This window comes from Lipophrys pholis (genome assembly GCF_963383615.2).
Source record: "Lipophrys pholis genome assembly, chromosome: 17".
NCBI lineage: Eukaryota > Metazoa > Chordata > Actinopteri > Blenniiformes > Blenniidae > Lipophrys > Lipophrys pholis.
In genome coordinates, this window is record NC_137643.1 from 14,425,068 (window position 1) to 14,694,809 (window position 269,742).

General features: G+C 42.8%; 13 protein-coding genes across 20 annotated transcripts; 8 read left to right on the plus strand and 5 right to left on the minus strand.

Moving 5' to 3' along the window:
- Positions 1-3,235: 3,235 nt before the first annotated feature.
- hoxa13a (homeobox A13a) lies at positions 3,236-5,792 on the minus strand. Its single transcript, XM_080485661.1, has 2 exons — positions 5,041-5,792; positions 3,236-4,641 (listed from the first exon to the last, which is right to left on the minus strand). Exons 1-2 carry the CDS (start codon positions 5,690-5,692, stop codon positions 4,394-4,396), a joined length of 900 nt encoding a protein of 299 aa, XP_080341787.1. The 5' UTR covers positions 5,693-5,792; the 3' UTR covers positions 3,236-4,393.
- Positions 5,793-14,219: 8,427 nt separating this feature from the next.
- On the plus strand, positions 14,220-18,140 carry evx1 (even-skipped homeobox 1). Its single transcript, XM_080485770.1, has 3 exons — positions 14,220-14,976; positions 15,921-16,156; positions 16,527-18,140. The coding sequence occupies exons 1-3, from the start codon at positions 14,616-14,618 to the stop codon at positions 17,040-17,042; spliced, it is 1,113 nt and encodes a 370-aa protein (XP_080341896.1). The 5' UTR covers positions 14,220-14,615; the 3' UTR covers positions 17,043-18,140.
- An 18,969-nt stretch (positions 18,141-37,109) lies between these two features.
- Positions 37,110-57,835, minus strand: hibadha (3-hydroxyisobutyrate dehydrogenase a). Of its 2 annotated transcripts, none has more exons than XM_080485585.1 (8): positions 57,765-57,835; positions 55,822-55,982; positions 55,525-55,634; positions 55,283-55,404; positions 46,066-46,199; positions 45,651-45,727; positions 39,582-39,738; positions 37,110-38,641 (listed from the first exon to the last, which is right to left on the minus strand). In XM_080485585.1, exons 2-8 carry the CDS (start codon positions 55,966-55,968, stop codon positions 38,483-38,485), a joined length of 906 nt encoding a protein of 301 aa, XP_080341711.1. In that variant the 5' UTR covers positions 55,969-55,982; positions 57,765-57,835; the 3' UTR covers positions 37,110-38,482. The 2 variants fall into 2 exon arrangements, with proteins under 2 accessions (XP_080341711.1, XP_080341710.1); XM_080485584.1 differs by having other exon boundaries at positions 57,736-57,829.
- A 308-nt stretch (positions 57,836-58,143) lies between these two features.
- Positions 58,144-80,771, plus strand: tax1bp1a (Tax1 (human T-cell leukemia virus type I) binding protein 1a). Of its 3 annotated transcripts, XM_080485586.1 has the most exons (17): positions 58,144-58,259; positions 60,295-60,509; positions 64,517-64,619; positions 65,867-66,057; positions 66,272-66,427; positions 68,932-69,080; positions 69,876-69,966; positions 70,073-70,258; positions 70,452-70,703; positions 71,206-71,397; positions 71,471-71,543; positions 72,507-73,024; positions 75,509-75,595; positions 76,416-76,602; positions 76,685-76,899; positions 78,441-78,523; positions 79,260-80,771. In XM_080485586.1, exons 2-17 carry the CDS (start codon positions 60,321-60,323, stop codon positions 79,468-79,470), a joined length of 2,883 nt encoding a protein of 960 aa, XP_080341712.1. In that variant the 5' UTR covers positions 58,144-58,259; positions 60,295-60,320; the 3' UTR covers positions 79,471-80,771. The 3 variants fall into 3 exon arrangements, with proteins under 3 accessions (XP_080341712.1, XP_080341714.1, XP_080341713.1); XM_080485588.1 differs by lacking the exon at positions 78,441-78,523 and having other exon boundaries at positions 58,148-58,259; XM_080485587.1 differs by lacking the exons at positions 58,144-58,259; positions 60,295-60,509 and adding an exon at positions 63,247-63,417.
- Positions 80,772-83,047: 2,276 nt separating this feature from the next.
- jazf1a (JAZF zinc finger 1a) lies at positions 83,048-95,758 on the minus strand. The gene is made up of 5 exons (XM_080485312.1): positions 95,437-95,758; positions 87,022-87,094; positions 85,684-85,880; positions 84,178-84,347; positions 83,048-83,541 (listed from the first exon to the last, which is right to left on the minus strand). Exons 1-5 carry the CDS (start codon positions 95,549-95,551, stop codon positions 83,365-83,367), a joined length of 732 nt encoding a protein of 243 aa, XP_080341438.1. The 5' UTR covers positions 95,552-95,758; the 3' UTR covers positions 83,048-83,364.
- Positions 95,759-101,893: 6,135 nt separating this feature from the next.
- LOC308122887 (cyclic AMP-responsive element-binding protein 5-like) lies at positions 101,894-119,183 on the plus strand. Its single transcript, XM_080485041.1, has 10 exons — positions 101,894-101,940; positions 104,394-104,460; positions 104,729-104,822; positions 106,484-106,593; positions 107,990-108,240; positions 111,619-111,745; positions 116,445-116,807; positions 116,924-117,196; positions 117,368-117,476; positions 118,340-119,183. The coding sequence occupies exons 2-10, from the start codon at positions 104,407-104,409 to the stop codon at positions 118,489-118,491; spliced, it is 1,533 nt and encodes a 510-aa protein (XP_080341167.1). The 5' UTR covers positions 101,894-101,940; positions 104,394-104,406; the 3' UTR covers positions 118,492-119,183.
- Positions 119,184-119,504: 321 nt separating this feature from the next.
- Positions 119,505-123,465, minus strand: tril (TLR4 interactor with leucine-rich repeats). The gene has a single exon (XM_080485454.1). It carries the CDS (start codon positions 123,220-123,222, stop codon positions 120,730-120,732), a length of 2,493 nt encoding a protein of 830 aa, XP_080341580.1. The 5' UTR covers positions 123,223-123,465; the 3' UTR covers positions 119,505-120,729.
- Positions 123,466-132,272: 8,807 nt separating this feature from the next.
- Positions 132,273-149,734, plus strand: LOC308122721 (oxysterol-binding protein-related protein 3-like). 3 transcript variants are annotated; one of them, XM_080484744.1, is made up of 22 exons: positions 132,273-132,390; positions 138,807-138,997; positions 139,118-139,234; positions 139,884-139,937; positions 140,034-140,147; positions 140,303-140,455; positions 140,550-140,640; positions 140,834-140,937; positions 141,040-141,129; positions 141,235-141,394; positions 141,537-141,661; positions 141,748-141,879; positions 142,548-142,638; positions 144,592-144,827; positions 145,396-145,533; positions 145,781-145,844; positions 146,294-146,372; positions 146,499-146,643; positions 147,263-147,407; positions 147,491-147,617; positions 148,559-148,681; positions 148,784-149,734. In XM_080484744.1, exons 2-22 carry the CDS (start codon positions 138,935-138,937, stop codon positions 148,878-148,880), a joined length of 2,448 nt encoding a protein of 815 aa, XP_080340870.1. In that variant the 5' UTR covers positions 132,273-132,390; positions 138,807-138,934; the 3' UTR covers positions 148,881-149,734. The 3 variants fall into 3 exon arrangements, with proteins under 3 accessions (XP_080340870.1, XP_080340872.1, XP_080340871.1); XM_080484746.1 differs by having other exon boundaries at positions 132,299-132,390; positions 138,807-139,008; positions 148,784-149,545; XM_080484745.1 differs by lacking the exon at positions 132,273-132,390 and adding an exon at positions 136,672-136,734 and having other exon boundaries at positions 148,784-149,545.
- Positions 149,735-152,246: 2,512 nt separating this feature from the next.
- LOC308122499 (gasdermin-E-like) lies at positions 152,247-159,231 on the plus strand. Its single transcript, XM_080484325.1, has 10 exons — positions 152,247-152,517; positions 153,749-153,997; positions 154,083-154,275; positions 154,600-154,786; positions 155,048-155,168; positions 156,431-156,556; positions 156,761-156,882; positions 157,328-157,496; positions 157,585-157,655; positions 158,037-159,231. The coding sequence occupies exons 2-10, from the start codon at positions 153,787-153,789 to the stop codon at positions 158,268-158,270; spliced, it is 1,434 nt and encodes a 477-aa protein (XP_080340451.1). The 5' UTR covers positions 152,247-152,517; positions 153,749-153,786; the 3' UTR covers positions 158,271-159,231.
- Positions 159,232-160,527: 1,296 nt separating this feature from the next.
- On the plus strand, positions 160,528-165,199 carry nup42 (nucleoporin 42). Its single transcript, XM_080484270.1, has 7 exons — positions 160,528-160,838; positions 161,677-161,986; positions 162,109-162,197; positions 162,289-162,365; positions 162,556-162,642; positions 162,720-162,822; positions 164,203-165,199. The coding sequence occupies exons 1-7, from the start codon at positions 160,649-160,651 to the stop codon at positions 164,736-164,738; spliced, it is 1,392 nt and encodes a 463-aa protein (XP_080340396.1). The 5' UTR covers positions 160,528-160,648; the 3' UTR covers positions 164,739-165,199.
- A 3,874-nt stretch (positions 165,200-169,073) lies between these two features.
- Positions 169,074-199,166, plus strand: rims3 (regulating synaptic membrane exocytosis 3). The gene is made up of 7 exons (XM_080485590.1): positions 169,074-169,264; positions 179,267-179,604; positions 197,055-197,196; positions 197,341-197,453; positions 197,918-198,019; positions 198,123-198,262; positions 198,466-199,166. The coding sequence occupies exons 2-7, from the start codon at positions 179,340-179,342 to the stop codon at positions 198,676-198,678; spliced, it is 975 nt and encodes a 324-aa protein (XP_080341716.1). The 5' UTR covers positions 169,074-169,264; positions 179,267-179,339; the 3' UTR covers positions 198,679-199,166.
- A 7,641-nt stretch (positions 199,167-206,807) lies between these two features.
- smap2 (small ArfGAP2) lies at positions 206,808-220,153 on the minus strand. Of its 2 annotated transcripts, none has more exons than XM_080485307.1 (9): positions 219,628-220,153; positions 212,025-212,158; positions 210,906-211,070; positions 210,541-210,600; positions 210,170-210,227; positions 209,746-209,912; positions 209,468-209,648; positions 208,929-209,374; positions 206,808-208,842 (listed from the first exon to the last, which is right to left on the minus strand). In XM_080485307.1, exons 1-9 carry the CDS (start codon positions 219,731-219,733, stop codon positions 208,726-208,728), a joined length of 1,434 nt encoding a protein of 477 aa, XP_080341433.1. In that variant the 5' UTR covers positions 219,734-220,153; the 3' UTR covers positions 206,808-208,725. The 2 variants fall into 2 exon arrangements, with proteins under 2 accessions (XP_080341433.1, XP_080341432.1); XM_080485306.1 differs by having other exon boundaries at positions 207,298-208,851; positions 219,628-220,049.
- A 1,086-nt stretch (positions 220,154-221,239) lies between these two features.
- Positions 221,240-227,523, plus strand: trappc3 (trafficking protein particle complex subunit 3). Of its 2 annotated transcripts, none has more exons than XM_080485308.1 (5): positions 221,240-221,412; positions 222,736-222,833; positions 225,046-225,145; positions 226,364-226,546; positions 226,825-227,523. In XM_080485308.1, exons 1-5 carry the CDS (start codon positions 221,371-221,373, stop codon positions 226,942-226,944), a joined length of 543 nt encoding a protein of 180 aa, XP_080341434.1. In that variant the 5' UTR covers positions 221,240-221,370; the 3' UTR covers positions 226,945-227,523. The 2 variants fall into 2 exon arrangements, with proteins under 2 accessions (XP_080341434.1, XP_080341435.1); XM_080485309.1 differs by lacking the exon at positions 221,240-221,412 and adding an exon at positions 222,055-222,358.
- Positions 227,524-269,742: the final 42,219 nt, after the last annotated feature.

Consider the following 269,742-nt stretch of genomic DNA (forward strand, 5'->3'; position numbering starts at 1 on the left):
GATAGGAATGACAGTTTAGGGACGATTCCTCCATTTCAGATAGAATCTAAGTTTAACAAGCAACTTCTGTATGGCTCTCGTTGATATTTATTCTGTTGCTGTGTTTGGGGCATTTTGAAGGGAAATACTGTTGTTCTCATGCGCAACAGACGAAAACACTGTTCGTATTGTCATCCTTATTCGCTCACTGTGTGCGTATAGAGAAAACGCAGTACAGTCTGAATGAATTGCTTGATTTCAACTTATATGTAAAGTAAATTGACATGATCAAATAACACGAGGGCAGAAAATGTGTAGCCGCATGAAGGCGCCGGCTGGGACAAGGATGAGGCTTTCACAGATAAGCTCGGTCAAGTGCTTCTATTTGACTGCTGTCATGGTCTTGGAGAAGCTTATGTCTACTGAGATCTTTGTGGTTTGTTATGGGATTACCCTCCAAACTCGTGCGCTCAAGCTTGACCAGAGCTATGCTGCGGAATGGCTGAAGGTTGCAGGCCTCGCCTCAATTACGCACAGGGACTGCGAAGGTCAATGTAAAGAGCAATGGCTGGCGTTGGCCCTGTCTGTGCTCAGCCACGTCTGACAGATCGGGGGGAGATATATTAAACGTCCTATAGTGGATTATACTCTTATGGAGCAATCTCTTCAGTCAATGACATACAATCTGCTCGGAAAAAAAGATGCCAGAAGAAGCATAATGTCGTTCATTGTCAGTCACTTAAAACTATGCATTTGATTAAAAAAAACAAAAGAAAACAACAAACAATAAATTTTCTGATTCAATATTTTGACGTGGCCAATTTACCCTGCTGGTTTCATTTTAGAAGGACGTTTAGTGCAAACAGCCGTTAATGTTTGTCTCAATGTCAATAATGATTGTCTAACAGGATTATCCTTTTAAACTTTACTTTTTTTTATTCACTTTTGATTACAGTAAGCATAAGCGATGCATGAACTTCCACTTGGAGTCTTAAATGATTGATAACAGGGTAATTGAACTTTTACTGCACTGAAATATAAAGTGTAATTCACTCCTTTTCCTTAGAGTGGCAGCACAATTCAATCTTTGACTGGGCTTGTTTCTGAGCCCGCCTCCACAGATTATTTTGACCAATCAAACACGGCGCGTTTGAGGGACGAGGCGGAGCCTCGTGCTGTGAGCTTTGGACTGTCGCGCCATGCCTCAGGCTGGAGGCGGGACTTGCTGGATTGTTTTGGTTGACACTCAGCCAATGTAAAACTGCTCTGTGTCCTCACAGCCAATCAACTTTACCTCGGATAGCCTCACTGGTGGAAACTTCCGTTCTGTAGCTCCGTGTCTTCCGCCTCCTCATCGCCCCCCCCTCCCTTTGGACTCAGTGATGCACCAAGCAGTCAGACATTATTGTTTCCCCCCTATCGCCGAGTCCGTTGTTACACACGTGTGTGTCCCATCAAATACCAAGTCAAGCAGTTTAGGACTCGATCATGGTGACCTGACTTTTTTATTATTCTTTTAATCTTTGTTCTGACCAGTGATTTGGACGCGTGTGCGTCACGAAAACCAGGATATTGCCCTTATCTCTATTTATAACAATACATTTCCTCCATGGATTTGTTTGTTTTTTAAAACATCTCGTGGAAGAACGCAACAAAGTCATGATAGGCATCTAAGGGAATGTGTTTAGAAATTTAAAGATAAAAATAACATTTAACAACAATAAATACTGTTACAGTTAGGTTACTATATACCAATATAATAAAAAAAATGTTATTATAATAATAATAATAATAATAATAATAATAATAATAATAATAATGATAAGTTCATCATTTTAATTATACACATTGTTAAACGTGTATTGAGCGTCACGCGAACTTTTAAACGTTCAGCCTTAATTAAAATGAAAAAGATATCTTAATGATAACGCTTGATGCGATAATATTTACTAAAAGAGACGGAACCTGTTACATTACCAAGTTAATCGGTGGTACGGGTGGAGTTCTGCTACGTCAGCTGGGCTTATGTGAATTTGGACGGATTGGGTTTCACCTCTGATATTTGACTGCCACTAAGGCTGAATCATGTCACGCAGCTACACCGAGAAAACGAGGTGGGTTTTTTTGGTCGCAGGTGCATTATATTTTGATGCCCAGCAATTCGGTATTACATGTGAGAGCAAAAGGGAGTTTACGCACTCTGCTGAGGGATACTTCTGTAGAGAACAGTATCTTCTTTATTTTTTTAAATTATTAATTCCAACATGTCCGGAATTAAAGCTTAAACTCACTTGAGAATAGATGCCATTTTTAATATCACTACATGACACATTTCCATGCAAGCCATCGCTATAAATACATCCGAAAACGCACCAAATTACGGTTGACTACAGTTGAGTCGCAACATGTGAAACAAATTAGATTTGATAATTTTCAACATTTTGTAAGTTTTTTCTCTCTATAGGTATATAATTTCCAGAAAATAACATTGTGAATCTGTGATGTATATTTTGGGAGTGGAATTACGTTGTATTGTATATAACAAAATGACAGAGGTAAAAATCTCAATTGAAAACAAAAAATACCAACTTACCCTTGATCCGTTCAAGCGAAATGTAAGTTGAGTGTGTTTTCTTTATCTACTACTTTGGAATAACTGTTCATTTGCAATATGGATCTGTTTCTCACCACTGTGGAAAAGCAAAATTGTGTAAATAACAAATAAAAGAAGATTTTGAATGGAGTGTTTTTGATTTTGAGTAAAATCAAAAAGTATAAATTAAATATATATTTGACGTGATCACTTATAGCCTTCACAACTTCACAAATAAACAGCATTTTTACGGTAGTTTTCAGCTGTTTGCGCTACACCGTTCATGAATATGTATATCAAACAGCTATGTTTCTTGTGCTACACACAGAATTAAACAGTATTGGCGCGCATTTTAAACAAGTAGGGCAAAAACGACGCAGAGATCAAAATCATGAATTACAGAAACATTTCACACAATTTGAATTTTTTTAGTTCGAGGGGGAAAACATTATTGTATTCTTAAATAGTCGTCAGATTTACTACAGCGCCTCAAAAAATAGTCGTTCTTCAAACATTTCCGTCATATAATCACTCAAAAATTCTTTCATGCGTTGTAAATATACAAGTTAAAAAATGTCATGCTCATGTTACATTATTGTTATTATTATTATTATTATTATTATTATTATTATTATTATTATTATTATTATTATTATTATTATTGGGCCTTTAATTCGGTTGCCTATTGGACCCTTTACGCAAAGTAGTCACTAGATGGCGGTGTCGGCCTATATTTCTTCAAAGGCCTTGTCTGACTGAGACGTTTCCATTTTCCCAAGGGCCAAAATAGTCCACAGCACTATCTCGAGGGTTGGATTTCTAAGCTTAATCACTATATTGTATTTATGTGAAATATTTGCAATAATTCATGGAAAGCCACTACAAGACATCCTTTTAATATATTGCGTAGCAAGCGTGGAACAGGGGTTCAGTCCCGCAGGTGAAGTTGATTTGTATTTAGTTGTTTATAAAGTAATATGACTGGGCTGTCAAAAGGACAAAAAAGTCACTAATTTGGATAAAGATACATATCGTGTTGGAGCAGAGTTTTAACGCCGACAGATTGGACTCAAACACAGCCTGGATATCATGCCGGAATTTACTCTTATACTTATATACAACCACATGGATGCGCACACAATATAAAAGCTATTTATATGAACACATTTATCCCGGACGATTATCTAAGCATTATAATAAGAATTGCGCCACGGACTGGATATGGATGAGAGCACGGATTCATATGATAGCACTAAACTTCATACAGGCTAAGCATGTGAGTAGGTTTCAAAAGGAAGTCGGGACTGATTAATATTTAACATTCCCAAGGTCCAAATCCATAACACGGCCACTTCCTCGCGAATCTTCCTTTTATCACTCTCATAAAGCTGGAGATAAAGGTGTAGCTCGGTGGCGCATGCCTCTATCAACCGAGGTCAGTTTCCCTCATTAGAGAGTGAGATTTGCCAAAAAAAAACAAAAAAAAAACCAAAAAAATAACAATAGTAATCACACACACTGCTGCTATAGTTGTCCTTTTTTTCTTCCACTTCAGTCCCTAAATAATATTAAACCACATTCGGCAGGATATGAGGGGTTAGGCATTCACAGGCCCCGGATAATTCATTTCAGGAGCTCCGGGAAGTCGTTTGCCTACATATGAATCAGTCAGGAAGGAGTTGGTTCTTCTAATCCATGTGTCCAAACGCGTGCGTGTTGGTGAGTGTATATAGATGTGCGTGTAGCAGTTTATCTCCCACAGATTGCGTCCATGATATAAAAAAAAAAAAAAAAAAAAAAAACACCCCAAAAAAAAAACAACTAGCTGATAGTTTTCAGTTTGTGGACAATTTTCTTCTCCTTTACGCGTCTGTTTTGGAACCATATAGTGACCTGTCTCTCAGACAGATTAGTCTGGGCAGATATCCTTCTTCTTTTGTCCTTTGTGATAAATTTATTAGCCGCGTACTCGCGCTCGAGTTCCTTCAGTTGCACCTTGGTGTATGGCACGCGCTTCTTTCTTCCACGTCGATAAGAGCCGGAGTCTCCTCCGGCATGAGACACTGCGTCTGAGGGGAAACAGGCAAAACGAGCTGTCAATAGCTGCCTCTCAACATGTGGCTCCGTGGAAAAGTCATTCTCAGAATAAAATTTTCATTCCAATGACAATAATCAAAACCTCATTTAATTAAGAGGTACATTCCCGCCTCCTTTAGAAATAACATATTAAAAGAATTACTGTGGGGAAACAATCCTTCAAAAAGTAGATTCACACCAGACATCATAACAATTCATATTACCTTTTGTATTTTCTCAACAGCGCAAAAAACTAATCAGTCTCTGTATTGTTGCATAACATTCATGCGAATAACATTTTATTCAGTATTTCTTCTGCTGTGCGCCCTCACGCTTTTGCGTAAAACAACCCAGTCTGGTCAAGTGTGTATTCGGGGGGATGTATAGCCTACCTGGTAAAGAGGACACCCACATGTGTCCAGGCTGAGGCTGCTCCTTGGCGCAGTAAACCTGACCGTTCCAGGCGTTGGGAGCGAGAGTCCACGGCTGGTAGCTCTCCATAGGCAGCAGGGACTCGTGCCTGGCCTCTGACGGCGCGCTGATAGTTGGCACCACCGGGACATCCAGGTAACTGGGAACAGGTTGATATGGACCCGAGGGGTACGTTGGATAAAAAGCGAATTCCTTTGCCCTCGAAGTGAAATCATCGCCCGAGGCGGACGTGTCCATGTATTTCTCCCCATATGCGGAGGGGGGCTGCGTTCCGCAAGACTTTATGCTGCTGTGATGCGACATTCTGGTTGGATAACCGAAGTATCCATATGGCAAGGACGCGCTGGATGAATTCTGAGCTGCAGAGCAAGGGCTGCACTGCTTCACTGGTTCTCCCATACCGGAGGTGTGAACGTCGTTTGCCGAGTAACCCGAGCTCGGTGCCAGGGACGCGGGGTGCGCCATCAGATTCCTGCACTGGTTCGCAGCAAAGTTGCCACCAGCAAATCCCTCCATGTTCTTGCTCACTTCGTCGGAACCACCGCCGTTGTCGTAGAGGAACATCACCGACGGGTCGACCCAGCGAGGACGGAGGAGCAGTGACGTTGTCATAGCACGGCATCCAACATTGAAGCTTCTGCCTCTTATTTAAAAAGCTCTGAGACTGAGAAAAGGAGATACTGGTTCTCAGAGAGTAAAGCCACTCTGACGCGTTCGGGAGCGCAGAGGTTGCGCTGTTATTGGCCCAGACACAGTCACGTGACCATCCTATGCAAAAGTGACGGTAAACACCACCAGATAATTAAATGGAGAAAAATGCGGCGAAGTAAGGTGACCTACTATCAAGGGATTTTGCTTTTGTCATTTCTGCTTTAAGTAAAATAGATGTTAAACAATCATTTAAAAAAAAACATGCACCAGGATTGAGATTGTTTTATTTATATAGTTTGTATCATGTTTCAAATGTCAAATATGTCTAATGTTGAAAATAAATGGTTCCTTTTAATACAAAGCACATATTGGTGTCGTTTACAGTAAAGCGATAATCATTTTGAAACAAATGGTCATGTCTCAGGTAGTTAGATATGATAAATACGCACATATCGTATGGGCTTTACGCACGCATACTGACTAGTCTTTGTCTGTCTGACTCGCGGTATGTCTTGGATGATATCACACAGCCTTTATCAAAAGGTGAATCCATGCATTTAAACATAAATCGTGAGGCTTCAGGTTGTAGTATTGCAGCATTGCATGAGATCCGCAATGAATCGAACACATTTCTGTCGCCCGCTGATGCACAACATGCGCCGTGCAGCGCACCATAAGTGTAACGTGTGCTTTCTGCGCGTTATCGTGATGGCATGTAGAAGCTATTTAGTAAAATATGAGACTGTATGTGGGTCGAGGAATTTAAATAAAGCAGGAACACATTTCCAGGTACACAAACACACAAAAGGCCTTTAATATATATATTTTTTTATAGCAATTAAAGGCAACAAAAAGTAAAAACACTGATCTAACACTATGTTCTAAGTGAATAATCCAGACGCTTGATTTCGAACGTGTTTACAAAATGTAAAGACAGAAAACAGCCCCCCGCTTGGCAGTGTGCGCCTGTTATACATAGGAGGTAGACGCGGCTGGAGGCCAAGGTCAAGTTGAAAGTTGCTGTCTAGCCATCCAGCCTGTCGGACTATTCAGGCTTTGAAGGGACCGTCTGAGCTCTTGAAAAGAAAAGAGCGGAAGAGGGGTGAGAATTCCTGTCCCAATGAAAGCTATTGGAGGACATTAACTTTTACTATCATTTTGTTTTCTCCACCGTTTACTCTCCCAAACTAGTCTTTGGCCGCTTCTCTTTGGATGGTTGGTTATTTTTTGAATCAGAGCGATGGGAATAATAATAGAAGCAAAAAAGAATGCTGTCGTTTTGGACAACTTTGTGTGTGTGTGTGTGTGTGTGTGTGTGTGTGTGTGTGTGTGTGTGTGTGTGTGTGTGTGTGTGTGTGTGTGTGTGTGTGTGTGTGTGTGTGTGTGTGTGTGTGTGTCTGGCCTGCTGGTTTGTGTTTACGACCAGTGGCACCTCGTCTATTCTGTGCTGAGGAATATGGACTTAGTGGAGCTTTCACTGGATTTGTAAGGCCACTTCGAAAATCCAGCGAACTGTTTTGGTCGAATAGTGGCTTATTGTACTGGCACGAATAAACAACTAACAGGCTCCCATTTCATGTACACCCCGATAGTGAATGCTTGCGATTGGTTTCCTGCCGGCATATGTTTGTAATCTAAACAATGCAGAAGATTCCTGGCTCTCATTTGGTGTGTCAAATGTAATCAATAAAATATTAAATCTCAACTCAAAAATTTGCTTCAAATCCAAACACAAGTCCGCGGCGCTATACAGGGTTTAAATCATTGTTTATAAAGACATAGAGAAATTGATTTTCATGCTGGATTGTTTTTGAATGGTGAGTTGTGGGGTTTTTGCACTAAAACACACACATGAACAGTAAACAGCGACGATTTCACTTTAAAGGAAGCCACAGACAAAGGTGGAAGCGAGAAGAAATGGTGAAGTACTTGATGTTTTGTCATCGGGGGAGGTGCTTAATGTCTGTTGAATATAATGGAAAAGAGAGTCAGCGTTTGGGACATGTTTGAGTTTTAAAGTATTTAGCAGGTGGTCAATTATTATCTGAATAAGAGGTCGATCAAAGGATTAGATATCATGTAAAAAAAAAATTACTTTAGAGATTTTTTTTTATTACAGTTACTGGTAGTAGTTCAACAGTATAAGCAAATTGTTTCCGCAACTTCTTTTGCGTTGCAAAAAAAATCCATACATTTTCATTAATCCACGATAATTGTTATATTTTTTCAGTTTTAATGAAATCACTTAACAATATAACTTTTACGGTTTCTCTGGTTTACAATTAAACCCGGTGTGGTGAGGCTGTGTGAACCTAACTATCCAAGGCCAGGCAAGACATGAAGTGATTTATTACAAACTATGCACAGTAGTCGCATTTTGTCTTGAAGATATGATACAAGAAAGTCTAAGTAATGAAATCAGTCAGCAACATCATGCAGCAATAACTGTGTAACTGTGAGTCATGGTACAAGGCCCAACCTGTTTTCTTCTGCCTTTTGGCGTTTTCGACAACGACGATAACTCAGGATTCAATATAGACACAGTTACATTAATCATTAACCTTATCACTGGATTTAGATCTAATTTTATATACCAAGTTATAAATAATATATATTTACTCTAATGCCACAGAAAGCGTCTTTTCTTTGGTGTCTGTTTTACGCAGGTCCAGTGCTTTCATTCCCTGTGTTACAGTCCTGCAGTAACAGCGGCCCTGCGTCCCCGCCAAGGTGGCCGTCGGCACACACATGTGGTCAGTCCAGACATGAGACATCTGAAAGTACAATGAACGAGGACTGCAAGGAGGGGCGTTCGCCCGCCAAGATGAACAATGCTCCATGGGAATTTATTTATCAATGCGCAAGAGAAAACCTTCAGTGGAAATGACTAATTGTTTGTTTAACCTTGAAAGTGTATGTTTTTGTATTGCATGGCATTGTGTGGGACAGAAGGGTAAAAATAGGTGGCTGGTGTGTTTTCAGACGATTTTTTTCTAAGTGACACAGCAGATACACTGAAGTAAATTGAAATTCTCCGTTTCATATGGACCTATGACCCATCTAAAATATTCCAGAAAGAGCCCCAGACTCGACTTTGAGACTTGGCAGCGGAGCTTGGAGGGTTTTCTCTGAGGTCATTATCAAGGCTCAACCCCTTGTTTGTACTGGCATCCAAATTACGCAGCCAGAGGAAGAAAGAGCACATTTATTCTACGGCCTCTACGCCTGGAGCCTGTATAGAGTAGGGGAATGTCGATATAAAGTTATGCTCAACTATAAATTTCTATTCCTTCAAAACATCCATTTGAGGATAAAACGACCTACTTGGAGCACGCATTCAAATGTTAGGCTTGTTGATGACACGTGTTTAAAGTCGATTGCTGTCAAAAAGCTGTCAAAACATAACAGCCAATATGTTTTTGTGGTCAAAGCAGGGAACCACAGGGCGGTCACACACTTGACTTTTCCATATTTTCTGGACGGTGGCCTGCGGTGCGATTATGAAGTATTGCATAAAAACTAACATGAGGCGTTGACCCACTTTATTTTCGGACGCACAGGCTCTTGGAAGGAAAGAAGAAGAAAAAAAAAGCACGCAGGCTTCTGCATTTAAGTGGAAAGCTGCACTGAAAAAAGTGTAACTTCATGTGTGCTTTTTGACTGACACTTTCGGCCTCTTTCAGTTTATACGACTGAAGTCTTCAACAGCTATGGCCTGAATGCTGCGCGTGAAATCATTTATTGGCAAAGAGCAACCTCAGGAAATATGAAGGTCTGCATTTTTTTCACTGAAGATTCAGTCAGCTCAACATCTATATTAGTTTTTCATGGAAGAGGACATTAGTTTTAACGGCAAGGAAGTCGTCGGGTCTGCAATATAAATATCATTTTTGGGTTCCATAACGCGCTCAAAAGGTTTTGTCCGTGTGTAAGGCAGGCTGTCGAGAAAAGTAAAATAATTCACTGTTATTATTATTATTATTATTATTATTATTATTATTATTATTATTATTATTATTATTGTTGTTGTTGTTGTTGTTGTGTTCATTTTCATTTTCATTTTCATTTTCTTGGATCTTTTGCAGCGCTCTGTCATAAGGCCGCTAAAATTTAATATATTTCTTCGTCAGGTCAGACAAGCTTGAAAACAGTGAATAACACAAGTTCAAAGAAAATTAGAAAAGCGTACACCTGTTACATATCAGCAGATGATTTCCCAAATGCTTTATTTCAGTAGATCAATGAATATACAACGCACATTTAAAGTTTTAGTTCTCTAACTTACTCTGAAAGACTCATATTTAACTCAAGCACTGCAGACGAGCAAGTTGTATATTATTTATATATAAGGTTTACATAGTACATTTGCATCGCTTGATTCAGTTATTTGAAGAAAAAAACTGTTCCGAATAAACATGTTGGAAAAAGTTTGTCGATTAACATTAATTGAATTAAACTCGTTTTTTAACGCGATTTTTTGCCTAAGACAAACTCAGAAACCACATTAAACACAATTTCACTTTGTGTGTACAAAATTACGCATATAATCGGTGCAAAAGTAACGCAAAACGAACACTTTTTGATCTGCATTTGACTGACATCTACTTTCTATGTTGGTTCACCGAGGTAAAATTTGCAATTTCACAAAAATTTATGCTGAAGGTGGAAGAGCTGCGTTTAAAACAATTCGTCTTCCTTCGTTGTAAGGGCTATTTGTAACACAAATACATTAAAATAATGCACATGTGAATGATTATTGCGATCACAACTCTTTGAAACTGCCTCTCAAAATAAATATGAACTGAAATTCCAATTTATTTCAGACTAGTAGCAACAATGACAGGCACAAAGAAAATAGTGGGACGAAGCTTTAGAGAGGAACTGATGACAGCAACGTTCTTTACAAATAATAATAATTTAGAAAAAACTCTTTGCGACGAGTCAGACTTGTAAATATCACCTTTCCGGGAGATGCAGGGACACACAGGGCAGTCTAAAGAATGGCAGACGCTCTTGAAACGCTGGGGCTTTGCACCTGGTGTGTTGCTACCGCCATTCCCCATAATGTTCTCCTATTTAATTGGGTAACACAGGCCTGATAAGCCCTTTCGTGTCACAGCGCATGGTTTGCAGGACGGACCTGGGTAGAGCGATAAAAGAGGGTCTTACAGCGCAGAGATTTCCAGCTGTATAGTCATCAGGACTCGTTTTGCTCCAAGGTCAGCGAGTTAACTCTCTGGTAGCTGCGTCATCCTGTTTCAAGGCCAAGTTGAAGCAACGGAGACGGGAGGGGCCACCATAATGAAGGAGAGGCTTGGATTTTATTCTCTCCCAGGTTCCGAGCGTGAAACGCTGAGCGCCCCAGTCAGCTCCAAACCGAACATGCACCATCGCGCCGAACTCTGTAAGGCGCTCAAGTCTTTCCAGCTAAAAGCAAACATTTTGGCAGATCCGCACCTCAAGGGCCCTGGGTTGGATTACATGCATACTGCGCAGGCTCCATGGTCAAGTTCAAGTTGCGCTGGCTAGTAAAACTGGGGGGCGCATTCTGCAGTGTCTACCGCGGGGGGCGCTCCCCCTCTTTGATCTTCCCACGCTAAACTAGACACTGAAGCAGGGCCACGGTGCAATCCATTTTTGCACTTCTGCAGTTAAAAGGCTGTAGGATTTGCAAAATGGTGTGTGTTAAATAAATAAAAGTGCTGAGTGATTTCATCGTGCAATTAAGAAAAAGAGGCATACTCTATCATCAGCACATTTTCCAAACCCATCCGGTGGCCTTCACTATCTAAAACACACACAATATAAATGACACTACTGTAAACGCGCAAGGTCATGGTTGCGCAAAACGTTCTTCGAGCGTTATCTCAGGGAGATCACAAGATCCCATCTGCCCCGGCCACGACCCATTGCATAAGCTTTCTAAGCAGCCAGGCAATGGGATCTTTGCCATCTTTGGGTGCTTTGCTAAAATTGCACTATAACCCATCCTTATAGAGTTCAAAGCAGCAAACAGAACTCCTCTCCCATAATTGTGGGACATTTTTCAGCGTACAAAAGAATCTCCTCATGCGTTCTCGGATGCGATCCAGCTAAAGCAACAATTTTAGGAATACTTTGCCACACAAGGTATAAAAACAGCATCAATTAAAATCCATTGAGGAAGAGATTCGTTTAAAGTTATGACGTGCATTCAATACCATATACCAGTCATAAAAGTGGCCTATCTGTGGCTTCTGTGCGACAAAGAACCGAAATCAAAACAAATTCTTTTTTGTCTTTTCCTTCCGGACTCGATAGGACATTTATAGTTGGACTGAGACGTCCCTCTGTTACTTTGTGGCTAACAATTTGCAGACTGATGTTCCACTCACATCCGCTCCGTGTCGATACTCCCAGTCCTGCCTCTGCAACTAATACTCCCCATTATAATAATCTTAAGGCCAGTTCAATAAATCACACTCATTAGCGAAAAAGACAGTGGCTCTGGAAACAATATGAGACCATCTTTGCTATTGAGACTCTAAATGTATTGTGGGTAGAGACAAAAGGGGCTGTCTGTTGAAATAAACTCAACACAACAGATCACACTTGTAGAGGTTAAATATACCACCACTATCAACAACTTGTATTTTCTGTATGGTTGCAATTTTACTTTCAAAGATATTTTAATGCATTTGATTGTGCTTTTTTTTTTTTAGATGATTGTTACTGATGTGTCAGTGTTAATCATGTGCCTGCATTGCCATACATTTCTGATCTGTTATTGCCATAAAGTTATCTCAGAACGACAGAGAAGAGTGAGCGAGAGAGAGAGAGAGAGAGAGAGAGAGAGAGAGAGAGAGAGAGAGAGAGAGAGAGAGAGAGAGAGAGAGAGCGATCACCTCTTTTTTTCTCTTTGCAAAGCAGATGAAAGAGTCGAGGGAGAAAGCCAAAAGAATTTCCCTCACTCCTTCTGCGCCTTCGGGCTGGGCTGGGCTGAGCTGGGGGAGGGGGCGGCTGCTGCTCCAGGCCTTTTCCCTTTTTCGGACAGGCGAGGGCGCACAAGGACAGCGGAGGCTGCAGGAGCCCCATCGTCTGAAAGCCACCCTCTCCTCTTTCCCTGTGTGAGACCATGTGACAGACAGCCTCTCTGAACCGCATCATCCAGCATCGTGCCTGATGTACAAAGACCGATTGGAGATCAGTTCACAAACGTCGCTCCTTTAGGATGATGTCAGGTTCATGGTGTAACCTAAATTCGATTGTTATCGGAAGAGACAAAGGCTGAACATATTCAAAAAGAAAACTATAAAACATGTATTCTAAGACGCACCCTGTTTTGTTAAAAAAAAAAAAAATGCACTTGATTTGAGGGACGAAACTCTCCTAGTCTGACTCAGACTTCAAAAAACACAATTTGTAAAGTGTATAAAGTGGCTTTATTATTGTCAGGGTGCCGGAAAGGACTTCCGCTTGAAGAGGTATTGGAGCCCCAAAGTTATCCAGTGGACATATTGCGTACTGCATGCATCAGTTTAATTAAGACTGTAAAGAAACTGCAGGAGATGCTTAGAATAAAGGTCTGTTTTTCATGGAGGGAAAATAATGAAGCTCCAAATAAAGCAGCTTTGCAGGCAGAGAGCCAAACATTTGATTATATCTAACTACATACAGAATGAAATCCATAATTTGTTTTTGTCATCATTCAATAACACGATTCAATGAAATTACATAGATTTGACTGGTTTCTTGTTTTTGTGCTCGGGTTGTGTCATCCGAAGAAAAATCAAAATGTGGATCACATGATCCGCTGTGATGAACCCGGAGGAGAGCAACCGAAAAGCAAAACTAACCATTTTATTCTGAACATATATCATACATGTGTATGCGGCTTTTATAACTAATCCAGGTACCAGAGATGAATTGAGGGCCAGAACAGGTTCTTTGGTCCAAATCCACGTTAATCCTGCGAGATGGGCTCTTATCTCAACTTTGACCACAAGACTTGACCTTTAAAGACTTCACTTGACTCCACTTGAGATGAGGAGAAGAGTTGAATGAGGGGTGGGAACAGAGGAAGGGGCTAAAACCGAAATAAGTCATTTTGCATAATGTTGGTATTATTCACAACAAAATATTCTTCACAATCCTTTAAAAAAACGGTTGAAATCGAGATGATTTTGATCCTGTAACGTGAATTTTGAATGCGCATCAAAGCTTTGCAACCCAGACAGAATGGAATAATAATTAAATCATATTTCATTGGCAGACACATAAAGAGACAGTCTGAATGGATTGATGCTGTTTCTTGTTTTGCCCTCTGACACCCCCCCCACCCCCACCCCCACCCCCTCTTCTCCATCTCCTTCTGTTTACCCATACATCCAATCAATGTGTGTCGTCATCAGGGGGGGACCATCATGACGACTGGCCTATTAAGAATGACAGCTCTGGAGAAAGAGAGAGAGAGGGTAAATGGTGATCCCTCCCAGAGCTCCCTCTCCGCACTCCGGAGCGCTCTTCTGTCAGGGTCAGACCGGATTCAATCCCCTCTTTTTCCAGAAGCCTCTCCTCCTCATTCGGACACAATCTCCCACCCACCTCCATCGCCATCTCCAACACACACACACACACAAACACACACATACACACACACGCTCTCTCTCTCTCTCTCTCTCTCTCTCTCTCTCTCTCTCTCTCTCTCTCTCACACACACACACGCACACACACACACACTCTCTCTCTCTCTCTCACACACACACACACACACACACATACACACATATACACACACACACACCCCTCCAACCTGAGAATCATCGCATTGGTTTTGACGGCTCGCACTCTCCCGCGAAGTCGAGAGAGATTTTTTTTTATTTTATTTTTTTAAGTCGCGCCTGTGATGGAAAGCAGAGAGGAGATGGTGATGCTGGCTGAGGGAGGTCAGCACGCCAAGAACGGCTCTAATTTGTCGGAAGCCATCGGGAGCCCCGTGAGGGAACCGCAGGGGAAGCACAGGGGCTGTCTGAGCCCCGGAGCTGCTGCGCCCTACTCCCGGGACCGGAGCGATCTAGCGGCGGAGGAAAGCGCACGGAAGAATATGTGCGCCGATGTGAGACACGTTGGCTCATCTTCCTCCGGAGACAGACGGCGGGCTGACCATCCTCATAAAGACGGCAGCAGCTCAGACACCGAGTCGGACTTCTATGAGGAAATTGATGTCAGCTGCACGCCTGAGAGCATGGACTACCCGACATCCAAAGGTGAGGCTGGCTCCAGGTTTTCTTGACATCGGATGCTCGTTTTCAATGAAGTTGATTGAATGACAAACGCACAGACATGTCGCTCAAAATGCCACTTACTAGAAAAAGAACCACCCCAAAATCTTGTGCATCTAAAAACAAACAATGAACTATTTTCAATAAGACGCAGTTTAAGATGAGCAGCAAGATAAATACAGTATGACTGCAGTGTGCTGCACAGCTGTTAGGTTCAGTGACCACTGAGGTGACACCCACACTCCAATCAGACATTTCCATCACAGGCTTTCACAGTGTGTTTCACCTAATCTGCAGGTCTCCATGTTTTCTGCATGACGAGATCGAAGATTTAAATAGAAAAAAAAAATAGGAGGAAAATTAGGACTCAAAAGGCAACAAAAAGAATAATAATCTGGTGACTCTTTCTGTCAGAGGAAGAAGACTCGAACATAGTTACGAGGGATACAATTCCCTCTAAAATTACACAAATATAAACATGATTTGTAAATGTTTTTGTCTTCAGTAGGATTGCAGGCAGAAAAACGAATAACAATCATGCACTAATCAATCAAAATTAATAATGTGCATCTTCACAGTACGTTTACTGTGTGAAATTATCATTTTAAAAAGAGCAGCTGAAAATTAATACACTGAAGACTGAGCTGTCAGTTGAAATAATTTCTCTCTGAGATTAATAAAGTATTCTATTCTATTCTATTCTATTCTACACAAGAATAGGGCCTAGGAAGGAAAAATACGGTATCTTGTTAAAATAACACAGCAAATTAGCTTGTTTTCCGTTAACACCTATTTAAAAATTCTAATATTTAATTGAATGCTCAACGAAATCAATTCAAACGCTTATATTTTCACCAATATTAATTGTGTGAATAAGCTTCACTCCCTATTCTGTTAATCTGACGGATTATTTTTCCTCATTGGTTCAGGTCGAAATGGGGATTCTCCGAGTCACCCGAGTGACACCGGTGCTGACCCGGGTCGGACGGTCCCGGGTCAGGGCTCTCTGTCCTACTCAGCGGACCAGATCCGTCGGTACCGGACAGCCTTCACCCGGGAGCAGATCGCACGGCTGGAGAAGGAGTTTTACCGAGAGAACTACGTGTCCAGGCCGCGGAGATGCGAGCTCGCTGCCGCCCTGAATCTCCCTGAAACCACCATTAAAGTAAGATGTTATCAGGGAGGAGAGAGGCAGAATCACAGGCCCCTGGGGTATAAATGTAACATCATATTTCCTGAGCGAGTGTTTGCGAAATCGCTGTGCTGCAATGAAATTTTACCCCTAATCAATGATTTCTAAAGGAAATGAGTTGGCAATGTGGTGAAATAGCACATACAGTTGGACAAATAGATGTAACCTGCTATCATTATTGGAATTTTAATTTATTTCGTCTAAAATATATATTAAACCAAACCCAAATTTGGGTATGCTCACAAGGAAAAACTCCCCCGCTGAGTGATTTCCACAAGAGCTCCTGTTTGTCCACATCAAAGGGCTTGAGGTTAATGTTTGACCCGGTGTGTCTCCGTCTCAGGTGTGGTTTCAGAACCGCAGGATGAAGGACAAGCGCCAGCGTCTGGCCATGACGTGGCCTCACCCCGCCGACCCCGCTTTCTACACCTACATGATGAGCCACGCGGCGGCCACCGGGAACCTGCCCTACCCCTTCCCATCCCACCTGCCGCTGCCCTACTACTCCCACCTGGGTGTCGGGGCCGGTTCGGCTCCTGCTGCCACCCCCTTCTCCAACCCCCTGCGCTCCCTTGACAGTTTCCGGATGTTGTCTCATCCTTACCAGAGGCCGGAGCTCCTGTGCGCCTTTAGACACCCTTCTTTGTATCCCGGCCCCACTCACGGCCTTGGCCCCGGGGGGAGTCCCTGCTCCTGCCTGGCCTGTCACTCCAGTCAGACCACCAGGCCATCCGGCTCGGACTTCACCTGCTCCCCAACAAGCAGAACTGACGCTTTTGTCACTTTCACGCCCTCGGTGCTCAGCAAACCCTCATCTGTGACATTAGACCAGAGGGAAGAAGTGCCTCTGACCAGATAAAACCAAAACAAACCCACTCTCCTATATATAAAGCCTTCGCCATAAGCTTTTTAACCCAAACATATAATATGATCAGGACTCAAGCCGCATGAAGATGTAGTCAAGTAGACAGTAAAAGCTACAGTTTCTACAGTTCTTCAGCCACGCGACGCACAACAAGATTCTCCATTTCTGAAAAAAGCGGCTGCCAATACGGAGCCAGGACAGTGGACTGAAATATGACTGCATGGACATAAAACCAAACTAGATTTTTAGAAGATTCATTTGAGAGAAGTGGGGGACACCGGGAGAAACGATTAAATCTCCTTGATGGATGACGTTTAATGTTTTGTTTTTTTTAATCATCATTTTCTTTGTTTGTCTTTACGCGTCCGAATCAGCCTACATGTTAGTTACCGGAGAAGGATGCTTTCCATCTCTGTTTTTAACAAGGGGATTTGTTAACAGACTGCGGCCGTCTCATTACCGACAGCTCCCCACGCTGGGGCCCATCGCGGCGGCCCAGGCCCAAATGTGCACATGCTGGTAAAATTAGTAAGTGATGTATATGTACGACCCGGTGAATTTTGAGTGTTGAATTAATGATAATACCAGGAAGGGATCGTTGCTGGCAAAAGGTAACAAGGCGCCAGGGGAGCGGATTACAACAGCTCGCACGGTTTGGAGAAGGGGAGGGAGGGGAGCAGAGGAAGAAAGACCCAGAAGAGGATTGAGAGGACAATCAAAATCGAAGAAAAAAAAAAAAAGAAAAACATTCTGAGCATTTTCAAGCCCATCAAACAATATTCTGCTTTTCCCCATGACGGCATAACAAATAGGAATGATATCTGATTAAAATGTGATCAAATTATGCAAATAGGCCTATTTTAAATACGAGTTTTCCCCCCCCACCGGTATAAAGGCATTCCGCGAAGAAGAAGGACTAACAAGAGACTGGTTAAATTTCTTATTTTACTTTACTTTACTGTTGCATTTCGTTTTATGTTTGGGACATTATTCTTGTCTAATTTGCAATAAATACTGTTAAAGAATAAATGGAAGAAATGAAGTGTTTGTGAAAGAGGGCTCATGGGATTTTATTGTTACTTTAATTCACTGAAAAAAAGAATAAAACGAATTTAAACAAAGTTTCGTTCTTATTTTCGATTTATTTTTTTTACTTGGGTTGATTTTCGTTCAGCCTGGCAGGCTAAGCTGTTAAAGATCTCCAATACTCTCAATTCTTCTACCAGCATCAGCCCACCCCCGCTGCAATAATAACACTAATTTTGTTCTCAAGTGGTCGCTGTCAAAACACCAGAGTGTGCCCCCATATTTCCTGATGGGACCGCGAGATTGACCGTGACAGCTAAGTGGTCCCAGGGCTCGGTTAACGCCACTCATATTTTTTCCTCCGCGATCCACTTAATGGACACGGCAGAATTAGTTGTGTTGGAAGATATTGGAAATGCAAAGAGATCGATCATTCAGAAAGGACCGCCAGCAATCAGTGAGATCTTAATTGGCCGCGTTTGACCCGGGCCGCGCAAATTAAAAGAGTTTCTGTTCGTAATAGGATTGGCGAGGTGCTGCGTCCCAGAGAGGGACGTCACAAATAACCGTTTAAACGGAGTTTTTACGTCGCTGATGAGAAATTATGTTAATATAGTGTGGAGAAATGTCTGGTCATTCAGTTTGGGCCTTTAAAAACCACGTTGGGGTAAAATTGGCCAAATGCGTAAAAGTTATAATCTAACAAGCGACAACCTTATTTTCAAACACGCCTAAATTTTTGGATGAACTACCATCCTCTACCTTTTAATCTGAACGGATTCTAAATGCAGAACTGCTTATTCTCCTTAGTCAACACGAAATATAGAAATAATTAAACACCTAGCCATATATACCAAAACAAAGTCATTAGTTTTCACCATTTTGTGCGTTTTTTTAAAGTTAAATAATATGGTCCTAATCAGACAGTCTTGCACCCTCAAAACAGGCACCGACGAGCTCCCAACACCACCACCCCCACCACCCCGCACACGCGCTTGATTGATGGCCTTATTAACTGGAGTTCTTGTAAGTGTGACCAAGCTGATTAAAATGCATATGTTTGGAATAATACACCGTTTAAGCCTCCTGGGTCGGGGCAAAACTACAAGGCAGATTTATGTAAACTATCAGCCGGTGTCTTTAAGCCTGATAGAGACACAGGTCATGCAGGCAAATGGTTCTGGTTTCAGCGTAATAAAACTGTGCCATAAAATAAAGATGAACGCACGAGACTGGTAGAATATCCAAAAGGTGTGGTCTCTCAACAAAAAGATGTCACGATTTTTCGTGGCAGGTTTTTTTTTTTTTTTTTTTAAAGCAGACTGGAAAACTTGGAGCTGATCGGTTACACGGGAGCTGCAGCATTATACAATCATCTTCTAAACCCGCGTCACACTGTGCCAGAATGACACATTAAAGTGAGGCAAATTACAACCACATTTACTCAGCCATGCATATGGATCCCAATCTCTTCTCACTGCATAAACTACACGGCTGAATCCTCAGTGGCCTAATCCAGCATCAACAACATGCCATTTAATCGCTGGAAAATTGCGTATGACTGAGCTTCAAGATATGATGGGCTCGTAGATTGCGCACATAACAGCAATTACATCAGCCTTATAAGATCCTATTAGTGAGAATTGGCTCGGGTCCTCCCAGCTCCCACATCCAGCACAAAGCGTTTTGATATGGGCGGTGCAGTGCAGCTGTCCACCGACAGCAAATGTAGAGAAAAAAAAATGGATCCGTGTGCGCAGCTACTGCTGTTTAAATTGGATTACATCCTAATTTACAGACCCTTGTCGTAACGTAAGAGGCTGGCGGAAGGCGTGGACGGACCAATCACGCAGTAATGATGATGAATGGGAGATTAATGCGCATACAAGCAAGACAATTTAAGCCTTCATCTGTTTAAATAGGCTTCCAATATCATTTGGAAACGGAGGTCACGTTAAATCAATCGAGGGACGCGTGAAAGTCGTTTTCGGCGGCGTCTTTATCAACATTATTTACGGTGCACCGGAGACAGCTATATGCAGCAAGAAAATGGGCCGGCTGCTGCATGCTTATGTGACATAGAAGAGCAAGAAAAACAGAGCAGGATGGAATCAGGCAATGAAAAGATCCTGTTAAAGCCTCATCCAGTTGCGCCTAAAATGTTTCTAAACGTGTCTGTCTCTGCACTTACAAGCTGACAGAAAAAAGGAAAAGAAAAATCCCCGTGTTGTTTTAGAAAGGGGTGAATGGGTTTTTTGTAAACACGAAGGATCCAACAAATTGCTTATATTTATTTTAAATACAGATTAAACAATGTAACTGATTATTAAAATGTCAAGATTATTCAGAATGAAATCAATCCGAGCGTCTAAAAACACCAACGTACGCAATTCATGTTCATTTGTACACATAGATCATTACACACTTATTTATTTGGGCCTATGGGCTGATTACAATATCCAAGTTAGATGGAAATTTGATAGAAAATAAGGACAAATGTACGTTTTCAACATGCATGCATCTAAGAACCACTAACTATTGTAATGGACGGCTAATATGTACTAAGTTTGATCTTTCATTCATGTGACAAAGAAATAATTCTTTTTGTTAAAGCTTTCACTTCCAAACTACAAGAAAACAACAACAACAACAGAACAGTAGGACACAGACAGGATACAGACAGCCTCAATTTCTATAAATTAGATGAAAATGAAAACAAATAGAAATAGAGATACACGTGATCCCTTAACAGCAAACAGTGATCAAACAGAGCAGCAATGTCACATGTGCTTTGCTTTAATAATAAATGTTTGTCAGTAGAGCTTTTCAGCAGGTCTGTGATTGTCCTGAAAATGCATAGCTAATATTTTTGTTGACAACATAACAAAAACCGAACAATATTCTCATTAAATACCGAATAAAAGTGTGTTGAGATTAAAACTCTTAGTAGCTAATCTGCAAATCTCAAACTGCATTAAAGGGTCTGTAGTTTAATGTGTACAGAACAGCTGCAATGAAATCCACATTATTCTATACAAACACCAAAGGTTACTCACAGTTTTTCCAAAAAATAGATTGTAAAATCTTACAATCAAGCCTTACAGATGGTGTGGCGGTGACAAAGGACATTTATTCAGCAGTCTCCTGCATGTGGATGTGCCCTCAGTCAGATTTATGATGAGCGTTGAGCTTCTGCTTGTAAGCAGGTAGTGAAATTGCAATGCAGCATGTATCATTTTCTGAACAACAGGCAGAAATTATTTCATGAGCCAGACTCATCAAGAACAGGCACATTAAAGCCCGCTGGTTAGCAGAGATATTGTTGCTGACCTGAAATAATCTGTCTGACAAGACAAAACCTATAATGACCCATGTTTTGACCCATGCAGGTTTTTCTGGGGGGGAAACTATGACGATACATCTACAAATGTGGGCCAACTGCACGGACTGTTCCTTGACCTGACACACTAATTGGTAAATGTAAGGAATAAAAAGAAAGCTGCACTATTTTTTTGATCTCATTTGTATCTCTTTTGAGTAAACACACTGATATCTCTCAGAGAAGATCTGAGTAAAATAGTCATCTTCAGTGTTTACACTTCAGATTTTACAAGCAGCTGCTGAATGGAGACACTAGTTTCTATAGAGCACTGCACATGTGCATCACTGAAGCGTACAGAGAGCAAACCGGGGTGAAGATCCCAATCTAAATTATAAGTACATACTGTATGTCTGAATCTGGCATGTAGGAAAGACCAAGCTTGTTGCAGCAAAATGGTAAATTCTTTACCAGAGTATGAACTGATTAGCATAAAAACAGAGCTTTTGGACATGTGCTGGGTTGTTGATGTCGCCTCTGATAAAACAGCTGTCGGCTTGATGGCGGTGAACCAGAACGGTCTCCTATAGAAAGAGCCTTTATTTGGATGGGTGTTTTATTCTGATCCCTCTCAGCATCATCAGTGTCCCTGGGCCTGGAGACATCTCAGCGTTAGAGACAGAGGGTACAAGGATAGCTTTGGATATTGATTTAAAGATTACCCAGGAGTCTATTATTCAGAAATCACTTTAAAAAAAAAAGAAGGAAATCTTCTGTTTGAAAATATTCTTTAGTTTAGTGTTGAAGAGTGTTTTTGTTGAATGTGTCTCTATCAGAAGGCGTCAAACATCCTTTAATTTTGAACATGTTCTCTGTAAATAGGATTATCTCAAGGGGTCTAAATAACTAGATTTTTTTCAAATATGCTGACAAGAAAAAGCTGTTTGGAGTCAAACCAGCAGATTGTTGATTACATGGCAGCCATTCCTGGAAAGAGAAGATAAGCACTATAGTTTGTACACAAAAACAGCAGCCACAAGTTGAATAATATCAATACAAATGCTTCTCAGTTTTAGGGTATTTTTCCAGTGAAAAAAAAAAAGAAAGATTATAACCAGGGTGGGATTTGCATTCCCACTCACAGAAGGATTATTAAATTATTGTAATTTAAAATCCAAGAAAAGCAGGGCTGCCAGTTCTGACAAACCAAGAGTAGTTGTTGAGATCCATAGGAATTGATAAATATTATTTGGGGTGTCCTAGTTAGAAGGAGTCACCTGGGTATGTCCTTATATATAGGCCTGCAAATGTCATAAATGTTATCCCAAATCTTAGAATATAAATTTAATTCATCCTAACTAGATTCAGAACTGAAAATATATTCTTAATAAATATATGTTTGTTTTAAACTCACTTTATGCTTCTGTATGAAGATTTCTAGCAATAAATTACAGGAAATAAGTCCCGTCCCCCGCCCCCCCTCACCCCTCTCCACAATTGGTGCCCTGCTTATAACTCACTGTACAGACAACCAAGTCTCGCTCAGCTATAAAAGAAGTGCTTTATTGAGACGAAAGCTCTTCCTCTGCACTGATTGAGCAGAGAATGGGAACACTGTCTGACACTGATGTCATTGTTTCAGTAAAATTCACCAGCCATGAAACTAGACTACAGTAATTCATACACACTCATGCTAATTGCAGTGTGTATGAATGTGTGCTATATGCAGTGGTTAGAAAGTTACTGTGTAAAAGAAAATATACTACTTTCTTTCAAATATGATTTCTTGATCAAACAATTACTAGGCACTCTTTAAGTAATGAAAGGTTTTATATGGTGGTAAAAATGCATTTTACATTTTTTTTTTCCTTTATGTCCACTTTTATGGTATGTGGTTCATGTTGTAATCGTCCGCCTTCGAGAAAAAGGGTTCAATTCAAGAAGTGTGATCCTTTTTTAACTATTAGATTTAGTTACTATAAAGAAAAACAATGAAGATACAGAAATGGTTCACAGTCATAAATATATATTGGTAGTTTTGGGTATTTACATAATGTGCTAAAATATGCATTATTGTTAGTACTAAATAGTGTAAATCGTCATCAAGACATCAGCTACTGAACTGAAAAAGAACAATAACTTGCTCTAAACAGTGAAAGCATGAACAGAGTTTTATAAAAAAAAAATATTTAGCCAGAGAGCAAAAACATTATTATTTAAATAACCATACTGCATGATGATGATGGTGTTTCATCAGTTCATCATAAGATAAATGTAGACTAAATGGGTTGTGTCAGAAATCTAAATCATTAGTGTCTTGTTGCATAGATCTATTATTGATGGTCCTCAACCCATAATAAAAGGTACTTTTAGGGTTTAAAATGCAATTTGTTCCAAGAGAAAGTGATGAAAGACATGTGTGTGGGTGTTCACATCCACTTGTCAATCCAACCTGGAGGAGCATCACTTCATTATAAGAATGTATTATTCAACACTGTAGCAAAAATCCTTTGTGTTTATTTACACGTGTGACTTTATGCATCTATATTTGACCTGCTGTACACTATTTGTATGTGATTGGAATCATCACGAGGAGAAGGAAACCACCGCTGGTTGAGGATGGATCAACAAAGGAGGCTGCACTCCACTGCTTCAGTGATGTACACTTGTCACTTCAAGTACGAGTAATGGCCACATAATGGCCGAGTGTCACTTTATTGATAGTGCTGGTAGGAGCCGAGCCACCAAGGTCTCTGAAAAGTCTTACTCAGTGTTGCAATGATGATCAACCTGTTAAATTTCATTTGATTGTGCAGCTGCTTTCCCTGTGAGATCTTTTTTTGTTTTGTAGAGCCGCTCACACGGTGTACCACATTGTGTGATATTGTTTAAAATGATTTAATAAGCACTTTGTTTTACGACAGAGCGTTATTATTTTACGACCCTCTCGACAGCCAATGGCTTCGCAAGATCAGTCCAATTCTCTCCACACCTCACTTTATTTTACAGCACACTGGCTGCTTTACTGCTCGGCACCAACAGTGGCTGAAGGCGACAGGAAAAGTTGTTCCTTCTCTTTCCCAGAGAATCAAACGCACTACGGTGTAATCCCGAAAAATTTGTTCCCACACTCGTACTGGGCTTACTTCAATCCAAAGGCCGCGTTTGTGTTTGTCCTTTACAATGGGAATGAGAAATTGAGGCTCATGTCATATTCTCTGCCTAATAAGAGCGAGTTCATAGCCAGTATGATGTCTGTGTTGGCCAGTGGTGATGTGTGTGCACAGCAGGTATTGAGCTGTGTGTGTGTGTGTGTGTGTGTGTGTGTGTGTGTGTGTGTGTGTGTGTGTGTGTGTGTGTGTGTGTGTGTGTGTGTGTGTGTGTGTGTGTGTGTGTGTGTGTGTGCCTGTGATCGAGTACCTCATTGCTGCAGTGATGTATCCTTATTATGCTCCCATCCCATGACCGTCACACCCTACCTACTGGTTCTCTCCTGGGGGGCTGGGGAGCCTGGGCTTCCCCTTCCAGCCGCTCCTCCACCTCCCAGTGCTCCGTCCTTCCAACTCCAAACATGCACATCCCCCAACCTGCATTTTAGCATGAAGTGCTGAGTCGTGCTGACCTCTCACTGCTGCTGACCAGTGCCTGTGATTCCGTGACATTTAATGAAGTTGAAAAGGTTACATATTGGAAGGGCTGCTGGATCAAGGATCAGATGTAATTGCCTCTTAATAAAGACTCCAGTAACAGGAGAAATTAATATAGGCTGTGTGGTTCAGCTTGTTAAAACCCTCCCTGCATCATTCTTTTACAATGTGATTATGCATCCAGCTCTGAGCTGCATGAGATTCACTTTACAAATGTTTGCTTTACCAGCTGGACCACAAGGTTTTGTTCGCCAATGTGAAGTTGTGAAAAAGAGCAAAATTTAAAGAAATATATAGTGATTCTGGAGTGTTTTGATTTAAGATGTCATCATGTTGTCTTCCTTGAATTTTCGATATCTTGGTTGTGAAACTCATACCTCTAAACATCAATTACTTTACACGCACACACACACACACACACACACACACACACACACACACACACACACACACACACACACACACACACACACACATACAAGTACACGCACAAAGCCATGTTGGCATATATACTTGCGACATCTGGGCTACTTGAGAAAATTACAGTGCGTTCACTGAATATACCTTCAGGAAGACTGAAGTCCAGGCCAGGACTGCAGGGTTTGCACGTTCTCCTTGCACGTGTGCTGATTTTCTCCGGGTACTCTGTCCTGATGTGCTTATGTATGAGAGAACCCACAAGTACAACATGAAAACACCTCCCAGGAGGGCCCAGACTACAATTTTTGTAGGCAAACCACTGCACCCTCTACATCTGTGATGGGTGAAGATAGGCTTCAGTATGAATGATTGATTAATGGAAGAAATAGAAGACATGTACAATAGCCTCTACTTCACCAAAAATCCTGCATGTATGTAATGAATACATTTATATTGGCCTAAAGGCATACACATGTTGAAAAAATAGTCCATTTAGAAATACACATTATGGAACTAATGAATTGTAAATGTCAAGATGTGATCATAAGTAGTTTTGCAAAAAATGTGTTTATTCAGCTATTTCTTTTAACAAAGTAAGTCATAGCAACTTGCACAGAAAACTTGACTTTACAAGTGATGCCATTTTTTATTTCAACCATGATTCAAACCAGCACTCAAGCTAGATAGTTGGAATTAGTGCAATAAAACAAAAATGCTGGTATCTTCTCGCCAAGATTTATGATGTGACATGAACACTTAATCCAGTAATTTCTCTTAGGTAAACTCAAGCCAGGTCAAATGCAGCTGTCTCAACTCTGTCATAATCTGTGTTTAAAACAATATGAATTGTCGGTTGTTGTTTTTAAAAAGAAAAAAAATATATATATAAATTTAGGTTAAAAATCTCTAGATGCTGGTAGGCTTAAAATAATAAACAGTTTAATAGAAAAGTTACAATAGCTTAATCAATGAATATAAAATCAAAAGTACGCTTGTTGCGAATTAGGAGATGATATTCAAAATATAAGCAAATAGTGTTAAAAATGTTATCAAAATAAAATTAGACAAATACCAAGAGCTGATTTTATTCTTTGTGATAAAAATCTTTTATGTTTTTTTTTTAAATTAGTTTTTCAAGAGAGCAAATCAATGAGTGATGTGGAGAAATGATACAGTATATATTTCCAAAGCAAAAAATAAATAAATCTGAAACATTTATAGAGCTAATGCTGCCTCAGGTTTCTGATTTGACATTTCAAATCTAAAGTGACATAGCTTCTAGCTTTGACCTTAGTATTGACACCTTATCACAACTAGTTTAATGGATCCCAGCTTTTACACAGAGGTCATTATTTGGAGAATCTATGTGAAATCAGTGACCAATTTAAAGAATTACATGTGAATCTGCTCTTGTTCCCTTTGCGTGTTAGTTGTATCAACACACTGAATAAAGTGACTGATGGTAAGAAAAATAGTTTTTTTCTCAGAAGAGCCGTTCATAACTGTGCTTTTTTGATTTACAAATGTAAGTTGGAGAAGGAGCCATGCGTACATGTACATTTTGAGCTAAGTTTGGGAGGTAAAGTTACACCATGGGAAAAAAGTGCAAGGAGAGATGTTACTACCAGATAGTGAGGGCATCAGAAGAAGAGCTAAGAGCCTGTGCTTAGTGCCTTAATGGATGGTTTCAAAGAACACTCACACTACTTGGCTGAGAGCAGACCTCCCCAAAACTATAAAACCCCAGTGATTGACAGTCTGGAGGTGGGACCAGCCACGTCCGTATGCAATGCTCAAAATAACTTCTCAATGCGTCCGCCTTCATCTTCAGGATGCAGTGAGCACGCCGTATCGTGAAACACTACTATGATACCACAGATTTATTGGTAGAATTTCCTTTCTGATTAGTAACAGGTATGATGATGGATCACAAAAACTCTACAATGAAACATCTCGTAATGTCTGCTTTAACAGGACATTCTTAATGAACTATAATCAATACTTTTCCTACATAAAGTATATTTTAGGAACCTCCATTCTACTCATCGACACGATAGATACAGAATTATTTTCTATCCTACAGTAACCAAGTATTCATATTAAATATAAAGTAAGTGAGTTTCCAGAAATGTTCTTTCAGACTATGAAACTCATAAAGATTGAAATCCATTATTTTGGTTGTTAGTTTTACTGTTGAGATCAAGTTTTTTGAGATGCAATTAAACCAAAAGAGGGAATGTATTTCATTCAAACGATACAATGGAGATCCACTCATCTGTCAAATAGACATTATTATAATTCATATATATATATATATATATATATATATATATTAGAAATGTTTTGAACTTGATCTGCGACATTTATGGCAGATTTACTTGTGTACTGTTGCGTAGACTGTTCTACAGAGCTTATCCAACTCAGATCTCCTCCGATTGTAATGGCACTCTTCGTGTGCATGCAAAATATTGATTTAAATCGAAAACACAGTTCAATGTTCAATAATCAAATATCCAAGTTGTAAAATTAAGTTACTTTCGCGCAGTCAGTTCACAATGGCAGCAGTTTGTGAATCCACATGAATGACTGGTTTTAATAAGACAGACTGACGCTGACAGACAGACCGGTGGCGTCTTCAGGTTGTGACTCACAGACCAGGAACCTAGATTAAGTGGGGTGGGGGGGGGGGAGAACATAACAAGAGAGTCGTCTTTTTGGTTGGCTGGGTGGGAGGAAGGGAGGCGGAAAGCCAAGGGGGAATCCTCTTTTTATAGATTTGTCTTTCTAAAGTCTGCTCTGGTTGACTGTGCAGAGGAAAGAAACAATGAAGGAAAAATATTTAAAAACAAGACGAAACTGGTGGGGGAAAAGAAGCAAGTCTGGAGGAGGCAGGACTGCGTGAGCAAGGGCTGTAGAGATGAAGAGGAAGATGGAGGTAAGGAAGGATCATGAGGTTTATGGTGATGCTCTGTTTGTGACGGCTGTCTGCTGGATGAAAACAGGACCTCTTTAACTCCTCACGGGTTAATGGAACTTTTATGAGTTTGTTCTGCAATCATGTAACCTCTGGCGTCTCCGTTCCTCTGTTTCTCCCTCTGTGTCCTTGCCTTCTGCACCCCCCCCCCCCCCTCCCCCCTCTCTCTATCGCAGGGCAGATCAGAGGTGAGCCGCTCCTGTGTTTCTATAAACACAGTTCTCTCTCTGCACTGGGTTTATGAGGATAGGCCCGGTTTGGAGGAGGCCTCCGATGGATGACTCACTGCTATGACTTAGTTTACACTGGGTAAAGACTTGTTTAGGATGTGGTTAGCAGAGAGGGTGTACAGTGGTGCAGTGGCTAGCACTTTTGCCCAACAGCAAAAACATCCAGTTCGAGTCCGACAGCAGCGGTTCAATGGCTCAATGAATTTTAGAAACTGTATAAGGGGCTATACAGGGGTTTCTTTTGTCCAAGCATGACTTTTGTGTAGTGGGAAATAATTGGTCGCACTTTCCAGAGAGTGGCAATTCATAAAAAAGTACATAAAAAGCAGTAGCTCATTTGTTTTATTATAGCAACCACATATGAAACCCCAGACACCAATCCCTCTATGACACCATGCACTCGCCTGAACCCCACAGCTAAACAATTCTCCCACCACCAGGATGGAAGCAGTCGGACATCTGACAGCAGAAGGTGCAATAAGTATGGAGGAGGTTGGGCTTTTCTGTAGGTGCAGGCAATTGATGGAGGTCGGTGTGGAAAGGCGACGGGAACACGACCAGGTCCCCCATCATAAAGCACGCTTGAGGGATGGACCGCTGCAGGCCAGACGCAACTTTTAATGCTCGGTCATGACTCACGCTGACTGTCAGTAATGAGTTTTATTCACTTCCATCATTTGAGTGTCGATTGTGATCATGGGGCTATCTGAGAGGGATGATTGACTGGATGGAGTCAGAGATATGGGGTGGGAGAGAGGAATAAAAATGGACAGAATGGAGCAATGAACTGGTCCCGACGCCGAGCTTCAGAGCGAAGGTGTGGAACATTTCAGTGCCTGTTCTTCACGAAGCAATGCGAAGAGGAACGACAAAGGTTAAAATCTCATCTTTATGGACAAACAGACTTAATTTACCTTTGATATCTACATCTTACCTCTATTTTATTTATTTATTATTATGTCCACTTCCAACACAAAAAGCCCAGAAAAAATTGAAAGCAGCCTCAAACCTTCACAGCCCTTTATGAGAATAGTAGATCTTTGAGGCACACGCTCAAAAATGGACAGTTTAAGGATAATAATCGATATTGATCCCGGTTAAAGAGTGAGTGTGAAGCGATGCGAGGGGGCGGGGGGGTCCTTACACTGGCTGTTGATAGGATCAATGAGCTCTAGAGGATCAAGGATGGATGGTTTCTCTTGTGGAGGCTCTGTTAGCGAAACGACAGGGCGAGAGAGATTACACAATCTGAAATCCACAATTCTCTCACCATCTTCCTTTATCTACTGTTTCGCCAATTCACTGAGTTTTAAACTCATGGTGAACGTGTGTGTAAAAAACATGCATTTTTGTGTGTGTGTGTGTGTGTGTGTGCAGGGTTGATGCAGAGGTGACTTGTGATGAAACATCAGTCCTGTTTTTCACCCCTGAGCGTATTGATTCGGAGGCAGTGCGGTAATCTACTGAGCAGTTATATTAGAGAGACATGACACACACTCCTTTTGGGTTTTTTATGAACTTAGAGTATTTGTCATAAATTATAGAATTTTGCACACACCTAACCCCCCCCCCCCCATTTACTGAGTAAAATGACTGAAATAAAACTGCAAGGACCAGTATTATCAACCTAAAAATTCTTCTTTTGGGAGTCACATAGAAAAAGATGCAACCCAGAGGTGTAGATGGTTTTTTAGAATAGCTGAGAATGACTGTTGGACTGGACATAGAGCCAAGAATATATCTCAATTGGTTATGCTTACCCCTGACAGTAACAGAGCCTTTTCTATTCTAATAAAGCCTGTCCTCGCTATATTTACCTGCTTAGCACAGTCCAGTGCTCTGGGGCCTCTGTGACCTGGCTGCCCGAATGTGTCTGTGCAGGCATGTGTGTGTTTGTTGGCGGGGGACATAATGGTGACTTAGCACCTGGACACGTCAACGATATGTAGATTTAGCGATGTTGATACAGCAACCCGAATTGGCAGTGAATGCAAATTTATTTGTGGTGTTGAGATGGAGCAGGTTTATAGCGTGTGCAAGTGCTCCAGATGAGAGATGAAGATTCAGCTGTGTGGGTGAGAGAGTTGGATTAGAGATGACAGCCGAGGCAGAGGAATCCCATCATTCCACGTCCAGGGAGTACTCCACTCAGCCACTGACATGCTTCTCTGGAGTGGGCAGTAGGAGGGTGCCAGTTACACCCTGTCAGTGGGTCTTATGACCTGATGGATGCTCTGCTTCAGGATGCAGAGAACACCCTGAATATTGCTTCTCACGCACACTCACAGACGAGCACTTCAGATTTTTCTTGTATAATTTTGCTTGCGTTTTAGAGTATATTTCAGTGCATTGACAGACCTCCAAAAATGCAAAGATGAACATGCACATGCTCTACAAAATCCAATACATCGAAAGTGAATAGTTCTCAACAGCGATCATGGAATTAAAAAGCCCCAAACTTGCATCTTCTTTTAATAGCGTGACATAATAACTATCCATCAACTCAGCCAGCCAACCGTGTCGCTCCCTCCTGATGGCCGCAGCCAATCGGCTACCCCAATTTTTGAGAGCTAATTTGTCACAGTCAGCAGCGTCCTTCCCATTTCTTTTTCTCCCTGAATCCCCCTGAAGTGTTAGTGTCAATCCATGTCTCTGAGGATGGTTTTATCATTCCTGCTTAGTACAGCACTGGGACGAATAGGACACACACACAACACACTGGAGTGTTCAGAGGCATCTTCTCTAACTCATTCCAACCAGACTGCACGAATGTGACGTCTTTTTTACCTAATTTTGCTCCTCTTTTCTCTCTGTGCTCCTCACACACATACCGACCACGACGGTTGTGTTTGTGTGAGTCCTCTCCCTCCACTCTGCCCTAAACGAACCAATTATGGGTGTTTATGTAGCTTTAATGTGTGTAACTGTCAGGAGAGAAACATTGCACTGCTCGCCACCTAATCAATGAGGCCTTGCATGCTACACCACCACTCGCATTTCTCTCCCCTCGCTCGTCCTCCATCACATCAGTACCTCCTCCTCATCTTCCTTCACCCGCTCTGCCTCTCTCTCTCTCTCTCTCTCCTTCGTTCTTCTCTGTTCAATTAGCAAGAGATGAGAATGAGGTATCAGGCCAATTGAGCATGAAGAGAGCTTTAAACGAAACAAGATGAGGCCATCACAAAGTTGCTGCGCTCTTAAAAACTACTATAGGTCATAAAGCTTGGAGTTGCTTTTCTTTTTTTTATATCAAATGAGAAATATTTTTAGCGTTATTTTTAAAGCCGCAGACAGCTTTTAGTTCTGCATTTGCTTTGCATAGAAGTCCCATGGTGGTGTCGTGGCCAGCACTTTCATCTAACTGAGAGAATATTCCAATTCAGTCCGCATGTGGGATTTCTCGAGGTATTTCAACTTCCTGTCACGGCCCCAAACCATGCAATGAAAGTTCATTGGGGACTCAAAATCATCTGCAGGTGTGAGTTTGAGTGTTTGTGGTTATCTACCTACCTTTACTTGCACTTCGGTGGATTAGTAACTTGCCCATGGTCTACTCTAGTCAGCTGTGATCAAGCATGGATAAAGCCATATGTAATATGGAGGGATTCCATAACTGGTTGTGTTTCTGTATGGACTTTACATGTTCCTCCCTGTGTCTGCGTGGCTTTTTCTGTGGGTAACTAAGAAAAGTGCATTCAGAAAAGTGGTGTCTCTAAATTGACCAGCTGTGAATGAGCGGTTGAGCTTGTGGTTGCCTGTCCCTTTGTTAGCCAAGGTGCCCTTCAACTTAATGACATTTAGAATTGGCCCAAGGTCTCCCGTTATACTAAGTTGGTTAAAGCTGTTTGGTTGGCTGGATTTACTTAGAAAACATTTCACCTCCAGATTTTACATTTGTGATCTACTTGCGATGTGGTTTGATCACTACTGATTTTCTAGTGAATTCGTGAAAGCCTGGAGGAGTTTGTTTTCCAGGTAAGATGAAATTTCACAGTGTCTATCTAATGAAACTATTGTTTCCATTCACATACAACTCAATCTCTTTCTTTAAGACCTATTACACGAATACAAGTGTTATTTTCGTTAATTGGTGAACCTGGACTGCTTTTACTTTAACCTCACCTAAACTTCTGATAAACCCATTGCAGATCAGAGGCAGTACCACCCATTCCTAGATAAAGGGATTACAGCTACTTTCTCCCCAGTTTGTGGCAGAGATGAATGCAGCTCAGTGGGAGCTGTGCCCCCCTTGGGTATTTAAGGCCCACTGCGGTGGGTCGGACAAGAACTGTAGTGCCGGAGTCCTGTTACCGACACCAGCGATTATTTACTGGGCCTGGGACTTTGTGGGAACCAAGGTGATGGATTTTGACGGGGCTGATGATCACTCTTCCAATGAGAGTAATTAATTTAATGAAGAGCTACTGAGCATGAGCAGTACGGCGTGATGAATCGTATGTACACAGTGTCGTTACTCACAGGTGACATTGTGTGTATGGGGGGTAATGCGAAGGAGGGGGGCGTACTGTACAAAAGGCTGTAAAAAAACAAATGCCAGAGTATGAACATGAAAAGCTTAAGGGAGTTATAATACTTCAAAGATCTCATTCTAGTCTACAGCCTCTTTCACAAAACCAGCTTACAGAAAGTTACAATGCCAGAAATAGAGAGTCGGCGTAAACAAGCCTGTGAGACACGGCAGACAGGGGCAGATTTTATGAAACCCACTTTCACCCACATGTTTACGGATATTGTGAAAATGCAACCTTTTAACCAGGTAGTGCCTCCACGTTTCATAACAACTTTAACACTCCCCCCAAACAAATTCTAATGAGGACTTCGTGGTCATAATTAGCTGTTGTTATACGCTTCGCTGTCGACATGACATGTTATGTGCTGACCCGCTGTCTGAGATGGAATTATCTTCACTAATGAACCTAAGCAGAGTCAGTGACTCAGGATGGGGGAATGATGTCTACAAAACAGGAAGAAGACGTGTGGGTGTTGTGCTGATGTGCAGACGCTGTGGGTGTGGATATGAGCTTGGGCTAAGTGGCTTAAATATTATTGGTGGGTTCATGTAAAAGATATCAAGGCCACATTACAACGCAGTGAGACAGTGGCTCGTTACACACCACTGGGCATAATACCTGCTAGACTCTGCCACTAATTTAGCCACATGCCACTTAACGTACGTTTGATATGAATCACGGGGTGCTTAGAGGAGCCTCACTCCCCCCCTCCCTGCCCTGTGACCCCACCACTCTTACTTCCTTAAAGAGCAAGTCGTTAAACAGCCGAGAGGATCCACCAGCAGTTATAATGGGCAAATAATGAACGCTGTTGCCTCAGGTATTTATCACAGCAGCAAGTCTCAGAGGTAAAGCTGTTTTATTCTCTAAATGGTGGGGAGGGGAGGCTTAACCAGGTGGGGAATTAACTACAAAGTTGTGGAAGCAGGAAGGCTTCCCAGTATGAGTAAATTAGATCATGAACAGGTTGCAGGGAGCTTGATAAAGAAACAATTACTCTGCCATTGCTCTCTGTTCACTACTGTCCAAACTGAATGGGCAAATCCAATAATACAAACAGGAAACACTTGAACTTTTGCTGACACACAAGACTGGTGTTGTATCCCCGTGTCGACTCAGTCAATGTGGTGTGTCTGGTGTCCCACCACTGGCTGCCTGGCTGGTAGGGTGAGGCCCTCCGGCTCAGACCGGCTGGCTCGGGGATAGGTTGGTCCTCGGTCGCTCGCATCCCGTTCAGACGTCAGCGCAGGCCGGTCTCACCACGGCTCCTTTACAGCCTGCTTTCATGTGTCCTTTAATGAGGAAACCGCCGGCTCAGCAGCTTGCTATAAAACACAGGCAAATTAAAACACCCAAATATGAATCAGCTACGCTGCCTAATTCAGGAGCCGGAGCCTGAGGCGTAGCTCGGCTTTACGGAGACCTCAGGAGGGACAAACTCTATTGTCTGTAAAGGCAAAGACGCCACATCCTGCTTCAGCTGACAAATGACATCAGCTTTATAGTCAATATCACTTGAGGAGAGATCTGTTGATAACATCGTCATTCAAACCTAGTAACACTTACACCGTATTACAATCAGATAATCGGCAAAACATACTGCTGAGACAAGTGCATAACTTCCCAACGAACAATAACAGAGTGAGTCACAAGCCCACAACACAACTCCTGCCACCAACGGCTCGCCACAGTCTGCTACAACTGCGGCTGCCACTTAGACAACAGCAGCTCCATAAAATGCCGAAGAAACACCAGCCCTCAGAGAAAAAAAAGACGAGCGAGAAATAAAACAAAACCACATTTGTTTTTTCCCTCTCATTTCATGGTAATGATGGAAATAAGGGCATCATTCTGAGATTAGTGCTGCTGTTTCTCCCCGACTGGCATTAAGCATTATATGAGTGCCTGCTGAAGAGTTTTGAAGGAACAATGGAACAACAACCCGCCGAGGGCAAGGACGGCTTTTGTTGAGGACTTCAAAATGCAGAACTCTGCTGTAACCGTCTCTTGAAGATGGAACAAGAAGACCACAGTGTGCTGGCATCAAGCTGGATTAGTACAAGAGGGAAAGGTTCACGGAACGTGCCATGAAGGGACGCATTATGATACCTCTATCTATCTTTTTTCCTCTACTGGCATTACACTAAACTGGACATTTTCTCAGTCCATCAGAGGAGCAGCACCATCACAATCGAGAAAAAGAAAATTCACCTTTGATACCAGAGATTTAACATGTGAAGTAGCACATTTTAATGAAAGGAACCGTCTATAAAACAGGTCACATTTTATAATCCTCATCTTTAAATGCATTCAGTAGTGTAGTGGACAGCAGAGCAGTGGGATTGGCTCCAGTACTCCACGATATTGGAAAAAGTGGGATAGAAGATGGATGGATGGAAAGGCATTCAGTAATATACTAACAAGAGTAAGAAGAACTGATATATGGTTCAAATGTGGTTCAAATTACCTTCCGTTTGCAATCACTTGTGGAAGCATTCATTGCATGATTTTGGGAAATGGTGTCATGTCCTGAAAGAGATGCAGACAGTAGCCCCATGTGTCCTACAAGCCGCCTGTTGGCCACGTCTGATTTAGAGTCGCAAGTTAACCTAAAAACACTAAGTCTTCTGACGGTGGGGAGAAGCTGCAGCCCTCAGATTAAAGCCACTCATATACAGAGAAAGAAGTCCTTATTGGGGTGAAGAAAATCCTTTCATTACATTAAACATGTCGCAAAGATTAAGAAAGATGTGCGGGAAAGAATATATTTGTTATTTGGAGCGGTGAGATTGCAGAAGGAGTTGGTTCGCCCTTTCCAACAACTGCTGGATGGAGAAATGGTACAGAGGAGTCCTGGTAATGTGACAAGTTCAATGTTTTAAGCACCATCACCTTTTGGTTGATCGAGTAAAACATCACTCTAAATGATTTAAGGCTGCAGACTTTCATGTTATCATGACATTTCCTATAAGAAAGTTTTAACTATAGACATGATTACACTTTTTCGTGGTGTACTTCCTACATATTTTGCCCAACATAGCATCATCATTGTGACCATACTTTCTTTGGTAGCATTTACATTAATCTTTGGTTCATTTAAAAAAAAAAAAAAGTAATCCACAAACTGGACATAAGCAGTGAATTAGATCAAAGCTTTGCGTTTACTATTAATTGTGTCGTCCCAGTTGTGCTACAGCTTACTGAGAGAACCAGTCTTAACTTTTGTGGCAATGACCGGTCTTTGATAGATCTGACTAAGAGATGTCAGGATAAAGTAGCAAAGATCCAAATTCTGTGATTTAGTCACATATAGAAACTTCCAGGAAATAATAAGGAAATGTGTTAGGTCAGGGAGGGGCGTTTCGATTAGATATAGAAACATTGTGTCTGTATCTTAAGGATGTGTATCAGTGTGGAGGGCGAACCTGTTAAAAAGGTTGAATGAAACTGAATTCAACACAAAAAACACATTTTTAAAAAGTACATTATATGATCGCGGACGGACAAATGAAGGATAATTACTAAAAGGTATCGGCACTATCAGCAGTGGAGGACATGGGCTCGAACTGAGCTATTTTGTCGAACGGTTTGCTGGAACTTGACAAAACATTATGTTTTCTTCCACCAACTACTTGTTGGAACTCTGCGAAAACTATAAAATACATCAACATGGAAGATAATACAATGAATTTGTTTCAAGTTAAATTCATACAGAATTGATATATTTGAATAATTTGTCATTCATTTCTCTTTTAAATGTTATGTTCGACTGGTCTAATATTTCAATATATTTCCAGTTTCTGTAGTGTTCTATGGTGTATATCCATTATCAAAAAACAAAAAAAATGACCGGAGATACACTTTCAAAACATCTTACATCTCCAGCAATAAAGTGTTACGTTACAAAAGCAAATCCACAGAACATCTTTTATTTTAGGCTATAGCCTGACTGAAGATCTGTTTCACAGAGCAATGACAAACTGCAGACACTATGTATGTATTTTACAAAAAAAAAAAAAGTGACAGTCCATTTATATTCCTCTTCAATACTACACAACAATATGAAATATACATTATGTACATTTTCTCAGCGCGGGTGAGGAACCGTTCCTCATCGACACTCAACCCACATACGCAGGAATACAGGGACAGACAGAGAGCGGAGAAATACGTGAGGACATAACGGACAAAAGAAAGTGCTAGACAGTGAGAACAATTTGTTGTGAACAGTATAAAATTTCAACAGTATTGGTCACAAAATAATACTCTTGTGGCTCATCAAGCAGATGCAGACAGTAGAGAACTGAGGTAAGATCAAGTAGATTCGGTAACTGTATCAAAACGGCCCAGCGCATCGCACTGCGACGCCCGTGGTGCAAAAATAATCAGAGATTATCTCACAGCATATTAGATCAGAAGTGGTTGATCCAACGACGTAAATGTAGTTGCAAATAATCCAAACTTAGTTATTCTAATGTAGTCACATTGTGAAACAAATGGTGAAATAAAGGACTGGATAATGTAATGAATGCTGTTAGGAAGACACTTCTGTGACTTAGTGACACCGTCTTCTAACTTAAAAAAAGAAAATGGAACAAATCAAGTACACTTTGAGCCTTGAACATCATTGGTAACCTCTGGCTGATTCCCACAATCACAACACTACAAAGTTTGACCTCTGGACTCTCTTGCACTCTCTTCAAGTAAATGTCCATCATGATTCCTGACTCTTTTTTTTTTTCTGGCCTCTGTCATTTTACATAGACAAGCTCAGGACGTTTGGGTAACGAGCAAATAGCACAACTCCAGCAAAAAAAAAAAAAATCTTACTTTAAGCTTTAACATTCATGCAGTTATTACTTATCAATCATCCTGTTAAACACTTATTTTCATTGTTCCAGGTGAGCCTGCAGTGCCTCATCCTATGTCTCATTTCCATCGCTTCTCAGTACAGAGTGGGAAGACAGCTGCTTTGTCTCCAGATACTGATCTAAGGTCGGGTTTAGCATTTCCTCCATGTAAAGCGAGGCCACAAATGGAAAATATGATTCAGCTAATGCAACGAGGGAAGACATGTGTCGACATACAGTATGGTAATTGGACCACGGATCTGTGCCTGAGGGCAAGGCCTTAGTCTCTCCTGAGCATAGCGGGATAAGGGGCACTGGGGTGTGTTGTTCTCGTGTGTGTGTGTGTGTGTGTGTGTGTGTGTGTGTGTGTGTGTGTGTGTGTGTGTGTGTGTGTGTGTGTGGAGCAACAGCACAGTCAGCTGTGCTCCTCCTCCGTTCACTGTCCTTCCTCCTCACGCAGGAACTGGAAGACGGATGAGAAATCCTTGTTAGCGTATCCGCGGGAGCACATGACTCTGTAGATCTGGTGGGCGAGGGAGCCCAGTGGGACGGGCGTCTTGGTGTTGGTGGCAGTGTTTTGGGCCAAACCAAGATCCTTGACAAGACAGGAGAGCAGGGATAGTCAGAAACAGGTGCAGATGGTTTTAGGACTTTTTTTTTTTTTTTGACAGTTGGCAAAAGGGACTCTCGCAAAATTTCAAAATGATGCCCAAATTCTTCATTTCAGTCTGTGAGACGAGTATAAATGGACAAATCGTTTGACGCACAGCACCTACTGAGAGTGTATTAATGGAAACTCGATTCAGCTGGTGATGAAGAGATAGAAAGACCCTCACAACAGAGCTAATGCATCGACAAAAAAAATCAAGGAAATACGTGACATTTTGTGAGAGACTGGAGGAAATGAGAGCGGAGATGTCAACTTTTAAGTGAAAGAACAGTTATGGAAAAAAAAAGGTTCGTTATATGGGGAAAAAAAAAACCCAGATATAAAAAAGAAAGATTAAGAATAAGAAGTGTGATGGTTGGTTACATTAGCATGTAGATTTTAAAAAAAGCGAATGATCTAAAACTAATATGGTGAAAACCTGAATATGGAGCCATGCAATGCAATGAAAATATTGTATTGGCCCAAATATTAGAAGACCCTGATAAGGCTTTGCAGACTAAATGTAGTTTTTATGAAGACATGCACTTTATTTTCTAAAATATTCAAAACCCATGGAAACAGACACACAGTCTTTAGTAAACATGGGCAATCACAGAAACCTTCCCTTTGTCAATCTCATGCTTCGGTTCAGTCAAACCTTTGAATGACTTGTTGACAACACCACCCAGCATCTGGGTCTTCACCCCCTCTGGTATGATCATCAACCCACTGTTCATTAGATACACCTGATGTTTGAGCAGCTCAGTCACATCCACCATTGTCATGCAGAACTCGGCATAACACCGGGAGCTGAATATTAGACCCCAAATATAAGAATAACCCACATTTTCAGAACTATGAACCAGGGAGTAAGAAGTTTGTGTACCTTGGCCATCAGTGTGGTGCCGAAGCCACCCTGGTAGTTGTTGGCAGAGGGGACTCCCTCCATCACTCCAGGGGCGGGGTTATATGTGTCGCTGGACCAGCAACGACCCGACGACATGTTGAGAATCTTTGCAAGTAGCTTGGGGTCTAAACCCAGTCTGGAACAAGGAGTAGAAGACAGACAGTGATATGTCTTTTTTTTAATAACTTCAGAAAGCACAGTAAATGTAGATGTATTTTGAAAAGAGAATTAATATTGTTGACCCTGTGAAAAAAAAAAAGCAGGCACAAAGGTGAATATAATTTTAAGTTTGACTATGCGATGTCGCTCTCCACTGAATAAGCGGCAAAAGCCGCTACCACATACATATAAAGCAAGAATAACATTAACCTGTATGTTATTCACATAAGCCACCAGTGCCTTAAATAAATGACATTAAATAAATGAATGAATGAATGAAGTTAACTACGAATGGAGCTCTAGTAGCATTTATGTGGAGGGAAAAAAGCTCAGTATGGAAGTAGACAGAATGCGGTTGTGGTCCTGCATTTTACTGCTTAAGAATCTGCACACTATTGTTTGGGTGGAGCACTGGTGTTTCTTTGATTGTCACATAATTTCCTGCCGATTTTCTGTTGGTTATTAGTAGCTGTAGCTCGTAGCAGCAGCCACACTGTGCGGTGTAGTGAGACAGCGGTGGGGGAAGTTTATGGCATCGTCAGAAGGTGATCTCGAGCCGTCTGTGTTTGCACTACTGTGACAATGGCCGTCTGTGAACCCCTCTCAAGACCCCTGCATACTCCCATTTAGAAGCCATTAGAAGAAGAGAGTTCGGCAGTGACGTCAGCCAGCTACCAAAAAAAATGCTTTTTCGGCAGGACAGTTCATACTCCAAGAAGATACTGTCGCACTCACAAGCCAAACCCACTCACAGCAGGCACACGTCTGAAGCCACGTTTTAACTTTTCAAATGCACAGCTTATTTCTCACTTCCAATGTTTTCAGAAATACATTTCTCTGAACTGTTTCAGGAATAAAAGAGAACGTTTTTGTCTGAGCCACAATGTTGGTTCAGTTTTAACCGCAGGAGCTGACAGCTTTGAGTGATGCGTTCAAGTGCATCATGCAATGCTCATTCATTTGAGGACATAGCAACAAGGTGGATAGGTCGCTGCTCAAACTGAGCAGTTCTGGTGAAAAGCAATGAGGGTTGAATACGAAAATAAAGAGATTTCCGTTTTCGCTCCAGCTGAGTGAATCAGTTCTTTTACCTTGTGCTTCTTTTGAATTCCTAGTCAGTGTTTCTTCGAAACAAGAGCGCCCCAAATGAGCGTCTGTTATAAGAGCGTGACCTTGGTGCACAAGTTTGCTTTGCTTCCAAAAGTCCTAATTTATCTGTGAAGTCCCAAGACCCTATCCTGGTATGAAAGCACCTTAAGATGTCATCACGATGGCCCGCCTTACATCTGAGACAGCTTAGATCCCACAGTGTATACCCACTTTTAGTCTGAGGTGATGAGGTGAAAGTTAAAAAAGATTGCGAGGGTAAAAATTGAAGGGGACATTGTGTGAGAAGTAGTGATAAACTGGAACAGACAAAAATGGGACGAACAGGCACATCAATTACAATGATCACCCCCCCCCCCAAAAAAAAAAAAAAAGAAATGTGGAGAAAGATGGGAGTGGGGCAGACGGGTGATTGTAGTGACCCCCATTGAACCCTGTGCCCGGCTGTGACCATTCCTCAGTGTTAATGGCTGAAAGCTTTGTAATGCTGGCTAATGCAGTATTGATGTTTACCACCACGTCTATCCTTCATCATCCCTCTTTCAAGAAAGTGGAGGAGGAGGAGTAGGAAAAGTAGTTAGGCAGCGCAGGGGAGCCATAAACCTCAGTGTCACATGCAGGAGGCACACTTCTGAGTCTGCTGCCCCATTTTGGAGCAAACCTGCTTCCATATGCAAGAGGACAAATCTCAAGGCTACGATCGGGAGAAGAGTGCTAAAGAGGCAGAGAAAGAGACAGAGCCCAGACAGACAGAAGCAAAGAGTGAAACCAAGTGTCAACCATTACAGTGGGGAGGGTGTAACTACGGCGTCTGCGTCGGCCAGTCTATGTGCCTGTGTAGTGCAGCTTTTGTATATTAATGGTTTTAAAGCCAGTGTAAAGCTGACCACATCAAGTCCTGGCTGCCTTAGTTTACAGTTACTTACAGCCCTGTAACTCTATTCTGCTCTCAATATGACTATTAAACCATCATAGGTCCTTAAGGCCAGCAGCCTCCCTCCCTCTCTTTCTCCACCTGGCTCTCATTCTGCCATTACTGCCTCAGTTTTATTAGCTGTCTACTAACTAATTAAGAATAGGAATTGCATTTACACTCTCTCTGTGACTCTCCCTCCCTCTTTACCCTTTCCTTCATCCCTTATGCGTCCTCTCAGGCTCCCAATTTTCTTTTCTCTTTTTTTTTTTTTAAAAGCAGTTTTGGAAATGTGGCATAAGTGACTCTGCATGTGTGTTTTTAAATGGCAGTCTCGCTCATGATGGCTTTTTTAGTTTATGTCTGTAAAGATGCCTCGCCATCCTGCTTCTCCTCTGCTCTTCCTCCCCCTCGCCTTCAATGCTGACACCTCCCTGTCTGAGGACTCTTGGGGACATGTTTGACACCCCCCTCCCAAGCTCACCAGAGACACACACACACGGTCAACCCCTCCCTGTGTTCTGGGTCAGCAGCTGAAAAGGTTACTGGCTGTGCTACAATAAAGCGCGTCCGAGCGCGCAGATCGTTTGTTATAGCGACCAGAGACGCTGACGGGGAGCTGTTGTCCTCTGTTAACGATAAATCAATGAAGTTCCCCTCTTGCTCCCATCACACAGACACACAGAAAAGCCCTCACACACACACTAAACTGTGGTTATTAGCTGACGCAGTGGTGTTGTTCCTCGCCTGCGGTAATTTGCGTGAAGAAGAGGACATGTCACGCTGTAACAAGATTGACATGGATAAACAGACGCTAACAGCGAAAAGAGCGTGTTGCTGTGAGATGCTGCTGCAGATTATAAAAAATGAGAGAGATGGTGCTGCAGATGGAAATGAGGAGGGAGGGTGTTTATGTGTTTATGTGCCGGGAGCTCTGGCAGGTGGGCTTCATTTGCAGCACTGATATTAACTGTCTGTTTCATTACGATTAGCTTCTCGTCCTCATCTGATGCCACAAGAGAGGAAGCCCAACCCGTTCCCCATTTATTATTTCATTAAAGAGCTAACGAGCACATATACACACACAAGCATTTACTATCACATTTATAGAGGCAACAAGCGTGTTTATCACCCAAGTTTAATCTCCAACGGAACATATGCTCACAATTCATTTGAACTATGAAGAGACGAGGAGAGACGTGTGTTGTGGTAAACCTATTTCTGTCTCTCGGCACAAAGGCTTGTGTCTTGTTCCACATTTTGATTCGCCTGTCGTTTTTCTCATTAAAGGAACAAAAGAGCAAACATGCTTTCTACCCGTGACAGCAGGTTTGTATGCATGAATGGGTGCCGATACATAGGTGCACAAGGTAAACGATAAGCCGTAGAAACGTCATATACCTTTCCTGGGCCTGTGGTTGGTCTCTCTCTCTCTCCCTCCTTTTCATCTTCATGCACATCATTAAAACAGACGCCGCTCTTTTACACCACTCTGCTCTACTCTCTGCTGTGTCTTATTCCCCTCTTTTACCAATTGGTTGGCCGCGCTTAGAAATTACATCAGGCACAGAAGAGACGAATGGATTCGGATAAAATAAATAAATAAATAAATAATGAAATGAGATGTAAAGCATATGGATGGAAAGTAAAGCTTAAAGCGAGGGGAAAGAAAGAAATGCAGAAAGAGTGGGTGTGTGCGAGGGCTTGAGTGTGTGTGTGTGTGTGTGTGTGTGTGCACTCATAATTGTCATGCGTGGCCATTCCTTGCACTAAGAGAACGTCACGCTCTGTTGGAGACGGCCCGAGCTTACATCTGAGATCAACAAATTAGCTCCATGCGCAGAAGTGTGTGTGTGTGTCAGCGCGTGTTTGCTCATTTGTACAGGTAAGGAAACGCACACACACTCATGTGCACGCACGCACGCACACACACACACACACACACACACACACACACAAAGAAAGGGCAGCTCTATCAGTCCCAAGTCCAGCAAGATAAAATGTTATTGCTGTATTTCTGTAAATTGACTGCGGGTGCCCAGTCTCCATTGTGTTGGACCGTGTTGGTGTGTGTGCCAGTACACATGCGCCTAGAGTGTCCTCTCTGCATAAGAGGTTGGGCTGCAATGCAGCATGGGAGATTTACGGGTGTGGACTCTCTTTAAACGATGACAGTCTTTGTCAAGCCTTCTAATAAAGCCCCAGAGATTTGCTGGTAAGATGAGGGGGAAACACAGGCACACACACACACACACGCAGGGACACACACCCATGCTCATACAATCAAGTCAGAATTCGGGTCAGTTTTGCAAGGATATACCAATAACTCACGTTCAACATGAAAGGATATTGTACTTAGTATTCTGACTATTTTCACAGCATTACACTATAATGATGTGCACTGTAAGAAGTTGTAGTCCTGGTGGAAAACTGCTGTCTTCACTAGATCTGGATGTAAATCTGAGCCTGTGTGTGTGCGCTTCAGAGACAGTGTGGCAATGTGTAAATCTGTGTTGCTCCCTTAATGCCTCCATATTTCAGAGACCTAGTGAGGGGATTTATGTACAACTGCTCATGCCAATTTTCCTCCTCTGTCTCAGCACAGATAAATCAGTCGCACTAACACAGCTGCACTGTGCAAAGACACACACACACACACACACACACACACACACACACACACACACACACACACACACACACACACACACACACACACACACACACACACACACACACACACACACACACACACACACACACACACACACACACACACACACACACACACACACACACACACACACACACACACACACACACACACACACACTTTTACAAAGTAAAACCCATAAAAACACATAATAGTAGGACTATGAACAGAGGAAACAGTCCATTATTGACAGGGGATACGTATAAATGAAGTAGAGAATATATTCCTTCATCTTGGATAACTGATATATTAGGCTGTGAGCAACCTCCACACAATGTACACTTTCTCAGCCCAAACGTTAAATGACGTGACCCTGAAGGTAACAGATATTTTGGGGGTATGATCAGGGGTTTTGTCAAACTTGACCAGCATTAAAGAGTTAAAGTCTTGAGATGAATCCTTACCATAAGACACTGATTTAGTTTAATTCGGAAGACTTCATATCCCATCAACCTCGGCTTCATGGCCAAAGAGGCTTTGTGCCAGGACGAGGCATGATGGATGATGGGATTTCTAGGTGGTGTTCAGTGGCAGGGGTGTGGCAGGATACTGGTGAGAGCTCAATCAGCAGATGTAAATCAGAGGCTGTGGCTCCACCCTCTCATCCATCTTGCTCTACCAGAGGCGGCTCTGACTTGGGGAAGGGCTGACCCCTTTGCACTTCCATAAACTACATACACACACGCACTCATGCACACACACTTCCAAGCCTCTACTAAAGTAGTAAATTGCAGTTACAACTAAAGCACTGGTATAGTCATTGCTTTTATAGTGACGGCTATATCTAAGGGCAATTTCATAGATGAAGAAATGTGCAGCTAAAAGGTACTCATCTCAAATTATGCCACCTCTGAGTTCAAGGTACTCGTATTTATCATAATAAAAATACATTATATTGTATAAACATAGACATTATTATGTTTGAAAATATGGAACTTCTCGACACCACAAAGCTTGTAAAGCCACACAAATAGGTGTAATGAATCTGTTTTTCATGCATCTTTTGCAAACAGAAAAGCAATAGAGATATATTTCTCATATATTCCTCTATCCCCCCACACTAATATGAAGATTGTTGTCACTCAATCACAATAATAGAAGGTGCCTTTGCTATAGTAACTGAAAGGTTTGGTTGGAGCAGTATTGGATAACATACCTGATGCCGAGGTTCATGGTCTCTGCAGTACCGATCATTCCTATGGCCAGCAGCATGTTGTTGCAGATCTTAGCAGCCTGGAGAAATTTGATAAGAAAGCAGAAGCAGCCGTTCTCATTTGTATGATGAGATTTACAAGACACCCTGGAAGCACCAATATTATCGGCAAGACAAATTCATTATGACTTCTGGTACCAAAGAAAGCTATCAAAACATACCTTCAAAGGAAAGAAACAAGACCATTTATGGTGAAAAGCAGGTTTCATATTGTTCAAATGAAATGTTGTCACACTTGTTTTTGTAAGAAATTATGTCCTTGTTTAACCTACGTTTTGGCACTACTGTAGCGTAAGTACCTTACGTATGATGTCAACAATGCCTGAATGTGACTTTGTGTTCATGAATCAGGCTTTACCTGCCCAGTGCCGACCTGCCCGCAGTAGACTACGTTGGCTCCCATGCAGGTGAGCAGCTCCTGTGCTGCGTGGTATTCCTCCTCCACTCCACCGACCATGAAGGTCAGTTTGGCCAAGCTGGCAGCACCAACACCTAAACACACATGTCCAGACTGAGAAGGCGATCGTACATTTGATAAAACATTACATCAAATTAAAATACAAAGAAAAAGTAAAACTTTGAGTGCAGAAGAATGAAATGGCAGTATCAAACTAAAATATTTGAATTTGGCATACAAAACACAAAGTATATCAACCACTTCACTGTTTCTATGCTATTATCTCTGTCTGAAAAGGTCAGTTGGGTGCCGTTATGTGTGTGCATGTGGAGCTCATAGAGGGACAGACGTGTTAAGTAGCGGTGCACCAGAGGGACAGAGGTATCTTTAAAAGCCGATTGTTGCCATCATCCACTGCGTAACCCTCCCGGGAACCCTTGCCTTTTGTCTTGTCACCCCTACTCCTTCACATGCACAGAGGCACACACCAACAGCTGTGCCTGAGGCCAGCCCCCCACACTCATGTGGGTATCAGTGACAGGCGTGAGGGGTAATTAACTTTACACTTTATCATGTTCAATTAGGCGTCCCTCCCCATGCCTGATGGCTTAAGGAGCGTGCCATGTTGTGGGAGGCAACCTTGCCCCCCACCCCACCACCCACCCCACCTCCAACCCGGTCCGCGGGGTATTTATTGGAGAAATAATCCCCTTTCAGAGCAAGATGAACCCAGAAGGCCGAAGTCTCTGACGCAATGGCACTATGAGTTAAAGTTGTAATGTACAGTGAATGGTGGGATACACAAATAACTCAACATAAAAGGAAAAGAGACCAAGAATAAATCTTTTCTTTTTTTAGTACAAAAGAAGCCAAACTGTAATGGAAGAAATGAAAAACACGTTTATGAACATACTTAGCAGATTAACTCTGTAAGGGAAGAAAAAGAAAAAGTAAAGCGGAGCGAAGAAATTCAGGGTTCAAATCTCTCTTCAGGGTGCCATCCGGCTCTAATGAAAGGCCTCTTAATAGTGAAGGCCTAATAATGTCTGTATTAATAATTAAAAGGGAATTAGTGGTGGCAAAACAGCTGAAATCACAGTATCAGACTTCTCTGCAGCAGCGAGGACTAGAGGTGGTATGGGATTTGCTGTGTATTTCCAAAGCCTGTGAAACATAAAACAACATAAAAATACATCTCTTCTCCCTCCCCCTCCTTTAATTGGCAATGCTGTTGTCACATATATGATGATACCACTACACTGTACGTGGGTCTTGCGTCTACGTCAGTGATGAGCTGTCAGCAGGTCATTAAGGCCACATAATGAAGCCCGCGCTGCAGCAGCTGCCTATGGACCACAGCTAACATGCGCTCAACATAAGGCTGCCACACACACCAATCATACACACATATGGTTCACAGACACCATAGCTTTATTCCCTTTCTTCTTTATATGATGTCCATGTTTCCCATTTGACTTTAGCCTTTTTGATCTGGTTGAGTTTTTCTTCATCATCAGAAAAAAAAAAAACAACTTTGCGTTGTTCAAAATATACTGTTTGACCACACCATCACTGTCCACAGGAGTAAAATCATTAGACCTTGGACTTGTTAAAAATATAATCAACACTGTAATGTGTAAAGAAAAACTGCAGTTGTTCCAATACTTTGCATGTTCATATTTATAGTTCTTAAGCTTCAGTTTGATACACACACACAGCTGTGTGACAACTGTGCTGGTTCATTAGTAGAGATCACCGTTTGTAGACGACTTAAGAGGATATTATTGATAACGCAGTCGACGAGCTGATCAATACATCTTGCTAAGGAGAATAAGTGAGGCAAGAGTCTGCGAAAAAGAGGGAGGGAGAGAGAAGTAGAGAGAGAGAGATGTAGAGATGACAGCAGAAGGAAAACGATCTCTCTCTTTCTACCTCCCAGCATCCCTCCCTCAAATTAACTAATCACCCATAATAAGCCCTTATGATCTGTAGTGGATTTCTATAAGGACTGACACCAGGATGATGGAAGATCCTTGCTGGTAGAAGCATAACATCATTAGCATAACAGTGTGTGAGTGTGTGGGTATCAGCGAGTCTGTTCATTTGTGCACAGACCAATGTGCATGAGTGTGACATGCTATCATGAGACTGTGTGCCGTGTACACTTCTATTGTGTATCACACAAATGTGTGCGTGTGTGTGTGTGGGTGTGTGTGTGTAGGGACATCCCGTTCTCGGGCCGGTCCTGTCAGAGACGGATTAAAGAGGAATCCTAATGAGGCTTCCTGAGCGCCGGGTAGGCCGGCTCATCCATCCCAGCGGGAGTGACAGTCCTGGATCGTTAGCACTGCACAACTACACAACGCCCCCTAGGGGGTGGAGACAAGGTGTGTGTATGTGAGCAGGGTTGGGGACACCTATGATAGAATATACAGGGTAGAGAGAGTACAGAAGGGATGAGGAAACTAAACAGGTAGTGGGAAAAGTTGTTTATCATAGGCATTAACATATAAATAATAACTAACAAATTGAGTTAGAAAGCTAAAAATAAGGGTTGGTGTTGTAGAGTAGTGGTTAGCACACTTGACGTATGGCAGGTTGTCCACAGTTCGAGCCTGGTTAGATTTAGAAGCCTTGCTACTTGGAATTTGCACATCATTCCTGTGTGTGGATTTCATCCACTGATAAGTTTCCACGCGCAGTCAAAAAACACATTTTAGGTTCATTCCTAACTGTGCGAACGCAAGTGTGTGTGAGATTGTTTGTTCCTCCATGTTTGCCATGGCGGCCTGTCCAGAGTGTCCCCTGCTTTCATCCAGCACTGAATAAACCACTACAGAAATATGAACACTGAAAAAATAAATGTCAGGTCTTTCTGAAAGATTTTAAATATAGGAAAAGAGTTTCATTATGAATCGGCAATCTATCCTTTGAAAATGGTGTTTACGAGAAAGAACAACCTTTTTTCTAATCCACATTTTCTTCTTCACATGCACGGCACTAATTTAGGCTGACTGAATAGTGGGAGTCTATGTTCTTACCACAAACAAGCAAAGCAAATATTCTGAGACCAAGCTTGTTTGATTGGTTTCATGGGACACTCATTTAAATACTAGTAAATTGATCATTTCAATGCTATTTTGGGATATTTTAAAAAAGCTTGTAGAACTCTCACAAGTTATAGAACTCAAAATTCAAGAAGAAACCATATCAGTGTTTAACACCCCATTTTCTTTGCCCGATAAAGGGTTAATTAACTATTCTGTGCCATGCATGTATGTGAGGAGGACAATGAAAGTGGTTCTCATAGAGCAAAGTCACCACACAGACAGTGTGTGTGAGCTAAGTCGTGTGTGGCCTTTACAAGTAAATTTCCCTCAAATAAAGACATTTAATGCAGACATCTCCTTCTTCTAAACTCCTCCATTAATAAAATTCAAGTTAATAAGCTTGGAGTCAAGCCCTATTAGGACAGATGCTTAACAGCAGGCCTCAACGACTGTCATTAACCATGAACACGAGAGCCTGAAACTGGTTGTGTGAGGGCACGGGAAGATCAGAGAGAAAAAAAACCTCTGGTTTGGCCTGTTTGTAGTGAACACTTAGTTCATTAGCACTTCTTTCATTACACACAGAAGAACCAACCGAGCCGATTCATGACAGCCATTTAGCCTCTTAAAACGGAGCTCTTTTTGAAGTGGTGCTTGCATGTACAAAGCGAATCAGAATATGCATGTGCATGCCGTATCTGTGTGTGTACACTGGAGACAGGTGCAGATCCCAGAGCTGGCCGCCAATAAGACGTCAGTTGGAGCTTCTGAGGCCGTATCTCGGGAGTTAAAAGCCGCGCGTAAACCAGTAACCACTTTTTTATTTTTATTGGCGGTGGGGATAACTTAAACTACATTTGTGAATATGAGGCTACACAAACAACACACACAGTCACGGATCCACACGTGCACACACAAGAAGGGATGTTCCCAAACTTTGGTAATGAATGACGCATTTAACAGTGTTGCACAACTCTGCCCGAACCCCCCAAAAGATTACATGGAAAAACACTTAAGCTCAAAGCATTATTTTGTTTTATTTCCACAAATGATAAATATAATGGCATTGTCAGCAAAATGCTGTGAGATTTAAGGTTATGCTAGATTTAAAATCATGCCTCCATGTCCAAAAGCAGTTGGAACAAACAAACTTTCAATTTACTGTATTGTAAAGTTCTAAGTATATGCACATGCAAGGTTGTTTTGGCTCAGTTGCAGTCATCTATAATTCAGACTGAAAAGAGCCTTCACACTTAATAGTGCAACAGCGTTGAGTCAATAGGAGTTGACTGCTCGGAGAGCAAGCCAGTGGGGGTAGGATGTTTACAGGCCAACAACGCAGCCTCATGTGGTCCGCCATTATAATTACACCCAAGGGCAGATCTTTTTCTCAAACAAATTAAACTCTACACTGGCCCCGTAAAAAAGCACAACGGATATCAAGTGGATAAGTGCAACGGGACAAGAGTATGCGTTAACCGAAATGGCTCGCACACATCGGCATCAAAAATCACCAGGTTCAACACTTTTCCTGCCAACTTCGCTAATGCTCTGCTTATATGTTAAAAACAAGAGTCTTTATCGGCTGTACTTAACAAGCACAGAGTCATGAGAACCAAATCCAGTAACTTAGAGTATTTGTGTGCAGGAGTTTAAGATATGGAGAGGAAAAAACCAAGAAGGAAGTTAACTTTAATGCTACTACAAACTTTCTTGGTTCTAAATGATACTAGAGCCTTAAGAGCTTGGTTTGCAATACCTGTTCATTGACCACTAGGTCAGCTCTCATCATCATCATTATCATCATCATCAGTAACTGCACTATACTATTGGGCAGCGGCTGGTCAATGGTAAGTGACAGAGAGTGGAGGGAGCAGGAGAGAGCCACAATCAATCCTTTCTCTGGCCCAACGAGACTCATCTAGGACAGAGCAAGTTAATAATGATCCCCAATTAGGGTGTTAGCAGGCAGGGACACACACACGCATACGTAGTTGGACAGATAACAGCCGAATTCACTTTTAGATGACTGACATTCAATGTGATGTTTAGGCTACATATGATGGACAGAAGCTTTCAGGATGACTCATACACCAGCTGACTAGTCTCACACACACACACACGCTGGTATAGGGGCAGAGTTGTGTAAACCAGTCCCCCAGCTGCTGTGGGTCTACCTCCATATGGAGCATGGGCTAGAACTCCCCCAATCATCACCCCTCCATCATCTCGGTCCGTGGTCACTTTACCACCCTGCTTCCACCCCCACCCCCAAACACACACACCCTGCGTGTCACCAGGGCCCGTCAATGAGAGGCTTGTTATGCTAATCTCGTCTTTGGGTGAGTGACGCTCTCCAGTACTGGCGATCCATGACAGACTGCGACAGCTCCGCCCCCGGCCTGTCCCATCTGATTCCTTAACTCAGTGTCAGAGTCTTCACTAACCTCCACCAAAATGCGTTCAGGTTCATATTCTAAAATATTCCTATTCTCAGCATAGATGCATTTGAATGTGTGGCATTCAGACGAATCTAAGTCAGAAACATTTTGTAAGATTTGCCCAGAGTCAAATAAAAATGTAAATGTTGTCTCAAATATATCTATGTATTCTGCAATGTTTTCCTATTTCAGCCAGTATTTAACACATCCCATAACGTAAACCAGAAATTTTTTTTTTTTCTTTTTTGTCATATAGTGGAAAGCTGACCATTGTTTTTTTTCAGATGGCTCAGGTTCAGTAGGTATGTAGGGAGAAATAGTCTTTATCAGTCAGCAGAGAAGTGGATCGGCCAGGTTAACTGACAAACACACTGGTGCCAGTCTTGGCATGAACAAGCCCCTACATGCTGGGAGATGACGTTCAAACCGTCGGCAAATGACACATTGCAAACTTTGGTGAGAGTTGATGTGGTATGGATATGATTAGAGTGGTGTTGAGACTTAGGCTAAATAGGCAGTTAGCTGGGGATTATAAGATCTCGCAAACAAGCAACATTAGCCTGAATGCCTCTGGTCCCGCAGCAGCCCGGCTCCCGCTTACTTTCATTTGCACCGATAGCCGACTTTCCCAGCACTGGGAAAAAGCGCAATGAAAGGTTTTTAGTGCCTTTTTAAAGCCACCGTCCGTTAGCAATGTGGCAGCCCACCATGGGCACACAGACACCAACACGGGCATTCTGGGTAATTACTGCTAACGACCCCGTCGCTTGTTAGCCAGACCTCCTATTTTTGCCATCGCTGTGCCAACACCCCAAGTCTGTGACATCAGAGCGCGTTTTGTTGTGGGTCAACTTTGCATGCGGACGTTTTTAACGACACCAGACAGTGGTAGGAGTAGGAGTGTGTGTGTGCGCACAAGCAACCGTTAGCATGCCTGAAGAACCCTTGTCTGAGTTAATATAACTGTATCTATGGAAGAAAGTGTTTAGGAAAAGGGAAAACATTGTTTAAAGAAATACAACTTGTGGATGGACGAGTGTGTGTACGAGGACACAGCTGGATCATCCAGGAATGGAGCCAAGACACAGGTCAATGTGCAAGAAAGGAGGCCAGCAGGATGCCTATGAAAAGAGAGTGAAAGTTTTTTTTCTCTTTTTTTTTGATTGCTCTTTTTGACGTGGGTTACAACTTTGCAAGTCAGATCCCACGGTCGCCTGCCAAACCTCCAGTGACGCACACAACATACAAGCACACATTTCTGTGTAAAACACACCGCCTCACACAACACACAAAGGCATCTATTTTATATCAGACAAAATTCGACATTTAAAATAAAAACAGATACTGAAGCCACAAAGAGAACCGGCTGCCCTGGCAAAAGTGGAAGAGTACAGCTAGTCTTTGTATATAGAGTATTGTCATTCCCACAGATCTAAATCACTTCTAATTGGACACTACTACGACATACTGTACCTAAAAAACATCATGGATTGTGTATCTCAAGACTGACCTAATGGTAAATTAGTTTTTTGAACTGAGATGACAAAACTGCAAAAATGTTTCACTCGTTTCAAGAGTTTCAACACGAGAGTGGATCCGTGTAAGATAGGCAGTATGCCTCGACCTGAATAGACGCCATTCACACTTGTTTCGACTACACAAACACTAACACACAACGCTCAAGAGTGTGACAGTACCCAGTTTGGGTAGGGTGCCATCTCCTGGTTGGAACAGAGCATGTGACTTCATCTCCCACCCAGAGCTTTCGGGTACTGACAGGGTTAAAAATACTCTGCTCTGAAATTTTCCACTGAGTTGCCACACATTGTCTCATGTCCTGTCCGTCAGATTTCTTGGGATCATCAGGATCAAATCATCAAAAGCAAACAGGTATAAAACATTCAAAGTGGTGGTATACGTCTCAAATGCAACCCGTTCTAAAAGAATATTCTATTTTGGGGGAGCCACAAGTAAAATTATGGATGATTACATGCAGACAATATTAAGCGCTAAAACTAGCTGTCCGATTGAACATACGACTATTAAAGTGACACTTGGTGGGTGGTGCAGGCAGCATGTTTGCGTGTGAAAGAGTGTCTGCAGAGCTGCAGAGACCAAAGGTAGCAGGTAAATCATTGGTCATCTCAGGCTAGTAAAAGAGGCTTAGTTAAGAGACAGGACAGGAAGAACCTTCACAGAGGACTGCACACACAAAGCGAACACTGTCTATAGTATGTAAACAGTGTATGCGTTAAAAGAGAGTAACAGGCTTAAGCCTCTGATCTGGCTGACTGCAGTCGGCCTGTTCTGCAGACGCCAGCTGGTAAACATGACAAAATAGGCCAAGTCTGTGTTTGTATGGGAGAATGTAGGAGGTACACGGGAGTATTGTGACTGAATTGAAGATGGCACAATAACAAAGAAACCAACCACAATCACAATGGGTAGTCTAACTCAACGTATTGACAGGATGTGAAAACTTTCAATGCAAAATTGAATTGAAAGGAGAGTGTGTGTGTGTGTGTGTGTGTGTGTGTGAGAAAGAAAAATAGAAACGACAGTGAGAGCGAGAGAGACGGACAGTTTTACTGCGATGTATCTCCTTCATGTCTTATCTCCGCTCTTCTCCTCTCCTCTCCTGCTCTCCATGTGAGGGCAGTTTCTCTCTTCTTTATGACTCTTTATCTGACATGAAAGGCACTAACATGGGATACCCGCCATTACGGCTCCATCAACATGAAAAGCCCTGACACGAGATTCTCCGCCGTGGCTCAGCCCATTAAGGACCGCTGGTGATCCTGTGCTCTGTCAAGAAGCCGTCACAAGCAGACAGCACCGACATAATGAGGACTTAAAACCTTACCCTCGCCTTTAAGACCCCCAGTCAAAAGCAGCAATAAAAGCATCAAGAGGGCACCTACTGGCTAGCCCGTTCAGTAATTATAACCCATGTCCGACCACTGACCCTAAAGGTCCAAGATTTTAGATATACAAAAGAGTTCGACAGCTCAGAATTGAGGCTGCAGGGTCGGAGTCTGAATATTAAAGGGTACTGGTCCTGAGAGAGCTGTCAAATTTTGCTTTCAATACTGTTGCTGATACTTTACAGTGTTCATATTCAATACTTGCATTGTGACAATGTCTAGAAACTCAGAATTTAAGAAAAACATGACATTTACAAAATGCTCCCTTCAAAAACAACCAAAAGTACCTTACACTCAAGTTCATAAGCAAGGTCAGCAGTGTAGTGGTTACAGCTCCTGCTTCACACGCAATATCCCTGGTTTGAGTTTGGTTGGGGGGGGGGTTCTGTCAGTACTTCAGTTTCCTCCCACAGTTCAAAAACATGCACGCAAGGCTAACTGGTGACTCCACAGTGTGAATGTGTGTTGACTGTCTGTCTCTCTGTTTGCCCTGGACTGGTGACCTGTCCAGTGTGTATACTCTGCCGTAACCTCAGCCGGGGTGGGCTCCAGCACTACCCAACCCTAACAGGAACATAATGGCTAGAAGACGGATGGTTGACAACCTCCCTGACATTGGGGGGGGGGGGCTTTTTGAGGGTGTCTCATTATAGGAAACAAAAATAGTTAAATTTGTGCATAATGATCACAAAACAGATATCCCACACAGATAGGAGGAAATGATGAGTAGCAATGCTTAATACAGATTTAGTTGATTCAATACCTCCTGAGACTGGAGCATCCATGAACACGGCTCCCATCTTTTCTGCAGCGACAGCCATTTCTTTAGACACAGCAGGGTCAATTGTGGATGAGTCAATCAACAACGTTCCTTTTTTCACTTTCCTGAAGGAGGTAATGATTCAAACATTAAAGCAACATGTGGACAGAGAACATTTTTGTGGCAAATCACTTTTGTTTGACAGCATAGAATCATAGGAGACTGCGATTGAAAAGTTTGCTTACTTGAGAATGCCGTTTGGGCCGGTGTAGACCTCGATGACATTTGGACTAGAGGGTAACATTGTAATGATGCGGTCGGCTTTCTCTGCCACATCTGCGGGAGAGTCTACCACCTGAACACCAAAGACATGAATACACAAAGAAAATATCGCCATGAATAAACTGCAAGAATCATAACTGTTATTCATGCTCATCTGTTGGCTAAAGAGCCCGTTTTATCATAAAGTTGCAAAAACAACATTGGCGCTGCCAAATGACGGTGAAATGTGAACATGCAAGGTGTTTCTGACAGCCTGTTACCTGGGCACCGGTGTCCTGCAGCTCCTTGCACGACTCTGGGAAGACATCAGTGGCAATAATGGGGTATCCATTTCTTAGCAGGTTCTTGGCCATGGGTGTGCCCATGTTTCCCAGACCAATAAAACCCACTGGCGTCTTAGAGGCCATCGATCGTGACAACACTGAGAGAGGAAACAAAATAAAGTCATTAGAAGAGTGACACGTGGGTTAACAGACGGTTCAATTTATTGATATTCACAAAGCCCATCTTACAATATTCTCTGACTTGATTTAAAAATCGGGGTTTTCAATCTTATTTAAGCTGAGGGCTACATCAAGTGCACCGTGTAATACTGAAGGATATGTTACAAACTATGTGAATGATTAAAAATGGTGTGATTCACCTGTGAAGATGGTAAATATAAATCATGCCAAAAAGTCAATATCGATATTTTGAAACTTAGAATGTTGTGAAGTTTCTTTCAAATCTCTCTCTGATCATCTTGAACACATTTGTAGAACTGTTTAAAATTCCACCTGTTACAAATGTGTATAAACTATCCCTTTTCATAGTTAATACCTCACATTTTCCAATCAAGCGCTTGCATTTACCACTATTTTTCAAAACATGCCCTGCAAGCTGCTATAAAAGGTTCTGTAGGCAACCAGGTGTGTATTTGACAGTAGAGGGGCATCCCTGTAATCAAGTAATCCTGATTACTTTCTGCAGTAAACGTGGGACCATATGACAGTCAGATTTAATAACAAATTACACCAATTGTAAGAAGACACAAAAATGTATCACAAAGAAATCCATCGACTCCAATCAATAACAGAAATCGGTCTATAAGTATGATTAACCTACAACTAGCTTTTGGGACGTTTGGTCAGGCTGTTAAACACTTCTGGGTCATCCAAGGTACAGCCAGATCAAGAGACACTCAACAAAGTACAAACTCTGGCAATATACCAGCCAGACCACAACAATAGGATTAGGTTTGGATAAAGGAGTCCAAACACAAAGCCTCACTTTCAACTCAGCCTTTTTCCAATTTATTGAGTTCACAAGATAGCAACTATCAGTTTCGTCATGATGTATCATCACACGGGTCTAAAATAACAAAGAAAGAAATAACCCAATGATATCCAATCAGGCAAGGATCATGTATTACAATGTACATTATTATAAAGAAACAATTACAATGTTTATTTGTAAAAAGGGAACATAACATTGTTTTCCCAATGTACTTTAGTCCCGAGTTTGGCATGAGTGTCAGCCTAATAAAATTATAACTTTAAATTGAATCACATCAACAATCATGACAAATGTCTATTAAGGAAAGGCATATCATTTGATTAAAGAACTAAATCTGGAAACAAAGTTAGGCTTCTTTATTTGTCTCTCGGATCATTGTTGATCACAACTGTTTTAGTTTTTGCATATGACATCCTTTACAATGATTTTATTGTTGATACAAATTTGTGATAAATTCAAGTCTATTACATTATAACTGATTTTACAGCTGATATTATACATATCATATGATAATCAAAGTACAATCCCAATGATTGATGTTTGAGTGTAGCAGTGTGTTGCATTGCGCAAAGCAAACAGTAATATTGTGCTTAGCAATCTAAGCCATACAGAAGTCTTTACAGGAGACCTCGTGTTTAAAATTGGCTGCTGACCTGATTTGTCTCTGAGTAATGTTCATTATGCAGACAATGCACGCCTCCTGCTGCGTGTCTGACTCGGAAACATTGTGTCCAGATTGAACTTAACGAGCACCGGGGATTCAGACTTTCTCCACAGGGCTAACGAGCTAGCTAACACGCTCCTGCAGACACTCCCCCGCTTCAATTCATCCCTTCAACACACAGCCGAACACGGGAAAGACAGCACAAGGAAGCTGGCAGCGTGAGCCAATACGTTACCGGAGGCAAAGTCGACATGCTTATTCCACCTTAGCAATAATTTTGCAGAGCCTCTGAAGAGAGCGGCCATGCTTCTTTCCCCTTGACCTCGGCGTACAGTGACAGCTGTCAGGCCAGGAAAAAAAAGCGAGGCACTTCACTGATTGACGACGATTTCCACCAATCGCAGAAGCAGATGAGCTCAAGCAGCCAATCAGAATTAAACAAAGGGGGGGACATCCGATGATTTTTTTTTCTAACTTGTTAGTGCTCTTTAAACCCATGCTGTCGTTATAGTATTTATTTTAAATCATAAAAACGTCAGCTTTCAAGATACGAAATGAATAAAAAAAATACAAAGTAATTTTTTTCAAGTGATTTCAGAAGGTGAAGTGATGCCTCCTCCTGTCTGCAGCATCACTGGAAGCTGCTCAGCATCCCGGAAGTCCAGCAGGAAGAGAACACAGCATCGCCACAGCTTTGACAACAACGGGGACAGTAGCAAAAACATCGGCCTGTTTACAAGCGGAAATCAAATGCAAAGGGTACACTTTGATTCTCAGAGCGGCATGACTCCCGTGTGTGTTGTTTTGTCGTTTCGTCAGTGCAGGATCCTGTTGAGCTAGCTGTATAGTGACATGACACGACAGAGCCTGTTCACGAGCTAATGTTAGCTCCTTAGCCAGATTTAAATAAGATTAAGCTCACGCTCGCTGAGCTCGTGTCGATCAGCAGAGGGGTGTCTAACCTGTTACCTGTTTTCACGATGTTTGTCGCAGTGGATCAGTGCCATGACTGTGTGTGTGTTAGCTGGGTTAGCTGGGTCGAGCATCAGTTATGACTTAGTGTTTTTTTTTTTTCTTCTTCTTCTTCTTCACATGCATCTACCTGTGGGCTTGGTCACGAGGATAAACAGTGATCACTGGGTTATTATTGTTCCTCTGTGTCACATTCACATGCACATGCGTGTAGTGGTTATGTGCCGCACATGTAAACATCAGTTTTCACGTGATAGATGACAATAGCAAGACACCCAACTGCACACACGGTCGGAGAAGACTTGCTGCTATAAACTCAATGTACATGTGAGTCATGTATAAGTCAATTGTAACGGTCACCTGAAATCTCAATCCAGTAGAATTCCATTCTGCAGTGCAGACCAATGCTAGTGTTGTGATGAACCTTGATCTAGGCAAACTAGTAGTTCGTGCCAAACAGCTGTAGCGTAATATGTCTTATCAAGTTTCATTTAAAGTTCACGTCCCAATTGTGTTTAAAACCGGATGCTCCAGGAAATCTTCAATCTGCATGTGACAGTAATTAATAGTGCAACTGAACTTAAAATAAGTAGCATACACTCATACCTTCTCCCTTTTCATTCAGCAAGGCAAAACAAAGGCTCTGACATATCTGGTAATTGTCAGCTGCCTTACCGCAAGCTACTGAGTCACGGCTCCAGGGAGTTGCCTTGGCAAAAGGTTGCATTGTAGCTTCCACACCCATAAGCTGCATTAGCTCAGCTTCTTCTTCTTTTTTTTTTTTTTTATTAATTGTGTTTTTTTTAAAGGTGTTATTTTCACAAATCAAGCTAATTTAGGTCTACTGTATTTGTTTGTGTAAACACTCTGCCTTAAATTTGTCTGTTTAAATATTGTGAGGTCAGGTTAAGAGTCTGGTCCTTGTTTCAATAAGGCAGGTTTACTTCTAAATGTCCAAGTTCATTCTGAAGGGGTTAAGAGGTAAATTTGCTTAAAAAAATGAATTCAGCTGTAACAGTGTAGTTTTAAGAGTCTGTGTGTACTTCTTAAAGAAGACGTTCTTTCTTTTGTAAAGGTTAAGTGAGGTCCTGAAATATCAAAGTGTGATTTAAAGCGTTACCATCTGTTAGAAAGAATCTGGGTTTTCTCTGAAAGTTCTAGGGCTGACTTTAGGAGCTGAGATCCAGTTTCAAGTGCAATGATAATTATTTTTTCGCGAGATAAGATTGAAGAAATCAAATATGATTTGAAAAGGTCTGGGTTACCTGAGTTCAAAGTGTGGCTGTTTTAAAGAGTCGAGGTGTGGTTTCAAAAAAGAGTCGGGCCTCTGATATAAAGGTGCACCTGAGAAAGTCTTACTTTTAAAGAGTTTGACTCCGGTTTCAATAAAGAATTTGTCGTTTTGTTCGACGCAAAGTTAATGAGTGAAGTTTGTTTCAGAGAACAAAACCCTTTAACACAAACACCAAGCGAAATCCGATGATGGTGTGTCTTCAGGCTTTTACTGCAAAGTGTTTCTGCCCTGTTAACAATTAATGTGTTTGTTTGCTTTACTCTCCTACTTACAATATGACTTTGACAGGTGAAATTCATAACCTCTGAAAGTTTTGATTTTGCCGAACAATTTGTTAACACATGTCTTCCAACTTTGATGAATGTTTCAGTTAAGTACACGGAAGCTGTGCCTCTGAGTGTGTGCAGAGCGTTGGTCTACTACTTGTGCCTTATAAATAGTCCTATGTGGACTCATGATGAATACCACTACCTCAGACTGATTTCACTCTTCTCACTCTGGTTTTTTTAATTCTGTTTTCCCCTCCAGACAAATGAAGTGACCAACAGGAGACAATGTCATCGTTCCAGGTGGTGGACTCATCGCCGGGCAGCAGCGTCAGTATCATGGAAACATCCAACTTTGCCCATGTCATCTTCCAGAATGTGGGAAAGAGTTTCCTTCCCCAGGCGCCCTTGGAGTGTCGTTACACTCTGACCCCGTACATTTCTCCCCACCCCAAAGACTGGGTGGGCATTTTCAAGGTAGATCACATGCACATGCACACACACACACACACACACACACACACACACACACACACACACACACACACACACACACACACACACACACACACACACAGCAGCAGCTGCTCTTACTGAGACCGTGCTTCAAAACGCAAAGTCAGCCATAATCAATTATAGACTTAGACTTTTATTCTAATCGGAATCACTTGTGTAGGAAATATACGGGTTGGAGATTAAAACCGCTTTCTGCCTATTACCCAAGTGTCTGTGACATGAATTAGGTGTTTGCCTTTTATTAATTGGACATAGGTTTGCACTTGCCACATTAGCACGTGCATCCGCCGTGACACTAATGTCTGAGCTCTTCACTACACGCTTAAAAACTCACCGCAAGCTTTGGTGTGGCTGCTCTGCACAAAGAGGAGCGAGTGTACATGGTGGGCTGGCTGCAGTAGGTCTCACAGGGGGGCTGGGGGCAAACATTTGGTGCTCCTTATGAGCCACCCTGATTCTTATGAGATACTTCTTCTTTTTCTTTTTAACTCCCACTTCACATAGCAGCTTCTGACTTTGTTTCCATCAGTTTGTTCTCCGCTTCCTGCTCGCCAGTGTCCCCCTCTGCTCCGCTCTTTTATCAGGGCCATCAAATCTCACACGTAATTAGCAGGAAACGGGAACTAGGAAACTTAATGTCTCATAAAAGTGGGAAGACAAACATTTTATTGTTGCTTAGGAACTGACTTCAAATCCACCAGATCAGTTAAGAAAGAATAAAGAGGGTGGGTTTTATTTGGAAAAAAGCCAATTGGAAAATTTAATTGTGGTAATTCATGCAAATGAAACCTGTTTGATGGTTAACGCTTCATGTTAGGGAACAAGAAGACCGCTTAATCCTCTTGACGCACAAGTCTGTCTCTTTGTGTGTTAATAGTGGAAAAGCTTCTCATCATGAGTGTGAACTGTGTATTAGAGGAATGAGTCCGATCAGCTCCGGCTAGAAGTGATAAAACAGTTAGATACATATCCTCTACCCCCTTTTCCGCATTTTAACAGGATGATATGTTTTTAGTGTGTGGCAGTTTTATTTGCTAAACTGTTCACTCTTGTAACACTCGTAAGTCTATATAGCGCTCTTGGCAAGGTCGCAGAACTAGAAATTTAGATTGCGATTAGGCGTTTGGCCTTTTTTGAATCGGACTTGTTTGTTCGTCTCTGCCGGGGTACAGCAATGAGAGTGATAGTTTCTCTTCACATCTGTAATGGAAAAAAGAGTAAAACACAGTTTCATAAAATGGCAAAATAAAGAAATTCATTGGGGGAAAAAACAGGTAATAGACTGTCTATCCAGAGGGGGTGGGGTGGGGGGGGGGGAGGGGGGGGGGGGGGTTGCGGGCTTATCTTAGTCTGCTCTAAAGTTATCCAAATCATTTTTTACACATATCAGAGAAAACCTGTGCTGCGAGACGAGAGCGCTTTACCACTGCACCCAGTTTATACATCTTTGATGTTTTATAACCGAATCGATCAGCGCATGAGCTGTGTGGAAACCCGCAGTTTTATGGAGCTTTTACTGTCTGTATTTCAAGCAACATGATTCAGAGTTGACCCTAATATATCTTTTGTGAGGTGTCATGCGATTTTGCATGTTGTGCAAGATAATATGTTAAGGATGTAAAGGAATAATGTTTGAGCCACCAAGGAGGAATCGCTCGGGCTTCCCTTTGTTAATGGGGAACATTAAAACCACTGCCATGCTTATACTTTTTTCAATGGGAATTCGGTCTCACACTCATATATGTGTTAGTGTTTCGTTGATGTGGATAATACCGGCGTTGGCAGGTCAGGAGTTATATACGCTTTTCACAAAGTGATCATCTGCTTTAGTCACTGAAGAAAATTATACAACATTTAAAGTTCCACATTGTATATCGATGATTACCCTTGAATGCTGAGATGAATTGAGGAAGACAGCATGTTCATCCTCCCACCTCATATATGTGTATGTGCTAGAGAAAGAAAGAGAAGCTGGCTGCGTGAGTTTCTTAGATGGCACAAGCAGACACTGCTCATTTGAGTTGTGTACAGACACCCCCTAGTGGCTAAAAATATTCACAGTACTATGACTCACATTCAGGTTAAAGCAAGTCGTTTCTCCTCATCTGCATTGTACACACACAGTAAATATCAATAGTGTTACCAGCAAATCAAGCATGTCAAGTTTTCTGCAGCGAGAGTAGATATCAGAAGAGTTTAACAGATCTGTTTACCTTTATTTGTCCACTGATAGCTTGGTTAAGATTGCTGTTTTACACACAGATATCCACACACCCACACCCACACACACCCACACACACACACACACACACATACATGCACACAGGTCCCGAAAAGCCCCGTGAAAGTTTTTAGTTGTGGCATGTTTGTTGGGTTGGCTGGGAGAAACCCGTTGTGTGAGTGTATAATTAACATGTCATCGAGCTGCTCGCTCACACCTTGGCTGAGTGATTGATGGGTGCCGTGCCTGTGATTATTTTATAACATCACTCCTGTGCTGGAATGCCGCACCGTACCAAACCAAATGTCAGTCACCTTCACTCTGCAATTAGCAAAATTATTTATGTCTCCTGTTACTTGAACAAATACACGTGACCACACAAGCAAGCTTGGCTGGAGTCCACTGCGAGCCTAACCTCTCGCTGAGATTTGGTTTGGAGGTGGAAAGAATGTTCCTGGCCCAGATTTCCACGCTGACAATTAGCATTTGTTCAAAGCAGCATTACGTTGTTTGTAATCTGTTGATGTCTCCTGAACCGCAAGTATGAGTATAAGACAACAACAACATCTACCATAAAACTTTGACAAACAACTCCGGGAGTCTGGCTGATTTGTCAGTGTACGTCGAAGGGCCTACGTCGCCTCTCAGGTATTATCCTATTTCACTTCAAAGGTTATTTTAATTATTGTTCTTCTGGAGCTTTCACTGCAGAGCTCCTTTTATGTCAAAATTGAAAACACTTACCAACATGTCATCATTTAATTTCTGGCTTTGTAAAAACTTCACAAAAGCAAACAGGCACTCCCAGTCTTTAGCGAATCCTATAATTTCCAGGATTGGATAATCTTCCAACTTCCGAATTTGTGTTATTTTGCCACTTCTGTGTTGTGGCTGTTCAAAATAGGAATCTGTATCAATCTTACTTGATTTTCTCTCTTTTTTTTTTCTTCTTTTTTTAAATTAATTACAAGGTAAAGATGTCCCAGAGTACAACAGGTGGTGGAGTTAGACCCAGCTGAAGAGAAGTTATGTGATGCAACAAACATGTTGTGTGTGTGTGTGTGTGTGTGTGTGTGTGTGTGTGTGTGTGTGTGTGCGTGTGCGTGTGCGTGTGCGTGCGCGTGTGCGTGCGCGTGCGCGTGCGCGTGCGCGTGCGCGTGCGCGTGTGCGTGTGCGAGTGTGCATGTGCGCGGCTGTACATGACAGATTTACGATGCAGGACCTGAGTTATGACGTTTCCAACGCCCTTTCATCATCTGTCACCCAACAACACATGAAATCCAGGGAATTATGCTTCCCTTGCCATTTTGTGTAAAATTTTCACCCCTTTTCCTCTTTCTCTTTCCATGAGGGTCGTTTTCCTGCCGCCTCACGAGTCTGCGCATGTGTGCCCCCCCCACACACCCCCCCCCCACCCCCCGCCCCATTCTGACACCTTCGCTACCCCTCTTTTTTGTGAGTCCAAAAGCGGCAAGAACTAATAGGAAGAAGTGAAAGAGGAGGTGTGTGGAAGAATGAGGGGGCCAGGGTTTTAAATGTTTCCATACTTGCCTTGAACATTGGATGAAACCCCCCCCCCCCCCTTTTTTTTTTTTAATCAATTATGTTTTCGAGGAAATGTGATGTGACAAAAGTGTTAATATGCTCCCTTGTAATCAACAAAATGGATTAAACTGAATCAGGTCACATTTGTTTTTTTGACGTGCTGATTTCCTTTTTCTTTTTTTATTTGTTTATTTGTCTTCAGGTGGGTTGGAGCACAGCCCGGGATTACTACACCTTCCTCTGGTCTCCGATGCCTGAAAACTATGAACCAGGAAGCACAGTGCACAGGACTGTGGTGTTTCAAGGTACACACACTCCCTCACACACACTTTACGCTAAACCACCATACAGGCCCAGGGTATTCCACAGTAACTCCTCCATTTTACGGTGCATATAAAAACCAGTACTTTTATTTAATAAGGGAACACAACCGCAAACGGAGGCCTGGGACCCGAGCACCTCTCAAACCACACACATGCACACGTGCATACACGTTGAGGGCCTGCAAACTGGTTTTACTGGGGCTGGAACGGTCAGATATTACACAGTGAAAATATGAGAGTGTGCTGTGGTGTGTCAGGAGTCAGTAAAAATCTGCTGGCTGCTGGATATCCTCGACTTGCTTCCCCTCAAGGCCCACAGTACCAGGCCGGCTGTGGTTACATGTGAGAGTGGAACTATGAGCTGGTTGAAACGACACTGGAAACAGCCCAAGTCTTGACTGTCGTTTCTTATCCAAGACAAGATATTTGGGCATGTTTTTTGAGTTTCATGCATCATTTATGTAACTTCATCCATTTTAGGGTGATGGGGGCAGTGGATCCCAGCTGAGGAGAACCTGAGCAGGTTGCTACTCCATCACAGGGCAAACACAGAAATTCTCACCTACCCCCAAGTAGTTTCAAGTGCATATTTTTAGGCTACGGGAGGAAACCAGAGTACCCGGAGAAAACCCATGGAGATTATAGTGACGCCACACAGAAATGCCCCCAAACCCAACCTGGACCCGACACAGTTCTCACCATGAGGCAAGAGTGTGAGCCACCATGCCACTGTGCGGCCTGGATTTTGATTTTGTATCCTGGAGTAAAAATAATTTTCCACTGACTACATTTTTTCCCTATAATCACCAAAACATGGTTGTGATTTTGACTTTCGCATTCAGACTCCAATCACCAGTTCTGTGTTAAGGTGGTTGTGTTATTTTAGGTCGGATGAAATACTTTTAATTAAAACTACACAATTACTTAATAAGATACTAATCGATTACACTGTATTACATTGAAGTGAGTGTTGCAAGACGAAACATAATCTCATAAATGTACTTGTGGTGTGAATGGAATGTTGTTATTTTTACGGGATGGATTGATTTGGTAGTCATTTTTGGAAGCACTATAGATTTAATCATGGTTGAAGCAACATGATGTCTGCCTGTTTTATTAAAAACAAACAAACTGGAGAATGTGTCAGGGTTTGATTATGTCGTTGCTGGAATTGAATGGGAAACGAAAGAAGAATCTAAGGCGCCCACCCTTATGTCATTGCTCTATAGGTTATTATGTTCCAAAATCTGACGGAGAGTTTTACCAGTTCTGTTATGTCACTCACACTGGTGACATCAGGGGAGCCAGCACACCATTCCAGTTCAGGTCAGCCACACCCACCGAAGAGCTGCTGACTGTCACCGAGGATGACAGCAACTCGGATATACTTGTCGTCACCACCAAGACCGGCCTGCTTGAGGTACACGAAAGAAGGCATCAGATGTTTGTTTATTCATTTTCTGTAATAAAGGAGTCCATATTATGTCTCACATATTCGATTAGTGGGAATACTTGGGAAACAATCCCTCATGCTATATCATGTTTATAATATTGGAGTTTAACTACCTGTTAACAATCAACTGCAAGTTCGTTTATGTCTCAATTTCTCCCTCTTTCTTCCCTCGGCCTGGAAGCGTGTGGAGGAGGCGCAGCAGGAGCGCAGGGAGCTTCTGAAGGCCATGCGTCTCCTGCAGGAGGAGAAGCAGCAGCTGCAGGAGGAGCAGAAACGCCTGGCCAGAGAGAGGGAGCAGGAGAGGGAGACGTGCTGCCTTCTGCGGACACACAACCAGGTTAGTGAGACGAGTGGGGGGGGGGGGGGGGGGGGGGGGGGCAATAAAGAGATATCAGGTTTTTGTCTGCACAGACTGTACACGGCATTGACAGGAGCGATAAATACTGGGAACAATCCTGTAATGCATCCGTAACAATGTTGCAATCAAGGTAAGCCAGGTTCTGTGTCTGTGCAGTTAAGTGTGTACATGGATGGATGGCGGTTGTTTGCACATGTGCAAGGAGCCAGTTCCTCACCAGTGATCACAGGCCTCGCAGCTTCAAAGGCCCTTACGAATAATCTGCGCCGCGTTCGCAAGACACACAAATGGCTGCAGCCTCAATGTGTGTGTACGTGTGCGCGGATTTATGTATGTGGAATTGCACACCAGTCTTTCTCTCCCGTCTTTAACGACCTGACTCAGTGGGCCAGAACGGAATTGGGACACAGTTTTTCTTCGGCATCTGGCGTCAGGGACGATGCCATCGCAACCACAGTGAACAAACATGACGTCAAACACACAGACACACACACACACACACACACACACACACACACACACACACACACACACACACACACACACACACACACACACACACACACACACACACACACACACACACACACACAAACTTGTACCCATGCACATACTGACCTCCCCCTTCCTCCACTGTCACACTCACATTCAGGTTCTATACCACAGGGCCCCGGTAATGTGCTTTCACACATGCACAGGCGTGCACACGCATGCGTGCATGCACACACACACACAGACAAACACAAACACACTCATTATGCCACCCGCTTGCAAATCCTTTTAGTCTGTGTGTGGAATGAGAGGAGGGTAGTCCACAAAACCGCCTGTCTGAAAAAAGCACCCTGCCCAGCCTCAGGGACAAACACCACTCAGTCACGCGATTCAGTGGCCACTGCTTTCTCACTGTCTATTTTCTCTCTCTCTCTCTCTCTCTCTCTTTCTCTTTCTCTTTCTCTTTCTCTCTCTCTCTCTCTCTCTCTCTCTCTCTCTCTCTCTCTCTCTCTCTCTTTCTCTTTCTCTCTCTCTCTCTCTCTCTGGCCTGATAAGAAAATGATTCATAATTAAAATGCAAGCATTTATTTAATCTCTCATTACAAAATAAAACAAAGGTAAACGTCTGCACTTGTTTTATCTTCTCAATCCCTCTTTCTTTCTCCCACTTCCCAAGGATCAGTTACTATTCACATTTTCGCAGTTTATGAGTTAGTCATAATAACCAGAAGCTTGGCACCAATGTCAGAAAGTAGTCAACTGAAGGAAGCTGAATGGAAGAAAGGAGGAGGAGAAAGACTTTTATTCTAGTCTCTTATCGCCCCCTAGTGAACCTCTTTGGTGTATGCTCACACACAATGTGAAAAGGCTGCTTTGAGTTAGCCTGCTGCTTTTTTTTTATTTTATGAAGGACCAAATCGCCATAAATTAAGGGGTCGTACCGAGACACACACACACCATGCTGCTTTTCCATTCAGCAGGCCGGTCCGTCTATAGATATACGACTTGTGTAACTTCTGTACAGTAGGTGTGCGAGCTCGTCTCACTATGATGAAAATATCCTTTGAGTTCAACATGAAAACATAAGTACATATTTTGCGGCTGCTAATTTTACGACTACACTTTTTATAAGGTCTTTATGCACTGCTAAAGTGCTTTCCGAACGCCAGCCGTAAAAATCATACAGTAATCTACGCAGAGCCAAGCCCAGAGGGAGACAGACGGGCCCGAGAATTCATTGGTACTGGTGTACATGTGCACTTCCCATTGGATTGACGGCTTTTGGTCTGCGCTGTCGGCCTTTCTGTGTTCTTGAGCATCTGTTTCTTCCCCTGCTCGTGTGAGAAGGGAGCACAGTATGTCTGTGCTGTGCTACAAGTAGAAAGGAAGGCATGTGCGCCTGTGCGGAGGTATGTTCTCTCAGAAACAATACGAGCTGAACGAAACGGCTTCACTTCACTGCTTCTTAGAAGAAAGTGCACTTACGGTATTTTCTCCGCAGGCACAGTACAAGATGCTCCAGTCAAACGCAGCATGTATGATTATTCAAATTATTTATTACACTTTGGACTGAATGTTTCTTTTCCAACCCTCTAAAGATTCACACGAGTCATAATTTGTAACTGGTGATTTGTGAGTGATGAGGCTCGACACATTCCCCCGAGGGGAAATTCATATGTCACGGCTGCACTTGAAATATGCTCATGGATAAAAAGCCGAAATGTTTTGGAAAGTTGCAATGTGTGCAAATACTCCTATGTAGAAATTATTAGTTCAGTTAAAAAAAAGAAGGAAAGAGGAAAGGGAAGCAATTAAAAGAAAAGAAAATACACAGCACAATTCACATGAGAGTTCATCCTCACAAAAAAAGAAAAAAAAGATCATCTGTTTTTAATCGAGGAGGATTGCGTAAATTTGCCTCACTGATTCGGCCGCTCTGAAAGGCCACAGTGCCTGTCATCGTGATCCACAGCTGCCTCTCCGTCCCGCAGGAGCTGCTCCGCTCATCACAGGGCCTGTCAGAAGAGAGGGAGGAAGTGAGGAGGAGGCTGACAGAGGCCACGGACCGGGTCCGCCAGCTGGAGGAGGACCTGCTGGGAGTCACTCAGAGAGGCCTGCAAAAGGAGACCGAGCTGGATTGGTGAGTGGAGGATGCAGACATGTTGTTTCTGTGCAAACGTAGTGAGTTAATGGGACATTTCTCACCGTCTATATTTTCATAGTTATGTCACGCATGTCTGAATAACGATTGGGACGAAGCAAGTCCTCATTCTGTTGCTTTGGGTTTTTTCTATGTGGAGTTTGCACCTTCTTCCTGTGACTGGATCATTTTCATCCAGTTACTCTGAGCCCAAAAACATGCCGTTTGAGGTTACCTTATGTAGGTGTGACTCATAATTAGCTGGGATCGGCGAGTTTAGCTGTAGTGATAAAAGAGACGGAGGAATGGAATCGGTGTCTGTTAAAACCACAGTTTAACCAATGTGGAATATATACTTCCCTCCAACATTTAAAGACAGTTTCACGAGTATGGCTTACTGTTGTCCACTGCACTTCCTTGTAGTTAATAGGTAGTAGCTGTAATCAAAGAAGCATTCATGTTGTCTGTGTGGAATAAAGTTAGATCTGTTTCTTCCTCATTTCACAATGAATGTTCTTCATTCATAAAAAGGAAATTGGAATCTTGTCGTCGCATCACTTCACACTTTGTTGGATAAAATAACAATACTCTCTTAAAAGCAAAAGCAGACATAATCAATAAAAAAATAAATAATCGTGGTACTAAAAGAGGGCATTTCATTTTAGTCATATAAAAATCATGACACTCTTATTGATCATTAAAAAGCCTTAAAGCCTGAAATCACTGAGTCATATTCAGTTTCAAAACAGTTTTGCATTAAAAACAACACAAAGCTCTCATGATTTATTGTTCCAGTCTGCGTGATCGTTTGAAGAAGCTGACAGCGGAGCGAGACAGTCTCGAGAGTCAGCTGAAGAATGAGAAGGACGAGCGAGATCTGTACAAGGTATAGGAAAACCTTCCGCATTAGAAAAAAACTAAACAAAAAAAAAGCACACGAACGCCCGTGTGCTGCTGTGAAACGTTGGGCCTTTTTCATCACGCGCACACAGGCTCACCTGCGCAGCACGGAGCTGGAAAACACCAAACTGAGTGCGGAGCTGCAGATGCTGAAGGCGGTGGAGCTGAACCGGGAGGTGACCATCGCTCAGTTCCAGGAGGAGTTGGAGAGGCTCAGGGTCTGCGTGGCACAGAGAGACAGTCTGGAAAAGGAGCTAGTGGCACACAAATTGGACAAGGTAGTGTTGGTTTTTTGTCACTTTAAAAAAAACAATGGCCAGCAAAGAAAAGCTTTTTGTCAGTGAGAAGCATTTTTAATGGCAAATATGTCATCAACAAACTTAATTTGTGTTTGTATTTTACATGCATTCATTTTACTGTAAGTATTTGTTCACTGAAATCAGACCTAAGCTCCCCTGCCGGTGTGTTCAGGCAGAGCTCGCTCGTGTGCGTGAGCAGCTCCGTCAGGCGGAGGAGCAGCTCCAGGCGTCCCGGCAGCAGGCCTCGCTGCTCGCCTCCGAGCTGCGGGATTCGGCCAGTTCCCGCGACCACACGATGACAGAGCTGTACCGCGCCCGCCTGGAGGCCGACAAGCTCCGCGCTAGTTTGGCCGACGCTCAGGCAGAGTGCCAGCGCATGGAGAGCCAGCTGGACCGCATGAGGAGCACCGCGCACAAGGAGGTGGTCAGTGTCCAGCTTCTGTCAAGTGTTCGAGTCCCCCTCGGGTAAAGCGCAGTAACTGAAGCCAGTAATGCAATATGCATAAGTGAGACTGCATTCATTAGAGATCGATCCCTCTCAGTTGCTTATCGAAAATAGGTATAGTGGACCAAATACATGCTATGCAGCTCTCTCTCAATTATGGTTGTAAAGAAATCTTTTATTTTTTTATTACATTCTTGGCAAGTTATTACGTTATCGGCTTTATTACATGATTGGTTGCTGCACACCTTAAGGTTGCAGAGGAGACACCCAGTAAAGCTGCGTGAAGAATTAGGCAGCTCGTTCATGACATTTAACAGCGAAAAAGAAGCAATTTGATGTGAAAATAGTTGAACGATTGTATTTTTGACAATTATTCGGCCCAGATCAGGAGGTTAATGAGCAATTACCTTCAACTAAGGTGAAATCTTTCTATCGTGTTGGTTGTAAAAAAATGTCCCTTCTTCACCTCCTGCTGCGGCAGGGCGTTGGGACCAGCGGAGATGTGACACCCAGCATGATGGTGGTGTCGGAGGCCGAGGCTGAGCTGCAGCGGGAAGTGGAGGAGCTAAAGCTGCGCCTCCACATGGCCGCCGAGCACTACAAGGAGAAGTACCGGGAGTGTCAGCGCCTCCGCAGGCAGGTGGCCAAACTGAACACATCAGAGTCCCAGGGGGTGAGTAAAACGACGGGACTGCCTTACAGTCCGTTTGTGTATTGGTTGGTTGAGGTTTGGTGTGTTTTTGCAGGAGCCAAAGAGAAATGCATCCACAGAGACGACACAGGAACCTCTCACCCCGAGCCCAGAGTCACCAACAGCAGGTACACACACAGACGAGCGGTTTACAATGTTATATTTTAGATGAAAATACTAAAAATCTTACCTGGTATGGGGGTTACCACGTGTAGCATGAGATTTGACAGAGGTGACAGAAATTTAATACATTTATTTGATGTGTTTTGTCCAGTTCACAGCTATTATTTCCAGTGAATCACCACTGATTGTAGCCTCAGGCCAAAATCTTAACTCACCAACCACTCATTGACTTCATTTCTTCTCTTTATCGTCATCGTCACAAGCAAATGTCTGACTGTGAGCTTGATCATTAACAGTTCAGTATACGTTCATGAATATAACATCTCGTAAATAGTTTCAAGATTATGTTGTGAAGAAAAACCCCAGATACATGTTGTTTTATTTACAGGGATAATTGCATCTGCTTGCAGCTACGTGCCTTATTGCTCGAGCCGTGACTCACTATTTCTAGACTGGACAAATCTCTTTTATCTTTCCAGTCACAGTTGGTATTTCTTGTAAAACAAGTTGCAGTGCACTAACTGGAAATGTTCAACAAACACTCAATAGGCATAGACTGCAGAAATGTGGAGAATCAATGTAGGTTAACTGCCGATATCAGTAATCATTTGTGCAAACTGGTAGATGAGAAGTGATAGAAAGGGAAATAAAGATTAAGGATTAACATATTGGACTTCTCCTTACTACTTTTTGAGTATTTGTCATAATATATGTTATAAAAATATATTAAAACTTGTTTGAATTAAAGCAATTCAAGTCTGACTGAATGGTTGACCTAAAACATAATCCAGATTGGTGAAACCCCTGAATTTGTTGAAAATGTGGGGTTTAAAAAGCTAAATACTGTATTCCCATTGAATAGGACGACTTGTCTGACTTTCATTTTATATCTTTTGTTTTCCTCTGAACAGAAAAAAAACATTTCATGACAGTGAATATCCATAACATTTCTTTGTTTGTTTTTACAGGAAATATAGCTGCGGCAGTCCTGCAGCAAGCCGCAGACATGACAATCACTCCAGAATTCAGTAACAAGGAGCTAACTTATGCTGATGCACGAACCAATACAGAGAAGGAAGAAGAGCCGAGAGAGAAAGCACCGAAGAAGAGAGCTGAGGCGGAGATGGAACCAAAGAAAGGAAAAGAGGAGAAGAGGGAGAGCCTGCCGGAGGAGAGCCTGAGGATGACGAGCTGGGTGGAGGTGGAGAACGAGGGGAGCAGTCGGGTGGAAAGCATGCTGAAGGCTGAGGAGGAGGAGGAGGAGGAGGAGGAGGAGGAGGAGGACGACGACGACGACGACGATGAAGAGGATGAGGAGAGTGATGGTGTGGAGGAGCTGGAGGGGAGGAGTGTGGAGGAGGCCGAGATGGAACAATCGCGCTCGGTGGAGGAGGAGCTGGCCATGATGGAAGAGAAGTGGAGGGAGCAGTGTGCAATCAACGAGACGCTCAAACAGCGGCTGGCCAGCGAGGAAGAGCGATTTAGAGTAAGATGAACACCTTCACTCAAACCGCCGGCGGCTAAAAGCTCCACTGTGAGAAAGAGCTGTCAACACGGAGCGTTCGTGTACAAGCTTGTGAGTTCGGGAGCCGTGCAAATTCAGACCAGTAGTGTAGCAACAGTGAAACAAAACCTGCAAATCAGCACTGATCCTCATCATCCACTTCTGGTGCATCAGATTCTAATCCTCATTTCTATTTAATTTGTATATTTTGGAGCGAGCAGTGCCGTCACATACAATCACAATTCCTGTGTTTTGACCTCAGTCATAGAATCAGACTGCACGGATTCGCAAATAAATCCACAGTTTGAGTCCAGATTGGGCTCGGAGGCCTTTCTATGTGGAGTTTGCATGTTTATCCTTGTGTGTGCATGGAGAGAACCCCCTTTTAGATGTAACTGTGAGTGTATGAGCTGACACTCTGTTTTTTTCTCTCTGTGATTGACTGGTGACTCGTCCGCAGAGTACTTCACTAATATCTGCAACCCCGAGTTTGATAAGAGGTACAGAAGATTTCTAGTGTCAATGAATCAATCCCAAAACGTCTTTTATATAGCCCCCTTTCATGCAGGAAGAATCGTTAGTGGTAACAAAACAAAACATTTAAAAAAACAGCATGTAAAAGTTAAAGTTACCTTATTGTGCTTAATAAAGTTTCAAGAAAGAAATACATTAAACAAAAAAAAAGTTCAGAAGACAACTACACAAAATAACATGAAAATGAGAAAATTAGATAAGACTACATTTTAAATGCAAAATATATATTGTCCAAACAGTATGTATGAAGTTATTATTGGCAAAAGTATAAGGCTTATTTAAAGGGCTAAAATAGATGCACTAAATATAGTTAAATGAACTTCCATCCATCCATCTATTTATAGTATTTATTTTAAAACAGACACTCACACATGGACAATTCATGGACACCAGTTAATCTCAGTTGCATGTTTTTGGACTGTGGGAGTAAAACTGAGTACTTGGGAAAGGCTCCACACAGTGGGAAGAACATGCAAACTCCACACAGAAAACACTTTAGAGAGATGAGTGACATCAAAATGAGTGCGGAAAGTCAAATAAGATGAGAAATGCTCCTTTAACTCACCTTTTCAAACCTGTCCCTCGCTGTGCGGACGCCACTTGGGAAGTTGTTCTCCATCAATCATCGTATTTCAGTCCTAATGCAGTGAAACTTCAGAGCAAGAATGAGTAGAAACGCTGATCTGATATCAGGTCATAGGCATCCATTTCAGAGATCCTCCACTGTGTGTGTGGTATGTGTGCGTGATTCAGTAGAGCCCTTGCATTTTGCGTGCGAACGTCCGCCAAAGTACCGACTGATATTTAATCTCCATGAGTGAGCGTGTGTTTATCGGCGCTGTAAATATGGCCCTCCATCGACTGTGATAGAGTCTCCTGTCTGAGGCGAGTGCCCCGGGCCCCGGGCTGCTCTTAATGGCCCCGGAGACTGACGGGAGAGGCAGCCGCAGAGCGCCATGCTTTACGGCTGTTTACATCAGCCACCCAGAGGATGGAGCGAGAGGGAGAGGAGCAGACATGAGGAGACAAGAAGTGGGAGAGGGAGCACGGAAACGCACTGCTGCAGACTCCCATTCACCTGAACTTAACCCTGTAGCGCTGCGCCGTAAATTTACAAGCCGAGGGTGGAGAGAGAGAGAGAGAGAGAGAAAGAGAGAGCGAGAGAGACACAAAGGACAAAAGGAGATGAAAGAGGATGAGGGAGGGGAAGCAAAAGGGGGGATTTAAGAGCAGAGAAATCAGGATGGACAGATAGACATGAAGCAGAGAGAGGGAAAGCATGGGAGAGGAGAGGACAGGATTTGGAGCCTTTGAAATGGGATGAAATCAGAGAAGAGCAGGCAACTCGCCATGTAAACTATCCCACAGGGTCACTTCTGTTCCACGGCCAGAGATTTATCGCCCTCCCCTGCTCCGCTCTGAACTTCCCTCTCAACGCAGTACTTGCTTCTCTGCTTCACGTTTACACTGACGGCCACACATCTGATGCTGCGCTGGGGGGGTAAATCAAGCAGGTCGTTTACCTTTGTTAAGACGTTCTTATCACTGACGTAAGACAAAATGTCCTTTCCATCAACTCTGAGAACGAAAACTGAGAGTCAGTATTCATTCAGAGAAAAATAGAATAACTGCAGGATTTAATCCCAATCTGAGCTGATTCATCGGTGACTGTGCCCCCTGTTAGCACCGACAACAGAACCGCCGAAGTCTTGGGGGTTTCTGTGATGACAAGAATGTGTGCAAAGCTCCATTTCTCTGGGTTCAGATAAGAGTGAAAGAGTACAAGTTTGGGACATTATGAACATCATATCTGGTCAGAATGCTCTGTAATGCTATTCTTTGCCTTTTAAAGACTTCCTGGAATCGGTGTGTGTTCAGTAATCTTGTGGTGCTAAATTAATGTTGCTGTCTTATCTTTGTCCTGTTGTTAAGGTGCAGATGGCAGAGCGAGCCAGCGAAGTCACCGAACTCAAACGCACCCTCGCTCAGGCTCTCAGAGACAAAGAGCAGCTTAAGGAGGTAAAATAGCACCAGCACTGCTTTATATCACCCCCCCCCCCCCCCCACCCCCCACGATTTCCTCTAAATACACCTTTAATGGATTTTTGACAGATAAAATAACTGCTATAGAATTTCCATGTCCCATTCTGAACTGGAGTCCACAGCAGCATCATTGCTTTTAATTACACGTTTCTGTGCAGCGTGTGAGCTCTTTCTGTAGCCTTTTCTTTCCTACTCAACACTCCCCACTAGCCACTAATTAATACATCTATACTTGCTTCCTCCGCCCGCTGCTACAGTGCCATTAGACAGTGCAAATGCCACACAACGTGTCTGTTTCACCTTCCCAACCCTGGTTTAAATGTTAAACCTGATAGCAGCGCACTAATGAAGTCATCAAGAGAGGAGGCCAGGGAGGATATAGGGAGAGGAAGGAAGGAGCTCCAAAGAAAAAAAAAAGAAAAAATGGAAGAGGGTGAGTGCCTCTATCAGCAGAGCCAGAGCACTGGGAGCCAGAGTCTGACACCCATTACAGTAATGAGTAGGGTACTAATGCTCTTGCTTTAGATATAATCACAAAGGGCAGAAACAGTGTAAAGGGAAACTTAACTCTGAGCTGGAAGTACTTACTCACTTTGTGGTTCCTGGAGTGGAACTGTGAGATTGGAAATGTTGATTAAATCACTTATAAAACTGTGAGTGATGTCTTTCTGAGGTTGTGCATTTAAACATTTAATATAAGAGTAAAGTAGATGAGATGTGATGATAAATGTTTAAGGAAAAGGATGCAAAGGGAGCGTACGACCACTTCATCGCTGTCCTCTGTCCTCTTGTCCAGGAGCTGCAGCGCCACCTGTCCAGACACAGAGTGCAGGAAGTTGCTGTTCAGGGTGCGGAGGTCAGGCAGCCCATGCTGCTACGCTACCCGCTCCCCTACCCCCAGGACCCCTCCCCGCCACCACTGGTGCCACAGAGGCCCGCCGAACTGCAGTTCGGCAACCCCTACTCCACGGACACCACGAGAGGTGGGGAAGAAAAGAAATCCCGAATCCTTCCTCTTCAGCTTGTGTTTTATTTTATTGCTAATTTGATTTGGACACATTACAGATCACGTGGATGTGGCTCTGTCTCCCGAGCACATGCCCCGCCCTCCGCCCGAGGCTCCTCCCCCTCCCTGCGCCCCGCCTTGTGCGCCTCCCATCACACCGCCCAGCCCGGGTCCGGGAGCGCCGGGCTGGGACCGGGAGGTGGTCTGCATCCAGCCGTCCCGGAGCACAAGCCCCCCTGAGAGCCTCGAGCAGTCGCCAGAGGAGCCCCAAGCTGTAAGTGGCACATGCATTATAATGAGCACACAGTCTCCAAAATACATTCAAATCATGTTCCTTACTGGGATTTTGTATGATTGTTTTGGTATCACATAGGTTTTTAACTCAACACATATCTGAGCCCCCACATAGAGGCCTTACTTCGATTCCACGCTTTCAACCTCTGAACAATGATCCAGTTTATCCTGAAGAACTGCAGTTGCGTCCCACCATAAATATGTGCTTCTTGATTCGTGTCCTAATTTAGACTCTCTTCCTCAAAATCACAAGATGCTGAGAACACGTCATTACATAATTAATAAGGTTACTGCAGAAAAAAAAATTCCTTTTCAATTAAGTAATATATGCAAAAGATTCCAAGAATATATTCTTCATGCCCGGAATGAAGGAAGAGTGAGAAAGGATTTTCACTTACATGGCACTTTTCGACTGTCGACACAAAAAGCACATCAAAATGTGCTGGAATTTTTTGGGAATACTGTACTATGACTTTTGTTAACAATTAAGCGAGGCCGTTCCCCCCCCCCCCCCGCGTTTAACAGTGAAACAATTTGCCAGTCAAAGCGGATGGGATTTTGGTGAAAAACACAGAAAAGGAGGCGATACGAGTTGGTAGAAAGCAGCAGGCACTCAAAGAATGTCATCTCTAGTTGTGTCTGGACTAACTTCACACATCCAAAAGCTCAGTTACTTCAGCTGTGAATGTATGGGAACTATTTAAACCTTTGAATGATTTCAAATGCTACTTAGGTTTTCAAATCACAACCGGGTTCATTTCAGGCGGAAAACTCAATTATTTTAACTTCATCATCCACTTTCCTGTCCTTGTTCAGTGATGTAATTTCACGGATTTGATATCATTTTCTATTTTATCCAAACCCTCATCTTTTGTATTGATCTTGCAACTACACCATTTACTCAGTTGCACTGATTCTGTTTCCTTTTGTTTGTTTGTTTGTTTTGGCTTCTTGATTGGAAAGAGCATTTTTTTTTTTCTAAGAAAAATGCGACATCAAATAAATAATTATTGCATACATGAATAATTCAGCTCAATATGTCACGAGGATAAAAGGGCCATAATTGATGGCAGCAATAATTTGACCTCAGCAAAGCAAGGTGTCTGGATGAGTTACAATAAATGCGTGATATACTAATTGCGATCCCAGCCGTAGCGCTGTGCTTTGCAGCCGGTGAATTCCTGCCCGGATTATCTCGGTCTATGTCTCTGGAGTGCTCCTCCTTCCCTGTAAAGGAAAATACTGGTTTGCCTTTAAAAGACAAAGCGTTGGGCTCATTTGCATAAATCCTTAATTAACGTCAGTCCTTCAGTGCTCAGGAGAGATGAAGCCAACAAGAGCCAGGAGAGAGTAATTAGGGGAGCTTTTGCACCGGGAAGAAATCAGAGACTTCTAAGACCGTATCTGTGGTCGCTTGCGATAAAACTGTAGAAAGAAAATTAGTGCACGTTTTTTGTATATTCACTTACGCTGTAAGTGGAAATAACCCTTCACCATTATTCATGTGTTTGCATGTGAAAGGTGGGCGAAGGGGCTCAGAAACCCTGTGATCATCAGTCCAACAGACGCAGTGAATCCAGAGGCAGCTTCTGCTTCGACTCCAGGTAACACACCCGAACCCTTAAAGAGGAAGTCTGGTCGTCCGAGAATTGAAGCAGATCAAAAGCGGGCAATGCGAGGCGAAAAGTCTTTTCCTGTACATCAGAAAAGGCTTGTGCACGGAATCGTTAGTCACATGGTTGCCACCTAATTCCCCCAGTAAGTGATTATCAATTAGAAAATTCCTCATAGCGTCCAGAAACCAGGTGATCACAGGTAAAAAGTCTTGGCATGGTGTGAGCAGTCTCTATAGTTTTTGAGTCGGGCCTTTCTGTGTGGAGTTTGCATGTTCCCCCTGGCTTTTTCTTCAAGGAGTCCCGTTTCCGAATGATGGTACAGATGGATCCCATGTAGATTAAACATTAAAGAAAATGGACAGATGCCGATTTAATAATCCCGATTTAGAGATATAAAGTAGTTTATGTAGATTTTTGATAAACTGTAACTATGATAAAAGCTAATCATTATTTGTACTATTAGTCTATGTTGTGCACTGGTCACAGGCAGTGCAGCATGACTGTCATTAACAATAGGAATGCGTTTGTTTAATCTTGGCTTCTATTAGTTGAGTGACAAACAAATTAAGGTTTGGCCCACTGAGCATTCAAGGCACTCCTTCAAAGAGACGTCTTGTTGCGTCATTGATTTTTAATTTTTTTTTCCATTTCCATTTGTTGTTTCTCTTGGCTCCGGCATAATGACTCGCTGGTATGAGGACACTGCTTTCTTTCTCTTCCCCAGTGGTGACGTCCACAAGCGCTGTCCTCTGTGCGAGGTGATCTTCCCGCCTCACTTCGAGCAGCGCAGCTTCGAGCAGCACGTGGAGAGCCACTGGAAGGTGTGCCCGGTGTGCTCCGAGCAGTTTCCCCTCAACTGTCAGCAGCAGCTCTTCGAGAGGCACGTCCTCACGCACTTCGACGGCCACGTGCTTAACTTCGAGCAGGTGGACTGAAGGGGGGGGGACGTCGCACACTCCCCGACACGCCGCTTTGGGTACAAATATGAGTCTCCGGCTATAAGTTCATATTCGATCAGGGTTACGTTACGTCGTCTCGTTAAAATACAATCGTCAGCACTTTTTTTTTTTTTTTGCAACGTTGTGAGAGAATGTAGTTGACTTACTGAAAGATGGCAGAATTGTGATGCCAAGCTGTTTCAGTTTGAGTGGATTTTAATTTAACACAGCGGATGATTGATTGGTGCCACAGTTTGTTTCTGTATCAGTCTTTTGTTTAAATGTTATTTTATTGTTTCAAGGGACAAAGCACCATTTGATGTGCATGCATATATTCTGTGTTCAACGCCCACATTTCTTCCTACTTCCAGACTGAAATGTGGCCCAATGTTTGAACTTTGACAAGACATTGTAATATCTCAGTATTTGAACTTCACAATGGGCCGTGTGTTCAAGGTACTTACAGAGTGAAGTTCTTTAACTACCCTCAACACACGTTCACTCAACCTGTCATCTTTTCAAGCTTGGTATGAAAAAAAAAAAAAAATGTAAGCAAACTGATCTGTCAGTGTTATTACAGAGTGAGAGTTGAATATGTGGGATCTCTTAAGAGTAACTGAGTGTGTACATATATCTGAAAAACAGCTCGGGTGGAGCCCCCCGCTCCCCCCCAACACCACCATTCTGCTGTATGTATGACAGTGTTTTGCGAAAATGGTCAAAAACAAAAACAGCACTATGTTTTCATGTTATCTGCACTAAATAAGGCTTTATTCTGAATGTACTGTACATAAATGAAAATAAGTATAAAATCATGGAGGAACCCGTGCGTTTACTCTCGTGAGCCCCCACCCTCCCCGCTCCCCTCACTGTTACCTCCCTTTGTTTAAAAACTGAAAGAAGGATGGACCAATGGCGTTTTACTTCCTGATGTGCACTTTCCGCTCTTAGGTTGGTCCCGAGGAGCTGCTACAGGACATGGCGTTTCACTTTTATCGTTCCGTACTTTCGTGTTTTACAGGTAGAAGTGTGAAGAAATCAAATTTAAAAAAACAAACAAACAAAAAAAAAGCGTCGCTTTGTGCTTCAGTCTGTTAGCCCCTCATGCTTGTCTATTTTCAGTCATCACAATGTATTTCCCGGACAGTGTTGTGTTCAGGCTTTAGAAACTGCACATGCACAGATCTGTATGTATGTCACGTGTCCGATGCAGCCCTTCCCGTGTGAGAATGCCCGGATGCTGGTTTTAAGTGTGTTCTGCAAAGATCTTTATGAATAAATTCAGCTTGTCTAAATGCACCTTATTGTATTACTGTCCTTCATTAAGTAATGACTCCATCCACCTGCTGCAGAGTTTTTCCACTTTATTTTGCAGTTTTTTTTTTCAGTCATTTCCGGTTTACACTTAAGCAGCTTACTCTTCTTTTTTTTTTTATATAGAAAGACAGTTTGACATCATTTACAAGTCATTCTGCTCAGAACCTGTTGTACCCCCCGTACAAAAAGGAAACATTGGTCTCCACGTTACATATGAAAATATAATTTAAAAGCACTTGACAACAGACTCACGTTACAATACATTCACTGTACATGGTATACTGAACCCCCCCCCCCCCCCCACCACCCCTTGTTTAGCACACATCCTCCGCTCCTCCCCTCCCCCATGTGTAATACTGCAACTGGCCCTGTGTAAGTAGCTCAAACTATTCCGCCTCGAAACGTAGGACCGAGGTCTGTGGCCGTCTAGTAACTTCCAGAGTCACAGCTCCACAGATCCTCTCCCCCAAACGGTGCCACGGCTTCACAAAGCTTGGTTCAGAATGCTTCAGGGCAGACGCCGATGTCTCTGAAGCCACGTTTGTGCTTGGTTTCCGATCGTCGCAGTTTGTGTACTCTGCCTCGTTTAAGAACTACATGTTATTTAAAAGAAAAAAAAAACGAATTAAAATTCCCTTTGCTATAACCAACCCTGTGGTGTCCATGGCAACAATAAATTGGGAGGACAGGAGGGTGTGTGCATGTCAGAGGATACTCAACCAATCTAATAACAGAAACATGTTTTTTTTGTTGTTTTTTTTTTTTAAAAGCTCATGCTCCAAGCTTCGAGTGGAATAGGAACTTTGACTGTACGATGAGGCGAATGATGCAATGAACTAAACGTCTTGGCGGGTGGCGGCGCCACGCCGCTCAGCTCTCGTAATGAATGATAGAATCCCACTAGGGGGGGGGCAACAGGTTGGCCTCTTGTAACACTACATGATGCAACTTGGCCGGCTGGGCCGCTCCTCGGGAGCTGAACCAGCAGCCTGGCACTGACGACATGACACATCCCCGCACGGAAACACACACACACACACACTACAGTAATACTCTCTAGGCTGATGATTTGGACACTGCTGAACCCCCCCCCCCCCCCCCCACACACACACACACACATACATACAATAGACTGGAATGCTGTTGTCTACAACACACACACACACACACACACACACAAAGGACACATAGATGGTAATCTCCGTCAATTGGAAAAAAGCCCACCCTCTCCCTCCACACATCACTCACGTCCTGACGTGAAGAAAAAAAATGTAAGAACATTCTATTGTGTACACACACTCATCTACACATTGCGGAGGCGCCACAAACGAGAAAAATCACTGCTGCACGTTTGGTGGCGACCTCCCTCTCCCTCCCCCCTCCCCCCTCATCAGGCACATGTTATGGTCAATGTTTGGCAGTGGAGAGCTGTTGGCAACTATCAAGGAGGGGGAAAAAAAAAAATAAAAAAAAATAAAAAATAATTCCATGAGGTCTTGGCAAATGTGATACAGCATGAGGCTTAACCGCTTTTCCCAGTTAAGTCTGCGGTTCGTAGCTCTGGCACTCTGGAATGAGGAAAACACACGAGACGCGGGTAGATGAAATGTTTTTCCGATATGGATTGATCGCCTGGGTCGTCACTGATTCAGACTGTGTCAAGCTGATAGGAATGTCAGCTCCCACTGCCTCAGGAGAACTTGACTTTGAACCAGGAACCCAGCCAGCTGTCCCACCTTTGACCTCTGAGGTGACGAAGCTGCCCATCGCAGCGGTTGAGGAATGAAAGAAATGCTGACCCATACATAAAAAAGAACACACTAAATCTAAAACACTGACAAAAATATATAAAATAAAGCTTGAAAATAAAGTGTAACTATTCATGTATATGTATATGCTTATGAATACTTTTATAGATTTTTTTTATATACACATACATATCTGTCTATGGTTTATATATCAATATATCTATTTAAAGTATAACTTATGTGCAGAAAAGCCCCTGAAGTGACAGCGAAGGCACAGATATAAGCTCAGCTGGACTCTGCAGCTAAAGGGAGTGTATCAACCACTGAGCTTACATCAACGCCAGAAGTCAACTTCGTCCTGCTCACATCACAAGTAGGACAAAAAATATATATATAAAAAAAAAAAAAGGCAGGGCTTGGTTGCACTTTCTGTTTCTCGTTTCGTTTTCTTTCGCTTCTTCGCTCTTATTTCTTGTTTGTTTTTTTGTCTTTTCTTTCTGTTTTTTTTTACAGTTAGCACCTTATGTGAGTCAAACAATAGAGGAAAAATAAACGTGATAGCATATACGAATGTGCAAATGTACATCAATAATAATACTAAAAAGATAACTTTTTCTATTTCCAAAAAATACAAGTGATATAACATGGATAGAAAAGGAAAAAAAAAAAAAAAAAGCGTAATGCAATGATTAAAAAAATAAGATAAAATAAAAAAAATACAAAAAAAAAATTAAAGCATGCACTTGATCCTTTAGTGTGTAGGATAAGAAGGAAAAAGGGGGTCAGGGCTTGTGTTTGGGGTAGCTGATTGGCATCGCCGCGGCCGCTAGCCTTGAATCTTGCGCAGGATCTCGGTGGAGACGGGCGGGTGGAAGTTGATGGTGTGGTGTCTCAGGCCCTGCGAGGTCTTGTAGCTCTTGCCGCAGCGGCACTTGAACGGCTTCCTCACGCGGATCTGGGTGCGGTGGCCGTTCTTGGCGTGGTATTTGATACCATTCACATTCTGATTGGGGGGGGGGGTTCGGGGATGAACGAGAGGAGACGGGTTACAATGAGCACTTTTGTTTGTGTGTGTGTGTGGCACTATGGCATTGCTGCAGGAATTCATATCCAGTGATTCTATGCATACTCAGGCTTCCATATCCAAACCAAAAGCCTAAATATTCGTACTTTTGAGTGAAAAACATGGGAGTATTTCTTTAGTAGATGGCAACGTTGAGTCACTTTGTTCACACATTTGAATGTTATCAAATCTCTAAAAGCAGCCACAGCGACGCTTTTGGTGTCAATGTTCGATCTGCGTCAAACCGTCAGACAAACACCAAATGTAGCTTTCCATCCTTGGAATGCAAAGGGTATCAAAGAGCAACGTTCCCACATTGTCCACTCACAGATCATCTGAATGAGGTCTTTGTTCCTGGCCGAGATAAAAATCAACCAAAGCAAATACACCATGATATATTTATCTCAGCTCCTAATCATGACATTTTGGATTTACAATGGTCTTTTTCAAAACCAAATGTCTAAACATGTGATATCCAAACAAAAGCTCTAGTGTGGACTTCCTCCAATATGAAGCCTCATGTTCTTTGGCTGCACTGACTGGACGTGACCTTTCCGTTCCCCGGTGTAGCCTTACCTTGTATCTCTTCTTACACCCGGGGACGGGGCAGGCGAACGGCTTCTCCTCTCCTCCGTTCATGCACATGGAGCTCAGGATGGACTCGGAGCTGATGGCGCTTTCTGTGGTCCACGACTCATCGCTGTCCGACTCCTCATAGTCTACCTCCTCCTCATCATACTCACTGCCTGAAGGCAAGATGGTGCCACACAGAACAAAACATACACTTGTCACTGCAGATGAAATATTGATGAGGATATACCCAAAAGGACGTCATGCCTTTGGAATTTACCAAACAGCAAATGATATGTGGCTTCTTTATTTATACTTTTCTCAGGATTTTGTCTTTTTCTTTTTTTCTGTAATGAATTAGCAGCCCACATGTCACTGGAAGCAGACAAAACACAAGTGGTGTGCATGTGTATGTGTGTCTGACTGAGCCTGTGAGTCAAAACATGGGGATTGGCACTGAGAAAGAGATCATTAAGGGGGAGTGATCCCCATTGCTCAGCCTGGAAAAGGAGCTTTACTCAGAGCAGAACATTTTCCACTAACATGCTCGTGCACACTCTGCCACATACCACATAACTAAAACTTCCAAACACACACACACACACACACACACACACACGAAGGCCCACTGACCCCCCACCATCTCACAGGAAATGCTGCACCTCAGCATGAGGAAATGGATGGCACCCTGGCACATGTTGAAAGAGAGTGTGTGTGTGTAAGCTCAGACCTAACACTACGTTTGGAACCATTTGGGCTGGAATTGGACATCTGCTTCTGGGCTGTGCAACACACGGCCCCATGTGAACACACAGCGTGACAGCTGCTATGTAATTAGCAGAGTGTTGACTGGCCTGTTCACTGCAGGAGCCACCAAACACACACACACACACACACACACACACACACACACACACACACACACACACACACACACACACACACACACACACACACACACACACACACACACACACACACACACACACACACACTTTTGCAGCAGATTTTCCTCAACATTTAATAATTTGGGGTTCCCAAACGTGCGGTTTCTTCTCAGTTGCATGACTGAATGAAGTGCGAGCTGGCTCGAGCTTTTCAGGCAGGTAGTTTCAAGTCATTTTTCCACTTTGTGCTTCTCCTGCTCTGAAATAACCTGCATACCATTTGCATTACAAATATCTTCATTTGCTGCTTGGTGCCCATGATGGCGCAATCATAACTGTAAGCTTATTTCCCCTCCCCCACCTCGAGCACAGCCAGAGGGGTTAATTAGCATCAGTCACATTCAGCACCTCCGTTTCCTCTACATGTTTATGCAATCCATCTTTTTTTCCCCCCCTTTCAAAGCATGTTTCAACACACACACACACACACACACACACACACACACACACACACACACACACACACACACACACACACACACACACACACACACACACACACACACACACACACACACACACACACACACACACACACACACACACACACACACACCTGTCATACCTGTAGGTGTGCTGCTGCGGAATGAGGAGGAAGGGGTGATGGGGGGCGTGACGGGAGGCGTCAGGTTACCGCTGGTGTGGCGGGGAGGCGTGGCCGTGCTGTTCCTGGACACTCCGCCTGTGATGGACAGGGACAGCTTGGGTGTGGCCTTCTTCTTCATGGTCTCCTGCTCCCGGCGTGCCGCGTCCGTCATGAACCTGCCGCCATGCAAGAGGTGTGGTCATTCCGTGTTTTAAATAGCTGTGGCATCATTTTACTTTTATTTGCAGGCTGAGGCGTGTGGAGAAATAACCCCAAACACATTTTGGTCTTTCTGCAACACAGCTTCCCTTCAACAACCAGCTGATCCTCTGATCCACATCTGCATGGTGTTTAATTTATCAATAAACCTTCCCCAGCTCCCACAATTTGATCAAACACCTGAAGTTACGTTCTATCAATTGAAGAAACGAGAGGGATTCATGACAGATTACAAGAATAAAAGGGATAAATTCACCTTTTTTTTTGTGACCAGTTCAGGGCTATATAAAATTACCTAGTCCCACATCGCGAAAACTGCTAATTAGCACACATTTGATGAGGGTTTTTCTCACACCTAGTTTATTTGGATGTTTCAGTACATTTATTTGATGAGTTTTGGCTGTTCTTCAATCACTGGTGAGATAATTCTGCAGGAAATGATAGTTATTTTAATCTAGAGGATAAGCAGATGCATAAACACATACCTTATTGGTGAGACAGATATGTAGGTTCATAATACAGAAAATAATGTATTACTCATGACTGAGTGGAATTCAACTTTCATAATTATTGTAGCCGTTTTGTCGACATTCAGGAAAACTTTGGCAGGCACAAAATCCTTAAGTGAACTGCTGATTATAAATACACCATCATTATATGTATTTAAAATACACTTGACATTTACAACCTTACCACGTGAATAACAATCACACAAAACAAACCTCCGTCTTTCTTCCCTTCTCCGTTTCATCATTATCTTTTATTCAATGTAGGGATTTAATGGTACATTAAGTGGGATGTGACACATCGGTTCGCCACACAAATAACACACTCATGTCGTAACTCTGCGATCGACGCCTCTGGCTGCACCGTTCGCAGCGCGGCGAGTCGGGAGCCACCACTGTCTTGTGTGGTTTTTGTGTGCTGGGCTGTGGATGAGTCGATGCTGTGTCTATGGGAAGACATCAGTCATTTGGGATGCTCTCCGCAAGCCACATGTACACACACGTAAGCCAACGCAGGCTTTCACTGATGGATCAACGCTGCCCTCTATGGATGGGTGGACACTTGTCACCGTGTCAATAAATGTGTGAGTACCTGTTGATGTAGCTTAGGGCCAGATAAGTGGGCTGCTGTTGCTCCTGCTTCTCCAAGACCCGCGGATCTGTGTCTGAGAGAGAGAGAGAGGGAGAGAGAATGAGGGAGAAAAGAGAGAGAGAGACATTCAGACTAGTCACGGCTCCTCGAGGAGGGAAAATGCTGTGTGAATGCCCTTAGTATGCCGCTGACTCATACTAAGACTCATGGCTGTTTTCTTCTTGCCAGACAGCCTTGATACATTGCTGGATGTTTCTCACACTGGGCTCTCTGTGTTGCTTCATGATATGCTTCACCCCGCAGATACACTTCAGATGCTTTCATAAGTGACACGTTATGACGCCGGCATCGGGCCCCCTCTTATTTACAACCGATTCCTTTCCTTCCCAAACTGACCCAAGGCTGTTTAACCATTGCTGCCAGAGTCTGTGAATGTGGCGAAAGTGAAATTAGTCTGAGAGTGAGGGCGCAACATGGAGGCTGTGATGAATGTACACAGTGTATTAGTCAAGGCGCACACACGCGCTTTTTCCAGTTGACTTGCTAAAGTCAGTAACACTACAGTAGGCAACTTCCACTGCCCGAGGGAAACAGTGTTAACTTCAAAGTCCCACCTCCCACCCCCTGGAAAACAGGAGCAAGTGTGCATGAAAACACTGCGGGTGGGGGCGCATCTGTGAACTACCAGTGCCACCAAGTGTTCAACGAGGGGAACAATCAGAGAGAAGTGCATGAAAGTGTGTGTGCTTAGACTTATGCTGGGACATCTGCGTCTGTGTGAGAGAGTGTGAACACGTCAACATGACTACAGCAGCACATGTGACGCTTGAAGGATGGATTACAATCTAGATTGGAGGGTTGATTCATTCCTGGGCAACAATTCACCACAGTGTGTGTGTGTGTGTGTGTGTGTGTGTGTGTGTGTGTGTGTGTGTGTGTGTGTGTGTGTGTGTGTGTGTGTGTGTGTGTGTGTGTGTTGGCCTCCTCGTTGGTTTTTGAGCTTTCACACCTCATAATTAAAAAAGAATGCAGACTTCCCACGGTGCGCAGAAACACTGAGGGGAAAAAGCAGCAAATAAGAAAACAACTGCTTCTACGACCTTCTGCTTCAGGAGGAACCAGAGTCACTCACATGTGACTTTTCAAAGCACTTCGCTCAAAAGCCTAACCTAAGGGGAAGAAAAGGACAGCCTGAGTATGCATCTACAAACATGGGCTGGCACACAAACGCTCTCATGTGAGGTGGTCCACAGAGGTGGTCTTTGGAAGTCTTTTTACAGCAAAGCTTTAATAATCCGACCTGCTGTTCTGATGTAGAGTCCAGAGCACCGGGTGAAGCACAAACACACAGTTCTGACAAGGCATGGCAACATTCCAACCCCTTATCTGTTGCAATACTTGGACAATAAACATTTCAGCCCCAGTGGCAAAATAGTGTTGACAGCTTATCTGCCTCTTATAAATAATAGATTCTGTTGAATGGCAATAAATTAACCAAAATCACAGACAACTGATCATCACTGACTCAAAATACTCTAATGTGGATTTCAATAAAAGCTTGTCTACTACATTACAGTGCCACTGATGTCCTTATGATGTATAATCTGCAAAAAAGTCTCTGAAATACAAGCAAGCAGCATAAGACATATATTTTAAAATACTGACACCGTTGCAGCAGTTTTATGTGCACATACTTTTGTTCAGGCCTAGTTTTTATGATCACATTGCGCTCTCACTGAGAGGAAGCATTGCCAATGTATCACTGTGAAGCAGAATTCACCAAGCATTGGATTGTTGACCCACTAATGGAGAACATGAGCTGGGTTCAGAGACCGTAGAGAGGCAGGTTTGTTCTACCCAACAGGTGAAAACAGTTACATATCAGATATGGTCACTTGCCCAAAGAAAACGTGTAAATGTGGATATCACCAAAATGGAAACGACAATAATTCCTTGTTTTTCTGGCCTGACTGATTAATCGGCCAGCCAATTATAGTGATTAGAGAATGATCAGTAATGGGCCAAAAGTTGGCCAATTGACGCCGATGTTCACACCTATTTTTAACTAAGAAAATGCTGGAAATAGACTACAGTGTTTTCCTGATGTTATGTATCCAGTAGAGGACACACTGACTCCAGTCGTCACACGTGAGCGAATTAGTGAAGAATGAAAAGCGAACGGCGCATTTAGTGAACCGAGTGGTTAACCTCAGTGGTAAGTTAACTAGTTTGTGAAATAAACAACAACTCAATAAGTTTCCCATTTCCCATGACGTGCCTTGTTGTGTCATTCATGCCTGACTGATATGTGAGCAAACTAAAGTTGGGATAACCAAGCTTAAATAAACATGCCCACCTGTTGCCAAATTTGAAGATCTGTTGCCAGATTAGTCCTTCTGTTTGGGAAACCTCTCCTTAATAAACTACTGTGTTGAACAATTACAACTTTAGTGCTGCTTTCCAAACAAAACAGAGAAAAAAAGGAAGAACTTTGTACGGTTGGAGCAGTAGCTTATTGAAGCCTGTTTTTGTTAATAAGAGATGTATAAATATTGAGCAAAACTGAGTTTGACATGCGTGCTGCTGTTCGGGGAGGCCCCTCAGGAAAATTAACCGCTCACTCATGCCTTAACGCTCCTGCAGACTAAGGTTGATCACCCGCGACACCGAACAAGGTGGATTCCAGAAAATCGGGTATGACAGGAAGTTTGACGGCACAATGTCGCCCTCCATTGAATTGGAGGTGATAATTGCTCAAACGTAGTTCATTATGCGAAAACAATTATTCTGTAAATCATCTATGTCAACCACAAGTGCAACCGGGGAAAATCATGGTATAAAAGCAGATAAGAGGCCGTGGAAGGGATTCAGGCTTGGATGACTTTTGGCTGCATTTTCACAAATTATTAGAAGCTGAAATGACTTTCTTTTTCACGTCATCATAATATTACTTTAAGCTGTCAATAGTCACTCGATTGTGACAACAGCAGTCCGTGACCTCCTCTCACAGTACGATATAAGACCACAGATCTCCAGCCACAATCAAGGATATTTTGATTGCTTGCGTTTCGTCTGAGACCACCAAGGTCCCACCATGTATCGCCGCCCTGCTTGATGCTACAATCTGATGTCCCTCTGCTCCTTCTCACCGGCATCAAGTCACTGTATAATATTGAAGAGCTGCAGAGACCCGAGTAGGGTCCATTCATTTGTAAGACCTGAAAAACACTAGTTTGCACTGGTCCAGACACTGAAGTCAGCTTCTAAGTAGTCGTCAATCAAGTGTGTGCGAAAACAAACCAGCTGAGGGCAGTTTAATGGCTGAATGGCAAAAATGCCGGCAGAGGAAAAAAAAAAAAAAAAAAAGGAAGTTATTAACTTGTGATGTGCAAGAAACAGCGGATTGTGGATGAGGTAAGTGTGTGTATGTGTGTGTGTGTATTGGAGGGGGTTGGGTGTTGGTCGGAGTCCGGCGAGCCAGGTGCGGCGAGCGAGAGCCGCAGTAAATGTTCGCTGCTTTTACGACTTCCGCTCACCTAGCAAGACAGGAAGCTCATACCAGGCTGCTGATCAGGAAAAGGGCCTGCACGGGCACACGGCAACTCATTTCATTCCCATTTCAGATTTATACTGCATGGATTTAGCGGGCTACTGTGCATCTAAGTGCGTCCCCCACTTCAGGACACGTGGTATGCAAGCCCGAAGCAGCTCACTGACTCAAGATGTCTGCGAAAAAAAAAAAAAAACTCCCTAATTAACAATCCTGCACACAATCAACAGCTACTTGACTCATTACATCCATCTCTCATCAGCGGCCCACTGCTGCCCCCTGCTGAACGCACATGCGCTCACACGTGTGTAAAGGGGTCTGTGTATGGGTTTCTTTAGGTGTGTATGTGTTGAAACCAGGCCAAGAATGCATGGCTTGTTTTGCAGCCCGCTAATTAAGCCATAGAGAGCATTTTAACGTGTTTCTAGAGCAGCAGGCAGCCGGATGAGAGGGAGAAGAGAGGAGGAGGAGCGCGGGGAGGGGGATTCAACTGGGGTAAAGGCAAACTTCTCTGTAATTACGCTTCCCAGTGCTTGGCGGGGCGCTCGGGCCCTGCAACTTCCTAGAGGCTGTGTGTGTGTGTGTGTGTGTGTGTGTGTGTGTGTGTGTGTGTGTGTGTGTGTGTGTGTGTGTGTGTGTGTGTGTGTGTGTGTCTGTGGTTATTGGACCTATGAGTAGGGTGAAACGAGAGGGGGACACAGTCTCCAGTTTGGGATGCCAGTCCAGTAATTGCTCTGCAACACCCGGACAGATCATTTAGGTTTTATGGTGAACTCAAGTCTTACACATGAAACGCATAAGCACACGTGCACCATGGAGCAACCAAATAATGTAATAAAGGACAATAACACAACACCTGCCAGTGACGAGACAATTTAGAAATGATAAGAAAACAATGTCATACCTTGCCAGTAGTTTCCAAAAGTATTTTGGCCAATAGCAGAATAACCTTTAACCAATAATTTTACAAGTTATTCCATTATTGAAATAGTAGAAATGTCCCGATCACACACCCGATACCGATCAGATTTTTCAGATTTGAGTATCGGCTGATAACGATACTTAGATTGCTATATTGCAAATATACTTATAGTACATTATAGCTGCAACTAAGTTGTCTAAAGCTAAAAGCTTCACTGGAAGAAGTTTTGCACAGCTAGAATTATTGTAAAATTCACTTTTATCAATATTCTTCTCAGAATGACATCAGTATTTATTTTAACTTTTTTCAGTCACAACAAAAAAATTGATTATTCCACTCTATGCTTTCAGGCAGGTCACAAACGGAGCTCAGTGGACAGCAACTGATGTAAAAAAAAAGATCAGCAAGGTGATCAGCTGGATTTACCAAGACCCAATCAATCACAAATCGCTAATATCGTCCCCGATCAGATATCCACCAATCCGATTGGGACGTCCCTATGAAATACATTTGAAAAAATGTATTAAAATTTCAGTTATTAATGCAACAACTCATCAATAGGACAGCCTTTCCTTGGACGTAAAATAATCTTTGGGCAGTTTGTTTATCGGAAATAGTGGCTTATATCAATTCATCAAACATACACAGAATGCAGTATTATCACTCATGAGTATGGTTGTGATTCTTTTTAAATATTCTACCAGATCATTTACAAATTATTACGTGGTTGGCTATTAATAGATTACTGGTTGCCACACAACACATCTTGTAAAAGTGAAATTGGTATGGGAAACAATCTGGTAGCTGGGGCCATGCTAAATATATCATCCTATATATAGAAGAAGCAATGTCAAGTCTCAAATAAAGCTGATGAATTGCATATTGTACCTGGAGAAAACCCATACAGGAAGAACATGCTAAATGCCCCCAGGCCTAACCCCGACTCTAATCTCACTAACTACTACTCCACAGCTTGGTCACAATAGTTACATATATAACATTTATATTGAACTCACGAAATTTTAACTGGTGGCCTATTGGCCAAACAAGCATTTGTTCCTGTCTTTGAAGCAAGTTTCCAAAATTTTATAAGTTGTTGGTTTTGCAGGTGGACACTTTAAGCACATATGAACTAGTTTTACTGTATTTACTTCAAGGAAAAACATAAAATGCATGCACGTTGTTTAATATTCAATACATATTTCCTTTTTGGCAGTGAGAGTGTAATGTATGCTTCAAAGTTGCCCATCTCTGGTTTAAACTCAATCAGTGCATCAGTATGTGTTTAGAATATAAAATGTTTTCTTAGGTCAACTGCCTTTAACTCAAAATACTCAAAGTGCCACTCTTTAGTGTGATTATAGCATCTTTATGAGCTACAGCAGAATAATTATCATCATGCTTTAGCAGATCTTTATTTTTTCCAACACGGTGTTGCCATGACGACTCATCTACCTTTTATCCCTGAAATTAAACCACATTCATTTGGATAAAATCCCAAGTTAATTCTTTCCAAACAAAGCTGACATGTTTGGGATTCCCCCTTTGCGCCCACCAATATTCTGCTTTCACAAGCTTCTCTTTCTAATCTCACTCTTAATATCTATCTGAGCCCCCCCCCCCCCCCCAACCCACCCACCCATTTGTTTGGCGGCTTGTTTTCACTGGGGACAAAGGCAGGTATGTGCTTGCACAGGTGAAAACCCACCACGCCGCTGCCGTGCACGCATGCAGAGGCGCCCTGACATCACTGCATTCCTTGGACCTTACCTAGACCCGTCGCACAACAGCCCAACACTAAACGCTAACTCGCTTCCTCTTGCATTCAAGCTGTAATCTAAACAGTGCGGGTATGTCATTGGAGGGCTGCTACCCTCTCTTCAAGGATGAGGTCAGCGCTCAAGACCCACATGTTAGGAAGTTTTCTCACGGAAGGCATCGGGGTGGGCTCATCTGGTTACTGTGTGTTGTGTTAGTAAAAGCAAGAGTCTAAATAACACGCATGTTGAGAAAACGGTATTAAATACGGGTCTGAATCACAGGCAGGAAAATACATTGGAGGGCATTTCTTTTAGGACTAGGAAGCACATAAGTTGCCCTACCACCAGAGGGCAGCACAGTCTACAGCAAGAATTAAATGTAAGTTGCCTGAGCAGATTCATAAACCCAGCCATGAGTCAATCTGACTCACTTTTACCACATCTTGCAACACGAAGCACAAGCTTTCTTTCACCTTCAGATGAACCGATGTCCAGTTACTGCCGGATTTTTTTTTTGGGGGGGGGGGTTTCTTGGATCTGTAACCACAGAGAGGGCGCTCGGCTATCTACAACGCCTCACACAGCTAATCTGACAACCATAGTAGAGAAGACAGAAGGATCAAATGAGCTCACCGTTGGATTGATTATTGATCACGCACCACTGCACTTCTTCAAAACCTAAAGGGGAATCAAAGCCTATAAAGCGCTCCTCATCCTCTCACCTCAATCCCTCCCATCTGTCACACTTATCCCTGCAGTAACAGATCTGCAAGCACTATCGATTACATTGCATGTGATCTTGACTTCACTGAAGACCAGCAGGGGTATCAAGCCAGCAGAGGGGCGACTCATTAATTCAGAGGCTCCTCCTGGTAAACGCCCATTCTGCTCTGCTGACACTTGGGGTGAGAGGTCAAGGTAAAAAGCTGCATGGGGGATAAATTAGTGTCTGTGACGCTTGGCTTGAGGGATTGAGAAAGAAATATAAATCACTGCATCATGTTTTAATCACTAATTTGTTGACAGATTCTAAAATATACAGTGTATGGTCCATCCACCCTGTAGGTAGATTCACAGAGCATGTGCATAAAGTATAAACTACCTAAAGCCATGCTGATCCACTTTTTCGTCTTTACCTTAAAACAAACAAACAAACAAAACAAAAAAACACCTTCACTTGACTTCTGTCTCTAGTGTGATGTAACATGGTGTCTGATGCCCTCGCCACAGCTGGTTGCATGGCCATGGTCTTTGTTAGCGAGACAGCAGGTGTGCAATAACTCAGCCAACATACTGGCCCCCAACCCGGTCAGAGACTGCCAGTTGCCATGGAGACTGGCTCAATGGAGCATCCATTTTACCCCCTCACAACAGCCTCATGAGGATGGATACACGCCACAAATAATGATTACACCCCATAGGTCATAACAGTTGGAGTGTCCCTCACCACTTAATGAATCAGACTACTTTATTTTGTTTTTGCCCCCCCCCCCCTCAAAAAATAATTACATCCAGGTACTGCATGTAAAGTTCATGTATGCAAGATCATTTCTAAAAAAGCAATTTAAAATAAATTGCAGTAATACATAACATCTGAGGACTGCATGAACTTAGTGAGTATCCACACATGCATGAATGCAGTTATCACAGGAGTCAGATTCACGTCTTACAAACGATGCAACAAGTTAAAGTTTGTTTAAGACGATCTATGGGTCTGCAGGGGTTTGTTTGTGCGGATGAAGTGTCGGAGGAGCAGAGGGGGTGACGCCTGGATGCAGTAGCGGCGGCTGCGCTGCATCAGGCCTGGGAACGTAAACAGACTCTCCAGCAGCTGCAGCAGCAGCAGCAGCAGCAGCTAGCCGGGGAACCGCTGCCCGCTCGCCCGGGATGCTAGGTACACCCAGGAGACCTCCGCGGCCCTCGAGTGAGCCGCGGAGCTGACTGTCATGCGGAACGAGCCCGGGCGGGTTCGCGACGCCAAGAAAAGAGGCGTTCAGTCGGGTTAATTCGGGTTTAAGCGGCGGCGGAGGGGGGTGGGGGGAGGGAGGGAGGCGCACTCCGCCGAGCCGCGGCAGGAATAGCGGAGCGCACCGCAGCGCCGACCCGCCGTTAGCTAGCTAGCTCCGGGGGTTAGCCACCGCCAGCTAGCCGCCGAGCTCCGGCTGCCCTCCGGCCACACTCACCGATGTGATTGTCCTCGATGTGGACGATGAGTTCGGCCAGAGACTCGAACTGGAGACCGCAGCCGCCGAACCTGCAGGAATTGGAGAAGAAAGAAGCGGCGGCGATGCCCGTCATGTTCGCGGCGCTGGTGCATTCACCGGGAGAAGGGGATGCAGGAGGAAGGAGAGAGGGGGGGGAGGTGGAGGAGAGACACCGGGGAAGGAAAGGTCCGGGAGCCGGGGCGGTGAACGAGGAGGCAAGAGGCTTCGGGTCCGGGGTGGGAGCGGGGCAGAGCGCGGAGCAGCGGAGCACCGGGGGCGGCCAGACAGGACAGCGGCGGACGCAGCTGGGAGGCAGGCGTGACGGAGGGGGAGGGGGAGGGTGGAGAGTACGTCACGACCTGCCTACCTGTTGGGATCAGAAACCTACCGGGACCCGGGACCGGGACCGGAGGGGGGGCTCCAGGGTCTGACACACGACAAATTCTATCAACTCTTCTCTTTATTAAATCCACCAAGCATCAGGTGGCAGTTCAACACAAGTATTTCAAATTTTAGATTAAACATGAAATAAAATGCTGTGCCACGTGCTCATGTAAAAAAAAAGAAGATTTAATACAATTGTAAAGGTTTTTTTTATTTTTAAGAATATATTGCAGCTTAAAGTTCCATATGTAAATTCTTGTTGCACTATGACTTGATTACATTGTCTCTATTTTCATTTTTTCTTTAATTTGGGTGATATATGTCTACAACTCGAGGAATTTCCAATTCCACTCTGCCCCTTGTATGTACAGAAGAATTGACAATAAAGCTCACTCTGACTTTGAATTGTAATGGACACACACACACACACACACACACACACACACACACACACACACACACACACACACACACACACACACACACACACACACACACACACACACACACACACACAAGATCTAACAAAGTAACACAAAACTAATCAAAGCTGAAATATTATTGTCTTTAGAGTAGGGGTTCCAAAAGCTTAAGAGAAAGTCTGATTCTCTAAGTGTATCATATTCCATACTACGAGTATAATACTTGTGTCACCCCCTTCCCAAACCAGGGTTTGATTCCCTACTCCACAATCTGTCTGTCTGTCCTATCCTCTCTAATTTTGATCCCAACCCCAACTGGAACAATAGAAAGGTCTGGTTCTGCAGAAAGTCTCCACCTCTGTGCCCAGTTCTGTAGACATGTGATGACTGTGTTGTGTTTGGTGCTTAAGAAATCAAATTTAATTGAATTACTAATTCATACAATGGTCTAAATCGGAGAGTACTGATCATGGGGATGTTTTCTCATGTATGATTGCTTTCCTTTTAGTCTAAAAAAAATAATCACATAACATATAAATAGAAAGTAAAAGTATTGATAATTAAAAAAACAAAACAACATATACTTTGAGTGGAATTTTATTGTATCTGTAAAGTAAACTAACATATTTTCTAAAATAAACCTTGAGGCAAAGCCATAAGTGTGATATTAAAGCAGTTGAACACTATTTAAAATGATTTGCCAGATAATGAATACACCTAGCCAACATTACATGCCACATCTCGCCTATATGGATCAAAATAGCTTTTAACTATAAAATATTATAATGTTAAAAAAACATAAGAAAGTCTGGTGTTCAACCAAAAATGACCACCAAGTGTCAGACAAAGCATGTGCAGCCTGGAAGTTGAAAGGAAGCTCAGATGTGAAGTGGGGTCATCTTCCGTCTTAATGAACGTCCCTGCCCTACATCACCCTATCATTTTGTATTGTAACATGTGTATGGAAATGAAATACTTTCCTTGCATTGTAATTTAGTTTTCACAATTTAGATTATATTAATGCAATGAAATGAATCATACGGATTATGACTTTTCAAAGTGTGGAAGGATGATCCCGTCTTACAGAGTTTGACCTACATTATATCCCCATAACTTTCATGCTTCACATGCTTTGTCTTACACAAGGTGGTAATTTTCCACATCATAAGATATTATTAACAGCTGGTGGAATCCGTAGGGTGGAAAACCCATAGCTCTTTTGACATTTTTAAATATCAGGCAAGTTTTTTTTTCTAATCTGCAAGTATTGTTATCGAAACAATTAAAATGGTGCACTAAATTAAATTATTAATAGTTTTAGGCTTTGCTTATTTCCTATTTAACCATGATTTCATGGGGGCTGTTAAGAAAAACATTTTATTGTTTTAAATCAGCACTTCAACTTGCTATGGCTTTAAATTAAACCCATGACAGAGCTGTGTATCAATATATAATTGAAAGAAATCTTTCATAACCCACCGACCACAGAATCTATTACACCCATAAAGTTCATAGATTAATGTTACCCAATAACGGCTCAGTGGCGAAGGGAGAACTATGTCGCTATGTGTATGTCTGAGGCTCCCAGAGAGAGGAGAATGTCCTTAAATCACTGAGGTTGGCTAACCAGGGCCGGCTGGCCTGTGTTGGACCTGTTAATCGAGCGTTAAAATGGTCTGTCATAAACCACCAGCCAGAGACTTCAACAAACAGACCAAGACCCTGGGAGCACACTTTTTCTTTTTCCAACTGCTTTCCATCCGCGTGAGTCAAAATACCATACATTACACTGAAAATACTCAACGATTTGCTGCTGCTGCAACAATCATCATAAGAAAATACTCTTGAACGAAGCTCATGACATCACCAGTGTGCAGTCATTCACACATGTACACTGTAGAAACTCAGTGACTTCATCAGCTCAACACAGGTGTTCTCTCTTACACCCAAAACATGAAGAAACACACATAAACACACTCATTACACACACATGGTGTATCAGAACTGTGATAATGACGCAGCTCCCCAGCAGCATTGCACAAATGGGAAGTGGTAGCATGTGTTGTGAAAAGTGAAGGAGACAAGAAAGGATGCCGGAAGGGTTCACTGTGTGTGAACTCATCTTAATGGAGGTTTGCGGGTGGCACACGATGGCATTTTAATTTTGTGAATAGTAGCTTCTTTAAAACATGTGTGATGACAAATATTCAATCACAGTTGACACTCATTATGCAGTGCAAACTCATCAAAATAAAAGACAGGTGGTGGTGGTTTGTACTCTCTTTTGTCACAGAAGACCCACGGAAAAGTTTGCAGTTTGCATGTTCTCCCCAATCCAATGACATTTATTTGGTCACCGTAAATTGTCCCCTGCTACTGGGGTGTGTGAAAGCAAATGCAACTCTACGTTGGCTCTGACTAGTTCCTGCTCTGTGCTTACAATCAGCAAAAACAGATTCCAGCGTCCTGATAACCTATCTTGGATAAACTAGGCATAGAAGATGGATGGATGAATACTCGGACATAATGCACTCCCTCACCCAGGCATAGCCTAGAGGCACCTTGGAGCCGGCAGCCAGTGAACTTAATAGTAGCCTGCAGGTCAAATAGAGGTCGGCAAAACCACATGAATCTGTATTTGTTCAACAAGTACGATTTCATATTGCTCTGTACCCTCCAAGTGCCTCTCAAATTCAAAATGGTTGAGAATGTCATCCTAGCTCTTATACTGACCCCTGAATTCAATTAACCATCACCTGAGCCCTGAAACTTTATCTTAACCCATAAATGCTGGCAAAGATTCGGTTCAATCCCCGCAAGATAGCATGGACAACATGAGTGTAATGAGCTCCCGGGTTTCAGACCTCAAAATTAGATTAAAAGCAGGGCTCACACATGCACGACTTGTCTGATCCAAAGTTAATCTACATGTGAAAACATTGCATGTAATTGTGCTTTAAACTGTGACATTACATTTGTATAATTAAATCAATTCCAAAGTGTGTTTGTTATTATTAATTTGTTTCTAAATTTAAATGAGTGACGTATTCCACATAAGCTGGTATCATGTGAGCAGTTTGGTGGCTTTGCCAGATGTGTTTTGTAATCAAAGTGAGTTCGATGTGGAGATTGAGGTCAGTAGGTTTGTTCAACTTTTGACCAGAAACACCATATTTTGAAAGACAGTGTGACATCAGGCCCTTAGGAGACAGCTCTACAAAGCTCCCAGACTGGCTGTTAAAAGTCGCGCCGAGGTTGAAGATGCCAGATGGTAATGGCCGGTAGAGCCCCTGAGTTATGGAGGTAGTTGTAATCCTTGTGGCATTGTCTCTTCTCTAGGGCACCAGCCAGAGACTTCCTGGCTGCCGTCATACACAGTGCAGTGTGACTGTGCACTCATCTAGGGCACGTACATGCGCTGTAAAACATCCCTTATCTCCACTTAAAACACAGCGCGGTGATTCACATCCACACTGGAGAAGAGCTCAAAACACAGAATGACATCATCACAACTTCCTGTTTCCACATGTTGCCATGCCTCCCAGAATTTACATACTTTCGGCCATTGGTGGATGATGAGTAAGAGGGGCTTGGTCCCAGTTCACACTTCAACCACAACAAAACCATAGCTCCGAGTTCAACTCCAGATCAGCTGGAGCACCGGAAAACCTGACCAAACAAGGTCGAGATAAAACTCTGTGGCTTAGTTCATGTTAATGACAGGGACATTTTTTTCTTTTGAGGTAACATCACTCTGGATTATTTGAAATGATTAAACCATATTAGCCTGAATACTTTGAATATCTAAGAAGTAATGATACATGCTTACAAGTAACTGCTGTAACAGTTTCTCAAAGTCAAAACAGAGATTCTTGCTTTGATAAATCACTTTTGATATTGCGTTACACATTGAGGCAACAAGGACTTGTGGATTACAGTAATACTACACAATGTCTGTCACAGTGTTGTATACTTTGTGCTTCTCTTGGTCTTTGATGGCGAACATGTTGAGTTTTTTGACAAATGTTTATCTAATATTTGCAGGACTCTATACTATAATGATTTGCCATTGCATTAAAACGAGAAGATGTAAGGCTGTTACTGAACCATATCCACTTTGTGTGTGTGTGTGTGTGTGTGTGTGTGTGTGTGTGTGTGTGTGTGTGTGTGTGTGTGTGTGTGTGTGTGTGTGTGTGTGTGTGTGTGTGTGTGTGTGTGTGTGTGTGTGTGTGTGTGTGTGTCAAACTGGAACATAAGAACTTCAGATGATGTGTCATTGTGTTGGTTATTGTCGTAGGCCTACTGTTTAATTCTAATAATCTAATAAATGTTCTCATTCAATGTAAAAAAAACCAAATTGAGTTAACAAGTGAGGTTGTGTGATTTGGTCTAGAAGGAAGAAATACAGACTATTGTAGACCTTACAAAGATAGTAAAAACTCAACCCCATCAGTCCAGTTCTCAGGTCTTTCCACTGGATTTGTTTCACTCAACGAAACATGAAGATTTCAGTTTTCATTCAGTAAATATTCGGAGCAAACTCCCAGAAACATGCAGAATGCCTCCCAAGCTGAGTTCTTCTAAATGATGGCTGGAGACCTTTCAGTTTGCTTTAGACAAAGCAATAGCATCTCTTATATTGAATTTACTTATTTTGCTGTTAAATTTTTTGTCTTTTCTTGTTTTGATTTTGCATAATTCTATTTCTATTTTTGTTGCTGTTCATGGTTGTTGATGTAAAGCACTTATTGGCTTGTTGTTGAAATGGGCTATGCAAATATAGTTATGTTTAAAATTGTGTTTCTAATAATAAATGAATTCTTATTCTCATCATGAGAATCAGTAGTAGTTGCTGTACTCTTTAAATTATGTAATGTAATCTCTCTCTCTCTCTCTCTCTCTCTCTCTCTCTCTCTCTCTCTCTCTCTCTCTCTCTCTATATATATATATATATATATATATATATATATATATATATATATATAGTTGTCATTGTTACTTGTTATAGCTCCATTAATACCTTCTTATTATCACTGCTACACATGCGTTATAAGACAAGTCTTATCATGATAGTATTTCGGTGTCAGGTTTCACTTTCCGGAAAAGTATACGGGACGTATAATAAAATGCGACCTACTTTCTCTCCACCACATGCGCACAACATTATAGTTGACTGCAACTTTTTTGTAACTTTATTGTTTTAAAGTTTTTTCAATGAGTAATTATCAAAAAAAAACAACAACAAAAACAAAAACTTGCAACTGTTCCTCATTTTGACGAGTGAATTCGTTATAACCACCGGAGCGTCCCGCTTCGAGTCGTCACTAAAAAAGAAAAAAAAAGGTGGGTGTCGTCCTCCCACCCCGTCTGCCCCGCGTCTCGTCACGTTGCTTGTCTGCTTTGTCAGTCCGGGTCCACCACCACCATGCTTTTCTGCGCCGTCCCGTCCCGTCCCGTCCCGTCCCCCTACCGGCCGGTGCGGTAGCCCCGCCCCCCGCCCCCCACCCCCGCCTTCGCCCCTCTCCCACCGTACGTCCGCAATGATTTAGAAGTTCAGGAATCCCACGTGACGTCACCGGCGGGGTGATGTAATGCTTCTGTAAATAGAACGTATTGTAATCTCGCTCCAGTCCAACGTGGTTCCTCCGCGGAGCGCCGCTCGTCCCTTTCTACACTGGTAGGTAAGCCTCCGCGTTTACTCTCATTCACAAAACTTTCAGTCCGGCTCCTTTCTGCCGTCGCCGCGCTCGGGCTACCGAAATTACTTGTGAGCTTTGTGTCTTGACTTTTTTTTTTTTTTTTTATATATATATATTTTGTCGGCGTGTGTAACGGTGCTGGAAACTTTTTTTCTGGCTCCATGTCCCGGTGGAGTCTCATCACCACCGGGTGGACGGACTGAGCGCTCCTGTCTATTTAGGGGGGTGTGACAGCACTCTCCATACAGCTGTGCGGGGCTTGTTTGTGACTCCCAACAGGTTGTTTTTTTGTTTTTTGCTTTTTGTTTTTTCTCTTACGCAGAAGGAACTGAAAATGAAACACATGTTTCTGGGACATGGTTTGATTTGTGTTTGAGTTTCATGTCCGCGCGATCTGATGCTGCTGTCATGATTCATCCATCCGGGAAATTGTAACTTTAAGGAACTGTGAGTAATCGAGGTTTATCAACTCTTTTAGGTGGAAAGTGAAAATGGTTCACAAGCACAAGTGCTAATAAAAAGTTGGATGTGTACGATCTCATTCATTCCCGCTGCTGTGCTGATCGATGTGGAGCAATAATAGACGGAGAAGGCGGGAAAACGTCTAATATAACTGTCACAAAGACAATAATCCGCCTTGGAAATGACAACATGTTGTCTGGTCTGTTGTTGGATTTGTGCATTATTGGTGACGTCATCACGCATTGATGTAACCACTGACGGACAGAAGGTTTTGCTGGAAATGTGCTGAGTCTGCTAATCTCATACCAGGAAAACAGAGGGGTTAAACAGTTTGCTAATGAAATAGACAGCAGGGATTTAAATTAAGGATAAGAAACATCTCAAGTGTTGACAAAGTCACAAAGGCGGTAAACTAAAGCCGTCTGTTGCATGGAAGTTTGAAGCCTTCTGTTTCTTTCACTGCGAAATCATAAATGATCTGTGTTGATATCCATCTGTTTATCCACATGCGGGGACACCGGCTTACCGGTTTCATTTTGTAACAAACCAACATGACACACACACACACACACACGCACGTACACAAACACACACCTATGAAGTCACCTCTACTCACCAGGGGTTGGAAAATGGGGACTGAGGCAGGTTCAAACCTGTCAGGAGTCAGCCCAAAGTACAGCCCTCCCTCCGCTGGCTCCCACCCTCATTCCTTCTCTCTTCCATTCATTGTGTCCTTCTCTCTCTCTCTCTCTCTCTCTCTCTCTCTGCCACTTGCCCTTTCCATTCCCATCTCTCCATCACCCCCCCACCCCCCACCCCCTGCTCTTTCCATTTCTTATGGAAGCATGTACTTTTGCCCTCTCTTTCCTGACTCCTCTCTTTAGTTCTCACTCTTTCCCATAACATCAGGTCCCACTCTGCTCGCTCACTCCGCTCACGCGAACCCAAAGTTTCAGAGACTGTGTGTACCTGTGAATACACTCCTCAGAACTACCATCTTCCACCCGGGATAACACTGAATGTACTTCCCGATGGAGTCGACTTCCTCTTCTCGGGTGAAGAGCGAGGAGGGTCACCCCGTTGACCTGCGGGCCCTTTCTTTCTCTGAAACTTGTTTGGAGACACACATCTTAGAGGAATGCCTGAGGTCAGGGAGTTCAATGGCTTTCCACTTTGCTTTCAAAGGAAAATGAAGGGCTCGCAGCAGTAGCACTTCAAATAAGTCATAATTAACCCCCCCCCCCCCCATCAGATGCTTAATACACCCAAAAGATGAGCTGACTGGGTCGAATAGGGGTTAGTGCTACGTGCTGGTTTAACATTGTAATCAATTCTGATACTTGCTGATACTTTCATCCAATGTTTGCTTGGTGAGCATTAGTCCTTTCATCACATTTGTATTATCATCCAATGCCCTAATGAAAGCCTAATTGTAGGACGACACAACTATACTACACTGAGTCATTTTCTCCATAATAACCACGAAAAGTACAGATCAGGATTCTGTAAGACTTTGATGCTCTTCTGGTGCCTCCATGTTATTAGTGCGGATTAATGAAAGGCTGAAACGGAAAGCATATTGTGCGTATTATAGTATTTGTCCAAATGAAAATGAATGCCGACAGTGTGCAGCAATGTGCTCATAGACTAAGAGTGTCCCCCCCCCCCCCCCCCCCCCCCGCTGGCACCAAAGGGATCATTTTCCTCAAGACAACGTTGTGTCTCAGGGCGAAACATCCATCATCTGTGGCAACTATCTCATTACGCACAGCGTCCCACAATAAAGGCCCGACGATCGCCGCGTAGTGCGCGACTTATCTGAGAGCACTGTCTCTTTGTAAACCCAGAGGATAAAGTGGAGAACTCCAGGCTGCGTTGTGAATGAACTCATCGGGGGCCGCGATCGGAGCGAGACGGTGGGATGAGGCTGGATGTTGATATGTTGTTCTCTCTTCTTGTGTTTGCGCAGGCTTGTGTATGACATGAATGACAAACAGGACAGGCCTTATGTGTGCGGCGCCCCGGGCTGCTCTCAGGTCTGTTCCTGCTTTCAATACTTTTGGGTGAAAAATCATGAAGCTCAGTGTAATAATAGTAATAATAATAATAATAATAATAATGATAATAATAATAATAATAATAATAATAAAACATGAATGAATTGCTTGACAGGTTCATAACTCACAAGACACTCACAAGACTCGTGATGAGTCAGTGAAGTGATTGAACTGAGCGACCCATCCTATGTGTCACGCAGCTGCGCTCATCCCTTCATATCTCTCTCACTCTGTCGATATACTGCAGCGTTTCCCGTCGGAGGAGCATCTGGTCATCCACAGACACAAGCATGAAATGACGCTCAAGTTCGCCTCCATAAAGACGGACGCAGCTTTCACAGGTAAGGCCGGCTCTTGAATCGCCTCAACAGCAACAGTCAAAGAGAAAAAGAGGATTGGCTCACCCCGGTGAACACTTTGACTTTTAATTAGCAGCCTACTTTAATGATCCCCCCCCCCCCCCCCACCCCCTCCCCACCCAATGACCACACAAGTCCTCTTCTCTTTTTGTGTTTTCGCTCCTCCGACTTGCTATATGTCACTCAGTTCAGCTGCTGTCTGGCACACGTGTGTGGTGACCCCCTTTTCGGGATCAGTGCTTGATGAAAAAATGATGACGATATGTTATTCAGTATGAAATCAGATAACCTGGATACAGGCTTCCTTCCCTCAGGTAGTCTGTGCGGCGAAACAAAGCTGCTCACGTTGCAGCTTGCACATTGTACGCCATCAGATTAGGCCCGGCACACAGTTGATCGGCATCACCGAAGATCCACTTTGGTTCCAAAATGCGGAGACAGAATGTAGATGATCAACTCGAAAATGTCTATTAAGTCGGTGGAACCTTCACACATCACGGCAGTTTTGTATTTCTGTATCATTTACGTACTGGAAATAAATACAGAAATGTTTATCCATCGAGTTTATGATTATTAATGTGCATTATGATGACATTACAAATGGGAGGGGGATGCAATTACAATTTTCCCAAAATTCTTCAAGCTGATTTTTTTCCCATTTACAATGTGCAAACATTCTAATTGCATTTCCAGACAAACACTTACATAGAGCTTAAAACTATGGCAGTAAAAATGACATTTCTAATAAAACTTTTTGTTCTTCCTTTAATCTTTTGGTCTAATTCACTCTATGAGAAAATGTTGTGAGGAATCAGTCTGTTTCAAGATAAGTCATATTAACAGAAACTATTTGTTCTAAATGTTTCTCTCATCTCTGATTTTCTCTGGCGGCAAAAATATGAAGCATATCGTGCACCATCTTGTTAATATAGTATTTTTTTTCAAGACATTGAAAACATTTTAACATTCATGATATGTAAAAACATTTTTTAGCAAAAAACATTTGTTATTTTCCTTGGTGATATAGTTCGCAGTTGGTCCTGGGCATAGATTTTGTTTCAAAACGCAAAGGCCAATACAAAGTTTTGCAGCATTCTGAGAAAAACACACAAAAAGTAATTTGACCATATGACAGGACAACGCACACCAGAACTGTAATCTCGTAAATATAAGACCTAAAATGCTGACCAGGGTTTCACAAGCTGATATCTCTTCACTGGAGCAACGTGATCCCCTGACCGCGTTGTGTCGTGGTCAAAATACTGTCTCATGACGATGTCTGTTGCCCTGGAAACGGCTGTCTGTCTGCATGTGCATGGGATCTAAGCTGAGAGGAGTCTTCCTCTGCATCTCCTTGTCCTGCAGCCTGTCACGCCTCCTGCAGGAAGTCTCATGTCAAAACAAAAGGCACCGCTGACCTTTGACCCCGGCATGTTTAGACGGCTTCCAGAGGCAGACTGATGTTATCAGACATGCAGAACAAGACTAAGAGAAGACTTGTTTCCCCTCTTTGCATCACTACCTGGACTTAAGAAAGCACCGCCAGAGAGGGTTGTGGGAATAGATTACAATGAGTATGTGTTTTTCTTTTAACTTATCTCCTCTCCTCTGTGTCCATACCCATGTGATTCTTGTGCTTTTAGACCAGACTCCGACACCTACCAGGTTTTTACAGAACTGTGATGAGGTTGGACTGTTCAAGGAGATAGAGGAAGAGTTTCTTCAAGCACAAGAAGAAGAAAACAACAAACAGGTATTTTTTTTTTGCAAAATAAAAAACAAAACAACATTTCTCATTCCTAATACACATATTTCCTGTATTATATCTTAAGATGCCTCCAAATAAGGGGGGAGTATCTCAGAAAAAGGTTCATACTGTGTATTCCTTTCCACACATTTGGGGAAATGACTTCATTGTGTGGATCTTCAAAACAGATCTAATGTAACTTATTTTTCGGTCTTTGGTTTAAACGCAGTGTATATATCGTCACATATGGTGTCAAAGGCTCAAAAATCAGTAGTGTTGTCCATTTTCATAATTCTGTCAAATTCTAGGGTTCCTGCACATGCTTAAGTATTCTAATCTCAGTTTAAAGTACCACTTCAAATTAATATAAATTTTTATTTTGAGATTAGTGAAAGAAATGTGAGGGTTTTCAAGTTTGGTTCTAAAGGCTCTGCACATACATCTGTGTTTATGTGTATATACACAGACGATTACCATAAATATTATAATAGTATGTGTTTCACTGTGGATACACCTGATAAATATTTAAAAATTACACACGTTCAACTTTTATAATAGTTTTGACAGTGAAGGTCATTTTCAAAAGATAAATAATGCAGATGATAACTTGAGGTCAATTTCAATTTTGAAAGAACTTTCATGACTGAAACAGAAACAGGGAGTCTCGAGATTCAACCATTTGAATAGAATAGAAAAACGTTATTAATCCAGAGGGGATATTCTTTACTTGTGTTTTTTTTTTTTCCTTGTCTTTTTCTTATTTTGGAATAGAAAACAATTGGAATGCTTCACATGTTTCTGTGTCATGCTTGACGTAACTCAATCACTTTTAAATCTCTCAACTTCTGCAGTTTCAACATGATTAACTTCATGAATCCTTTTACTGTAACTCTGAATCATCATCCAAAAAGGGTAACACAAGTAACACACTGGATATAGTCATTTAAGGAGTAGAAGGTACAGATATTTGTGAAGGGACTCAAAGCAAATACCTGAGAAGTCTACTAAAGTGGAGTAAGAAAGTCCAAATACTAGTACTTTGTAAGAGTGGAATAATGTACAAACGAGATGCACTGCAGATTTGTGTTTGAGAGCTGCAGTTTGCTTGTGAGGTTCTGTCAGGTTTGTGTTCTGAGTGACACTTGTTTGTGAGGGAGATGAAAGCAGTCGGACCCAATTAGACAGCTGCAGATATCTGACCTGCTGCAGGAAAGACACACCAGGCGATCACATTCAGGCCTGTAAATTAAACAGCCAGTCATCAAACACCTAAACACACACACACACACACATACACAGCCACACACACACACACATGTTACTGCCACAAGTGGTCCCAGCTGTTTATTGTTCTTGTGCCCCCCCCCCCCCCCCCCCCCCCCCTGCTCCCCCAAACACACAGACGCTTTCTCATAATGGGTCATCGTGCATGAACCAGCTCAAACCCCAGCTTCAGCTCCAGCACCAGCCTCAGCCTCAGCACCCACAGCCGCAGCCCTCTCTGCATCACCCGCACACCCATGCCTTACGTCACCCGCAGACCCACGGCCCCATGATGGCCCCGAGCTGCAGCTTGGCCGCCCAGCAGGCTCTGTCCTCCTCCCAGTCCGGATCAGTCATCACTCAGGCTCCTTCCACCCTCACACACTCAGGGTGAGTACACGTACCGTAAACCACACACCGATATCGCACCTAATCAGTCCCTTCTTTCACCATTTTCATACTGTTTTTTCTTTTTTTTTTTTTTGGCTCATCTTTTCTCTGGATGTATCCTACCTCATCCTGTTGGCATTTCTCTGCATAATTCATCAGTATGATAATGAACTGAGAAAAAGGAGGGGGAAAAAAAAAATCAAATAGTAATTCACAGAGAAGCCAAATCAAAAGAAACGAGCAACCGCTGCATAACCGCTACTCAATCCCACTCACTTTACCCACCCTGGGACCCGACGACCGTCTCTGTTGTGTCTGTCAAGACTCCGACTGGAGTCTCTCAGCGCCTGGACAGCTTCCACGGCTCCCTGGTTATCATGCGTTCAGCAGACAGATTAGAAGAGTTCCTGTCTTTCATCCCACCACCAGCTGCTCCCGCCCCTCCTGGTAGTTCGGCTGGGAGTTTGTGAAACTCAGTCGACCCTCACTCAACAGAATTCATCTTTATGACTATACACAGAGTGGTGTAGTGGTTAGCACGCTCGCCTCAGCGCCAGAAAACCTACGGTTCAATTCAAGACCTTTCTGTGTGTTTGCTCTGTGATGGACGAGATACCAGTTTGGGAGTGTATCCTGTCGATGGATGTTTAAAAAAGGGGTTCGAGTTTTGGAAAACAATTGATTTATCATTTTCAAATGAATTTGAGGCCATGAAAGTGATGAATCGCAAAATTAAATATCACGGCACCATTTCAATGTGATTGTCAATGATTAATGTCACTTCACATTCCACACAATTATTATGGAAGTTTTATAAAATTCCATATTCATTTTGTGGAATGTTTTTTAAAACAACAATAACATTATCTGACATTCTACAATAGTGACAAAGTTTACTTAATCTTAAATATGTTAAACATGTCCCTAACTGACATGTATGTTTTAGTAACTAATTATAAATATACTAAAAATAATAATAATTAAAACAAAATAGAAACATAAACATACCAAAGTTCTGATTTCTTCTTTGAAATGTTCCACAATATATTGTTTGACTCCTAAATCTACAGATAAGCTTTATTTAATTCTGAAATTGAGACAAATAGTTTTTTAAACACAGACGACACACGTTTTTACCTCTAAATCAATTTTGTTGAAAAACAAAATCAGAAATTCCTCAAATTCAAGTATTTCACTAATTGCAATTACTAGCATCGCTTTTATTAGATTTCAGTTAAAGTTAGTTTTTGTTTTCTCTTCAAAATTCCTCCCAGCATTATATACTATGATGTACTGTTAATTGCCTTTATTAATATTTATTCACATTTGAGTTGTATATGTTTTATATATTAGTATTTTGGCACATTACTGTTCAAAATTTGCTTTCTGATTTGTATCACTTCTTTTTTTTTAAGGGTTTCATATAAACAATTAAAAACATTCTTAGATAGTATTAAATAATAATAGAAAAACTGTCAAAAACACAGAATCACTTATTCAATTATTTTAGTTTCCTTTTTTTTTCTTTTTCTTTTTTCTCCATTCTCTCTTGGTGCCTGAGATTTATTCACTGACCCACAGAGACCACAATTGAACCGCCACAAACCAAATAAAAGAGCCTCCTTATATCAACCTGGGAAAAAAAAGGTTTTGTGTGTCTGGTTGTAGTGGTTAGCACTCTTGAATCACACTTAAAATATTTGATGTTCGAGTCAAATTTTGGGGCTTTTCCATCTAGTTTCCATGTTTCTCCTTTGATTGCTCTGAGCTGTGAATCAAAATCACTTTAATTCCCCACACAAGTCCCCAATAAGGATTGTTCCCACTCGCTTTTTTTTTTTTTTTAAGTTTTGGGCAGCTTTTCATATAAAGTAAATATAGTAACATGTATAATTCTCTTATCTAAGCTTTACAAATATAAAATCCTTCTTCCCAACTATCAAGTGGCGGATGAATTACTCATGCCTGCAACAGATACTGTGGATAAACAAAGCCTCTGTTACATCTCTGCACTTGATTAGATGAGTCAAAGCACCAGAAGTAAGTCAGTGACATAATAAGCTCCAAACATCTGTCCAGCCCAGACAGGACATGACAGGACGGTGGAGGGAGAGTTGACAGTCGATTTTAGTGCAATAAATCAATGCCAGCCGAATCCAGACACCATGTTAGTCAGTTGAAACCCACTAAGTGTTACTAAATGAACCACGGATTGAGTGTCTGACTGTTTTCCATTGTGTTTACCACCGGTTTCCATAGCGACCTGGTCTCCGAGCATCTGGCTGTTGGCCCGGTCGAACTGTTGTGGTTACATTAAGAAATGCTGTTTTGGTTTGTGTGTGTTTCGTTGTACGCTGAACTGGGTTGCATACCCCTACCCCCCCCCACCCCCCACCCCCTGCCCCTCCCCCGATTCGGTGATGACATCATGGCTGGTGACCTCAGCGCAGGCGTGGAGGCCCACGCTGCCCGATTGGCGGCAGGCCAGAGTGGTTAGGTCAGCACATGGCACCCCGGGTCTCTGCAGCCCCCCCCCCACTGAGATCCCAGAGCTGGTCTCCTCCCTCGCAGGCTGTCACTTTATTTCCACATCTTTCAATCGTTGTTACTTCTTCTGTATACACCACTTTCACTAACACTTTGAGAGTGAATCTCGTTCAGTAGAAGAGTCTCTCCTTCATTTGCAGCCACGTCGACGGGGTCAGGTAGGAATGCCAGTGTTTTGACACATCCTTTCTGTGATTCCTCCCTCCATCCCAAAACAATGAACCTCGGAGGAATTTAAATTGGGTGCTACTGTTATTTAACAAGTTCAACGCCACAGTCTGGTTCTACAGCCTAATCTTCTCCACAATAAACATAGCACCTTTTCGCGAACAACCTTTTATGGGACTGTTTCCCTCTGTAGATCCTGGATCCAATGAAATTTATGAAGTCTGCGTGGCATCCAGTTAGATTTTTGTAAATTGTACATTTTTACGGCTTTTCAAAACCACAGACTAAATTCCAGCGAGTGCCACCATTTTAGAGAAAGAAATATCACTCTGTTTGCTTCTCTAAAATCATCTGAGCAATATTTTTGCAGCTCAAACTCTAACATTGGATTTCAATGTCAGCTGTGACCTTTTTCTGTCTATATTTAAAATGTTGTTGAACACAACCCTCGTGATCCAGTATTTGTCAAGTGATGTTTCTACCTGTGCGTCTGAAAACCTGTAAAAGTTATCGATCGCACAGATTTCACATGGATCTTCACTTCTCTTCCACCGGCCATCAACACCCAGTTAAAGCTCCTTAAACTGGATCGGAGAAATTTTATTTTGTGGCTCGCTTCCTGCCGTGACCCCTCTCTTTGTCTTTGTGTTTGGCTGACCACAGGCCGGTCCCCGGGCCTCTGTCCTGCCTCCTCCACATGCGGAACAGACACAGACAGCCCCTGCCAGCCTCCTTACCTGGCACCCTGCCAGACCCCGCCATGCAAGGGGCATCTGCTCAGCACATGACCGTAAGTACTGGGAGGCGGCGTTTGCCACGCTCAGGCTCACACGCGTTCAGACACGCATGCATCATGATTTATGGACGCAGGTATAATGGCCAAAGTGGTCAAGGTCGGAAATATTCATGGTTGACAGAAAAAGTCACTTCACTCTCGAGGATGAATTAATGAAAAGTGTCAAACTCCAGATGGGCCTGACCTTGTGAGGAACTCTTTAAAGCCGCGCTTCCGTGTACATACGTGCTAATGCTTTCTTTTTGTCACAACCAAAGTTATTTTTGTGTCAATATTTTTATTCTTTTGAAAGAGAAGCAGATGTCTTGTGTAATGGGTATGCCAGCTCCAGTACACAACACTTCCTGCTTCACATTGAGGACCGTTGTGGATCAGATCAGTAGAGTTTGTCCATTATACTTCACCTGTGTGCATCAATATAAGTTTGCACATATTTCACAACCACAACGAATGCCAACACCATTGTTTTTTAATGTGAACTGCATCATTATTTATTGTTTACGGTTCAAAATCTGAGCTTATACATGTACATGATTTCAAGTTTATTTTGAAATAGAAGAAGGCATTTTCTGATACAGTAAATGTGAAACTATCAACAGGAAATCCTTTGCTTATGGAAGAAAAACAACCAACTTTATGTAACACGAGCCACTCACACAGACCTGAAACTCCCTCATGATCATGCTTATCTTTTCATTTTGACTTCTCACCAGAAAACAATTGTTTTTTTCCCCAGATATGAAAGTTTATAATTTCATATTCTCCATTTGTATGCATGCGTTTATTCCCACAATCCAGAAATTTGAAGCTAATGGGTGTCTAAATTGAATGAATGTGCGTGTGTTTGGGTTTATGAATTTGCTCTGTTTATCCAGGACGTATCATACATTCACCAATTATTAGCTGGAATTCGGTTCAGCATCGCCCAACCCAAGATGTATAGGCTTCAGTATAAGGCGATGTAGTAGGAGTAACAACCTGTCTGCTGGTGCTTCCTGGAAAGAGGGAAACGGCTCGGGATTATGAAAAAAAAGGGCTTCAGCTTCAGGAATGCAAAATTCAATGATTAAAGTGATGCAATTGGACAATGTTTTCAACATAAAAGCATTTGTTTCAAAGCAAGAGCAGCCTTCGAATTTGGTTTTATTCTGATAATACAATGAGGTAATTCCCATATGAGGAATGATCCGATCCTTTTCATAAAGATAAGTCAGGACTGAGAGAAACCTGTGTATTTATTCACTAAGTGTCAGACATTCATCATAACTTTGATGAGATGTTAAATACTATCAAGAATGTTACTTTTGAAAGACGCTGCTAGTACTGGCAAGTTGATATTTTAGTCGTGTAATACTGAAAACACACCCTGCCTCACCTTGTGCCTTTGACCTAATTAACATAGACAGGAAGCAGAGTGTAACCCTGCACACACACACACACACACACACACACACACACACACACACACACACACACACACACACACACACACACACACACACACACACACACACACACACACACACACACACACACACACACACACACACACACACACACACACACACAGACAGACAGGAAGTCACAATCTGCAAGCTCTCCCTGGCTTTTCTTGGTTGTTTTTATTTGTCTTGTGTCAACATGCTCTAAATCTCCCAACTCTTGAATTTTACATTTTCTCTTTCTGGGCGCATGTAGCATAAATAGTTAAATATATAGGTGCTATCAAAAGCAGCTTCAAAGCGAAAACTGTGAAATCGCCTTGCGTCCACTCACACGCTCTCTCCCTTTGTGCTCCTTTTCTCACACACACATATAGGTTATGACTTCTTGTAGCAGAGCTTGTATATAGAGTGGCAAATGAAAAGTGGTTTCAGATTGCACAGCCACTCAGGTCCCAGGTTCAAACCTCAACCTCTCTTCTTCTTACACACACTCTCTCTCTCTCTCTCTCTCTCTCTCTGTCTCTCGCTCTCTCTCTCCCGCACACACAAGTGTACTTCTATCTTTGTGAGGATACTCGGTGACATAATGCATTCTCTACACTCTCACATTAACCATCACTACTCAGCCCTTACCTAACCCCTAACCCTGAAACCATGTGATAGCTCATTAACAATCCTCTGCAAGTTTGTCGGCCGTGTGCTCAAGTGTCAGCACTCCAAAAATCTGATTCACCTTCAGCAAAGACAGACATACACTCACTCAGACAAAGAAACATCTTCCTCGCATCAGTTTTATTGGAATCTGGAATTTTCAAAGGTTTTCCTTTGCCTTTCTGTGGTGTAAAATGGGACTCTGCTTCTTTAAAACCACGGTAGGGGTATTAACATGCCTCTGTCGTACAGTAACGCTGCACTCAGCTCAAGTGAAAAAGCAAACATTTAACAAGTGGATCAGTGTTGCATGTACAGTTTTGTGTCTTCATTCACTGATCCCTCAAGACAGAAATATCAAAGTGATGTGTCATCCAGGCCAAGGAGACCCATGATGTAATCGCCAGCCCCAGTGTCAGGGTGTTTCTATGTAGTAAACAGAACTGAAATACTCGTGTCCCATCCTGTTCAGTGTGTGTGTGTGTGTGTGTGTGTGTGTGTGTGTGTGTGTGTGTGTGTGTGTGTGTGTGTGTGTGTGTGTGTGTGTGTGTGTGTGTGTGTGTGTGTGTGTGTGTGTGTGTGTGTGTGTGTGTGTGCGTTTGACTGGCAGCCGGGCTGGTAAAGCTGGCACAGACAGCTCAGTGACCTCATCCTTGGCACAGGCTCAATGAGCTCCCTCTTTTTTTCAGAGCTGAATGGCGGAGAGAGAAGAAGAGAAAAAAAAAATCAACTTCTCCTCTTAAAGAAATATTGTGTAACAGGGGTAGATAGCAAAATTACCCGGGAGGAGTGGGGGGTGGGGGGGGGGGTGGGTGATGTCATGCTCCAAACATGACCTATCCCTCTCTCTCTTTCCTCTGCTGAGTGTGGGAGAAAGGTGAGATGAGGTTTAATTTAGCTCATACAGTCTGTTTAGTCGAGGATACATGGGAATGATAAAGTGTGAAGGTATCAAGCTGCAGACGGCAGCATTTATTGGAACACATTGTCCTTCGTACCAACAGTTGTCTTCGTGGAGGCGAGTGGTCAGGAGGTATGGTAACCATGGAGGAAAGTGACAGATTTCACTTTAAGCTTTTTGCTTTCGAAATTTCACCACATTGGGAAGTACCGGTAATAGCATTCATTTTTTGTCTGAAGACCCACAGACCTACCGGGCCAAACACTATCCTGCTTTAAGATATAAAAGCAGGACTTTTCAAAACAAAAGCAATGCCAAGTTTCCCAGGTCTGTTCCAATTTTTAGGAATGGTCTTTTTATGGTTTTGTTTGGCATGGTATTGGTCTAATTGATGGTTTGAAGGATCTCAGATCTTCATTTGTCCCTGAGAAACCAAGTGGATGAATATGATTTTAAAAGAGTAAAAGAGTAGCCAATCAATGGTTATAAATTCTGTGTTGAATATTAAACGATATATTTCTATCACTACTTTCAAAGTTGATCAAGTGGATGTTCATTTAATCCATCTTCTGAACAGCCTTTGTTCAAGTCAGGGTCATGAGGTGCTGGATTCAACCCAAACTCACGAAGATGTTGTGTGAAAAATTCTGTTTAGTCAACTCGCCATAAGTACTGCTCAAGAAATGGCTCACAGTACAGAGAGTATATAACTGGAGGACACTGGGAACCCAGCCGCACATCTCAAACTATATGAAATATGTAACTTTTATCAGTGTCACTTGACCTCGGAGTCCCTGGGAGTTGAATTTGGTCGTCCGTAACGTCCCACACGGCAGCAATGTGATTTATAGATTAGATGGTATGGAAATATACAAATCATCATGAGATGTCTGTAACCAAAGCTCCAATGGCCACTTGGTTTTCTTTTTTAAGACATGACACAAACAATTTTGTCCTTGTAAGATTTAAACTCGATCGACTAAACAATCTCACAAAAAAAAAAAAAATTCTATAACATTTCAGTAAGGTGCGTCTCGTAGAGGCTGTATTGTGATGAAAATAAAAGATGATTTCTGTGGCTGACATAACGATTCAGTCTGGGTTTTTCTTTGTAATTGATGATTCTGAGTGGCTGCACAGGGTTGTAGTGGCCGGTACTCTTGTCTCGTGGCAAACTTATTTCCTGTTCAATTCTGGGCTTTGGGGCATGTCTGTGCAGAGTTTGTTCTCATGTTCTCCCTGACCCTATGTGGTTTCTCAGGTTACTGTATTATCCTCCCACAATCTAACAACATGCACCCGAATCAGGTCAACTGGACTTGGTCAGTTAACAAGCCAGTCTAGTCAAGGGAACAGTGTGAACTGATGATAATAAGGGCTGAAACATCTTCAAAGACAAAAGTCCAGGTTGTGTGTTTGTTTTGAGATGCCCCCTACCCTACATGCACAAAATGAGAATATCCATAGACATAAGCTCAATCATCTGAACAATCTGCTCAGCTGTCAAATTAAATTCTTCATCTCATGTTGCATTACTATGAGAAAAAAGAAAGAAAGCTATGTGTTATTTGATTGGATTATTTCACTGGGGGAATTTCCTGTCAGTAACTCAATCAGTCAAAATGACAAACAACAACAATTCAATTGTAAATCAAGTACCTGAATCTCTTCATTTGTCATTTCTGCCTCCACCCAGAGATCCAAGCAGACGATGGGCCACCATTACCAACAGCACCACCCAGGAATGATCAACATCAACAACCCTGTAACGCCAATGGGTCATATGATGGAGATGATGTTGCAGCGCCACCAGGCGCCACCCTTACAGCCGCAACACCACAACCACCATCATCACAACCATCCTCATCATGCGCAGCTTCCAGCTCCACCCATCACCTACCACCAGCGATGCCAAGCTCCTCCTCCACCACAGCATCTGAGAAGTCCCAACAACCACCAGCTCCACCAGTCGGGGGGCGTCCCACACGCTCACCAGTCGCCGCCTTCACATTTGCACCAGGGGTCATCACCTGCACCTCCACTTTCTGCTCCAACGCAGGTGAAATCATTATCTTAAAGAGTATTTTATGTCTTGTATCTCTCTCTATATTATTTTTAAATGAATGTATTCACGCACAAACACATTAATCTAAAGAAGTGTTTTTGTGTGTGCAGTTGTCTCCAGTTGCACAACAAATGCACCCATCCCAGCCGCCCCACCCTCAACATGCACTGCAAGCAGGGGCTAACTGTGGCGGCGGAGGAGTGGGGGCAATAGGAGGCAATCGTCGCAGGAGGACGGCGGAACAGGACCCCGACGAACGACGGCAGAAGTTTCTAGAGCGCAACCGGGCTGCGGCCACCCGCTGCCGACAGAAGAGGAAAGTGTGGGTGTCGTCGCTGGAGAAGAAAGCCGAGGAGCTGACGCACACAAATCTGCAGCTACAGGTGGGATTCGCTCTGCACACACACACACACACACACACACACACGCACACACACACGCACGCACGCACGCACGCACGCACACACACACACACACACACACACACACACACCACTGCACATACCATCAGGGTGTGTACATCATGGATGCTTAGCATTTCTCTGTGTTCTCAGAACGAGGTGACATCTTTAAGGTCAGAGGTGGGGCAACTGAAACAGATTCTCCTCACTCACAAGGACTGTCCTGTCACCACTCGGCAGAGAGAAGCGCAGGGGTACCCCAGTGAGTAACCCCCCCCTCCCTACGCTGCACCCCCAGTTTTGAAATCTCACCTGCTTTTCCAGATGTCCGGCATTCATCATCATCTACCATTCTGGGTATAATTCACATGTGTTATACCTTATATGTGCACATCAGGGAATATCCCACGATCACAGGTTTACTTGCTATGACAAAGCACTCTTGTACACAAACAGGGACCTGGGAGTGTGTCTTACAGAGCTGAACAGCTTGTGAGAAATGAACTCTGCTTTTAATGTTGCAGTCTCCAAATATTAGCAATGCACTTTTACTCATAAAGAGAGCCAATGAGGGGAAAGTACTGCACTCTTAACTCTCCGTTTAAAGGAATAGTTTACCCCATCTTCTGCCACACTATTTTGATGAACCACACTTTGACGGTATTTAGAATGCAACGGAATGCAATGCTTCTTGCATTGGCTATTTTGCTTTGCACAAACCCAGCAGGAAACAAGAAGTAGACCATGCCCATATTGCTCCCTGATGCAGGTTGAAGTTGATGATGAACTGCAGATGGAACTGGCCTTCTAATGAAAGTATGTAATGAAATATTGCACCTTGTGGCTAAAAGGAAAGCAGACACGTTTTAAACTTCAGAGAACAAAAAGGGATGCAACATTGGCATGTGTTGTATTGATATATTTCTATTGTTGTCTTTTTACCTGTATGTACAGTATTCATTTGTTAAAATAAAAGAGATATTTTCATTTAATCTGAACTGTAATGAGTTTTCATTTATATGTTAAAAAACAAAAAGGTTTATAAATGAATCACATGTGTTAGCAAGCACGCCCTCACAGAGCGGCCCCTCACAGTCTTTGATTGACAGCTGTCTCTGTGTCCAGCTGCAGGGGTTAGCCCAGAAGGAAGTCCCACCCCTGTAGACCCTGGCTCCCATCTGCAGACTATCCAACACAACAGCATCTCCACTTCCTCGACAGTTGCAGGCGACACAGAGCATGACCCCCCACCCAGGACACTAGCCTTCAACTTGTAGATGAAATACTGAACTGGATAGGGGAAACCGGAATCCGCTGCAAACATGTAATTTCATTCCCCAGTTGGAGAGAGAATCAGAAACACACCCTGAGAGATAACGTTGTGAAAAATTAGGTTTTCTGAAAGCTTTGTTAAAAAAAACAAAAAAAAACAAAAACAAACATCAGGGTGACACAGTAACTGAATGTTGTTGACGTTGAAAATGCCTCTTTTCTGTTCACATCAGGCGAAGTTTTGTCTGCAACCTACTGGCTTCACACATTAACTATAACACATGTGTGGATGGTTTTCTCTCTTATCTTGCACAAGTTTTGAAAAACAAAGCCTATACTTTGTATTTCTTTGAAGCACAGGAAGCTTGCTGTAAAAATTTACAGTCGCTTTTTCAAGAAATCAATCTGCAGCAGAAATATCTATTTTTTTTTTAAGATATAACATTTCAGAGTATTCTAAATAAAAGTCAAAATTCACAACTGTGTTGGAAAAGCATTTAAACATGACTGTACACTCTTATTACGAACTGTTTGCAAGTTAAAAAAAAAAAAAGCCTCACAAAATATCTATAAAATGCACTTCATGCCTCAGTCTTTGTCAATTTCAACTCATTTACACTTAAATGACGCTTTTGTACTATAAAAATGCTGACAATCGCTGTAAATCTAACGCTGAAATAAAAGCACTTATTATTGTATCATTGTTTCCATGTCGTTAAATCTGTCGCTTTATTCTTTTTTAGACGAGGTTATGATGGTGGAAGAAATTGATGCTTTGAGAAATCATATTAAGGTCCCCAGTTTAATCCTGTACTTACCCCATGGTCTAGTCTGCCACCTAGTGACCGGTTTTGTTAGTGATTGTTGACCATAGAAACTGGACTTCTTGAAGAAGTCATCATTTGTAAATAAGAAATGAAAACTTTAAAAATAAAATTAGTCATATCATTGAAGGTAATTGTTGCACACTTAAGGATTGAGTTTTGGAGAATACAGGAATAAACACGGCTTTGGTGCAAAATATTGAGAAGTCACTCAAACAACTTTTAATGTCCGACAACCTGACATCCTGATTCTCTTCGCTGCATGTGTGTTGTGTTGTGTTGTGTGTGTTAGGAGTCCTGCAACACTTGAGAAGTCAGACCAATGACTGCATACAAAAGATTTATAAGTATGATCCTACATATTAAAAAGAAAATGCATTAATATAGATCCCAAAATATATTTGTGAATCTTTCCATCATTTTAGAGAGAACATGCACTTTCAGTGTCCAGCTTGCACTAAAAGGCCGACAGGCTTTAATGTTTTACACATATATGAAGGTTAAGATGTAGAGTGAGTTATATCAAACTAAATGTGAGGCACTTCATCTTCTTGATTCATAGGAAGTGCTTAACGCCATTGTGACACACATACAATCAATTTACCTTTTTCCCATCAAACCATGCAAAGTAACCTAGAATTAGCAGTAGAACCATTATGGTTTATTATAAAATATGTGTAGTAGCTCTCAGTAGATCACAATAAATATTCTGCTTGCGATGCTTTTATTGTGAATTTACACTTGAATGTTTGTTTTTTTCATCCCACCCTCTCCGAGCTGCTTTCTGTGCTTTACATAATAATTGCCTCACTTAAAAAAAAACAACACACAATTTCATTCCAGAAACACTCAAATGACAAATCAGTCACATTGTTGGGAATTTTACTTCTTTGTGTAATGCAATGTTGTTGTTGTTTTTTATATAAAAGTACAAAACATGATAAATGTATAGTACAAAAAAAAACAAAAATAAAAAACATTTTTCTGCCAACCAGCAGCCATCAATACATACTGTACAATAATAAGACAATATGATGTCTGTGAATTCAGTATTAGCACCATAGTTGAAATCAGTGGCACATCATCCATGCGTACAAAGCTGCACTCTCAACAAATCGCACATTTAGAAACACTCACAGGTGCAAGGAAATGAAAGAGGAAAGGCACAAAGCAGGAAGGGGAAGTCCAAGGGGATCAGACTTCCTCTGCTGTCTGGAAAGGCCCCAATGAACTCGACTGTTCTTTGGTCACTTTAATCCTGAAAATGTTACTATGTGCAACTGTTGACGCCTCAAACACGCATATTACTTATTGATGGCGCTGCACCGTGTCTGCTGAGATGATGTGGTATTCTAAAGGCTAAGGCAAAGAAAAGTTCACATATTTTCTATTTTACAGTGTTTTGTTTTGAGTCTCGCTCTAGTCAGAGAATCTCTGCATGTCGCTGTCTCTCCGAGCAGTGCTGCCGTCCAGAAAGCGATCACAGGGGAACTCTATGAGGTCCCCTTCCTCCAGCGGTGCAAGTCGTGCTGGTCGGCTGCTCTGGTAGGTGGTGAAGTCGGTGGACACGGAGGCCGTCGGCATGGCAGGGCGAAACTGGCGTCTGGTGGAGTACATGTGTCGTACGTGCACGGCCGACTTCCTCCTCTGCAGCCTCCTCCTCACGCTCCGCCCCAGCCAGACTCCGCCGATGACGAGCAGCAGCACGGCATTCCCCGCCAGCGTTGCCACTGTCACAACCTGGAGGTCAGAGGTCAGGGTGACTCCAGGGCTGACCCCACCGGGATGAGTGACCAGGCCCACGCAGTGGTCACGCGGTGCGACTTGGCACACGGACCCTCCAACGACTCCCTCCACGCAGACCATGTAAGTCACGTCTGAGCTGAGCTCTCGGAGGATAACAGAGCGAGACGTGCCACTGGCGTACACGTAGCGAGGAAAACGGTCCGGGGTGCCGAACCTGTCAAACAGAACCCGGTAGTGAACTTCGTTGAGTCCTGGCCCATGTCCCGGTGTGTAACGATTATGATCCAGGGTTGTCCAGTAAACAGTGGCAGTACTGGACGTCACTTGGTCCGCTGACACATTGGTGATGAAATGACGGTTGAACACACAAGGATCCGTGATGACAGGGAGAGTGTCTTTCTGGGCTGACCTGAGAAGCTCAAACTTCCCCCCCGTCTGCGCTGGGCGAGTGGTGGTGAGCCTGATGGTTGTTGCATTGCTTGGTGCGGAGGTGGCCGAGGGATCAGTTTTGGAAAAAACATTTGACCTTCGTCTCCCTTTAGTGCGTTTCCCAGCTGCCTCTGCGGCGGGTCGTGACCTTTGACTGGGAGACGCCTTTACTTTTACCCCTCCCAAAAATGAAGACGACCCCACCACCTCCGAACCTCCTTGGTCTCCCTGGATTCCCACCTCTTCCTGTCCTTTGTCTTTCATGTTTGCTCCCTTGTTCCTTATTACTAATCCATCTGTGTTTCTTTCAATCCAGCCTTCAGTTGGAGCTGCTCCATCTTCCTTTCTCCCTTCTTGCTCCCGCTGACTGTCGTCGCCGGTCAACACCTTGTCATTGTGCGTTGTTCTTCCCCCCTCACCCTCTACCTTTACTAGTACACCCCCTCCCCTGCTTTCCTCCGGCCCAGTTTTACTCCTGCACAAGTGAGTCCAGTTCCCAAGGGGCTGCAGCTGGGAGCTGTTCACATAGTCTAAATATTTGCCCCTCAGAGTTGCTGGGTAATGACATTGCAAGAATACAGTCAACAACTTGCCCTGAGAATGTGCAGCAGTCATCCATCTCTTCAACTCCTGCAGGCGACAGTCGCACGTCCAGTTATTGCCATGGAGATCCAAGTCGTAAAGCACGTTGTTGAGCGCAAAAATGTCACCAGACAGACTGGTGAGAAAGTTATTCTTCAACTTAAGGATCTTTAGATATTTGAGTCTTGTAAAGGCTAAAGGGTCCACGTTGGAAATGTGGTTGTGGCTGAAGTCCAGCTTCTCGATGCGCTCCAGAGGGTCCAGGAGACCGGCGGGGATCTCCTGCAGCTCGTTGCCATCAATCAGAAGCTCTCTGAGGCTTGACAGCCCCTTCAGAGAGCCGCTGTCCAGACGAGAGATCTTGTTGTTGCTCAGTGAAAGCTTGGCCAGCTTTTTCAAATTTTGGAAGACGTGGTTTCCGATGTACTGGATTTCATTCTCGGATAGCAGCAGAGTTGTCAGAGCTTTGAGTTGAGAGAAAGTGACCACATTACGCACGGCTGACTGCTTGTTCTGGGACAGATCTAAAAAGCGCAGGTTGGTTAGTTTAGAGAAAGCGTTTCTATGGATCTGTTGTAACTGATTAGATTCCAGATGGAGATAGTGTAAACTGGTCAAACTTTTAAAAATTGAATCCTGCAGAACTTCTATTTCGTTACCATCCAGACGTAATTTAACAAGATGATCCAGGTTGGAGAAGAGCTCCGGTGTGATTTTCTTGATGCCATTGTTGTTTCCATACAGAATAGTTAATTTTTTAAGAGGCTGCAATGTCCCTGCAGTTATAGCTGTTAAAAGATTATGTCCCAAATACAACTCTTCCAACTTTGACAGCTTCTCAAACGCCTTCGGATGAATAACCCCTATTTGGTTGAACTGCAAATTTAATCTTAGTAGGTTGCTGTACCGTGTGAAGTCGAAGGCTGAAATGTTAGTGATGAAGTTGCCCCCCAGGCTGAGGATGAGCAAATCTTCGGGGACGCGCGCCCCGGGCTTTGGGACGGCGCGCAACCCGCGGTTGGTGCACAGGAGATGCTGTGGGTGCTGGCAGTCACAGCTTTCAGGACAAAAGTCCACCGGCGTGGAAAGAGACGCAAACCCACTGAGCGGTAAGAGGAAAAGGCATATTCCCACCAGGAAATTGCTGGTATCCATTTCCCACAGCGCGGCCGGTCCCGGCGCAGCGTGCGACGCTTTGTGTTGCTCAGGTGCAGTCAACCCCTCTCCCGTGTCACGCCGGAGAGCGATCCTTCCATAATTCACTCGTTTCCCGGGAAAGTTTTGCAATCTTCAGGTACACGACTTCATCGCGGAGCGGCATGATCCACGGAGCGGATCGATGTGTCCACTGCGCTCTGAAGAAACACTCGCCTGCCCAGTAAAGCCTCCAACATCCCCCCAAGTGGTCATCTGCTGCAAATTACAGAGTTCAGGCGCTCAGTGTGACACACACACACACACACACACACACACACACACACACACACACACACACACACACACACACACACACACACACACAGAAGTTAGTCCCTCCCACGCAACTCTACGACCCTGCCAATACCAGATGTGCACAACTCCAAACGCACGAGATCCAGAATGTTGCGCGTGCACGCAGGTAATCAAACACACACACACACACACACACACACACACACACACACACACACACACACACACACACACACACACACACACACACACACGAGCTCGGTGAGGGAGGAGGAAACTGAGAAACCCTCTGACCGAGTTTTGTGCGCGCCCCCGCAGCCACCAGGGGTCTGAGATTTGGATCAGATCCCTGATAGGCTATGGACAAAGCAGACAGTAGGATTTCTTTTACACAAAAAGACCAAGGGTCCCCTGTAATCTACAACTTGATGTATTTTTTTAAGGTAGTGCATCAACACCAGGAGTTAAAGAAAAGTAATATTTTCGTAAAATCACTATGAACGCAATTGCACACTCTCCACAGGACGTCCTGTCTGGCCTAAATATACAATACGGAGACTGTATAATTAAAGCGTAAAACACCCACAGTGCAGTGTGCAGGCTCTCCGTCACCATCTCAACTCTGCTTCACTATTCTCTCATTAACGCGCCCTTTCCTGCAGCATGGGGCAGCAAGGATCACAGATGGTTCACATTTTCAAATGAGGAATTCAGGTCGTGGAGCGTGCGTTAAGTCTGGTGAGGAGAGGTGCCAAATCAGACTTTCAAAAACGGGAAAATAAACGCAGAGTGAAGCATAATTCTGCAGACAGAGGGTTGCTGTCTGCACTGTATAGGTTTATGTTCTGGACCGGTCTGAAGGCATGCAGTGCCACAGCCGCGACATCTGCACATTTATGGAGAACACGAGGTAGATTGCTTATCCTTTGACAAGGTCTACTGAAGTCGTTGTTCAGTGTTGCCGAACTAACTTGCTGCCTTGTGTTGCACAGCTGACAGGTGAGTTCAAGTCCCTCTGCATGACAGGTTTCCCTTCATGTTCAAATAAATTACATTTAGTAGAGATATACCTAACGCAAAAATAATAATAATAAAAAAAAAAGGTGCTGTAATTAAAGGACCACTTTTCCAACCAGTGTTCAATCTTTTCTGAGAGGGGGCGCCAGAGAGCATTAATGAAACTCCATCATTCTATAAACATAGAAATTGAAGGCATAACTAGTAATTATTTTGGAAAGAAAATCAATATTTGAACTGAAATATTGTAAGTGTAATGGATGCAGATTTTAAAGGCAAGGCAAGTGTATTTATCTAGTTCCCTATCAGACACAAGGCGATTGACAAAGGATCTATCTATCTATCTGAAATTTACTGACTTTGCTAACATTTAAAACTCTTTATCATTCACTCTTATTTAACCTTCAGATGTACATTGCAGTTTTTTTCATAACCCGTGCTGATCATCACCTGCATCTGGTGTCTGTAACTGCAGATTTGCCAGTCATTCAGCACAAAATCTCTTACATGCACAAAAATATACATGTAGAAAACAAAATGCTTTCTCAATCAACCGGAGCATAAAAGTGATGCAATTGTTTCCAGTGGTGAGCTAATGCATGACTGTTTCAGCGTACAGACTGACTACTCTCCCCGTTTGGCCCCATTCTCATGCATATCTGTTGGTAGACATCATTGGATATTATAGCAAAGTGAGTGAGTGGGTGTCTATGAGTGAGGGAAAGACAGAGAGAAATACAACCCCTGGGGAAGCCCATCGCCCTGGGAGGTCATTTCCTGTCTGGCCTTTTCTCCAATGTGAATACATGCATCCCTGGTTCTCCTCTCTACATCCACGTCCTTCTCTGAGGAACACACACATTGAAAAAAACACTCAGTGATCTGCAGTGGCCCCAGACACAGTGGGACCAGTCCAGTTGTTTTATGGCAGTCGCCTGGACTGTTTTAGAGTTGAAAGGAATACAATAAAGTTTCATCAGGCTTTTACTGTGCAGCGAGAGAAGTAACTTGAGGAAAAGTATTGAGTTTCCACATTCAGAGGAGAGTAGGAGTGAAGGATGCATCCCCAGAGGGCTCAGTGTGTAAATGAGATGAAGTGAGAGATAGAAGAGGGAAAAAAATACAAACACAGTGTGAAGAAAGAAAGAGGAGGGGATGACAGGAGGACGAAAGCCATTCCAACCAAGACAGACAGTGTTGTGAGGTGGAAAAGTGTGTCGGAATACAAATGCAGAAAGACTGTGGTAAATAAAAGGGCACCACTGAGCGCTCCATACAGTGCTGTCTGCCACAGTGCCTGCAAACAAAAAGGCTGCAGACGTGTTTCACCAGTCCATCTTTTCACCACCTCTCTTTTCCCTACAGGACCTCCCACCGTCCAATCAAACGACAAGACATTTCAGTCTGCAGAGAAAGGAAGTGTCGACGTGTGTGTGTGTGTGTGTGTGTGTGGGAGAGAACCTGACAGGTTTGTGTGTGTGTGTCCGTCTGGAAGCTATATCAGATTTTTTTTTAGAGTTTCTACGTCATCAGGTCAAGTTTAAAAAGATCAAACTTTATAATGGCGACAACAGGCATCTTTCAACAACAGACATTTTATTTGGTACATAGAGAAACAACAGAGGTGTACATATTTGAACATCCAATATCTGCTATAGTACTGAAAATGCATCTCTCAAAATTCCCTCCAGATCATCTCAGACTTTCCAATTCCAGTCACACGAATCCCCACATCCACCTGCTCGTCTGTATTTTATCAGTTAATCAGTGCTCAGCTGTCTTTTCCACGCCGTTTGTCATACTGTCATGCCATTCTTGTTCCTCTTCTCCATTCCAGTAACCTGTTTGATCCTGTGTCTGCTGCCTGCTGCTCTGTCTCAAAGAAATCAAAGTCAATTCAATGAAAGCACAGTGCGGTTTCTGTCAGCCTGGTTTGTGTCTCCACTCGTGGTTTCTGTCTATTTCCATTGCTCAAAACTATATAACAAATATCTGAGTAGATCTATCAAAATGACTCCATTCCAGGTCCTCTTCGTGTCAAATGCTGGTAATGTTGTAGTTGCAATTTAATGTGCGAGATCTGTTAATAGTGAGCACGATATCATGTTTAAATGCACAACAAGCCGACAGGTTATGGGAGTATTTCAGACAGATTTGCAGAATCTGCCCCGTGTCACTCGTGCAGCAATTGATATTCCAGAAATTGTCATTTGACACCTTTGCATATTTGACAAATATACTTGCAAAGAAATGCACCAAACACAGCAAGACTCACTGCAGAGGGACAAATAAGCCTCGTGCAAAGCCTGAAATTTGCCGGATGTTGCTGAAATGGAAACATGTGCATCTTATTGTATCTCAGTGCAGAAGGTCCCACTTTCTCCTTCAGGGCATTTCATACAAAACATGTAACACTGCATGAAACAAGCTCTTGTCTGCAGCTTATCTTAGTGATCAGTGCTATTGTGGAATGTACTGATTTAAGATGAACAGCACTTTGGATTAATGCGCCGCCAGTTCTCAAATCAAAAGAAAAACAAATAACACATTTTATGTGTGTTTGGGTTCATTTGTGGACTTGTTGCATTATGAATACAAGAGCCACATGTTTCTTAGCATGAAGCATTGTGTGTTGTTCACTTCCTTTAAAGTTTAGAACTAAATGCAACATTAGGAGAGAGCAAAGCAACAGGCAGAAAGAGACGAGAAGATGAGGAGGTGGGGATTTTGTGCGAGGAGACTTTACATGAGCAACAGCTGCTGGGATCATTAAGAGCTTAAGAGCTGGGAATCAAAGATCTGCTCCTCGCACACGTAAACAGTGTGTGTGTGTGTGTGTGTGTGTGTGTGTGTGTGTGTGTGTGTGTGTGTGTGTGTGTGTGTGTGTGTGTGTGTGTGTGTGTGTGTGTGTGTGTGTGTGTGTGTGTGTGTGTGTGTGTGTGTGTGTCTGCTTAGATGATTTACTGTGTTTGTGCGCTTAGAGGATGATGGTGAAACGGACTATCTGCTCTGTAGAGAATGATTACATAAGAGCACTAACATATCACTATATACAGATCTCAGAAACAGTCTTTTAATGATGAGGACAGATTCTAGGTGTGTTGACTGTGTATATAAATGACACAATGAGAGGAACACCTGGGCCCCAGGCGTGCAACCTTTCACATTTCCAGTGCTCCTCTTTTCGACTCCCCAGCTGGTTCCCATCACTGGCAGGGCAGAAAAGAGAGTGGGATGCTGAGAAACAGAGGGCCTCATTGCAACTTGTGACAAACAAATATTCCCAAATTAAAGTCGAAATGACATGCTTTCAAACAACTGCTGCTGCATAAATGCACGGTGGTGCAGAAGCACATCTTGCAACGTGGGAAAGACATTTCCACTGCATGCCTCTCGGCTTTGGGAATGCCCCTGCCTCTCTCCCGCTTGACCTGCTGAGGTCACGTTTAGTCGTTGAGACCAGGATGGCGAGGGAGCTGGGGGGGGGGGGGGGGGGGGGGGGGGGGGGGGGGGCACAGGCAGAGAATGAAGTAGGGGTGGCAGAACCTTTGGGCTTTTTGGTCGACCCATGTGAGCTTCCAGAATGCAGGGAATGGAGCCGGGGAAAGGGAGGATGGGAGGTGCTCGACATCTGGAAAAAATTAGAGAGCATGCAATTGCCCAGTTGAACGTCTGAAGAGAGTAGAGAGGAAGATGGAGGATTAAGGAGAGCCGAGCAAAGCGTTGTTGAGATTGTCTTGAGACGGGAAAAACCCTTTGATCCGGCAGATGATGATAGTAAATCGACTCCATGCCCAAAATCTGCCTCAATTGTATAATAATGCTGAGAAAGCCTAATGCCCTAAGATGTTAAGATTACAGCGCAGACGACAACACTCATGCTTATCCACTCAAACACACAGAGAAAGTGCGTTCGTGACGCTTGCACAGGCAGAAATCACAAAATGTGCCTCCCAAAACAGGCTCTCTGTAACCCTCCATTTTGCACAATGTGAGACGAGTCACAAACAAAAGAGCAGGAAAAAAAAGTTGGGCTTTGTGAGTCATTAAAACAAAGTCTTCAGTCAGTAATTTAGAGAGCTGAGACATCTGAGCTGCAGCTGTCTGAGATCCCTGAACTGAGCTGACCGTGTGCAACACTGCCCTCTGCAGACGGGGAACAGTGGAGCATATGTAGGCCACTCTGCTTAAATAACACAGCAGTGTTGATCCCTTCTGGGAAACTTAATTTTTGCTAACCTTCTCCTTCAGAGAGAGGTCAGCGTAGGGATGGATTACAGAGCAGGTGGAAAGGGCAACAGCTCCAGTAGGAATCAGACACGAGGGGACCAAGAGATCAGGTCAGCTGTTTTTGTCTTAACTCAGCTAATGAAAAGCATCTCCATGGGTGAGGCGTGCAGTACTGCAGTGGTGAGTGTGCTCACTGCTCACCTCGCAGCCAGTGATTCTAGAGAAATGTCTCAACCAAGAGGCGGATTTCCTTAAATAAATAGTCCCGGTTTTCACATATTCAGTCAAATCGGCTGACGTCTACCAGATCGGTTGAGAAATAGTTGGTACAAAATATTCATAGTTTACAGACAAATATGTCTTCTTTGGCGATTCTTCTAGATTGAGCACAGTTGTATACTCATGGAAAACGACTTCATGGTGCTGGCAGGGAACGGATGTAAAGTTTCTAGTTTGTACATAGTTTAACTGAAACTTGCAAGGGATGTACAAAAAAACCAGAGTATGGAGCTCATAGGATTTGAGAAAATTCCAAATTATATACATTTTCAAAGGTGGAGACTTTTAACAATCATTAATCGGGGATTTATGATCTGTGGACTCCAATTTGCAAACCCTCACACTATTTTCCCTGCAGTGGCTGATAAGCATGAACTCAGTGTAGGATGGCTTCAATTGGCTTCAGTGAAGCTTCCACCATCATTTGGTTAGAGGTGTAATGTATCATGTTTCTCTGTAAATGTAATATCATATTTACGAGTATCAATTCTCCTGATATGACGAACAACTTTATTTATATAGAACATCCATGTAAAAAGTGTTTTGGAAAGCGCTTCAACAGAGAAAAATTGAGAACAGTCAGCATATTTATATGGTCAACCTAACCTTGCTGATCCACGGGTGGATTTAGGGCTTGTATGGGGACGTTGTATGTTCTCCCAGCATTTTTTGTAGAGGTTTACATGAGACTTAGTAAACAGGAAGAGAGATGTTATTACTTCAGAAAAGAAAGTCTGTGTTGGTGAAGGCTCCCGCATATTTCACTTAAAAAGTCTGTGTGATACAACGCCGAGGTCCTGCCTGCATTTCAGCCTTCAGTGTGCAATAACCACCGCCAACCTACAGGTGACACTGTCAGACACAGTCCGCTGGGACAACTTTTATGTGTCTTTATCCTTGAGGGGATTAGAAAGCTGTCGAGGATCATAAATAGCTTTACGCAGAAGCTTCATGTTTCAACTTGTCTCACTGTACATCTGAAGCCACTTTCACTGTTTCTCACTCCAATCAAGAGGCACAACTTCCATTATAATACATGCAGCAGTCGTCGTTATTGTTCTGCCGCATTCTCTTCGCGAGCTGATTGTACCTGTGTGCACAGACAGGCGTAGTTCAAAGTGTCTTCTTGTATTGTGCGCTTGGGTGTGTTCTCCTGTGTCATAATTGCACGCTGCCTTGTACACAGAACCCTCCCAGGTTTAACCTAAAAGCGGTGATACAGGCACATGACGAAAGCCCATTCCTTCCGTCTGCTCTACTCTCACTGTCTCTCCACCACACGTCTACGATCAGTTTTCTCACACTCTCTCAAATTCAGTCCTGACAGGGTAGACAGACATTCCTTTCAGCTCCAAACACCGCCATTACGTTAGTTGCCTCTAAATATCTGGACACACCCAGCTCTGACTCTCCTGTGCAAAGACATTCTTCCCCTCTTCTTATGTTTTCCCTTCCCGCTGTTACCATAGAAATAAACCCTGCCAGGAAGTGAGTGCTTCATGCCCATGCAAAGGAGGGAATTTGCTTTGTTGGGTAAACAAATCCACATCATGGAGGTGGTAGACGAGAGCCACAAGGACGACGGAGGTGAAACCTACGGAGGGCAGCTTTACAAGAGAAAAAGGCTCAGGGAGCGTGATGCATGGACACCATGATAGACAATAAGGACAGAGACACATGAACACATGCTCACTTCTTCCTCTGCTCACTCGTTCCATCTGGGTGCAATCACACAAGTCCTCTCACTTACTCATCATTTGGGTGAACGGTTAGCAGGCGAGGAGGAGGCAATCTTTTGAACGCAAAATGTCTGAAAAAAAAACTGGAAAACAATCTGTTAGTGTTCCCCGTCTTAGGATCTCTTTATTTTTTCCAGGAAGCAGTTGGATTTATTTAAGTATACTGTAAATAGGACTTTTTTAGGACAAGGGTTTGGACCCTGGGGATCTAAAGCAGCATGGCTCTTCCACCTCTCTGTAGTGGCTTCCTGCACGTCTGTTTTTTCAACTCGCCTTATTTTGTTGCACGGCAAACAATTTTTCAAAGAGATACTTGTCTTGTAACTTGAAGTGACACTCCTAGATTATATACTTCCAGCTTGTCAATAAGGTTATATGTCCCCCTGCCACAACTGTACTCATATGCTTTTACTGCCAATGATCCTGAATTATCTGTACATTGGGCAGCCTATAGAAAAATCTGTCTGTTCTATCTTTTTCTCTCCTCTAAACCCTCAGTCCAACCAAAACAGCAGAAAGCCACTACCTCTAAAGCTGGTTCTGTAAAGGGTTTCTTCTAGGGGAGGGTTTTTTCTTTCTTTCCACAGTCAGCTATGCTTGCTCATGTGGAATTGTTGGGTTTGTAAGAGTGCCTTGAAATGACGCTGGCGCTATACAAATAAAATTGAATTGAATTTGAATAATGAATGGCAACAACTGCGAGATCTAGCTATAACTTCTAGAGATGTCCAAATCGCTAAATGAATGAATAAAGAAATGAATGAATAAATAAATAAATAAACCAACTAAATGACGCAACCACTCAAAAAAGGAAAATCAGGTTTCAGATTGCTAAAAAAAAATTATAAAAATGGTAAAACAGCTAAAACTGCTGATGTGAAGTTAAACAGTTAACGTTGGAAAACTCTATTGTCAAAAACTAGACAGTTTGGGTGAAGAAAGAAAAAAATGTAAGTATAACTTTATAGGCTGACCTGTCATAAAGCCTTATTGTTCATGTTTAGTACACACAAACAAATGTTGTGGTTGGGGATTTGTACGAAAGTCACACAGTTACTTCAGGTATCTTGTTTTAAAACCAAGAAGAATATGTTCAGAGATTAAAGAAGGATAAGTCAGACTGAAGCTGAGGAATGTAAAGCATGGGTGCGACTGAGGTGATTGCCTAATGTAATGTACGTTACATGGTCATTCAATGTAAAGGAAAGGTTGTCAGGCTGTGAGACTGGAGAAAAGGTCAGAGTTGTCCGTTCACGTGACTTTTACGTCAGCTCTTACCTGCTGTCCTGACATCTGACTCTCACCTTCATCTGTTTGTTTTTTTTTCTTTTCTTTTCTTTTCGGTCTTCCACATTTTTGTCCACGTCACTCAATGGCCTGTTCAAAAACGTGTTCGCCCCCTTCTCAACTCCCGCCCACTTTTTCCCGTGTGCGCCGCTGTGATTGGCCCAGACGACGTCACTCACCCATGCCCATCGTGCTGGCCCCGTCCCATCCGCGCGCTGACGCTTGGAGCGGCAGTCCACGCACACACTCACACACATATTCGGGTATTGTGTGTCCAAATGCTGTCGCCGCGGGATGCAGTAGCTGTCTCCACTCAACCGTAAGCATTTCTCTTTGTTTTTTATCTTTATTTTTTCAATCCCAACTCACGTTAGATTACCTCTACGTGTTCCTCGTGAATGTGTTTGGGTGTCTGTCTGAATGAAACGGAAGAGTTGACAGCGCTCGCGCTCGTGTGTCTCGCGGATCATTGTAACGACCTAATGTAGCGTCTCGTTCGATAGAATTATTAATGGGCTCCTGACACAACACTGTGCTGAGCTTTACTTCACGCTTTAGCTATAAACAGGTGTATGTGTTGTTTTTTTAAAATTAATATACCGAGGCTGTGTGAACGCAGAGTTCACCGCCACATGGTATATTCTGGACATTTTGTCTCCGCTCACAAGTTTGAATAGCTGCGCTGTGGCATTGCTGTGCGTGTCGACGGGACACCTGTGGACTGACACGCCTCTGTGGAGTTTGTCCTTAATATATGATTTATCTCACCTCGATCAGCTGCTGTACTTAAGTGAACAATCTGGTGTTGTCAATCTGGTGTTGCTTTCTGTTCACACTAGGTCGCAGTGTGTATATAGTATATAACCAAGGTGTTTCTTGTGTGTTTTACAACTCCAGGGCAGTGGACAGTCTGCTTTTTATCATCTGTTCAGGTGCCTCTATGTTCATTTATTGCAATATGATATAAATATGTGACACTTTCAGTTATTTTCTGTTGCTTTTAACCAAATCGGGACCACTGATCCCATATAGGCTGCTAGTCACAAGGTGACCCCAAACCCAGGTTGTAGGACTGTAGGAGGAAATACTTGGACACACACACACACACACACACACACACACACACACACACACACACACACACACACACACACACACACACACACACACACACACACACACACACACACACACACACACACACACACACACACACACACACACACACACACACACACACACACACACACACACACACACACACAGAGAGAGAGAGAGAGAAAGAACATGCAAACTCCACACAGAAAGGCTTCCAACTGTACTTGAAACAGATCTCGCTACCTGTCGACTAGATTCATCTCAACAATGGATGACAGGAGGATTATTTGGTCAGTTGATGTACGGACACATACTGTGCATAAGTTATTATAATCTCTTGATTTCTGAGTTTTTCCACCCAACACGTGGTTCCAGCTTTTCAAAAGTGAACACATATGTTTTTTTAATTTGGCACCCTGGTGATTTTGAAAAGGCAAACCTGAGTATTTAAACTTTCAGCGTGGAACTTTTATAGAACTTTTTAAACAGTTTATTCAAAGTCGGTTATTTGTTGCCGTTTCCACAATTTTCAATTCCGTTTTTTGTGCTTCCTGGCTGATTTTGTTTTCCATGATACTGTAAGTTAATACTCGGCCAAATGATCTTGTCTAGACAAGATCGTTTTATGCACGAATGGTGACGACATGACTATCAGGGTGCAATTCCGAGGGAGAATGTAGGTGCATAGTGTTGGTCCAGCACTCAAAGCTTTGAGATTTTTTTTTGTTGCTGTTGTTTAGTTTTTTTTACATATAGCTAAAATTAGAATTGAATATAAGACATGTAATATGTGAGCACCTTCACTTCACAGACCTTATTGGTGGAGAACACCATCTCCTTGGCCTAAAGCAGAGTTGAAATGAATCAATCAAAAGGGCAGGACATAATATCCTTTAAATTTAAAACTAGATGTAAAAATGAGAGACATTATTCATAATGTCATTCCATTGATGGCTGTGTGTTGTAGGTATGTGCAGTAAACTTAACAAGCATCAGCTTCTACAGCCCCGGGCTGTCCAGTCTGCTGAATCGAGCATTGAGTCTCTTTCGTACGACAAGAGAGATGACAGACGTTTGTTAATAACAATCTATTACTGTGCACTATGCGGACTAATTCCAGCCGTCCAGTGCACAAAGCAGGCATTACTTAAAGTTTACATATCAATTGAATCGTTTTCTTCCATCAGTCTTACGGTTCCGCGGCAAATAGCAGGAAGAACCTTGTTCAGTTGCCTGTATTTCTTTGTGGAGTTTGCGTGTTCTTTCTGTGCATGCATCTGTCTCCCCTGTGAACCCCCGCCTCCTCACGTAGTCTAATGACATGACTTGTTGAACCTTGATTGCACAAAAGTGTGCATATAACCTACAAGAAACCCGCCTTTCCTCTCAGTGCCAGTACAACGTTTGGCTATCAAAACTGTGACTCTGTTGTCTTTAAATCTGAGACTTTTCCAATGATTGAGGGGGGGGGGGGATCAACACCCCATTTAGTAACAGAACTCAGTGTTTGTTACAAAAAAGCAGGATTAAAAATAAGTGACAGTCCAACAGCAATCTGTAGCTAGTAACATTTGTTGGCCCCGCGTTTTCCCTGCGGAAGTGCTCTTGAGATTAATTTCCTACTCCAGGTGGCGCTGTTCCAGCCTGCTTTCCCAGCTCTCACATGCTCTCATGCCAAAGGAGGATTATGTTGATTTTAAGTCTCGCAATCAGCTCATTGCTGTCCAGCTAAAATGTTGTTTCCCTGCCGCCACATTTTTTTTGGGGGCATAAACATCCAGCGCGGCCGGCGGCATGACTCACCGAGTTATCTCTGTGTCACCTTCTCCTTTACACAACACCCACTTAAAGCCTGGTAAATGCAGAGCACTCCTGCTCTTTCCTAATAAAGCAAGTGGTCACTCTGAGAATAGTCCGTCTGGTTATATGTTTGCGGATGTTTTGCCCTACTTCCATTCAAGTCAGCTGGTCAAACACTGACTCATGTGGAGTCATGTATTTGGTTGTAGATGTGCGCGGTTCTATAAATAGTCCGTAGATGGTCTATAAAAAGTTTTTTTGCTGTCATATTTTTCATTAAGAACAAACAAACTGAATCCTTTTGTGTCCATAGCAACCAGGGATTGAGCAGCAACACAAAGTGTCCCTTGTCTCGGTAGGAAGACGACATAAAGACATCTCTTGTGACGCCGCGTTTTGAAAATACATCGGTCAGGATTGTGAGGGCACGCTTGTTTTTCAGGCTCATTCTGTTTCTGTCTCCCTTTTGAATGAAAATAGCTGCGTCCTGAGTGGCAGATTGGGGCTGCTTTTTATCTCTTAGATCACACACAGATACTCACATTTAGTTGTTTTTTTTGTTTGGTTTTTTTTTCCTCTGAGTGTACTCGGAAGGACACCTCTTTCTTTGGGATAAAAAAAAACAACTAAAATCGTGTTGTTAAAAATAACTTTTAAACAAGTCTGTGCTGTCAGCGTCGTGCCCAGACAGATTTGAGGTCAGGGGTCAACTGAGATAAGTGCTTCTGCCACCATGCGAATTAGAAAAAACATACGCTGCCACACATCTGCACGCTACTTTCACCACCAAGTTTGAGAGTTGCAGTGTGAAATGAAAGGAATGCTATATAATGTGCCTCAGTTTAAAGCATCTTATGCCATCATTTCTCTCTGACACTCAGAGGATCATGTATAGCTTTAACTCGATAATTCTGCAAAGAAGGTTTATCTGAAGATCGAGAGATGCGGACATCTGTAACGACCTTTTTGCACATCCCAGTCAGCCGGTAATGGAGAGGATATACAACCATGAGCACTACAAGGGTTTATGTCTGCACGGTTATCACAAGAATGTGTGGCAGAAAGCAGATGGGATCGCTGCAAAGGCGACGTCTGTGCGTTTGTCATGCGAGGACTGGAAAGTCCAGACTGACAGTTCCTCCAGGCTTCAGCCTGAAACTGAGGAAAAGTACTGCTTTCTGAAAAGCAATCGGTAGGTTTAAAGAGAGCAGACATAATGATTTGTTAAATTATTTGCATTTTCTGACTTGTATTCCTCGACAAATCTTTGCATAAAAGAGCTTTTTACAGATCTTTTGGAGAACTCAGTTGAACTCCTTGTGTCTGGGCCTGTTCCTGGTTACTGTGTAAAGCATTGAGAAGAAAACAGTTTTTTTTTATTATTCTTACATTTACATGCAGTTTTATGCTGAGTCCAAACATGCACAAAGACATCAACAATGAGAGGATAGTAGAAAAGGCAGATTATTGAACTTTTGCATTCATGTTGCTTCATGTCACCGCCTGGTCTAACAATCTGAATCCCTCCTGTGTTGTTTTGCCTCCTTGTCAGCTGATCTAATATATCTTGACCCTGTTGTGGCCTTGAGAATGTGGCCACGAGAATGACCCCTTTTCCATCTTAACAGATCATTTACAAGGTGTTGTGCTATTAATGATTCACTCGCATTACATAAGAGTGAAGACAAAACCCCAGCACTTCTAGTCTTACAGTGCAGGAGGAGGGCTCGGCAGTGTACGATCCTCCAGCGATCGCTCAGTCTGGGTAAGTAGGGCACACAGTGTGGTGTTCAGGTGCTCCTTTTCCCCCACGTAATTTACAGTTTATGTAAAGCAGGAAGTCAAACTAACGCACAGCGAGTCGGGAGGTCGGGAAAATTCCTTCACTGTTGCGGAGGAAGTTTTTGAGGTTTTGCTCAGGGGAGGTGTGTCGTCGTTTTAAACTTTTTCTCTGTTTAAAAGATATCGCTGAGGGAGGCGGTGTCACTCTGTGAAACGATGCTTCGTTCTTGTCTCTCCTGTCAAACATCACATACTATACGTCTACTAAAAGATGTGGGGAATTTGGCTGAATCTCAAAAATTCCCCCATCAAATCTGAGCATCTCCACGGCGGGCCGAGACAGAACACGTTTAAAGCTTTGGCTTATCGCGTGTATATTAACAGCTGTGTCGTGGTGGGGTTACGTGGAGTAGATTCCTGCTTTGATTCATGCGCACGGAGCTTCACGCGGCGTGCCACAGCCTGAGAAGTAGAAACACAACAGCTTGATGAGCTAAATCAAGCTCCCAGAGTTTATCATTTAAAGCTTACTCAAATATGCAGTTCGTCCTTTTCAGCCTGCGCTCCAGAGCTGCAAAGTAAAGTGGGCCGTCCGTGTGTTTCAGCCTGCTCGTAGCCCACTGTTGACTGTGGCTCGCCTTGTGTTATGGTGTGTCGGTGGGTATCGAAGCACGGAGCAGCACATTCTTTCCTGTTGATGACTCACGTCCTGAGCATGGTGGTGACTGCAAGCGAGGCTTTGGGAAACTACACAATATGCACACACACACACACACACACACACACACACACACACACACACACACACACACACACACACACACACACACACACACACACACTGACTTAAACCACCAGAGGGCTTTCAGAGGATGTAGATAGCAGCATACTTAAAATCCACAGGTTTACACAAATGCGCATGCATGGAAGTACAAACAAATCCCGGAGGCATTCCCTCACTGCTCCACCAGGCTGCAATGGGCCTCTTGCATGTAGGCCACACAGATTTCTAAGGCACGCAGGGAGTGGTATCACAGCTCAGATATACGGGTATACACAGCCGGGTTGGAGCATGTCATTTCTAGCCTGGAGAGGAATTATTGTTCCACCATAGTGAGAGCGTAATCTTCCCAGTTTACTGAAACAATCACATTTAATTTACATTAATAAATGTCAAGGGTTTAGCCCAAACTTCTCAAACAAGGTAAGAAAAATAAGGGATTGATGTGTGGGAAAGATTTCAACTGATTTAGGTCGGAACTATGGAGACGAGTTAAATTTGGCCAAAAACAAGCAGTGGTGTAGGAACAAGAAACCAGTTTTCATCCCAACATTACCCAACAAAACCGCTTTTGAAAGCACATGACCAGAAGGTAAAAGGAGCATGTGACTACCGAGAACTGCTGAACTGCAGAGTTGTGCTCACTTCTAACCTTATCATTATGAGTTCAATGTATCTTTTTGTACAGATTGTCGGGAGTTTCATAGAGGTGACAGGTTGCACTCTGTGTGTTTGTGTGTGTGACTGAGAACGACCTTTTCACCGTCGTCGACGAAAGTTGGCTGAGAAGGTTACGTTATCATGATCCAGACATCGTTTATTTTTGGCTTCAGGCTTTTTTAAAAAAAAAGATGTTTTTTTTATTAAGTTTACATGTTCTCCCTGTGCGGTGTGGCCTTTTGGCTGGGTGCGCCGGCTTCCTCCCACAAGTCCCTTGGCGTGTGCGTTGGGTTGGATGATGTCTTTAAATTTCCCTGAAATGTAAATATGTGTGCGTGTGATTGTCTCGTTTCTCTCGCGTGATGCTGGCTGGAATTGGCCGCGACCTCTCGTGACTCTAACGTTGTAGGAATGAAGGATGGATGCAGAAAGCCTGACTATAATTCACAGTCAATTCATATTTGGGGAATTTCTTTGTGTAGTTTCCACATAAAGGTGTTACTTTCACCTTTATTCGGACACACAGTGAGTAAGAGATCCCGCCCCTGTGTTTATCTGTCAGACCTGCATGCCGGTGTTGGTGAATCCGTTTCGCTTTGACCTTTTCTCTGCAGTGCTGACTGTCGGCGTGGCCTTCAAAGGTCAAAGTGATGCTCCTGGCGACGCCGCGCTGATATCGGTTGCCGCGGTTTCCACAGAAGCGAGACAACGGTGTTCTTGAGAGCTTTGGAGTCGCGGGAAGATGACGTCGCCGTCGCCCACTCACAGCGACAGCAGCGGCTCCTCCAAACATGACAGCAACCAGGTGTGTAGGAGGTGTGGCCTGTCGCTCTCTTCCGCGACGTTCGGTTTGATGTTTTTGCCTGCCCGTCCGGAGGTTTGACTTGTCTCACGCCGCCCTGCTTCCGCGTCTCCCTCCCTTCAGGACAGCTGGGAGATTGTGGAGGGGCTCCGAGGGGCTCCGGACAGCATGCAGGAGCCTGACAGACAGCACGGCTTTCTGCTCAAGAGGAGGAAGTGGCCCATGAAGGGGTGGCATAAGGTGAGCGCGTCAAACGGCAAGAAGACTTTGCAGATTCCCACCTTGCTGCTGGTTTTTATTGAGACTCGCTTCTCTCCGAGCCTTTATTAGTTTTATTAGAAAGCAAAAGGCGACAGTGCACCGGAAGTTCCGGCGCTTTAGTATTGTGGTCGTACTCGTGCTGTGTTTTCCAGCAGAAAGGCCGCACTCATCCACAGTTTCCTGTTGCTCCCAAATTTAAACCAACATGACTTTTAGTCCTCCGTAAGGCTCTGACCTATCATCTTTTAATACCTCCTGCTATTTCCACATTTCCTCCTCTTCACTGTTTTAGTTCTTTGGATTTCCGTCTTTCCATTCTTTTCACGCCCAGCTGATTATACCGTAATACTGACTCACCTTCCTCCCCCTCTGCTTACTGTAAGGGTGCCCATGCATGCCTGGAAACGTCTGACTTGCAACGTGATGGAGCCGTGCCACTTACATTGTCCGTATTTTACCTGCTAGGAAGTCAGAGTAACTTTTCAGGATATTCGCTATGATCTAAAACTGGTTATGATAATTATGTACTGCTGTCGCTGTAAAATCTGAATGATGATCGATTGGTAAAAAAAAAAAAAAAAGCTCATGCTGCGAATTAATATTGACCTATTTCTTTCTTTCCATTTAGAGGTACTTTATGTTGGAGAGAGGAATCCTAAAATATGCAAAGCGTGAATCAGATGTACGTATCAACTCTATTTATCTGGTACATTTACGCGCCCACAAAAAAAAACCAACAACACCTTTTTACTGAAAATAAATTGTTGTTTTTGTGCAGCTGAAAAAGGGAAAGATTCATGGCTGCATCGATGTTGGCCTCTCTGTTATGTCAATTAAGAAGAAAGTCATGTGCATCGACCTGGACACCGAGGACAACATCTATCACCTCAAGGTAACTTTCAACTCAGTTCAGTGGCGCTGTGCAGTCTTCAGACGTGCACACAGAGGCAACGCAGGCTTCCGCCATCATTTCCTCCGCCTGCTATAATACAATGGCGGTAGCTTTCTCCCAAGTTGTGGCTCCTAATTTAACTTTACTGCACCCAGGTGAAGTCTCCGGAGCTGTTTGAAGAGTGGGTGTCAAAGCTGCGTCATCACCGTGTGTTTCGGCAGAATGAAATTGCGATGTATCCCCATGAGAGGCACCTCTTCCACCCCCATGCCTCGTCCTCACCCTCCCTTAATGACTCTCTGCGAAAAGTAAGTTGTGTTCGTACGCGGGTGGGGGTGGGGGGTGGGGGTGTTCTTTTGTTACGTATCGCCCTTTCTCATTTTGTCTGTTCACCTCAATCAGAGGGCTACTCTCACCAAGCAGACATCGTTTCACCAGGCTAAGGTCAGCTCCTGGCTCCACTCCTCAGAGGACATGGACAAGTGCTGCAAAGGTGGTTTCATCTATTTCTCTCTGCTTTGTGAAACACAATTTGTCTCCTCGCTTGCTCGCCGCTGCGCCTTGTTTGTTTCGCGCCTTGCGCCCATGAATCTTTTATTCTTTGTTGTATGTGTGTAACGTTGTTCTAATAATAATATCATAGATATCTTTTTTTTTTTTTCTTTTTTTTTTTTTCTTCCTCTCAGACTTGGAGGAATGTGAATCGCACCTGCTGGAACTCAACTTGCTGCTGAAGAGCATGGAGGTTCTCCACCGCACATACTCGGCTCCGGCCATCAGTGCACTACAAGTAAGGCCAGCCGTTGGATTGCATTTGCCAGATTGTAAAATTATTTTATATTTCCAAACTTTGTAGACGTAATTAATGAGTCGTCTGCTTTTGGTACCACAGGCGTCGACTTATGACATTCCAAAAAAAGAGAAGAGACCAAGGAGGTGGCGATCCAAAAATAATGGCAAAGAACCCAAGGCTACCCTCCAGGTGCACGTCTCACTTCTTTTTTTTTTTTCCATTTGACATCATTTTTAAAGAGTTCAAACAAAGACAAAAAAAAAAGGCTAATATTTCTCTGTGGTTCTCCACCAGGTCCCAAGCAGCATCTCCTCCAAGTCCCCTCGACTCCATGCCTCCAACCCCAACCTCTCCACCACCGAGTCAAACGCGCAGGAGGTGTGTCCCGAATCCCCAGACTCTCCCACCGACGCCTCGCGTCTCCAGGAGGACTTCTGCCAACTGGCCAACAAGAGTGAGTCCCTGCTGGGGCGTCTGCCGGGTTGCTCAGGAGACGCATGTACTGGATATAGAAAAATCTACTTCTTTTGTGTTTGCTTCTGTGTGATCAAATAGTTTCCATGACAACTCTGTGTGGTTTTTTTGCTTCCCTCCAGTCCACGTCACACTGAAATCAGCCTTTAGCTCCCTGGCTGCAGAAAGAGACAGAATGAAGCACACCATCGACCTGCAGCCTCCTCAGCCCGCTCAGGTTATGGGCCTGAAGACCGCTTATGCCTCAGTGAGTGTCCACTGTGGAACTCTGAACTTGTGTTTTCACTTCAATGTTTCCAGTGTATAGCTACTGATGTCTCATGTTCCAAACAGGAGTGTGCAGGCGGCCCCCACTCCTTAGTCCACCAGGCCTCCAATGAGAGCAAAGCATCAATCCCAGAGTCTATATCGGAGTTCTTTGATGCTCAGGAATATCTCCTCTCATCTTCTTCCTCTGAGAATGAGGTCAGACATCATCGGCTTCTTAATTTTTGTTTCTTGTTAAAAATAAAATGCAATCATCCATTATTCAGTCGATTAATGTTTCCTCAACACCAAGTCTGTATGTGCAGATCAGTGTGAGCAGCATGTTTAAAAACACGGGTCACCTGTGTTCTCAGCACGCATCAAATAGAGTGGAATGGACTTCAAACCTGAGAAGCAGCTCATGGCTGCATACATATTGCATGCATTTCAAATGGAGTTCTTACAGCAGCTGTATTGATTTACACAGCGGCCCATTGTTCTGTCAGGTGTGTGTGTGTGTGTGTGTGTGTGTGTGTGTGTGTGTGTGTGTGTGTGTGTGTGTGTGTGTGTGTGTGTGTGTGTGTGTGTGTGTGTGTGTGTGTGTGTGTGTGTGTGTGTGTGTGTGTGTGTGTGTGTGTGTGTGTGTGTGTGTGTGTGTGTGTGTGTGTGTGTGTGTGTGTGTGTGTGTGTGTGTGTGTGTGTGTGTGTGTGTGTGTTTGTGCGTGCAGGATGATGGAAACGGCCGCTGCAGGCTTCCTGTATAGACGCAGTAACTCTTGAGGAGTGAGTTTATAGTGAGGTTTTCTTTCCAGATGTGTGCTCTTTGTGCTTTCCTCTATATTTTCTGCGGGCTCACTGACCTTTCGTCACTGATTTTCTGTCTTCAGGTGTCCGACGATGACTCCTATATCAGTGATGTCAGTGACAGCGTCTCCATGGATACCTACAGCGGGGGAGGCAGCGAGAGGCACAACTCCGGTACGCGATTCAGTGACATGTTGTGTGTCCATGTGTGAAATATCATACTAACTTCCCGAGCCGTCCGGAAAGACGGGAGACAATGTTAAAGAAACCTTATTCTGTCAGAGCCAGGCAGCGACGGTCTCTGTGCGACTGTGACGAAGCCTCCGTATGCTTTTTTTTTTTTTTTTTTCTTCACCAACTGTCTGATAATTTATGAATGTTTGGAGCAGTGAAATTCCTCACCCACTCGGAGGACGCGAACAACGCCAACTTGCAGACAGGTTGACAAACTCAGCGCCGTGTGTTTCATGATGCCGTCTCTGAAAAAGGGCGTCATTACCACAGCTTGAAATGGTTTCATGTTTGCATGCATGTTGCACTGCGTGGATGAATGGCTGCCTCCAGTGGAGTGAAACAAAAGAACCAATCATTTACTTTCACCGGCGAGTGCCTATTTATTTATCTATTCAACTGATTGGATCTGAGCAAAAAAAACAAAGTGATCATATCAATGTTGGTTTGTTCAAATCAAGATTTACAGATTTGCTCTTGAATAGGTTTACGCCACTGGATGAAATTCAGGGTCATAGGAGCGAGAGCTTTTTTTAAATATATCTCCGAAGAGTAGTGGACAAAACACTGAGACCAGAGCCGAGATATCAGCCAGCTACCACATTTCTTAAAATCATGCTCTCAGGGTGAGTTTAGAAAAACAGACATAATGTAACAGCTATAGGAGAGGGTTTTTTTTTTGTTGTTGTTGACAATTTCATGACAATTCAATCAGAAGGTATCGGTTTCATTCATTTCAGTGAAAATACAGACCTTTTCATCACATACAGTCTGCGCCGCAACAAAGAAAAACTTTCAAGATTAAACTCAAAGGTTATTATGAAATGGGGTTCTATGTGGCCCCCGAAATAAATGTGTCTGCCACTCTTGATTTAGACCAGAAGTCTGCAACCTGCGGCTCTGGAGTCACATGTGGCTCTTTAGCCCCGCTGTAACGGCTCCCTGAAGCTGTCGGAAAATGTAATGCTTTAAAAAAATAAAAGTTCTTTTCTTCATTTTATGTGCACGTTGTACTATTTTATTTTATTGAATTTTTTTTTAAAGGATTCTTAACTTCTGGCTAAAAATAGCTAGAGCAGCCAAACTGGCTAAAATTGCATCAACTTTAAAAAAATTGTAAATGCAAAAAAAAAAAGCTTATATACCTCAAATCAGTTAAATTAAAAATAAATGACCATTTTTAGATTTCTAAAAGATTCAAAATGGTTCAAACAACTAAAAATAACAATAAGAACTTAAAAAGTGGCACGTGAGACAGGTTAGTTTTACCCTACTGATGATGTGTTGTTGCAATAGTAATCCTGTTCCCTAACCCTAGCTAAAATAGCTTTTTTTTATATTACAAAAGTAGCCTCAAATGGAAAAAACGAGCAAAACAACGGTTAAGGATGATAGCCAAAACAACTAAAATGGCTTATAAAAAAAAAAAAAAACACTAATATTAAATCGTTCTTATTTAAATTGTTGTCATGAAGCATCAGACATGTTTGGTTTTTAAGTAAAGAAATTGCAAAAGTGGCTCTTTTGGTCACAAAGGTTACAGAAACTGGGATCATCATGAGGACCTCCTTGCTCCTGTTGGCTGAAATTATGACATTTCCACCGCAAGCATATGAGCGTTATGGCTTGAAGGGAAAACAAACCCTGGTATTTCTTATGATTGGGTTTGTGATATCAACATAAATGCATTTGATTCTTCCACTTTGGTAATTACACAGTAATTACAGAGTGATATCTTTTGTAAACCGGATGATAATGACCTACCCCGCTCTCGCCAGTAAAACTAAAAATACCAATAATGAAATTGATATTTATAGAGCTGCCACTTTCTTTCTACTGCTCCCAAGAGGGCCGTTTGTCACTACTCATTTCGAAGGCTTCTTTTCTCCCCTGCAGTGAGCAGCGTGATAACTCTCACTCGACGGCGCTCGACGCTGCCGTGTCCCAGCCCCGCCTGCAGCGTGAGCCTGTGGAACATCCTGAGAAACAATATCGGCAAGGACCTGTCCAAGGTGGCCATGCCGGTGCACCTCAACGAGCCGGTCAACGCCCTGCAGAGGCTGTGTGAGGAGCTGGAGTACAGCGACCTGCTGGACATGGCCAACCAGACCCAAGATCCGTATCAGCGAATGGTACGTGGGGAGAACACGCGCGTGACGCGCACTGATCTCCAGCCACACGTGCTTTTAAGATTCATAAAAGCACATTTCAAAGCAAACTAACATGCACGTTCGCATCCAGACACTATTTTTGTGTTTATTCATTGCGGAATTAAACTCGGTGTTGACGTTCTGAAACCATGAATTCTTTTCACATTTTGCGATTGTCCACATCGTAGCAAAGACAGACATTTCAACTGGAAGAACTACGACATGGCCAAATGAGCGCAAGCCTGTTGCCTAGTAACCACATATCTTATCTTCATGTTGAACATGTGAGTTCATCTTACCCAGACGATTTGGGGGAAGATCATATCAAAACAAATAGCCCTCAGGTGTGCTAATCATAACTACAGAGTTTAAGATCTGACTGAACGTCTCAGAAATGAACAGTGGCAAAAACAACCCACTATTTGTTATGGCTTCCACACACTGCACACACAGTACTAATCTATCAATGTGATAACTTAAGCCTACTCCAACACAAATCCATTGGCCGCACACAGGTGCCGATTGATTCTCTCGGTTGCTTTTTACGCAGGTCTACGTTGCGACGTTTGCGATATCCGCCTACACGTCCACCTACCATCGAGCAGGATGCAAACCCTTCAACCCCGTCCTGGGAGAGACGTACGAATGCGACAGACCTGATAAGGGCTTCAGGTTTATAGCTGAACAGGTAGAGGTCACACAGTTTGATAATGGAATATGTCATTATGTAACTCCCCTAACACCTTGGTGAGGTTGCTTTGTGGTAAAGGTATCAGGTTCAGTTTAGCAAAACAGTAGAAACCAGTAAAACGTGTTTGCTGACGGTAAATAAAGTTACATAAACTATATCAAGATTATCGCCATTGATTTAAAAAAAAAAAAAGAATATAACTTCTAATTCTATGCAACCTCCCTGTTTCTTTGCCACTTTCCAGGTGAGCCATCACCCACCTGTGTCAGCATGTCACGCCGATTCAAGGAACTTCACTTTTTGGCAAGGTAAGCACTTTTGTTGACGAAACACTGGATTTCCCCACGGCCTGTCTGCACAATGCGTCAGTGTTGCCACACCTTCTGTTTCTGAGAACTTGTCTTGTATTGTAACTGTTGTTAAGTGAAAGAATGACGGAAGACGTCTCCAGTAATCGCCCCGCAACATTTCCATTATTTTGATGATTATGCCAAGATATATTTACACATCGAGTCAAGTGTTTGTCAGCCTTACACGTGAATCATGTGACGTTCAGAAGCAGCTGAGGAATCGTTGGCAGTCAGACACGTGGCCTCCACTGTTTGCCTTTCTCTCGATGCTGCGTGAAGACGAGAAAAATCTATTGTTTGCAGAAGCGAGCTGATGGAATATTCCGGCTGATATAAACAGAGATAAGTTGTTTGATTGACGCGGAGCTCACGTGTTGTTTTTGCTTCGTTGTCGTATTCCCTCGTAGATGTTCGGTGGAAAAATAAATTCTGGGGGAAATCCATGGAAATTGTTCCCATGGGAACCACACATGTCACGTTACCTGGGTGAGTCCTCTGGTTCCTCTGCGTGGGCGTGTATCTGTGTGTGAATGGCGGCGTAAGCCTTTCTCCACTTGCGCCTGGCGTGGGTTAACGTGTACGCTCCTGTGTGTCTGTTGTGGGTCCTCCCAGGTTCGGGGATCACTACGAGTGGAACAAAGTGACGTCCTGCATCCACAACATCCTGAGCGGCCAACGCTGGATCGAGCACTACGGAGAGATGGCCATCAAAAACACCAACAGCAACGCCTGCCAGTGTAAAATAACATTTGTCAAGGTGAAGAAACGCACGTGTAGAAAAATCTGTCAGCTCATCTCCGGGAGATTTGGAACTTGGGTTAGAGCGGGTAGAGGAGACGGGTGGGTGGAAGTCGTTCGTGCAGGTTTTAGCTTCTTCATCCCCTCAACAGACTCTCACAATCTGTTAGCAGCTGTTAAAGGATTATTGCAGTTGCTCTCTATAATGCACCTCCTATTTAAAAAAAAAAAAAAAAAAAAACATGCCTAGGCCTTACAGTGTAAAGACAAACAGTACCACCTACTGGACAATGGCAGAACTGATTTCATGTGGAGGCCTCTCTTGTAACATTAAGTTTAATTTTGTGTCCAGTATGTCTTTAAAAAGCAATTTTTTTATTATGTTTATTGTTTCAATTATATTTAGTACACTAATAACCCTTTTCACCTTCCACTGCTTTTTACTTGCATTAACATTTAAAGTTTACCTTAAATATTATTGTAACCATTTACATTTTCTGTATTCCTTCATTTTTAGGGCCTATTACTAACTTCTTGGCAAAAATCACTTCTCGTAGACAAAAATGCTTTTATTTCACCTCATCGGTTTCCTCATTTCCTTACACATTGACGGATTTTGTCTATTTCTTTATTTTTAGGCCAAATCGTGGAGTTCTGCAGTGAATGAGATCGAGGGCGTAGTTACAGACTCAGAAGGAAAGGTGGTGCACACCATGTTTGGGAAATGGCATGAATCAGTGTTTCAAGGAGCCCCCCCGTCTGCCACCTGTATCTGGAGAGCAAGTGAGCGATCAGAGTGTTAAAGTCCCCCCCCCCCCCCCCCCATGACATTACAGCAGTTCTTTATCCTTTGTGTCTGTGTGCAGATTCCATGCCGGACGACCATGAGCAGTACTATGGATTCACTCAATTTGCGGTGGAGTTAAATGACCTGGACTCCACCTTAAGACCTCTGCTGCCCCCTACAGACACACGCTTCAGGCCGGACCAGAGGTGCAGGATCGTTTCCTCTCAATTCCCCTGACATGTCAAAGTCACAATATATTCAGACTCCCAGATACTTTCTGCAACAATTACAGTTAAAGATATGCCGCTCAAAATTTACCCCGTACAGGTGAAGGCACGTTTTATCTTATAGCCACAAGCGTCACAGAATGGATTTGATGGTTAATAACCTCTGCTGGAAATGCCAGACAGAAACGGTAGCATGTGGTCATGCAAATTGGTTAAACCTTTTTGGGAAAAGGTACTAGAATACATAGGGAAGTGGCTGGGTTCAACAATACCTCTATCGCCAAGATTATGCCTACTGGGAGACCCAACAGAAATAACCACTATATCAAAATATGACCTTGCAGTGGTAAAAGTCGGACTGGTCTCAGCTGCCCGTGTGATCCTCAGATTGTGGAGGAGTTCATCATCTCAAGATATTAAAAGAAATAAATTAATTGAACGGATGTGTGAGATCATATCATATGAACACATGCTGGTTAAAATCAATGATGGCTTTGAGGTCTTCTTCTTTTTCTTCTTCTTCTTCTTCTTGGTTTAACCAGTTTGCATCCATAAAGTTGCATTACCGCCATCTGCTGGTTCATGAGGCGACTTTCTTTCTTGAAGCACCACTGTGATGCTCTAAATCGCTGCATTGATATCAGTATAAATGTTGAACATCTACTCTGGTGGTTATGTATGCAACTTTTTAATCACAGGCCTTTAGATATATTGTAATTAAACTGTCTGTTTGTATACGTTTTAAAAGACTTTAGTGACAAAACAAAAGATATGCCGCTCTCATGAAAAGTTCCACATTAGAGAAGTGAAGACTACATTCAGACAACATGGTGCAAAGCAGCATAAGTTGTGGTCAGCGGCTGTCAGAGGTTTTGTCTTCCGTTCCCCGGATTGACTCTGTCTCTCTTCACTTGGTCCAGACTGCTGGAGGAGGGGAACACAGACGGGGCTGAGGAGCAGAAACAAAGGATAGAGCAGCTCCAGAGGGAGAGGAAGAAAGTACTGCAGGACAACAACATGACGCACCAGCCGCGCTTTTTCAAGTATGTAGAAATGTACACATTTCTTGGTTTTTCCCCATATGTCTGTTATTGTACTTTAAAAACTGTAAAAACAACAACAAAGTGATATGTGTTGTTCACCAGGAAATCCAAGGACGACACGTGGGTGAGCAACAACACATACTGGGAGACACGCAGGGACCCCGGCTTCGGCAAAGTAGACTTCCCATTGCTGTGGTGATTTTGACCAAACCTCTCCAGTCCGACACAGAGAGGGAACTACAACACCATCACGTCATGACAACATGTGGAGTTCCAGCTTCTTTCTTCAGGACTGAACCCCAGCCTGACGAGCTTGTCTTTTATCATGTCCATAGGCCCAACCACCCCCACCCCCCTCAGCCCTGAACCATCTTGGACAACAGCGCCCACGTATACTCACAATGCATATCACACTTTTGTTGCATCTCAGCATTTATCAAAAGTGCCTTTTATTATTGCAGTGCTGCATTCCATGAACTGCTGTAGCAGTTATGCAAAAACACTTTTATTCCCAGACTAACGACGTTTGGATGATGTCAGTGTGATACTCCCAAAAGAGAATCAAGGACCCAGTTGGGAAGAGAATTTTTACAAGAGGTCTGAACTTGCGCACTTATTGATCCGTGGACTCAACATCACTATTCAGAATATCGATTATTTCACCAAGTGGCTGACGGACAATCGATCACATGAAACTTGGGACATATGGCCTTTTTTTTTCTTTTTTTTTCTCCTATAAGCTGCCTTGGTATATTCAGCCATTGACTGTTGTGAGACTGGTTATAGTTATTCACAGAGGGAAACAGCAATAATGGTAAATGTTTGAAAAGAGGATAATAAACTGTACAAATGATGGTCAAGTTACTGTGTCTCACGCTCATTGTTTTCTATTGTTGCTGCCCATCGAACCGTTTCAGGAAGTCAATCGCAAAGATCATGACTAGTTAATCCTTTATCTCCTCCATAACGGCCCCTTTTACTATGATTTTACTTCGTAACACTCTGGGGGGCAAATTATTGTACCATCTACTGAAATAAAATAGCTGTAGGTTTAATATTTTATCAATCTTTTGTTGGACTCTTCTCCTAATACACCAATCTGCATCTCAGTCTGCACCACTTTCCCAATCATTTATAGAATATGAACCAAACTAATATTTATGGGTGAAGATCATATGATGCTAAGATAACTCTACAGGATGAAATGTGACATTTAATTCTTGTTCACTTGACACGTAAAGGAGAATACAAATTTAAACCCGGAGTTACGTTTTTTGGCCAGCAGGGGTCACACTCGTCTCAATCACCACATCCCCCTCACAGTATGGATAAAGTATAGTTATTTATGTTTCCATCAGGGGACAGTGTCACTTACCTCTGTGTCTACTAGACGAATTCAATATCATTGACGCATATGAATTATGTAATCATTTTATTCCAATTTTATGAAGAAAGGTGTGAGAGGACAGTAAGGTTGATATTTTGACTCTTAAAGTGAAGTTTTTTCACCTCCATTCATACAACCTGTCCCGGTCACTCTAAATTACCAACCTTTCCCATCAAAACAGACGATTTGGTCACTTTACACCAAATGAAATTCTTCTGGAGCCGCAAAAGACATTTAATTATCTAAGACCACACAGCTTCTAAAGTTACTTATGTAGTTTTGCTGAACGTACATTCGTAACATTTCATGGCTAAATTTTAGAATTAGCTTTGCTGTTTTTGCTGTCCTTTTTTAACTGATTCAGCTATTTTGGTTGTTCTCGCCATTTTTCTAGTAATTTTAGCCATTTAACGGTTTTTCTTTTTCTTTTTTAGCAATTCAAGCTGTTTGTAGCCTATCTAAAAACTTTAGTGTTAACCATTTGATCCAGGGGAATCTTTAAGAAAAAAGAAAAAAGAAAACAGGTATGCAAATAAGAAGAAAAAATACATATATAATATTGGAATGCAAATTACTCTGAAGAGCCACCGGTTGCAGAGCCATACTGTAAGTTGAAAATCTCCGCATCTTCATCTCCACCTGCAGCTCAGCTTCCTGACCTTTAGACGGGCTCCTCCCTCCACGCCGTACATCACAGCAGGCCTCACTACTGACTGGTAAACCTTTATTTTCACTATTGTTGCCATCTCTGGCACACATCCCCGTTCTGGATGCTCGAGCTGAGCACTTGAACTTGTCCACCTCTAATCCATACATCTTCACCTTTACACCTTCAGCCCTCTAATTCACGTGTTTTCTATTCACCTTGAAACGTTCCCCTGCCACTCCTAAAGTCCTCATGTATAAGCAACACCTTCCTGGCAGTTCCTAGAGCAGGGATGTTTTCACTTCCACTTTTAATTGCCCCATCGAGGAAAAAAGAGGACCTTGACTTCGGTCACTGTGACATGCTTCTGCTCTGTGGAGAGGGTCAGTCAGAACGAGATGGAGGGTCAAATCTCGGGTAACGTCACATGATGGGCAGAGAGGGCGAGGGTTGGAAAAAAAATAAAATCTATAAGTTTTCGAAAGGAGTTATATTTTAAAGTCATGTCATCAGCATTTAATGTGCTGAGTTTTCATTTATGCTGTGATAAGATGAACTAATGTTAATCTCAGAATAGAGTGTATTGAAACCTTATGTGGGTAGGTTTTCTTTTGGTTGCGTCACTGTTTTTTTTTTTTTTTTTTCATTTGTGGAAAAGCTGAAGCAGGTAGTTTCCTCTCGAGGGTGGGCAGGATGTTTCATGTTGTCATGCTGTGGAAGTAAACCGATTCAACTTGATCATAATCGTGCTTTTACATAAATCTCACTTCATTCAGATCATTTCTTTTCATTTATTTTCAACCCTGAAGGGGAAAAAAACAATTTCAGCTTAAATTTCGGAATACTTTTTGTCATATTTGACTTAGTCTTAATTATCATAACAGTTACCTCAACAAACAAAAATCTATTGATTGGACTTGATAAATGATTAGATTTGATAAAAGTCTCAAGTTGAAGTTGTTAGGTTGAGCAGTGCCATCAATGGTATTTGAGGGGTGTATTCATCTCACATCAGGAAAGTGGAGTACAACTATATCTTTACATCTGAGACAACTCCCTGCACACGTTTCCAAAGCTACTGGTTATCAGACACGCCACAATACACCCACCCATTCTCACACACACACACAGCTACTATTCTTAAAATCTGAACAATCAACATTTCTCACCCTTTCTATTTAGGGGGATTTCCGCTTGGCTTGAAAATATCAGTGCATTTTCAAAATTGTGTTCTATGAGTGTGACAAAAGCAACAAAATAGTAGAAAGTCAAACCAAGTCACATCTGTAGAGGTGGAGGTGTGATGGGGGTGTGAAGTAGAGATGGAGCAGGGATGACCTGCATGGGTCCTTTTATAGTGCTTGAGATGGACATCGACGAGATATGAATGAAAAAAACCTCTTTATTTAATTATAATGTTTAAGAGGCAAGTCTGTTCATGTCTGAAGCTTTACGCGCGCGCAAACAGCGCGTTTACGTGGTCATAATCAACTCCAGTGAGAGTGGGAGGAGGAAGATGGGGAGGGGGAGGAGGAGGAAGACTTCATCTTGTGCTGTGAAGTGGGTAAGGTTACAGTCACTCCTTCTCCAACCAACCAACCATATAGCTCCGACAGGAAACCGCAGCTACCATCTTTAATACGTTCTCCTTCCCTCCACTCTGCGCGCGGCACCGAGAACTCTTTCTATCTGCGCTGTCTGGATTTCGCCTTTTGACGCAGAAGCATCATCCTGCCCCGACAGCTGGACTCGCTCCTTCAAAGTAAAGTCGACCTGAAGTTTCCCTCTAACGCTAAAACCGAGGTGAGCCAAAGCTTCATAGCTGAAAGTGATGATCATGTGTCCCGCTGTGGTCAGTGGTCAGTATTGTCATCATTTTGTCGTCGTTATCGTTATTTTTTGGCGCGGGGGGGGGGGGGGGGGGGGGTTGTGAATGTGTGACCACATAGTGTTGATAATCGGAGTCATGAGTCCTGGAGGTCTGAATCTGATCTTAGTGCGCAGGCGGTCTGGGCAGCTTGCGCAGGCCGGTGGTCCTGGAAATAAGTGGACTGCCGGGAAATGCGCACGCGCCCGACGCGCGTGTCTAAGAGCTCGTGTAGTTCCATTTACGCGACTGGAATGTCGTGCAGAACAGCCACTTGGATTATCTCTCGCAGAGGATTATATTGGGGAAAGTTTTCCAAAGCAGATATGTCTTTTGTCATTTATGTATTTATTTTAAGTTTATGTAGTTACATTACTTTTATGAATCAGTAATATTGGATTATGGTTAGCGTTCCTATTGCATGCCGTTTTGAGTATATGTACCTTTAGTTTTGGCTGAAATATCTCAGGTGTTTTTGTCCATTGTTAACTTAACACATCACATTAAACACTAGTGACATTAAATATTTAGAGTAAGTGTATTTGAGCTTTTGGAATTTGAGTTCGGGGTCAGCCTTAAGGTCCTCAGTGACATTTCAAACTATTTAATAATAGAGGAGAAATTACTCAACACACTGCAACAATGTCCTGTCAGTGTTGCTGTTCAGAAAGGGATGGGTGGTCCATTAGCTGTGTTTTCTGTTTCCCACATTTGACTGTCCTCCAGCCAATGAGCTGCTGTATTTCCTCTTAACATTCCTCCGCCTTTCACCTCTAGTTATATCCAGCTCTGTTGAACCTTCACAATACCAATCCTCCTCACGCCTAATTACTTTAAATATTCATGCTATGAAAGCTGAGCCTGGAGAATCAGTGACGTGTGTGAGTGTGTGTGTGTGTGTGTGTGTGTGTGTGTGAGTGTGTGTGTTTGAATGCATGTGTTTCGGTAGTCACACGAATATGACAAGCTGGGGACTTCCTTTATACCACATGAGAGACTTGTTGAGCTGCGACACAACACAAACACATGCTGTGCTCGGCAGTATTTGTACTTCTGAGACAAACTTTATCAATACTGGGGAAATTGGGGGGAATACCTACTGAGAAGTACCCTTAGGTATTTTTCCAATAAAACCAAAGCACGTGGGACTCTCCCTTTCGCCCCCAGTGTGTGCCAGTGGTCTGCTGCCCTCGTCTGCCGAAGCCATGTTTTCCAAGGCCACTGCCAACTTCGTCCATCAGATTGACCCTGAAGGAAGCCTCATCCACGTATCTCGAGTGAACGACTCACACAAACTGGTTCCCATGGCGCTCGTCGTCAAACGCAACCGCGTCTGGTTCTGGCAGAAACCCAAGTACCAACCAACTGATTTCACCCTCAGCGACTTGCTGCTGGGTGACGAGGTGCTCAGACCTGGTATGTTGCTGTGCACAAAACCAACTCTGTCTGAAAACAACGATAAGCTCTTACTATAACCATTACTGATGATCTCTTCTGACAGGAGTGTCTGAGACGGACTTCCTGACCTACACGGGGACTTATGGAAACCAACTCTCTGGGTCGTTGGATGCTGTAGCTGGCCCCGTCAACGTGACGCTAGAGGGAAGCGGCACTTCCCACCTGGAGTCGTGCTTCGGCCAGTTGAAAAAGCAGGAACTGGATGTAAAGAAGCTTTTGTGTGACTCCCGAAAAAGGTGTCTGACAGTTTTTCTTCATCATGCTTAATGCAGCCAGTCTGCAGAGGGAGACCGAATGATGATTCTAATGAAAACCCAACAAATGTAGTTTCACACTTGAGATCAGTTTGTGTTGCCGGTGTAAGATTAGAAATGGACCCCCCCTCTCCTAATAGTTGCACTGAAATGTTAATACATCTTAACCACAGAGCTTTTATTCCAAGCACATTTTTGTATCCATTCTCCCGGGGGTCCATATAAAATACTACACCGAACCCCTCCATCATGCATCACCATGACGTTCTGGTTCAAATCACTCACATGACCTTGTCTTTGCCTCAGGTTAGTGGACATGGAGCACGTGCTGGTGCAGCAGCTGGAGAAACGGGCAGAAGTGTTGGCGGTGGTGAAGGAGCGGATCCTCACCACCACCCCCTGCTCCATCAAACAGACCAACAAGGAGCAGTGCATCTTTCAGGGGTTGCTGGGAGGGCTGGGATTGCTGGGATTGCTGTCAAACTCTTTCGAGGTGCGTGTGCGCGAGATAAGGGTCTCTACGACTTTAAAAACAAAAATCACTGAGAGTTACTTTCTAACAAGTGTTTTGATGTGATTTCTGATGCTACAATCAGTTTTTGATTCTGTGTGATATTTATGATCTGTACGTGTGTAATTACTCAGTAGGAACACTGGTTGTGTGCGCGCGTGTGTGTGTGTGTGTGTGTGTGTGTGTGTGTGTGTGTGTGTGTGTGTGTGTGTGTGTGTGTGTGTGTGTGTGTGTTCTACTCAGGTGTGTGTGAAGGACAAAAGCAACAGAGAAGTGGACAGTGACGTCTCCGTGGAGATCCCCTCTGGTACAGTTATTGCGTACAGCATTATGGACCTGGAGATTAAAAAAGATGGACGCTATGGTGAGTGTGCTTGTGTCTTAGTTGTGGACGGGGAACAAGCTTTGACCACGACAATGTCTCTCCCCGCTATGTTTTGTCTTCGACCGGCCACTAAATCTCAAACACGCCGCTCTGCTGAGATCCTTCATCGTGTTTCCTGCTGGGTTTTCACTTCCAATATTTCAACATGTTCTCGTTGACTCTTCCTACTTTTGAGAGGGATTGTACAGTGCAAGCAGGTTTCTCATCCTTTTACAGTCATGAAGTGATGAGAGCATGAAGTAAGAGAGGTGATTGCTTGATTTGGTACTTTCAATATTTCTTTCTCTTTACTGGTTAAAGCATTTACAGGAACAAGTGGAGCTTAAGGGAATTATTGTTATTCAAAATTTTTATTTTATTTTTTTTATCAGATTCTGATAAAAACTATTATTGCCAGATGGAGAGGTAGTACAATCATTTGGAATATGGAAGTGGAGCAGATATATAAAGCTAAACAAATACCCATAAGTTCATTATTTTCTAACGGTCCACAGACTTCCTCTCAGTCATGTCAAAAGTAACAAAGTACAAATGATCAAATGACTTCTGTTAAATTGTATTCATGGGACTTTTGAATGTAATTATACTCGTATTCCTTTTTTTTCTTTTGTCATAAATTGCTTCTGGGCACTTCTACAATTCAGATTATTGAGTGTTTTCACTCTTGAACCCCTGAAGGGATTTTGAAAAATATATTTTCTCACATTTTTCATCATGATCAGTGAGCACTAATAAATTCCTTTTACGTATGACAAGGTCTTCTGGAAAGTCCAGGAAGTTATAATAGTTCATAACTTCCTATGAAAGAAAATCTCTAAATCGGATCAGACTCTGGATGGATGTTTCCAAGAAGCTTTCGTAATCTTGCTCTCTAATCCTGTACACCACATGGTACTAATGTCCTGCAAAAACTATTTTCTAATGAGTTATGTTTTCTGTAATTATTATCTCATGATGGTTAATTTTAAAGAAATAAAAAAAACAAAAAAACTTTAAGTAACTGTAAATGGTCACGTCATCAATAAGAAATAGCTTCATTTACTATGTTGTAACTTTTATTTGCGTGATTAGAATGTGCTTTGAGTGCAGTTTTTGGTATGGATGAACTGAATTGCTTGCCGTTCACTGACGACACAATTAAATGAGGTTGAAAACCTCACACCTGTTAATGAGCACAACTTAAGAAATGCTCCTCTGGTCGTGTTCACTCGTCCATTCAAGACTGATGTGTGTCGTTTCAGCCGTCTGTCTGCGGGCCAACATGACCGGAGGCTTCGAGTCGGACTCGCTGTCGTGGTCCTCCGACCTCGACCTGAATGCGGTCGATGGCGGCATTCAGGAACTTCCTTTGAGTGCACTTCTGAATGGTATGTGCGTACTTATTGACAGGGTTGAGCTATTCATAAATGGGAACTCACATGGAAGTGAAACACAGCAGGAGCCTGACTGAAATGATAATGGTTCTCCTTTATTTCAAAAGAAACTCTCTGTGTGGGTTCATTGGATTCTTGCATCTGTATGGCTGTGTTGTGAAATCGACATGGCGACGCTGCCCTTGTGGTTTCTTGCAGGATCTGAAGAGATGGACCTCTCTCCTCTGGCAGAACTCCCCGGGTCGACTCGGCGAGTCTTTTTTGAGAAGCTACAAGAGACTCTGAGGGACCGACCTGCTCTGACATCTCTGCAGTTTGTGGTGAGTGACACACTGACATCACTCACTCATCTGGGGGCTTAATGCAAAAACAGGAAATGAGACACGCTTGTTCCAGAATGCATTTACATTCAGTATCTGCAACAAAAAAAAGTGTAAAAAAAAAAAAAGAAGAAAAACACAAGAACCGTAATGACAATTATCTGAACTTTCAATCAATCACTCAAACTTTATTGAGCACTTTTAATGTTTAAAGTTTAGACTGATTCAGATTTTTCAAAAATCTTATGGAGATTTTTAGCACTGAAAATGCCAAATCAGCCAGCTCATCATATGACAAACCCCAAAACTGACCTCACTTTCTCCGGATAGGTGTGTTTGTTAATCCCACTTGGCCTTCGTCATGAAAGGCTGCCTCACGTTGTTTGGCTGTTGTTGAACTGGAACATCTGGACAGCCGTGGACTGTTTATTTGTCTTTCTGTTAGCTGGAGGAGTTGTGTAACGGTGAAACACTCGCATCTGAGAATGGCAAGCCCTCAGACGGTCAGGAGGAGTCATTGGGAGCCATTTTGGACCAACCCGACTCTGGAAACGGCCATTGTGGCGCCTCGGCTCAGCTAAACGCAGCCTACCTGTTGGTCAGTGCGATGGAAGGTGAGAGGAACCTGCAGACACTCTCATTACAGCACTGGAGATGTGTGTTTTCTCCCACTTCACTCTCTGTGTTTTCACTTTTTCGTAGAGCTACCGGATGAAACGCTGAACCTCCTGAGCAGGAGCAGCCGCGAAGACTTGAAGGCTTCAGACATGCTGGTCAGTGCTCCTATTGACTTGTAGGAAAAACGAACACAGTGGAAAACGTTTCAACTAGTTCAGGTTTATATGGAGAATGAAAGTATGATACCTTCTTTGGATTGATGATGGATCCATAGCAGTTAGCAGCAAAATCCTTCAATCTAAGATTCCTCAGGGAGTTTGAAATCAACCAAACTTATCGTTCACGTGTGACTCGTGACTTAGTAGCATTCTCCTTCAAACCTAATGAGCAGCCCGGCTTACACGGATTCGAAACTTTCAAGTATTTCATGTGTTTTGTCCAGTCTTCTGATAACATCTGGGATCATCAAACCCAGTCCAACTAAAAACTTTGTGACAAATCGCCTTTGTTTACATCTGTACCCGCTGTCCCCACAGATGTGCAGGTTAAAGGAGAGCAGCAAGCCTCTGTCCGCGGACACTCTCCCCGCCCTGCTGCAGGACGACCAGCGCTTCCAGCTGGCCGAGCGGCTGTTGGGCTCGGCAAAGGTCACCCTGACGAGAGACGGCGGCTGCCTGCTTGCGGAGAAGGAGAGCCAGGCTGGAGTCCTTCCCCTGGTCCTCTGCCTCAGCATACGGGGACTGACGGTGCTGTGCAGCGGGCCGGAGTAGTCGCAGTGTGCTACATCTGCATTATACTTCACTTAAATGATTGCATTCTCATCATTTCTCTATTCACTGCTAATGTCTGTTGAGTAAGCTTACTACACGTTATTGAAGTAAATCTTTGTATTATTTCTTAAAAAAACAAAAAAACAATACAGTAAAGAACACTGCCTTGCTATTTTGCTATTTTCATACATATATTTTCAAAATATATATATAGAAAGCACTTAATATTTCTATATTTGAAAAAGAAATATATATTTCATACTTAGGGGGGGGGGGACATGTTTATTGTTGTGTTGCTTTTGTAATATTATTATTTTATTATTTTAAAAGCCCCATATTTGACCAGGCACTTCCTGTACCTCCAGTGAGGTTTGTTTCTTTATTGATTTGTTTATTGGTCAATACTATGAATGTAGGGGAGATTGATGATTATGTTTAAGCAGTGAAAGCAGTTCTGATTGCTGGGGCTTAGGAAATGTTTACATGTCAACGAATGCATGCCAATAGGTCACAGTACCTTGAATGTTTACGTATCTACACACGTCACGCGGAAGCTGAAGCACAAGACTGTTCCTGTCAAGATCTGGGGAAATGAAGCTGCTCCTGATCACACAGATTATTCTTTAGCGTCCCCTGTGATGCGAGTGTTTCGTATTTGAAAACATTATAACATGAATTGATGTATTTGATCTATAATGGTATGTGGAGCTGCTCTTACCATGGCTTCAATGCCACTTGATAATTTGTTGTTTAAAAAAACAAACTTTATACTTTTTAAGATGGATTGATGCATTTTTTTTGAACACTCTGCATGTTTGTCTCAGTGTCGTTTAGCATTTATATCATGCAAGAAACACAAAGCTTTTTTTTTTTTTTTTTTATGTACTGCATGAACAGTGTGTCCTCGGGATGGGCAATTTTTAATCGTCGTTCTTGGAAACAATAAACTTGTATTTTTGGATGACAGTGTCGTCTCGTGTTAGCGGGCAGTGGATGATGAGGAGAAGTTGTCAGAGCGATTATTCTGGGAGTAAACTGAATGAAGGGTGTGATGGTGCCTGAGGGAGGTTGTCCCGCTTTAGTCCTCCTTCAGAGCTGAACCGAGTACTTCAGGTTTGGTGGAAAGTTTTTGAAAGTGCTGTTTGTTTGGTCTCATGGCAAGCGAATTGTATTCCGTTTTCAATAAGTGTTCTACTTAGTTTACCAGTATAAAGTACTAACAATCAAGTCTTTCTCAGAAAAACAGATCACTATAAAGATAAAGCAGAATTAGATCCACCAATGTGAAAAAAAAAAGAATGTTGAATGTTAAATTAAACTTTACTCATCCTCAAGTCAAGACTTGTGATTTTAGCAGTGAACTACATTACTTTGTATGAATTACACTCAACCACAAGTAAAAAATTTAACCCGGCGGTAGTGTCAAAAACACAGTGACAGCAAAGAACTGCCAGAGATTTTTTTTTGACCAAGTGAATCTAAATATGTTGAAGCAAATGTACAGTCACATAAAAGTGAATCACAACTGTTCAAGATTGGTGTGAGTATTTGTCATGAGCAACTTCTATCTTTGCACGTCACCTGAGCAGAATGTTTGACATAACTCATGTTCATACCTCCACCCCACACACGTACACAGGTCTTTCAGTCACACTGAATTAGATATTTTCTACATGTGCACCGACCATGAGTTATTCATCGCTCCAAAACACTTTACTACATCTGTCTGCGTGGGAAAAATAAAATGACAGCAGTACTTAATAATTATGTGATATTCACGCAGATACCACCAAAGTCAATGTGGCCTGATTATAAGTGAATGAAAGTCATAAATAAACTTCTTGAACACCTGAGGACTGCTGATATACACACACATCTTTTAAATCAGGCTTTCCAATAAACAATGGAATTTACTTAATTCATTAACTTTGTCTCGATTGTATGCCTTTCATAATTACCTTGTTTTATTGCATTTTAGCTCTGGATTTATTTTTGTAAGTTTTTTTTTAGATTTCCTTCTTCGTTTCAATCAATCAATCAATCAATCAATCAATCAATCAATCAATCAATCAATCAATCAATCAATCAATCAATCAATCAATCAAAATGTACACAGGCGTGCCCCCCACCCCCCAAAATATCAAGAATTAACAAAATGTTATATACGTAAATACTTTACTTTTTTTTTTTTTTTAAACAAACGAATAAACTTGATTCACGTGAACGGCCACTTGAGGTCGCTGTAGGCAGGCTCGCTGCGTGATGACGTAGCTTCCTGCGTCAGTTGTTGAAAACATGGTGGGACCCAGTGCGTGTTGACAACAGAAGCCCGGAGAGAGAACAAGTGAAGGTTTTTGCGCCGCCGTGAACGTTTGGAAATGCCAGTGTGCAACTTCTTCCTCCAGGGCCGGTGTCGGTACGGAGAGAAATGCTGGAATGAGCACCCGAGAGGAGGAAACAGAGGAGGTGGAGGAGGTGGAGGTGGAGGAGGTGGTGGAGGTGGTGGAGGAGGAGGCTACAACGACAGCTACAGTCGCTCGGCCGGCCAGCAACAACCCAGAGATGGAGGTTCGTAATATTAAAACTTTGTCTGAACCGTTTTTAAATGCCTATTTTTTATTTTTTTACAGCGAATATAACGTGTAAGATATTTATCAAGCAGTCGAAGTAAACCTTTGGTTTCTATTTGAGTGGCCACTAAACTGTCAGTGTTTCTGGGCATGTTGTTACTTCAGTGCTGCATCTTGAATAAACGTCTGTTTATTTTCCTCAAACGTGCATTTGTGGGATGAGCAGCAGTGCTGAGTGTCTAGGTTACTTCCACCTTTGTCGAAATCCTCTCAGCCAACATTCCTTTTTACCGTTTCGGCGGCTGTAACGGCCTCAGTGTGCATCTTATAAATTTTAGTTTTGCTCTACCGAAACGTCTTGAGGCGTTTTTTCACATCTCGATAGTGATATTCATGGCTGTAAAATTCGATCTTCAGCTTCTGTATTTGGGATTTTTACGAGTCAGATTTATAACTAGTGATACCTGGAGGTCTGAAAATATGTCTGTGTTGAGTCCAAACTACAGATATGGATGATTAAATGAAACAAATGAAGGAGTTTAAAAAGAAAAAAAAAAGAAAATGCACTTTTGCCTATAAAATCAATCTTTGTTGGTACTTTTCATACAAAATACAGCACACAAAGTATAAAAAGCAAACAGTAATACAACAAAGATGGAGGAAACACTGGTGCCATGGCAAAGCAATAAAAGGAAACAAAATATCTAAATGAATATTATAAATACCAAAGTGTGAGAACAGTTGTATGTAGGTGGAACAAAACAATATGCATCTATTTTCTATATCACTCCTTTCCAATAATTTGTCATTGTCACTGTACTTTTTTGTTTTTGCAGGATTCAGGAACAGAGTGTGGGTGAATCCCTCACAGCAGAAAGGAGGTTACATCCAGCCTTCATCGTTTTCCTCCCATGGAAGTAACGACTGGGGCGGAGGAGGGGGAGGGGGAGGAGGGGGAGGAGGAGGAGGAGGAGGAGGAGGGAGAAGAGACGATGTGAGGAGCTCCGAATTCAGTTTTTCTTCTCAGAACAGATATTCGTCATTTAATGCCCCCGGCACCTTTGACAGGGGAGGAAGGGGTGCAGGAGGAGGAGGAGGAGGGGGAGGAGGAAGATCTGTTAGTACTGAAGATGATGACAAAAAACTGTGAGTATCCTTGCTTTTTTGAATGTATATATATATATATATATATATATATATATATATATATATATATATATATTCGGACAGTTTCCCTGTCATTAACACTAAGCTTGTGTGTTCTCCAGGGAGCTCATTCAGTTGGACATGGACAGCTGGCAGAAGTCGGGACAATGGGGCTTCTCCTGTTACTCTAACCTGAAGAATGCTCTGTCAGGTTTGTACACATATCACTATATTTACTTCCACCAGCACATGCTATGTGAAATGATATGTCACACTGTAAGGTTGATTTTATTTGTCCACAGGATTTAGTGATCTGTCCCCAGAGGAGCTGAGGTTGGAGTATTACACCACCAGAGATTCTGGGGATCTTCAGTCCTATGTAAGTGTGTAATTTAGCTGTAAAATCCTATCAGCGGTGTTTATTTCTTGGTTCTTAAAAGTTGTCTGATCTCATTGTGGATTACGCGTCATTGTGTCCGATGGTTCAGAAGTAAAGAATAGAAACGCAGTTGTTTTTTTGTTTTTTTTATCCTAATTTTAGTCTAACATCTCCTTTTTGCTGTGACTAGGTCAACGGTGTCAATCAGTTGTATAGCCAGTGGTCAAGCCGCGTCCAAGAGCTGAAGACGATGAATCCAAGTACTCGTGCAGCGTTGGTAAGAAACGCTCACAGACAGAGCAACCTACTTTTACTTTTCAGCCGCTGTGGTTCACCATATTCTCTTGTGTGCAGCTTGCAGAATTAAACAGTGCAGCACCGCCGCCAGCCTCAAGTGGCTTTGGTTCTGCCTCAGCAACTGGCTTTGGATCTTCAACGTCCAGCTTTGGAAGCAAAGGTGAAGTTTGAGTATTATTATTAACTTCTGGTAAAAATGTGAAAATAATCCTCCCATCAGGTGTAGATACTTGGAAGGATCCTTTAACATCATGTAGCGCTTTAGTTTTGATTGAAATGATCAAGTGATTGTTAGATCATGTACCGTATTTTCACGACTATAAGGCGCACATAAAAGTCTTAGATTTTCTTCAAAATGTGCGGCGCGCCCTATGGTGCAGTGCGCCCTATGTGTGTGTTGTTGTTGTAAAGCGGACGTAGTAGTGAACACCATGAGAACGTTAAAGGGGGAAGTGTGGGCGTGGATTGTATATAAATGAACGGGTATGTGCGTTATGCAGAACATCGTTGTTTTAACAACCCTGAAAATGGCGAAGAGACACGCTTATGAAGCACAGTTTAAACTGAAGGCAATCAGCTACGCGGAGGAACATGGAAATCGAGCAGCCGCGAGAGAATTTAAGATTAATGAATCGATGGTTCGCAAGTGGAGGAAGCTGGAAAACGAGCTCCGACAGGTGAAGAAGACGCAGCTGAGTTTCCGCGGACATAAGGCGAGGTGGCCCGAGTTGGAGGAAAGACTCGAGCAGTGGATCATCGCACAAAGAACGAGTGGGAGAAGCGTTTCGACGGTCACCATTCGACTAAAAGCAGTAACGCTAGCAGAAGAAATGAAAATTGAACATTTCCGCTGGACATCGGTGTGAACCGGCCGTTCAAAGTAAGGCTGCGAGCGGCGTGGGAGCGATGGATGACCGATGGAGACCACAGTTTCACTAAGAGTGGAAGGCAGCGCCGGGCGAGTTATGCCACAATTTGCAAATGGATTGTAGATGCTTGGGCTAGCGTGTCTGCTGGCACTGTTGTTCGAGCTTTCGCAAAAGCCGGCATCATTTCCAAGGAGCCGCACGGCACGGAAAGTGACTCTGACAGTGAAGAAAATGAACCTGGTATGTTTGATGGAGATTTAGCGCAGCTGTTCAATTCAGAAACAGAGGATGAGGAGTTCGATGGGTTTGATTGATGACGATTACAGGTAAAAAAAATGTTAGTACTTTGTAATCAATACTTAAATAAAGCACAACCAAACTCAGTTTTGCTCCCGCTCTATTTTTAAATACGCACACTTGTATGCTTGTGTGCGTGTGTTGTTGTAATGCGGACACCATGAGAACGTTAAAGGGGGAAGTGTGGGCATGGAACCCGCGCCCTATGAGCAGGTGCGCCTTATGTGTGTGTTAAATGCAGTAATGGCACACATAACTGAGACTGCGCCTTTTAGTACGGTGCGCCTTTTGGTCGTGAAAATACGGTAATAAGGTCATCATCATCATCATCATCATCTCTCCGGTGTTCATTCTGTGTCTGTTTGGCCTTGCAGGCTTCGGAGCCCCAGCGGCTCCCCAGGCGAGCTCTTTCAGCTTTGCATCTTCAAACTCTGGATTTGGTTCTGCAGCTGCACCAGGTTTTGGGAACGCCACGGCCGCTCCCACGCAGCCGCCCTCCGGATTCGGCGGCTCCTCTGCTTCCTCCGCTGCACCTTCAGCTTCAGGGTTTTCCTTCGCCGCTCCAACCACCAACAAACCCGCAGCTGCTTCGGCGTTTGGATCCGCTTCTGGGTTCAGCTTCGCCCCCGCAACAAACACCGGCGGAGGATTTGGAAGCGGCTTCGGGGCTCAGGCTCCCGCCGCACCGGGAAGCAGCGGTGGTTTTGGACAGCCGAGCGGAGGGTTTGGCGGCGGCACAGCTGCACCGGCACCTGCACCAGGAGCTTGGTCTGCCGGGGCAGCATCAGACAGTCTGTTTTCACCAGCGGACAAGCTGAACGAGGAAGAACTGAGTCAGTTCAAGGCTAAGAGATTCTCCCTCGGTCAGGTTCCCCTGAAGCCTCCACCCGCCAACATGCTCCTGGTATAACACTCTGGAAAAAAAGCTCCTAAAACCCAGTAGTTTCATTGGCCTACTGCTTTTGGTAAACTATTATTTTATGTGTATTTTAAAAAATAAAATCTACTTTATGCTGCACTGTACAATGCACAACATACATTTAAAGTCGTCTGTGTATTTATCATTAAATGGTAGCTTTGATTTGTACCCTTTTCCAGTTCATACTAACAGAAGGGCATACATTCTTAACTTGTGGTGCAGATGTATATCTAAGGGGAGATGTAATAATTAGGTTTTTTTGAACAAAGTAAGTGTGCAGGCTCTGAATTATACTAAAGTGAGAACTCTTGTACATTGAAGTATGTCACCGTGGTTCTCAAATAGGATTCAGTGGAGCAACGTCATGTAGTCGAGCCCACTACCCTACACGTTTATGAATTCAATGTTGTGCAGTGGAGCAGGTAATAAACTTATAACACTGATGAAATGGTACTTTCTAAGAGTCTTCCTTGATTTATTATCAAGACAAGATATAATTCATCCATCCATCTTCCATGCTGTTTTATGGGGTTCAGGAGCATGAAGCCAGTCCCAGCTGGGAGCGAAGCAGATTGACAAGTCACCATTGAGTCAAGCGTCTGAGGGGATTTACAGTCGCCAATTAGCTCATTTGCATTGTTTTGGAAACCAAATTAACTGAAGAAGACCTTTGCATGAACAGAGAGAACTGTATGTTCTAGGAAACATCTTTCCTGCATCTACCTGTTGTTACATAAGAGTCGATAATATACTGTACATCTTTAGAATGACAAAATGAACACAATTCAGCTACGAGAAAGAAATGTGCCCCAAAAAGTTCCCTGGACTGGATTCAAAACAGAGATAGTCTCAGTGTGCTGTGAGAGTGCTAACCACTACATAGCCTGTGTTGCAAGATAATAATTCACAACCGAGAAAGGCTTCCAGAATAGTGAGAAACACGGCGATTAATGCAAAACAAGACATGTATCATCGCATCCGGCTACGGATTCTAATGAGGCGTCTTCACCCTAATAGTCCCCTCTAAAGCAAAGTGCAGCGCGGCACTGATAACAATGAGCGAGCACTCCATTCAGCATGTATTTATTAGGTACTGAGCACCTGCTGAGATCACAACGGGAGCAATACAGTGACAGAGACAGCAATAAGCCTCTCTGCTGCCAATGGGGGCTCCCGCTTTGCTGACTTGAGCATATTTTCAGCTGACAGGGACTTTGTGATGTCGGTGAGAGGCGCAAGCGAGTTCTTCACGGGGTTTGTGTCGGTGTGAGTCTGTGTGCGTATCCGTATCTTCCAGGTGAAGAAAAAACAGAAAGGCATTGCGGGTATAACTAATAGAATTTTATGCATATCTATAAATGGTGGCAGAACATTAACTGCAATGCAACAGAGGGCCACATAATAATTTTCTCCCCGCGGCCACTCGGTTGTGTCAGCACTAACCTCCCACCCACTTCTGCTACCAGATAATACATAAATAATTCAACAGATTAACGAAGGATGGAGAAGGAGGCGGTCTAGTGAAATGGCACTTGCACCCTCATTTTCAGTGGAGATTGTTCAAATTGCCAACCGGTGGCCAATAAACACATCTGAGTGAGAAATATGGGCAATTGTGATGCCTTGTTTCTCCCTTAAGCAAATTAGCAGATTTTATTTTGTAACTGCTGCAGTATTAAATCGTCAGTCCACTTTTATTTCTGTAATATACTAATGACTGTGGAGTGTATCAGAGCAACGATCCAGGTGAGGGATTCATCTCTAGATGCATAATCCTTGGTTTATCTGTTTTTTGGGGGGGGGGGGGGGGGTTTCAACGAGAAGAGAATATATTTGTTTGAATGCTCAGAATGAACTCATTTTGAGACTCTCCAGTGTGACCTGCTTTCAGGAGATGGCAAACCACACTACACCTGTCCATGTACTGCCCCGCTGCTCCTCCTTTCGCCCACAAACTGTGGCTATGACGACAAACCCAACCGCATGGTTTGTCTTGTAATTCAATAGACAGCGACCTCGCTCCAGTAACGCTGACCAGACATACACTGCGAAAGTTGCTCTAATATATTTAACCTGGGGGAGGTTTATGCCCCATTTACATCGCTTACTGTAGCTTTACATGCATGTTGCCGCTCTTGTTTGGATCAATTCTTTGAATTATGACTCCCTCTGGACCTGTTGTGTTTATTTATTTATCTTTATTTAATCACACATACATGCAGGCTGTGTTTATTGCCGTTACACAGCCACTGTGGTCACTACATCAGCTGATGACAGCAACAGATGCTCCCACCACCTCCTGGGCTGCCTCTATGCAGAATGCCAATGAGCTGATTCGGATTCAGAGCCGGTGTTAATGTTATATGGGGTGGGGGTGGTAGGGGTGGTGGGGGTCTGATTCCGGTCCACCCTCGGTACTGTTTCAGCAGAGAACAACGCTTAGTAATTGCTATGATGTACCCTGGCCGTGGAATTGATTGTGTTGTGCCACAGCAGCTTGCCTATGGGAAACAGGGCATTGATCGGACGGCTGATTTATGCTTATTTCAGTGGCTTGCAGCACGGGTGACAGAGTAGCACATATTTCACCGGCAAACCTATTTTCTGTGCTGCAGATGTTTTGCGGGTTCATATTTGGATCACTGTTCTTCTAACACACTAAGAGCTCACCTGAGTGAGTACAGCGCCCGCTCTGTCAGATGAGGTGGTGGAGCAGTCTTATTTTTAGACTGACTGTACATTTATGTATTTTTTTTTAATGGCACAGTTAGAAGTATGACTGTGCAGCCATCCATCCATCCATCCATCCATCCATCCATCCATCCATCCATCCATCCAAGTACATACTGTTATTGAAAAACATCATCAAGTCAAAGTGCCCAAAGGATTTGGTTACAAAATTCAGACAGAATTACTTGAATATTATTTCAAACAGAAAAAAAAGAAACATCAAACACAAGTACTCCAATACATTACTTTCCCACAGTGATGTGAGGATTATTTCTGCATCTGTTAACATGCAGACATGCTGATTGAAGGGTTTTGCCAATTTTAACATGTCTTATTAACAGATTTTTTTCTATGAGATCTTTTATGCATATTTATAGCGCGCATAAATGTACATCATCAGTACGCAACTCTTTTAGTGGGGAATCTTAACATTTGAATTATTCTGCAGTATGTTAGGTATTTTACATGTTAGTTATATAAGTATAGTTTAGAATTTCTTTCAGATAGATACTTGTTGTTTGCTTTCTTGTTGGCCTTTGCAACACAATGCCCCATGAGGGAGGGGTGAGGTATTTGGAGGGTTAACACTTTAATTTTGAGGGGGAAAACAAATCTGATATTCAAATATATATTACCACAAAAGCAGGAGAGCCTGGCTTGTCAAGCCTATGAGATGTGGATCAAAACCAGCCCAGGTAACCTTGCAAGAGGCAAAATTATGCAGAGAATAAGAACTGTATTTTTCCACCCATGAATAACTGTTTACAGAACAGCAGTAGCCGTAACACAACACATCGTCTCACACTTGGAGAACGTCTGGCGCGGGGTTCCACACACACATTGGCCTCTCTCACTAATGACTGCTCGAGTGTTACTTGGTAACAGTCATCACTGCATTTATGGAGCTACAGCGCTGTACATATCATCTATAGAGGACGTCTTTAAAATTGTACAGGCGAGTGTTTCTGATTATTGTCTCCCCATAAAAAAAAACAACAACATGGAATTTGCACGTTTGTGTTCAGTTATTTATTTGTGAGTTTAGTGGAATTTGGTGAGACAGAGCCAAAGACGGGGGATTAGAGTTTTTGTTGCACTCGGGAGGTTTTTATTTTGAGTTGCTAAAAAAAACACCAAGGCAGCAGGTGTGAGCAAAACTCTACCTACCATTTCCTGTCTTTCTTTAGCTTTTATCGAAAACAGCCCCCATGTTGGTGCCTGGTGTCTGGGGACCTCTACTAATCAGAGTTTATGACGCCTCGACCCATCTAATGTCACGGCTGTTTGACCCTTCTGACAGTTTTAATAGAAACAAAACATACTCGCTTCATACTTGTGTTCAATTGATTGATTGATTGATTGATTGTTATCTTTATTTCGAACATGTAAAAAGAAAATTAGAAAAAAACATGTAGAATTGTAGAACATGCGCAAAGTGAATAATCACGCTCATCAGCCCCCCCCCCCCCCCCCGAACTCTCATACAGCCACATGTAGTCGCTGTTTGACAGTGATCAGGCCTGCTTGTCCTCCTCCCTCCTCCTCCCTCCCTCCTCCCTCCCTCCTCAGCAGCGCGTCTCGCTCTCACCGCGCCTTGGATGCCGTGTGACCAGCAGCGCAGAGCGCAGAGCGCACAGAGCCCGTCCCGCACAGCCCCGCACCGTCTGCACACCAGCGACCAAATACCAACCCAAACGATGATCTTCTTACTGAAACGACAGCAACAAACATCCATTTGACAACTTCCGACCCCACACCTTATCTTCGCCCGCTCCTTGTTCTCAGCGGTGAGTGGATTGATTCATTTTTAATATTTTTATTCTTTCTTTTTTTTTTTATTGCGGCGCTTGCAGAGCTCAGACCTGCACAATGCATTGGGTTTAATACACAGAATAATGCATTTTTCAGAATGATGCAATGGACAGATTTGCAGGTGATGAGGAGAGGATGCATCATGTGAATTTGCGTTCATTGTGAGGATGTAAACGCCTTTGCTGGAGTGGCATCAGATGATTGGTACCAGCTGAGAACACTTGGTCTCCTTTTGTATTCTACTGCGAAGCTAACGATTGCAGGATGTACTCACAGCTTACAGCCTTCTCCTACTACAGTCAATCTCATTAACTGTTTAAAGGGATTGATATTGCCCTATTAGATGGCATGGACACGATAATGTAGATTAAAGCTGTAGTAGAAATTGTTATGTGATCAAATAACTCAGTTGCATTGTTATGTCTCCCATATAATTTGTTTTGCTTGAACTGCAGCTCAAGAAATGTGAAAACAGTTCGATTTAAAGAGAGAATTCATGTCACTTAGTGGTGGTTTGCAAGGGCACAAAGGTGCATAAAGATTTCTACCTTTTTTTTCGTACGGTGTTTGTTTGGGTGGATGGGAAAGTAGAGGGAGGTGGGGAGCATAAGCATATTTTAAGATCCTGGGTCAGGCCAAACGCATGCTGAGGTGTGAGATTGTATCAGATGGCTGCACGCACATGCAAACACAAACTCATGCAAACACAACAAGGTCCCCATCTGAGCTCAGACTGTGTTCCCCACCTGTGGAAAGAAACATGTGACGGCTCAGCTCCCGATATTCATGTGAATTTCACTATTTGCCGCCTCAGAATATACAAGAGTCTATAATCTGTTTGATATTTCTGACATCTGTAATTGTAAGTGTTAAGCACACTGAGTAAGTCCTTTAACCGCCACTAAAGGAGTTTGCTCCTCTTGGCCCTTTTCTAAGGAGAAAGGGAATAATTATACCAGTGCTCCAGTCATGAAATCCTTGCCTGACTCAGAATCAAGGGGGGAGACAAAGTGCTGCTCTTTTCCTCGGGTGCAATGTATACGTGTGCACGTTGGAGACCGAATCCTGGGGAGATTTGCGTCACATGATATCTATCAGATAAGCCGGCTTCTCAAAAGGCCAGTGCGACTGTTTGCGCACTGTGTCATTTGTTTCCCACCAGAGAGCCTCTTGCTCACGTGCACACACAGACTGAAACACACAGAATGCACACAGAAACCTCAGAAAAATGGACGGCAGAAAAGGGTAAAGGCAAAGTCCTGTGCAGCAGACGGGAATAAACACACACGCACACGCACGCTGATAAATGCACAGACACATCTGACCACACTTGAGATCTGTCGCTGCCCACCGCTGGTCCTGCTGCTCTTTGAAATGAAAATCAAACGAAAACAACCCAGGGACAGAGCAGGCACTTATCATAGTAATGAACAGGCTTCAGCGTGTACGTCTGGGTGCATCTTTACGCGTGTATTGTTGCGTAGTACGTTACCGTGTGCACTTGTGGAGAGCCATCTGTAAGGCCCCGATTCACTGGCTGCCAAAGACGGGCTGACAATAAATGGCCTCAAACACAACTTGCTTATGAGACGCTCTCCTCCTGTACGCTTAAGCTGAACCTAAGAGTCTAAATGGAAGTGAGGCCGATTAATTTTTTTTAACCTATATTTCTGGATAAATGTTTCAAATACACGATGTCAGTGGATCATCCAGTTGAATGTCAGACTCATTTGTCCAGGGAGTGCAACAGCGTTTCTTAAAAAAAAAAAAAAAGAAGAAGAAAAAATCAATTTCAATCAACACCTGATATGAGTGTGAGGCCACTACAGAGTCAGCAAGGTCACCTCTGAGATGTGCATGTGTGGTATGCTTACTTATGAACTGACCATCTTTCAAACATACCAAAAGTGTTCCATGCCTCCTGCAAAATGGGAGAAAAAAAAATAGTCTTTGAAGCCTTCCGAGGGTTTGTGAGGCTCCATGAATAATTAATTGACTTGTGCTGTATTCATACAATTCTTTGGTCAAGGACAATTCTGTCTGACTACTTTAAAGTGATGGTCAGTATATTTATGGTTCTTCAAGTGGATTACAGAGCATGCATGACTTTAAACAAGAGCATCGATGGAGGCGCAATAAGTCAATATGGTGGATATAATATATAGTAATACTTCAACATTTCGGTGCTTTTAGTTCACCCATTAATTTATAGATCCATGCATCTTCATTACTTGGTTTGTACAGTGTAATGTTCGCCTATCTGAGCCGGCTGAGAGGTGCTGGCCATAAGTGTAGTAATATTTGTGGGTTTTGAGTAAAATTTTCTTTATCATTCATCCATTGTTGCAGGGGCCTGCAGCCCATTCCTGTTGTTGGGGTTTAAAACCAAGTCATTTGTAGTCTATTTGTTGTCAGTCTAATCTCACGTTATTTTACAATTCTGTAAAGTACAAGTATAGTAAAAACATTAGAATACAATAATTCTGACTAAGTGATATGTTATTCTGCAGAGCAAACTCAAAATTATGTCGCATAATGAAGGGAGTGCCAAGAGCAACGGACTGAGATCTTGTGTTAGAAATCTTTAAATCAGGACGAGAGATAGATATGTGATTCTTAACCTCCGGCAGGATTTGACTACATTCTGATGCATACGAATCTCCTGGAGGTTTAGGAGTGAATGCAATAGAGAGGCTTGTTAAAGTGTCTCTGCAGGCTCCCAATCCCTCCCCCTACACCCCCCCCCCCCCCCCCCCCCCCCCGCTCCCCCATCCCACCCCAACCGCACAGTGCAGCCCCTGCAATGTAAGCTGGGACTCGGTGAACGGAGATGGTAAGCGAGGTGTGAGCCGGCGTGCTCCATGGCTGCCGGCGTCCCAGGTGGGACGGTGAGCGGAGGAGTGGCTGAGGGCGAGTGAGAGAGATGTCACTGACCACATTAGTCACCAGAGAAAGCAAGCCATGAGTCAGGAAAGCTCCCAGTCTCATCAATCACGCCCCTCTTAACCCACTTTCCTTCCAGCCCGGCCGCTCTTGACTTTTTATTTATCTGTTTTCCGCGAGCCCTCCGTCCTGCTGCTGACTGAGTAACTTTGGCGTTCCTCTCTTGATGGCAGCTGAAAAGGAGGCGAGGATCCAAAGCGGCTGGTTCAGTGCCGGACAGGTTGCAGGTTACTGCCAGAGATGAAAGCCAGAAGAGATTTAAGGTCAAGCTTTGTAGTTCACCCCGGGAAACAGATTGGAAATGGACCGTGCAAAGCAGTTTCTGCAATAAATGTCTCAATTAAAAGAAGACATTTTCACACAAAAGTCCAAATAAAGGTTTGTAGATGGGAAGCTGGTGAGACTTCTAAGGGTGACAAAGGTTGATATAAGACAGAGCTGCTGGCACAGACACTGTCCAACGGCTCGTATTAGTGTGAAGATGAGCTAAACCCTTTTTAAAGATATTTAAGTGAGTGTGTGCAGTTTTTAAAGGTACACTTTATTTAATTTTGTGTGTACACAGAAACCAGCAGTGATTGCAATATGATTTCAATGCATATGAATGATTTGGGGCAATTTGTGGTTCTTAGGTAATGTGCATGATGCCTGAATTACTTTTCTTTTGAATTTAATTTAATCAATTTCATCTTCTGAGATACACAAAGAAATACAGAATAAAATCATGGATACAGAGGAGGAACTGCAGATTGTGACAGACTACTTTTTTAATAAGAGACATTTTCATATTGTGTAAAACTTATGGCCCTCAAGACTAGTCTTGTTTTTTTATGTGGCACCTGCAGGATTATTTGAACACATTGGCAGAAATGCTTTCTGTGTTTAAACTTAACTTTGAATGTTTGTAATGTTTGTTTGCTGCTCCTCTGCCGGTCAGAGATGTGTTGATTTCTAATGCCGTGTCACATGTTGAACACTCAGTTCTGCTAATGTGACCCATAATTGTATCTCTGCCGTGGCCGATTCAACACGATTCGGGCAGTTTGTATAAAAACACGGCGTGACAGATCGAATTTATGTTTGCTGTCACAAGGTGATGTGGAGGGAGTGACTCAATGAGTCACCTCATTAAAGATTTTATTGGATTAAAATTTGATTGGGCCAATGGGAGAGGCCAAGCGAAGGCTTGTTATGAACTCTTTTTTTTTTTCCTTGTGTTCATTTCACACCTATTAGTGTCTGATTCAGATTTGTGTTCGTGTGCACCGGGCATAATGTTGCTTCGCGCAGTGTGAAATGGAAAATTTGCAAATATCTAAAGGGGCTGTGACTGTATCTGGTCAGTTTGTGAGGAAATCAAATCTGTCTGAGTGAGAAAGCGAGTGTTTTACTCAAGACTTGGATGGTAACTCAAGCCCATCAGCCAAGACGTCAGGATCAGCGCCCTCTGTCATTCAATATTTTGGCCGTCCCGCGCTCTGGCACGTACAATCGGTGCGGCATATGTGTGTGTTTGTGCTGTGCTGGTCTTCTCAGTGTGTGTGATTCTTTTTTTTTTTTTTTTGTGTGCGATCCATTTGGCTCAAACTCCTGCCACACATCCTGGCACCCTTAACTCTCCTCTGCGTGTGAGTAGCTGTAAAACCCGGCCTTCTGTTTTCTCGCCTTAAGAGACCTCTTGTGATCAGAGCAGTACACACACACACATACACACACACACACACTCACAGAGTATATCTCAGCCTGGGAAGTTTCTATGGTAGCATCAACAGGAAGTGCAATCCAGCTCCTGCCTGCCCCGGTGCACTGCCGGTCTTCATCACACATTTTAATTAATTATTCCTGCTCATGCTGAAAGGTTGCACGAACCTGAAGGAACAGAGACCCTGAAATGATATGACGCGCAGCTCTCCGAAGCAGTTTAATGTGTTCAGACGGGCTTTTTGATCATGTGTTTTCTTTAACCTATAGTGATTTGCAGCTGGAAACACTTACGCTTCGTAAAGAAGGCTTTGCAGCAGTTGCCAGTCCTATTCCAATCACATTTATGCGATGGATTAGATGGCCAGTATCTTATTGAACCTGTGTTGCCAGTTGCTTTAATCCAAGGGAAGTGAGGATAACACAGCTATTTTAACTAAACTAAGAAGAGACAAAGTTCAGCTGGGAGAGCTTTAATCAAATTAAGAGTGACACATCAGCTCATTGAGGCCAACACCTTACAACTGAGGAATAGTCTGAGAGATGCAGATTTTTTTGGGGGAGGGATTGAATTTCTCCTGACATTTGACTGACTGTTGGATAGATTCCCTCCTGCCCTGCTCACCCTGTTAATTTAGGTTTTACTCAGCTCTTGACTGTCCCATGAGGGAAATTCACCTTGTTGCTGCCAACTTTACTTGGCAAAGGGCCGACATCAGGAAAAAAAAGAAAAACTAATTAGAAATACAGATGCACGGTCGTAAAAGTAATAGGCTGAGGCAGCAATTTGAAAATAAAGAATAGTGAAAATCCATCTTAGAGTGTTTCAGTTTGTCTGAATTCATCGCTGCTTCACCTGTTTATCTGGACAAATTTATGTTAAGTCTGGTATTAAGGCACTCCGACCTACAGTAAATCTTTAGCGTCTACTTTGCTGCTAAATTGTAGCTTAATTAAGCGGCCAGCTTTAGCAGTGTAGTCTGCATAATGCAGAGCGTCTTCAAAGAAGACCATTAATGGATTGCTCAGGCATATCTAATTACAAGGCTGTGGCATTTGTGTTTATGGGAGAAACTAAAAGAGTTATCAGGTTTCCTGTCCTTCCCCTTACTGTGATGCTTTTTTTGAGAGTTTTAATGTGGTTTTCTACAGACTTCATTATGTTAAGGGTATTTTTCAGTATTTATTAGAATTGACTTTTTCCAAACAAAGATTAAAACCAATCATTTATATTTGTGAAAAAATACACACTGGATTGTTTACTAAATGTTTTTCAGCACTGTGGGAAATATACTTGTTCTTTTTTTCGACTGAAAGTTAAGTGAAAGAATCAATACCACTTTCATTTTGGTGGGTTAAAAGTGTGAAAGCTACTGCCAGGAGCCACATTTTCTTGGCTCACAATAATAGACAGAGGGAGATAGCGCCATTGCTCAAGCCTGCACCTTACTCAGAAATGGCCTTTTCTTTAATTTCCGGCAGATCCGGACCATTCAAACACTCATTCTGATTAAGAAGCCGACTCTCGGGGAGCAGGAGTTGGATGTATGTGTGTGCAGTGGTGGCGGCGACATGGTTGAGGTGTGGGGAAGTGGCCGAGAGCCTGCAGGACGGGCGGAGGTGCGATTTGCTGACGGAGGGGAGAAATAAACGAGCTCAGTGATGAGAAGTTAGAGAGCACAGAGACATATGGCAGGGGAGCAGTCTGGCATGGAGATGAAGATGGATGTGCTCGGGGTCCTCCTGTGCTCCCGTAGGTCCGGTAAAACACTGCGAGGACAGGCGCACTGTGGCCCGTTCACCATTAACACCTAGATAACAGAGACTGGAAGTGGCACGGGGTGCCTCATCTGGAAAATGAAACCCAGCGTGCATATAGATTGGCTGGAACATGTATACATCTTTACTCGACCAGGCTTGGTACATGAACTACTTACACTAAAATATGCATTCCTTTTTTTCTTCTCTGAATGCAGTTCACACAGAATGAGATGAGAGGCTCTGCTTCGGAGAATCAAAGTCAGAACAGTTTCTTCCGATTGGGGAAATAGCGTCACTCGGGTCTAAAGCTGCTGGTGCGGTATATGTAAGGGTGTCGGTGTTTTCCACACGGCCGTCGGTTGAGAAGAAACCAGAATGTTTTTTGATTGACTTGCCCTGGGGTGGAAATTGCTAAAAATACAATGAAATTGGGATCTGGTGTTTGAATTGGTGTAGCCCAAAACTACTCCAGCTCAATACATTTAGGGGCAGCCTCTTTTCTCTTGAAATGTTTTAATGTGTTCAACACAGCGAATTAATGCAAGGAAAGATAAAGCTAAAGTTTATATTCTCATACTGTGAAACCAACATTAAACGTAAAGAAAGATTCACATCTTGTTGTAAAACTTACAATAGAGACAGTGGTGTTTGTATGAAGGGATTTATTTATGCCTGATGTTGGCTTTTAATATTCTTGCATGTACATGTGATGTGCATAGAACCAGCTTAATCTCCCATCAGTAACACGACAAAGTAGAAGTGTGTATGACGGAACACTGAACCTGAGGTTTCTCCCAATAAAAGCTGCATGGCAGCTGTTGCCATTGTTGCGTGAAATGAAAGGTTGCAGAAGTGGATAAATGTGCTTGTGAAGTCCGTTTACCAAATACATGTCAGCCCTTGAACCTTAGGATCGTGGCCGTCCCAATATCTTTTTAGCTGGGGGTGGGGGTCGGGAGGAGGTCCGAGACTTTTGCTGACTTTGGTTTCTGCTGAATGGGGGTTATACTAAATTGGATTGGGTTGCCAAGGCAACCGCTCCAGGTGCCAGAAGTGTTGTTAAGTTGATGCTGTTTGTTTCCTGTGGGTGGAGACGGGTTGTTTTTGTAGCTTACAGTGTTTTTTTTTGTTGTTTTTTTTCAGTGGAACTCCAAGAAAGGTTATGCTATATCCACAGGCAACAAAAGTGCTCAGAATGGGAAGTTGTTCGTGCACTGGATGCACATTGACCGTGTGCATTCTAATCCAATGGTTTACGGTCATCACTTGTTGGATATCTACAGAGGACATCTATTCTAAGTGCACTACACGGCTGCACCCTTGAGTTGTCAGTGTCACACTGGAGCATGCCTTCAGCCCCACACACGCACAGATAAAGCGTCTTATCGTCAAGATAAACGGAGGAATGGGCGCACTTCTCAGTTGCTGTCACTGTCGTGCTCACAGATCGGGCTGCAGCTTCCTGCTGTGTTCTCCTCAGCGTCCACTCGTTATGAAACGTCTCCTCCCACATTTCTCTTCCCTCTCTCTCGAAGCAGAGCGGTCCTGCTCCTCATCCCCTGTGCTCGGAGTGCAGGGGCCCTGCAGAGAGCAGTGCACATGGTCTGTGGTAGAAACAAGAGGGGAAATGAAAAAAGATTGCGTGGATAAAGTAAGGATGTGCATCACCCCACCTTCTTTATCTCCATGCACTTTGAATAAAAAAATAAAAGTCTTTCCTGACACTGTATCCAGCACAAAGCATGCAGTCTCTCCCATCTGTGGCCCATTATTATGGGTTTCATTGCAAAATGCCAAAATTTGCCCTTTCCTACATCGGCTCACCTTCTCTCAGGAGCATCTACTTTGACTATTCCGGCAATAATGAAAGCATCGTGACAAAAGTGCCGCTCAGCAAAGTTTTTCTGGGTTGTAAGCATCCTGCTTGTTGTGGAGTGAGAGAGCGGAGCCGTGACGATGATTTTCACAGACATCTGAACCCGGCGCAGTTGTATTTGAGTGTTCTGTTCTGAAGATGCATTAAGGGCAAATTCATTGTACTATATATGTATTATTTATGGTCTATGGCAGTGAGTGTTTTAGTACCAGTGAGCGTTTGTGCGCCAGTCCCTGCGGATTGCTGGGTCATAAGCATGTGAAAGTGATGTCTTTAAGGCTTTGGAAAGTATGACTTGGTTTATTTGGCAGCAGCTGTATGATTGATGAACATGAAGGTTAGTATTTACACTTACATTCTTGTTTAGATGAATCCCCGGCTCGTCCTCCAGGGCCAAGAGACTCTAAGCTGCTGGAGGGACTGAAGTAAACGTGGCTGGCTGTGTTTGTTCTCTCGAGGGGCTAAACTTTCCTTTTAGCAACTTATAGCTCTGTATTAGAATCTGTCCAACACTACTGTAATAGCATCACCAGACATGACCTCAGTTTTTACATTTTGGCTTGCTGACAGTTTCATTTACTCACAAAACATAACATATATGCACTTGATAACTCCTTATAGATTTGTGATTTCATCGTAGGATGCATATTTGTTTGATATTTGTATTTTGCAGATTCACACACAAAAATGGGATATAATCAAAAAGAGTGACAAAAAAAAAATCCAGTAGCCCAGTCTATGCAGTAAAATGAGAATTAAATAAAAGGAGAGTAGAAGCATGATGTTAGCCATAGTGCATCTGCATATTTAATGTGCCCTTTGGCTGCTGGTTGAGCTCTGGTAGAATCACTCTGATGTGAGGGGAGAGTGAAAAATGTTAAAAACCACATGACCAGAAGACTGCAGAAAAATTATGCATCTCACATGTGTTGGTGTTAATAACCAATGAACAAAAATAATTCATCTAGTTGTATAAAAGCACAGGGATGGACAAAATATACTGAATTTTACTGAACTGCTTTAATCTTAGAGTCGTTTTGTTGTACTGGCCGGAGCTATTTTTAATGTTGTAATTGCTTTATTTTTATTAGAACAGTTAGATAAAAAAATTAAAGAAACCTTTATACCTATTTGTAATTTTCTGGATGCCCAAACAACATCCAGTCATGACCCCCGAGGCTGCTGCTGCCCCAAGTCAAAATGTCCGCTGTGATAAACACGGAGGGTTGTATGTCTGCAGACAAAGCTGCTGTGTATTCAAAAGTTTATCAAGGTTCGGCAAGTGTGTGTGCCCACGCAGGCTGGTATTCTCCCAGGATTCAGTCCAGCAGTGACGACTTGAGCTGCAGAGTTTATCATGTGTCACTGTTTAAGGTCAGACGGAAAATAAGACTCCAGAAAAACACCGAAGACAAATGCCAGCTGACAGGGTCACCCCTTAACAGCAGGAGTGTGCGTGTGTGTGCGTGTGTGTGCGTGTGTGCGTGTGTGTGTGCGTGTGCGTGCGTGTGTGTGTCAGTCTGTGAACAGTCTGCCGCTGTCTGCACCGTCCTTGTATGCTGACCTTTGGGTTCTTTGTGTTTTAGTTTGCAGAAGTGCTGGAGATCAAATGTGCATTTAGTTTTCTCTGACATGATGGAGTCATTATTGCTGCCTTTGCATGAATTTCATTGAAATTGTCACTTCCTTTCCTCAGACCCGCTCCAACTTTCCACCCCCCCTCCCCCTCCCCCCTCCCAGCCCATCGGCCCTCCTTGTCCATTGGGACCATGATGCTCAGCAGCTCTGTGGAGGTGCCCAGCCCGGGCGGGATGAGTGGCCTCAGCGGGCTCAGCGCGGCGGCCCGGAATGTGGTGCGCTCCTCCAGCATCTCCGGGGCCATGTACAGCCTGGAGAAGAGCCCTGGCAGCGGGGGTCCGGACTCCGCGTCGCTGGCTGGGAACAAGAAGCGGCGCTCCAGTCTGGGTGCCAAGATGGTGGCCATCGTGGGGTTGTCGCAGTGGAGCAAGAGCACACAGCAGCTTAACCAGCAAGGTCGGTTCAGAACGTGGTCGACTTTATTCCCTCTCGATTTCTACAACCCATCCGTCTGTTCTTTTTCCTCCTCTGTGTTTCTGCCTTTGACTTCTTTCATTGCTGATAAATCAATGTCCACATGATGTTTTCTCTTTCCCATCATGTTTTATCTCTTGTTGACTGTAATGCTGGCTGAGTATTACACAATAATCCGGTTTTCTATGATAAAAGCCTCCAAATAGTTTGCTATAAATTGTCCAAGGATTACAACTCCAAGCCAACAGTAAACATCCTTTGAAACGTCTTTCTTAATTGTACAGGGTCACCCAGTACCTGCTGTATGAAAGAAACATCTCCACTGCTTCAGATGATGGTGCATTAAATGTACATTTCATTGTAGAAGCGCTGTTAAATACAAAATAATAAGCCGCACAATCAACACTCCAGAATCTGTCATTGTTATTGATCTAATCGCGCAGTGAAATCCAGAACTAAATATGAGTGAGTTTGTGAGAACCTTTCTGAGGGCATTTTAAGTTGCCCCACGTTTTGCACAAAAGTGCATCAAATACAAACATTGTCAGCCTCTCTCACTCTCAATGCTTGAAAGTTTTGCAGCGCTGCCTCACCTAGGCCAGGGACGAGCATTGCTCATAGGCTTGGATTTATGCAACTGGCTTGTCTCTATCCAAACAAACGTTAATAAAATGCCTCCTGGGATGTATCATTTCAGAGCCCATGCAGCAGAAAATACTGTTTCTTACTTTGCTCTGTGATGCCAAGCACAAGCCCACTCGTTGGTGGTTTGTAAGAGGGAAACAACCTGTCACACTTTGTGTGGGTGAAGGCTGCAAGGCGGGGTCGCGAGATGCAACTTACTCCGTTGCGGTTTAAAAATGACTCTTCCGCTCGTCAATGGAGAGCAGGTTGTTCATGGCCACGCTTCCTCTTCGCATTCTGTTTCTCCTCATAGCACAGTGAACTGTGACCTTGGCAGAACAGCGTGTCCGCGTCGGCGTGTTACTCGCTTTATGACTGTTCGGCATGAGAGTGTAATTCTGTGTTGAGCCTTATTGTGAAGGATGGTCTGGGTTGTTTCATAAACTAAAACAAGGAAACGTTTGTGGCATTCTCTTTGTAATTCTTTGAACAGGATATCCCTCTGGATGATGAGATGAACCGCGATGGCAGTGAGGGTCATATCTAATGTTTTCACTTTGAAGTGAAGTGTATTTTTTTTTTCTCTGTACCAACTCTCAGCCCACTTTTAACTTGCTTGTGACATGTGCTCAACACTGTACATCAGTGGCCCCTGTGTGGAAACACCAACACTCACTGGTGCTACTGTTCCGATTAGAAACTCATTCCTGCTTGTTGTATCACCACGGGGTATTTTAACTCGTCACAGGAAGTGAAATTTGCCCTTAAGCCGGCTGAAACTGTCACACTGGTTGATTGGATGTTTCTCCACTCAGTCTTAATTAAAATAATCCAATTATTAATTGCTTTAAAGGGGTCATATTATGCAAAATTCACTGTCTAATGGTTTTCCAACAGTAATATGTGTCCCAATACCTGGGAATGACGCCCCAGAAGTGAAGAAAATCTGTCATCTCTTTCCCTGGCTTGTTTCAGTTTTTAAAAAGTGTGTTGCTCCAACGAGCAAATCAGAAATCAAACCCTGTATAGTGTCATCGGGGGTTTAGCCAATCCCAATAAAGGTAGGCCCTCCCATTGACCCTCCCACTATTAGGAAGCTCTGCTCTGGCACATGGCACCACGAGAGGAAATGCTGGGTGAAGCAGAAGTTTTGCATCGTGACGCATTACTGTAACTCGGCATTCATCCTCACCTTAACCCCCAAAACAAATACCAGACCTCAGTCCTGATCCCAACTTCTGAAAGTTTATGTCAACGTTATGCTTAAATCAAATAAATCTTGAAAGGAAGAGAAGATGCACGCACGCACACTTTATTGGCTTTGGTGTACTTTGTAATTGACTTGCATGCGTTTCCTGAAATCTTAATCTAAACTGAAGGATTGGTTTCTATCCTTCAAACACCTCCATGTTGGTAGATACATTTATTGGGTGTCTTAACTGATTTAGCTCCTCACATTCGTGATAAATATTGGCCACACACACAAGTTTACAAAGGGCTCAGCATATAGGCTCCGCAAGGGTTTGCACCCTATTTTTGGAGTAAGAGTAAGACACGCACACACAAAGAGCTCGCTGCACTTGGGCTCAGCTGACACTTGTCTGACGCAAAGAGAGCTGTCGATATTTTCTCCGCAGGGGCTTTGGTGTGTGTTTGTGGTGATGAGGAGAGCACAGTGGAGGGGGAAGTGTGGATGAAAAGGAGCTGAGGAGGTAGAAAGGAGGAAGGGGAGACGAGGGGTGCGTCTAAATTTAGATGTTCTCGGCTGCCGGAGGAACACATCACGCCTGGAACAAAGATCACAGTATCGTGCACTTTTCCCTCTCTTTCCATCCGTACCACACCTCTTGTTTTGGAGTAGTCTCCACCCTGCGCTGGCAACAGGTTTTCGAATTAATTTCCGAGGCGTACCTTTGATGTGTACACCGCTTAGATGTGAGATATGAACAAGTCTGTACCATCTGTATTGGTCCAGTTACAAACCACTCAGTGTGTTGGGACAGAAAGTGACTCCAAAAACTGGGCAGATGGATCACAGACAGGTAGATTTGTAATATTAGGTTACAAAACACGCGAATAAACAGAATTTGTGAGGACTGTAGTCTGCTTAGCCGTCATATTGTAAATCTAACGGACAACCCACATTAAACCTAATATTCACAGATACTCCGAACTTTGTACACAACCATCTTTCAACTCAATATCGTCAAGCTTTTTCGGTTTAATTTAAAATAGCACAGAAGGTTTTTGCTATGTAACCCAACAAACTTGGTTATATCGCCACAATACAAGGGGTTGGTCTCTTGAAACAAGTTAATACTGAAAAACATTGAGAAAAAGGACGTTTTTGTGTGAGAAAGGCTGCAGACCATTACCAAACACTGGCAGGCTCGCTCACTCCCAGGAGCCTTCCAGGTCTGCTTTAGTTCCTAAAAAGTGTCTTAATGTGATTTTCTTAGCAAATTTAGTTCTGACAACCATTGAACAAGCAAAGCCTGTTCAGGTTTATCCCCCAAAGGGGTCTGAACACTCATGATTTTGTCCGACAATAGTCAGACATAATTTCCAAACCAAAGCATGTAAATGTGGTTCTTTCTAACCAGATATCATTGGGCTCCTTGCTGCTTCCCCTTTTGCAGCCATTACCAGTCGTGTCTAGTCTGCTGTCAGTGCTCCATGTTGCCGGTCGTTGGGGTGGGTCGAGGGAGCTGCTGGCCCCTTTTGCGCCGCTGGTGGCTACCTAATAACCACAAGGCCACAGATTGAATGCAAAATGAAGTAAATCTGCTTTACATGCAGGAATGAGGTCGAGGAATAGAAATAATTTACCACAACAGCTGGAAAACCGACTCTATATGCATTCATTGATTGATAGCTGATGCATTTTAATGGTTTGCTATGGTATGTTATAATCCAGCTGAACATTTATGGAGAAACGGATGTAAACTTCTCTGGCTGTTTTAACTTTTTATGAATTATTATAATCATATGCTGCTTCATCTCGTTGAGTAGCAGTTTGTTTTGGTTGTTTGGTTTTGTCACTTTCAATATATGTTATTGGCAGGTATTGGATAAACAAGATGTTCGATTTAAATCTGCCGACAAGAGATGTAGAATAGACCAAACAAACAGTCTGTGGCAGGTTATGTCAGTCTCACCGTTAAAGTGCCATTAAGAGGTAATGTGTTTAAGGTGTTTTGGTGTGAGTTTCTGCAGGGTATGTTCTAGCTGCACTCTATTTAGTCGGCATGAAACTCGACAAACATGGTTATGTCACCACAACGTATTCGAGTGCTTTCATAAGGCCTAATGAAAGGTGTTCAAAATAATAAATAACATGTCTCATAAGGATAATATATGGTGGATATATTGTGTTATAGGCTCCTCTTTCTTTATGCTTTAAACCAATATAGCATAGTGACAACAGTATTTCATGGCAGAATCTGAAGTCCTGAATATTATGTTGTTCCTCAAGTGATTATTTTCAAACACAAGTAACCGTACAGCTAATAAATCGAGCTGCAGTGGTGCAAAAAAACTGTTGACATTATTCTTTTCTCGACTGACTCTACTTACAGCCAGCTAATACTGTTCATACCATCTCATAATTGTATTATGGTAACATGTAATTGCTACTGACCTGACACCATGCTCCTACTTTACTTAAAGCTAATAAAGTCATTGCATTTTATCCTGGAAGTGTGGATAATTTAACTGGGAGGTAAACTACCTCATAAAACATAGTTGTCATTATGTCATAAAGGTACAAAAATGTTTATATCCTCCACCTCGATATAATCCTTAATGGGGGTTCTGCTGTAATTACGAACATTTATAACCCCTCATCTAAACTCTTAAGCGTCTTTAGTTCATCATACAATAGATCTGCATTGAAAGTGTTTGCCAGTAATCATTTTGTCATTTTGTCCAGGTTACATTTGCATAGCATCTTGAAAATCACAGAATCTCGAACGTGGAGAAAACATCATAGAAACTCTATAGAGATATCACTAATTATTTGTTATATTCTCATATTTATTTGGTTACTTTTGGTTAATTAGTCTTATATTAACAGCACATAATTTGTGAACATTTGGCAAGATTATTTGAGGGGTAACAGATGAGAACCCGCCAATCCAAAGCAAAGTACACGCAAAAATTCCAACTATTAGAGCCTGAGTGGTCTTGTATTTGTCATGAGTAAATAATTAAGTTTCTACTGAAATCTGTGTGATTGGCAACAAACTAAATGAGCTTCTCACAATGGTAAACCTTAGTGACGCAAACAAGAAAAACTGCCGCTAACTTAAAACCCTGCATCAAAATAGCATCGAACCCAGCTTGACCACCTCCCCACCCTCCTATGTGTGCATACATTTGCTCTCTAAATATGGAATTTTAGCATTTTGTGTGAGGTGTGCAACATGAAAACGAGCCAGTTCTTATTTACCGAGTCATCTTTGTCCCCAGTGAGGCTTAACGGGTTGTTTGCACAGAGCTAATAACATAAGCGGTGGGTTTTACAAAGCAGAAGCAAGTACTGTATCTCCGTGTGTACACAGAAGGTCTTTAAGCATGGATCCCACACATGTTGGAAGTACTCGCTGCTGGGTACACAGTGACTGTTGTAACGGGGGCAAAAAAATAGATTTGAACTCAAAAAGCAAGAATACATTTGGTGTGCTCACAATGTCGAAACTTTGTGAGCTTCATCTCGGGAAACTTGTCCAACGCTGTGCGACTCAAGGATTTCATTCACCTTGACTGATGGAGTCCATGTTATTGCAGCCTCCAGGCTCCTATAGACGATATGATTGCGTCAGTCTTTTAGGTTTATCGCTCGCTACGCTGTGCAACGTTGCTTAAACGTGGGTACGCCTGTCCGTTTCACTTCATGATGCCGTTTCCCGCTGAATCGGAACTGACAACCGCTGCAACGCACTTCAGTATGCAAAGGTCAACAATGCTGTTTGCATCATCTGTGAACACTACCAGGTCCTTTAGGACGTGAATTAATAATTACATGGTTGTTTTGGTAGCATTGATGTACAAGGAAAAGAGTATTATTATTATTATTTTGGGGCAGTTCTGGTGTTACTTTTGATTACTTGTTACTTTTGCCAGTTTCTGTTTCATTTCTATTGGTTGCAGCAGCAGGCGGCCTGTACATGTTATACAGTCTTGGCTTTCATTCCTTAATAGAGTAATTTATTTCTTCTTTTTTTTAACCACTTGTTCACTAAGATTCATATCCTTTTCCTCAGCCATGTTTAAGTTTTACATCACCTGCGTTATTATAGGCTGCCATCAGTACCAGACATTGATACTTCAGACTGAAGAGCTACTGCAGTGTCTTTTGACAAGCCCATCACCTGAGACCAGCCAACAACTGAGATCTGTCACACACACACACACGCACGCACGCACGCACACGCACACACACACATAAACCTTCACTATCTCTGAAGGGCTCGTCATCTTTTTCAGACAGCAGCTGAGATCTTTTTGTGTACAAGGTTCTGTTTTTAGACCTTTGTCGTTTCCACATAAGAGTGGATTTCTGATAATGAGGTTGCTTTTAAATGTATATTTTCACATTCAATCATCTTGGGTTCAGCATTAAAAAAAACGAGCAGGAGTGTCAAAGTGAGAAATCATATAGGATTTGAGGTTATGCAAGTGTCTTTGTTGCATCCAAGCGCAATGCACTTGTGTATCGATGTTGTATATCGCACATCCAGCTTCCTGCCTTTCATACAAGTTATTTCCATGCATGTTTTCCTCTGTGATCCGCCCCAGTTTTGCTCATGGCGCTCCATTCATAGCTCTGACACCCACTGTACCGCCGTCTTATTATTCGAGGTTTTATAACAGGCAAGTGTTGGGATGGCATTTTGGTTCCGTCTGTGTTCTATTTATTCCCCGCTATTATTAGTATCGGCGAGGAGAAAGCGCACACACACAGGAGCGCGCGGCACACAAAAAAACGATTTCCCAGGTTTAATGGGTGAGTCACTCCTCCGCATGAACACGGTCTTATCTCCTGAGCAGGTTTATCCGGAGCTGTGAACGCGGAGCCGGCAGAGCGGCTCCCCGGTACACTGACGGTCTGCACCCAGAGACATAGCCCCGCACTCAAACATGCACCGATGATGAGATTCAAGTGCACCAGGAGAGTTGGATAAAAGCAAACCAGGCATAGATGTGTGCATCTGCTTGTGTTTTTGTGCATGTGAGAATCCCAGTAAAGCTGGCTTACACATGTCTATGTGTTGCTGCATTTGTTTGGTCCACATTCACACTCAATCGCTTCACTCTTCCTCCACGCCCCCCAAGCTCCATTTAGCTTCCTCTCTGCACTCAACACACATTCTTTTTGCTTTCTCAACTTCACTTTCGATTGGTTTAACTTTTCCCTGAGTTTGTTTCTACAGTGGCGCTGCGGCTACTATTCAGACGAAGATGGAAAACATGTCTGACACTGGAAAAGGGCCTTTGTTAGTTTGCTTCTTAAACAAATTCTGACTCCGTTTTTTTTGTTTGTGCTGCGGAAACATAAAACCAAGAGTCATTTCCATCTCTGCCCTGATTTCTGTTTCTGTTTGAGATTTGAACGAGAGAGAAAAAGAATTGCGCAAATTGTAGTTTAAAAAGAAAAATCCAACGGGAGACATTAATTCTTTCTAACCCACAGACTTTATCCCCTGATGGACAAAAAAGCCCTCGTTTCAAACTTCCTGTTTGTGTGTGATGTCATTTTTTCATGCATCACCTGTAAAAGGCAGGAAAGCACAAAGTCTATTTGAAGGACTGTGCAATTCAGAATTAGTTTTTTAAAGGGTCTTTCTTGGGCTCTCGGCCGTTATTACTCAATCCAACATTATTGAGGACTGCTCCTGTGCCATTATATTTTGTGATTCTGTTTGTAGTAGAAAAACTAGTCCAAAGATAAGTTCATATTTTTTGATACCAGCACAGATGTTGCTTTTACTATTAACTGCAAGTCTGCTACTGTAGCTTCTTTTGTCTCAGCTGCTGCACTCGTATCTCTGTCATCTGATGTATGTTTATCTGAAGCTGTTCTTTGCTTTGACTCCAGTGTACATTAAAAGTCTTTGTAGTTTGCCAAATACTCGGAATGTGGACATTGTCCTCCTCCTCATAACGGCAGACAGGCAGATGTGATGCAGTGGGGAGATAGCCAGGAGTACATACTTCTGAGAGGCTCAGTTTCTGTATAAATCAACCTCTCCGTTTTCGGAAATTGTCCTCCTTTTGTTCTCGTTCCTCCTTCATTGCCGAGTGTGCTTTGTATCGGCTTCACACGGGGAACGATATCACTGCTCATTAACGGCTCTTTTTCATCGTGGGTCACTAACTGGCCGTCGGTTCTCATGCCCGGCCTCTGTGTGTCCTCCGGACTATTTAACTGTACAATAAACAGTGGAGCTGGCGTTTGAAGAATCGCGCTGTTTTCTCAGGGTGACTCATTCATGCCCTACTTCTCGCTCCACTTCTGAGTCACAGCTAGAAACCATGCTGTAGGAATTTTGGCAGAGACGTTTTGGAAAGCTTACGGGGATCGGATCCTTTTGAGTGGAAATTCACCTCGACGGAGGAATTCTTAACGTCAAACGGGCCGAAAGGAGGCGGAACAAAATGAGCTGCAGTGAATTACAAAGCTATACATTTCCTGAATTAGCAGCACACACTCCTTGAATCCCTGCACTGGACCTGCACTGCAATGAATAGCTATGATTGCTATTTCGAGTTTGCCATGACTAATCGAACAATCTTTTTATTGCTGCTTCAGACGAGACTGCCGCTTTGTTGTATTTTCAGGCCACCTTTAGCTCCCCCCGCCTCCTCTCTCTCTCCCCCTTTGAAGCACATTGAGTCACAAGTTCTCCTGACACCTACAAAGTGAAACCTTACTCATGTTTCTAAAAGCTTTTTCTGCCCCGCCGGTGCTCCCGGAGGCTGCCAAACACCGGCTCAGCTGACCGGTGATCACCTTCTCTCCTCTTTCTGTCTCTCATCTTTCCTCTAACCCCCCCCCCGGTATCTTAATTTTCCCTCCACTTTATCTGCCTTGCCTTCATCTTCATCTCCTCTGCTCTCGCTTTCACTCGCAGCGTCTATCATGTTTTCTCAATCACGCCCACCAACTCATCCCCGCTCTATTCTTAGCCAGACAGACCGGTGAACCGTTCAGCCGTGTCTTCCTTTGTGACTACATGTCTGCCATTGTGTAACCGCGTGTCTCCTTATGCGGTACGTCGAAACCAGATCCGACTTCAAAAGAGGTTTAAAAAGCAACTCTTTCAATTTTCTGCGACATATATATCTTGAAGTCGGAGGTTTTGCGATCCATTTTCTTTTCATCAAACCGATTATTTTTAAGGTCATATTTGACAATTATCACTGTGAAGTCAGTTCATTTATTGGTTTTGGTAATTTTTTTTTCAAATTTGCCCTTTTGGCTCAATAACAATAAGAAACTCCTGATGTTTTAACTTGAATGCAAGTCCTGTCAAATTGCACATTTTGATGTGTTCATGTCAGTCTTTAAACTCAAGGTTATCAGGGAAAGTATGCTGATTCAGTACATCCCATTGGAGGCATCAACAAGAATTCACACTGTCGGATACATTATGTGCAGCACATGACTTAATTTTAATTCCTAAACTTTGAGGAGTCGCGTTCTTTCTCCGCCATGCACGAGTTGAATGAACACAATGCCACGCAGTGGCTGGTTCAACAGACAGTCCCTACAGTCTGGGAGAAACTAACCTGTATGAATGCACGTTTGCTCAGTTGACATTAAATCTAATCGATTTTCAAGTTATTTTTCTATCACACGTGGGCCCCCACGTTTGATGCAGGCAGTGCTCTACCATGCAGTTAGTCACAGCCACTGATTTACTGTCATTTAAATTGATTGTCAAATTTATTTTCTCACGTCACTTTTGTGGCCAGGCTGGTGATTTCAATCATCCACCTGTAAAAACGCAAAGTACACAGTAAAATATCCCTGCAATGATGTGCAGTATTTGCTCATTTTATTTTCAACATTAATAAGGAAACTACACTGTTCCTCTCTTGGCTCAGCTCGTGAGCTTTGCTAAATTAAATAGCTCATATTTCCTAATTTTGTTCCTCCATGATATTGAAAGCACACATAACTTTGAATGTTTGAGCAGGTTATGAAATCATTTAATTACCCGGTGCTTCACAAAACCACTCTGGTGTTTTTTATAATTTGTATTTATTTTTTTTTTACGTGTTACCTGATCCGGTAAACACAGAAATTGAGTAAAAAGCTCTCAAATTGAGCAACCTTGGTTGTTATTAAGCAAGAGCTCTTAGTGGCACCCCGACGAGGCTTTAACAGGCAATCACTGTCACTGAGCTGAAGTATGCGAGATGAGTCATCATGTTGTGTGTGTGTCCGTGTGTACAACACTTATAATCAAGATGTTATTACCACGCCTCTCCTGGTAGAGTGCAGTAAACACACACACTTACTTAAAAGATACACAAACCTGGACAGGGAGCATAGGACAGACACACACACACACACACACACACACAAACAGCATTCCGCCTCAGCCAATGCAAACGTACAAGTAGATTGATTTCTGATTCTGCTTCATGGCTCAGGGAGAGCGCTGCTGCTGCCGCTGCTGCCGCCGCTGCTGCTGCCGCTGCCGCCGCTGCTGCTGCTCCCGCTGCACTGCAGGAAAAGCTGAACAAGAGATTTAGCTTTGTTTGTCAGACCTAAATGCTATCTTCCCTCAAGCCTGAGTGTGAAGTATGTGTCAGACACAGAGACAACTTCCCCTTTGATCAATGTGAGAAGAGTCATGTGAGAATTATTATTGACTTTCAAACTGACATAGAAAAGTTGGGAGTTTGCGATATATCTCTCTATCTATCTATATCTATATATATCTATATATCTATCTATATATATATATATATATATGTGTAAACAAATAGTATTTAGCCTTTTTAAAATAAAAATCATATCCAAAGGGCTCACCATGTGAGCGACGGTTTTGTCCGATGTCATTTCCCTCGCTCTTCCTTCACTTGTTCTGTCATCTTCCATCGTTCGGTCGCCAGCCACACAGTCGAGTAATCAAGAGGAAATTACACCGAAATCAGATTACTTTTTTCCTCATTGTAATTAATTGCCATTAGACAAGAGCAGATTGCCACAAGACGTGTGGCATATTAATGCGCCGACAGACATCCTGACGCACATGAGGGCTTTCGATTTCTAGAAATCATTTCCTATACAACATGGCGCTGCAAAAGGCTGATCGCTTCACTGTTGACCACTCCCAGGCGCATGTCCCTGCCTGAGCTGTTAATGTAATTCTTTGACATACCAACCACCCCCACACACACACACACACACACACACACACACACACACACACACACACACACACACACACACACACACACACACACACACACACACACACACACACACACACACACACACACACACACACACACACACACACACATAGCCAAAGCATGCTTGGACAAGGACAACACAAGAAATTACATTTGTTTAAACCCCTGGCATTATCATTAAAGACAGAGTAACACTAGGCTACTCTTATTTGTTTTATTTGTTTTTTGCATGCTCCGTTGGAGTTAAAGAGTTAAGTTAAAGACAACCACAGAAAATCACTGTGGTTATTCCGAATAAAAAGATACAAGCCAAGATTCAGAAATAAGTAATTACGCTCTGTATAAGAGGCTTTATGCTGAACTACTGCCATTATGTTCTATTGGCAATGAAACTGCCTCTCCTTTAACATAAATACTTCTGCAGAGAGCCAACTAAGAAGATTGAGAACACTCATATTATACATGGTGCCTCTAATAATCTCCACAGTCACGTTACTTTGTGCTTTCAGGTTTTACAACACTACTTTTCCTCCGCAGTAAATTGTTGCTGTCAGAACTGGAGAAAGTGGTTTGGTGCAAGAATTTGCCCAAAAGCTCACTAAACTTAAATTTTTTTCACTGTTGTTGCAAATTGACAAAAGGAGTTTTAATAAGTTGTTTCATTTGCCACTGAGGTCCTGAAATTTTCCTGTATTTGCGTGACTTTTGTTTTGGCTGTTTCTCTTTTCTAAACTGAAGCTGCTTTGTGCTTTTAGTTCTGGACACAGCATGATCGTACTCTCTCTGAATCCTAGCTTTCCTCTTTATCACATTATTTGAACACACAATGGTGTAGTTGAGTACTGCACTTAAGTAGATGATGACGTATTTATGCTTAGAGATGTGAATGCAGGGCAGGAAAATGGAATTTATCAGAGTTCAGTCTTTTGCGATGTGTAAATTACACATGGGATATTGGCATTATGCAAATACTCCGTTAATACAAAAATGTCACAGCGCACAGAGCCAAACTGAAATTTCCGCTCAGAATCGTTGAGTTTCTGACCTAAAATTGCTCTCCAAGCTTTGGGAACAACCAATTTAACTAGTTTAATTTAACTAATATGTGTTGTCAAAACTTATTTCAGTCTCTCTAAACACAGACGTCAATGTAGACAAACCAATTTACTGGAGTTTTTTATTGCAAGAGAGTGAATGAATTTGGAAAATCTTAAGTTTGAATAGAAGAAACATGCAAACATCTATAGGAAATGATTGTAATCAAAGTAGTAGCACCGGTGCCATAAATCAGTTGTAAATCACAAACTAGTCGGCTGCATGATTATGACTCCTGAACTCATACGCAATGCTGTGCAAATGCGTTCTCAAACTCCAGCTTATACTTTTGGATTTTGTCTTTTGTCCAAATTTAGAGAGGGGTCCAGTGGTAAAGATACCACGACAGATCTTTCATCTCCAACACCCATGCTTGGTTACTGTTGCTATGCATGGCGGATCGTTGCCGTCACCGGCGCATCCAATAGGCATGTCGGCGCAGCCAGGGAGTCTAAAAACAGCATCCTATATTACAGCATATAATGAGAAAGGCTTCATCAGTGTTCCCACCAAATGTCAGAGCAGCTTTAATGATCTACTGAGTAGATATGCACACATACACACACACATACACACACTCAGAAGCTGAGTCTCATACACATGACAGTGTGTGCACATCGTTTCTGCGTTGTTGGCATTTTCCATAAGCTCACCTTTCTCTACGTCCTTCTCTGCTATTAATTCTCACCACTGAAGCTATGAATTCCTTCCATTCCCACTGCCCCCGTCTGTCTTTCGATCCTCTCCTCGGTACGTCTTTGTTTGTTGCCTCGTCTTTCACACAAGTGGCACCGGCGGTTTGTACAATTTTTGCAGACAAAAGAGAGTTTTCACCCTCTGCGCTGCACATTAGATTCATGAGTGTGTTTCCAGGGTTGAGGTATTACTCATCATAGGAAAGCCTACAGGAGACACTTTGCCGGTCTTGTAGCACACAGAGAAATCCCTCTCTCCTCCGGCACAATAAAGCAACAACAGCTTATGTAATGATGTTATTTTGGCTGCTCAACTGGCATATATGTCAGACAACCTCTAATTACTCCTTTCAGGATGTGTGTGTGTGCATTTGATGTTAACATTGCATAACAAAGTTTGTTTACCAGAAGGACAGGAAGAAGCACACCAAATAATTAATGGAGTGGAGAGTGTGTGTGTGTGTGTGTGTGTGTGTGTGTGTGTGTGTGTATGTGTGTGTGTGTGTGTGTGTGTGTGTGTGTGTTTGTGTGTGTTGCGGGGGGTGTAAGATGTGCTTAAGAACTTAAAAACAATAGACAGTAAAAGTTGGAAAAAAGATGCATGAATTAAAAAGAGGAGCCATGAGTAATAAAATACAGCACACAGGGAAAGAGCTAATGATAAACAGCTATAAAAATAAATTAATAAAAATATTAAGCACAGGAGGCGTAAAGGGAAACATTATTTGAAGAATAGAGAGCGAAAGAGGGTGACGGCGATTAAGAGACGAGGCTCCTGGAGAGGACAACATGAGCAAAGAAAGACGCGGAGTGAGAGTAAAGGCTCATGGGCGAACATGCCGGCCCCGGCACTTGGTGCAATGCAGAAGGCATTGCCATGGAAACGAATGGAGGGAGAGCGCAGACGAGGAGGAGGGGATTAAATAGGAAGGAAGAGATCAGTGCTTCGCACCATTGTGGGGGGGGGGGGGGGGGAATTGAGGAGCCGGGTGGGGGGTCTCTTCTGATGGGAGAGAAAGAAATGAGTAACACGTAGAAACGTGGAGTAATTTTGTTTATATAGCGCCAATTACAGCAATAAGCCATGTCACAGCGCTCATCACAAAATATAAAACTGTCCAGAGAAAACCCCAACAAATCCCCCTGAACAGAGACACATGCTCTGCATTCTACGGTAAATAAATGTTTTTCATAATTGGCATGTGAACAAAGTTTTTAAGCTGTGTACAAATTAATTACATTATTCTGAGTTTCATCATTATCACATAAAATAATTTTCATGATAACTGATTTTTAATACAGCCCTAGATATTCCATTGGTCAATTTTACGCTCCATTCACTACGAGGAGCACAGAGGCTTTTTAATATCTTCCTTTCTCTAACGACCAATCACAGCTTTCAGCGGACTGCATCATACATAGCAATGTGGGGTCAACCACACCTCCTCACTAAGATAAAAGTTTGTCAACTCCTTGCTAAGAGTTGCTCTTAGAAACTTCCTGGATCACTTCTCAGCTAAGATTCCTTACTAGAAATTTTGAGGTTAAGTTGGGAGCTCTGCGGGAGACTCAAATGCTTCGTGAATACGGGCACTGTTTATTAGAGCAGCAGGAGTGCTTCATCAATTCTAAACAGACTACATCCACCTGTCCTTGATGTAAGAGATGACTTGGTCAATATTTAGCATTAGCCTGTATTCGCAGCAGCTGTGATGCATTCACAGCCTTACGTAAATGCTATTTTACCTGTTTAAGAGCCGTCTGCTCCAATCTGTTCATCTCGACTGCTTTGCTCTTTCTTGTTGCTGTCATTAGTTCCTGAACCCGAGTAAAATCAGACAGACTGTCGAGCATATCCCTCTAACCAGTCACTGATTTACTAAATAAGCTCAGCGAAAGTTACATTAGACTGACTCATTAAGTGCTCACATCTATTTTTTACATTAATAACACAGGAGACAATTCGGTGTAATGCATCAATTACTTTTCCAGGTAACTACTTATTTTTGTACCGTCATGTTGTACCGCAATGAAGTACTAATTTTCTGGAACTTGCACAATGCAATTTACAATTTGTGTAAACGCATGTGACAGTTCTTGCACACTTGTAGCCCAATTATGTTCAGAGGAAAACCATGAACCGTTTTTACTTTACAGATCTTCACGGTCGAATTATTAGCAGAGGCAGTGTTGGGGTGAGCGTTGCTGTGGAGGCATGAGCCCGTTTTTTTTTTTTCCCTCCATCCCGAAGTGCAGGAGTTCCACTGCCTCGATAAATTAATTTGGAGAAGTGATGGAGGATGAGCCCTGTCGCCATGGCGCCAGTTGTCTCAGGTGGCATTGTCTGGGTCCAGATCTGAGGGCGGGGGGGGGTTGTCATGGCAGCGGGAGTCCATGGAGTTTGTCTGGGTGTCATGCTACACACACACACACACACACACACACACACACACACACACACACACACACCCTTTCTGCAGGATTATAAATAGAAGGCAGCGCCCCTCTCCTCCTCCTCTCCAGCACCCTCGGGTCTCTATCAAGCCCATCTCCCTTTTCACCCATCACTTTTTCAACCATCTTTTGCTCTTCATCCTTCACAGCCTTCCCTCTTCGTCTCTCCAACCCTCCAAAGTCTCGTCAAAGTGGCTTTGTGCGCCGCGTGTTTATTGCCATAGTGATGGCGATGATGCGGGGTGTCTGCTGTTGTCATGGCGATGAGACAGGCGGCATGGCGAGGATGTTTAATGAGATTGGAGTTGCTCAGGCTAATGAAGTGGGACGACTGTACCTGGGTGTGCACTAAACTGGCAACAATGAGCAACTGCTTGTTAAAAGTATCCTCCGGCGGCTTCACTGCACCGTCAACCTACCCAGACTCTTATAGAGGAGAGACGTGCAAGCTTCCACCGCAACTACAACCAAAGCAAAATGTCCAGCTGGCTGTGATAATCGGTGATTTCACACTGAAATCAACAAATTCAATAAAAAGGTCGGAACATATTCTTGCTCCAACATTTAAGCACAATAACCATTAAAAACTTTGTCCAAAATATTCGTCATTGACTTTGCCGAGGCCTTAAAAACCAAACTGTGCTGACATACACGTCGGCTCAAAACTGCTTTCTCATCCTCGTGTGTCGCTGAACTGTCACCCTGCAGGCCACATTGCTCACGTGCACATGTAGGTGTGAACGCACGCCGTGTTGTATTGTGTCAGCGTGACATTTTTAATTTCTTCTGATCCTGTGTTTTTCTCACATCGAAAGAGAACTTTCTGCTATCATATTGCTTTGCTGGTTGTCGTGGAGGATTTCTTTCGCTTTATTTGTCATATATAATCAAGTTCAGCATATTTTTAAGGTCTGATTTTTAGAATCTGAACGAAGTTTTCTTCCACTATGTCTCAGCCGTTTACTGAAATGTTGTTAAAAAAATAATGTCAGCTGCAAAGCTGAAGTAAATGTTGGTTTTATTAGTAGTCCAAACTCAATAAATGTAGTTATTGGTAAATCTTTTTGATCTAAATACTTTTTTTTTTTGTAAAAGTCCCTAAACTAAGGATCACAAAATAAACAGTGTTGATGTATTTATAAAATGTGTGAGAAAGTAGTTTTGCCTGCACTGCTATGACGTCTCTTAGAACCCTGTGAACTCTTCTATACAGTTGTAATAAAAACACTGAGACCAGGTTGGAAGTCGTCAAAGTTGTCTAGTGAAAATTGCACGAGTGCACAAGTTTACACGTCAAATCCTCGACCTAAATCTCTTTGACCGCGGCCCAGTACTTTTCTTTTTTTTTTTTTTCCTCACATGTCCAGTCACACGGAGACGTGGTGTACCATTACAAAGGATGATGTCCTGAAAGCTTCTTCTCCCGAGCTCGCTCCTGTTCTCCCGGCGTCAGCAGGACTGTAAAGCCTAAACACTCCGCCCGCCCCGCTCGTCTTCTGCACTCATTGTCCTGGCTTCATTTCTCCCCTGCCACCCACAGCTATCCTCACGCTGCCAATTTATGTGCATTTCCCTCTCAAGTCAAGGCTCAGGAGTACACCCCCCCCCCCCCCCCCCCCCCCCCCCCCCCCAAGGCTTACTGGCCCCCTTCTTCAATGCAGCCGATGTGAAATGAGCTTCACTTGTTTAAAAAATGGACTGTAGTGATACCTGCGAAGTGGAACGATATTTCAATAGTGCGGGGACATCCCGGCGGATATTCGGTGAGATTGCCTCTTTGCTTGAGTGAACTTGCCTCAAAATAAATAGGATGTTCTCAAAGCGAGCTTGAATTCCCTTGTACTGCGGGCAAGTAGATTTAAAAAGCTGGTTTTTAAACACCCTCCCCCCAAAAAAAGCACTAAAAGCTTGTGAAGCTTGTGAAAGGTCACCTCATTTTGAGATTCATTTCATATCTGTTGGCAGAGCTTGCGAGCAGCAGGTGTATATGAGGGGCTTATCATAGCCGGGCCTGTGTAATACCTGACTTCCTTATCAGACGGCTCTATAACTTCCCCTGCTTATCACGCTCAGTGGATTATCCCGCTTTAAACAAGGCACTGTGACCTCTGTGTTTTTTTTTTTTTTTTCTAGACGCTGGGACGAAGAAGCTTCGTAGCACCATCCGGAGGAGCACGGAGACCGGCATCGCTGTCGAGATGAGGAACCGGGTAACACGGCAGGGCAGCAAGGACTCGACAGATGGCAGCACCAACTCAAATAGCTCCGATGGAACGTGAGTGTCCTGCAAGCATCCAGCCATCCATCCATCATGCGCCGCAGGATGTCGGCCTATAACCACGAAAGCCGTCCATCCATGCATACATCCCTGCAGTCATTCATCCAAACATCCTCATATCTCTTTCTCTCTCTCTCTCAGGTTTGTCTTCCCCACAACACGCCTGGGGCCTGAGAGCCAGTTCAGTGACTTTCTGGACGGACTGGGCCCGGCTCAGATCGTAGGCCGGCAAACACTAGCTACACCTTCCATGGGTAAGACCAGAAGTCAGGCAGATCTGCCCTTACCTTGACTTGAGGTTAAGATTCCTCGGGCCAGAGCAAGATCTCACAAAGTCACGCTTAAAGAAACCTGCAACACAAATATGTTTAATTTCAGAATTTTATAACTCCCCCACATAGAAATGCTCCGATGCACTGCAGCATCTAGAAATAGTACATAAACATTAATCTGTACTCAGTACGGATTAGGTTATTCTTGCATACGTTTTAAATCTTTAATGCAAAGAGGTCATTTTCTGAAAAACAACTAACAGAGAGGCTTGCTTTTCCAGACCTGCCGGTTCACAGTTTTTATAGCTCAGTGTGGCCCTCTAGTGTCAAACACTGCCTATTGCATCTTCAAGTCAATCTGTTCCGTGAGTTTAGCTGCATTTAAAACAGCCATTCTTCGGGTATTTTGTGAAATTTGGACTTTGTGATGTCATTTCTCTCTACAGGGGATGTTAATGTGGGTATGGTTGACAGAGGAGGGCAGCTGGAAGTGGAGGTCAACCAGGCCAGAGGGCTGATCCCCAAACCGGGTTCCAAAAACATACCAGGTGCTCCCCATCACGCCATCAAACAAGCTAAACTTTCCCACACGTGGCAACTTTCCAGCCTTTGCTGAAGGTTAATTGTATTTTTCTTTCATTCATTCTGCAGCAACCTATGTGAAGGTTTATGTTCTGGAGAACGGTGTGTGTTTGGCCAAGAAGAAAACCAAAGTAGTGAAAAGAAATCTGGACCCCACCTACCAGCAGGCTTTGTTGTTTGATGAGAGTCCTCAGGGCAAAGTGCTACAGGTATCTTTCTTTTATAATATTCACTGAGCATTTATTATTTAATACTTCATAGGAAGGTACTAATATCTCTGTCTTGAACATCGTCACTTATTTTGCTATGATTGTAATGGAATTCTGCAGAATTCTTCTTGTCAAAGGTAAGGTAGTGTGCATAGTTTAGAAGAAACACACACACACACAACTCAGTGTCGTCTCTCCTTCAGGTAATAGTTTGGGGGGATTACGGGCGTATGGACCACAAGTGCTTCATGGGAATGGCGCAGATCCTCCTGGAGGACTTGGACCTGTCTGCCACAGTCAGTGGCTGGTACAAGCTGTTCCCTACCTCCTCCCTGGCAGACCCCAGCATCGGACCCCTCACCAGACGCCTCTCGCAGTCCTCCCTGGAGAGCGCCACCAGCCCCTCGTGCACCTAGACACGGCGGAGACATCCACACGCACAAGCGCAAGGCAGTCGTGCAGACACAGACACACGTACTGTATATACACAATGACTGTATTTCAAGCGCAAGAGACAGGTAGGCATATACACACACACACACACACTCACGCATACACCCATATGCATCCTTGCAGAAACACACACTCGACATGCAAACATCACACCCACACACACACACACACACACACACACACACACACACACACACACACACACACACACACACACACACACACACACACACATCTAAACAAGCTGCCGTTGCCATCACTGGTGGATTTCAGTCTGAAATCCTTCTCACAGTCAGTTACCTTAACATGTAGCACTTTTCACAGTTGTGTTTCGACATTTCATTCCATGAAACCAGGATACACCAGGTGCCATGTTTCTATATTCCAAGTCACCAGACGTCTCATCATAGGGCCGTCCCGAAGCCAGTTTCTAAACTCTCTATGCCAAACTAAGAAGAAAAAAAAACATTATTTTTTAAAACCAAAGCAATTATTATTATTATTATTATTATTATTATTATTAACATTATTATTACGGTTATTATTATTATTATAAGTAGTATGTGAAGTAGTACACAATATAAAAGTATGGATATGTAGCAGAGTCAATGACTTAGATGTAATGCAAAAAAAAAAAAAAAAAAGGTACATTTTACACACAGGCTGAGAACCGAGGGCCGAACACAACATATCTGGGTAACAGACTTGGAAATTCACATAATGGCTATTATGTGAGGTAGCAACACTGCTGTGGTTTTCACAGGGCAGAGTGTATATATATATCTATATATATATATATATAGATATATATATATGAGACTAAGTTCAATGATTTGTGTTTAGAAATATATATATATATCGGCTGCATTCTGCATGTTTGCTTGCAAGACATTTTAAAGTGCTTAGATCTTTTTGTTTAGCTTGCCTTGACCAATGTATCAGGAGTAGAGTGCCGCTTTTTGAGCGAGCTTTCCTGGGAAAGGAGCGCCGCACTGGCTGATGGAACAGGATACAAGGCTTTGGATGAGCGTGGCTGTCATTGCTATCCACAGAAGGAGCGAACACATCCGTTAGAGTATCAGCCCCCCCCCCCCCCCCCCCCCCACACACACACACACACACACACACACACACACACACACACACACAGTCACCAGGCTTTCATGTGGGCGTCTTGTGCTCCACATCCAGGGGCTGCCACAGTCCCACTCCCTCCCACCAGCACCTCGACCAATTTGGACGTCTTGTCGGCTCCCTGTTTCGATGTATTTTAATACTACTTTGTTTAAAAGTGGCAGAAAGAAGGCAAGTGTGCCTTTTGTCTCGCTACACACACACACACACACACACACACACACACACACACACACACACACACACACACACACACACACACACACACACACACACACACACACACACACATCTGGTATCAGGTCTGACCTTTTCCCCTGCTTCTCTCTCCTCAGTCGCTCCGACTGTCACTGAAGATGTAAACGCATAAATGAGTGTTTGTTTTTGATATCCTACTATGATGCCAGTGTTACTTTTTTTGCTCGCATGTAATGTATCCTGCCAATATACGGTAGTTCTACTTGTTTCAGGTGATATATGTCAGCGACACACCTTTTGACATTCTTATTTAAGGTTTCCTTGTCAGGAAATGAAGCTTGTGTTTTGCGATAGCACTTTACTGTAAAAACTTGTATTATTTGATCAATTCTGCACTAGCGGTGGTCGACCACTTCATTTATTCCGACTTCTTTTCGTCACATTCCTTAATTTATTTTTGAAAATGCATCTGGAATGTGTTTTTAAAGTCAGTTTGAAGACCCTCTAGTCAGCTGCAACGGTCAGGTGTGCAAAGCTTGGAGAAATATTCCGAAACGTATTTTTCACTCCGGTGAAATTTAGTTTTGAACCTTTCTTCAACAGATGGGGGGGGGGTTGTTTCTTTTTTTGCACTTTTAAGAATTGAATCTGCATTTGAAAAAGAAAAAAAAAGAAAGAATTGCTGGTTGTTGCAGTTTAATATGCAATAGTTGGGTCTTCGCTGGCAGCACAGGAGTTGCAATGCACCAGACTGATATTTTCCCTTTTTTTTTTTTGTTGTTAAATGAAGATCTTTCGATTGTCGTTAATTTGTCTGATTTGAAACCATCATCCGAGACGACGGCCTATTTTGGAGGTTGTGGGCTTTTTATGAGCTCACATTTGACTTTATCTCCACTATGTTCTGTCCGAAAGACTGTACAGCTCATTCCTGTCTTGTTTCGGCAAAAAGGGAAGAAAAAAAACCCTGAGGCGTTTTGTCTTCTCGGTACCTCAGAACAACAACGAAAAAAAAGAAATTCTACACCAGTGCTCTTTATAACTTGGTTAAAGGGATTTGTGGCATTCTTTGAGTCATTGTGGGAGGAGGGCTGATGGTCGTTTCTTACCCTCCTGTCGTGAACACAGCCCTGTTTTCGAAGTGCCAGCGAGGTCTGGCTTCCAATTTGTTCTCCGTTTTGAAGCTTTGCCTTGCTGGATTGTATTGTCACGTATATGAAGTAACTTATTGATTTGTATCTAGAAATGTGGACAGCTGGCATGAGGGACAACAAGGACTCTTGATATTTGCACACATTGTCTTTAGTGTGCACAGCTTGTAAGGACTACCAAGCTTGGCTGACATGGAGGAAATTAACATAAAACTCAAAAAAAAAAAAAACACGTCATAAATGATATTTATAGACTTGTATAGACTCCTTACTGAATGTTAAGTCCTTGGTAAACTGAAAAAATATTTTTCCATGTTACTCCAGATGTTTTGGAGCTTGTATGAGATGTGTGTGACCCCCCCCGAGTCGTGCAATTATTATCCCACCAAAACATTAAATGTTCTGATAACTGAAAGTAGGAAAACAGATGTTGCAAAAAGACGTATCTTATATGAAGTATATTTATGGCGGCCAGAGTGCTTTCGCCAGATTTATTCCGATTTTAAAATGTTGTTTTTTTGTTTTTTTTTAACCTTGCAACCAAAAGGAGAAATATTGCCTTCCTTCAAATCGTAGTGTGTGTGTGTGTGTGTGTGTGGGTGTGTGTGCATTTTACTGGGGTGTGTTTTATTGTAGTGTGTGACGCATAATGAGTGGCAGGACAGCGAGATGTCAGTGAGAAAGAGAGAGAGAGTTTAATGTGTAGCTATAGATTGAAAATCAGCTTGAAAGTAGAGGGACCACAAGGACGAGATCAGGGTTTTGGTTTTTTTCCGATTTCTCACATCAAGGCTTTGATCGTAGACTATGAAGAGTCGATTTAAGTGTCGAGTGATAATCGTGCATTTTGTCTCATTTGCTTGGACACCTTATCTGATGACTTTAGTGGGGTTTAAGAAACTATCGGGACGCTTAAACGAGGGCTAAAAACCTCACAGGTAGCAGGATGTGGGAGTCGAATGGAGGCTGTTTTGTTTTGGACGTTTCAGGGCTGCCAACTCCCGCATATCTGACGAAATGTTATTTGCTTTTAATTATGAATTCATCTCTATTATATTTACCTAAGATCAATCCCAAATACAATGTGCAAGTGTTTCCACATATTAATCATTCACCCGCGATTTATTCTCAAAAGTGACGTTCGAAGTGAAGGAAGATGCATTCCGGGAAGCGTTAGTCAGTTTTTTTTTGCTGTTCAACAAAAATAGTGCAAAAAAACAACCAAACTCATCTCCACTCATGATGAAGTTGGCGGTTGGCAGCCCTGGGTGGTATGTTTAAATGTGTGAAGCGGTTTATTGGAAAGGAGATTGAAAAGCTTCCTAAAAGATGTCTCCAGTTGAGCGGCATGTCGACACGATGAGTTTATATTTGACTGAAAGGGCTGTTTATGATGAAAATGCCAAACCCCCCACCTGTAAAAACCAACATGGAGCGTTTGTCTTCAGTTTTATTGCTTGCGAAATGCTTCTATTGCATTTTTGTTTGTAGCCAAACCGAATCATCTCTTCAGCGTGATGAGAGCATATTATTTTTGTAAGCACAGAGATGTTATTGGGAGGTGGAAGAGGCGGAGAGAGACGTGGTGCGGGCAAAAACCCGCCTTTGGATTCTTTTGCAAAAACGAGGGCTTGTTCAGTTTCCAATGGCCTTATTTTAGGAGACATTGCTTCACTATTGTAGCACACAACTGAAAGTTTTAACAAATGTATTTTGCTTGGAATATTGTACTGAAGTTATATATGTGTATATGTATAGTTTTTTTTTTTCTGAATGTATTTTTAAATCCTTACACCAGAATGGAGTGAAAATGTTTATTCTTTTTTTTTTTTTGTCATCTTGTTCACTATCTTGTCCCTTTTGAAGACTTTTCCAGGGACTTGTAACTGCCCCGACTTTTCCTGTACTGTATACTGTCTGTCTCATTCTTTGTCTTTTAAATGAACAGCTCTGTGTTTTGAAACGAGCAGGCGAAATGCATTTTTATTTTTTTTTGTGTTAGATTTTATTTATTTAAATCGCCATGATGAGTTTCAAGCAGAAAGAATTGCTAATCCCACCCCCCCCCCCCCCAACCCCCCCCCCCCCCTTTGCACCAATTAACCCCTCAATTTATCTATTAAGCCGAGGGAATTGTTATATTTGTACTTTGATTCACCGAAAATGTTTGCCGCATGGTTACGCTGATGACTTTCTTGTATTTAATCCTATTTGATGGTATGATCACAGTGATGATGATGACGAGCTGCGGCGACGGGGGAGATTAGACCCAGTTCGATATCGAAGGCAACTCAAAAGAGATGCGGAAGCGTTGTGAAACAATACTGCGTCTTAAAGTAGCATGGACTCAGCCTTACATTCTTCTGAAATACTTCTCCTGGCAATAATCATCGGTTGTAGCCTCCACTGTGGGCGGGGTCCTCCTGCTGTCGTTGGGTGGGGGGATCTTCTCCTCACCTCAACTCGGTGTCGACTGGACCTCCAACAGTGACGTCCATTCAATCAGTAGAAGCAATCTAGACTCAACAGAGCATGCAAAACATTGTGAATAACTGCTATGTTATGATATCTTCTCATAAGCAGTACATTTCTTTTTTTTTTTTCCTAATTTAACTTTACATTTTTTTTTTTTTTTTTTTTTTTTTTGAAGCATGCATTTCACTTGTCTATGATAGCCAGTGTAGCAGCACGAATGAAGCAGACTTGCTGCTCAGCTGAGGAGTTCATTCTGTCTGTAAACGTCCCAGCACAAGTTTCCCCGAGTAGCCATTCTTGTCCTTTTTAACGCTGTGTTAGGGCCACAGTAGCTCCCCAACTCCCCCACCGTAAAGACAACCACCGTCTTGTCAAGGGCAGCAAAGCACAGCACAACTAATGGTTCAACTTGGTGCGTACTAACAAGGGTCATCAATGACATTTCCAAGCACGGGTTGTGGGCTGGTGCTTTAAATATGAAATGTTTGGCAGAGAATCTATGAAAAATCACAAAAGGCCAAAAGAAAACCCATTTCATCCAGCCCAGTTAAATTGGATCGCTGGTGTTCTAAGATGAGCGGTTGTCCTTTCTGACCCAGCCTTAATGGTTCACAGAGTTTATGGATAGGCCACGTGGAGCAATGAAAGGATGCAGTCTAATGGCAAAGAAGATTACAAAAAAAAAAACCTAAACAAAAACAAAAAAGGGAGCTGTAATTTTATACCTGTGCTTTGTAAATGTTTTCTATGTGCAGTATTTGATAATGTAAAACTGGTATTTTTGTGGTTTGTACGCTGCAAAATTGATTACTTAAGGTGCACGTAGTTTTGTAAGAAAAGAGATCCAAACTGAGGAGGGCGGGAGGAAAAGAAAAAAAAAAAAAAAAAAAAAAAACCTATTTCAAATTCAGAAGCCTGTATTTGCATGCCCTTTGACATCTGGACGCAAAGTCAATAAAGTTTATTTGAATCACACGTTTCCCACTTGTATCACTGTGTTGTTGTTTTTTTTAAGTCTTTGAAGAACACAACGTATTAAACTAAAATGTCGTCAGATTTTTTTCAGTCTGCCTACTGCTGATAACAGCAAAGTTGACACAAAATAAAATGTAAAATTAATATTTTGTCCTCAAGTATAAATAAACGCACCATGACATGCCAATTAGAAGATCAAATCTCTTGCAAAGCGGCACAAAACTGACCAAAATCACACACAGTTGCTCATTTCTTCTTCTATCAAGGCTGCAGTGTTTTGTAACGGTGATGCTCTCGCCTCACAGCAATAGTTCTGGATAGTTTTTCTCTTTCATAATTCTAACTGGCCTTTAGTCCATTACATTACTGAGCACAACTTTTTGACAAAACAATGTGTTATTTACATAAAAGTACACAAAATGTGACTCACTAGAAGTTCTGGATGTGTGTTTAAAAATATTGAAGTTACTATCTCCTATGTTCTGATTACTGTATTGAAGTTGAAGTACAGTTTTTCCACATTATTTAAAGGGGTCATGTTATCCAGCTTTTCAACACTTTCAAATGGGTCTTATTGATCCAAAAATGTTGTATTGAAAGTGTATTGCTCCAAATCCAGGGAGAGAGAGATGACAGACTTTCTTCACTTCCAGCGTGTTATTTCCAGGTATGGGGAGGCAATTTTGCACAATATGACCCCTGTAATGTCTTATAAAGCAGTAGGTGCCAAAGACGATGGTTTTTCTATGCTGACATACGAAGTGCTGCAAAAATAACACGCTTCTCAACAGATTGCTAAAATACTTTTGTCCATTTTCTCATATTGTCTTCATATTAAAGGGTGAACTTCCTGGGGTAAGAGACTATAGAAGAAGAAGAATGGATGGAACTTGATTGGGTGTGCTTCAAATCATTGATGTGTTAAAGTGACTGCTGAAACCTTGGAGGGAGTGTTTAAGATAACACATCAGGAAATGATGCATCACTGTAAATTTGACTTTTACTTGGGACAGCAGCTCATTATTTTGATGAAAATGCAGTATTACACTTTCTAAAGGTTTCCGTTGGCTCATTAAAAAAAAGCCAAATTGCCGCGGAGCTGCTGTCTGGCCTGCAAACTGCCTGCTGGGATCTTGTATTGGCTCAATGTTTACTTTGTTACAAAACTCTATTTCTTTAAGAGCATACAGATTCTAGAGCATTTTCAAGTGTAATTGTTGTTACAAAAAAAATCTGTAAATCAGTCATCAAACTGACCCAAACCACAACAATTTAGCAATACGCACATTATGGGGACGAGTGTAACTGAGAGTAAGAGTAGTAACTTTCTTCCATTTGTTTTTCAGTAACAAAAAAGTAACTTTTAAGAGAAGCAGGTGTGTAGGTTTTTGATGGGGAACTTGATAAATAAAAAAAAAATAAAAAAAACACACCATACAGCACATATATTCAAATCAAAACAATATTTATTCAATGTTCTCACCAGGACAAGTATCATATGTCGCGTATTGTTAAAATTCACCGAATTTTTATAGACATTAAGATAAAAACGGGTAAAGCATGTGAAAGAAAAACAAAAAACTAACATACAGAACATGTCTGTCAATCCTGTTTGAGAAACAATGTACAACATAAAGCGATAAAGAATAATATTCAATCATTTAATTGACGAGTACATGAAAAGTTAAACTCTTTTATTTGCTTGAATTTCACAGAACCAGACCAAAACGAAGAGGAAGTCGTTAAAGGGTGAACCAGTGATACAAACGTTTCCATCGCCTTTGTCTCACACATTTACTCTTGATATTATAGGTTAATATTGCCGCAGAGAAGCCGGCTGCCTGAACTCCCTCCACATGAGCTGAACTGGAAACCAACACCTGTGAGGAAGAGGAGGTGGCTTGTTGAGCTGTGGAGGCTGTGGATAGGACTCTTATTGTTCAGGACTGTGGTAATAAGGGGTCACGTGGTGGTTCAGGAGTCCAGGGATGGGGAACTTTCTGTGTGTGCACAAGTTTCCTTCCACAGTATAATGGTTGACTCTAAAAAATGTGTTAAAGTGTGTTCATTTGTTCATTTCTGCAACTTAAAAACAATGGAAAGATCATTTACACTAATGACTTCGGGCATTTTTAGTTTTTTGCTTGTTTTTTTTTTTTCAAAGAATAATTTTGGAAAACTTCAAGAGAAACCAGGACAGAGCGATAGTTTATATTGGAGGATAGTGGGAGGCTGAACTAAAACAATGCGAGGTGACAGACTGTCACCCCTTTTTGCTTCACAATGTGGTTTGGCTCGAGTGTAAACGTCGCCGAAACGTCCTGGAAACGTCCTGGAAACGTCCTGGAAACGTCCTCGGCTTTGTCACAGTTTGTTCCCGAACTCACCGACACGACAAATCCAGCCGATTGTTGGACGTACCAAACAATCCACACAGAGATAGAAATAAATAAACAAATAAATAAATAGACAACAGGACTTTGCTGACCACATAACATTCAAGAGACACACCAGTGTGCACGGCCGGACAGAGTTAAATATCAAAAATGAACACGCACACTCAAATGGGTGCGCGTGTGTCTGGAACAAGTTTGGTGTAGTCGTGAACACATTCAGGACACACATTCATTGATTGATTTTTTTTTTTTTCCTTTCTGCTCTTGGTCTGATCGACATGAACAGCAGAGAGAGAGAGAGAGAGAGACATTCAGAGTGACACATTCGGCGGAATCTTGATAAAACACACAGTACATATACAATCATAACTAGTTAAAACATTCTGTTCATGCAGTTCAGTGGAAGCATCGGAAACACGACTCATCTGTACTTTGAAATTAATTTCACGTCCCGCCAATTTCTCTCTTATTTACAGACATTCAGTGTTATTTGAGGCCTCTATTTTACAAGGTAGATTTTTTATCTCGAGGTGCGTTTACATGATGACGCGGCATGCAAGTGACTTCTTCTCTTCAGCACAGTGAATTTCAAGATCACATCCGAACACACAGTTGGACTGCAGTTGATTTTTCTCCCAATCACTAGTTAAGGGGCTACACAGGAAAGCATATTGGAACACTGTATAGCCGTAATAAAGCTTGCATTGATCTTTGGTTTCCCAAAACCCAGTTTAGGACTTTTTAACACTTATTATTGAGATTACAGATTCTAAAAGAAGACATCTTAGTTAAGGTCTGTTTAGGTAGGCTTTCTTGCTGTTCTAACTTGTACATTGATCTATGAATACACAAAACTTGTAGGGATTTTTTTTTCAAATTTTATATATTGGATATATAGGAAAATCAGGGATTTGTAAAGATTTTCCTTGTAAGACACAGCCAGACAAACTTAGAAATGCCTTTGCTGCTTGCCTGCAGCACGAAGGAGAGAGAGTAACTTAACCTAACTTAGCCCTAGATGTTAATATCAAAGAAAGATAGTTGCACGGGAGGAATTGCACTTTTGAAAAGCTTCCTCCCTCAAAATTCAAACCCCTTGCATGTTTAAAAGCCGACCGAATAAAGTTGCACTTGCTGCTAAAAAGTCACTACTTCTGTTGCGTAAACACTTGTTAGGAAATATTGTTGATAAGTAGAAAAAATATTGAGTCTCAAATGTGGAGTCTTTCTCATGCCTTTTATCAAATAAACACAGGCCATCGTCGTCAATGCTCAACTGAAATGATGATTTTGATTTAGTATGAAAAAAAAAGGGGGGGGGGGGGATTCTACAAAACCAAGCAGCTCTGCGACACCCACACGCGTTCACCTAATGGTTAAGTACACAGAAACGTGTGGCGTCCTGACTGCTGGCGTCTGAACCCCGTCGTCTGGTGTCGACGTACCAAAATGTCCTGAAGGCAAACATGGAAATCTGCAAAAAACATGGCTATGGATGCAAGAGGAAGCATGGGCAGAGAGGAGAGAGAAAGAGAGGTAGTAGTGGTTTCTCCAACCTTTTTTCTTCCGCACACCTGTCTCCTCCTCCTCCCTTGCTTTAGAAAAATGTTTCATGGAAAGTCTGATCCGCAGATTCCTACACCGGTTCCTCCTCCTCCTCCTCCTCCTCCTCCTTATGAAATCACTTCCACACGTGTGCCGTCATGTGTGCCGAACTCGGAGCAGTCGAGCCTCCCGTGTGCTGGCTGCCGTATCCCATCATGCCGTTGGTGTTGTAGAGGTTCATGCCTGCCATATGCTGAGTCACCTGTAAGTCAGAACACTGTATTTAGTGGCGCGCGGGGTAGTTTCGATACTGACGTGGTCGGAGGCAGACACACACACCTGTGCGATGTTCCACTGTAGCTGCTGGGCTTGTTGCTGATGGGGTAACGTCGCCAAACCTCCAACTTGCTGCTGCCCCATCATCCCGCTCTGCTGCTGCTGCTGCTGCTGACCCAGCCTGCTATTCTGCTGCTGCACCATCATTCCACTTTGCTGCTGTCCCATCATGCCCTGGGCCACTCCTGTCATGTAGGGTGACGCCACAGCACCTCCAGGCTGAGCCATGACAGCCTGAGGACCCATTAGGCCGTTCTGCTGTCCCATCATGCAGCTCTGCTGAACCCCAATCATACTGTTTTGCTGAGCCCCCATCATGCCGCCCTGTTGCTGCCCCATCATGGCCATCCGTGACGTCATCATGGCGCCTCCCATTCCACCCGCGTGGGCTAAAGAGTGGTACGAGCCGTACGGGTGCGTCGGATATCCTACTTGGTTCATGTACAAGCCTGATGAAGACAAACACATACACACATTGTTTGACCAAATGATGACAACATGACATCATCTGTGTAAATATATTCAGGCTGCATATTCCTCACCATGTGCAGCCATGCTGCTGGCGTGCACTGACGGGGTGGAGGCGTACAGAGAGAGAATAGAGTCCTTGGACAGCTTCTTGACGGCGCCCTCCTCTGCTTTGGATTTGGGATCCAAGAACAAGCTGAGATTCTCAGGCACCGAGGCAGTCACTCTGCTCTGAGGCATGGAGCCGGAGAGGGGCTGCAGGAGCACACACAGACCAGACGCCATCAGAAATCAGACGACGAGGTGACAGAAAGAAGCAATTCAAAAACACAAAAAATGGAGAACCGCATACAATATGCATATGAGCTCCCGGGGCTTTTGTCGAGGAGGGGGCAGGGAGGGAGCTGAAGAGATCCAGGGCAGGATGTGCCAGAGCTGGATTAGACACCGCTGGGCTCTCATTACTGTCTGGAACACATCCTCCACCATTAGACACCGCAGGGCTTGGAGCCGGGGCATCTAATAGAGGGTCATTGGAAGCACACTAGTGATAAAGTGTTTTCAGTGTAAACAATTCATTTTCAAATCGCTTTTTCTAAGTAAACCTCAGTTGCTCTAGAATATTAACTTGGATTTTTCCCTTTTTTTCAAACATTGTTACAAACATTTAAAATCTTGGACTCACGAAGCATTTTTAAATATAGCTACATGGATTCACATGCACTAATCCAGATACATTATTTATGTAACGGGATGGTGTTTATGTGTGTGAATACCTAGTCCAAGCAGGTCTGTAACGGACTGGGAATCTGTCTTCGGGCTAATGTCTTTTTTCTGTCACAGCAGGAAAACATAAATAAAATCACACATTTTGACACACCACTTATAATATGATAATATAAATAAATACAATCCAAATCTTCTTTTTGGTCTTCCACTATTGCTGGTGGCAAAATGACTTTTCCAACAATAATAGCTTTTCAAGAATTGGCTGAAACCACAAGCAGCTTCTCCGCTTCAATCCTGAGCTCTGCATGTCTATAAGTTTGCACGGCATCATCAGACGAATGTTGAATAATAGAAATATGACAAGTTAAAGTGAGGTTGAACTGCAGCATAATATGGTTACACAATGTGATATACTTACCAGTTTCATTTTCTCAAATACAACGGGCTCCTTGGGAATGTTATCGCAGCTCTTTTCTTTCTGTACAGAGACAACCAATGAATTTATAATGTATGTCGATGTGCTTTGAGGTGATGGGCAAATGATGGATCTTTAATTAGCGTCACATATTGATATAAGGGTTCGGGTTCGGGTTAAGGTTAAGCAGCGCGATTGACGAATGCAGCACAATCAATAGTTTCTGCAAAATGTCCAAAAGTGCTTTACATGGAGTCATACGTTCAAGGTAAAAAATAATAATAATCAAACTGTGTGCTAATCACTGTTTTTCTTTCCAGCTGCTGCAGCTCAAGACTGAACCCGTTTCCTCATGCGTACAGACTCACCCTGAGCATCTGGATGTCAATGACCTTATCCATGTACTTCTTCTTGTCATACTTGTCCCTGATGAAGATCTCGGCTGACTGGTCCGTCTCGGGTCGCTGGAAGCACTCAGGTAAAAAAGCCTCGTAGAGACGTTTGGCTTTGGCGTTTCCCATTTCTTGAACGCACTGCGGACACCAAGCACAGAACCAGATGGGTCACATTGTCCGAGGTTATCCTGTTTTTCTATTATTGATGACAAAAGAAGAAAAGTGCTCGTACAGAACAGTCTGAATTCTCAAAGCAAAGGTACAAAACTGAAGAAAAGCAAAACAATGCTGACTGCAGAAATTGAATCTTACAGTGAAGCATAATGCTGACTGTCGTGCGTATCAGACCACAACAAGATCCGCTGCACGCTAATGAGAAAGTGGCTATTCACCCACTGTCTTCATACAATGACTAATGTTTGAAATCCCACACTGAAACTGTAATAATCATATTCAAACTTTAAGTAAGCATTTTGAAATGGCAATTCTGTGAAGCAGCAAAAGAAAAGAAATAAATTCAAGTGCAAACAAGAGCTTGTGTTTAATATTTGTGTCGACATCCAGATGGGAAAATCAGTGCTAGTTTTATGTATTTATTTATTCTAAATATGATATATACAGACAGCACCTGCTTAACTTAGCTTTATACCCGAAACCAAGTGGAGTCTGTTCATTTAATTGGTTCAGATTAAAACGGTTCACCAAATAAATGTGCTAAGCCAATTTGGTACAATACAATATAAAAGCTATGAGTGAGACTTCTCTTCTTAACCAACTCTGACCTGCTTTTCTCAACATGTAAAAGGCAAAATAATCCACTTGCTATGTAACAGTTAAAGGTTTCTAATAGTAATATACTTGTTATATGAGTTCCTCTCTGCAAACAAGAAGGAAAACATGATATTTAATCAGCACTATGAAGTTTAGTTCAATCACAGCCGACCACTACAGAGGTCCATACCATGGAACAGGTCCTCATGACTATACCTGCTTCGTTCTTGCAAATATACAATATAATACTGCCTCCTTACGCTAGAAATGGAAGCGTTTTTGGTTTTTAATGAGCTGATGTGGACATTCATAAGTTCTGACCTGGACTTGCTCCTGAGTCCACTGATCAAGGTTGACAGACTTGACCTTGGATATGTGCACCCCCAGGTTTCGATGGATACCAGCACAGCGGATGCAAATGAAGATGCCCAAATTCCAGGACGCCCATCTTGGACCTAGGAGAGAGAGGGAAGGAGAGCCATGAACGAAAGAAAAGCACGAGGAAATTTCGAAGTGCAACACACAGGTAGATACAGGGGACTGGATGAGGAGGCTGAACAATGATGAGAAAACCTCATCACTGATTAATTTGAGGCCAATTATAGAAAGACGAGACTGAAACCTCAATTATGAGTTCTAAGTCCGGAGGGACCACATCTAATCCCGTGTTATGTGGTGTCCTGACACATAATAGGATCCGATGCGAGTGTTAGCCTACATAACTGAGCATAACTGAGACTGAGAGGAGAGAGGGGGAGTACAAAAGGACACACATCGAGCCTGAATACCTGCAGGGATGATTACTCATTTGGTTATGAGTCTGTGTGTGGGAGCGACTTTATCTGAGTGGGCCATTTCGTCCATCTTATTGCTGTATGTTCCTAAATGGAGCAGTTTGAGTTTTGTGTAGACCCATTGCACGCGCGTTTAAGCTTTATGCGACTTGGTAAATCTTCATTTCTGTCTGCAGAGCTGTCAAAGTCATCGCCCGAGCAGGAAAGCCTGAGATTGGGGAAATAAAAACAACACAGACAGGCTATTTTTCAGCTGGAATTATGCAACCGCCCCCTTCAGAGAGTACAGTCAGCTTCAAAGAGAATACTTGTGTTTGTCTCCTCTATCTCTCCTCTCACCCCTCCTCCTTTTACCCTGCCTCCATCTCTTCGTGCTCCCCCACCCTCCTCCCTCGGCTGCTCCAGTTGCTGCCTCCAGTCTCCGCCTCTCCACTCATGTCTGCTGCAAGTCTCAGCTTCACCACCACAAGTGGATGCACTGCAGCCCTCACACCACTAGGTGGAAGACCAGCTTATAGTTTGGGATTTTTCTTCTCTGTAAACCCTTGTGCAGTCTTCAAGAAAAGGCCATTCTATGCAAATGAAAAGGGAAGTTTCATCAGGGGAAACATGCAAAGTTCCCCTTTCATGGCGGCTCTAGACATAGCCTTCTGTCTTTGTTGCATCCTGACCAGCGCATGCGAAAACAAGGACTTTCTGCATGCATTATAAAGTGAACGGTCACTGGACTGGTTGTGACGTGTTCATGTGATTCTGATGAACTGAATTCCATTTGAATGCTTCAGTCAATGGACCAAAACAGTGTCAACATTTTTTTTTTCAAATAAGTGAGCAAATCATCAAACGCAAACACAGGGTCAGCGGGCAGGCTGAGTGTGTCCATCCTGGCTGTCTCGCTGCAGCATTAGCTGTCCTGCTGGCTAATAATAGTAGAATTACTCGGCAAAGCCAGCTTAACCGCTGTAAACACTAAACGCTGGCACAGACACAGAAAGAGGGAGTTAGAGAGACTGTTGAATTGTGTGAAAAATCCCTGAACACAGGAATTAGTTTGTCCTTTTGAAGCTATTTCAACCGCCTCTGCCCCCATGTTAGGGCAGTTATTTCTTATCTCTTAAATTCAGCACAGCTTCCACCCCTCCTCTTCTTTCTCTCCCATCCATATCACTTTCATGCAGTTCCACATCTCCTCTTTTATAACTTTCTCCACCCTTTTTTGCTCAGCTCAGTTGCTTTAGGCTTAGATTGCAGGGAGACTGTCTTTATTGCACTCATGTTCTCACTCATCAAACCTTCAGCAAGTGCTGTCTGATATCAGTTTGATCTGTCCTGTCATTTTTTTTCACCGGAAGTCAACTCGCAGATGAAAAGCCACCTCGTCTGGTCGAGGTTTTCCTCTCAAGTGTTGCTTTTGCCGACTCACGGCCGATTGCTCTGGCGTTTCTCTGCAAAACTGCCACAAAGTGTCGGCGTTGTAATCGGACCTTTGTTCACATGTTGATATTTTCCACTGAATGAAAAGAGACAGCATTTGACCGCCTAAGTTTTAACTGTCGCTCACAACGGATTACAATACAGCTTCGATTATAACACGAGAAACATATAAGTACAATCGACATTATAGCATTGCCAGGTGACTGTATAGTTCGTAAAGTGTGGGTGCCATCGTGAATGTTCACAGGTTTTTGCTCAGGTGTGCAGATCAGTGAAGGCAGAGGAGTAGTAGGACGACAGAGCTGGAGGTTCGGCCTTTTAAAAACCACTCTATACCGCAGCAGGCTCTTTGGTTACAATCAATACCGCGCTTTAGAGAGAGCTCCATATCAAGCAGTGTGTCTGTCCAGCAACAGTGCACACACCTCCAGGTACTTTGAACAAATATAGCAGGAAGAGAGTAGGAGGAGGAGACATCTAAATAAGGAAGGAAAGACTGAACAAGCATTGCAAGTCAGGTTGTCTGTGAAGCAACTGGGCAAACCGAACTACCTCTTTTTTTCTTTTCACTTTGCAATAAAAAGAACAACCCTTTCAGAAAGTGTGATATTAGTGCTCTAATTAAGGCGTTCGTGTGAGTTTTGTAGGAGTGAGGAGGAGCAGAAAGTTTGCTGAAGAATGAAATGCTCTGGCAAGACAAAGAAAACACAGAATCAGATTTTGGAGCCAGGAATAGGTACAAACGGGGGTGTTATATAGGCCTGCTGCTATTAATCAAATGTTGGGTTATTGGACTTGAGCTGTTTGTTGACAAGTAGGGATGTGTAAATGAGGGTATAGACACACAAACACATACACACACACTTGTTGCTATTTCAACAACAGTGACCACCCTCAGTCTAACCCGCATCTTAAACATCTCATCTCTGCATGTCCGTGACTTATTTGTCAACCAAACTGCTGACAGACACACGCTCGTGCACGTGCAGGTACATATGGCTCATTAGCCTACATCCCACAAGGATAAAAGCTGCTCCCAGCATGAAACTAGTTAATCCCACAGAGCTCCAGTCATCGGAGGATGCTGCGCCCTCTCTCCTCTTGCCACTTTTACACAAACACAAACCCACCCAAGTGACTCATCCCCGTCCCCTCGCCCCCTCAGCACCCCAACCAGTCCAAAAACCCCCGGAGCCACCCAGTGACCCAGTTCAACAGATGGACCTTTATCGATTATTTACTTGTGCACATCCACCATCTGTGCTGCCGTGAATGACTGCGGGTCAGCAGGTGACTCCGAGTTTGAACAGGGTTGCATATCAAAAGATGAATGGGGCCACCTGTTGCTAAGATTCAGACCCTCAGACCATATTTTCAGTCTTTTTTATGTCCCATTGCATCGCATTTTATGTCCCCAAATGGACTGGCGCGGGGGTATCTATCTAAATCAAACTAAACACTGCATGTATATTCATCCTGAAGCCCATCTGCCTACTTTTATTATGTCTCAGAAATGACTGCAGTGCATATGAATAATTTTGAGGCAGCAGCCGGTGCAGTCTTTAAGTCTTTGATGCATTTTATCAGTTTTTTTTTTTTTTTTTATGCTGGCAATTGAGGCAGCAGATGAATATTTGACCATTTCACTTGTGTTTTTCTATAATAAACAGCTGGAATACCAACAAGGTCATGCAAGCGCTTCCGCAGTTCATTGGAAACAGGCATGACAAGGACCTCAACGGGCTCCTACTTCCAAATATATCTCCAAAAGTTTGCAAACATACTTGTTATGCTTTAAGCGCTCGCATGTTCTGTGTTTGCGGTGTTCAATCAAAATAGTGCTAAGAGTTCTTGAGGAGGGACAAAGGAGCTTATATAGCATTTCGATTTTTGAGGCCGTGTTAGTAAATTAGAGAGGCGTATACACACAATCATGTAATGGGTAACTCAACAGCTGTAACACACTTTCATTGGTACTGTGAGATGATGAACTGTGGACGCAAACAACCAATCGCCTACCTGCTCCGATGACAATCCCTTTCTGGTTGGATAAGATTAGAGGGGTGGGGTGGGGAGGATGGCAGAGGAAGACAGTGTGACATTGCCAGGTGAGATCGCCACGGCAACCGAGGCCCAGCATGTGCGTAAACACACAGCACAATGGAGACAATAAAAAACTGGTGTGCGTTTATGCAAACTCAAACACACACATGCACACACACACACACACACACACACACACACACACACACACACACACACACACACACACACACACACACACACACACACACACACACACACACACACACACACACACACACACACACGCACACACGCACACGCACACAGGCACACGCACACAGGCACACACACAGTCCCTTGCGACTGAATCCAAAGGTAGCAGTGTTGTTTATATCATGCACCTGCCTCGCTTCTTCCCTCCTCCCAGATGTTCGTTATTTCCTGGCAGTGGTGAAGATTTCTCGAAGTGTCAATTTGTGAGGAAGTGGCAAAAAAAACAACAACAAAAAAAATAGAAATGGTCATGAGGAACCCAAGAATAAAAGGGAGAGTGTTTCATTGCAGCAGTGCCCTCGCTGGTTGACAGCGTGGTTTTTAATGTGCTTTCACATGCTCTCGGTTCCAATGCAACAAGCCACTTCCTCTCCGGTCACCCCGAGGGAGGAAGGCGATAAATGCCCAGCGAATCTATGTCAACACAAACGAGATTAGACCAAACCTCATCACGAGCCATATGGCCAAAAAACCTGACTTGAGTCAGGGAAAGGGGAGGAAACTAATGAGATTGTGTCGTGTGTGTGTGTTTGTGTGTTTGCGCACACGTGTTTGTGATTTGGAATGTGACATCACAGGAGAGGAGGTATGTTGAGTCGATGAAAACGTGACTTGCTCCTTTAGCAAGAAGGAACCTTGATCAGAGCATTAACTTCTCCATTAGCACTGTATCAAGAGAAGAAAGTGGAGAAGAGAGTGCCCTATCAATCTGCATGCAGCTATACATGACTGTAAGCTTAAATAATGAATGCATGGAAGGCTGTAGCAATTTGGATGTGGAAAAGACGCACAGTAAATAATAACAGAGGAAAGGTTTTTTTTAAACCAAAGGCTTTAGCTTCATGTAGCTGCCCCCCCCCCCCCCCCCCCCCCCCAACCCTTAATCTCATCAGTCTAATTAGAGGAGTCTGCTGCCAATCACAGGCAGTCACGCCATTCAGAAATGTGACATGGGATCATTAGGAATGTTTATTAGTTAAGTAAATAGATGTGACATATATCTAGTAAATGACACCTTTCTAAACTTTAAATAATTGATGTGAACGTCCCTAATTCTGAAAAGGTCGAGAAGATGAAAAGTGCAAAAGAGGCGTCTTTTTATATCTCTCCCACTTCTCTATTGACTGAAGCTAAGTTTTTGAACAGTCGCGTCCTCAGACGAGCCGTGTGAACCTGATGACAACGTGCTTTTTTTTTATCAGCTCACTTCCAAACAGTCAAAAGGATGTTTGCCTGAAGCCAAAGAATCATCTGCATCCATTCTATTTATACTCTATCAAAACAACCATCCCAAGGGCCACATACGCAGGAACAAAACTAAACACTCAGTGTGCAGCGGGTGGCTTCTCCACTCTCAATATATCGAAATCTTGACCTCAGATGTGATGTTCACAAGGTTGCCTGAGAACGTTTTGCAAATTTTCTGTACTTGTGTGAGAAGCTTGAATGAGACACTTGCTCTGATGGAAATATTTTTTGGGGTGTTTTTAAAGGAAAGATAACAGAAAATGTAATTTAAAAACACAGGAGGTCTTCAAACAGAAATCCGATTGGGAGGAATTTTAAGGAAAATGCATTTGTGGGATAAACAGGAGAGCTGAATTATGCACGAACTGTACTCGGCCTCTTGACTGGTTGTGATAAATGTGTTTTAGGTTAATCAATGAGTCCAGAATCTGCCTGTCAGTGGAATCAGATGGTCAAACTGTGGTGAGATACAGAAAATGCTGCAATGACACTGGTGCCGCCCACATGCTCAGCTCTGCTGCTCATCCCACAAATGCATGTTCCTTACAATCCCTTACATCTTTCAAAATGTAGAAAGATTCATTCATAAGATCGATTGTGGCCGGTAAACACACAACCCTTTATTCACTATGATTAGATGCTGTGTCAAATACATTATTGAGCTGCTCAAACCTTTTATTCTGTCAACGATGGCAACACAAACAACAAAAGATTACATATTCAATAAAAGATAAATCGCCATATCTTTGTGGATATTCTTATTTTTAAACAGCAATGTTCGCCATGTCAACGTCAGCGCCTCAGATCGTCGACCTGGACTTTGCTTCCACCTGAACGTAACAAACAAACTAGTGATTTCATGATCAACAGGTATAATGTGAACAAAGTGATTAGAAGAAATGTGACTGAAGTGTGTAGAACAGTATGTATGTCTTCACATCTGTACGGTACAATACTATCAGATACACGGATACTTAACCCCAGACACAGACACGCAGCTATAATGTTCGATAACGTAGGCAAAGATACAGATTGTACGCTATTTAACTGTTAGGAGCCGCATTCACCACAAAATATGTCTCACTAAAAATAGAAGCTGCGTCCTCATATCATTCATAAGGTCTTCATTCAGAAACACACGGCCGTCCCCTCCATGACAGCTCACTGTGATTAATGTAGACGGATGTTGTTCTCCTGACCATCTATAGTGAGCTGCACTGCTGAATCACTTCTCGGACAGGGCATGGCGTCACAAGGCAATTTAATCAACCTCAGCTCAGTCTGTGTCAACGAAACAGGAAACCTAGTAGGCGGAAAACAATATCTGTGAAGGTACCTGATGACCTCCAAAACTGTGAACAGAAAAACAGTCTTCCCGCACAAACAGAAAGAAAATCTGACAAAACCTCCTGACAAACGCTGCAAGTTTAATGAGCTTATTATCAGCTCAAGTTTTAGACAGTTGAATTGAGTTCATTTGTGACCAAAACATCAGTGTTTACCCTCCGCTGTGGCAGAACAGGTTCGGCAAACAGCTGATGACACAGTCCAAGGCTTGCATGAGGGGTCAGGAGACCTTTCCTTGTGTGGATGAAAGCAGCATGCATAAAGCAAGACAACTATTAGTTGCAAAGCTCAACAGCCTTGTTAAATGACCCTCCGATGCTTTTATACTGTATTAACATTGTAATGCGTTTTAGTTGAGGATGATGTTCCCTGTGTGCACTCAGCCTGCAGGAACAGTCAGTTCATGGCGCCTCAAAGTCAGCACAGGTATCTGCACATCTCTCTCTCTCTCTCTCTCTCTGTCTCCCTGCCGGGTCTGTGCTGTGCACACTGGGGATGAGGAGGACATACTGGGAGTCATTATCAGTAATGATCACGTCTTCTCCCGGAATGATGAGATGCATCCTCAGCCAGATCTGCAGTCCAGGTGAGTATGGACCTCCTCGGAGCTTGGCATGATGTAACCGCATATGTGGCCCCGTGTCTCCTTGCACCATAGTACAATGTAATAGGTGGATTCTTGATGAATGCAATGCAGCATTTTTGCAGTGTAGTAGAGAGAGGGGGGGGGGGGGGGGGGGGGGGGGGGTGCAGGCATGGTCCTGAGGAAGGGGAGAGAGAGGGACAGAAGCATGACACCTTACCTTTAGATTCGCAGTCAGCGCAGTATTTGTTCTCCTCCAGCGCCAGAAGAGAGTTGAGGACAGCCTGGTATCTGTCCACGTCTTTCACAGATTTGCCTGTCATCATCGCGCCGGTGTGCGCCTCCGCGGGCCGAGCCGGCGACTGTGGTCAGAGGAACCCTCCTCTCTTCCAGCGAAATGAAATGAAAGAGGAGAGGAGAGGAGAGGCGATGTGCTCCGGTGAGGTCCTCTGCCTGTTCCTCGATGTGTGCAGCAGGTTTGTTCCGCGTCTCAACCAACCAGCGGACGGGTTATCCTCCGAGGCGCAGACGCTCCGATCAGGACTCCGGTCATGAGGAAAACAACAAGTGATGATGCCTCAAACATTCAGATTGTGAGTTCGAGGGAGAGACATCTGTATCCTATCATCACTGACTGGTACTGAATCCCCCAGCTCTCTCTCTCTCTCTCTCTCTCTCTCTCTCTCTCTCTCTCTCTCTCTCTCTCTCTCTCTCTCTCTCTCTCTCTCTCTCTCTCTCTTACGCACGCACGCGCAGACTCCAAATACACTCCTGAATGGAAATAGTTGTCAATACAACATATAAATCACCACAGTTAAATACAAAACATGCATTAAAGCTGCACTTCCATCCTTCCTAAAACACAATTTTATCGCAGGTGGGCCGGTCCAGTACATATTAGCATTATAATCTAGTATCTATAAATAACTCTAGTGCACAGTATAGTTAGATTAACAAGTTCATATCTATTATATTTATATAGGAACTCGTCTTCTTAAATAGTGTTTGTTGTATTTTTCTGTTAATGTTATTCTTCTATGAAATACTAGTCACCGTTTAGCTTTATATATGATAATAATTATATTACTTATCTAATATTTAGTCTGTCCTGTTGATTGGGATTTAGGATTTTTACTACACTCTTTATATCTTCAAATTAGTAATTACTTTATTACCTTACACACATTTGTAATCCTGATCACCTGAACTGACTCAAAACATAATGCAGACTAGTAATGTAATAGTGCGCCCCTGGTGGTCAAATAAATACACTGCAGTTCATGTCATAATTTCTCACAGCTGGTCAATTTCATTTCGCTGGCCAGATTGGAGTCTCTCGGAAGCCAGTTGCGGCCCGCAGAACGTCAGTTTTGACACCCTAAAGAAATATGCAGCTTGTTTTAATGTGAATGCGCATAGAGGGGACGCATAATGCATACTGCCATCCTGTGGCAAATTGTAAGACTATTTTTTTGAAGACACATGGAGGCTTTTATCCTCTTCCAGAGCACAGGGGGCAGTAACACTATACAATGTGTATCAGCATGCCACTAAAACAACCAAAGAAAAAAAGAATCTGCGTGAATCAAGTTGTCAAAATACTCCAAAAAAATGCGTTCCTTTTTCCTCCAAAGTAATGACAAATAATATTTTGTTTGTTTGTATGTGTGTCTTTATCCACAGAAAAAGGTAACATGCTTTCATTATAGCTGTATTCAATTAAATTTAACCTTCATAACATGATTTCCCCCCCCAATATATCAGTATCATGCATTGGTTTGTACAGCGTGGTTGTTTTATTTTGAAGTCAAACCGGAGGTTTCTGGTTTAACGCAGCCTGAATGACGCCTCTGTGAGCTCGTGACAGCACTGGTGGCTACGGAAACAACAGATTAAGCAGAATCAAATAAATAAAGGATTATTATCGAGTCGCTACCTGTGTGCGCCCGAAACATTATCCACAATGTCCAGGCAGTCCAACCGAGCGACTGACAACAAGAAGATGGTAGGATACCCGCACAGGATTAACAATAATAATTCAGGCTACTCCAGTTAGCTCGATGCTAATCGCTAACAGCTAGCTAAATTCAATATTTACTCACTGTTTGGGAGAATTAAATTAATGTCATTCGTCTGTGTTTGTTCGGCATGCTTAAATAGATGTTTAAGTTATGTTTATGGGCTGTTTAGAGCAACATTTCATTCATATTGGAATGTCGGCTATTAGCTTTGAGAGGAGGAAGTAGAGTGACGAGGAACACGAGCTAAACAAGAGTTAATGTTTCACGTATTTAAAATAAAAAGTGAAGCGTCTATATGCGTTCGTGATAAGTTCTCCCTAAAACTACGTTACTTCCATACAGGTACATTTACATGTGTTGATTTATCTGTGGCAAACTCCTCATAAGAAGGTAAAACTCTGCTAAGCGACTACATGAAATTATAAACAACTATAACAAAGTACTATTGATTTATTGAGAATATTCTTAAATTCAAGTAATGTGCAAAGGCTTTATTAATTAGAGAGACAAATAATGCATCCATTTCACGTTTTGAATTAATCGAGGTATCCTCATATCTGATTATTAGTTATTTCCGATAATAATAATAATAATAATAATAATAATAATATGGTATAATAATAAATGTCATATAATAAGCGAAAGATATTGTTTAATGGAAAGCCTGAGAAATTTATAGTGTCTTAAGACCTGACTTAAAAGAAGTGTGTGTAGCAGCAGGAAGTTTATTCCACAGGTGAAGAGCCTAGGAACTAAAAGCTGTCACCTTGTTTCTTCTGACTCCGGGAACACTTCGTACATCTCTTTCTGAGGACCTCAGGGTTTCTAGATGTTTCTTATTCTACTAGTAAATCGGAGATGTATTTATGCCTGAGACCATTCAAAGATTTATAGACAAGAAGAAAAAAAAAAGACAAGGACAGAGAAAAAGTAGGTCTGCATCTGCACTATTATTTGTACATCCACAGAAGACGCGGAGAGGCGAATGACTTGTAAATTGAACATATACTGTAGAGTGAAAAAATTGTACGCAAAATATGCAGACTTTCATTCATGTGTCACTACAACGTCAAGTTACATAAGATAATCCTGCATTTGAAATGGATAATTTTGACAGAAATGAGAATAAGTGGAATCAGACTCATGAAGTGAATTGCAGTTTAAACTTCAGCAACAATGCAGATAAATATTGACAATATGAAATGAAAGTTTGTGTATTACTATGCCAGATTCCCCAGACCCAGAGTTGTAATTCGTTGTCGTCATGACATCCAATCTGACGACCATGTTGTGTTGTTTTTCTGCAGAACTCCGAGCTGTTCACGTTGACGTACGGAGCCCTGGTCACGCAGCTCTGTAAGGACTATGAGAATGATGAGGAAGTCAATAAACAGCTGGACAAGATGTGAGTACTCAGATGTCTTGAATTAGACATGTTCACCCTCTCAACTGCTGCTCAGTATGAAACAAGCACCTTTAAGTTCAGAAGGAAATCCTTCTTTATATCTATCTACACCTGTACCTACTGTATTTATTTGTTTTTAGCTTTTGTTGTAACTGCTAGATTCAATCTGAATGTTTAATTTTTGTGGACCGTGGGAAGAAGCCTCGGTCTCCAGGAACACCCTCCAGATGCACAGGGAGAACATGTGAACCCCAGACAGAAAGGACTTGACCTGGACCCGCGTCTTCTTGCTGTGTGACGGGAGAGCGAGCCACTACATCAGCATGCAGCTCGTCCCCGATTGTAGCAAATACAATCCTTCATGCATTATTTATTATCTTGTCCATCTGTAACAAGATGCAGCCCCGCTCTGTGAACGAGACAGCGTACTCTGTACCTGTGCCCATGAGCACATAAAAGAAGAGGATGCTTCACTTTGATCTTTTGCTTGTTTAGCACCGGAGCAAATTGATTTTTTCAAGCCTCTCAGATGTCTGCCTTCAAGTCACAGCTTCACACTGCATCGACACATTCTGGTTTTAGCTCAGATTATTCTGTGAAAACAAGGAGAACAGAAATGTGGCGTGAATAAATGAGGTTTTATTCCTCACACTTTTCTGTCTGCTCTTATTTCTCAGAACAGAAACCTTTAGAAGAGGCAAAATTACACTTTTTTTTTTTTTTTTTTAACAAGTTCCGAGCCTGAATACAGCACAAATATAAAGAACCTTATTTATTTCAGAGAGCCAACTAATACAGACAACATTAACACAGTGCAACATATTATATCAATTTAACGCTTGGCAAGTTTATTTTTATAGCACCGTTCATACACAAGGCATTTCAACGTGCTTCACATAGGCAAAGAAATATATAGCATTACTATAAAATCATAGAAAATAAAACATGATATTAGGACAGTAAAAGCAAAATAGCAATTAAAACAGGAGAATGACTAGTTAAGAAATGAAAATGAAGCTTGTATCAATGCAATCTTAGTAGTTAGTTAGTAGTTAGTTAGTAATGTATGAAATTCATGACAATGCTGCAGTGAACAATAAAGGTTCCTGCCCTGATTTAAATAAGCTGACCGTTTGAGCAGACCTCAGGTGTTCAGGAAGTTTGTTGTGAAGAAGCTCAGGAACTCAATGCCGCTTCACTCCGTTTGGTTCCCAGACAACCTGAAAGGTCTGGATGCTTCAAAGGGAACTAATAAATCTTGCATATATTTCGGTCCAAGAGCATTCAGTGCTTTGTGGGGCAGCAGCAAGATCTTAAAATCAATTCTTTTGACTCACGAGGAGCTCGTGTAGTGTTTTGATGATCGGTGCGATTATGGTCCAGTTTCTCGGTGTTTATAAGGACTTTTTGTTAAGAACTGTAAAAAAGATCGTTACAGTAACCGAGCCGACTGAAAATGAAAGCATAACGTTTTTCTGTGTCTTGTTTTGGCTGAAAAACCTTTATTCTAGTTGTTTTTCGGGTGGCAATAGGGAGATTTAGTGCAAAAGTTTCTGGTTGTTAAAATGTGACATCAACATGTTGAAAGAAGACACACGTACACTGAGGTGGATAGATAGTATGTTGGGCAGTAGAGGGGGTTTTAGTTCAGGAAGTGGAGTGGCGCTTGAACCAAAGCTTCCTTCCGTCTTTAAGTCCGAAGCTGTGGGCAACGTAGACGCTGTCTGGACTGAAGCCACAGGGCGAGCTCCACAGAGAAAACCATGTGGATATGGCTCTAACCTTTTAGAACATCCTGTGCCTCGAGTTGGGAGTGGACTTGCTTTGTTTCTGCTGTGCAGCCGCCCCGAGCTGTCTCCGGGTTCAGTCAGGATGAGGCTCCTCTTTTCCTGGCCTTAGAAGGCAGCGATTCTGCACTGCCCACTCTGCCAGCTGCCATCCGACCGGTCAGAGACGGACCATGTTAGGACCGGGATGCATCAGTTGGCTTCAGAGTCAGAAGTTAGGATGAGCTGCTCTCACCTTCTCATCAGAATTATTATTATTTTGCCAAGTTTATGAAAAAAAAAGAAAGTCTGGGCGCACTCAGAACGGTCTTTTTACGGTGCACTGACCCTGTCTTTATGAAAGTGAAGGAATGATTTCATCTCTCTCTCTCTCTCTCTGTCTCTCTCTCTCTCTCTCTCTCTGTCTCTCTGTCTCTCTGTCATAGGGGTTATAACATCGGCGTGCGTCTGATCGAGGATTTCTTGGCACGCTCCACCATCGGCAGGTGTCAGGACTTCAGAGAAACGGCTGATGTCATTGCGAAGGTAACTGGACGGTCCGACGCCAGTCAGAGTGTGGACCTGTCCCAGTATGGAGAGAGCAGACAGAGAGATGAATGAAAACGGAGAGAGAAAGGGAAGTTTAGCGAGCCTGTGAGGTTACACAGTGAAGCGTTTGTCTCAACTTAAGGCCGAGGTTTTCATTCCTCCTGCTTGCCATGGTGATTTCCTTAACTGCAGTGAAAAATTCAATTCAATTGAAACTTTATTTATATAGCGCCACATAGAACACAGTTATTTCCAGGTGCTTTTAACAGAGAGAAACCTCATCGGCCCCATAGCTCTAATTTATTCTCATTTATCAAATCACCACACAGTCTTCTTTTTCTTCGATGGCTAAAACACAAAACCAGATGTAAAAGTTCTTCTCCAGATGTATTCGTCCCTTTAACTGCCTTTAAAGTGTGAATGCTGCTTGTTCAAGGTGTCGGGGCACCACAGCGGTTTGACATGGTGGAACAAATCAGGTGACCTCTCGCCACATTCTGAGTGGCTGGAGGTCGTTTGTGGTTAAAAGAAACAACAACCTAGGTTTAATCTGTATTCCTCTCTGTAAATATAAGACTATTCACCAGACCTGTTTCATAAAATATTGAATCTGCCGTCTTAATGGCGAGGAGCAACATGGACCGTGGGCCACTTCATAAAGATTTTATTTGTCGGTGACAAATGAGTGAGCCTGCTGTCCCTCCTGTGCCAAAATGATGAAGAGGAGCAAGCGACAGCATTTATCAGAACGGAGGTGTGTACGGGCGATTTGGACTGACGCTCCAGCGATGTGCACTCATGAACATGAACATTGAGGCTCCAGTAAATGAAAACTCTCTCTTCCTCTTGATTACATTGCAATGGATGTTGTGTGTCAGTCCCAGATGCTGCTTTAGTTCCATTATAGACTTTACGTTGCAGGCAACAGTGACTCAGACTTGCATTGTGTACATAGTTTTTATCAAGAGCTTTCAGCCGGTACAGAACAGAAACGCCATCATTCTTGAAGTGTCTGTGAGCTAGTTCAAGGTGTTCAGGTGACTCGGATAGAATCATTGTTGAGTTATATGTACAGGTATCAATCAACCCATAGTGATAGAAATGAACCAGCGCCATTATTTTGGTAGGGAGTAAGTTGTGCTGCAGCGGAGTGAATGCACGGTGAGTCGTAGTAACCCCTTCTCTCTTTTCCCTTCTGTGTGACCCGCGGGTTAGGTTGCATTTAAGATGTACCTGGGAGTCACCCCGAGCGTGACCAACTGGAGCCCCGCAGGAGACGAGTTCTCCCTCATTCTGGAGAATAACCCGCTGGTCGACTTTGTGGAGTTGCCAGACAACCACAGCACACTCATCTACTCCAACCTGCTGTGCGGGGTCCTCAGAGGGGCGCTGGAAATGGTAATTTTAGCACTTTACATGGTTATACTGATCTCAAAGGATCCCCCCCCCCCCCAAAAAAAACCCATCAACCCTCCTCTGAAGTTTTGGATTATGCATTTTGAACATGTGGAGGATATGTAAAAGGTCTGCTTCAGCTTCTGGCAACACCAGTTATAATCTAGTTACATCGTGGTTGCTGTACAATCGCATATAAGCAAAACAAACAAATGAGGAAATTCTTTTGTTCCTGTCAGTGTTTGCATGTGGAAGCATAACCAATTGTGAATGTGATTCAGGTCCAGATGGCGGTGGATGTGAAGTTTGCTCAGGACACACTCCGAGGGGACAATGTGACAGAAATCCGCATGAAGTTCATTAAGAGGATCGAAGAAAACATTCCGGCAGGAGACGAGTGATTCAGAGGAGAAAAAGATGTTTCATCGTCCCACCAAGAGAGAGGACAAACGTTTACGAGGAACACTTTGACATTTGGGGAAGCTTAAAGGATGAAGAATATAAATCTTAACAGCCCGAATGGATGTTTATTTTGCATGTATCCTGCTTTAAAATGTCAATGACTGGGTGCAGTATGAACATCAGAGGCCTGATTATTCACCAGAAACATCTGAAATGGATCACCGCTCCAGTTCAAAAAGCATCTCATAATTTTCAATTACTTTCAGGTCACGTTGCCTTTTCTGTTTTCGCTCATCCTGTTTGTGGATGGTAGCGATTTGAAGAGGTGGTGCAAAAGAGAAAATAAAAAACAGTTAGCTGACACGGCTACTTTGAAAATAAGAGTCTGTTTTGCAGTGGATCTGTTGAAAACGACACTTGACACTTTCCATGTATGATCCCATTGACCACTTACCTGTCACGGATCCACCTTTTCTTCTGTTGATGTGTACATCTATGTATCTTGACAAGTGGATATGTGTGTTTGTTTGCTGATGTTTTGGGGTTTTTCTTCGACATAAAGCAGAAAATCTTAACCATTCCTGGTTATTTGCAGTCTGTTTCTTCTTTAAGAACACAAATCAATTCTCTACTGCTCTACTCTCATTAACTTAAGTCCAATCAATCAAGTGCTATATTTGTTCATTTGTAATGTGGCTCTTTCTCCTGATATTTTCAATGAAATTGATTTTTCGAAAAAAAACAACCGGCTCAGAATGGGAACCACCTGCTGCAGGCCTGGAAGAGGACTGAAAACATCTCCGCGCTCCACACATGTTCTCTGCACTACCTTGCCCTCTCTGTTTCAAAGTGCTGTGTGCATGTTATTTCTTTGTGAAGACAAACAATAACAGACCGAGTGCCTCTCTCATGTTGGTTCAGGGCCCGTGGAAGTAATCTGCGCGCGTGCGTGCCGGAAGCTCACCAAACGGAACAATGACATTACTACCAAACTCACGATTCTCTTAAAGGACGCGATGGTCAGATAGGGATTTTCAGTTTTGGTGCAATCTGTCAGACATTGGCTGCTGGAAACATTAAGGCTCTACACAACCTGTTTTATAGCTGCTATTGCATGAACCTGTGTCTGGTTTTCCAGTTTCAATGGACACTTGCAGTTAAGTTCTCCACACAGCCACCAGAGGTCGCTGTGTGCATTACACTTCTCAGCTGTAGCCTGCAAACGTGCACCTTCAGCTGTGTACATTTAGCATTTTTGGCCAAAGATGGATATTGCGGGAGAGATACATTCCCTTATTTGTGGGAGTGTTGGCTCAGTGTTGCCAGGGAACCTAGATAAAGTTTCTTTTTCAGATGATCAAAAATGAAAAGACACCAGTGAGAGATGCCAATATGTGGATTCTATCTTTTGTTTGGCTCGAGACTTGAGAGACGATGACAACTTGCAGTCTTTTGTACTTTAGTAAGATGTATTAAGGTTTTGTGTTGCCGTCATTTTGAGCGCCCGGGGCCTCTGCCCGCACCTGTCTGTGGCGGCGTTCATCTGGAGGGATCAAGTGTGGAAAGTGGAAGCAGCGTGAGGGGCAGACAGTGGGCAATAAACTCAGTGGGCCATTAGGCAAGCTCTCAACACATTACATGCGCACATGTGTGCACACGGCGATGTGGATGTTGGACAGAACGCTGCGCAGGAAACCTTTTTTTTGGTGTGTGTGCGTGTGTGTGTGTGTGTGTGTGTGTGTGTGTGTGTGTGTGTGTGTGTGTGTGTGTGTGTGTGCGCGCGCGCAGAAGCTCAATGTAAATGAATTGGCAGGATAGAAACGGCGTACCTGGGGGATGGATGGACAGCTGTGTTTGTGCACTTGTGAGAAGCTGTATCCCTCTGCCATATGCTCGCAGGAATTCAACCTAACAAATGCGCGGACACATATTCACACGTTTGTCACACGGAGGCCAATGTGAGGATGAATTTATAACCCGTCACCGTGCTCACAAAGAGGTGTGAACACGGACAATAATGCTCTCATCCAAACATGCAGATAGGCGCCGTGCGCTTTGGTTGATTGCTTTCACAGTTCTTGGTCATTAACAGGTCAGATTGAAGACTACAAACTAACAGATCCTCCATTATGTCTTCACTCCTCATAACCTGCGTATCGGTAATCTCTATTCAGTCTGCAGGACTGCAGATGTTTTCACAAAATGTAAAAGAAAAAGAAAATTTGTTGAGGCGTTTAAGGCTTAATAACCACAAGGAACTACTTTTAAGATGCTATTCTTTTAATAGTTTATTCCCTCCTCCTGTCACGCTTACATTGTGGTTTGAAAACACTTTTCCCATCATTCATATCAGACACACTTTGTTCAGTGTCGCCCATTGACAGTCTTTTTTTTATTTATTTTTTTAAGATATGTTATTGTATTTCATTAATCTAATTTATTAGAGTTGCTTCTATTTTTCAGATCACTTTATTAGGAGAGACCTGGAAAACAAGTAGCAAATGTTACAGGCTTGAGACAGCACGCGCTGATCTGCTTTAAGCCAGTTAAACATTTCCATGTGGCCTTTATGGGGAACAAATGGTGAAAGGCACGCTGTGACAGTAAAGCCCAGCACACAGCCCGGTGTTGACCTGTGCTTATTGAATACCGCATCGCTTTCTTCTACCGCTACTTCATCCATTTCCACCCACTGTGTCTCTTAGTTCACACACTTTATTTCTCTTCTCAGTGTTTAAGTCTTTTTTTTTTTTTTTCAGGTTTTCTAGTATTGACTTTGTAATATATTTGCTGAAGGCAAGCGAGCACCCTCTAAATCAAACAGAGGATGTGTGATAATCAACCTCTTGGGAATTTCCCGCGTCTGATGGGAAATGCGCCGTCTCCTGTGTGGGGAAGAGGCTGACTGAAGATGCAGTTACCCAGGATTGACAGAGATATCCGGAGTGCGCGTTTTGTGTCGGATCGGTGGAAAGAGCAGCGATGACGGCAGGGTAGACCTGCCCCTTATGGGAAGAGAATGCAACTCTGTAAGAGAAGGAAAGTGAAGAGGTGGTCGACTTAACGAAACACCTGAAAACCAAGAGAGGAGTTGTAGTCGTGTAACGTGCAGGGCCCCACAGTTGTCTGCTAAAGCGCAGACCCCGCCGCTCCGTGTGATTTTAGCGGTCTGAGAGGGAAGTTCCTCCGGGATTTCTGTGCGTAAACACCCCTGCAAATAAACGTGGACGTGGTTTTGAGATGCAATTATGAGTTGCTCTGGTGTTGGGTCGCAGCACGTGCCTACTGAGATCTGCTGCAGCATCTGCAAGCCATTTGGAATATGAATCATCGCCCACTTCCAGACAAACGGTTGATCACTTCCTATAAATCTAATAACTCAGCAGTTTAGCATGCGACGTACATCCGGTGGTAAACGAGTGTGTGGTTCCTCAGAAGTGTTGGCAGAAAAGGGGGGAAAACACACCTCTAAAGGTGGAGGGGGGGGGGGGGGGGGGGGGTTGAGAACTAGGTGACCCATACAAGAGAATCCTGCATTACTGGAGATTTGTGTTCGGGTCTTTTCAATAGGAAGACATGTTGGTCTGAAAGCTGTCCAAAGCTGGGTCTCTTTTCTTTTCACCACAGAGCTGACTGGTTCCCTGAGCGTTTTAGGCAGGTCCTGGATGATGCTGAGCTGTTAAATGCCTTGTTTTCAGCCCCCCCTCCCCTCCTTTCCCTTTCTTGCGCTTTGGATGATAAGCTGCTTTCACTCTGCTTCTAATTTCCTCTCGCTCTTTTTGCTCTTCCTCTTTTCTCCAGGATCTGATGAAGAGGAGGTCTTAGACATTTGTGATGATACAGGTTTACCCATTCCAGATCTCTTTTTTTTTATCTCTGTGCCTCATTTTCCCACAATACACTTAAAAAACAAAAAATGTTTCTCTTGTTTTTCCCTCTCATTTTCTTCCCTTTTTCTTGACCTGGGCAGCCGCTCGAGCTGGAGTTTATGTAACAGAGGCAGAACTTTCCAGCTTGGAAAAGCCTCCACTGAAGATAGAGTGAAGGGAAAGCGAGCAAGAGAGAGAGAGAGAGAGAGAGAGAGAGAGAGAGAGAGAGAGAGAGAGAGAGAGAGAAAAGGTATGGATAATTTTAAATGGGCTAGCCCTGAGGGTGAACGTCACCTCACCTTAGACTCCATTATTCCACTGCCTTTTTCTCCAAATTCCCCAATAAGCATATGTTTATATCAGTCTCCCAGGCAGTAACAAATATGTTAATTCCAATTGAAAAGCAGGAATGTGAAAGTCCTGGTTTGTCCTGGACTAAAATCAAACCAGGCTTCCCTCCCAGAGCACAGGGCTGCCTGGAGGCTGCGCACCAGCTGCACTGGACGGGATATCACCGCTTACCACTGCCAAGCATGAACTGACTCTTGACTGTGTGTCTGCGTGTGTGTCATATTATAATCTTGGATTGACAAAACACACACACGATACATTGATTAGATTAATCGGATGATGCCGGTCTCCCTCACAGGCCATCGATCTACCTTTTAAAGAAATGTGAGCTCATATCCAGACATAAATCTCGCCGCCCGGGTTCTGAGGCTTCATGCCTTTAACAAGCCATTTTTCATCCATCCACTCCAGACACCACTCACACATTCAGGCCGAGTGTAAAAGCTCTCTGGGTGTTGTATCAGCGTGGCCTAGACAGCTCAAGTTTGCGAGTATGACTTTCCATTTTAAGCACTGCGAGCTGTCACGCCACAACGCTGACCTGAACTCCAATGTGCGTTCTGTTTGGTATTTCCATTCAAATGTTAAGTAAAAAATATAATATTGTTTTTTTGGTTAATGTGTATTTAAGTAAAGATGTCAGCTGCATGGAGGCCAAAGTCAAGAACATGCCGTTGGTAATATTTCAAAGTAGCAGTATAATAGTCTAATATTTATTAATGCAAGTTTATTGGGGCTGACGTTTGTTTGAAAAAAAAAACTATCATGAATAATTTGCAGCCATAATTTTGTTACTTCAAACTAACCTAACTGTTTAAACTCGCCCAAGTGTTGATACAAGGCAGCTTGGAACGAAGCAATGGACATTTCCACCTCGTTAGTCTGGCAACCAGAAGTAGTGAATTTGTTCTGTCTTAATTATCTCCGAAATGAAATAATAATCTCGAGGCAACTGTCGGCATAATGACTGTGACTGCTGTTTAACCTGCGTTCATTAATGACAAGACCAGACTATTGTTCACATTGTTCCTGGAGGTATTATTTTCATGAGGTGTCCTGTTTCGCCATCCCATTATAGCCAGAGTCTGCGGTGGTGTGTTAGCCCTACTGGAAAGTCTTCAAAGTCTCTCGATTGTTGCCAAGTTCAGGACCTCCTGCTGGGCAGACACACAAAAGACCTTGGGGTGATGAGAGATTTATGCAATGGGCCGTATTTATTGGGCAGTCCAATATGCAGAGAGTGTGCCTCTTTACTGATTCATAATGGAACTAAAAGGTCAAATCAGATATGGAGTGTAGCTCACATATATTCAGCCTTGCTGTGTGTGTGTGTGTGTGTGTGTGTGTGTGTGTGTGTGTGTGTGTGTGTGTGTGTGTGTGTGTGTGTGTGTGTGTGTGTGTGTGTGTGTGTGTATGTCTGTGTGTGTGTGTTTTTATCAATAAAAACAAGGTGTAGGTGCAGCATCTTGTCTGTTGGGTCAGTGAGTTCAGTACAAGAGAGGTTTTGACACTTTTTTTTTTTTTTTAAATGAATCAGATCAAGCAAACTGTTGTTACGTCTTTCAGATATCTGAACATATGTTTGAGAGGCATGTTCTCAAACACCAAACACGTGTCGCCGAATGTTCAGATTTCTTTTTTCAGTCCTCATGTCACTCAGTAATGTGCGCAGCGTGCCAAAAAAGTTCTCTCTAATTTGCACGGGCCTTGAAAACTCGCCGGTTTTTGTCTGCGCGTACACACGGCGGGAGGATTTATCCCTGCATACATGCACATACTGTATGTACATCTGCACCACCTGTGTTCCTGCCCCTGCGTGATTTCGTTACTCATTCAATGTGGAGGTGCTGAAAGCCCTCTCTGTGGGCCTCATAATGTACAAACCTTTTTCCAATTAGCTGACCAGGCCGGGTAGATCCATTGTAAATCTGACCCAGACAAAACACACACAGGATCCTGCTCCGAAGGGACACATAGAAAGGGGAAGGGGGAGAAAGTTCTGAAAAGCCGTGCAGCATTTTGTTGGATGGTTTCCGAGCGTTCTCATTGCTGCAGGTCGATGTCTGGACCTTTGCCTGTCAGCATTCACAAGAGTTTGCCAGTTTAAGTAATGGCTTTTTTTTTTTTTTAAAAGGAAAAAACCCCAAAACCGATCTCTGCGGCTTCATTATTAATACATGACAACAAACGACACATCCAAGCGTCACGTGGTTTTTGGTCTCGTCTCCCATCAGGAGCCTGCCCTGTGTCGGCAGAATTATTTATCCCATTTCCAGAAAACAGCGTGTAGCCTATTGTCACCAATTGATATTCTCTGTTTCTTTATTGTTATTTTTTTTCCCTTGTTGGTCATGTGAGCATACCGCGGTTCAACTGTTCCCTGGCATCTGTGATCTGATTTTATTAATGTTTCGAGACCATAACCATTATTTTCTGTTTCCCTGCCTTTAATTCTATCAAAGTGTTTCTTTGATTTGAAAATGCAACCGCAATCACTTAAACCAAAAACTGTATTCCACAAAACAAAGGAAAGTGAAACATAATCACCAAAAACAGTCTGTTTTCATAATACCACATTTGGTTTCTTTTGCACTTGGTATGCTGCGCACACTATTTTCAGTAGACATGAAAGCAAGCTGAGTGAATGAGACCAGGATGTCCTCCGAGATCTGCTTTGGAAGTCAAATGTCAGACTTGAACTGTGAGAGAACGTCCAAACTTCACTACGTTTCTCCTTTATTGGAACTTTTCTTTCTTCCTTTTCTCTGTTTTATCTTTTTTGGCAGATTGAAGAAGAGTAAATAGATGATGCTGTGAGAAAAATGTTATACATTTGCTGGGATGAAAAGTGGTGAGAATTTCATTTTAACAGTTTATACTGGCAGAGATAATTCTCAATAATGTTACATGCCAAACCATTCAAAACGGCAAAGGTCAATGTTTTAGATATTTTATTACCCTTTAAAAAACAACAACAAAAAAAAAAACTTGATGCACTCTTAGGCCCTGTTTACACAAAAACATTTTTATGTGAAAAATGGAAAACTTTCATTGTGATTTGGTGTTTGTTTACACGACCACAGCCTCCCGGAGCCGCTGAAAACGCAACTTTTTGAAAATGGCTCCCGAGGTGGAACTTTACAGAATTGCTCCGACTCCGTCGCCGTTGAAACGGAGCTAAACGCAACCTTTTGAAAATGCTCTGTCTCTGCGAAAATGTGGGAAAATGCAACTTTACTGAATCGCGGCTACTGCATGTAGCATGTGGGCCACAGCTGTAGTACATTGTTGTAATGCACATGTGGGAGGAGATGGACAACAGCAACACTGGTGGTATCCAGAGAGGGCTTGGCTCCCAGTCCATGTTCTCCTTGGACTTCAGGGTTTTATAATTGATAACAATCCAACTTCATCGTCTGTCCATACGAACGTCCTTGTATTCGCCATTGTTAATGCTTATAGCTTATTGTTCCCTTTCATCAAGTGGCTTCATTCAAAACCTGTTGAAATGTTGCACTTATTTTTCTTCAACTTCAGGTTTGTGAAAATGTTTTTGTCAAACGTAGACTATTTCATAAGAAGTATTTGCACAAAAAAAAAAGGAAAACCATGACTGTTATCAGTATTAATAAATAATCTTTCTATTATTTTACTGGTCCAGGTTGTGTTGTATTTAGCCATTCAACTGAAATGTGTTGCACACCTGTGCAGAATTCCACATGATGTGTGGTTTAGACTGTTGAGTGGCTGAAACTGATTGTTTTTGTCCCAAGAAAAGCACAGGTCAAGTCCAATAGATAAACATATCTAAACTATCTGTCTCGAAACCGACCTATGTAGTGAAACTGCCCAAGCCGAACCGTATCAAATCATAATGTCAATGCTGTGATTTCATATTGTCACCTTGAGGACAAAGCTCTGGTGTGCTCGTCCGTGGTAGCAATGTTAAATGAAATAAAAGTTTTGGATTACAAACAAGGAGACTCGATCGGTCCACATTTTCTTGTGATTTCAGTGGTCTTATTTCTAGCAATGAAATGAGGTGGAAACCCGTACCCAACACGTGAGGTCAGAGGCACCAACCAGCCCGATGGTGACACCTCAACTGTGAACACTCAAACCAACAGAGGTGAACCTGGCTACCAAAGCTCAAAGGCTGGACTGTTCAGAGACATAACCCCCCCATTCACATTCATCTCCGGTGCTGCATGGTCTGGCACAACTTAACAACATGTGTGTGTGTGTGTGTGTGTATGGGTCGGGGGGTCGGAGGGTGGGGGGGCTGCCTCAAAAACACGTCCTGTCACTAGTCAGGCTTAAAAAGAAAAGTCTCTGATTTGCACATACACACACACACACACCTGTGCATGACTCGCCACCCTTTGACGTATGCCGAGAGGACGGTGGGGCCGAAGTCTTAGCGGGGTATTTATGACATCATGACATCATCCGGCCAGGTGATGGAGTGCTGTGTCAGGCTCTGTTTGGCTTTCCAGCACTAACCGTAGTAGCAATAACATCAGCTCTGGGAAAACATGTCAGCGCAGGACATAGAGATATTGGCACACAAGTCTGAGAAAAAAACAAAAACATAAAAAAAAATAACCTGGGGAGATGAATGTGTGTGGAAGAAGTCTGGTGTCTGGACATAACTGGGTAATTATACAGTAACAAGCTGCTGTCAATCAAAGCGGCCTCATTTTTCCTCACACCTCAGTGACCTTTGACCCTCGCTACTGCCCACAGGACTTACACTGAGCTCCTTGTGATACATCAGGCCTCGTTTGACAGTCGCTTTGTAATAACACAGCATTTTCTCTAATGCTAAATTAAGGACATAATATTTTATGTGAAACATTTTACCTTTGAAGGAAGATCTGAAGGAAGAAATGGACAAAAAAACAGCGGCTTCCTTAAAGGATTAGATTGTTTTTGTCCTATTTGTAGCTAAGGACCAAACACGGGGGATTTCAACACAGAAAGAATCAAAGAAGGCAAGTTGACAGGGTAAACAAATGGATGAATGAATGGATAATTGAGTCGTCATAATGCAGCATTATGTCTTCTTTTACTATATATAGAATCTTGGTTTGAAAGTGAGAGACTGGGCAGGATGACTTGTTTTCATGGCTGAAGTGATGAAAAGAACGGGATTACTGTAGTCCGTGTTCACTGGTGTAAGGTGTGGACACAGCAAGGAAAGAATGACAGGCCTCTTGAAGGGTTCCTTGAAATATGACTCATTCATTAGCACCTCTTTACACACTTGTGTACCTGCAACTAAATATAGCCGCAAGTGGCACGCTTGGAAAACTGGATTGGATATTTCCATTTCTTCCATTTCGGGCACTTGTGTTGAGTTTGTGACGTGGTCAAAAGCAAAAAGGGGGTGGTGTGATGTCTGTTCACCTCACACCACCTGTGGACCCACCCTGTCAGCTGCGACAGGCTTCCACGAGCTGCTTCAAAGAAGCACATAATTTTTCTATTTTTCATTGGAAAGCAGCACGTTCACTGTATCGAAAGACTCCCAAAATGAGATCTTAACCTGCTCCAACATTTACAGTCTTAACCTTTTAGTCTTGGCTTTGGGTTGATCTCATTCCCTCCACTAAGATTGTTGTTGTGAGTCAGCTTAGCTTGTTACTACTTCTAGGAAGAATCGTCACAGTACTAAATTGTTTTTACTTGGACGCATTTCTTTTAACCATGAACCGATGAATACCCTTACTCTGTTACTTTGTGAGCCAGTCCAGTTCTATGATTACCATTAAAGCTTTGCCAAACAATCTGTGGAGATGTTTTGTTATTTGCCCATGCACATCAACGGATGCATTTTGTAAATACTCACAAAATGTGTGGGAGTTTTTGTAAATAAAAGAAGCTCTGAAGCTGGATCAAATTTGGTTCCATTGGTTCAACTTCAGGTTTGCGGACTCCTGACTCCAATTAGCATTTTTGGAGTTATTAGACTGTAAACTTTAATATGGTGACCCGCCATCAAATGTTTTTATGTGGTATCACATTTAAAGACAACTTCTGAAAAGCTGCACGTCTACATTAATTGACAGTTCATCGATTCATGTATCTTGTGGCAGTTTGCTCCTGTGAAATCTTCATTCGGTCATATTGGACATTCTGTATTAGCCTGTTGAAAGGACAGAGGGATTGTAATAGTGTTTCCTGTCTGATCTTTCCGCTTTAAGGCCGTCGACGCCTACTGAAGATGACAGATGAGGTCACTGTAGGAGTAGGAAGCGGGATGCACTGGTGTGGCCTGTCAGTAGGGCAAAGGAAATATGACGCACCAACTGGGGCAGAGTCAGCCCGGGTCAGTCTGCTTTTTGAACTGAAGAGGATTATTAGACTTTATGGCCAGCTTCTGCAAAGAATATAGATTTGATTTAGGCTTCGTTCACACGTCAATGTTTGGAAGTGAAAAAGTAAAGCTTTTGTTACATTTTGGGTGTCCGGTCACATGACAATGGTGCTCGGAGCCAGTGGAAATGCAACTATTTGAAATCGGCTCCCAAAGTACAACTTTCCAAAAAGACAGATGGAAACGGGGCAAAACGCAACTTTTTGGAAGTGCTGCTACTGCGCATACGCACCGTGGGTGTAGTAAATATTTCTTCTGCAAACACCTGCGTAGATGGACATTAACAACAATGGAGGCCTCCAGAGTGTCATGACACCCAGTCAATGTTCTCCTGGGACTTGGTAGTTTTATAGTTCAGGGTCACCTGAAATAGCAAACCAAATTCATTGTCTGTGTGTGTGTGTGTGTGTGTGTGGATTCATTACGAAAACAACCAACAGCACCAACTCGTGGCCTGGCATGCTAACTACATCGTCCTTAGCATTTTTGCTGTTTTCATGTAAACTGACATCATTTTCAAAATTTTGCCACGTAAACGTGAAACTTTTCTGAAACGAAAATGAAGAAAACTGTAAATTTTCAGTCAAAACGCCGTCTGAAACAAACTGATTAAGAAATCATAGATTTGTAGCATCCTGATACAAGTGAACACGACGGTGTAATCAAAGCCTGATAGATCCCATATTTGATAACTCTTCCTCACCCACAGGTTGTTGAGTTTGGACCAGTGTTATAAAACAAATTTTCCCCAAGATAAGAAATATCATTCTAGAATGTGCCAGTGACAATTCTGCTGTCCTTTCCCAGGGTGAAATAGTTATCTGGCAGTGTCCTGCAGTTACATCAGTCCTCTGTTTGATAGGGTCTTGATTGGCGCCTCATGACAAGCTATGGTGGGAACATATCGCTCACACAGATTCCTCCTAGGTAATCATGAAATCACTGGCGCGAGATAATTGGCTTGCATTATCCCGCTGGATGAATGAAGGCAGACAAAGCTGTCCTGCGTAAGAGGGAGGGGGCAACAATCATCCTTGTATACCTATACCACATTTTGAGGTGCAACTGGAGAGGAGATTGTATGCTGTGGCGGATCGTGAGGTATCTGGGAGAATACTTAAAGTATAATTTACTCATTTAATAAAGTTGTGTCAAACACACATCAAGGAAGGATTGGCTCCTTGAAATTGTGTGTGAACTTGTTTAAAGAGCTTTATATCACCGGTCAAAAGTGATTTCTTGTTTTACCGGTGCCACATTGATTGTGTACAAGTGATACAAGAGTCATCTGCTTTCTACTTGAGTACTCGCCTTCCTCCTCATCTTCTCCTTTACCAAGCTTTTCTTCTGCAGGATACTCCCTGGACAGTTCTCCAGTCCATCATGGGGCAAACAGAGAGAGAAACACACTGATATACAACATGACTGACCATGATGCCACCTTGCCGCTTACAGTGAACCAATAAGGGGTGATTTTAATCTACCTTCGACAGATCCATTATTTTTGGGTCATGGACATAATCTACAGTGACATAGCAGGTTTGGCACTTTTGATCATAAACCTCTCGATCCTGTTTCCCCGACTATTCTGCTTGCATATTTCAATCGGCGTGGAGTGCAAGTTGGAGGCAGAAGAGGAAGGCTGAGAGTGAGAGAGTAGGAATGAAAAACACAAGGAGGTCAGCGAGAGACACATTTCTTTCTTTCACACCATGTGTTACTGTAAGATATTCATTTCCTCTGCGATTCCTCTCCCTCCCTCTGGCCCTTTGTTTTTCTTCTCCATCACTGTCAGTGTGCACCGGCTGAGGTAGTCCAGGTCGCATGGAGTCCACTGGATCCCATCTCTATCTTGGATCCATCCCTCCAAATCAGTTTCCCAAATTGAACCGTGCAGAGTGCAGCTGTGGTAACCCGAGAGCGTTCTGATGTCGTTCTGAGCCGCCAAAGCCCATTAAAAATGAGCATGTTTGACTTCTGAGCCTGGTTTTGTGATTAAGCTAAAAAGAACAATTTTATTTATCAAATTGGATCGAGACAGAGATCTGTTTACTTCGAATGAGATTTATTGCCAGGTTGGATTAATTGCAAGGCAGCGGGAAAAAAACCTGGTCATGCCTTTGATTTCAACTTGACATGTCATTCATTTCCTTAATAGTTTAATAGATTCTTTAACAATAAAGTAATATGAATCGTTATTAAAAAACATATCTCATTTTTTTCGATCCATATCTGCTTTTCATTTGTGCTGCCTTTCAAATAAAACTGCTGTAATTATTGCACAATTCGATCTGTCTCTGGGTGAAGATGGGCTCATCATAAAATCACAAAAATACGACTGTGGTTGTACTTCAACATGCAAAGGGCTCGAGGACTCTAAGCCATTCCATGTGCAGGGAAAAGATTTCCAAGGCCAGAAATGTCACATGCCTTTGTTGTAGTTATTTGGTTCACGTGGACAGTGGCCAAGGATCCTCATTATATGGTGTATTTTGATTTAGGGCTCAATATGCTGCGCATACTTGTTACATCACCGACACACATCAAAACTAAGGTAATGTAAAAAGCAGAATGGGGGGTTTTATAGACACAAAGAGACTAACTTACCCACGAGCTGCCATACACTCCTGTCCTTTTTCTCTTCATAACTCTTGTCTGGATCCATTTATGGAATCAGTCTTTTCTGTGGCTGCTGAGGGAAGTAGACTCACCAGAACTACCTATTACGTCCATCAGCTAAGTATTATCCCTGGGGCACTTTTAGAACAGCTAAAGAAATTATGTTTTCTGATTTTTATTGCCCTTCATCTACTATTTTTTTTATACATATATATACGGTAGTTAGCCTCATTCAGAAGAGAAACCTGTTTGGAATAGCTTGCTGTGGTGACTCTTGTGTATAACACATTTAAATAAACTATAATTGTTATTGTTTGTTGTGTCTTTGACACCTCTGCCTGACATTGAGTTGTGATGCTATAGCCCTGATCTGGCACATATGTTGTCAGCAAGTGGCCTTTAGATTAACATCCAAAGGAAAGACAGCTGCAGTTTAAAAGCAATGGAGAGCGCCATCGTTCACTTAATTATCAACGGGTGACAACAATCTGACAGCAAAAGGCTTCAGTCACCAAAATGTTGGTTGTGGCTCTGAAATCAAAGGACAGCTTCCATGTGAGATCAAGGAAGAATTGTATTAAAATATTTCTATTTAATTAATTTTCAATTGTTAAGCTTCCAACTACTATGCTCATATGTGCCGTTTGATGTGCAGCACATCATTCACCATTAAATCAGACCCAGTGAATACAGTGCTCTGAGGATGTCACCACATCATTGCTGGGATAATATTTACCCAGGTGCTGAATGTGTATTGGGAGACGTTTGTAGAGCTGAGTGCTTTATGGAATCCACATCCCTCCTCGACGTGCCCTCTTCAGGATCTGAGCAGTAATACGGAGGGTTGCCTGCACGGTGTCCCCCAGACGGAGGGACAGCAAGGGAGAAAGGAGAGACTGAATGACGGCGCTAGCAGGAGGTTTCATATCCAGCTACGCTGCAGATCAAAGCTTTATTGTCCTCAAACAATTTGTTTGGAAGATCATCATGTTTATAATTGGAAAAAACCTCCATGCAGCAGTGGAGTAGTATGAAAGTGTTCTGCTGAATTCCTGTCTTTGGAATCTGGAGTCCTGTTTTCGGAGACATATGCTTTATATACGAGCCTGGACGGGGCCAATGCACTGCTTTATTTTCTTAACCAGACACCCACTGGTATGTAATGTAACTGTGGTCAAAAACCGTGAGAGGCCTTGGCAGTGTTCAGACCCCACCCCATAGACAATCGTGCATGCATAGTGGCTTACCCCACGTGTTCAGCTCACTGTGTCTGGCTCAGAGATTCAGGAAGGAGAATAGTCGGATTTGGGCCCTACCAGAGGGCCACCTCGGCGGCTAAAGTTACCTCCGCTCATTCCTCCCTTCCATCGTCCCTTTTTTTTCCCCACACGAACAGGAAAACCCTCGCTCTCCCTCCCTCTGAGTCGTAGTGTGTAACTCTTATGTGTCTATGAGAAGCGATGAGCCAGGCCGGCTCTGCTCGGCCTTGGGAAAACCACATACTAGATCGTACTCAACCTCCAACACGCTTCCCACCGAGAAACGCACATCAGGGACGTCTGTAGCCCCCTCCACTCTAAAAATCTGCACTTTCATCTTCGCTTGATCTCCGTGCGCGTCTTTGTGTTTCTCCAATTCTTCCTTTCTTGCTTTTCTTAGGTTTCACCAAGTGTAGCATTCTTCCCTTACTTCTTTTTCATACGTGCAAACATGTCAGTGGTAATTCATGTTGATAGCGGCCCTTTGTCCAAATATTTCCACTGTAACCTTAACCAAGAAATCAATGGTAAATCCTTTTAATCGAGCCGTTTGCTGAGGTGGCTACAAAGTCCTGCTTTCCTTGGCTAGTTGGCAGCGACCTGTCTAAATATACACCCTTTTTCTGTTTAGAGTGGAGTTTTGGATTTAACCCCCTAGGTCCACCAGTCATCACACCTGATGGGAACAGATAGGCTGAATCTGCTTAAGCTGTCCATCACTGTCGGTCTTGGGTGGAAGTGCAGCATGTGTAGGTCTATACGTGGAACAAATCCAAAGTTTTTGTCAGGTTGGTTTTTTTTCGCCGTGGACGTGAATTTGTGCATGCAACGCAGAAAGAGATCTCGTGTGGAATTTTGCATGCACAAGATTCCATATCTAAACACTATGACGTATGTCTACATTGATCCCATACATGAGATTTCATTCAGTTTGTATAATTTTCACAGCTCACATTGACCCACATTGCCATTTGGCCAATTAAAAATCCATCATGAAAACTTAAATACAAAATAAACCAAGTATGTGCAGGAATGAAAATGGATTCAGGCATGTATATATGTGGTACCCCTATGAAAACAAGGAATTTTCAATATTTCTTCAAAATATACTTGTGAACATAACGCATTAGGCTGCCATAAAGCAATTACACAATTACCTGTGTCAATGTTTGCATGATACATGCATGTGTGATATGAATATACACACACACTCCTTTTTGTTTCAATACACACGATTATAATTACAGAATTCTATACGCACAATGGATTTTACTCACCCCAGTGACTGATGATTGTGGGATTTTACGGAGTCACAACTGTACCACTAGATGATACACACTTACAGCCACCCGCAGACGTGCACACACTGATGCAGCAACAGTAATACTTGTAATTAGGTTACCGCAGTCTAACCTATACATGTCAAACATCAATGGTCTTAACAGTATTGGACATAAATCATAGCCACATAGCCACAGACCACCACGATCTCCGTTCAGCACACACGCACGCACGCACGCACGCACTGGTGTGTTCTCATCTGCAGCTTGTCCCAGTCCACAGATGTTCCCTCTCAGGGTGATCTCCAGGATTTGGGGAGTGTTTTTGAAGCGTTGGGCCAATGACGTGTTGAAAAGCCCCCGAGATTTTAGTGGAGGGCGCTTAAAGAGTATATGCCCTACCCGCTGAACTCCTCTGACCATGGTGGCTTACGGGGTGCAAATAAACACACGACTCTGTATCATTGTAGTGACACATGTAAGACTGCGATGTCCGTGTTGCCTTGTATTTGTAGGTAACATGAAGGCAACTATATCGAATACACATGTTTCTCATTTTCTTAAAAGTGTATCCCGACCCTGTTCGTTACCAATAGCTGATATGTTCAGCAAATGCTGCCTTTCAGAAGACAACTCCAGTGGGGTATGGATAAAAATACGAGAAGCCATCTGGAAACTGACTTGTTCCTGAATCATTTTGTCTGCAGCACACGTTGAACTTCACTGCCATAATTAGTTCTTTTGAGCCTAACCACTGAGTATGACAAAAGGCAGGCTTGTCATCTATTATACACTGGAAAAAGTCACAGCCAGAAATCTGTAATGCTCGCCTTAAATGTCGTCAATGAAAACATTTATTCAAACAAATTTGCACCATATTGCCAGTTTGCGCTCTCTGACATCATGTCTACACATTTAAATGGTTTTGGGTTTAATAGATCCCATACATAAATAGATTATGATGATTGGCAAAACACTTGAATAACTCCAGACCCAACGCAACGTTTTAAACTGGGACCTGACAACAAATCTGTGGATGATTTAGCAATTTATCACAACAAAGATTCTTATCTCTGTGCTTGTTATTATGGAAATGTGTGATAGTTATCATACAGCGGGCAGTGTGAAACAATCAGAGCCAATCTGTATACTTAAGAAGAACTAAACTGTGGACAAAAAGTACGGAGATTTAGCTTGGTCCATTATTTTTTTGCTGCGACAATGCTTCTTGGCAATAAATCGTCAAGTACTACTCAGCTTCCTATTTTAAATGATGCCACATTTGTAAGGAGCATGCGTCCGTGGGATTAGTCGCAGAGCTGAATACGTTGGTTGCACTCGTGAAAAAGTGTCTCATTCCTCTCCGCCAATGCCAAAGAACTTTTCTCTGTCTGACTCGTTTGATGTTGTTTGGTGGATTGGATGACTGAACATTTTAGCAATTCAACAGATATTCATAGCCAAACAGGAGCCTCAGTTGCGTGCGGAAGACCCATACAGAGCTGTGGCAGGCAAGTCACGGCAGCCCTGTGAGACCAATGAGATATAGGCTGAATGCAGCCTGCTCTGTATTGTCTGGACGGAGAGCAGTCGGCCGTATCATCCTGCAGACCCTGCAGTCTGCAAATCTGTAGAAGACTTTTCTACGGTTCCCAAGTGATGACAGGATGAGGTAACAGTCTTCTTTTGGTGCTGTCTTCTTGGGACGCCCACGTCACGTCTCCTGTTGTTAAGAGACTTGGCCTTCAGTCTGCAGAGGGTACTCTGGCTCCCGTCAAAGAATGATGCAACTTGGTTTTTTTGGGAACACCAGTTTGATGTTTTCCAACCACATGGGCCCAAAGTCAAACGTAGCGTGATGATTTTTGGAGCAGACTCCAATTGAACAAAGTAGCACAGCCCGTCTTCTCATTTAATCCACGAGAGCACTGAAAGCTCAAAACAAGAATAAAAAACAAGAGCCAGTATTACCAGAGCTTTTCAAAATGTTCAATTTCCAAAACACACACATATTCAGCTCTGCTGCTCGTCCCTCAAATGCATGCTCTTTACAAGTGTGGCACCCTTTAAGAGGGAAATAATCAGGTTTTCCAGTTGTATAATATTGCTTGCCAAATGCATTGTTGATACAAAGAAATAATCCACCAAGCACACATTTCCTTACTTTTTGGACATGTATGAGCTACCAGTGCGATTTATTCTGCCAGCCAAGACTGTGACTGGATGAAAATCAAGGACAGGGCTGGATTCGGGGCAAAAAAACTTTGAATACAATGTTTTTGGACCAATAGGAACCATGTGAAAGTGTTGAAATGTTGTGTGATAGGACTCCTTTAAGATCGTAGGTTTTATTGTCTGAGCAGTGTAAATATCTACAGGATATAAAATACGGGACAATTAATCATGTTGTTGCTGAGATCTTGACACATTTGGGCAGTCCTACATACCATCCTACCGCACAAACTGACTCTGTACAATCATTTGTTATCAGATTTTATTATTATTTTTTTTTTAAATATATCATTATACCTCTTCAATTTCAGTTGTTTCAGTGTTGTATGGTTTTATTTTCAGCTGAATCGGCCCGCAAGCAGTCCCACTTTGTGGTTGCACGGTCTGCGATCAATTTGGCTTCCGTCCCTTTCAAACTCAAATTGTGAAAACAGAATACAATAATGATGTGATCATTCATGCAATTAAACATGGGAACGTGAGGAGAACTCATCCGACCGTTGCTGTGGATACATGGAGCCAAACTGGCGGCGCAGACCTCTTCCAGACCTTGATTATATCCTACAAGCTCCTTAGAAGGAACAAAATATCGGGAAAGATAACAGTACCTAAATGCCTCAAACATGCAAAAACTTTCTCTCACAACTCAAAGATTTAATTATGATGAGGAATTAAAGTGACAGGTCACAACTGTTGACCTGAGATTCTCGGTTTCGCAACTTTGTTATGCAACTGCTTCTGATTCAGGAGTGCTCACTGCTGGTGAAGAATGTACACAAGTAAAACAAAAAAAAAAAAGGGGAGAGCTGGATCTGTACGGGTGTTTCAATATGTTTCCATTTTGATCCTCGGAACCCAAACTGGAAAGCGACGACTCCAGCCAAGACCGTTTTTGAAACAAGCACATTCGGGAGAATGTTACAACTTACAAACACGTTTCCCCTTTTTGTAAGATACAGAATGGAAAAAGGAAAGAGCCAAGGGTTTTAGGACTTACTACTAATGGCTGTCTTTAAATAGATCAATGCACGAGAGGGTCAGGCTTAGCCGTGATGAAAACAACACTGCAACGATACCATAAAGCATGATTGAGGCTCGTTTGCTTTGTACCTTTCAGGTAAACTATTGAATAGGCCTACAAACAAGCCAATGCGCGTCATGACCAGGACATTGACCTGTTGGTCTCGCAAACATCGGGCACAAATGAGCCTCTGAAACCCAAAACCTCCACGCGATACGCGAAACCTTGACATCATCAACAACCGTTCAAGGACAAATCACTCAATATAATGTACTGTATATAAGTTGAGCTTCCCGATCCTTCCAAATGCCTTCGTTTCTGTGGTTCAGAAATTTTCCACTGAGTCGACATAGACTGGAACCGACTCTCCAGGCCGCGGGTTGTGTGTGTGTGTGTGTATGTGTGCGTGAGTGTGTCCGTGTGCTTCTAAAGGATGAGGATGGGATTCATTGAGGTTTGAAATGGGAAACAGACTAGCAGAGACTCTTCCAGGAGTGATTATATCTGTGGGATAGTGGGGTCCATCCAAATGTGTGTGGCGTCTTTGTCTTTGCCTGGTTCCCTCAATGCCCCTCGGGGGTGCAGATGAGTTTCAGAATACAGAGGTTATACCTTGATCTCTTAGGTGAAGTAGTTGCCTTTTCCCTGCTCTTTGAGGATTTGGTCATCTGCTGTGTCAGTCGTGGGAGACATCATTCGCAAGATTAATTTATGCCAGAAGAAATTGTAATGATTACTCCAATACAAATGATAAACTTCTTACTTTTACTTCAAGGTTGTATCTCTCATATTATTATTGAGTCAATTATTATTATAAGAAATGTTTTGTTTTTTTCAAGCATAACAATGGGGAAAATAGTACTTAATATGGCATGTCTGTTGCCTTAACAAGACTGTGGCTTTCTTTCGTGCTTGTCCCTTTTTTCTCGACACACACGAACAATAACTTCCTGTCTGTCCATATGATGCTGGTGGTCCTCTGGATGCTGGAGCCTCAGCCTGAGCCTTGGAATTTTTTGTTTTGTTTTCTTGCAGATGAGAAACAGGCTCTGTAATAGACACACACACACACACACACACACACACACACACACACACACACACACACACACACACACACACACACACACACACACACACACTGGACCTATATTAGAAACAAATTCATAGACGAGTTCGCTTTGATTGCTTCAAGATGAGAGCTTGTGCCTAATCTCTGTTACCTGTTTATCGGTGCTGCAAAGAGATCACAGAAACCAAAACATGGATCTGTAGTTCAGGGAGAGGTGTGCCGGAGATGCTTTTTTAATACTTTTTTTTTAAGTTACAAGCATGAAAACAACCTTTCCTTTGCCTAATTGACCAAACTTGATTACACATGATTGTATGTTGAAACTTGATATGATTTCACGCTGGTGTGTGTATGCTGTTTGCAAAAAAAAAAAAAAGAAGAAGAAGAAGGTTAAAAAAACAACTGGCTTTTTCAAGCTGGTTATTTAAAGTCACATGCACACTGACCCCATACAACACAACAGGGGGACACGGACTGGTCTGCTGCGTTGTGTGAGACACAAACGTCTCCGCCTTTGAGCACACCACCACATTAAAAGCCGTGTTGTGTTAAATAAATGAACCTGAGTGACGCTCCGCTGCCTCTCGCCACCACCAAAGCAAAACACCTCCAATGCCTCCAGCCACACATTGTCCATTTTGCGGATCAACACAAAAGCTTCTTCTTCTAGGATGTTCGGGGCAGCGAGTCATAATCTGAACCGCATGTCGAGAGAGTTTTTGCTTCTATTCGCTGCCATCCTCATTCCTTTTCTCTTTCATTCCTACTTCCTCCCACTCTCTCTCATCCTGACCCTGCAGCTGTTTTCCAGGGATGTTTTCTTTTGTTTCTTTCGCTCTCTATTTGATCACAGTGTCTCAATATCTTACCTGGTTCGAAGGGGGAATGTGATGCTTATCGCTTACCCTCCCTTTACCTTGTCCAAAACCTCCCTCACCATCTCCACTTGTGTGTGTGTGTGTGTGTGTGTGTGTGTGTGTGTGTGTGTGTGTGTGTGTGTGTGTGTGTGTGTGTGTGTGTGTGTGTGTGTGTGTGTGTGTGTGTGTGTGTCTGTGTGCGCACACGTGTGTATGTTGTACTTCATCCATCCACTCTACTCAGCACATCTGTGCTGCAGCTGAGCGCTCCTTCAGGCAATGTCTGCACTATTTGGTTCTCAACATTGTGTGAGATGTGTGTGTGTGTGTGTGTGTGTGTGTGTGTGTGTGTGTGTGTGTGTGTGTGTGTGTGTGTGTGTGTGTGTGTTTATCCTTGCCATATAAGATAAAATGACCCTGAATGGGATAAACGACTTAGAAAAGGATCGGCAGATTCCTTTCATGTCTTTCCATGTGTGTTTGTGCGTTTCAACTTTACGCAATGATAATTGCGGCGTGGCCGAGTGTGCATGTGCATCTTGCGTGCGTACGCCGCGTGTAGGATACAGGTGCATGTCGCTCGTCCATGAACCCGGTCACCCCTACTTCTCTACAGCTTCCACACTTCTCCAGGAGAGCTAATAAGGGAATAAGACACTAATATGGTCGGCGGGAACGTTGCAGTCTTGTTTTGAGCTGAGGAAACAGGACACAGACAGCGGTGATGGCTTTTAGAGAACTCAAACACTTTAAGACTCTCATGCAAAAGCCTGGAGTCTTTGGCAGGCGTCAAGGCCTGTGTGAGCCAAGCCAGGTGATAGTCTTTTTGCCCGTGTATTTGCTTTGAATTCAGGTATAAATATTTATTATGTGCATGAACCAAATTGAAAAATAAGTTGTTTGTGCTCACTATTTCAGCCCCAGATGATTTTCGTCCTGTAATTTAGATTTGTTAATATAACTCCATAAATGAAACTTTGCTTGTGTTTGTTTTTTCATGAATTTTGGAAAAATGTGGTAACTTTTAATCCGATATGGGAAACACTTTCATACAAACAACAGCACAAGTGGCTTCATTACAGCGTGGCCCCTGTGGGATGTTCAAGCTTTCCAGTAGAACTCGGGACATGTTTTGCACCACCAGTGCGTGATTTTCTGCGATTTATCTCAATTTTCACACTCCTGTGTTTACTTACGAATACGTGTCTCAATTTCCTGGACAGACTTTACTGTTTAAAATACATTTGTGGAACAAACTGAACTCCAACACATTTGTATATGGCAGTATCCGCCACTCAAGGTTGTGTTTGGGAACGTTCAACATTTGTACATTTTCTAAAGTTTTTTTTCCAGCGTTCTCTGCTCTTGGTGGTGCTAACTAGCTTCCATTTTCATAGCAGTGTAAGGATTCCTTAGAATATTTATTGTGCATCTTACTGAAAATTAGCAATTGATTGCATTTACTACTAATTTCTTCCAAAATGAATTTTTTATTATTTTTTAATATATATAATGCATGTGCATGATGTTTGGTAGTCAGTTCAGTCTTATAAAGAATAATAAAAATGCAATATCATTATTATTATTTTGGAGCAATAACGTTTTGACGTACTTGGGTCATTTGCGGCTACATTATTAGACTTGTGACTAGTCGCTGCTCCAGTAGCGTCACATCAGCTGAACTATCAGCACTGTGTGGCTCAGTCTGCGAACTCATTCAGTCATGAAGTTCAGCTGGATTTAAAACTGTTCGATGGATTTACAATTTAAATATGAGTTGCTTTAGTAAGATTTCGAGAGTTTGTAAAATGAAGTTGATGATCATGCAGTTCAGCTTTTACACTTGTCATAACACACACTGTGAAAGTGACTCCCACTTCTAATCAGTACATCGGATTGGTGGTTTTTAACTTCAGAATTGAAAATGCAATGACAGCTGCTGGCGCCATAGTTTAACAGTTCAGATCAAGCTATTGTAAGTCATACCAAATACATCCAGTAAATGAAATCTGGGTTAATATTTGAAAATAACTTATCAAACAATGAAACAGTGGTGGATTTAATTTCAATCACCACAATTAAATGTATTTTTTCAACCCAATAATTTTTTTAAATACGTATGTGTAGTAATCTATATAATAATTGTGTTTGATGATTTTAAAGTGTTTACCGTTTTAATTCTCATATTCAAATTTTCTGGTATTTCCATGATTGGCCTGCAAAGAGTTAAAGAAATCCGTCACCATTACTGCGAACAAAGTGTTACAAGAAAACAACGTCTTGTTTTGATGGTTTTTGATGATTTTCAGTACATTCTCATGAGTTGGCGTTAAACTCTGAGGACCATTAACAAGAGCAGAACAAAGACTTGTCCCATACAGCAACATGCCAGACTCAGTTAGACTGACATTTAAAACTCATTTATGGATGTGGGCTTTCCTACACGGCAACGCATTTATTACCATGCGAAGCATTTGGACGCATGTTTTCCATCTGCTCTGCTGTGTGACATGTCTCGTTTCTAACATGTCATGTTGACTGTTATTCCTCAATTTAGCATTTCTCGCTCCCGTGGCAAAACAAACTTTGCAAGTGGGTGAAACAAAGATAGAAAGACATGAGGCAGACCTGACTGGGAGGAAAAAGAAAAAAAAAAAACTAAAAATAAAACGTAATTGAGTTTCCTGTAATGATCCCTCGTGCTTTCTTGCGCATGATTCCAGTGATTAATGGGTATGGGGAGCACAGTGATTTGGTGTAATCGAGGTGGCAGGAATTGGTACTCTATACATTTAAATTGAGATTAATGGAGAGGACTCTCTGTACTTGGTCCAAAAAGTGCCCTGCACTAACTCCTATAGGGTGCCCCAACTGCTTTCCAAAATTCGGCATGCCATTCAGACATGTAAAAGTAGTAGCTTTTCTATTATAGTGAGATCACAGTTTCTGAGTGCATACAGGACGGGGCATGTATATACATATGTTTCTACTTGTACTTTGGCGTATTTTCACATCTATTTTAATCTCTAAGTTAAACAGGTGCAGAAATTCTCCAAATTTTACAGATTTTTCTTCAATATGAAAACACATTGTTTGTTTAATCTTGTGAGGAAAGGAGGACTGATGAGTGAAATCATTCATTTTGACTGCAGAGGAAGCTGAGGGATCGAGGCGCACATACTTTTTTTTTTTTTTTTTTATCACCGCATGCAGTTGTGCCGATAACACAGAAATACATCATTGAACTCCTGAATAAATGAAAATTGATGGCAGAGAAGGTTGACTTTAATCATATCAGTTAGTCTCAGGTGGGAGGTTTTTTTTACAACATAGAATTGGCCCCTGCTTTCACATGTTTACATACACCAAACTTGGGAAAGCAAAACAAAACTAAAACAAGGAGAGAAAAAAAACAAAATAACAAGCGAACAAAGCAATGAACTGTAAATCAAGAGTGTGTTATGTCCACTGGATGATAGACGCAGGGCTGCAGTGTTTATATTTACCGGGGCTATATAATGCTGTTTATAAGTGAGATGAGATCAGACCGCTGGGCGTTGCCATGGGAGCAGACGGGACCATTGTGGGGGTCATACGATGGAGGCCTCGAGCGCTCTGTCATCACCAAGTGGAGCTCTCCGCTTTGATTTCCTTTATGAGCTCCACTATGTTTGCCCCTGTGTCTGCGAGCACATGTGCTGCTGTGCATCGGGGTCCAGTCGCTTCACGGGTGCTTGCTTCCTCGATGATTAATCCAGCCGTGGAATTTCATCCATAAAAGTTGAGTGTCGTGTCGGAGCATCGCTCCTCGTGCAGACTGTGCATGCAGAGAGTGCGAATGCAGAGCAATCACCGCAGAAAAAACTGTACAATGCAAGCTGTGTTTAGTCCACCTGATGGTGTTTTATGGCTCTGTTTTAATAGACTGAGGCATCTGAAGTCAAGGCACGAGCATGTTCGAGAGTCCAAGTTCACTTTAGGTGAGTCTAACAGAGGGTTTGCACTTATTCTCCTAATTATTCCTATCACAGCTGTGGGTGGATTATCTTTGGGTGCTTTTTCCTGTGTGAGTGTGTTGCTGTTGTTTGGATTGAACTGCTTTTGAGCCAACGCCTTCCCGGACGAACCCCCAAATTGTTGAGCCTGAATTCAGATGGTTATAATTTACAGTGAGAAGATGATCGGGATTCAGCAGGTGAAATTCTGTTGTTTTCAGGATCACAGTTAAAGGTTACACAGCTGTGGACTCGAGCAGGAACAGCCTTGTCTTCTCTAAATGAGGTGTTTTTCAGTTTTCTTACTTTAAAATGAGCCCTCCACATCTCAGGCCCAAATATACTTGACTCTTAATATGCATACGGACACAGATATAAATCTTCGACCTGTCTTCGGCGATAATTTCATGATCAATTCGTGAGTTTCTAGAGAGCTTACGGATGCATAGCAAGCAGAGTAATACAACGGCTGACCCGTGGGGACAGTGTTGTGTGGCTAATGTGCGACCAGCGAAAGAAAGGAATAAAGCAACAGAAATAACAATTCCTTCACTGATACAAACATATCTACGACATTACCTCACCTCGACAGAGGAACAAAGAAGCTTCAGACGACTCATGGAAACACTTTATTTATTTCTTCACTAGCGAAGTTAAAAGCACAAAACAACAAATGATCCATCCATACAATATCTGAGATACTAGGAGGGTCACAAACCGTTATTACAAAGGAGTTTAGCCTCTTGCAATAATGTCTGCATTCGAAACTTTTTCCCACATCAAACCAAGAACGTGGACTGCCCTCTACTGGATTTAATACTTAACAACCATGCCAATGTAAGCAACGCATTCGAGTATGAAGGCGGTGACACATGACAACACAAAATCCGATTAATGTTTGTAAAAGAAGCATATTTGGGCCATTATGTTTGAGCTGGACTGTATTTTGACATTTCAAACCATCTAACGTGAAAAGTTAAGCCTAACATTAAGAGAACCACAAGGCAACATTGTGCGACTGCACTGCAGCAGCCCTCTGCTCCTAATTTGTTCAGCTCAGGTTAAATATGAATGGAATGGGTTAGATGTAGAGATAAACAGCTGGTCATATATTTTATTGTAAGCAAGATTAAGTGCAACCAAGGTTAGATACCGAATGACTTGATCGCGACTTAAATATCAGTGATCTTCCAGTATCAGTGCTTCTAGCACTTAATGAAGAAGATCAGCTTATAGTCTTCCAAATACAGTTTGAGACAGTTTACTGCTTTTTGAAACAATCACAGCCAAGACATAAAATTGAAAGTTTTAAATTACTTCACAACCTATGAGCAACAAAACTGTAGGAAAACATATTGCAAGATTTGAGCAGCAGTGGCAATAAGGCCTCCCGTTTCAAAATGTTTTCATAGTCAACACTGACGGTCTTACATTACCATTAGGTATGTCAGTTACATCATTTAAATATGCACATTCTTTTGTCGCTTACTGTGGCCTTGGCCGACTGCCGGCTGGGTGGATGACAAAAATGAGATTTCTCATCAGACATATATGGGAAAACTGCCCAGGGCAAGAGAGTAATTTTAATTTAGACACTAACTGAGTGTAACTATCTTATGTGATGATCTAGTTTGTCAATTGCTCAGTGATGACAAATAACTGAAGGACTGAAACTTATAAGTTAAAAAAAAAAAAAAAAATGGTTTTGGTGCAACATTTTGTCAGCTCAGGTTAAGGCCAGTGGTTGTACAGAGGTTAGAGAAGTGCAGACAGGATGGCCTTTCAAGTAGCCAAAACGCATTTTAGCTATGAGGTCTGTTCTCCAATCTGATCTGGATCTTATCAACTCTTTTTTTTCTTTCCTGCTTTTTGTTGCTTGCCCCCCCGGGCTATATCTCCAGCTTTGCCCTGTATAATTTACCATACTAACCACTTTCATTGAAAAGCTGTCATCTTCCAGCTCCACCCTCACAAGATTTGACTGGAGCAGTGAGATCACTTTTCCCTCCGGGGGCAGCGTCGCCTGTGACATGTTTGTATAATTAAATGCCCAATCTGCTGTTTGCGCCTGAGCGCAGACAGGATATTATGATAAGCACGCTTTCACAAACAGGAAGCATTTTAACCCGAGCGACAGCCTGGTTTATTTTGATTATGATTTGTTTAGACCTCCGCAAAATCCCCCCCTACCCCCCCAACAGCATTGTATGCAAATGTGGTATTTATTTTGATACACTTGCTTTCTCCTCCGAGCGACGGAATGCGGATCCATGTAATGCGGTGAAAGCTCCTACATCATGAAGTGTTTGGGTTGCTGCTGATACTGAATATGGAAAAGTCCATTGTTTAGTTGAGTGTAAAGGAACAGTTGGCCTCAGTTTCACCAAGTTGTAGCTCACAAGCTACCATCGCACTGTAAACATTTCTAGGAAGAAAAAAAATAATGCTCTGCACGTGCACATTGTATATTTTGTTAATACTATTTCAAATATTCTTAGTGGCACCCCCGTTATCACCTAAACTCATGCAGTTTTTCCACGTTTGTGTTGCCGCTCTGCGCCATTGCAGCAAAATATGATTTCCTCAAATTGTCTCATCACACAGCGAGAGCAGGAAGCAGGAAGTGCTTGTTGCCATGGCACAGCGTGAGTGTTATGTTTTGATAAACACTGCCCGGGTGACACTTGGCAGGGAGCGTTGTTAGCGTCTGGACCGCCCTGCGAATGCGCAGACGCGTGTGCGTGTGTCGCAGTCTGTGCGAGTTTTCCTGCCTCGTTAATGCGTCGCTTCCTTCGTCTATTTGTCTTTTCGGGGATAGGCGTGCTGGTGGGAGGGGAGGGGGATTTGAGTTCTGTTATGGAGAGTACATCGACCAGCCTTTCCAGGTCCGACAAAACCCTTTAACGTCACCACGTCTCAAGATGATCATGATCACATTCTGAAATGTTCTCGCTTGAAGAAATGTATTTACTAATCCTGCATGGGCAGTTTGAGCCTTAAGTGCGGAGAGATCTGTGTTCATTAGAGTTACATAGCCAAATAGAGCTGTGTTGAAGCAGCTGAGGGGGTCGGGTGGGGGTGGGGGGGGGGCTCCAGTCATGAAAAGATGAATGAGGTACTGGCCCCTGACTGTTGCCTCCCAGGGGTCCTCTCCTCCTTATCACTGGAAGTCGCCCCTGACAGAGGTCCTATTTGTCCAATCCACATGTGGTCTTTGTCAAAAGGAAAATGAACGATGAGATGAAGGACAGAGGAAAGTGTGTGTGTGTGTGTGTGTGTGTGTATGTGTGTGTGTGTGTGTGTTATGTAACAACGGAGCTTTGATATTTACACCAAACTGCAGCGGTGGGCATGCGCCAGGCTGCATGACTGTCAGAAAGTGCTTCTGATTGCAGCGCAGCTGGCTAGTGTCATGCATCCCACTGTGGGGATATGTAAACCGAGCAGTCTGAGTACCTGCTGAGAGCACAGGGTTTGGGACTGACCTGTGATCACCTTTCACCTCCCGGTCCTCCGACTCCCTCTGAGGTTACACAAGCGCGTGTGTGGTTTCATGTCTGAGGAAGAAGGCACACGGATGCTAGGGATGAATGAAACATTCAAACTCATTTGTTGTAAGGAAATTTCTTGACAAATGCATGAATGAGATTCGTAATAGATTTTTTTTTTACATTTTTTTTTTTTGCCTTGGCAAGTGCACAATAAGCAGAGGTCTCTAAAAGCATTTTCAAATGTTTGATAAATGCTTCAGATACAGTTTTTCTGTGTTTTCACATACCAGAAATACAGTGATGAGGGTCATTTGTCTTATGTGGTCATTTGTGCGAGCGCCCGTGTGTGTGTGCGCACAAATGAGTGTGGGAGGAGCACATAGAATGGGAAACAAAGCGAATCTGGCCAAGGGATTAGGTATAAATGGGTGTACTGCGAAGGACAGGAAAAACAAAGTGAAGATAGATAAAGTGAGAGGGTGGAGTGAGGTGGAGAAAATGAAAGGAAAATAAATGGGCGGTTCGAGAGGCAAGAAGAAGAGGAGAGCACTAGGATGGAAAATGGTGGGGAAAAAAAATAAATAAAGGAGGCAGGAGGGAGAGCCGAGGGGTCTGAGGGAGTAGCAGCCAGGGTCGTTTGAGTTGGAGCGAATGGAGCGGAGGGGGGCTTTGGTCGGAGAAGAGGAGAGAGCGTCACTGTGAAATGTTGAAAAAAAAACCTCGCAATTGATGGTGTTTGATTTCCACAGTAATTACCATTCCTCTGGCGCCGTACATTCCCAACCGGCCCTATCTTATATCCACGCCACATTCCGCAAATGATTAGCTGGCCCACCGCTTCTCCACGGACAGAGTCCGCCCGGAAGGCGAGGAGGGTTCGAGCTTTCTGAAACCAAAACACAATAACCTATAAGTGCAGTCAAATTCAATGACAAATCTAAAATATCAGTCAAAAAAAATGTTTTACTTCCACCTTGAAATAGCCATACATCTTTAGGAATTGTCTCCACAGATATTGTCTCCCATGGGAGCTGATACTATATCTAACAGCTGAAGGAGATGTGAGAAGTTTCCCGTTAAACTAAAGTGAAAAAGATAGAGAGTGTCATGAGAACTACTGTTGAACATAGCGCCAATGAAGGTCTTGCGTAAAAGTTGATATGTGTGCTGCTCACTCTTGAATTTAACAGCGCTTCGCCAATAAAGTGCACATTTACATATGGAGGATAAAGTCGGCTTAACTGTGTGAAGATGAATTGTCCAAAATGTCTTTTTTTTGTCTGTAGATTACTGGATACTCTCCATCAGTATTATGGATACTCTCCAACTGCTTCTGGACTACCAATTAGCACCCGAGTCAAATATACGTACGTAGTACGAGTATGTATAAGACACATATTTTCCAATCTTATTGAAATATTTGTCTACTTGCGTCTACGTGTTGGTGCCTGTGTAAAATGAAGTTAGCGCGTGGGAGATTTAAGGCCGCCACATGCGGAGGAGTCGACTGTAGATCAGCGGGCGCCTGAGACTCCGGAGCACCTGGAGGTCTGAGGGGTCCAGCCACTATTCCCTCAGCCCAGTCATCAATCACTGTCCGGCTGCACGGCAGGAGGCTCCTCCGGTCGTCCCTGAGGCCAGCAGAGCAATAAAGCCGCCCTCATATTTTCCATTATCGTACAGAGTCGCATGACAACAAGAACATGATGTAAAAGCTGATGTTCTCCAAGTATATTAAGCAGGCACAAACACAGCAATGTCCTATTACTACAGTCTCGAGCCTTAATTCACTATGACCATCGTGATAGCGTTGAGAGGGATTTATTCATTTTATTTTTTTATTTAGTTTTCACTGTGGCTGGCTCAAAATGAAGGCTTTTTCTTCACTGCAATTGAGATGTAAGTGGGTGGCGGAAAGAATCAACCCTGCCTCTGCTGAAAAGGCCACTTGATTTATTAGTCACGGTCCTGCTGCCAAATCTCTTATTAAACAGCGTGGTGTGTTGTAAAAAGAAGCTTTTTGAAGCCTAGTGGAGGGTAATTATTCCTCGACTTAATGAAAACACTCTAATATTGTGCTCGGCGTTCTCTTTTTAGGAAGTCAACTGAGAAGACAGTGGTTGTAAATGGATGAAACGGAAAGAACCAACTTGAACTTAATGTTTTGAGTTTTACAGTAAATTTTCTTTTTTTTTTTTTGAATTAGTCTGCTGATCTCCAGTTCGTGGTTATAACAAGCCGACACAATACAGCTTTGAAAAGGAAGGAAAAAAAGAAAGCACATTTTTGGGAGGATACACAGAGAGTATTAGGGTTTAAAAAAAACAACTGAATGGGTAAATAACTTGCTTGTTTACAAGAAAACTCCACAAGCTACCTTGATCACTGCCAAGCCCAAAGAAACTGCTGTGGTAGGAAAATATTGCGGTTTTGTTTGTCCTCAAAAGAAACGCCATGCTAATTTCTACATTAAAAAACAACAACAATGGAAACACATTTCATGAATAAGTAAAAACACCCCGATTAGAGCAAAGTGGTTCCCGATGCGGCGGAGTTCAATTTATCGTTCTCGTTTTCTGTGCCAGTCAAAGCACACCTAATTCTCATCGCGTTGTTTTGTTACATGTTTATGCGAGATTGCCTGCACAGTTGGACGGGAACATGATTCCAGATTACTTCTTCCCAGACTCTTTAAACATGTCTGCAGTGTGTGTGTGTGTGTGTGTGTGTGTGTGTGTGTGTGTGTGTGTGTGTGTGTGTGTGTGTGTGTGTGTGTGTGTGTGTGTGTGTTGCTGATAAGTCCTCACTGAAAAAAAAAAACAAAAAAGGCCAAACATGTTTACTTAGCTTTAAGGAGTTGTGCAACAGCTCATTCGCCGATGTGTTTAAACAGACGCAGTTAAAACCCAAAGCTGTGGGCTGGTGTATAAATGGGAGATGACGGATGAAAGAGATGGGGTTGCTGCTGGTGGAGAACTCTTGGGCAGATGATCAACATTTCTTCTCCTGGAGACATTGAAAACTGGGAGAAGTGACACTTGTGTATTTGGGTAAAGATGAGAAATTTCATTTGGGCCCAAATAGAGGACGGAGAATGGAAGCGGGGAAAAAACTGTGAGATTGGTTTAATTGTGCTATGATGGCAAAAATGAAATACATTTTCCCACTTAATTTTTTACCCCAAGGACACGCTCTTGTTATCCCTGCCTTCATCTTTCTGTCTCTCAGACCTCCATGTCATTTTTTTCCCCTCGTCTGCACACCGAAGACTTTGGATAAATATTTTAGCATTCCCACCCGATTAAATTTTTCTCACGAGTACTCGCAGGTGTACAGCCCAACCTGAGCTTTGGGTATGTTTTGCCTCTGCGTGGTGCGATCAGCAGGTCCAGAGGAAGGTCAGATCTGTGCCATGGTCGGGCTTTGCACGGGATTTCTGGAATTAAACGCTGATGGGTTTAAAGGATCTGTTGAAATGCTCCTCGGCGAGGGGCTTTGATCAGGCCCGCCGGGAGAGGACAGGAGCCGCGTTAACCGTATATGTTGTGACTGGCCAAAGTGAAGAGGACTGCCGGCATGTGGTGTTAAAACTGGCAAGGGAAGGGGCAGAAATATAAAGCCGATTCCAGGATTTACTGACAGGGGGAAAAGCATCATTACTGAAATGAACAAAGTTAATTCCATGTGAAATCCTGGCGTGTAGAGATGTATCGGCGGCAAATGCACCGACTGTTTGTAGACTCTATCTGTGAGGATGTACCAAGTAGAAAAGAGGTTACAGCCTCAGTAAAACAGAAGACAATTGATGAAGTATCGGTAAAAATAGTTGCATGTAATTCCCAGAAACTGTCAAACGGAGGCAGTTTTTTGTTTTTGCCAGTTCTCAAGAAAATCATCACTTTAATTATCAAATAGCTATTTTGATTTAAAACAAAGCTTTTACTTCAATTACGTCAGCTTTTTTTTTCTTCTTTTTTTTAACGCAGTCACAAACGTGAAATATTATTGATCTCGACTGCAATGTAGATTCAGAACATAGTTCCAAATTCAGCCTCAGTTCTGAAAAGCCCCTGAGCAGCAGCCTCGTAGTTGAGAGTCACTGCTCTAAACTTCTTTATGTTGTTTGCGATTTGTGCCCCCTCCATTTCCTGCCCGTTCGCACCTGGATACCAGCTGATGCCACCTTTGGATCCCTTGACTCTCTGTACTGCAACATAGTTCTGGACACCATGAACTCCTCAGCAACGGTGTTGACCGCCTCATTTTCAGACTTGCAATTGTTCGCTCAGCTGGAACACTGCAGCCCATTTCTTCTGAGGATGTCCTTTCACGTCAAGTTCAGAATTCAGAACAAGACATTCATTCACGCCCAGATTAAGTAAAGTATACTAATACCTTGATTCCAATATGAATTCGTCTCATTGGACACCTTCATCACTGATCTAAAAACCTCTTTCTCCCAGTCACAAAATATTCGACATGAGCCAAATCAAAGCAGATTAACGACCATCTTCATTTCATCAGGCAAATACTCTATTCAGCATCCTTCTACCAACATACCTTTCGCTTGAATCCACTTTTTCACCTTTCTGTCTTCCATTGTGAACTATGGCAGATATGTGTCTGCGGTTTCCCTTTTTAGGAATAGGAAGGAATGCTCTCGTCATTCTCCATTCATTTCTAAAAGAATTAGCCACGGTGAGACGCACGTCTAGACTTCTGTGCAGAGATAGCAGCCTAAATAAATCCATGGACGAAGTGGAAAGGCACATTTATCGACTGAGTTACTCTGTTGTGAAAGCAGCAGGCTGTGATGCAACAGGAATCCTTTGCCGTTGTCGAGTGTACGGCCAGGATTGTGGGGGGATAAATAATTCTCACCATTCATCTTTTTGGTTCTTCACAGGGAAATAGCGGCTTAACAGAAGCTGTCATTCATATGTAACTGGATCAGTTGAGCAATGAGGTGCGATTGATTCATGGAGGTTTCTCTTTCTGTTTATCATTGGCTCGCTGAAGGATTTCATAATGCGGGGGTGATTCACATTCAAAGTGATTGTGAGAAAACAAAAGATTTGTCCAGAGGACGACGGGACGAAGAGAGAAGTTTTGGCCCGGCCAGAGAGAAAGGGGAAGCTTTCCAGGCAGCCGACGTGTGTGTTTGTTTTAACAGTCGGGTCAAACACACAGCAAGGGTCAGATGTATTTTAGTAGCCCCAGGCCGGTCTCCCAGGACAGGGAAGGGAAATTTGAGGAGTGTGCAGCAGAACCCCCAAGTGATCTTTTATCGCTGGACTCGCGTCTCTATTTTTATTTTTTTTAAACCTGCATCCATCAATGAAGGACCGGCAGTCTGTTTGGAGTCCACTGTACTCTACCTTTTTAAAGAAGGGATGCTCACTCTGTAATACGTTGCACTGCAGATGCCCCTGCTGTCTGAATTACATTAGGTGGAATCCTCCGCTGTGCTCTGAGCAAGATGCTATCACTGTCAGTGGATACCTGTCTTACCCCCTTACACTCGCTGATACCATCCGAGCAATTCTTCCACCTTTTCGGCGTTCTTTGCCCACACTGAAAAGAAACAAAACACACAGAAAACAAGGCCAAAAGGTAAAGAGTGGTCGTCCCGAGGTTATAAAAAAACAAGTGCGCTATAAAACAGAGGCAGCCTGTATGGGCGTTAAACATAATAGCGTGTTAAAACACAGGTTATATGTGACCACTGATGCACAGGCTCGGTCTCATAGGCCTCAGGCCTCAAATAAAAAGTATGAAAATATAGACATTGTTTCATTGTGATCTAATGCCTAGCATGTAATTTTCAGCCTCTGAACAGGAAGGTATTTGCCACAGAAAGGTTCACAGCTTATATTAGTTTCAAGGGCCTATAAAATATGGCCTATGGTGTGTTATACCTCCTGAGTGGATACACCTGGCCAGACATTTGCATGTGTCCCTGCTTGTGTGTGGGTGTGTGCGGCCTTGTTCCTCTATGCTGGTGGGGACTTCGACCCATCGGGACTCATGTCACCGTAGGGACAAAAAATGAGTTCACTATTAGGGAAATTAATATGTTTTAAGGAAAGGCGTTTGATAATTACAGCTGAGTTTCGTGTTGGTCTGCAGGGAATGAGTGTAAGTCAATGACCCAATAATAAAGGCATGGAAACACGCTGTGTGTGTAAGCATGGGTGGATTTTTGCTCATTTCATTGTGCTTGAGCCGCTGATTGTGTGTCAGTTTAGTCTCAGTTTTGACATTTTGACACTAAAACTAATCGCCTCCTACTGAGACCAGGCCTCAAGCCCACACTTCATTAAAAGAGCATTAAAGAGAAAGCTAGTCAAAACGTTACTAAACTTCACAGAGCACAGTGGTCTAAACACAACCTCCTCAACTTTCAGGCAGGGTGAAGAGTAATTTAGCCCTCCTGCATAACGGTGATACGTCTCCGGATGCAACATTTTTTGAAAATCGTGTTCTATAAATCCCTGTTTACAAATGTTTTCAACTTTCAAACCGAATAACTTTCATTGTGTTTCGGCTGTTCGTTGGCATGACAAGACATCACTTCTCTTTGAAAACAGCTGTGCAATATTTTCAAAACACCATATCTCCCTCTCCACGTGAACAGGGAAAACGTAACGTATGTCTGTGCCCTCCGTTCACATACAGTGGTTTTGATTGACGTTTACTTGAAGCCACCGAAAACGCTAGTTTTTGACAACGGCTTCCAAGGTGGAATTTTTGGAAAAAGCTCCGACTGCGTCTCAGTGGAAACCGGGGGAAAATAGATGGCAGAAATGCTGATAGTGCGTACGCGCACCAAGGACGTAGTAAATACTTCTTCTCCATGTGTGCAAGTAGATGGACAATAACAACAATGACGCCCTCCAGAGCGTAATGTAAACTAGGCCTAAAACCAGTTAATCTTCTCTGTGTGCAACTATTGGGCTGGTATGCAATCTACAGGATAGTCTGTTTAGTGGCATTTCAGCGTGCATGGTGGTCGATATCAAAATGTTGCAGGAAAAGTGATGCTGTTTTCAGTGGATTGTGTCACTGCTATAACAAAACAAAATCTTTTATTTTTTAATCAAGGCAAAAAAAATCTGTCTATTTATATATATGCTCCTGATGGTGGATGAGCATTGGGCATAGTGATGTGTGTTAAAATATACGAGAACTCCATTTAACTGTTTTGGCTTTTTGAACAGCCATTTCTTGAGTGCGTCTTTGTGTTTTAAAATGTGACTTTTGCCGGTGTCAGCATGATTGTGTGTGGCAGCCACATGATTAAGGGCAGGTCAGGACAACTCCGGAAAAGTAGCTTCCAGGAACACTGTAATGCTGTTCCAGTTGTCATAATAGCGGAGAAATCCCTTCGTCTTAAAATGGAAAAGACTGGTCATCAAGTGCTTTAATTTCAGTTGTTGCTTTCACCTGGTGCTGTCCGTTCTGTACTTTCAACAGTGTCATTCAAACGCCCGTGTTTCGATTATGACTCATATTTCCTCCTCTTTAAATCTCAGGCAGTTTCACAAGTAATGAACATGACGTGTGAAAAAAACGTTCACATTTACAATGTCGTTTTGCTTCGTTCAGCACTTAGCCGCATTAGCTGAGCACGACTCTCGTGAGAGTCTGTTATTCTGCCACCCAGTGGTGTGGCATTGCCACTGTTTGTATTTTTCTGTTCTTAGACCTTGATCATACGTGGAAAGGTCGTTCCATCAACGTGTCATTTGTAATCAGATATTGAAATACCTTAAAGAGGAATACTACAATCGTCGTAGTAGTATGTTGTAGTTAAATGCACAAACGTTTGAGATAGAATATTTACTAGAGCATCTTACATTGGCAACACTGTGTAGTTGTAAAGTATTTTCTAGGGAACTCTTGGACCGCTCATATTTTCTTTCCAACTTTCACGAGTCAACACTATGACGGGAAATAAAACAAATTTCCCACCTCATTTCCTCATCTCCTAAAAATGATCATTCAGTGCTCCAGGTCATCCAGATTGATGTACAGTATTTGTTGATGTGATAGTGACAAATATATGTGGAAATATGTACAAGGACAGAGAAGAATTCCAACATATCCAAGACAAACAACAACAACTCTCTATTGATGCAAGTGAAGGCCTGCAGTTAGTTGTTTTTTTTTTTACGACCAATAAAAACAACAAAATAAGAAAGGAAATGGAAGAAGAGGCCGCGCTACTTTATGGAGTGGAGTTAAATTTGCGAAACACTTTTTCAATGACTAAGGTGTTGTTTACACAAGTACAATTGTCAAATTCATTGCCGTGCATTTTAAAGATCCTGCATTCTGGATCCACTTTGTTGTTTGAAATGATTACTTAACGTACTTTCTGTATTAAACTGGACTTGTTCTGAGGTTTTGAAAACTTTGAAGTCCATCCAATGTTTTCGTGCCTTATTTATGCCCCGTTTACTTGACATTTCAAGTGAAAACACATTGTTTTTGTTACAGAAAGGTTTTGCATTTAGACTCCAGTGTTGCTATTCCGATGACTCATCGATAAAGCTGCCAAGTCCCGGGAGAATATGGAGTGGGAGTCACAACCCTCTGCAGGTGGCCATTGTTGTTATCGTCTACTTGCATGTGAAGAAGAACTATTTATTACCGTCATGTTGTGCATCCCCGTTGTTTCCCCCGTTTTCACTGAAACAGAGTCAGAGTGTTATCGAACAGTTCCTGACAGTTCCAGAATGAGGAGATAATGTGTTTCCAGGTCTTGTCGTGAAAGAGTAGGGCAGATGATGACAATTGTGTTTTCTTTTATTTGGAATTGGCTTGAGCAGAGAGATCGTAGACTCTGTTAGGTTCAGGTCAGATGTCACCTGATCAGGACAAAAGCTCAGCAGTCAGCCTTGGAAGCTACACATGATTTTTTATTTTCTTCTGTCATAGGAAACTCACCCACAGCATCACACCTAAACCGCACGGTGGAGCAGTGGTTAGTGCTCTCGCCTCACAGAAAGGAGGTCGTGGGTTCAAATACATGGCCTCTCTGTGTGGGGTTTGCATGTTCTCCCCGTGTGGGTTTCCTCCGGGTACTCCAGTTTCCCCCCACAGTCCAAAAAAAGAACATGCCCTCCCAGCACCTCAGGAGCATTGTAAAAGAGATTATTAATCGCAATGTGTAAAAAAAAACACTGAATCTTTGGCTAGAGGATTGTTTCCATTTGAAAATAGCGCTTGAGGCCTTTTGTCACCTTGCGAAGCATTGCAGCGGGAAGTGACTCACAGTTTGTCAAATGTCAGTGTTTTTTTTATTTTTTTATTTTTTTCATCCCTGAAAATGCATAAAGGCATCTCGGCAGCGGGTCGATACCACAACAAAGAACCAAGACCAGGACTGTGGGCTTCTGACTCAAATTATGGTGTCAAGTGTTGTCGACGTGGCTTTTCATCTGACGACTAGAAAAGACTTTTACCTCATCCCTTTGCAGATTCCAGTTGTGTGACTCTTCCTTGATGTCTCCTCTAATAAGTCCCCCACACGCAAGCAGACACTTTGTCCCCGAAACAGACCTATCACTAAGACATCAGCACATAAACTATGCAAGTAGGGACATTTGGGTTTGATATATGGTTGAGATTTTGAAACAATGCTTCTGGGGAACAAATCTTATACCATCCGCAATGTCAGATTTCCAAGGAACATTTATGTATGAGCTTTCCCTTGCTGATGTCTCTTGTTTTGATTTTCTAGTATCACCAAGCCAGTGTCTGGTTGGCCCTTCTTTTTTTTTTTTTTTTTATTGTTTTTGTTTTTTTGTTTAGTTTTTTATTCCTGTTTAAGCTGTATTTTATAGTTTTACTTTGTTTGACAGCAGACCACCATGAATTCATAGGTTGCTGTAAATTGTTAAATTGCCAAAAAGTCACGTTTCTTCACACTTCAATCACGTAATCCACCAAGCCACCGAGAAAAGGTCAGCAGCAAAAAGCTGCTTGGAATTGGCAAAGTTTGCATTGGTGGAATCTATATACTCATCCGACAAATGTGACGACGTTCATTTACTCTTTTTCTGCTTTACCTTAATAAATATATTGAGGTTTGACTGCACATTTTCAGAAATGTGGAAGGCTGTCGAAGAGCCTACTGAACCCTCCAAGCCTGTTAGTTTTTCAGTATGTTTTCAGCGCGTTGTTGTTAAGTCGCTTGACGTCTCCTTTGTGATTTCACCTTAAACCCAGCTCACGAAACACCTGGAACATTCCTTCTGAAACTATGCACACACAGAAGACATGCAGAGGGAATGAAGGTAACAGCGGCGGCTCCTGCTGAGATGCTGTGCAGCTTCCCCATGTGTTCCACCCACCTCGTCTTTCCACATGTAACTGAACACCGGCTCCACTAATGAGCTGGCTGCAGGCACCGCGATGGGACGGAGGCTGCTTGAGAGAAATCACTTGTGACGCAGCCTAAACTCCAGTTGGGCATTTTCTTTTAGTTTTTTCTGCTACGTGACATATGTTGTTGGATATTTACACTTGTGGCTGCATGTTTTTTTGGAGTTCATTCATCTCTTGTCGACTTTGTAGCCGCGCGCTTTTTGTGTTTTATACCAGTGTTTTCACTTGTGGCCAAGGACTCATTTATGCGTATTCCAGTGTTCTTGTGTGGTCTAACCCAAGCACAACATGTGGCCGTGGTTAAAAGTGGATTGTTTCACTTATTTAGAATATTAAAAAAAATACATCTTTATTCCCCAATAACCTCCCTCTTCTAGTCACCTCTGAACAAAACAAATGGAAGGCAATGGCATTCTTTGAATTCTTGATGCGTGGAGCCGCTGTTTCCGTATTTCACGGATCTGAATGGTGTGGCCCAGGCAGTCTGGAATTTCTGGCTGCAAGATCAGAGGCCTTGATTTATCAGGACGTACTTTATAAGGTGTGTTCAAGGCCAGGAAATCCTGCTAATACACTCCTGATCACACAATGTGTGAACCAGAGAGCCGTGTCACTGATTGAGGAAGAGTTGAAATTAGATTGTTGTGGCATCTATCTAGTGCAAAGGTTTGGCCGCAAACTTGTGTTCTGGGTCTGAATATGATCTGTTTTCCAGGCACATACAGTGGAACAAGATGTGATTTCGAATGACTGTCACCATTTATTGTCAGAGAATCTGCCATAGGTTCATGATACTATTTCTCATGTTCAAAAATGAAGCACCACTTTTGCTGTTGACACCCAGTGATGTCAGGATTTCTGATTTGCAATATGATGCTTTTCAGTCTCACAATGAGTTGCGAGAATATGGGATACACCTACGCCATGCAAAAGAAGCCTTAGATTAGGGGTGTCAAACACATTTTAGTTCAGGGGCCACATACAGCCCACTTTCATCTTGAATGTGCCAGACTGGTAAAAGAGAACCATAATAACATTTCAATTTGAACTTTCAAGTTTTTCTTTGTTGTGGCATAGAGTATACATGATGGAAATGTCTTTATTTTTGTGAAACCAAACAATTTCTACCGAAAATTTGTACAATCGCAATATAAATCCTATTTTAATGACACCTTCTGGTGCAAAATGAAGTGAAATGTCCAAAAGAACATCTCCTATAGCTGTCGTATTATGCATGTTTTTACAAACTCCCTCTGACAGCATGGCTGTGAGGCTAATGTTAGATTGAATTTTACAGTGAGGTAGCTTGCTTTCATGGCAGCATCACCGATATCTCAGCTTGGGTCTCAGTGTGGTGCTTGCTACTCTTCAGAAATCTGGGGAAAAAAGAAAGTGTTTTCTTGGAAGATTTTGACCATTTGCTTGGTGGTTTAGCGGGCCGGAATGGAGCCAGATGCGGGCCAAGATTTGGACCATGGGCCTTATATTTGACTCCCCTGCATTTGACCGTATGGACTGTTTGTGGTCCAGTTCTCCCTGTACATACTGTATCATACTTCTGAAGGCTGTGAAAAGTTCACTTGTACACAACTTCTGCACATATGTGGGTTTTTATCTTTCGTGCGTAATGGAAATAATTGTTGGCTTCAATATTTTTCACATGTGTTCATTTTCTTCCCTTCTCTACTTTATTTCAACACAAATTTTCTGTCAAACTCAAGGACCCCAAATTCATAATTAGTTCAACGCTGGATTTCATCTCATGTCACCCGGGTATATAAACATTTATTTCTTATTGCTCGTCAGAATTGGATAAATGCATGACAGTGGGAAAGCATGAGTCAGTAATATGTATTTAAATATGTCCATGTATTGGATATATGTTGCTATCTGACATCAATAATGTAGCGTGACTGATTTGGTCTCCTTTCTGTATAACACTGGAGTTTGTGGTTGAACATAACGTTCCAATGCAATGAAGCAACTTGCACATTTTCCTGCCTCGTTCCCTGATGACCTTTTAGTGTTTTTCTTCATATGACACTGTGACCTTTGTGGATTTACAGTAGGATTTTGTTCAGGCCCGAGCGTTGGTCCGCCCAAGAAATTCTGTGCGCGAGCCAATCGATGTGGTTATCACACATCATCAAGATAAGGGCAAATAACTAAATTTGTTTCGCAATATTAAGAAGAAATCCTGAAGAAGGCCTCTGAATGGCCACGCTAGTCTCTACTATAGATTGATTCATAAACCAACTGTATGTGCAGTGTAATGATATGTGATTTTAGCTGATTATGTCTTGAGATTAGATTTGCCAGATGCAGCTAATTTGACATAAGTGCTTCCAGAAATATACCCACTTTGAGACGCTTAAAAGGTTTAATTAAGAGTCGGCGAATAGTGTCACGTTTTCAGCCAGAATCACTCGGCTAATGACAAACACATGAAGACGAGTTTAATGAATGAAGTCTACATTCAAAACTGTTTGGAAAAATAAACTCTTAACACTGAGACATGTCTTGAAAATGATGTAGGAATTGGTAATCGGGGGCTTAAGCAGCAGTTTCATCTTAGGGAACAAGGCAACCAAAGAATTCAGGGGCCCCAGTCTCGCTCTCGGGATGAACATAGCACCCGGTCTCGCTGGTGTCAAAAGCATTTCATTAAAAAGACACTTTTTATGTTGTCTTGGCAGCCTGCTTAGGAGAGCGTGTCAGTTTTTCATGAAATATTAAATGCCATTTATTAAGACCGAGCCAGCTCAGCCGTGTGTCCCCACAGGGCGAAAACAATCAGCACAGTTATGATGCTGGGGGCAAAATTAATCACCAAGTTTTCCATACAAGAGGCCTTTTATTCACACAACTGATGAGGTAAATGTTAAGGGAAGCTCCTGGCTGGATATTTCGGGAAAGAACAGACTCTTAACCTTTGAGGACTGACGCAGAAGAAAACGCTGAGGGTAGCAACTGCATGCCGCGGCGGGCTGTTATTTTGAAAAAAAAAACAAAAACAACAGAGTGAAGTGGCTGGAGTCGTGAGTGTGTCCTGCATTCATTACTCGTACTCTTATTGTCAGTGACAGATTTGACTCGTTGAACGCGTGCCCTCTTCGACAGCTCCAATGTGACGACTGTTGTTTTTTACGCCTTCGTACTCAGAGCCTCGCTGCACGAGGAGTGCTGAGTCATTGGTCCGAGGTGGCTCGCACAGAGTAAAAAAAAAATTTTAAATAAAAAATCACTTGTTCATCTGTGGTACCAAGGTTTTAAAATCCAGCCATTTTACTCAATCATAACCAGCTGTGCATATGTCTGAAGGCTCACACCGAGCCACAAAACTTTGTTAAAATAAAGAATGAACCTGCTTTAAAAGGCCCAGATGTATAACTACCGCCTCAAACACCACAGAGTGCTCTCCCAAGGCCTTTAAGTCTCAGTGTAGATAGGGCTTTCTAGCACATTTCAATGGCCGTAAAGACATTTAAACTGTTGCTTATAACCCTGTATAGTTATGTTTAATGGGTTTTTTTTTTTAAATACCTTTAAACAGCGAGGTCTAGTGTTAAAATGTCATCAACCTGGAAATTCCAGTGTTTTATTAATGCAAAATAAATGGAACTTAATGTCGGAGAGCAGCATTTATTTTCATCAACGTTTCTTACTCTTGGCTTCAGGCGGAACAACTTTAGCTCCCTTCGTGATCTCACTTGATCAAATTCACCTTTAATGCGTAGCTATCATTAGGATTAGTGGCAAAAGCACCGTGGAAATATGTCATCACTGGATGCACAATTAGAGAAGGCTCACAAAGGTTATGTGGATTTTTTCAGTTCCTCCGGTTTGAAGAAAATGTAATTAAGACGGCACTCTTTGCACTATATGCCGATGTTATTTCAATGCAACACTAACACTTCCTTGTTTATATATGAAACCTTTTATGACTTGACATGGCTCAATACACCTTTTCCATCATT

What these genes read in the sequence shown, in the direction of transcription:
- tril (XM_080485454.1), bottom strand. Translation starts at nt 123,222, where the DNA reads ATGGATACCAGCAATTTCCTGGTGGGAATATGCCTTTTCCTCTTACCG.
- smap2 (XM_080485306.1), bottom strand. Translation starts at nt 219,733, where the DNA reads ATGATGACAGGCAAATCTGTGAAAGACGTGGACAGATACCAGGCTGTC. An exon ending in GGACTCAGGAGCAAGTCCAG is followed by an intron (nt 211,071 to 212,024) that starts GTCAGAACTTAT and finishes TGGTGTCCGCAG; the next exon opens with TGCGTTCAAGAAATGGGAAA. An exon ending in CAGCAGCATGGCTGCACATG is followed by an intron (nt 209,375 to 209,467) that starts GTGAGGAATATG and finishes TGTCTTCATCAG; the next exon opens with GCTTGTACATGAACCAAGTA.
- trappc3 (XM_080485308.1), top strand. Translation starts at nt 221,371, where the DNA reads ATGTCCAGGCAGTCCAACCGAGCGACTGACAACAAGAAGATG. An exon ending in CGACTGACAACAAGAAGATG is followed by an intron (nt 221,413 to 222,735) that starts GTAGGATACCCG and finishes GTTTTTCTGCAG; the next exon opens with AACTCCGAGCTGTTCACGTT. An exon ending in TCAGAGGGGCGCTGGAAATG is followed by an intron (nt 226,547 to 226,824) that starts GTAATTTTAGCA and finishes AATGTGATTCAG; the next exon opens with GTCCAGATGGCGGTGGATGT.
- rims3 (XM_080485590.1), top strand. Translation starts at nt 179,340, where the DNA reads ATGATGCTCAGCAGCTCTGTGGAGGTGCCCAGCCCGGGCGGGATGAGT. An exon ending in ACTAGCTACACCTTCCATGG is followed by an intron (nt 197,454 to 197,917) that starts GTAAGACCAGAA and finishes TTCTCTCTACAG; the next exon opens with GGGATGTTAATGTGGGTATG. An exon ending in GGGTTCCAAAAACATACCAG is followed by an intron (nt 198,020 to 198,122) that starts GTGCTCCCCATC and finishes TTCATTCTGCAG; the next exon opens with CAACCTATGTGAAGGTTTAT.
- evx1 (XM_080485770.1), top strand. Translation starts at nt 14,616, where the DNA reads ATGGAAAGCAGAGAGGAGATGGTGATGCTGGCTGAGGGAGGTCAGCAC. An exon ending in GGACTACCCGACATCCAAAG is followed by an intron (nt 14,977 to 15,920) that starts GTGAGGCTGGCT and finishes TCATTGGTTCAG; the next exon opens with GTCGAAATGGGGATTCTCCG. An exon ending in TCCCTGAAACCACCATTAAA is followed by an intron (nt 16,157 to 16,526) that starts GTAAGATGTTAT and finishes TCTCCGTCTCAG; the next exon opens with GTGTGGTTTCAGAACCGCAG.
- nup42 (XM_080484270.1), top strand. Translation starts at nt 160,649, where the DNA reads ATGCCAGTGTGCAACTTCTTCCTCCAGGGCCGGTGTCGGTACGGAGAG. An exon ending in CTGGGGATCTTCAGTCCTAT is followed by an intron (nt 162,366 to 162,555) that starts GTAAGTGTGTAA and finishes TGCTGTGACTAG; the next exon opens with GTCAACGGTGTCAATCAGTT. An exon ending in GTCCAGCTTTGGAAGCAAAG is followed by an intron (nt 162,823 to 164,202) that starts GTGAAGTTTGAG and finishes TTGGCCTTGCAG; the next exon opens with GCTTCGGAGCCCCAGCGGCT.
- tax1bp1a (XM_080485586.1), top strand. Translation starts at nt 60,321, where the DNA reads ATGTCATCGTTCCAGGTGGTGGACTCATCGCCGGGCAGCAGCGTCAGT. An exon ending in TGGCACACAAATTGGACAAG is followed by an intron (nt 70,259 to 70,451) that starts GTAGTGTTGGTT and finishes CGGTGTGTTCAG; the next exon opens with GCAGAGCTCGCTCGTGTGCG. An exon ending in CTCCACGGACACCACGAGAG is followed by an intron (nt 76,603 to 76,684) that starts GTGGGGAAGAAA and finishes GACACATTACAG; the next exon opens with ATCACGTGGATGTGGCTCTG.
- hoxa13a (XM_080485661.1), bottom strand. Translation starts at nt 5,692, where the DNA reads ATGACAACGTCACTGCTCCTCCGTCCTCGCTGGGTCGACCCGTCGGTG. An exon ending in GTGGGTGTCCTCTTTACCAG is followed by an intron (nt 4,642 to 5,040) that starts GTAGGCTATACA and finishes GTTTCCCCTCAG; the next exon opens with ACGCAGTGTCTCATGCCGGA.
- LOC308122887 (XM_080485041.1), top strand. Translation starts at nt 104,407, where the DNA reads ATGAATGACAAACAGGACAGGCCTTATGTGTGCGGCGCCCCGGGCTGC. An exon ending in AAGAAGAAAACAACAAACAG is followed by an intron (nt 106,594 to 107,989) that starts GTATTTTTTTTT and finishes CCAAACACACAG; the next exon opens with ACGCTTTCTCATAATGGGTC. An exon ending in CATCTGCTCAGCACATGACC is followed by an intron (nt 111,746 to 116,444) that starts GTAAGTACTGGG and finishes GCCTCCACCCAG; the next exon opens with AGATCCAAGCAGACGATGGG.
- hibadha (XM_080485584.1), bottom strand. Translation starts at nt 57,805, where the DNA reads ATGGCCGCTCTCTTCAGAGGCTCTGCAAAATTATTGCTAAGGTGGAAT. An exon ending in GGCAGGTCGGCACTGGGCAG is followed by an intron (nt 45,728 to 46,065) that starts GTAAAGCCTGAT and finishes AAATTTCTCCAG; the next exon opens with GCTGCTAAGATCTGCAACAA. An exon ending in GCACCACACTGATGGCCAAG is followed by an intron (nt 38,642 to 39,581) that starts GTACACAAACTT and finishes TGTCTTGTCAAG; the next exon opens with GATCTTGGTTTGGCCCAAAA.
- LOC308122499 (XM_080484325.1), top strand. Translation starts at nt 153,787, where the DNA reads ATGTTTTCCAAGGCCACTGCCAACTTCGTCCATCAGATTGACCCTGAA. An exon ending in TAAAAAAGATGGACGCTATG is followed by an intron (nt 155,169 to 156,430) that starts GTGAGTGTGCTT and finishes GTGTCGTTTCAG; the next exon opens with CCGTCTGTCTGCGGGCCAAC. An exon ending in GTTGGTCAGTGCGATGGAAG is followed by an intron (nt 157,497 to 157,584) that starts GTGAGAGGAACC and finishes ACTTTTTCGTAG; the next exon opens with AGCTACCGGATGAAACGCTG.
- jazf1a (XM_080485312.1), bottom strand. Translation starts at nt 95,551, where the DNA reads ATGACGGGCATCGCCGCCGCTTCTTTCTTCTCCAATTCCTGCAGGTTC. An exon ending in GCCCTAAGCTACATCAACAG is followed by an intron (nt 85,881 to 87,021) that starts GTACTCACACAT and finishes GCATGGCGGCAG; the next exon opens with GTTCATGACGGACGCGGCAC. An exon ending in GGTGTAAGAAGAGATACAAG is followed by an intron (nt 83,542 to 84,177) that starts GTAAGGCTACAC and finishes CCCCCCAATCAG; the next exon opens with AATGTGAATGGTATCAAATA.
- LOC308122721 (XM_080484744.1), top strand. Translation starts at nt 138,935, where the DNA reads ATGACGTCGCCGTCGCCCACTCACAGCGACAGCAGCGGCTCCTCCAAA. An exon ending in CCATGAAGGGGTGGCATAAG is followed by an intron (nt 139,235 to 139,883) that starts GTGAGCGCGTCA and finishes CTTTCCATTTAG; the next exon opens with AGGTACTTTATGTTGGAGAG. An exon ending in ATGCAAAGCGTGAATCAGAT is followed by an intron (nt 139,938 to 140,033) that starts GTACGTATCAAC and finishes GTTTTTGTGCAG; the next exon opens with CTGAAAAAGGGAAAGATTCA.